The sequence below is a fragment of the Pseudorasbora parva genome, chromosome 6 (assembly GCF_024679245.1).
Source record: "Pseudorasbora parva isolate DD20220531a chromosome 6, ASM2467924v1, whole genome shotgun sequence".
Taxonomy (NCBI): Eukaryota; Metazoa; Chordata; class Actinopteri; order Cypriniformes; family Gobionidae; genus Pseudorasbora; species Pseudorasbora parva.
The window spans coordinates 27924493-28212850 of record NC_090177.1 but is presented as its reverse complement, the minus strand read 5'-3'; the positions used below and the strand labels follow the sequence as shown (position 1 = coordinate 28212850).

Sequence of the window (288358 nt, the reverse complement as noted above, 5' to 3'; positions counted from 1 at the left end):
ATCCTTAGGCATAGGTGGATCATAGCTGGATCAGACTGAAATATTATAACCTCCCCCACCATGATATGATCTAGGAGCCTTACATTGGTTTGTTCAGCTGTCTGAACATATATGCTACCAATATTGCCTGAGGGAAAATGGCCCTTCAAAACAGGCAATTCCAGACAAAAAAAAAGGTATAAGCACAAGAAAGAGTGTGAAAATGAACCTTTGTGAACAACAATTATCCTTCAGAGCTGAGCAGAGAGAGGAAGTTCTTACATGAACTTTAATCTCACTCAAACAGTAGTGGCTTTGATTCTGTACAAAGGGCAAAATCCCAACTGTATTACACCAGGGTTTCAAATCCTCTGAATGTTCATTAGCTTAAATATATATCTCCCCCTATATACAGGAGAGAGAGAGAGAGAGAGAGAGAGAGAGAGAGAGAGAGAGAGAGAGAGAGAGAGAGAGAGAGAGAGAGAGAGAGAGAGAGAGAGAGAGAGAGAGAGAGAGAGAGAGAGAGAGAGAGAGAGAGAGAGAGAGAGAGAGAGAGAATCAAGCTTAAACAAGACAGAGTATGAGATGCCCAATAACAATATTCCCCAGTCAGAGCAATTTTATTAAAGCCACAGTTTGAAATTTAGCAGCATCAAACTCGGCTACCTTTCTCAAAAGCCCTGTGAGCTAGGTTGAGACCATTGGTGCCAATGGTTCTATGATCTACTTAGGTTCACTATGCTTTTCAGAAACGCAGCCCTGGGGGGGCATTACAGAAAGCAAGGTTAACTTACCATCAACATAATGAACTGTTGGTTGATTAACCCAAAACTTGCTAACCCAAACTAAGGGTTAAAAAAAACCTGTTCGGCCGTGAGACCAATGGCACGTTGTGATTGGATTCCGCTACCTATGGACTGTGTAAAACCATTGGAATTGACTGTCGGCCCAGCTGTATTCATTGCTTATCAAAACTCAGATTCCTGAACATAAGCTATGTTTTGTCTGTCTCTATCCTCTCTATCTGTTCTCACAGATTAAGCACATAGAAGTCATTTTCTAAATACAAACAGTACATTGCAGAGTTTGCTTATTCTCTCTAATGCCTATAGAAAAAGAAAAAAAATGACTCTCTGCACACTGTGCAGCAGGGTTATAATTTTGCCCTACTCAACACTTGTTCAATAAAGGAACATTATTCCAGGACCTCATCTCTGTTAATAACTGTGATATGTTGATGCTCACAGAAACCTGGCAAACACCTAATTACTTAGTTGAACATCATTTGCTCTCTCCTCCTGGTTTCACGACTTAGGGCCATATTTACCAAACGGAAAATCAGCATGAAAGTATAATTCCATAAATGTGCCAAGTGCAGTGGACAGTTCTGCATGTCATCTACTAATGCAGACATGCAAATTAATGAACACAGACGCAGCTGGATCCTTTCCACAATGACCAATGCAATCTACCCATTAGCGTCTGGTTTAAGGAGTGCTTTTTGGATGGAAAAAAATGGCTAAAAACACCAGTAAATTGACCAGCGCAAACCTTTGTAAATCACCTTGCATGATTCATTTAAATACTCACCTTCCATAAATTTTGAGCCTGAAAGAAACACTCCCACAAATGCATATGCAATGAAATTAGCCACAAAAAAAAAACTCTGTCCTCACCTTTTCAGTGCTAATTTTTCACTGCGTGTTTTTAGTAAATCCTGACAGTAGTCCCTTTGACTAAGGCCTGAATTGGAGACTGTTTTATTTGATCTGGTGCAACATATTGATTTTGCAACTGTATATGTCCATACATTAGATTTGGTATGCTCTACTAGTATCGACGTTGCTACCTTAAAAGGCTCTAACATAGGTATCTCTGATTATGAGCTGATTGAATTTTCTTGTAAATCCAAAGTCTTATTTTAAGCCCTTGATTTATTATTGTGATTGGAAGTTGGTTGATCCTCTGTCATTCCTTTACTAGTGTCATTTCTCTACTAGTCTTCTTGATCCTGCATAGGAATGCTCATTTCGGTTAATTTTCCCGACCGTCAATTGATGCTCATTAATCGATTATTAACCATTAACTGATAAGATTATAATATTGAATTGGCATTTCATAAAAATACAATTGACGAGTGTCTGTGACCCGTCAAAAAAAAATTACACGTGTTTATTTTATTGTGCAAACATTAGAACATACAGAACAGCTCAACAACAGAACCTAGATTAACACTAGAGCCCTGCATAAATGCCAGAGCCCGACGGGACCCGACTTTTTTATGCCCCTAGGGCTAAGATTTTTGATAAGCTGTCATACACGGGCCGGGCTAGGGCCTATATTTGAGGCAGTACTCTAAGAACATACGTGACAATGTTTACTTTATTAAACATGACCAAAGCCAAACTACAAAAAGCATTAAATTTAGAGGAGCCTCGCTAGAGAACCTCGCTAGAGAACACCTTGGGAAGTGCCTTTCATTAGGTTTCCTCCAGTCAGAAGCTTGTACTTCTGTATTGTAATACAGTGTAGCTTATTTTGCATGTAACTTCGTCACCCTTTCTGTTGAAATATTCCCACACAGTAGGCTTCATCTTTCCCGTTGCTTCATTTTGAGAAATGTGTTTGCTTGCATGTGTCGACACAACCCGTGAGTTAACAAATACAGTTTTTTTTTTTACCATGCAGCAAGCAAACAAACAAACAAACGCATAAAAAAAAACAAAAAAAACTTTAAACTGTTTAACTGATAGTATTAATCGGCCAAATGTTATTACTATCGGTTAACAGTTAAACGGTCAATATGAGCATCCCTGCACCTACCCCTTTACTGAAAAAAATTGCTTGGCTGCTTTGTCACGACCCATTACTAATTTCATTGATATGTCAATGTCTTCTGGACCTGTACCATCTAAGCTTACGATTGCTGCTGTCACCCCTGTTCTTAAAAAGCATGGTCTTGATCCTTCATCTCTAAGTAGCTATTTAACAGGCCTATTTCAAACCTCTCTTTTCTCTCTACGATATTAGAAAACGTTGTTGTCTCCCAGTTAAAGGCCTATATAACAACAACCTCTATGAGCCTTTCCAGTCTGGCTTGCCTCCATAGTACTGTAGTCCACAATACTGAAACATCCCTGGTGAAAGTTCGTAAAGGAATAATTCACCCAAAAATGAAAATTGTATGTTTATCGTTGCAGTCGTTCAGTTGTATAATGCATGTTAATGGTAACAAAATATATTTAAAAAAAAAAAAAGAGTAAAAAGAATTAAATAAAAAATGCACAGACAAATTCAAATTAAACCCTGCGGCTTGTTAAAAATCATCAATTGTGTTCTTCTGAAGAAACAAAGTCGCCTATGCCCGGGGGGTAAGCAGATAAATTTAATTTATCCTTGCTGAAAAGGAAATATTCATTTTAAACGATGTCAAATATTATTTATCTATAATATAATAACATGAATAACATGTTATTATACATGATTATTACACGGCTCTGGGAAATACTTGATTCTGATTGGTCAATCGCACAATCCAGCGGTATGTTATTCCCAAATAACACCCGCTCATCCGGGTACTACGAGTTATCTTGACCGGTACTACTTCTGTGCTTAACGCTGGCGTCATCTTGTGGCTTAAACAGCCGTGGGTTACAATGGAAGACTTCATGGCAGGTTTCCCTTATAACGTTTTTAATATAGATATTTTTCTTACACAAACGCGTTGATTCGAATCAGAAGGCTCTATTAACCCATCGGAGCCGTGTGGAGCACGTTATTTGACGGACAGCTGCATTTTTTTATGGACTTCAAACACAACTACAACTACTGCTTGGATTAGTGAGTAAATCATAGGCTTGGTTTCATTTTTGGGTGAACTAAACCTTCCAGCATTCATTTTCAACATTTAGCAAGGGCATGTGGCAAATCTTCAGCAACTGTTTTTCTTCATGGAAGCTTTGCGTATGAGCTAATAAAATATTTAATCTCAAGACAATATTATATGTCTAATTTATTTGAGACTAGTAGCCGTGTAATAAGCGGGATAATGTACACCCAGACGGTTGTTATGCAGAATAAACCCATTCAGAGTGATGCAAGACCTGATCACTCTGTCGGGGTTTATTCTGCGATAAAAACCGGCTTGGTGTACATTATCCCTTACATAACATGTTATTATACATGTTATTATAACATGTTATTATACATGAATAACATGTTATTATATAAACAATCTGGTCGCAAATATGTTGCACACTCTCATAAACACTGTATATGAATTTGTCCTTGTTTGAAATGGAATTCTAACTAGATATCATTTTAATACCCTCCAAAAAAAGATTTCCGAAGATATGTTCCTGCTAATAGATGTGCTACCTTGTGTGAAGCACATTCAAATTGAATTCAAATCTTACCCTAAGCCTTGCTTGTTTCTTTGAAGTGCTCTCCAACCAACAGTGTGTGCTGAATCATATTACAATGCATCAGATGGAAGATGTAAATTCTGTTTCATCTGAAGTGTAATTCTAGAGCACTCTAGAAACTGTGCTGTGGTGCTTTTGTTGTTCTCATGCATTATTCTCTATCTATGGATGAGATGTGATTTCCCAGCCCACAACACACCAACACTGCAGTAAATAGGTCAGCCCAGTCCAGCTGTCAGACCCCGAGGTGGACACCAAGGTTTCGGGGTGAAGGGAGAAGAGGGGATCAATCTCGGCATGCTGCACACCTGGAGCTGTTCAAAAGCATTAGTATCACAACAGGTGAACTTCTATCAAGGACTGGAATCACAACACGGCTTTGTCTAAACTACTGCCATTACTGCTGAAGGGGACATCCAGCGACCCCAGAGTGCTCTAAACCGATGCAAGACATTCTGCAAAGAGCTGCGGACAGATTAACTGCATGTGGAAGCAGGCAAAAAGTGACTGGCTGTTAATTTGCAAGGTATTTCTCAATGTTTACAGGTTGCTGTAGACAGTTTTTGTCTGGATGTCCCTGTGATATTTATTTTTCAGACAAGCAGTTGTCTGTTTGAGGTGTCAAAATGTACGCTAAATTCACAGGGGATTTGCTAGTTGCTTTCTAACAGGTTTAGGTGATGACTGTGCAGTGTGAAAAATAACAAAAAAACAACTGTAGGCAGTTTTTCTCACTTCCAATAGTTCATAATATTTAGGAAATAATGCAGTTAGCAGGGTTTTCTTGACACTGCCGGTTTCTCCAGACTAATTAACTACATTTTACAACCAAAGAGAACAATTAAATTAGTGGCACATATAGTCACTGTATAAGTACACTTAAAATATCAATGGGGTTCTTTGACTTTTTTGTTTTATATGGGGTTGTTGAATGCTTGAATCTGATTGGTTGACACATTCTAAGGTGTGCAATTATTTGAAGGGAAACGCACATGCTGGGTACACACCAAAAGATAATCGGGCTGATTTGGGGCCGATTTCCCCCCCTTCCGACAATCCTAGCTATGTCCCGATTATCTTGATGGTTCTAGAGATTATTTTATCAGATTTTTCTGTGGTGTGAAGTGTGTTAAGAGTGTCCGAACCTGCTTGGAAGAACGTCAGAGTGAAATTTACAAGGGACACCTGATAAAAACTATTGTTGTTGTTATTATTATTATTATTATTATTATTATTATTTTTTTTTATTATTTTTTTTTAAAGACAACGTCGGCACTCTGCAGTTTTGACCCTGATGGCAAAATATGCTGCAGAATATTTTGTTCTGCATTGACATGCAATATTTGAAAATCAATAATTATTATTATTTATTTAAATTACAGTTATATCTGCATTTATGTCACAATCTAAAGACTTTCAAACATCCAAATGTAGTTTATTAATATGTAGGCTATTCATGTCAAAATAACATCTTTTCCTATTCTGTTTTTCCTGGAAACGTGTGAAAAATAGGCGTCGTTCTATTTCAAGCATGCACACGTTTTCGGCACGGCTCGAGCCGCACCTGAGACGTGCGTGTCACGCAGACACAGGCAGTGTGTCGCCGGCCTGAAGTCTCTTGACATTTTGCGAGATTTCCTGTGTTTACAGTCGGGACTCTGGTTGAAAATCTGTTCATGTGCGGTGTGCGGTGTGCTGTCACATCTAGGCTCACCACACACGTAACAGAGCTAAACAGTTAAATCTAGGATTATTTTTTATTATTATTTTCTCCTCATGTTTGTGGTCTATCTTATTTTGAAAATCTTATAAGATGTAAAAAATCTTTTGGTGTGTACCCAGCATAAAGTAGTTCCAGGCAGGTCTTGATCACATTACAGTTCCATATGATGAACAGATACAGTTCGCAGATAAGCCGAGGCAGCGTACTGATCACACAGCATAGCAGGTATATAGATGAAAATTATTGAACAATTTACAAGGTACAAACCCCCTGCTTGGGGCATGTCTCACTCTGTAGCGATCTCACCAATCAGATATTACTATATATCCCCTTTCCCAAACAATGAACTTGGTGAACCAAAGAAGGTTACTATTTTGGTATTATAAACATAATTTAACCATTTTAACAAATGCTTCTCGAATGTAAAGGAAAATTATTGCTTTAATAACATCCTTATCAATGTACTAACGTACTTTAACGTTACCCTACTATTTCAGGTTTGTTTGTTTTTTTCTAAGGAGGTCAGGATTGACTACCTGAAAATTCCTGGCACAGTGAGAGGATTATTCTGCCACTGTGATCATCAGCCATGAACTAAAGGTTAATTTGTCTTGGTGGAACAGACAAACGTCCCGACCTTGTGTAAGTTCCCTGTCAGGTAGGTATGGCAAACTGCAAACTTGAAGATGATTGAGGGACTGTTGGTGTCTGACTGTCAGTTATGTAATCTACTTCAGATATTTCCGGGAAATCTACTGCTTGCTCATTTTCTTTTTTAGAGGGGTGGTTTTCCATGTGTGGTATTCAAGACAAATGACCTTGGGGCCTGCTGTCATATCACTTTCCCAGGAATGGCTTGGTCCCTAATCCAGACAGTCTGTCCAGCCTTCAATGGAGACAGAGTTCTAGCTCTATGTCTCTTATTGTACAAATTTCTTAAGCAAGCATGTAGACTGGGTTTAAATGGTTTCAGTTTGTCTGCGTCTGAAAGTTTTTTGTGAGTAGAGACAGAGAGTTGGTCTTCTGCCCATTCACATCCACAGGACTGTAGCCATTTGCAAGTGGTGTAGAGTGGTATGCAGGCAAGGCTTTGAACGGATCTAAATTATACATGTTTTATTGTGTTTTTTGATCAATATAAGGCATCTTGGTTACACTTTATTTTGATAGTCCACTTTAGACATTCTACTAACTATAAATAACTTTGCAACTACGCGTCAGCTAACTCTCATTAGAGTATTAGTAAACTGTCAGTAGACTGGTAGGTTATGGTTAGGTTTTAGGGTTCAGGATAGAAGAACAAGTTGAATTGTAGTTGCCAATTTGCTTACAGACAGTAGAATGTCTGTTGGGGGACCGACAAAATAAAGTTTTAGTAAATATTAATCAGACAGTCTACTAATAAAGGCAAACTAATAATGACAGTTAGTTGACATGTAGTTGCAAAGTTACTTATAGTTAGTAGAATGTCTAAAGTGGACTATCAAAATAAAGTGTTACCGGCATCTTTGTTTGTATTCATTTCTTTCAAGTAGTAAAAAAACCACACACACACACAAAAAAAAAAACTCTTACTCAGCCCAAACATTTGAATGGTAGTGTATAATGTTACAAAATATTTATATTTCAGATGAATGCTGTTGTTTTGAACTTTCTTTTTATCAAAGAATCCTGAAATAAATTATAATAAGAAGAAATGCTTCTTGATCATAATGGAATAAATTGCATTTTAAAAATATATCCAAATAGAAAATTATTTTAAATGATAAAAATCTTTACAATATTACTACAATATTAATTGTTGCTGCATTTTGGATTTAAAAAATGCAGCCTTGTTAAGCAGAAGATTTAAAAAAAACACTAAAAAAAAACACTAAAAAAAACAATGAACATGAGGGTGCAAAAGACGCAACATATGTGAACTTAGTCAGTGGTTACATCAGCATAGCAGTCAATAAACAGGACTGTAATGTATGGGACATTTAGGCCCAATAAATGGGACATCCGGGCTAATACGGTACAGTTGGCAACCCTACTTTTATATTATGCTGTGTTTACAGTTTTTCTCAATTGCTAAAACACTATTTCTGAAACCTTGCTCCATTTTCTGAAACCATTAAACACAAAACCTCCTCTTCAAGCACTATTCACAAAACCTCTGACTCCTCATGCAAAATGAAACTTTCGCCTCAAAACAGTTTTACCTGTGTTCAAAATCAAACACTGCTCTCAAATCATAAACAAAGTGATCAAAATGATAAACACTATCAAGCAATCAGAAAACAATACAGCAAAAAATAGAAAACACATTGTTCAAAACAGTTCTCAGGCAGAAGTAAATTTTTAATCTTAAAACAAATTTCATATTTTACTGTCATTGTCTTGGGATGAATGAAAACATGTTTCATCATAGTAGCTCAAAATTGAAAAGAAATTATTACTATTCTGCTTTGCTTTGCAATTTTTTGTTCTTCCTCTTGCTTGTAGCCCTATTTTTACCAACTCATTCTCATGAAATGCATATACATCACAAATTGTATTTATTGTGCGATTTATACGGCACAATTATTTTTTATGTGCATATGATTTGCATTGTCACCCCATTGGGTAGGTTGAGTTGTTTGGAGTACGTGCACATAACACAATATAAAGGACATATCATATGCACACGAAAACTGCGTAACATATGCTCATAAAAACTCATTTTGGCATATAAATCGCACGATAAATACAATTTGTGCTATAGATATGCATTTTCATTAGATTAGGCTGATTTTTACAGTACTGTACTCTGCATCTCACAAGCTCGTTCTTTGTTGATATGAACCTGAAACCAGTCAAAATCTATTGAGCAGTCAGTACTGTAAACAAATGGAAAGCAACATGTTCAGGGCAATAAGATTTGTTAATTGTACAGTATACAGCCTACAATGCACTGTACTTACAGTTTTTCTCAATTGAAAAAACACTATTTCTGAAACCTTGCTCCATTTTCTGAAACCATTAAACACAAAACCTCCTCTTCAAGCACTATTCACAAAACCTCTGACTTCTCTTGCAAAATGAAACTTTCGCCTCAAAACAGTTTTACCTGTGTTCAAAATCAAACACTGCTCTCAAATCATAAACAAAGTGATCAAAATTATAAACACTATCAAGCAATCAGAAAACAATACAGCAAAAAATAGAAAACACATTGTTCAAAACAGTTCTCAGGCAGAAGTAAAATTTTAATCTGAAAACAAATTTCATATTTTTCTGTCATTGTCTTGTGATCATAGTAGCTCAAAATTGATCAGAAATTATTACTACTCTGCTTTGCTTTGCAATTTTTTTGTTCTTCCTCTTGCTTGTAGCCCTATTTTTACCAACTCATTCTAATGAAATGCATATACATCACAAATTGTATTACGTAATTGTGCGATTTATACGGCACAATTATTTTTTATGTGCATATGATTTGCATTGTCACGCCATTGGGTAGGTTGAGTTGTTTGGAGTACGTGCACATAACACAATATAAAGGACATATCATATGCACACGAAAACTGCATGCGTAACGTATGCACATAAAAACTCATTTTGGCATATAAATTGCACGATAAATACAATTTGTGCGATAGATATGCATTTTCATTAGATTAGGCTGATTTTTACAGTACTATACTCTGCATCTCACAAACTCGTTCTTTGTTGATATGAACCTGCAACCAGTCAAAATCTATTACAGTTTTTCTCGATTGCTTAAACACATTTCTTGAAACTATGCCTCATATTCTCAAAACTATAAACACAAATCCATAACGTCTCACCCAGTTTCCCAAACAACCTATTTTCAGGTCAAAAAGATGCTCTAAACTCAAAACCATTCACTCTTGCTGAAAAACCAAACTTTGCCCTCAGACAGGACACACAAGCCCTCAAAATCACACACACTACAACATAGTCTAACACACTGGTGCAATAAATTCAAAACAACATTTCCAAAACTGGTAAGTTATGTTACTTGTGGTTCCCCTCCTCACAAACCTTTTCACATGATGAACAAAAGACACAACCAATGGATACATTGGCACATTTTTATTCATTCATTCATACTACACGGTACAAAAAAAAAAAAAAAAAAATTGTATTCCGCATCAGCCTCCCGTCTTTGGTCTGGGTCAGGCCAGAGAATCTCATCCACATCACAGGCTATATTAGCCCTAGCCTGGCAGTGGGGGTAAAATCCTCTTGCATGCCTGATCCACCCCTGGCATGCATCTACTGACACATGGCTTGGACGAGGTGAACAAGCATATAAGGTTCTCGATCATACACTTTCCACTAGTGCTGTAGTCAAGACCACCTAAACCGAGACCAAGACCAAGACTTTGAAGGGCCGAGACCAAGACCAAGACTTTGAAGGGCCGAGACCAAGACCAAGACCAAGACTTTGAAGGGCCGAGACAGAGTCAAGATCAAGACCAGTGCATGTCCCCACACTTACAGTATGATAAAATGTGGAATATGCATATGATTGGCACTTCTCTCGTATAATCAACTAAACTGGCTCTAATTTCATCCGAGACTGCTTGTCTTCCTCCTCCTCCTCCTCCTCCTCCTACTCCTCCTCCTCCTTCACCACATCCTCTTCCTCTCCCTCCTCCTTCACCATGTCCTCTTCCTCCTCCTTCACCACGTCCTCTTCCTCTCCCTCCTCCTTCACCATGTCCTCTTCCTCCTCCTTCACCACGTCCTCTTCCTCTCCCTCCTCCTTCACCATGTCCTCTTCCTCCTCCTTCACCACGTCCTCTTCCTCACCCTCCTCCTTCACCATGTCCTCTTCCTCCTTCTTCACCACGTCCTCTTCCTCTCCCTCCTCCTTCACCACGTCCTCTTCCTCTCCCTCCTCCTTCACCACGTCCTCTTCCTCTCCCTCCTTCTTCACCACGTCCTCTTCCTCCTCCTTCACCACCCACGTCCTCTTCCTCTCCCTCCTTGAACTCTTCCTTCATTTCTTTGTGGATCCATTGTTCCAAAGCTCAAATGAACTGACTCTGGCACTTTTATGTAACTTGAAAGTTCTGATTGATGTGTGTTAAATTTTGACTTTTAGTGTTTTCACCTGGGTAATTGTGTGCTAATTGAGCTGAAACTATGCTGACTTGAGTGAACAATATTGAATGCCAGTGCTTTCTAAATGACCACATGGTCTAGGCAATGAGAAATTAAGGGATTTGTGTGTAGAGTTTTGCAGTGACAGTTCAACAAATCTGACTCATGTGTCAAAACAGGGAATAGTGTTTATAGTTTAGTGAAATGGGTGTGCTTTTTGATAAATGGCGTTATGGTTTTGAAATTTTAGTTCAAAAGCCTGGTTATAGTGTTTAAGCAATCGAGAAAAACTGTAAGCAGTCAGTAGCCTACTGTAAACAAATGGAAAGCATGTTCAGGGCAATAAGATTTGTTAATTGTACAGTATACAGCCTACAATGCACTGTACTTATATTGGTTGTGTCTCATCATTTGAAACAGGTTAAATCAGTTTTGAATGGTTGTGTTCAATCAATAACATTGTGTTCTCCATTTGTATTTGATTGTTGCCACTTGTGTTAACCCGTATGAATGGCATGTGCATTAGAGAGCAGTATGTGTCTTGACAATGAGAATGTGTTTAGAGATTTGCTGAAAAGTCTAAGTGAGATCTGCAAATTGTGTTTTATGATGTGAAATGGTTTAAGGTATTGACAATAGACTGCACAATTAGCTAAATGAGTTCAGGCAACTGAGAAATTTGTTCAGCCAATGGGTTTTAGTGTTTTAGCAATTGAGAAAAACTGTAATATTATAGAGCATAAAAATATCCCCATGTTGTACGTGCATCTTTATTTAGCGTTGAAAGATTGCCTATCTTTCATATTTCAACATGTTTCAGTTGATTTAACATTTTAGTCTGGCAATAGTTCAACTAGTAACCTACAATGTGAAGTTAATGCATCAATAACGCTTATATAAGTGAGAAGAAATGTTTTACCTTAAAAATTATAGCTGCACTGGGTACCAAAAAACACACTGTACCTTTCTAAGGATGAAGGAGGTCATGGACTAGTACATTTGCAGGGTCAAATACCAGCTTTCAATTCATACAAAGATTTTTAAAAGATCAGAAAATGCAAACTGTAGGATTGCATCTTTCTCTTTATTGAGAGAGTTTGAAGGACTGGGGCTGGATAAAGCCTTATTTTGAATGGATCTTCAAAAAAGTTAAAACTCAAAAAACAAGTTTCCTGTTTGTTATCAGAATCTTTTTAAAGTCTGGGCTTTGTTTGAAGTGTCAAAGCGAAGGACTGTAAATTCCTTGTATTGGTTGCAGCAAAAGCCATTATTTTTTGCTCACACTTGGACTTGTTCAATAAACTGGGTTACTTTATGATAGAAGAGAATCTTATCAAAAGATGTGAATTCAATGACTGGACAGCTGAGAGTGAGATCTACTCGTTTGGTTGCCAGAGTACAAATGGAGTTCTTTCTGAAAATAAGCTGAAATTGTTAATAGATTATTCTTCTATGAGTCTATTAACCCGGATTAGGGATCCATTTCCAAATTTAAATCTATTTCCCTTAATGGGCATTTGTGGGGGCACTTTTTTAAAAGTTAAAGATTTGATTGTAATAGGCATTGATAGTGCATCTGGAAAGGGGTCTTATAAAATGTGTCATAAAATGTGTTTAATAAGAAGGCTTTGGATAAAAGAATTGACACACCATGGTGTAAGGTACTTCAATTGGAAGAAGAGGAAAACCTTGAATGGAGAGTGTTGTATAAGTTACCATTGTCCAAGAGAATTGGGGACTTACAATGTAGATTGTTATACGAGTCTTTTTCAACAAAGAAATTTATTTTGTGGTTTCAAATATTCCCAGAGCCGCAAGTATCCATGTTAGGTGTTTAATTTTATAAATTAAAGGTCAGGCAAAAATGGCATTTTACATTACCAGAAAGGTGACAGTTGATCAAGATGTATGTAATCGTTTAGAAGCTGTGCTTTGTAATAAGTTGAAATCTAGAATCCTAATAGATTTGATTTATTTTAAAGCAATGCCTCATCAAGTTTGAATTAATTTGGTGTTATAAACGGATATTGTGTGAAAATGTTAATGATGAATTATTCTTTTATAGGGTCTTTTAGTGATTGATACTTGATTCATGAAATTAGTCCTACACAAAAAAGTGTTTAACTCTTTCCCCGCCAGCATTTTTAAAGGAGGTAAACGTGGTCAGCGACAGGAAATATAATATATAAAACTGACATTTGGATATTTGACTAAAAAGTGACAAAATGTTTACTGCACACATAGGCATACTGAGACATACCCTGCGTCTCAATCAGCTCCCGAGTTCACTAGTCAGGGCACTGATTAGGACATCAATGGGCTGACTCCATGATCAGTGCCCTGACAACTGAACTAGGGAGCTGATTGAGACGTGTCAGGATCCTTTTTGCATGTATTCACTTTTTTCTCCTTAACTCTTTCCCCGGCAAGAAAAGTTGCCAGCCACCACCAGGGTTTTTGACAATTTTCCCCAAAAAATTGAATAGCCCATCGAACATTTAGTTTAATGAAAATCTGTGTTATGGTACAGCTACGGAGACAAGATGAAAAGTGAACAGGTTTATGTTGAGAACCAGTAGAGTGAACAGTAGTGCAGGTGAGTAACTTGTGAGCAACTTCAGCCAGGTGAGGCTGATGCGCTGTGTTGTCGGTGAAGGTTTTCTGAGTTGATACTCTGTGTGTACTTGCAGATGGCTGTCGTAGACATCAAGAGGTTGGTGGAGGAGACACGGAACACACACACACTCTGGACACTGGAAGACGCTGAAGACTAGGAAGTAGATGCTGGAGATAAGGTAAGTAACATCAAAGGAGTCCTTGAAGTAAACAGACGGGTAAGTGTACAAACAAGACCGGACAGTGACTGAGTGTGTGTGTGTGTGTGCCTTTTGTGCTTGGGGTGATGATGAACTGCAGGTGATCAGTACTCAGGCGAGAATGTGCACTGTGAGTCTGTGGGTGCGTCTCAATCAGCTCCCTAGTTCAGTTGTCAGGGCACTGATCAGGGAGTCAGCCCATTGACCTATGTCCTGATCAGTGCTCTGACTATGGAACTAGGGAGCTGATTGAGACGCAGGGTCTGACGTGGGAGCCTGGCGTGTCTGTGACAATCTGAGCATGCAAATATCAAAATAAAGAGCTTGACCCTCTTCTTTTAAACAAACAAAAAAAAACTTTTATTATAGCCTCTTGCATTCCTTTTTTATCAACAACTGAATATGGGTAAGTTTCTTAAAAAAGCTACATTTTGACCAAAAAGCTGAGAAAACTCCTTTGTTTTCTCGAGCGATGATCAAACACAGAGAGTAGATTAGAGTCCATCAACACCCCTAATGCTTGCACAGTCCTGTAGCTCATCCTGGGTCCACATTTCATTCATTAACATTAGATAGCAACCCGTTCTCACTCCCAAGGCGTCAAAATCCGAAGCATAGTCAAGTGCCTTCCGCGTCACAATTAAGGCGCTAAAGGTGCCCCTGGGCGTCATTTTTCGACGAGCTGGGTGCTCCATTCATTACAATGATAAACCTTTGGCGTCATACACAGACGCATTTCATTATTTGCGTTTATAAAAGCAGACATGATTTTATTAATATTTAAAGGCTACTTTTATATTTTGGAGCAACTAACCCAACTCCTACCCTAAACCTACCCATATCTAAACAATATAAAACACATAACAGGCAAATAAATGTACAGTTACAAGTATTTATTGCAAAAACGGACCAAAACAGTATAAAAGTATTAACTCATGTTGCATTCCAAGTCTTCTGAAGTCATACAATGTCTTCATGTCAAGAACAGAGTTGATCTTGATGTTTTAATCGCTGAAATGATGATCCGTAACGAACTCATTCATAACTCATTCAAATAATTCAAAAGACTCCTGAGCATAACGCAATCGGTCACAAGACACACGAGAGCCAATGACATTTTACAATCAATGCTGACGTAATGACGCAATTGGTCACAAGACATACGAGAGCCAATGCAATTTCACTATCAAATCTCACGTAACGGGCGCCGATATTTGAAATTTGATGTGTTCATGATCTTCGGCGGATGGAGATGCTGATCGCTTTTGGGGATTTTCTTCATACAAGTCAATCGTTTGACCTCGGAAAACTTGGATTATTTAACTTTATGAATAACTCGTTGATGCAGACGTATGTTATATCCTGTGTTTTATATCATGTTCACACAAATGGGTAGGTTTAGGGATGTGGTGGGGTTGGGTTACATGTTAAGCATGTCTAAATAGCGTAAATAAAATAAATGTAAATAAAATAAATGTAAATAAAATTATGCTTGCTGATTAAATTGAAAAACACACTCCAACATGTCATAATGGCAAAATCATAAACTAATACAATTTCACCATGACGATAACATTCCCAATACCCAGTGCGTCTGTGTATGACGCCAAAGGTTTCTCACTGAAATGAATGGAACACCCAGCGTGTCGAAACATGACGCCTTGGGGTACCTTTTGTGTCTTTATTGTGACGCGGAAGGGACTTGACCATGCTTCGGTTTTTGACGCCTTGGGAGTGAGAATGGGTTGTAGATAGTTTTGATTCATATGATGTTTAATGATGATGATCACTTTTTTCAAATCCATCTGTCTTCCTCGTGTGTGTTTTGATCAGGAGATTCAGTACTCATTTAGAAGATGCGTAATAGCGCCCCCTAGTGTCTGACAGTTACAACACCGAAACTCAGAAAATTCTGTTTTTGGCCGGGAAGCATTTTCATAACGGAAATTTCTGTGTTCGGCGGGGACAGAGTTATGGACAAGGACATAACCTCGGTTCCCTAAGAATAACGGGAATGAGTATTGTGTTGCTAAGATGCTTATGGGAAACTCCTTTTCTCAAAAATATTGTAATATAAGTTTTTATTTTAAAATGTAGTGCAGCAGCACAGCCCACATAGTGAAGAGATATAAGCGCACTGATTGTTTGTGCTGTGGGAACTGCAGGAACATATAGTGAGGCGGCACAAACCAGTAGGGGCGTGTCCCGTCTCCAGCAAGCTGAGCCTGCCAAAAGGGGTGGAGCTACTGGCTATATAAGCAGCCCATTTCGCCATAGAAATCAGGGTAATTCGACTAAAGCGTCAAGACCTGAAGCTTAATGCAATACTCATGCAATACTCATGTTATTCTCAGAGAACCGAGTTACATTCCCCGAAATACATTCCCTTTTGCAAATGATTCACTCGCATTGCGTCGCTAAGATGCATAGTTCAATCAAAGTGCTATTTAAGCTGATGACCTCGCCCTGAACTTTCGCCTAAGGAGCAAAGCCTGAGGTGTAAGGGGGTCGCACACCGGATGCGAAGCTCAGCGCTGTGCCGTGCCATGTCTTTAAAATTCGAACACATTGTTTTCAATGAGTCTACACACACCAGTGGTGGCATTCAGCGCCTGTCTGCAGCGACTCAGGAAGTTGTTGAAAATCCTGCCACGGCACAGAGCGCCATTTCAAGGTTTTATATTATATTAAATGTATATTATATTTCCCTCAAATCGTTAATGTACACACTGATTGCACCCTGTGCTACAAGATACACCCTGCTCTTCTGTCAGAAGTCGATTCAAAATTTAGCTTGCGCGTATATAAAGTATACATTATATACATTGTATAATGTATATAATGAGGCCACCCTGCCTCTAAAATGAATAGCCTATTGGTGCACCCTACTATCTTTGCAATCTGAGAAGCAGATACTAATTGTACTGGTCTCTTGAAACACACATAATTTAAATGCTGTTTACCCGCATCATTTACTTCCACTATATGGCTTTTGCCATTACTATATAACACAAATGCTGTTGATTGAGCTTAATTTATACTGAATATTCCTACAATGTTATAACAGAACCCTGTTATCTCATTATGACTCACTTCGTTGACATTGATAAATCTTCAGCTGCACTGTTGAAAATGTTAAATGTTAAAAAATCATATTTCTTTGCTCTTAACAATTTTTTAGAAAGAAAGCCCCTGTAAGCGTGACTGAAACGTCCTCTGTTTAATCTGAGCTAAAGTTCAGGAGAAGGAACTGATCTGTGTCGTCGAGCGGCACGGCTGCCATCAGTCAGATAACGTCTTCTCTCACAGTCACAGAGACTTTAATTAAAGCTGGCAGAACATGAATGAAAAGGGGAAAAAATATATGATGCCCTCATTTAATGGGACCATGCATGATATTACTTATAATATTATTACTTTTCATTTACCTGATAAGCTTGACTTGCTCAAATCCCATTTTAGAGGCAAGAGGAAATTAATAAAGCTGGAATACAACAATATTCATATCCTGAAGGTAAACCCAGAACCATCATATTATACAACATTTTATGTATAACATCATAAAATTCCTCTTGCACCTATTCTCAAGTGTATACATGGTGTTTGTTTAGCTGGATATAATATAATCAGCTCTTCACTGTATCTACTTTTATAGCTGGTACACAATCCTTCATTATTATCGCTACAAATCTTTTTCTTGCATACTGTTAACACAAAATCTTTTTTTTTACTGAGGTTGATGCCAAATATAAATCTTTATAGAAATCTTTATATGGATGGATGGATGGATGGATGGATGGATGGATGGATGGATGGATGGATGGATGGAATCATATTTTGCAGAAGTATCTTCTTTAAAAATCTTGCCCACAGGTTTATGAATCATGAAAGTCCTAAATCAATTGTGTTGAATGATGTTTTTTTTTTTTTTTTTTTTTTGCTCTTAGGGTGCTCTGTTGGATCCCTTAAAGAAGCCTGGCCAGGAAGAAATGAATGTGTCCAAAGAGAAGGGTATGAAGGAGGTTTGAAGATTAGTGTTCTTATTAATGGCAAGCATAGTCATGCTTCTGGGAACAGGATCAAGCCACATGAATGAGCTGAAGATGGGTTTAAAATAGCACTGCTGGCATGTTGCTTTAGCTATTCCAGTGATATTGTACTTTGAGAGAGTAGGCGCACTGCTGGAGAAAATGTAAGTTCAGTAAGTGATTAAAATAGTAAAATATTCAAAACTACTTCAGGTGTGAGGATATGTCATGCCACTTGTAATTAGCCTCTTCTTTCTATGGAGCGTAAAGAATGTTTTAGGCATTCATCGTGTTCACGCTTAAGTGATCATTTGCTGTGTTTCCATTTATCTTTTTTCATGCGCATTTTGGGATATCACATCAAATATGCTAAATAGAAACGCCAAGATGCGCATTCATTTAAAAAAGTGCATAAAAATGTATGTGCCCACTTGAGTCTGATAAATGTTCTATCTGATACAAGAATTTCTACGGAAATGCTTTTACCGAATAAATTTCTCAATGAGCTTTAAAAACAACAACATGTGACTTTGGCGATGTAACAGAATAACTGTACTAACCAGCTGGAAATGTTTTGTTTGCAAAGCATCTGAAATGCTGTTTTGGTCATTTAGGAGTCTGTTGTCAAAGATGCTTGGTATATTTCCCTCCTAGGAGCATCTGCCTCTGAAAGCAAGACAAGACAAGTACCAATTAAATAATAAAAAAGTGTCCCTGTTCATAAACTGGAAATGCATAAATACATATCCAAATGTCCCGCCTGACCATTTAACAAAATTGCAATAGCTTACTTCAGATGCAATAGCTTACTAAAATAATTGTTTCCCTTATTTCAGAACTGACTGTTTTGTTTACTGAACAATTGATCAAAACTAAGTGAACTTAAAACAAGAACAAATACCTGTCAGTAAAGTAATATACACTTTAATGCCAAAAGTTTTGGGACGCTTGCCTTTACATGCACATGAATCTTAATGACATCCCATTCTTAAAGGGTTAGTTCACCCAAAAATGAAATTTATGGCATTAATGACTCACCATAATGTCGTTCCACACGCATAAGACCTCCGTTCATCTTCAGAACACAGTTTAAGATATTTTATATTTAGTCCGACAGCGTATGTAAGTGTATGCACACTATACCGTCCATGTCCAGAAAGGGAATAAAAACATCATCAAAGTATAGTGAAGCAATGAAAGTATTCTTGAAGCATCGAAAATACATTTTGGTCCAAAAACAACAAAAACTACTACTTTATTCAGCATTGTCTTCTCTTCCGTGTTGATTCGTGATTCGGATCGCCAGTGTCACATGATTTCAGCAGTTTGGCAGTTTGACGCGCGATGCAAATCATAAATCAATAAGCTGATTCATGACCGTTTGAATCTTTATGTGAAGTTTGAAAACAAAAGTGGAAGAGAAGACAATGCTGAATAAAGTCGTAGTTTTTGTTATTTTTGGACCAAAATGTATTTTTGATGCTTCAAGAGATTCTAATAAACTAACTGATGTCACATGTGGACTACTTTGATGATGTTTTTTTTCCCTTTCTGGACTTGGACAGTATAGTGTGCATACACTTAGATATGCTCTCGGGCTTAATATAAAATATCTTAAACTGTGTTCCGAAGATGAACGGAGGTCTTACGGGTGTCGAATTGACATTAGGGACATCAGAGTCACTGATGGCATGAATTTCATTTTTAGGTGAACTGACCCTTTAATCTGTAGGGTTTAATATGGAGTTGGCCCACCTGTAACTGCTTAAATTCTTCTGGGAAGGCTTTCAGCCAACAGGGTTAGTGGCTAACTCTAACCCACTCAAATCCTTACTCTTGCCCATTTTTCCTGCTTCTAACGCATCAACTTTGAGGACAAAATGTTCACTTGATGCCTAATATATGCTATCCACTAACAGGTGCCGACATGAAGAGATAATCAGTGTTATTTACTTCACCTGTCATTGCTATGCCTGATCAGTGTATATATACTAATTTAATTTTAAAAACTCATATAGAATTAATTAAGGAAATTCAGTGTAAACTTCACAGCAACACAATCGTTTGCAATATATGGCTTTTATGCCTATGAAGATATGACAAACTCAAACATATTCAGTAATTCTGATCGTACCAGACAATTTAAGTTATTTAGAGTTCAGTCACTTTTTAGTAACCATTTGGATGTAAATGTGATCCCACTCCTCATGTAAATTAGATTTCATCATGATTAAGTATTTAATAGTTCTCAATCTCCCTCTCCCGATAATCATTTAATTATTTATGGCTGTATCAAAGGAAATTCTCATTGCATTAACCCAGAAATCGTTTTATTTTCTGTATAGAGCAGCAGATATGTTACACTACGGAAGAAACGTTGCTTGAAAGAACAAATGGTGTGCTGTAGAAAAATGTGTGAAATGAAAATAAATTTAAACCAAATGCAGTACAAATATCTGGTGTTCTTATGAGATTTTGTGCTTTCCTATCCTTTATCTAAAGCTCAGTCAGTCTTCAGAATCTCATTTACACTAAATGAAACTCTAAATCTGTCATTACTGCTGATTGCTTTGACCCGTCTCTCCATTTATCCATTAGAGTGAGATTTAGCTTTTAATTGATCTTTAAGTCTTTGAATGAGTTCCAGAAGTTTGGTCTCACTCGCTCTTATTATTGAAAATAGAACAGCGGGGCAGGTGTACTGTATACTCCCTGAACCATTATTATCACAGAGATCTGCAAGTAATGTTGCTAATCCTTTGTTTAGCCAAAAAAGCTTCAGGTTAGGAACTTGATTCTTTGCATTTGCTTCCTGAAACTCTCACTGAAATGCTCCCTTATGGATACAGTAAAAATAAGAAAGGTTGAGTAAATAAAGAGACTGACTCAAAGGAGCTTTTTATATGTATATTTATATGTTCTTTAAATGTAGTTCTGTCAAATTGATTAATCGCAATTAACATTTTGTAAATATACTGTGTGTATGCGTGTAGTGTACTATTTAAAAGTTATTAATGCCTTTGAAATGGCATATTAACCTGGCAACATGTGAGAAGTGTGTTTATTTAATGAAATGTGACATTTAAACAGAAAAGAATTGCTTTGTTTTTAATGTATTGTAATGACTGGAAAAAGTTGAATTGCATGTGGTGAGAAGAGAGCGTAAAGCAATATAGTATGTTTATGCTAATCAGTCCCGCAGTTCTGTTATGACCACATACCTCGGTTCGATAAGAAATCCACGCTGGATATTGACTCTGCTCTGGGGAAGCCATTGATTCATTTCCATTTTATAATAGAAATAAAAGTTAAACACACACTTCTATTGTTGTCTTATACAGGGATAGCACCCCAAAATGTAAATTAGCTCAAGATTTACTCACTCGCCCTTTAGTCATCCTAGGTGTTTATGACATTTTTCTTTCAGACGAACATAATCTGAGTTATATAAACAAATGTCCTGGCTCTTCCAATGGCAGTGAATAGTCGTTTCTGTCTGTGTCTGATTTTTAAGTCCGTAAAAGTTTCAAATGATAACTAAAATAACTAGCTTCCGGCAGACAGCGAAAGAATAACAACTGACATTGTTTTCTTTTATGTTTTGTTACATTACTCTGTGTACATGAACCCTTTAAGGTAAGTGTTTGTGAAGTGGAAGCACAGAGGACAGTTTTAAAGGATGGTTTTTGTCGAAGCTGACCTCTGATTGTTGGTCTTTTCATCATCTGTCACCCTGTCAAAAACTGTAGCTAATGAAGCTGTCAGCTTTGTGAACTAATTTCCATCCTTCACACCGCAGCCTCAACTAATGAATTAGACAGTGTGAACAACACAGATGCAGCACCCTGAGAAGTTCACTAAAGGGAAAGATAGGGTTAGTCTTGCTATGGTGTTATGGCACCTGCTGTACCAATATTTTGTATATTCTTATTGTTATTCATTTGGCATTTCTGGCAGAGAGAGTGGTATCGGGCTGGCTCATGAATACGAATTAGCTGAGTAAGATTAGAAATGTGGGCACTATAGAGACAGAGACAAATCATAATCTGAAAGCCACGCCCACTGGGGGAAAAAACAATCCAACGGTCTCCATTGACTTTGTATTGTGTGAGGCTTCCTCTTTGTCATTTCTGACTTTTAACAAAGCAAAGAACAATGTCTAAAAGCTGCTATGCGAGAACAGCAAACAAGCTAAAAAACAAAGAAACAAAAACAAAGAATTTTTTATAAGCTGTTGAGTAAAAAAAAAACGAGCATTTGTACTCTAAAAAATTCTGGGTTAAAAACAACCCAAGTTGGGTTGAAAATGGACAAACATAGAAACTGGGTCCATTCACTGGGTTCAAACAGGGTATTCTCACAAAAATGCGTATAAATAGTACGTTTGCAATGTCGTGGAATGTATACGTCAAAACTCATTTTGATATGACATATGACACGCATTTTATGGCGTATTATACATACGAACCCCCGACCGCACCACCCTAAACCTACCCAAGAGCGTTTCATATATACGCCCCACCACCCTAAACCTACCCAAGCGCGTGTCATATATACGCCATAAAGTGCGTATCATATGCACGCGAAAAACAGCGTATCATATGCACGCCAAAAGGAGTTTTGGCGTATACATTCCACGACATTACACACTCGTACTATTTATACGCATTTATGTGTGATCAGGTTGGTTCAAACAACCCAATTTCTGGGTTTGTCCATTTTCAACCAACCTGATCTCACAGAATTCCCTGAAATGAACACAGACCCTTAACTCAAAAATCTGTGGTAGTTTCACAGAGTTGCCGAAAATTCCGTGATGGGTTCACAGAAGTGATGCCTATGTACGTCAATGACAGCCAGCATCCGTGGTCCACACACGGACACCCTGTTCAAACACCTTATATTCATCAGTTTGAGTCATTCAGCATAATTTATTTTATTTTTATTTTTATTTATTCAGACACGTTTTGAACGCGTAACTCAATCCCTTCCCTAAACCTGCCAATTTGTGTATTATAAAAAACAGGATATAACAGGCAGATACACAGATACTGCAGGCACAATTTATTCAGAAACTACAAATATTCCAAGTGTTACAAGGCCAAATGATTGATTTGTGTGAAGAAAATCCCCAAAAGCGATCAGTAACGTCGAGTCAATTTGGCGAATATTAATACATTTCAAATATTGCTGGCGGAAGAAACATCACATCAGCTTTGACAGAATTGGCTGTCATGTGTCTCGTGACCGATCGCGTCATTACATCAGCTTTGATTGTAAAATGCCATTGGCTGTCATGTGTCTCGTGACCGATCGCGTCATTACATCAGCTTTGATTGTAAAATGCCATTGGCTGTCGTGTGTCTCGTGACCGATCGCGTCATGCTGAAGAGTCCTCTGTATCATAACGAGTGCGTGGAGCGCGATCATCATTTCAACGACTAAAACATTAAGATCAACTCTGTTCTTCACATGAAGATATCAAATGACTTCACAAGACTTGGAATGCAACATGAGTTGATACTTCTATACTGTTTCTGGTCCGTCTTTGCAATAAATAACTGTGACTGTACATTTATTTGCCTGTTATGTGTTTTATATTGTTGAGTGGGTAGGTTTAGGGTAGGAGTGGAGTTAGTTGCTCCGAAATATAAAAGTAGGCTATAAATATTCATAAAATCATGTCTACTTTTACAAATGCAAATAATTAAATGTGTGTTGGGAATCCGTGCGTGGACCACGGATGCTGACTGTCATTGCTTAAGATGCTTAAAGGGGGGGTGAAATGCTGTTTCATGCATACTGAGCTTTTTACACTGTTAAAGACTTGGATTCCCATCCTAAACATAGACAAAGTTTCAAAAACTAATGTTGGATGTTTGATGGAGTATTTCTGTGTTAAAAATACTCCTTCCGGTTTCTCACAAGTTTCGGAGAGTTTTTTTCGAGTATGGCTCGGCTGGACGTTAATAGACCGGAAGGTCCTTGTATGGGCCGTACGGGCTCTTCTCCCGGTAGGGTGCGCGTGCGCGTGACTAGAGCGAGAGAGGAAATGCACGCCCGTAAACACTGCTCTCAAGCTGCAGATCCACTCGTCCGTGAACAATTATGTTGGTTATAGTCCGCGCCGCGCTCCACTTCATTCCTCCACTTTGACATTAAGCGACTTCAACGCTTCAGCACAGCATTCCGGGACGGCAGCGCTGCATTTGAACCGGTTTGAACGCAGAAATGACGGGAAGCTTCACAACATCGCAAAGTGGATCTCCACACTCCAAGAAGTGTGTTTTTGACGGAGCAGTCCCAGCGATAAAAGTTCGGTCCTGTTTTGGAAGCAGCCGGTGAGTAAAACTGCTTCAAATGTCTGTGCTGTTGCTTATCATCGCGTTAGTAAAAATCAGTAAACGACACGATCGCGTGCTTCGTCATTCAAATGCACTAACGGACTTCATTGCTGTTCTATGTATAACGTTACACTAGTCTGACGTGCAAAACCGTTTTGCTTGCTACTGCTAAGGTATAGTCCCATACAATAGTCCATAAACCGAATCATGTCCCCACTCCTCATGCGAGTAAAGACACACAAATGTTGACAGGCCACTAAATACAATACTTACCACAGAGACGGACGTCCTGCTGTTGCTGTTTCTATTTCAGCCTCTGAATGATTCTGGATCATATATCTATTAGCTGAGATCAATAGCCATGGGTTTCTCCACGCTTGAGGACGTCACCGCTTTGCACATTCATCATTCTTTAGCTCCACCCACACGATACGCCTCCAGGCGCTCGTTTTTTTTCCGGAAAGACTCGGTACAGCCCATATTTTTTTTATAAATATAATAAAACTAAAGACTTTTCGGAGATATGAAGGATGCAATACTACTCTATAGGTACTCAAAACTGACATGAGATTGACTGAAACTGAGTGTTTCACCCCCCCCCCCCCCTTTAAGTTATTTGATTTGAATATGATTGCTTGTTTCACTGTGTCTTCCTCGTGTGTGTTTTGATCAGAAGATTAAGTACTCATTCAGAAGATGCATGGGTTTGGCCTTGAAGCATTTTCTCACAAATAACGGAAAATTCCGTGTTTGACACGGAAAGTTTACCTGGCATCGCATTGCGCCGTGTGTATGATAAGACCGTATTGTGTAAACTGACATATTTTTAAAGCTATTCTGCCATTTTTTATTATGGACGTTGCGTTAGGGTTCTTCATTTAATGGTTCCATTTGTAACGTCTCGGTTACGTGTGTAACCCTCGTTCCCTGAAGGAGGGAACGGAGACGTACGTCAGAACTGAACCGACGAATGGGATCTTACTTTAGAGACCAATCCTACTTCGAGCATCTAACAACGAGCCAATGAAATTTGGCATGCGATCACGCATTCCACGCTCCGCCCCGCAGCGCGGGTATAAATAGGAAGTGGAATGGTAGATCAGCGCTTTTTCTGCTGAGGAGCCGAAAGGTGACCGGACTCCCAGCGGAAGCACAGCATCTGGCGACGGGACGTACGTCTCCGTTCCCTCCTTCAGGGAACGAGGGTTACACACGTAACCGAGACGTTCCCTTTCAGTCGGTCACGTTCGACGTACGTCAGAACTGAACCGACGAATGGGATCCCTATGGAAAACGCCAGGATGCTGGCCCTTCCAGCGTCCTGCTTGAGCGCACTGCACCGTCTAGTATGGTACGGAAGTCAGGGCTCCAAGCAGGGAGTACAGTCACTGCTGTTTCTGCAAGACCCACTCAGAATGACTATTGGATAACGCTGGGAAAGCGTGCCTACCTCGTATTTGAGAGAGAGGGTACGCTGCGGGGCCACGTCCTTCAGGGAAGGAGAGGTGGCAGAATACACATAAGGACTAACCTGGCAGGGTAGTGCAACATATGGCAGTCTCTGGGGTGGTTCCAGCCTGATTGAAGGGGGGAAAGAACACGCCCAGAGACGACAGAGCGGGCTCTGTCGAGGGAAAGACACGGGGCTAGCCCGAAGGGTAGCTGATACCGTGGAAGAATACACATATGGGGTTGCCGTGAGGGAACCGCTACATATGGAACCCAGCCTACAGCCACGTTTCACAAGCATACGGGTGCAGGCCTGGCGTCAGACGGTCCGCAACGTCTGACACCGGAGGGGTGACGGAGGAGCTCGACAGGGTTAGCCGGTTTCCCGGGGAACACAACTGGAGACAATAGACGCACGTATCCGGCCCAGAGGGCGGGAGTGGCGTTTCGCAAGCCGACACTTAGAACGGGCACTTAGCGCTCCTGGCCACTGGGGGCGAGGATGCGGGAAGATACCGGCTCTACACGTAAGCTATAGAATCTAGCAAACGTGTTAGGTGTCGCCCAGCCCGCAGCTCTACATATGTCTGTCAGCGAGGCGCCTTGAGCCAGCGCCCAGGAAGAAGCAACACTCCGAGTGGAGTGAGCTCTTACACCGAACGGGCAAGGCACGTCTTGGGACTGGTAGGCCAAGACTATAGCATCCACTATCCAGTGGGCTAACCTCTGCTTGGAGACAGCCTTTCCCTTCTGCTGGCCTCCGTAACAGACGAAGAGTTGCTCTGAGGTCCGAAGGCTTTGGGTCCGGTCAACGTAAGCGCGAAGAGCGCGGACCGGACACAGCAAAGCCAGGGCTGGGTCTGCCTCCTCCGAAGGCAGCGCTTGCAGGTTCACCACCTGATCCCGGAAGGGAGTGGTAGGAACCTTGGGCACATATCCGGGCCGGGGTCTCAGGACAACGTGAGAGTTACCTGGCCCGAACTCTAGGCACGATTCGTTGACCGAAAGTGCATGCAGGTCCCCTACCCTCTTGATCGAGGCCAATGCCGTCAGGAGCACTGTCTTCATTGACAAGATTTTCAGCTCACAAGACGCCAAAGGCTCGAAGGGAGGGCTCTGAAGTGCTCGGAGCACTAGAGCTAAGTCCCAAGAGGGTATCGAGGATGGACGAGGAGGATTTAGTCCCTCGCACCTCTGAGGAACCTGACGATTAGGTCGTGCTTCCCCACGGACTTACCTTCTACTACATCATGGTACGCTGCTATTGCTGCAGCATATACCTTGAGGGTGGAGGGAGACAGCCTTCTCTCCAACCCATCTTGCAGGAAGGAAAGCACGACACTGATCGAACACCTTCGGGGGTCTTCCCGGCGGGAAGCGCACCACTCAACGAACAGGTTCCACTTCAGCGCATAGAGGCGCCTCGTAGAGGGGCTCTAGCTGAAGCGATGGTGTCTACGACAGCTTGTGGTAGTCCATCTAGAACCTCCGCGTCCCGTCCAGGGACCAGACATGAAGATTCCAGAGGTCTGGACGCGGGTGCCATAGTGTGCCCCGTCCCTGAGAAAGAAGGTCCTTCCTCAGGGGAATCGGCCAAGGAGGGGCTGTCGCGAGGAGTGTGAGTTCTGGGAACCAGGTCCGGTTGGCCCAATACGGCGCAACTAACAAGACCTGCTCCTCGTCCTCCCTGACCTTGCACAGAGTCTGTGCAAGAAGGCTCACTGGGGGAAACGCATACTTGCGTAGGTCCCGGGGCCAGCTGTGCGCCAGTGCATCTGTGCCGAGGGTACCCCCGGTCAGGGAATAGTACCACTGGCAATGGGTCGAGTCCGGAGAGGCAAACAGGTCGACCTGTGCGGCTCCGAACTGGTCCCATATCAGCTGGACCGCCTGGGGGTGGAGTCGCCACTCTCCCGGAGGTGTCGGCTGACGAGAGAGCTCGTCGGCTGTCTGGTTCAGCACACCAGGGACATGAATGGCCCGAAGCGACCTCAGCTGCTTCTGACTCCACAGGAGGAGGTGGCGGGCGAGTTGGAGCAGACGACGGGAGCGTAGACCACCCTGACGGTTGATGTACGCAACGGCCGTGGTGCTGTCCGTACGGACCAGTACATGCTTGCCACGCAGCGGCCCCTTGAGGCGGCGGAGTGCCAGATGTACTGCCAGTAACTCGAGGCAATTGATATGCCAATGCAATTGCGGCCCCGTCCACAGACCAGCAACTGCATGCCCGTTGTACGTGGCCCCCCAGCCTGTGGTGGAGGCATCCGTGAATAGCACAGCATGCCTGGACACTTGTTCTAGAGAAACGAAGTGCTGGACCACGGGCTGAAGGTTTGGCGGCAGTAAGGAGTCACTGGGACCCGGTACTGACCGCTCTGCCACGCCCACCTCGGGACTCGGCCATTGAGCCAGCGTTGAAGCGGTCTCATATGAAGCAATCCGAGCGGCGTGACCGCGGCTGCAGATGCCATATGCCCCAGGAGCCTCTGAAAGAATTTCAGTGGGACCGCTGTCCTGCTCTTGAACATATTCAAGCAGTTCAACACCGACTGGACTCGCTCCTCTGTGAGGCGCGCCGTCCGGTTGACCGAGTCCAGCTCCATACCGAGATAAGAGATCCTCTGTGTGGGACAGAGTTTGCTCTTCTCTCGGTTGACCCGAAGGCCCAACTGGCTGAGGTGACTGAGCACCAGGTCCCTGTGTTCGCACAACTGGTCCTTCGACTGGGCTAGGATCAGCCAATCGTCGAGGTAGTTGAGAATCCGAACGCCGCGTTCTCTGAGTGGAACAATGGCTGCCTCCGCGACCTTCGTAAAGACGCGGGGCGACAGGGACAGCCCGAAGGGCAGGACCTTGTACTGATATGCTTTCCCCTCGAACGCAAAGCGTAGGAACGGTCTGTGTCGAGGGAGAATAGACACATGGAAGTACGCGTCCTTCAGGTCGATCGCTGCAAACCAATCCTGGGGACGGATGCATTGGAAAATGCGTTTCTGCGTCAACATCCTGAACGGGAGCTTGTGCAGGGCCCGATTCAGAACTCGCAGGTCCAGGATTGGCCGTAACCCACCCCCTTTCTTGGGCACAATGAAGTAGGGGCTATAGAACCCCGTCTTCATATCGGCTGGAGGAACCGGCTCGATCGCGTCCTTCGCCAGTAGGACCTCGATCTCTGACCTCAAGACCTGAGCATCGCTGCTTCGCACGGAGGTGAAGAGGATGCCCCTGTACTTGGGCGGCCGGCGCGCGAACTGAATCGCGTAGCCGAGTCTGATGGTACGGATGAGCCAGCGAGACGGCCCGGGGAGACCTAGCCAGGCCCCCAGAGACCGTGCAAGCGGGACCAACCGCACCACAGACATGCCCGGGGTGGGGCAGCGAAGCGGAGTACTCTGGCCCGACTCGGGAGGCCCGGAGGCGGCCCGAAGTGTTGCCTGAGCACTCCTGGTTTGGACAGAGAGTGGGTGAGAAGGCCCGGAGGCGTCCTCGGAGCCCACTCTGCTGCCCACTGCCCGGAGGCAGGGAAGTGAAGCACTCAGCCCCGACCCGGGAGGCCCGTGGGCGGCCCGGAGTGTTGACTGAGTGCTCACGAGAGAGGAAGTGTGTGGGTGAGAAGGCCCGGGGGCGTCCTCGAGGCCCACACAACTGCCCCCTGGCGACGGGAGGGTAGGAAAGGAGTGACAAGGCCCGTGGGCGTCGCACACTGCCAACCTGACCCTCTTGGGGCCCAGAGAGAGAGGAAACTGCTCTTAAAATGTGGGTACCGCTGGACTCCGGAGAGCCAGTGGCAGAACCGAAACCAGTCAGGGCCCCCCGGTCCTCCTCCGGGGGGGTGGGGGAGGGATGCGAACATCGTCTCCCCCGAGCAGCTCCTGTTCTCCCTAGCCGGCCCGTCTCAGGGCCGCGTCCCCTTGCGCTTGCCTGCCGGTTAGCGGGCCCTGGACGGGTTGGGCGTCCCTCGCGTCCGGCACCCTGCTCCTCCAGTGGAGGCTGCTGCTCGGCTCTAGCAGGGTGGAGGCGGACGCAGGAGGGGATGCCCTCGGCGACGAGCCGGCAGAGGCGCTGCGACCGACGACCGAGCAGCTGGTCGTCGGCACCCTGGTGCAACGCCTCCGTCTGCTCTTGGGCCACCAAGAACTGCTGGGCAAAGTTCTCGATGGTGCCGCCGAGGAGGCCAGCCCGACAGACAGGCTTTTCTTGCGCATATCTGCCAGGTTAGCCCCCTATTCCTGGACCACTAGTGTGGACATCGCCTGACCCAGGGAGCGTGCAGTGATTTTCGTCGCCCATAGGGCGAGGTCCAACACCGCACGCAGTTCCTGCACAACCCCTGGGCTGGGACTACCCTCGTGCGTGCAGGGCAGAGGGCAGTGAGAGAGGGAAAACAATGATACTTTTTTTTTTTTTTTTTTTTTTGTCTCATTTTTGGCCCTTTTGACCCTCCATATTTCCCTCTCTCCGATGCAGCAACTGACATCTGTCCTCTGCCAGAGCCAAAAATGAAACGCTAAGCCCTTTTCTCTTTAGGATCAGCGATTCCACCTTCAACTACCAGCAGGCATGCGAGACAGTGAACGTGGCCGTCAGAACGGCACACAGCGCACTGAGCGCTCAAGCCTCTATGAAGAAGGCAAGGCGAACAATGCCCTGACGTGGTCGTGTTCTCATGAGAGAATCCGTACCACCCACGAACAGAGTCTCAGCATGCTTTTGATGCGATAGAGGAGTGGGGGCCCGAGGGGATTTACCCGGCGGGGAATCCCCACTGTAATCCTCAGGCCACCAGCGCTTATCAGCCAAAGTAGCCCTTTTCCAGTAACACTAGAAATGAACTAGATCGGGGGATAGGCGAAGGGACTCGACCCCATCTGAGGTTTCATAGTCTCGACCGCGCATCTAGAGCGCCGACTGACGCGCGCCGGTTGTCGTGACAACCACCGCTGTCAGCCGGCCGCTCGACGGCACACGGCGCGCTGAACACTCGAGCCCTTTATGAGAAGGGGGAGACGAACAACGCGCCGACGTGACCATGTTCTTTTACCAGAACATGAATCACCCACGATCGCAATCTCACATGCGCTCGTGGCCGTCAAAGAGGACAGGAAACAGTTGCATACCAGGAATACACGGTTTGAATGACATCTTGAAAAAGACGCAGGGTCAAACCGTGTTGCTCTTTTGTGAATGGAAAGCTGCTCTTTTAGTGTGCTGAAGCACTCAGGGAGATGACCGCGGCTCCACACAGTTCGTTCTGCAAGCCTGTGTGAGCTCTCAGTGATGTGTATTTGTGTGTGTGTAACGCCCAGCGAACCAACAGTTTGTATGGGAAACGCTCAGCGAACCAACAGTTTGTATGGGAACGCTCAGCGAACCAACAAGCTCCTTTAGATCGCTTGATCACTGATCAGACGGTCTCTCACTGACGCGCCGTATCACCCGCACTGGCAGACTCTCTCACTCAACACTCTTTGACTCGTAGTCAGACACTCTTCGTAGGAAACAGTAAGCACTGCTCGGCTCCGAAGTAGAAAGCGCTGATCTACCATTCCACTTCCTATTTATACCCGCGCTGCGGGGCGGAGCGTGGAATGCGTGATCGCATGCCAAATTTCATTGGCTCGTTGTTAGATGCTCGAAGTAGGATTGGTCTCTAAAGTAAGATCCCATTCGTCGGTTCAGTTCTGACGTACGTCGAACGTGACCGACTGAAAGGGAACGCATGTTTTCTGTGTGTCAGTCTAATCATTCTAATTCTATGAGAATAGTGACTCATTTGGAGTTATATCCACAGCTAGAATAAAACTATAAAGTTATAATCACTCACTTTTTTTTTTCATCTGACGAACAATAAAAACATTGATAGCCAATTAGAATCCAGTCGAATTTAAGGAGCTTGAGCATGTAAAGCTGCAGTAACGCTTATAATAAACAGAATATTTCATAGGCTCATATTGTGTAAAAAAACTACATAACCATTCTCATATACTGTAGTTATCGTTATATACAGTAGTTATCTGACTTTACAGTTGACAGTCAGTGTCCAAGTTCATCACGATGATGCTGACAGTCTAAATAATAAATTAGAATATAACATTTTATATGCAGACAAATAATAATCAAATGTGCAATAATGATCTAAAACAATGTGTAGATTCAGAGTATAAACAAGCGAAGCATAAATGTGCCTCTAATTTATCAGCAGATTAGAACTGGCCATCACATGGCTCGCAAAAATAAGCTGTCAGTCAGTCATTGTTTGAGCTGTAAATGAATGCTGACATTTCGACTGACTTTATCATTATAAGCAGCTTCACACGCTTCAGTCCCACAGACCCGACCATTTTAACACGCTATCCTCTTCTCTTCAAGAATACATGCAGAGAGCCTTGATATGCTTTTATAACATGTCTGAAAAAGCAGCGAGCAGGAAATAAATTCGCAGGCTTACAATTTTCACACTGTTCTCAGTGTGCAATCTCACTCCAGTCAGAATCAAAATACTCTTTGGGCTCGCAAAAAGTGGGGATTATTAAATTGATTGTCCTTCTGTGACCCCTGGATTTTAGGAAGTCAATCAATCAATCTTTATTTATATAGCGCTTTTACAATGACGATTGTTTCAAAGCAGCTTCACAGTGTTAAACAGGACAATATTGCAACAAAATCTGATTTGGCTGTACAGTCGTTCTGGAGAAAACAGTGATGTTATCAGTTTATATTAATTTATCATAGAGCGACATGTTTGCAGATCAGTATTAAAGTTAAGTCAGTCTTCACTCTTCCTACATTGAAACGAAGCGACATTCGCACTAATATAGCAAACTTTTGTGACAAAACAAACTGATGTCAATCATTTGATGTTTAGATATATCCCTTCCAAAATGTCTTTTTTTTTATGTTTTTATAAAAAATGATAAACTCCATGATAATCTTGTCAGAAAGGTCACAAAGCATAGCCTGACAAGCCAGACCCACATCAAGATGTTGGGTCTGGGAACTCGACAGGGCTCAATCCGATCAAATTAAATTTCTAGGCTACACAAAGTAAACACACCAAGTGAAAATATTAGTTTTTTTTCCATAAAACTTAAAGGGGGGAGGTATGATGGAGTATATCTGTGCCAAATACACTCCTTCAGGAATTAAATTATTTATTTGTTTTTCGAGTATGGACCTGTATGATGCCATAAAGGGAGTAATTGCTTGTATGGGTGCTTTCCCCTGAATGAGCACAGCCATCAACAAGCTTCATTCAGGTAATGGTAGCCTTCCAAAGCACTGTCAATTTTTTTTAGACCACAAAATCAACAATGTCCCTAAAGAAGTGTTTCTGGTTGTGAGGGAAATATAACCTTGTTCAGCTTCCCAAATAGCCCAGCGTTAAGGAAACAGTGGGTCCAGTTTGTTTTTCCGGAGCAGCAATGGAATTCTGAAAGTTTGTTTGTTTGTTTGTTTCTTTCCTGTCACGAGTCAAATGTCTCTATTGTGTTGGCAATCACAGCATAAGATATGATGTATATGATGTAATATGATGTAAACAACAAGAACGTATAGTGAATCAAAAGTTATCCAGGGTGCCATAACCCCCTGATGTATTTTGTGCTACATTATAAAAAAAGTTGCTTTATATTATATAAAATTATGTTTTCATTATATTATATTATATTATATTATATTATATTATATTATATTATATTATATTATATTATATTATATATATGTGTGTGTGAGTGTGCGTGCGTGCGTACGTGTGTGTGTGTAGATTTTTTATTTATTTATTCACAATATTTCATTTTTTGCTGTCTATTTTTGATTAAATAAATGCAGCCTTGGTAAGCATTATATATATATATATATATATATATATATATATATATATATATATATATATATATATATATATATATATATCTTATTTGAAACATGAATCTGATAAGCCGATATAGCATCTTGTCAAGCAGATTGTCAATGTCGAATCTTAAATCACCACAATGACTTTGCTTCTGAAGAATAATCTCATAAGGAGAGGTGAATATTTGAGAAGATGATGCATGACATGAGGAAATGATTGAAAAGAAAAAAATGAAAATGTTTAATAAGGATTCAATGGATCGGTTGAGAACTGCAAATATCAAAGCAGGCACTGTGCAATTCTTCTGACACAAAGTGTTGTCTTTGATGAAATAGTCATCCAATACTGTGACATTTCAGTTAATCCTTTTCTTTTTTAAACAAACATTAAGATTTTTTTTCTTACTAATGCTGTCTTTTTTTTTTTTCAAGGTGGCCTCCCTCTGTTACCGGGAAAGCCTTGCTGTGACATGGTTGTCATCAGAGCGGCATTGAAAAGGGCACGGGAATGACTCATTTTGAAAAATAAGCCTTTTTTTTTTTTTTTTTTTATAACAACCCAAACAACGTCATGCCTGGATTCAAAGATAATCATGTTTAAGTAAAGGCAACTAAGGGTAGATCTGGCTCTTCAGGGTCTTGTACACCTGACCTCCGCTACCTCTCCTTTGCGAGAGTATGCTAGATAATACAAATTGCTTCATTACTTAGTTAAGAGACCTGAATACTTTCTAGCCATTAACCATAGCAGTCTTCATATTTAAATAGACCCAGAATTCAACCATCCACCAGTGCAGAAGGATCTTTAATTTGTTCTGAGATGAAGAGATCAGGCATTTCTCTCATAGACGCGTATTACCCCCAAGGATTTGCAGAAGGGAGTTCAACTTTTCCATTGATCACTGTTCAAAGAAGCAAAGACTCTATTCATTGTCTCCTCAATTGTTATGCCCTAGGTACTGTAGGATTTAGTCTTTAAACATGGAGGTTAATTCTGCATCAGAAAAGTTCACTAAAAACCCTGTTATCTAAGTACATATGTATAGGTCTTCTCATTATATTTAAGGGGTGGGGGGTATTAATCTTGATGTTGGTCTGGCTTGTCAGGCTATCTTGGTGCCTCAGTGACAACTAAAACAAAACTTAATACAAATAAATAAATAAAAAAACTATAGCTATGGAGAACGCCTCCAGCGTGACCGGTGTCTGAGCTCCTATCAAATCACAGCAATCCTATTGACTACAGCCTATGATGTCATCAAGGTGCGACCAGGAAGTATATAAGGGCGCCTTGCAAACATGACACCAGCTTCTTCGTCTGAAGGGACTGTTCGCAGGCAGGCCCCGAGGCATGGCAAAGTGACGCAGCGTCTCGTTCCCTGTTCTCAGGGAACCAAGGTTACAGTCGTAACCGGGGACGTTCCCTTTCGAAAGGGAACTCGAGCTGCGTCAGCTGATGCTATGGGGAACGATATACCCACGCCGCCATGCCGAGGGGAGTGCATGCCTACTGGCAGTGACAACTGTCAGGACAAGCAAATTCAACTGAAATGCCTGAACCACTCCCCCTCTGGTCACATTAGGCTGTCAGTGACAGCATTCCCTACGGTCATTGCCCGAGCCATGGCCTTGGGGCACCTTCATGTACCCTACCCCGGCCGCTCAAAGGCCTGGAACCAACCTGTTCGACAGAAGGGGTTCCTTTAAGGGAATGTGGCTAGGGGACCCGAGGGCGCCCCAGCCAGTCACTATTCGGGAAGAACTTCACCGAATGCCACCAGGGAGGCCTGACCTGGTGTCACTATGCGGGACGTTTCTGTCGGCCAACCCTGTCTGTTAAAAAACAGAGCCTCTGGAAACTCGCCTCTGGAGAGGCATCCAGCTGAGGGACTGCAAACTGGCAGTGTCCGCCTCAGGCCGGACCTCAGAGATGGGCTATCCTGGAGAACAGTGCTCAGCATAGTGCCTTCCGAACCTTGCTAGCGAGGGGAGTCAGCTGCTCGATCCTAGGAGCTACCGAGCACATACATTACAGGGGTGCTCAGGAGGCCTGAGAAGGCCTACAGGCTGATCTCACAGGGAGGCCCCGAGGGGCCTACGACCAACTGATCAGGCCCAGGCTGCCGTAAGCTCACAGCCGACCCTCATAAGAGGGGAGCTCTTAAGCCTGCCTGGTAGGTACCATGGTGTAGGCAACCTATGCAGGTCCCCGTTCCTGTAGGGACCGCATAGCAGCAGCGTCATCTCGTCGTGATAGAGTATGCGACTGCCATCAGGTGCTGCCGGCTAGGACCGAAGCCTGATGGCAGGAACCACTAGCTTTCAGCTTGAGCCAGTTATGTGTCTCCGTCCAAGGATCTCGTTCCCCCCAGGGAGGCCCGAAGGGGCCTCTACCATGCACCGTTGAGGCCAGCTGTTAAAGCCGCAGGAAAGGGGCTTAACTGGTCCCCTCAGGGAGGCCCATGAGGCTATTCACCACCAGAAACCACCCATGCTAGCTGCGCAAGTGTCCAAACCATGGAGCTCGCCCTCAGGGAGGCTTGGCTGATGCCTACTACCTCGCAGCAAGCCCTGCAAATGGCTAGCTTGTCACCGAGACCGGATCCGGGAATCCCTCCTCAAGGAGGCCCAAAAGGGGCCTAACACCTGACACCACGTTAACCGGTTAACCGAGCGTCCAAACTCGGGGGCTAACCCACAGGCAGGCCAGGAGAGGCCTTATACCTGCTAACCGGACGTGCAAACCGTCAGAAGTGACTGCGGTCCCGGAGCTTGCCTCCAGGGAGGCCTGATTGAGGCCTCCCGCACAGTAGCGAGTCTTAGGGCGGCCTGGAGAGCCCTATTGCCAAGTGGCAGCCCAATGTTAGAGGCCCGGTGACAGACGGTGCTATCCAACAGAAGAACCCCTAGGGAGGCCCCGCAGGGCCTACTACCTGCCAGCTACTCGTAGCCGGCACTGGGGCCGGGGAACGACATCAGGGAGGCCTGGTGAGGCCTGCTACCTGATAGCAGACCATGCTAACCGCCCTGGCTAGCAGCCATGCTCACTGTCATAGGAACTGTGAACCGGGGCTCACCCTCCGGGAGGCCTAGAGAGGCCTAATCCCTGTCACCCAGTGGCCGAGTCCCTGGACCACCCCCTTAGGGGAAGCCAGATGAGGCCTGCTGCAACCCAGCAGGCCCTCCAGGAGGCCTGGTGAGGCCTGCTACCTGCCATCCAGCGCTAGTTCCCTGGAGTACCCCCTCAGGGGAAGCCAGATGAGGCCTGCTGCATCCCAGCAGGCCCTCAGGGAGGCCCCGCGAGGCCTACTACCTGTCATCCAGTGACTGAAGCCCAGGACCAACCCCTCGAGGGAAGCCAGACGAGGCCTACTGCTACCACAGCAGGTCCTCAGGGAGGCTTGGTGAGGCCTACTACCTGCCATCTAACACCTGAAGCACGGGAATACCCTCTCAAGGGAAGCCCGGCAAGGCCTGCTGCACCCCAGCAGGCCCTCAGGGAGGCCTACTAACTGGGCTTGTAGCCATGCCAGCGACGAATGCTCGCTGGCAGGTTGGATGAATGCTGGCCGCTCCAAGTCGGGCTGACAGTGGCTGTCTGCTTGGCTGACGAAGAACTAGACATCCAGTTACCACCTGGGGACTCACCCCAGGGAGGCCATGATGGGCCTGCTTGTCGACGAGGTACTGCTGAAGCCGACATCGTCTGGGATATTCCTCCCAGGCGCACATTGGCCCGATGTCCCGACTCACCCGCAAGGAGGCCTGCTGAGGCCTCCTGCTCAGAGTCCACTGCCAGGACTGCCCAAGCTGGCTGCTCACAGCCAGCTGGCAACCCATGCCCCTCCCGGGGCTGGCTTCATCCCAGAGGCTCACGGGGTCCTCCATGCGATGACGCAGTCCCATCCGGCAGTGTCTACAGACATAGCCTAAACACATTGCCAAAAGCAGTGTACTCAGCAGAAAGTACCTAGACCCTCAAAGCGAGGGGAGTACAACTTACGTCACCTGCATCGGGGCGGCCGCTCTTCCCTCATGCAGCGGCCTACCGTTCACGCTAGGGCATCAGCCATGGCAATGCTTCGGCTTCCAGGGGAGCATCCGACCGTACCATCACGAAGCACGCAGGTTGCGAGTGCAGCTCAACCCGAGCCCTAAAAGGCGGAGCAGAAGACACAGAGCAGAGGGCAAAAAATATTCACAAATATGCTACCCACCGGCCCAACATCCTCCAGGATGGGGCCAGGGGCCGCCAGAAGGTGGCGGCCACAACAAGCTCTCGAAAGCGGGGTTTTCGCAAAACTAACCCACCCGCATACAAGCGTGGGATGCCAAACCCCGCCCCACGACCACTGGCTAAGTCGCTGTTCATTCTGTTTAACACCAACCTGCATTACTAAAAACCCCAAAGCACAGAGAAGGGGGCGGGCCTTGGCCGGACGACTCTAATGTAAGAGGAGGCTGACTAGGGATGTGAAAGAAAATGCCCTGCAATATTCAAACAGAGGGACTCGGGCGATAATCGATAATCGTTCTAGCCACCGGACAGGGGAACTACAGGGCCCTATGGTGTCCTCCATCGATACTGTGATCCCCAAACCCTCGGCGGGGAGCATGAAGTCTCACACAACATAAAGAATAAATGTTTCCCTCACAAGGGGGACTTACCAGCTCGCCTCCTGCGCGACGATATCCACACATAAGTTTTACTCACAGTATGCATGCTTAGGAGCGCAACCGCCTGAGGGTGCGCTTCTCACAGCCCAGCCAGGCGGGGTCTAGAGTATCATCGTCATGGCCCCACTCAGGGCCGGATGTAAGAAGCGCCTGGGGAGACAATGAAGAAGAGCAGTAAATTAGATTTGTAATTCTTAACTCACCCACCTAAGGGAGGGATATTTAATTCACGCCAACAGCGTTGTGATACTATTCCTCTTCTGTGGGAGTCCGCCTCTTTGCGCCCCGCCCTTAACCGTGGGGAGCATGAGAGGCGATGCTGGCACTCAGGCCCCGTCACTGGTCCGTATACCGTGACGCCTCCCGCCTGCCTGGGACCCGGATCTCAGCGGTGTGCGGGTCCTCGGACACCACCACCCGTGCTTCTGCGACACTGGCCCTCAGGCCGTGCTATCGCTGATATGGCGCACAGCTGTGCAGCGCGTCAGGGTATTTTCCCTATTTGAGATCCCTCAGCAGGTCTTCCCAGTATACTTGCAACACCGACATGGCATAAAAGTAGCACCAGGCTGACCCGCTGCCGTGTATGCCCCGCCATCTAAACTTCTTGAAACATAGTTGAAAGAAGCTCAGATGGCAGGGTTGGAGCTCTTAGTGTCCCCGCCTACCTGGATCTTTCTAGATTATTCTTAACAGCAATCCGGGGCGAGAACACATACCCATATCCACCCATCCTCCACACATCAGCGTTTACCACCCGCTGATGTCCGTGAATACACTGAATATGGGTTCTTCCATACCCTCACAATCTCAGTCAGGAGATCAGGAAGGAATGGAAAAGCTCAACTGAGCCGACGGTTTTATGGCCGGGGAGAATTCGATCGTTCCGTTTAAACGAGCAATCTCTCCTCTAATGCGCCCGCATGACGGCCGCAGCCTGCATGCAGCACGCTCATTACAGCCATCGGCTCAGCATACACGGTCAGGATGGCCGAGAAATTAATTTCCCTTCTCACCAGCCATCCCTACGAGCATTTGTGATTAATCTCGTCAGTCGCTAGATCGCCGGAGGGAAACATCCCCTCGCAGCGATCGGCGACCCCATCAGAGGGACTGTGACGTGCATCCGCGCTCAGCCTCGGCGTGAGCGGGGACCACATCACTAATCCCGGATGCAAAATCGCTCTTCCCTCAGGAAGAGCGTTAGACGAGAATGGAGCGATCTCGGATTGAAAACTTCGCTCACATTACACACAATCGAACAAATAACTCAACAAGAGCTTGACTGTGCATGCTCTTAATCCCAGGCAGAAAATAAATGTATTTGGATTACCTTTGACTTGAAGCATTCAGACAAAAACAGTCGCTGAAGACGAAGAAGCTGGTGTCATGTTTGCAAGGCGCCCTTATATACTTCCTGGTCGCACCTTGATGACATCATAGGCTGTCGCTGGTCAATAGGATTGCTGTGATTTGATAGTAGCTCAGACACCGGTCACGTTGGAGGCGTTACCCATAGCGTCAGCTGACGCAGCTCGAGTTCCCTTTCGAAAGGGAACTGATATTTTCTGTTTTCTTCTGAATGTTACATCATCTCTGCATAAATGTTTTTCACAGCTCCACATCAGGAATGAAGTGTGAACTGCTGAGCTCTGAGCAGCAATAGAGCCACTGTGATCTGCGTAAGCCTAAAAAATGCATGTTAACAAGATGAACACTTGTGATCGTTTCTACATTGTATCAGTGCATTTTGTCCTGGGGTGTATGAAAGCAGGTTATGTGACATACCCGGGTATGTTTAAGAGTAAATGAGCAGATAACCTTGACTTTTGGTTCCAAAAACAAAGGTAACTTTCGGGGTAAGTAGCTTTATCAACTCACTCTCTGAACATAACCTGCTCCAGAGCAGCTTCCTTTCCAGGGTTAGTTTGCTTAAGAGGTATTCAGATGTGTTTTCATTAATAATTAATATAGTTATTAATATAACCAAATTTGTTTCAGTTATATAATAAACAATATTATAATATTGATTCTAAAGAATGTTAAAATGTTAACTCAATGTATAAATATATATTTGTAATTTCACACATGGATCTGCATTCAATTAATTAGCTTCAAACAAACAATATAATCATTATTCTCAGTGAATAAAGATTCCTTATTAAAATAAAACTGCATTTTTTTAAAATAAAAAATTATTGCATAACCACCAATTAAGTGGCAATGTGCACTAAGTAGGTTATGTAAATCACCAATAAAGAAAAAGAGGAAGTAGAATGGCATGCTTTTTCTTAGCAACTGCATGGTGAATCTGTTGAGAATGTCCTGTAAGTTAACCCGGAACATACTCTGAGTTGTCTGAACTTACTCCGGGACTCGTTTTTGGAACCAGCATACAGTTGCTTAAGCAAGCAAGGTTCTCAAGGTTCTCTCTTCAGTCGAGAGTTCAAGGTATATGTGATGGTAAATTAACTTTGCTTTCTGGAATTCACATTGTCTGATTTTTAAAGAATTTATTTGCAAATTATGGTGGAAAATAAGTATTTGGTCAATAACAAAAGTTCATCTCCATACTTGTGTTGGCAATGACAGAGGTCAAGCATTTTCTGTAAGTTGCCACAAGGTTTTTACACACTGTTGCTGGTAGTTTGCCCCATTCCTCCATGCAGAGAGGCTGTCACTGGGCAACACAGATTTTTAACTCCCTCCAAAGATTTTCTATGCGGTTGAGATCTGGAGACTGGCTAGGCCATTCCAGGACCTTGAAATGCTTCTAACGATGCAACTCCTTCATTGCCGGGTGGTGTGTTTCGAATCATTGTCATGCTGAAAGACCCAGCCATGTTTCATCTTCATTGCCCTTGCTGATGGAAGGAGGTTTTTACTCAAAACCTCCCGATACATGGCCCCATTCATTATTTCCTTTACACGGATCGGTCGTCCTGGTCTCTTTGCAGAAAAACAGCCCCAAAGCATGATGTTTCCACCCCCATGCTTCACAGTAGGTATGGGGCAAATCCGCATTATTTATCCTCCAAACACGAAAAGTTGAGTTTTCACCCAAAAAGTTATATTTTGGTTTTATCTGGCCATATGACATTCTCCCAATCCTCTTCTGGATCATCCAAATGCTCTCTAGCAAAGTTCAGATGGGCCCAGACATTTACTGGCTTAAGCAGGGGGACATGTCTGGCACTGCAGGATTTGAGTCCCTGGTGGTGTGTTACTGATGGTAGCCTTTGTTACTTTGGTCCCAGCTCTCTGCAGGTCATTCACTAGGTCCCGCCGTGTGGTTCTGGGATTTTTGCCTACCGTTCTTGTGATCATTTTGACCCCACTGGGTGAGACCTTGTATGGAGCCCCAGATCGAAGGGGGATTCTTAGTGGTCTTGTATGTCTTCCATTTTCTAATAATTGCTCCCACAGTGGATTTCTTCACACCAAGCTGCTTACCTATTGCAGATTCAGTCTGCCCAGCCTGGTGCTGGTCTACAATTTTGTTTCTGGTGTCCTTAGATAGTTCTTTGGTCTTGGCCATAGTGAAGTTTGGAGGTTTGAGTGTTTGAGGTTGTGGACAGGTGTATTTTATACTGATAATGAGTTTAAACAGGTGCCATTAATACAGGTAACGAGTGGAGGACAGTAGGGCCTCTTAAAGTAGAAGTTACAGGTCTGTGAGAGCCAGAAATCTTTCTTTTTTGTAGGTAACCAAATACTTATTTTTTCATAAGTATTATGGAATATACTGGGGGGGGGGGGGTCGTCTCATTCTGTCTCTCATAGTTGAAGTGTACCTATGATGTAAATTACTAACTTCTTTATAAGTGAGAGAACTTGCACAATTTGGTGGACTTTTTTGCTCCACAGTAGGTGCACGTTGTTCTAAAGAGAAAAAAAAAATCATAATGTATAACCATAATCATCTTTGTAATCATAATGTAGCTTGCTCTGCCTCGGAAATGGATTTTCTTTCTGCTGACAAGACTAAGACCTCTTATTTTATTTCTCTCCAACCAGCTGCCATAAGGAGAATACTTTTCACTGTAGCTACGGTAATTTTCATGATGGATGAATTCAAGGTTCCACCCTATATTTTTCTTTAACTGGTCAACACAGAATAAGTGCTGTAAGAACACACTGTGAATGAAGCAGAAGAGCCAGGCAGAAAGTGCATTAAAGAATTAGAGCCCTGGTATTTATCTCTCACACTGCTCGAGAGACCCAGACCAGCTGCCACCAACCACCCTCATGCCCCTTTCTCTCTCAGCAAGATATTGTTCAATAACTCACCCACAAGCTGTCTCAATTGTATTTTCTCTAATAGAGGTGCATCAGACACAGAAAATGACTCTGACATATCATTAAATATGGTCTCGTCAAAATGTGGACTCTCCGTGCCATTACTGCACTAACGGTTTTGTTTCGATTACCTTGACTGTTTGGGCTTAATGGAGGACTGTTCATGAGTCTCAGAGATTCTATTGAATATGTGTAAAAATAACAAGTTTACAGTTTACAAATAATACTTTTTTATTATTTATTTATTAATTAATTTAAATTTGCATTACTAAACTAAAAAGAAGGCATGTTTCATTTTACAACAAAGTAGAGACATATTTTGAATGTAACATCTATTATAGTCATCTTGGAACTGTTAATGCTTTATTGCTTTATAATATATATATATATATATATATATATACACACACACACACACACACACACACACACACTGTCTTTCTTTCTGAGACACTGGGGCGGGGGGGCTGTATTGTTTGTTAATTGCTGTATTGTATGCAGGATATTAGTGAAAATAGACGGTGTGCTCTCATATGGATATAGGTCATGTCATTTCACGTTGTCTTTGTCCTTCCCCTCAGCTTTGTGGTTTAGTAGCACTCAACAGGAAGGCAGCGGTAGGTGACTGGCTGGACTAGAGCCAGGGTTTGTAGGAGCACTCAGAGCCCCATTAGGGCTAGCCATGTCTGTGTAACTGTGAACAGCAGGCGGAGGTGGATACTGATGGAGACAGTGAATGCGGCTGGCATTTTTTATGAGAGAGAGAAACAAGTGGTAGAGCCGTCTCTAAACTTTAGGTTCACTCTTCACCTTTTCTCCCAGGCAGAATAGACGCACAGCCTGTCAGGAGCGATCACTAGCTGCCTGACTGCGTCCCCAACCCCAGCACTGAGAGAAGTGACAATAACAACACAGGGAGAAATTTTTTAGCCAGATAAAACCTGTTTCACAAACCACCTCTCCAGTTGAACCACCTGATAGCTGCACTAGTTCCAAGTCATGTGTATATTTTGTGAATCTGACAAATATGCCTTATTTAAAAATGTTAGTGGTGATTTCATATATATCATTTATTAATTATGTAAATGCTTATGGTATTAACGCTTATGGTAACGCTTTAGATTACGGCCTGGAAAGTACTGCATAATTAAAGTGAATTTACAGCATAACTTTCGGTAATTATACTGTAACTATAAAGTAAGTATGTGTAGGTATAAGGGAACAATATGTAATATTGGGGGAATAAAGGGGAACTAACAGGAAAAATAACAAATAATTTATACTGTAAGTATTTTTTAATTAAGGGGTAATTATACTGTAAGTATTTTTTAGTTAAGGGGTGATTATACTGTACATATTTTTTTAATTAAGGGGTAATTATCCGTGTAGTTACGGGGTAAGTATGAATATGCGGGCTGTAAATTAAAGGGGCTCTCTTGTTACCCTCTTGTTTCATGTACAGGGTAAGTACAATAAAAACACATACAATCTGATATCACACATAAATATTTATTTGAAAAACAACTTAATTCCAAACAGATTTATAACACGTATTCGTTTTTTTAATTTATTTTTTATAAACTTTTAATTTCAAATGATAACGTCCTGACAGAAAGAGACACGTTTTGTCCCTTTTTTCTTTCTTTTCTTTTCTTTTCTTGTTCCTCTTCTTCATTTTCGTTTGCATTGATGGATCATGGATGTTGGGATGAATCTCATGCCTTTTGACATTTTTTATTATTATTTATTAAAAGAAAAAGTAGTGCACCAAGAAATGCTGTCATAATTTTAGTAATCGTTTCATATCCGATCAGCTGTTACCAGCATGAGACTCTTCAAGCTTTCATGATGTTCTCATGCACGTTTTATCTGAAACACATGCAAGAACGGACATCTCTTGTATTTTATTCTTGTTTGTTTCTAATTGCTATTATCATACATTATGTTATTGTTTGTATTCTGTTGTGAGCATAAAAATTAAAAAAAACACATCATCAGACATCCACATGACCAGAGTTTTTCGGTGCGCACACGTCACGCTTGCCGCTTCAAGTTACGTCAAGCGTGAAATCAACCCTCGCATGCACACGCAGATAACTGCTGGTCGGATGTGATATATTGTTACTTTTCTTACAAACATTTATCGTTTAACTTCAGAAGACATTAATTCATCCATTGGGATTGTATGGATTACTGTAGTTATTGCTGTATTTGCTGTTTGATGCCTTAACTCTTAGAAACCTAAATGAGTTTTCATTAGCAGAGATTATTTATTTTTCTGTGTTCATCTGAGGAAATAAAGTCGTATACATCTCGGATGGCATGAGGGTAAAAGATGAGTAAACGGTGTATTTTCAGTGTAACAGTTACAGAATACTAGCTAGAGACATGTGGGATCCTTCTTAAGATTTATCTGTGGCAAGGAAGAAAAAGAAGAGGAACAAGAGGAGGATGAAGCCAACCAAGAGAAATGAATGTGTTCTAAATCTGTTTAAAAAAAAAAAAAAAAAAACGTTTTTAAATAAAGGTTTCCGAGTGATGTCAGATTGTATTTCTTTTTTTTATTGTACTTACCCCGTAACTACATGAAACAAGAGGAGAACAAGAGAGCCACTTTAAATTAAAGCATGCACATCCATACTTACCCCGTAACTACATGAAACAAGAAGGGGAACAATAGCCACTTTAAATTAAAGCCCACACATTCATACTTATCCCGTAACTACATGAAACAAAAAGGGGAACAATAGCCACTTAAAATTAAAGCCTGCACATTCATACTTACCCCGTATGAAACAAGAGGGGAACAAGAGAGCCACTTTAATTTACAGCCCGCATATTCATACTTACCCTGTAACTACACAGATAATTACCCCTTAATTAAAAAATACTTACAGTATAAATAATTTGTCAATTTTCCTGATAGTTACCACTTTATTACATATTGTTACCCCAATATTACATATTGTTCCCATATACTTACTTTATAGTTATACGTAATCTAAAGTGTTACCCAAAAGTTGAGTATTAATCAAATTTAAATAATGAGTTAATACATCATTTACCCTTATTCACGATTAAGTCTATTATAAGTGTTTATATTTTAGACCGGGCAGGATGGTTTTCATGGGAATTTGAGCATACTCGTCCGTGTGTAACTCGCCGGTGTGTCAATAGAGGGAAGTTTCTCCAGCTACTTTAGGCCTGTCTCAAATACAAGCATCCCTTTTGCGGCTGATATGTGCTCTTGATGCACAATTTTGCCAAACATCATGGCAAATTTTTACCTAACAGTCAAAGCAGCATTATGTCACTAAAGTGCAGACTTTTGCAGAGAGGACATTTTCTAGGGATTAGGATTGAATTTGGGACACGTCTTTGACATGTGTATGTATGGTGTGGAATTGGCATATGCCATGTACCACCTACCTAAGCATTGTTGGAGACCATGTACACCCTTTTATGGAAACGGTATTCTCTGGTTGTGGCCTCTTTCAGCAGGATAATGCGCCCTGCCACAATGCAAAAAAAAATGGTTCAGGAATGGTTTGAGGAGCACAACAATATATTTGAGGTGTTGACTTGGCCTTCCCCAGATCTCAATGCAATTGAGCATCTGTGGAATGTGCTGAACAAACTTACAGAACTTAAAGGATCTGCAGCTAACACCTTGGTGCCAGACCACAGAACTTCAGTGGTCTAGTGGAGTCTATGCCTTGATGGGTCAGGGATGTTTTGGCAGCAAAAGGGGGACCAACACAATATTAGGAAGGTGGTCATAATATTATGGCTGATCTGAGTATATTATATATGTATATGGTAACATTTTAGTATGGGAAACACATTCACTATAAATTACTTTGCCAAATGAAATGCCTAATGTACTGCTTAACAGTTAGTAAGGTAATTTTTGTGGTAACGTTGAGGTAGTATTAAGGGATGTAGAATAAGGTTGTGCAGAATAAGGTATTAATATGTGCTTATAAGTAGTAATAAATAGCCAATATCCTAGTAATATGCATGGTAATAAGCAATTAGAGAATACTGAGAACTGACCCCTAAAATAAAGCATGCTCAGAGGATTTGGTTTCTACTTACTTTCACTTCTCCGCTGTCACCTCTCAGGGCGATACTGTTGGCTGGTAATGCTGTCAGTCATCATTGTAGCGCTGACACCTGAATTGGCATCTTGATAATAAATGGCAGACGCAAACCGAAAAAGGCAGGAGGAGGCGGAGGGAGTGGGCTCTTTTGTTTTGCCGCTGTTTGTCTTTCTTTTTGCATGTTTTGGGTGGTTGTTCTCATTTACTTTTTGTTTGCTCCTTAAAAGAATGAGAGTATGGTCAGTGTCTTTGACCATCCCTGCTAAGATGGCCGCCGCCATGACTGATCCAGCTAGGGATGACTGGCTCATTGACTTCTGGACAGAACCAGTCCCTGTCCAGTGTCCTGTTATGTCACCTCTTCACATGACCAGAATCCAATTAGGTCTCCGTTCCCCTTGACCAGAGTCCAGTGAGGTCTCTGGTCCAGTTACCAGTGTCCAGTGAGGTCTCCACCTCATGTCCCTCCTGTCAGCAGCTCCTCCCAAGAAGAGTTTTGAGGGGGGACTTACCCATCCAAGGAGACTGTCCCTGAACTGCAGAGCCTCCGTGGTCCCCTGAGGTGCCATAGTCCCCTATAACAGCAGTGGCTCAGTGGTTCATGTAGGTGGTCTACAAACCGTTGGTGGTTTAATCCCTAGTTCCGCCTGACCAAGTGTTGAGGCGTCCATGAGCAAGACACCTAACCCCAGAGCTTGTTGGTGCCTTACATGGCCGTTGGTGTATGAATGGGTGAATGTGAGGCAAAAATGTAAAGCGCTTTAGATGGCCATAGGGTCTGTTAAAAGTGCTGAATAAGTGCAGTCCACAATCATACACTAGCTTACATTTATCTTGAATTACCTGAACCCAAGCCATCTACTCACCAGTTGCTACTCCTCCATATCTCTCATTGTCAATGGCCATCAATGACTTTAATTTTAAGATAAGTCAAGGACACCCTGATATTTAAATTAGAGGCTGAGTGTTTTGGCACCAGTTCAGTAGTCCAGAGGGTCATCAAGTTCGAAGTCAATGAGATATTTGCATGTTTAACCCTATTACATCCTAGGAAAGCTCCTGCAGAGCAGCCCATTAACCATAAGTTTTTTCCTTTCCAGGTAGAAATGGCTTGGGTTTTGAACCACCAAGCAATGGTCTTAAATTCCATGCAGATCATGACCCATTCAGAACACATTTTTTTTTAATTAGATTTAAACTGAGACCTTTTAGATTGAAGTGCTGCATATTACTGTACAAGAGACTCTTCTCTGAGCCTTTCTAATTTGCATTTAGTGACTCATAAACTCGCATACAAAATGACTCGCACATAGTGCAGACACATAACAGTTCTCATGCTTTGCTAAAAAATTAAATGAGCACTTACACTTTTGTAGTAAAATTAATTAGTTGGAGGTCATGGCTGTAATTGACCTTGAGTCATTCAGAGGATGAAACATACATCTGTTCTCTCAGCAAGGACATACATGGGGCTCTTGCCTTGTTTTGTTTTTTGTCTTAGTTGTTTGTTTGTTTTTTGTTTTGTTTTTTTATCTCAATGCTAAGGCACACACAAGTTTATCAGTGTTTACAGCTTCACAAATGTCATTAAGTAATTGCTGATTATATATACAAGACTGCACATTTTCGAAAGCGTCTTCACCAGGTTTAAAAGAAATTAAACATTTAACAATCAAAGAGTTGTTGTTGTGTGTGTGTGTGTGTGTGTGTGTGTGTGTGTGTGTGTGTGTGTGTGTGTGTGTGTGTGTGTGTGTGTGTGTGTGTGTGTGTGTGTGTGTGTGTGTGTGCGCATGTGTGTGTGTGTGTGTGTGTGTGTGTGTGTGTGTGTGTGTGTGTGTGTGTGTGTGTGTGTGTGTGTGTGTGTGTGTGTGTGTGTGTGTGTGCGCATGTGTGTGTGTGCGTGCGTGAGTGCATGTGTGTGTCTGTGCGTACGTGCGTGCGTGTGTGTGTGTGTGGTGGGTCCTAACAAAAGACAAAACATGTATTATTGTGATACAAGGTTGCTAATTTGAAAACTAAAATCCTCATTAAAACTTTGACTTTTGTATACATGTCTCTGATACACCGTATGTTTCAGACATAATGTTCTGCCTTGTGGCCAGAAAAACATGAGTCACTATCACAAAACAAACACACACTCAGCCTGCAAAGACTTTGAGGATTACATGCCTGTTATGAATTTACTTTTTAATTAAATATTAAACTTTCTAAAACGGTACTTATTACAGAAATAATACCATTTACAAGAATATACTTGAGTGCAAACTGGATGTAATTTTTTTTTTCAAACACTTGAATGCATGTTAATTGTAATGAAGTGACAATTTGTTCATATGAGAAGCAAATATCTTTATTTTAGAGAGCTTTTTTATCCACTTAAGTAGGGCTTTAAATACATCTTTAATTTCATTCATGTTGTCTTTGAAATATTGTTAATGCATACTTCTGAATGTACTGACAAGCAATTATGGAACATTTAAATACTGTAATTTCTGAAATATAATAACTTTAAATGTGTCATCAAATAACACTACATTTCACTACAAATAATAACTACTATAAGTGTGCTTTGTACAAATAATACTTACTATAGGGTTAGGATTAGGGTTCGGTTTGAGGTTAGTTGCATGTAAATAAATGTAAAATGGTTCGATTTGATTTTCAATAAAGACAACAGGAGCTGGCAGAAACCTCTTGCTAAAATCTTTGCTTAAAAGAATCATTCATCTGATGTCATAATTTAAATGCTAATTACAATGTGCTCCACTTTCGTTTTCCATGTGATGTTATGTTAGGACATAGGATATGTCCCATATTTTCAAAATTGTTCAGTTAACCAATCTGAGTTTTCAAAATAGAACAGATTATTAAAACAAGGACAGGTAGCAGGATGGAAGTGTGTTAGTCTCACCCTCATAACATCTTCATGCTCATACATAAAGGTCTGTTTTGCACATGACTGGCCAAGCTAGCCCGAAGTAAGCATTCCTCAGGCATTTCTCACCACAGCAAACAAGGTCTTTCTCTAAAATGCTTGTTTATTTGCTTTTTTCAGACCTACAACATGCTGCACAAAATGTCTACAAGACATAAACGGCAAGCTTTTAGAGAGGAGATGGAGTGATATCATTTTAATGTGGGTGGCCCCACTTTTACTGAGGTGTGATTTTTATTGTGCATGGGTGTCAGTCATGACAGGGGTAATTTTGAAGGAGCAACATCTATTATTTGACGATAATACCACCTCTGCTCTCTAATCTTGCAAGCAGCCCATATTTGACTGATGTTTTGCAGATGGCCTTTTATTGCTTTTTTTGCATTCAAATAATTTTTTGCATTCTCATAAATATTGTCCTAAGTAATACCTTATAAATATAAATTTGATATCAAGTATTATTTTAGTAGCTGTAGTATACAATTATTTTATTTATACAGCTATTATTTATTATTTTAGCAGCTGTAGTAAACAGTTTACAGTATATATATATATATATATATATATATATATATATATATATATATATATATATATATATATATATATATATATATATATATATATATATATATATATATATCCCATTACCGCCTTGTAAGGCTGTAAATCACTGTTTGTAAATGCCATATAAATGATTAAAGGGTCATGAAACCCCAAAATAAAAAAAGAAGTTATCCCCATTCGTCGGTCTAGTTCTGACGTACGTCTCCGTTCCCTCCTTCAGGGAACGAGGGTTACATACGTAACCAAGATGTTTCTGCGCAGAACGCCTTAATGAATTTGACAATGCATACGTAGATATAGATCAGATACAGACGGAGCAACACGGTTCAAGTTTTTATGGACATATTTCATATACTCTAGTGCTCTAAACATAAACAACACTGTGCTTGCACACATATTTAATTGTGTCCGCTTTAAATTATATATATGTGCAAATAAGGAGGACACTGATACAGGCTAAATCAGAGGGGTTTTATGACACTTTAAGAAGTGCGTAAACTGAATCCTACTTGTCGCACAATTGTCCATGACTTCCCTTCCCTTTTTTCGGTGTAAACTTTAAAAATAGATCAATCCAAAAGTAGCTTATAGGCTGTTGATTCACTAAATAAGCTGTTTTCACACAAAAGCAGATTATTCAGCATATGAAGCCTATCCTCCATTGACATCCATTTAAAAAAAAGGCCTCTATTCTCTTTCCCTGTGTACTGCAGCGTTAGCCTATTTTTTATTTATTTATTTTTTTGCTAAGCCTTAAATCGGCTTGCCTTAAAGATTTGGACGATCGGTGCCTGACAAAGTCAATGCATTCCGGTAATAAAGTTTATCGGTTCCGCTGCAGGCATCACGTGGATGGCTGGGTACATTTGCGTCACTTACCTAGGGAACACATGGCACCAGGATTCACTATGGGAAGAAGGCAAGCCGGCAGAGGCAGGATGATGCTTTGGGTAATGTTCTGCTGAGAAATCTTGGGTCCTGCCATCCATGTGGATGTTACTTTGACATGTGCCACCCACCTAAGCATTATTACCGACCATGTACACTCTTTCATGAAAAAAGTATTCCCTGGTGGCCATGGCTCTTTCAGCAGGATAATGCGCCCTGCCACAAAGCAAAAATTGTCCAGGAATGGTTTGAGGAGCATAAGTTTGAGCTGTTGACCTGGCCTCCACATTCCCCAGATCTCAATCCAATCAACCATCTGTAGGATGTGCTGAAAAAACAAGTCTGATCCATGGAGGACCAAACTCGCAACTTACAGGACTTAAAGGATATGTTTCTAGCATCTTGGTGCCAGATACTACAGCACACCTTCAAGGGTCTAGTGGAGCCCATGCCTTGACGGGTCAGAGCTTTCATAATTTGATTTATTCATTAAAGAAATGTATACAGTATAATACAGCAATGAATGCTAGGATTTTTTTTTCATCTTTTTTAAATGTGATTCACTTGCTGGAGCTAAAAACTAAAATGCGTATAAAAAATAAAATTAACTTTCATATCAAGAGCAAGCCAAGCAACAAGCTCTCATGTATTCAAACATCAGAGGAATATGTTTAGAGAGCAACAAAGCATTACAAGCCAATTAACGCTTGCGTTTTTAACAAAGAGGTATTATGGAACTGCAAGCTTGGGCAATCAAATGCATTAGTCACTCAAACAGCATGACTGATGGCGCTCGATGATCGCTGCTACCTCTTTCCGACATTTAAGCGACTCTGGGGGCTGCGACTACCCAGCATTTCCTCAATTTTGCCTGGGAGCCTGTATCAGAACTCTTAATGTGCCTTGTCACTGTTGCTGGGCTAATTAGTGCACAGCAGCTGCAGCAGATGGAGACTCACTCTGGGCTGATCTACCATGTACCCGTCACATTCCCTCTGGCCCGTTACCACGCTCAGCTATCACTGCGTTTGAGTTCCTGCTCTCTGCACAGGTTTAATTGCTTTTTCAAAATCCTCTTTGAGAAAGGGATAAAAAAAGGAGCAACATGTGATCAATTTTGTTGTCCTCCCAGGGCCTCGCTTCCATTCCAGTTTAATATCTGTGGTAAATACAATTTCTGATGGGGGATGTAGGGTTATGTTGGTACACGAGCGATGTTTGGATTTTCAGGGAGAGGAAACATGCCTCTCATGATTTATCTGCTTTTTAAAGACAAAGTCAACAGGAAAAATAAACATGGTTAACATTGGTCATATCTGTGTGAGTGCTGAGCACCATGTTTGAATGTTATGAAGCAGGCTGTAAGGCGAGGAAGCAAATGTCATTACAGGAGAGAGAACATGAGGATAAAATCTGTGGTGTGCACAATATTATTTTCATCACATTTACAATTGTAATTTCCATGCATCTTGCACATTATGTAATGTATTCCTTATTGTGAAAAAATGCCCTCGCAAATTATTGTAGGGCTTTTTTGGGGGACAATGGCTTTCAAACTTTTTTTAGGCCTACTACCCTTTGGCGGTTAGAGATATGATAGAGGGACCAGCTATATATAAAACTGTGAATATAAAAGTTACCATTTTCATGTATTTGTATACTTTGCTGTGATCTATATATTGCAGTGCCATTAAAGTATTATTAATAGTATTATGTCATTATTATGAGCCACTGTTTAAAAGTTTAGGGTTGGTACTTGTTTTGCTTGGTGGATGAAAACCCATGGCGGTGTCGAAGGAGGAAGGACCCATGGTGGGGGAGACGATAGATAGCGACAGAACCAATAGTGGTGGAGCCCTAGGCACAGACGGAGAGCCGACGTACTGGAACAACACTGTAGTCTTCGGAGGCCACAACGAAGCTGCAGCGATGACCCCCGAGTTGGAGCCGGGGTACAGGAGTGCTGAGGTGGAACCGGAGCGGTTGAACTGAAGCCGAAGATATTGCGGAGCCATGCAGAGCCGTAGGAGTGGAGAGACAGAGCGTAGCAGACTGACCTGACCAGTAGGCAGAGGAGGCCCTTTGGAGCCATAGGCCAGATGGTGGCTGGTGGAGCTTAAGGGAGGGTGGAGTGGAGGAGTCAGAGCGACGAACCGAGGTGGAGTGATGGGATCAGCGGTCGAAGGCGGAGACAGGATGCCGACGCCCAGGAGTAGCTGGCTCATAGAAGGGCCAAGGTGAATCCATTCCACTGGGATGAGGCTGAGGAGGATCCTCACCCTTCCAGCACCCAGTGCACATATGCAGGAAAATTTGGACCGTTCGCTGGCAGACGTGCCTTTGTCTTGACTTGCTTAGGCCAACGCAGTTAAATACACAGAGCGTCTGTGTAATGCGTCAAGCACATCAAATTAAGGAAATCCGTCTCTCTGACTACCAATCCATGGGGGAAAATGAAAAGGAAAAAAAAAAACACAAAATTAGCCACTACAAAAGGATCTGGTCTAAGAAGACCACACTTTGGCTGTGTTTGAAATCACCCCCTATACTCTTGTTTAATATTCCCTACATTACTCCCTTAATATAGTTCACTTGAGGGTGTGAGTAACTAAGTGAGTAAATTTGGACACTTCAGGGTGCTTCTCAATACTTTATGCTTCCTTGTTTCCTCACTCCTCCTTCCTCCAGCCTGTGATAAAAGTGAGCCATATGGAAGGACATCTCAATTCTCTTATTGGACCGTGAGGAGTCGAGGAACAAGGAGTGAGGAAGCTTCCAGAGTTGTTATGAGTGAGGATACACAGCTGAATCCTATGCAGAAGTCTTTCTTTTCGAGACGCCTGACGCTCATATAAATTATCCTTCCCCTTCTCATATGTCACAATATTGGACCAGCGCGATTTGGAAAAGGGATAGATGATGGATGATTCACCATCTTCTGGTCAGACGGTGCGTGACTCTCGTGACTCTCAAGATTACGGGTGTTCTCTAGCCCTTTAGCGCGCATCTGTCGTACATTCGTTATTGTGGTGCATTGTTGGACTGAATAAGTGCCTTCGATAGCGTCCACTATGCTTTTGGACACCTCTATATATGGCTATCCTTTCAAATAGTGCTATTTAAGGGTATAGGCTATTTAATAGGCTATTTAAGGGTGTCCTTTATCTGAAACAAGCCCCTCTTCTTTGAAATGTTCAAATCATTTGATTGGGATTAGCACATTCAATCAATGCATGCACTTGATTTTCCCTCTACCACATGCTGCTCCAGTGCTGACCAATCAGAGAATGAACTTGATTTAAAAAGGAGAAACAACAAGACCTTTCCTATGTGCGAGTCACGTTCAACATTCAGAAAATGTATTTTGTGGCTCTATACTAACTGGCACTGGCACTAAATGGCAGAATCATATTTGTCCATCTTTGAATGCTTCCAATAGCTTGATCTTCTCCTATTTTCAATAAATTACCAATAGACACCCTATACCCTGGCCCTAGTTCAGCCTTTCCCTCTTTCACTATCTTTCTACATAGAGGACACTTACAGGTCCATAATTACTTACACAATGTTCATTACAAGGGAATCAACATTTGTGACATTTTATCCATTACAACAGAAAATATGCTATTTCCTCAGTATTAACAGTGCATTTTTACATAGGGCCTAAAATTCGCTGTGACATCGACATCAAATGTGACATCGGAGTTGGTGAGTATATGAAACGGTGTCAATCACCAGTTGGCTGTTAACATTTTTATGAAATTCTAACAATATAATGTTGCAAGAACGTCAATGTGAACAAATGTGAATGGCGCTCTGGACATTTAACAAGCAAGTACAGGATCGTCATGAAAGTTTAAGCCTTGTGAATTTAAATATTCAAGTGCAAGAAGACATGAAAGATTCATTAAGCCTAGTTCAGACTGCACGATTTTCAAACTCGTCGGGTCACAGCTCTATTCACACTGCATGACTATCTGGGGTATCATTCAGTCACTGCTGTGTTCACACTGCACGATGGTTTGACGACAGAGGAGTTCACACTGCATGACTGAACAAGAGGAAGAATCGCCGACAACTCTCTCGCTCTCCGGTGCGCAAACTACGTTTCCCAAACACACGTGCGATGTGACAAGTAAACAACGCGAGATCACACGTGCGTCAGACCGGAGTTCTCGCGCGAGACTTGGAATTGTTATTAAAAATGACAAACTGCACAAAGTTTGCTTCAAATTGTATGTGCGCCGATTTGTGGAGAAAAAGAAAAAAGATTATGGCGGAAGAAATTGTTGGAGAGACAGAGGGAGCCAGGATTTTGTTCTGCAAAGACAGTTTGAGGTAAATAAATAATTATTTAATGTGCTGCTGCTGTGGCTGGATGTGCAAATGTTTGGCCTTTGTTTCTGTTTGATAGAATTGTAAATATATCTATTAAAATACTGAAATTCTGCTTTTTAACTCCTCCCTGAACCTCCTGCGGCCCTGTATCTCACTCTTTCATTGGCTGTCGGTCATCGCCGATGTAATTTTCAGTCAGAACCCTGTTCACACAGCAGGAGTTTGAATCGCCGACAGGTCCAGATATTTAGCATGCCAAATATCTCACCAGCGTCGGCGACTCGTCGGCAATTCTCTCTGATCGCGTCTTTGATAATTCATACTGTGTGATTGTCACTCGCGTGTACGAGCACCGATTTGCCTGTGATCTCGGACATTTGTCGGCGATTTCACAAAACCTGTCGGCGACTCAAAATCGGGGCAAAAATCGGGCAGTGTGAACTAGGCTTTACTTGCACAAACTTACTTGCACAAAAAGGTAAGTTTCTGTGCACAAACATCCAAAAAGTTACCACAAATAGTGAATTGAGTCAAAGTAAGTTCACTTTCTTGACTTATGAATGGAATAAACTGCAATGCGCAATACGTACTGCCTTCTAAAGTAAAAGAGCCAGTTGCAATAAAAGAGCATCACTGCAGCTGCCGTATTTGCACTTTTGCAGTCAGCAAGTGTCCTAGTAAACATATTTTTTTAAGTGAATGTGAACAACAGTTCAGTATATTGGATCTGTGCATTATGTCTTAAAGCCTAATAAACCTACCGCTGTCTGTTTTACATGTTAATCTAACAACAAAGGACAAAGACAAAATTAGTCACTGCTCTTGTCTGAATACATTTTCTACCTTTAACAAGGATTCATCTATTTTAATTTATAGGCTAGAGTAAATAATATGCAGTGATTATTTGACATTTGATTACTTTATAAAATTTCTGTACCAGAAAACCTTCATTAAAAGCGCATTTAATTTCATTTGCATTTTTGTTCTATTATATTTATTTATAATCTGATTAGTTGTTTTTCACAGGGAGCCGATTAAGGAAGATGAGGATACTGTAAAGACAGCACGACATCAAACAATAACTGACAAAGGAATGAACAGAACAGGGAGTATAAATACACAGGGTGAATGAGGGAACTAAACAGACACAGGTGGAGAGATATGAACTAATCAGGGTCTAACGAGAACAAGTGCGGACATGACAAAACAGAATTGTGACATTCAAATTTTATTGTTGACTATTTATGCTTCAGAATGTTTTTTCTTGTGTTGCTTACATTTTTATAGTTAGGCTAGTAGTTTTAGCTGTGAAAGAAAGAAATGAATACAGGTTTAGAACAATTTAAGTGCGAGTAAAGGATGACGCCACATCCCTTTAGTTATCATTTTGTGTAATGTGTTACCATGTAACCAGCATGACCTGCTTTATGTCATCATGACAGAGTATAAAGATTGGATATATAGTATATAAAGGATACTTTTTGTTGTTGTTGTTGTTGTTGTTGTTGTTGTTGTTGTTGTGGAATTCAATTTTTTTTGTATAGATTGTCAGTTTGGTAAAACGTGCTTATTAACATCAAATTAGCTGTTAGTAATTTCCTCTATTTATTTATTTTATTCGATTTTTTTTCTTCTTTTGTCTGAGTACAAAACTTTATTCTTATAGCATGAACGGCATAAAGGAAGCTCTTCTGCCTCACTTTAAGCGATTGTTCTGCCTGAGAGATCTCAAAACTGCCTTGTCATTGTTGTTTTGCTAGTGCATCATTATCTTTTACTTCACAAAAGCTGAAAACAAGGGCTACAGTATAGAAGACTGGATGAGTGGAGAGGCATATGAAATCACCTTCCTTTTTGTAACATTGTTCATAATGTAGAAGGAGGTCTTTAACATGAAGTTTAAAACAAACTTATTGAACTTTACTGCAGAATGCATAAAAGAAACAACTACATGCCTCAAATGTAGTTTGAGTACAAACAGTACAAAATGACACTGTACATCTTATATGTTTTTTTGTGTATGTTTTTTCTTTTTTTTTAAATAACTTCATGCAATTTAGCTTGGGGGCACAGAATGGGAAACCTCATCTACTCAATAGTCCACTTTCACAACCTCGTTGTGTTTATAATCACGCTCATGCAAACTTTTCTTTTTCTTTTTTCAATGACATTTTAACAAACAAATGTTTGTTTATGGCCTATTTATTTTTTAGCTTTTTACCTTCTGTGATTCCAAATTCAAAGTTGTGCTCATTCATGGAGATTATCATGATTAGAAAAATGTGTGAGAAAAAATAAAGAAATCATAACCTTGTGTTGGTCACAGAGCTTATTTTAAGCAATAATCCAAAAGTCGCCAGTGACTAATGTGTTTTTGTCGAGGGATAATGGGTGATGCAAACTTTCGGATTGGTGTACAAAAATACTTTGTCACTACAACACTCTATTAGCAAATCCATCAAGACCCCTGAGCATCAAAAATGTTTCTGGTTGAGTGAGTGGTGTTGACATGAGCGATGATACACTGCACTTCCTAATGTTATAATCTCTCACTAACGTGTTTTACCACAGACAGCCTATCTGCTCCTGCAGTCCTGCTTGTGTCTCATCTGTCTGCCCCCATTCATTAGAGCTCATTAGGGAACATCACTTATGCTGCACCTTGTCAAAAGCCCTCTGCTTCCAACCCACCACCAACCAGCTCTCCACTGCAGACCAAGAGGAGGTCACGTATTCAGTCTCCACCACATGACAACACCGCCTGAGCATCCTTTATTATCTCTGATGCTCCATAACACGAGCATGGCCCTGTCTCCGGCTACATATAAGACAAGTGAGAAATGCTTTAAAAAAGCACAGATCCTCAGGGGCTGCGAGGCGTCATTACAACCTGTCATTCTCACTCTGTTTTTTCCCCCTGCCTCTGCTCAGATTGATGTTTGGTGAGGAGGGGATGTTTGGATTCTCTGGGCTGCGAAAGCTGATTGGCGAAACGTGTCTACCACTCAGTTGGACATCAAAATACCGCACAAGTCAGCTCAGAATTGTGGGTAAAACTGAATTCAGCTTGACAACTAAAAAACTTTACATAAACGTTCTGTTAGCATTACCTAATGCAATCGCTAACACAAATAACAACAACAACATTTTCTTTGAACATTTGTTTATTAATTTGTATATATACTAAATGTTTTAACATTTAAGTTGCATAAATAAACAAATTATGTGCAAATTAATATATTTATAAATGAGCACAAACCAAGACCCCTCTTCCTTCCCTCACACTTTGATACAAATCCTTCCCTTGTGGGTCAAAATGACCCGAAGCCCTAAAATGATACTTACATTTTTTTTTTTTGGGGGGGGGGGGGGGGGGGCTTATAAGCCAGAGAGCTTATTTCATTTAATTTTAATGATATTTTTTTCTATATTCTCTTACTTTTTTATTTTATTTTATCAATAAATAATAAATAAATAATAATTTAAAGGCTTAGTTCACCCAAAAATGTAATTTATGTCATTAATGACTCAAACGGTTATGAATCAGTGTATTGATTCATGATTCGGATTTCCGTTTGAATCTTTATTTGAGGATTGAATACAAACACGGAAGAGAAGACAATGCTGAATAAAGTCGTAGTTTCTGTTATTTTTGGACCAAAATGTATTTTCGATGCTCCAAGAGATTCTAATTAACTAACTGATGTCATATATGGACTACTTTGATGTTTTTATTCCCTTTCTGGACATGGACATTATATTGTGCATACATACTTACATACGCTCTCCGACTAAATATAAAATATCTTAAACTGTGTTCTGAAGATGAACGGAGGTCTTACGGGTGTGGAACGACATTAGGGTGAGTCATTAATGACATCAATTTCATTTTTGGGTGCACGCTCTTCACATTCTTTCAGCTTCAATTCAAAATAATACAATTTAATGCATAAGTCTTTTATTTCAGCTCAGAATATCTTACATTGGGTGTCTTTGCCAACTTCTTGTGGAATTTATTATTATTATTATTATTATTATTATTATTATTATTATTATTATTATTATTATTATTATTATTATTATTATTATTATTACATGATCAGGACTCTTGCCACTTGGTGGCCTTATAGCTCTATGGGGCAAACGATCTGTTCTGGTCTTAAAGTCAGTTCTTCAGGTTTTAGGTTTTAAACACTACATTACATTTACACCAGGCACAATGCAGTCAGGAAACCGTTCTCCCAGCAACCGCCAAACCATCAGATTGTCAGGCAGAGAAGTGTGATTTTTCAGTCCAGAGAACACGTCTCAACTGCTCTAGAGTTCAGGGTCGGTGTGCTTTACACCACTGCATCTGACGCTTTGCATTGCACTTGGTGATAAGGCTTAGATGCAGCTTCTCAGCAATGGAAACCCATTCCATGAAGCTCTCTACGCACTGTTCTTAAGCTCATCTGAAGGCCACATGAGGTTTGGAGGTCTGTAGCTATGACTCTGCAGAAAGTTGGTGACTTCTGCTTACTGTGCGCCTCAGCATGCACTGACCCTGATCTGTGATTGTATGTAGCCTACCATTTCGTGGCTGAGTTGCTGTTGTTCCCAATTGCGTTCACTTTGTTATTATACCACTAACAGTTGATCATAGAATGTTTAGTAGTGAGGAAATTTCACAAAATGGACTCATTGCACAGGTGGTAGCTTATCATGGTATCACGCTTGAATTCACTGAGCTCCTGAGAGTGACCCATTCTTTCACAAAATGTTTGTAGAAGCGTTTGCATGCCTATAGTGCTTGATTTTATACAGCTGTGGCCATCGAAGTGATTTGAACACCTGAATTCAGTGATTTTGAGGGGTGTTCCAACACTTTTGGCAATATAGTCTATGTGTACTGAAGCATTACATTCCTATGGGGGTTCAAATTACCTGTGAGGTAAGGATTTGTAACTTTTTTGAATTCCAACAATACTCATAGATTCCAGTGGTTTTGTTGTTGTATTTGTGGTTGAAGTACGACAAAAGTCTTAGGGTCTTGGACAACTCCGATGAACACTCAATAAAAAAAAATGACTCAATTAGACAATGGCGGGCGGAGTTACAGTAAATAGTCTCTGCCAACAAGGTGGACTAGAGTGACATCAAAACATGGACCACCAGTGGTTCCTTGGACATTGTCCTATGGGTTATTATAATAAGAAATCTTAGGTCCCAGATGTTTTGTTCTACAATGTTAACTGCACACACTCACAACTTATTAGAAACAATTTTTTTTTTTTTTTAATAAATAAACTTATCAGCTTAAAAAATTGTGTCTTTAAAATGGGAGGTGTAATTTATGTTTTAGAACGAAATGTCCAATTTTTCAACCCCATTAAAAAATATATATTTTTGGTGTCATACCCGCAGCACTCTATTCGCTCTTGGAATAAATACACACTACAATGTATTAATTCCTGTTAACATTAGTGTCATGGATACACCGTGCTTGCCCTGCCCCAACCTCTCAGCTTATGCTCCCCAAAGCGTGTATTTTCATTCATAGTAGTTTATGATACCTAATATTTTAATATATACAACCTTACTGTAAATTGTTACCATGTGCAGTATTTGTTAAATTAATTGCTAAGCATTTTGTTCATAAAAATATAGAATACTTTTTTTCTTTCTTGAGGTTTGTATTGAGGCCTTAATTATCATTCATTTGCAGGTCTGGGCTGTAGCTCAGGAGATGAGGTGAATGCTTTCCTCCTACACTCCTTCTGTCTAGCCAGATGTGTGATTAATGTGCTTAACCTCTCCTCATTATCCAGGGCTGGATTCAGAGCTACAGGGTGACTGTGACACAGGTGAGGTGAAAAGAGCCCAGATTGAGGTATGGACTAAATTACAGGTTACCAAACCAGCACACTTATAGGGCAGATCATGGTGCTTTAAGGATGGGTTTTGTATATTATATTTTTATGTTGTAGTTTTATATGAGTAATACAGCAATTTGATAATTTCTCTAAACTGATCCTAATCTTTTTGTTAGGAAAAACCTAAATCAGATAAACAGTGGAGCAACAGATGTCGTAGCAACTCATAATGTAATAACTGCACAAAATGTAAAAATTATGCATAATGTACTGTGTTACATTATAATAACAACAAAATCTAATATAACACTTTAATAACTTACTCATGTTATAAAAGCCTAAGCTCATAATGTAATTACAATATCATAATTAATATAATGTGATACAATATCATGTAATCATAATACAATTTTTACATTATGTGAAAATTGCAGCAAAAAAAAAAAAAACATAAAAATATTAGTATTCCCTTACAGCACATTTTTAATCTAGTCTTAAAGTATTCTTAAACTACCTGTGAAATGAAACATTTCAATATTCATGCAATTATGAATATAATTGCACACACTTTCTGTCTATGTGTGTGTCTATGTGTGTGCGTGTCCCCACAAAGATGGCAATATCCGAAATCCTTGTCCTTGTGGGGACATTTTTAGGTCCCCATGAGGAAAACATCTTATAAATCACACAGAAGGAGTTTTTTTTGAGAAAGTAAAAATGCAGAATGTTTCCTGGCAGGGGCAGTGTAGGGGGATAGGATGTACAGTTTGTACAGTATGAAACGCATTACGCCTATGGAAAGTCCTCATAAAACATGGAAACACGACATGTGCGTGCGTGCGTGCGTGCGTGCGTGCGTGTGTGTGTGTGTGTGTGTGTGGGTGTGTGTGTGTGTGTGTGTGTGACAGAGGGATTCCTGATGCTGTTTTGGCTTCTTTACACATATTATAAGCTCTTCATGAGTTCTCAGCTGGTCATAATGATGGTATTTTGAGAAAATGGTTGCATTATAAACTCACCAAAAACATGTCATATTTTCATTATTGTAAGAGTTTTTAAATAAATTGTATTCCTTTACAGTTTATTTTTAAAAATCTAAAGCCAGTCTTAAGCTACCTTCTTATATGTTTATTAAACAAAGCATTGGTGTTCCTTTACATTACATTTAAAAATCAAAATAAAGATAAATAAATGAAATCAGAACATTTGCACCTAGTAGTAGTAGTAGTAGTAGTATTTCAAGCCAGGTTAAGACTGGATTTTGATTTTTAAAATATACTGTAGGGGAATTTTTTTATTAATGTTTTGTTTTTTAAAGCTATTACAATAATGAAAATAATGACTTTTTTTCTGAGTTTATAATTGTCACAGAACCAAAGGATGCAGACAAGTTTAATGAGCAGAGCTATGGATAATGACAGGGATGCAGACTGGTGAGTAGAAATCAGAATGAATGGAATGAAATGATGAGTTAGCTAGAAGCTAGACCTATACTGTCCTTTTGATGCAGTTGACTGGAGAGTAATCAGACCACGGGAAGATGACTGATGGCAGAAGGCAGATGGCAGGTAAGAATCTTTGTAGCAGATAAGGATCGGGTAGAGCCTGTATCATGATCATAAGGACGGGACCAGACAAGGGAGTAAATCCGATGTATTTTTATAGTGAGTGCTGATGATGAGGTGCAGGTGCAGAGAATAAGAATTCCTTGGAGAGTGGACCAGTGGGCAGAACGTTCTGATCTAGGGATGTTTGGTGGACTTGTGATGATTGTAACTCTGTGACAATAATGTAATAATGTTCACATAATGTTAAAAAATATATTACATTATGAGCTCAAGATTGTATTACATTTTGAGAAAATTATTACATTATGATCATTTTATTACAACAATAATGTAATACTTTTTACATGAGTTAAATTATGAGTTGCTACAAGTTGATTGAAATTGATGAATAAGGACTGTGGCATTAAACAAACCCAAACACAGATGGACAATCTTAGCCTTTATGAAAAATATTTAAGTGTGCTATTAGTATACTTCTTTTAATCAAAAAATCTTAAAATGTATCCCTTCAGTCTACTTTTTATGTATTTATTTTTGAAACACTTAAAATTGCACTTAAGGCTTTTACTGACAGAAAATGCTAAGTATATTTGGCCTATGGTGGCTAACTAGATATACTTAAACAAAAGTATAATTAATTATTCCAAGTATGCTTGGCTTGCAGTGGTGTTTGATTGAGTAGAGTAGTAATTGAGTATTACTTTTAATTACTTTTGAATTGACAACTTCACAAAGTCTTATGTAGCGTCTTATAAAATAACATTGTTTGAAAATAATGATTTATAAAGAAAGCAAATATGTTCCTAATTCTGAGAATCTGGATTGTTGTGTAGGCTAGTCCACTTGTAGCGTAATTTATAACTTTAAATTTATTTATTATAACTGTTACAGTTAATGCCCAGAGCTCCCACTCAGCTAAAACGGCAGTTATGGGGGCATAAACGTAAAGGGTGTCTTTGTGCCTCTTAACAGACACAAAATGCAATTAAAATGTCTGTCAAACTATGAGACAGAATGAGAAGGGAAAAAATCCAGAAAATCACATTGTCTGATTTTTTAAGAATTTATTTGCAAATAATGGTGGAAAATAAGCATTTGGTCTCCTACAATGAAGCAAGATTTATGGCTCTCACATACCTGTAACTTCTTTTTTAAGAGGCTCCTCTGTCCTCCACTCATTACCTGTATTAATGGAACCTGTTTAAACTCATTATCAGTATAAAAGACACCTGTCCACAACCTCAAACGGTCTCACTTTAAACTCCACTATGGCCAAGACCAGAGAGCTGTCAACGGAGACAAAATTGTAGACCTGCACCAGTCTGGGAAGACTGAATCTGCAATCGCAGCTTGGTGAGAAGAAATCAACTGTGGGAGCAATTCTTAGAAAATGGAAGACATACAAGACAACTGATAATCTCCCTCGATCTGGGTCTCCATGCAAGATCTCTTCCCTTGGGGTCAAAATGATCACAAGATTAACTTCAAGATCAAAAATCCCATAACCACACTTATTAAAAGACCTACAGAGAGCTGGGACCAAAATAACAAAGGTTACCATCAGTAACACTACGCCGCCAGGGACTCAAATCCTGCAGTGCCAGACATGTCCCCCTGCTTAAGCCAGTACATGTCTGGGACCGTCTGAGGTTTGCTAGAGAGCATTTGGATGATCCAAAAGAGGATTGGGAGAATGTCCTGTGATCAGATGAAACCAAAATAGAACTTTTTGGTAAAAACTGAACTTGTCGTGTTTGAAGGAGAAAGAATGAGTTGCGCCATACCTACTGTGAAGCATGGGGGTGGAAACATCATTCTTTGGGGCTTTTTTTCTGCAAAGGGAACAGGACGACTGATCCGTTTAAAGGAAAGAATGAATGGGGCCAAGTATCGTGAGATTTTGGGTAAAAACCTCCTTCCATCAGCAAGGGCATTGAAGATGAAATGTGGAAGGGTCTTTCAGCATGACAATGATCCCAAACACACTGCCCAGACAATGAAGGAGTGGCTTCGTAAGAAGAATTTCAAGGTCCTGGAGTGGCCTAGCCAGTCTCCAGGTCTCAACCCCATGGAAAATCTTTGGAGGGATTTAAAAATACATGGTGCCCAGCCCAACGATAGCTCCACAACATCACTGCTCTAGAGGAGATCTGCATGGAGGAATGGGCCAAACTACTAGCAAAAGTGTGTAAAAACCCTGTGGTGACTTACAGAAAATGTTTTATCTCTGTCATTGACAACAAAGGTTATATAACAAAGTTTTGAGATTAACTCATGTTATTGACCAAATACTTATTTTCTACCATAATTTGCAAATACATTCTTTAAAAATTAGACAATGTGATTTTCTGGATTTATGGTTAAAATTACAGGCTGCTTTCACCTTTTTAAGTGAGAGAACTTGCACAATTGGTGGATAAACAAATACTTTTTTTGCCTATAACATCAATGAATACAATAAAAAGTCAGTTTAAAAAGCAGCATCGCTCATACTTCAAAATAATTGACAGAATTTACACACTAGACATAGGCTAACAAGAATCTAGACTGTTCTTTCTAAAGGAGAAAATTTAATTTGCTTTCAATATATACAAAATGACAAGTCTATGACATTTGACCTTTCAGTGAGCCGGCAATTTCACGCTTTGAAATGCAGGGGTGTAATGTGAATGTGAATTTTTCAGCTATTGGTTTTAAAAGTGACTCTCTAGCATAAAACGCAAATTGAGTTCTCTTATCAGAACCATTTTCAAACTCATTTTGCTTTCTCTTTGAGGAAAGGTTTCCTGTTTTGAGGGTTGTTGTATGAGATGAGAAGTCTGCTGGTGGCTTTAATAATTCAATAGGTCTTCAGAAATTTCTAAACATTCTGATACTCGCGAGGATATTCAACATTAGAAACCAGAAATAACATTACAGAAAGTTATTTACTGTCGTGGTATTTATAGTAGGGTCTGGCCAGTTTATTCCCTTGTAAATTTGTACATGTTTTAAGAGAGAAATCTTGCAGCTTCCTCCTACTACGCCCAATTTTGGAGTCAATATTAAATTCAGATGAGGCTTACATTTTCAGTCTAAGGGAATACAGCAGTCAAACCAAATAATATTCAGACACAGATATCATTTTTAACTAGTGGGTGATGATAGCAAAATAAAGTAAACTGTGACATACTTTACCTAAAAATTAAAGTTGACTATCAGTAAAATTGATTTAAAAAAATGGGACCAAAATTATTCAGACACTTTGACCTGACCACGTTTTGCTTAAGTGTTTTTTCTTTAATTGCCGAAATGTGATCTTTTACACCACAGAATGAACAAAATTTAGCATTGCTTGGTAATTGGTTGACCTAAATTGGCATTATCTAGTTGTGTTTAACAGCTGATTGGTTGATTGTAATTCATTACATACCTTTTCTATCAAAGTTTTCTGACATTATCAAGATGAATTTGTTCTGACACAGTTTAACTTGAGCTGAGTTCTTGTCATGTTTTATTACAGTTTTCTAAACTATAGCGAATAAACTGTGATAATGTGAGAAAATGTTGAATGTGTCTGAATACATTTTGGTTTGATTGTTTACGAGTCAGCATGACAGACGTAAAACAAATCTGTTGGTAAAGAATGAGACAGACCGACATTTATGCAGTGCAAACCAGGACCATCTTGTTTAGTACAAATGAACATTTTTCTTATGAATGGTTTTTGGTTGAACATCTATAGTGCCTACAGTTGTCAATTTTTCAACTGAATTGCTGTTTGCATCCCATTACTTCCGTAATGAGAATTCATGATCCATTACTTCCAACATGAAATTGAAATGTTGATTTTATGTCATCTTTAAAGTGTCCAGCATTAGTTTACAATGCTCATTGTGTGTAAACAAATATGCCATTGATTGTTCAAGGATTTGCATATACCAGCTTCTCTTAAAATCATTTAACATCACAAATGTTTTTATCATCTCCGTTAAATGCTTATAATCTTTAATTTACTTTTTAAAATCTCTATTCATATCATTCATCAAAATATTAGCTACTGCAAAGGCTTATTCCCCAAGAGCTGTTTGAAATTGATTTAATGATTACATGCAGCTGGTTTTAGGTGACTGGAGACCCCTTAGGCAAAAATGTGCTAATTACATGACATGCATGCTGTAAAACTGTAATCTGAAATATTGCATATTCATGGAATATAATCTCTTTTGGGAAATGTGTATCTCTCTGACTATTTTGCCATTGGAATTGCAGACTTTTAATAAACTATTTATTTTTACTTTGAACACTGTGGCATTTTATGTAAAGTCTGTTCATTTAAAAAAAATAATAATAATAATTATATAACAATGGTCTGCATTTTTTTCAATTTCGATTCGCTGATTTAAGCATGATTAATCAAGAGAATTTATAGGGGCTAAACATTGTCAATTAATAATCATGTTGTGCATGTTTTACAAAATATTTAGGTAATTTCATACTTGTCGACAAGATTTGTTTGAAATTAGTTTTGTGGATTTATGGCAGGCAATTTTATACTGTTAAGATTTTCGTCTATATTAATTCATGCATTAGGTGTCTTGAACTAACTATGAACAAATGCAACGTTTATTAATCTTACATAATTCTACACACACAAAAAACGTTTACATCTCAATGTGTATAATGCAACAACAATTATTGAACGAATGAACAAACAATTTCACAGAACATTCATTCTGTGAAAATTAAAAATAGTGTATTTACAAATTAAACCTTATATTAAGGTGTTACTGATAAAAGCACAGTAAGGTCCGACTCACGCTGATAGAATATGCAAGCATGGTGGATATGAATATGTGAGGAAGACGGATGTAGGGGAGAGAAATGGAGGAGGAAAGAGAGAGTGTTGACTCACACTGAGCACAGCATGCCATCTCTCCCTGTGAACCGTCTCTTTCTCTCTAAATGTCAGACGGTTGTTGAAATGAAGTAGGGTCGCCATTCACACAACGATAGATGGTCATGGTGAACTATCACCATGCTTTATTTAATATGTCCTCTGGCCCCTTAATCTGATTCAAATGGAATTACATCGTCACTCTGATTCCTCTCCCACTCCTTCCACTTATAAAAACCTTCAGTTCAAAAGCTACAATTCTCTCTAACAATGAGGGCATATCTTAATGCTTTCAACTAGTCACTTTTTGCGACAAAGAAACTGAATTTCATATTCAAATGTTAGATGATTTACCCAAGTCATTTTATAAATCTGCTGATACATTTGTTTAGAAATGTGATGGATAATTAGTACTGTGGTATGAATATTAAATGGATAGTTCACCCAAAAATGTGATGTTTATCTGCTTACCCCCAGGGCATTCAAGATCTATGTGTGTTTGTTTATTCAAATGAAAAATTTTAACGTTGCTCGTATAATGCATGTTGATGGGGTGTTTTTCTATGAGAGCCGCTAAGAGAGTAAAAAACACATAGAATCCATATGTGGCAAGCAGCAGGGCGAGGGACCGTGAGAACGAACCGGTGACGAGTGCTAATGAGTGCCAGCTGCGCGCCACACCAGTCTCGTCTCGCGGCCGAGTGACGGGAGCATAAAAGGAGCGAAGGCAGTGGAAGACGAGAGAGGACCAGGCCTGGATTTTATGTTATGTTTTGTTTTCGTTTTTATTATGTGTGTGCAGGCCGTCATCCATGAGGGGCTGCCCGCGGTTTACTTTCGGTTTGTTTATTTATTTTGAAATTAAAGTTTGTTGAATGTTCGCCGGTTCCCGCCTCCTTCCTTCCCATCTAAGAAACCCGTTACACTGGTGCCGAAACCCAGGAGGAAGGAGGGACATGCTGTCGAAGAGCCCTCGCTGCTGAGGGGGATCGCGGTGCTGAGGAGGTCAGGCAGCGCGGATGGATGAAGACCGCGAGGGCTGCCCGAGGCGGGGGTGCTGGAGCGAAGAAGGTGGGACAGAGAGCTCGCTGCCGTGCCCCTGGTTTGAGGTGGGGTGGCGGCCATCCGAGAGGGGGTGGAGGAGTCGCCTCGCTTGCCGTGGGCCGGAGCCTGCTGCCGTCCGCCGGTTAGGGGAGGAGCAGGGAGCGCAGGGCTGACTGCTGGCTCCCTCAGTAGGAGGAGTCACCGCCAGCCACCAGGGGGCGGAGGAGGATCGAGCTATCTACCAAGCAACCAGTACTATCATATAGCACCGCGAGGAAGAGCCTTTCGGCTGGCGGAGGGCCCAATGCCAGCAATGGGGGTATGTGGCAAGCAGTGGGGCGAGGGACTGTGAGAGCGGGCCGGTGACGAGTGCTAATGAGTGCCAGCTGTGCGCCACGCCGGTTTCGTCTCACGGCCGATCTCACAGGAGCATAAAAGGAGGAGCAGCGGAAGACGAGAGAGGACCAGGCCTGGATTTTATGTTATGTTTTGTTTTGTTTTATTTAAGTTTTTATTATGTGTGTGCGGGCAGTCGTCCGTGAGGGGCGCCCCGCGGTTTACTTTTGGTTTATTTTGAAATTAAAGTTTGTTGAATGTTCGCCGGTTCCCTCCTCCTTCCTTCCCATCTAAGAACCTCGTTACACCATATTAAACACTGCGGCTTGTGACGATACATTGATGTCTTAAGACACGAAAACGATTTCTGCGAGAAACCGAACAGTGTTTATGGTATTTATTTACCTCATATCAGACAAATCTCATCTAATTTTCCCAATGCCATTACTTCCGCCAAAGAAGGTCAAAATCTGGCGTGATCATTGATATGAAGCTTTAGCATAAGTTCTGCCGTGACCGCAGCTATGGATGCCATATGCCCCAGGAGCCTCTGAAATTGTTTCAATGGGACTGCTGTCATGCGTTTGAACGAATTCAAGCAGTTCATCATCCGACTGGACGCATTCCTCGGTGAGGCGCACTGTCAGGACTACCGAATCCAGCACCATACTGAGAAAAGAGATCCTCTGCATGGGGCAGAGTTTGCTCTTCTCCCAGTTGACCCGAAGCCTGGCTGAGGTGCCTGAGCACCATGTCCCTGTGTTCACACAACTGCTCTCGCGACTGGGCAAGAATCAGCCAGTCATCGAGATAGTTGAGGATCCGAACACCACGCTCTCTCATGGGAGCAATGGCTGCCTCCACGAATTTCGTGAAGACACGGGGCGACAGGGAGAGCCCGAAGGGTAGGACCTTGTACTGATATGCTCGTCCGTCGAACGCAAAGAGTAGAAACTGTCTGTGTCGAGGGAGAATCGAGACATGAAAGCACGCATCCTTCAGGTCGATCGCTGCAAACCAATCTTGGGGACGGATGTTTCTGCGTCAGCATTCTGAACGGCAGCCTGTGAAGGGACCGGTTCAAGAACCGCAGATCCAAGATCGGGTTACCCGCCACTTTTCTTGGGTACAATGAAGTGCGGGCTGTAAAAGCCGGTCTTCATATCGACTGGAGGGACCGGCTCAATCGCGTCCTTCACCAGTAGGACTGCGATCTCTGCCTGAAGCACCGGGGCGCCCTCCTTCCACACAGAGGTGAAGTGAACGCCCCTTAACTTGGGGGGACTTTGGGTGAACTGAATCGCATAGCCGAGTCTGATGTACGGATGGCCTCCATCTGCTTCTAGGCGGCCGAGAACTGCTGGGCAAAGTTCTCTACTGCGTCACCGAACAACCCAGTCGATGAAATAGGGGTCCCGGGTCTTATCGGTCTCCCTCATATCAAGCAGGTTGAGCCAGAGATGCCGCTCCTGGACCACCAAGGTGGACATCGCCTTACCAATAGCACAGGCGGTGGTTTTCGGCGCCCGGAGGGTGAGGTCCATCGCCGTCCGGAGCTCCCAGAGGAGCTCTGGGCCAGGACTACCCTCGTGCATGTCCATGAGTGCCTGTGCTTGGTGCACCTGAAGCAACGCCATGGCATGCAGGGCAGACGCGGCCTGGCCACAGGACCTGTAGGCCTTCACGGTCAGACCGGAAGAGAATCTACAGGCCCTGGACAGAAGCTTCGGGTCCCCGCACCAGTTGAAAGCGGTTGCAGGACACAGTTGCATCTCGACGGCCCGCTCCACCGGCGGGAGACCCTCATACCTCCTGGCCTGCCCGCCGTCAAGGGTAGTGAGAAGGGAGGAGCCACCAGGTCGCCCGTGGGCGCTAAACGGTGCTTTCCACGGCCTAGTCAGCTCCTCATGTTCCTCCAGGAAGAAAGGCACAGAGAAACCCATCATCCAACCTAAAAAGGTTCGGGACATGGGGGAGGGTTCCACTCAAGCCCGACCTTTTCGGCGGCCCGGGAAAGCATAGCCGTCAACTCCGGGTCCGACTCAACAGTTGCCACTTTCCCAGAGGGAGGCAGTATAGCCAAATCTTCATCCCCTGAGGACTAAAACTCCCCCTCCGATGCAGTGATCGACATCTGCTCGTCCGAGGGTGCCCCAAAGGACACTATCGAACGCCCATGAGAGGGGCTGATGGAATCCTCCAGAAGCACCACCGGTTGCGGCGCTTGTGAGGGATTATGGTCCTGCGGAGGATCGCTCAACGGGTTTGCCCTAACTGTAATCCTCAGGTCACCCCGGCCATCCTTCGAAGTAGACCTATTCTGCTGTGCAGGAATAGACCTAAATCAAGCTATGGGTAGGGGGACTCAACCCTCCCGAAGGTAGGTGAGTCTCGACATAAGCGTCAAGATAGTCATGTTCCCGCAGTGGGAACCCGAACTATCTACAAACGCCGCCTCAGCGTGCTCTAAGCCCAGGCACGTGATACAGCACTTGTGACCGTCAGCGGGCGACAGGGAACGACCGCACCCAGAAACGCACGGGTGGAAAGACATCTTGAAAAAGACGTCACGTCACCCATGTAGCTCTTTTAGTGAGGAAATCTGCTCTTTTAGTGCTGAAGCACCCAGGGATCGACCGTGGCAGAATGACAGGTTTGTAGTGCAGCCTGTTTCTGCTCTCACCAGAAAAGGAACACACCCACTGAACCAACTGTGTGACGTGTGTATGTGTAGTGCAATTTGCTCAGTTTTGCTGTTAAAACAGCAGCTCTCTCAGCAGTAGAGAGATCGCGGTCGTGCTGTCTTGTGCCGTCTGGCCAACACAAAAAAGATTTCCCCAGGCACATGCTTTCTCTCTCTCTCTTCGCTGATTAGGAAGGCAGTCAGATGCTTCATCAACGCCATGGCGATCGCTTCCGCTTTATACCCGCGCAGCGGGGCGGGGTGCAATATGCAAAGCACGCACGCCAATGTTCATTGGCCCGTTTTCTATATCTTGAAGCTGATAGGGGCTCCCAGAAGTGATCCCTGTGAAACGCTGTGAGAACGCCTCTGCGTTAATGCGTCGTGAAGCGCCTGTAGAACCATTCCATCGGAAAAAAGATCGATCGTCGGCGTGATGACGTCATCGACCGGAAGCTATAAAGCGTCCGTGAAATCAAACAGGAACTAACTTCTGATAAAGCCTGAAGTAAGTGATCACGGACACGCCGGGAGTATGGCAGAGCGACGCAGCGTCTCGTTCCCTCAGGGAACTAGGGTTACATACGTAACCTGAGACGTTCCCTTTCGGGGAACTCGAGCTGCGTCGAAACGCTGTGAGAACGCTTATACCCACATCGCCATAGGACCAAGTGTCTCGTATGTGTGAAGCCGAAGTGCACACGGTTACGAGAGAACCTGTGCCCCAACAGTAGATGCCAGGTCTAGTTCATAGAACCTGACGAAGGTTAACGGAGACGACCATCCGGCCGCGTTGCAAATATCGTGGAGGGAAGCCCCCGACAAGAGTGCTTTTGAAGCAGCCATACCCCTGGTTGAATGCGCCCGGACAGCCAGTGGAGACGGCTGCCCGGCCGCTTCATAAGCAAGTGAGATGGCCTCGACCACCCACTTGCTCATCCTCTGCTTGGATACTGGAGCCCTCTTCTTAGGGGGTCCGAAACAGACAAATAATTGTTCAGATTTTCTCCACAGGGCAGCTCTGTGGACATATGTATCCAGTGCCCTCACAGGACACAGCAGATTTAACCTTTCCTGGTCTGACGTCTTAAACGGAGGAGGACAGAAGGCTTGTAGAGTGATGGGGCCCCGTGGGCTCGTAGGAACCTTGGGGACATAACCCGGCCTGGGATGCAGAAATGCTTTCACCATCCCCGGCGCAAACTCTAAACATGAGGGCCCTACCGACAGGGACTGAATATCTCCTATTCTTTTAAGAGACAAAATGGCCAACAGAAAGATGGTTTTTAGGGTGAGGAACTTGTCCGAAACCTCCTCCAGAGGTTCGAACGGTGGTCCGGACAAGCCCCTCAGAACAATGGCCAAGTCCCATGCTGGGACCCTCGAGTGCATAGCCGGCCTCAACCTTAAAGTGCCACGAAGGAAGCGTGTAATTAGAGGGTGTCTTCCCAAAGACACTCCACCGAAAGGGACGTGGAAGGCACCCAAGGCCGCCACGTACACCTTTATTGTGGAGGGGGTCAACCCTGCCGAGAACCTTGCCTGCAGAAACTCCAGCACTGTACCAACAGTGCTGGAGTTAACTGGGTCCCACTGGCGTTCTCTGCACCATGCTGAGAAAAGTCTCCATTTCAAAGCGTACAGCTTCCTTGTGGACGGAGCTCTGGAGTGTAGGATGGTCTCTACGACCTTGGCCGAGAGACCTTCCTCTATGAGCCTAGCCCCCTCAGAGGCCAGGCCCACAGTTTCCACATCTCCGGGCGTGGGTGCAGGAATCTCCTGCCCGCCTGAGAGAGTAGATCCCTCCTGGTCGGAATCTCCATCGGAGAGCCTTCCAGGAGAGATATCAGGTCCGAAAACCATACTCGGGTCGGCCAGTACGGAGCCACTAGAAGTACCTGGGCCCCGTCCCGGCGTACCCTCTCCAGAACTCCTGGAAGCAAGACAATCGGGGGGAAGGCGTACAGAGGCAGCCTCGGCCACTCCTGTACCATGGCATCCAGCCCCAGCGGGGCCGGATGGGTCAGAGAAAACCACTGCGGGCAGTGGGAATTCTCCGCCGAAGCAAATAGGTCTATTTCTGCTTTCCCATAAACCTTCCAAAGGAGCTCCACCACCTCTGGGTGGAGTCTCCATTCCCCGGGCCTCGGCCCCTGTCTCGACAGGCTGTCTGCTTCCTGATTCAGGGCTCCCGGGATATATACTGCCCTGATTGACAGCAATTTCCCTTGGGCCCACAGGAGGATCCGATGTGCCAATTTGTCCAATGGACGAGACCTCAGACCCCCCTGGTGATTTATATAGGCGACCACCGACGTGTTGTCTGTCCTGACTAGTACGTGGTGGCCCCTGAGGTCGGGCAGGAACTGTTTTAATGCAAGAAACACTGCGAGCATCTCTAGCCGATTTATGTGCCAGTGCCGCTGATGTTCCTGCCATAGACCCTGGGACGAGCGACCACTCATGGTCGCCCCCCAGCCCGTGAGAGAGGCATCTGTCGTTAGCGTTACGCGACGAACATGAGCCCCCAACACGGGACCCTGAGATAAAAACCCCGGGTTTTTCCACATGACCAGAGCACGTAGGCATCGCCGCGTGACTTTGATCGTGCGGAGCGGATTTCCCCTCGGGGAGAACCCTTTTGTTTTGAGCCACCACTGCAGTGGCCTCATGTACAGTAGGCCAAAAGGTATCAAGTTGGACGCTGCTGCCATGAGACCTAACAGTTTCTGGAACTGTTTCACAGTGACGGCTCGGCCTAGCTTCTGCTCTTTGACGGCTGCCAGGATCGATGCTATGCGTGTTGGCGATAATTGCGCCCGCATAATTACCGAGTCCCAGTTCACACCTAGAAAAGTGGTTCTCTGAGCCGGAGAAAGCACACTCTTCTTGGCGTTCAGCCTCAACCCCAGCTTCGACATATGGGCGAGAACAGCATCTCGATGCTGAACCGCCATCTGCTCTGTATTCGCTAGAATCAGCCAGTCGTCGATATAGTTCAGAATGCGGATGCCCTGCAGACGCAGCGGCGCCAGAGCTGCATCCACACACTTGGTGAACGTGCGGGGTGACAGTGCTAGACCGAAGGGAAGTACACGATATTGGTATGCCTCTCCCCCGAAGGCAAATCTCAGGAACTTCCTGTGATGTGGAAGGATGGAGACATGAAAATACACATCTTTGAGGTCTATGGTGACAAACCAATCCTCCGACTTGATCTGCGATACAATCTGTCTGAGTGTAAGCATCTTGAATTTGAGCTTGGCCACCGAGCGATTCAATAGCTGCAGATCTAATATCGGGCGTAAGCCCCCATCCTTCTTCGGCACGATGAAGTAACGGCTGTAAAAGCCAGACTCCCTGCTGGGAGGGGGAACCCTCTCTATAGCCCCTTTTTGCAGGAGTGTCTCTACTTCCTGTGCCATTACCAGAGCCTGCTCCGGGCCCACCTCTGTAGGTAGGACACCGCAGAAAGGAGGTGGCCGACTTCTGAATTGAATGGCGTACCCCTTTTCTATTATCTGCAGGACCCAATGAGATATATTTGATAGACGTTTCCACTCGTCTAGAAAATCTACTAAGGGAACCAGCCTCTCGAGGCTGGCCTCTGGTGTATATTGAGCAACAAGCACAGTGCCCTGAAGCGGCGGACCGGCAGGGAACAACTGACTTGACTGCTCGGGGGCCCCCCGAAGGGGGTGCGGACCACCCTCGGGTGGCCCGCGGAGACCGACTGCGCCCCGGGATTGCGGCGGGGTTGGCAGCGCGGCCCCCCGAGGGTGCCGTAGGGAAACGGGTACCGTTGGCAGGGGTAAACACCGTTTCCCTACGGGGGGAACCACCCTCAGCGTCCTGACGCTTCTGGCGTCAGGAACGCTTCGACGAGGCCTTCTTGGCGATCAGGACTGTCCGCAGATCAGCCCTGCCCCTCGAAGGCCTTGTCTGAGAGTGCCGCCCCTCGTCCCCGCGCTGAGGGGGAGCTCGGGCAGCGACGCTCTGTTTTTGTTGAGCCCTATATGAGGAGCTCGTACTCGGTTTGGGCTGCTTGGTGGTATCAGCAGCAGCCCCAGGGACCTGGACCCGGAGAGGGAGGAACTGCTTGAGCGCCGCAGCTTGCTTTTTCGACTCCTGGAACCTCTCGGTGACAGTGTGGACTGCGTCACCGAAGAGGCCTCCAGGAGAAAGCGGCGCATCAAGCAGGAAAGCTTTCTCCCTCTCCTTGATGTCTGTGGGGTTCAACCATAAGTGCCTCTCCGTGGCCACCAATGCTGCCATGGAGCGGCCAACACATGTGGCCGTCTCCTTGGTGGCCCGGAGAGCTAAATCAGCTGATGTTCTTAGTTCAGCGACAATATCTCCCCCCACAACATCACTACCATCCAGATCCCTCAGCAGGTCAGCCTGATATGCCTGCACGATAGCCATCGTGTGCAGGCATGCAGCCGCCTGACCCGCTGCCGAGTACGCTTTACCCACCAGCGCCGACGTTGTCTTTAAAAGTCTGGTGGGTAAAGTCGGGGCCTTAAGGGACGATGCCGAGGAAGGCGAGAGATGGCTCGCAAGCGTCTCTTCAACCTTTGGCATCGCCCCATAACCATACTGTTTCAGCCCGCCGATGTTACTGTAGACCGAGGTCTGCGGGCTGAAAACTCGATATGATGCCGGTCTCCTCCATGATCTTGCCACCTCGGTGTGCAAGTCATGGAAGAACGGCAGGCCCCGCCGCTGAGGCTCTGAAGCGCGAGATGGCAGGAATCGTTCGTCTAGCTTGCTATGACGCTTTCTTCCTGCCTCAGATCTCTCAGTGGGCCAGTCGATGTTTAATCTGGCCACTGCTCGCGTCAGAACCTCAACTAGCTCCTCACTAGTAGGGGACTGAAGTGGCGAGTCTTCAGTCTCGATGCTTTCAACGTCCACCTCCTCAGAGCTGGACAGATGAAGCACCGGCGACTCTCTCGGGGGGGAAGAAACCGCCATGCGTGCTTCCATGCCCCGAGAAGAGCCGCTGGATGGAGCAGGTGAGGGCAGAGATAAGGCAGCGCCCGTCTCTAACCCCTCTGCAACATCCAATTGTGATCCCCACGACTGCAGCCTTCGCTCCGCCTCGGCGGCAGCGGGACCAGAGCCGCGGGGAACACGAGCCGAGGCACCCTCCTCGAAGAGTGCCCGGCGGGAGCGCAGCGTTCTCAGTGGCAATCGCTCACAATGCTCGCAAGCAGCCCCCTCGAGGGCTGCCTGGGCATGCTGCGCTCCCAAGCAGGCTACACAAAGAGAGTGTGTATCCCCGCTCGTGATGTAACGTGGGCAGGGATGAACACACCTCTTAAAACTGCTTTCACTCGCCATTTTAATCTATCTATTTTATTTTCACTTTGTTTGTTAATATATATGCAATATTTAACAAAAGGGTGGAAAATCTCTGGATATAGACAGACAAAAACACCAAATAGACAGACAGGTTCACACAGATCGCTTGCTGAAGGCTCAGAAGCTAGTTCCTGTTTGTTTTCACGGACGCTTTATAGCTTCCGGTCGATGACGTCATCACGCCGACGATCGATCTTTTTTCCGATGGAATGGTTCTACAGGCGCTTCACGACGCATTAACGCAGAGGCGTTCTCACAGCGTTTCGACGCAGCTCGAGTTCCCCGAAAGGGAACTAATTGTTCTCATTTTGTACAAGCTTTAACCACAAGAAAGCATTTCCTTGTTTAATATATCTTGTGTTTAAAAAAAATCATGTTTGAGAGTGTTGCAATGAAAGGAGGAACATTTTAGTTTGTGTCAATGTTTAAATGTTAATATATATTATGGGGACTGTTGAATGCTTGAATCTGACAAACGTTCTAAGGTGTGCAATTATTTTAGGGAAACACATGCATGCAAACAGGTTTTGAACCAATTACAGTTCCACATCGCTTTGCCAAATTATTTCAGTTATTTCAAATGTCTTTACAGCATTTAGCAGCAAAATAACCAAAACCCACAACGACACTGACCAAGAATCAATTGTTTTTATTCATTAGCCTGAGGGAGCAATGCATGCTTTAATGAGGGCTGAATGTTCCACCAGTAAAACATGATGTAGAAAATCCACAATCATGATATGTTTGATTGAACTGCTTAAGTCAAACTACTAAGAACTTCTAAGGCAGAGCTTTTCATCTGCACTTTGTGCCATGACAACTTTTATTGGACATCAGTTGCATACTAAATTTCACATACTTGAAAGCAGAATTTAGTTTCAAAAGCCTTCATGCTGAAAAGATGCTCCTACATGTCCTATTCCTTCAAAGGATCCTTTGAAGAGATGGACTTTATTGTCAGCAGGAAGCAAAATAAACCAGTTTGGCACTCCGAGACTGAAGAGCTATTTCTGTTCAGCATCAAAAATTGACTTGCAATGCAATCTTTCATCTTGTCATCCTTTTTTGTATGACTGGTTAGAGTGTTGCTAGACATAATGACATTTGGAGCTTAGCTCTCGTCATATTATATAACGCAAAGCTACCTACAATTATATACACATAGGTAACAATTTACAATAAGGTCTCATTTGTTGACATTAATTAATGTATTAAGGAGTGTAATGGCTTAAATTACTCATGGTTCAGTTTTCATCATGGATTTAGTGACACATATTTTAGATACAGTTCAGTATGAATGAGGCATTTACTATGAACCGTAAACCCCAATGACTTGAAAATGTTTGTGTCCATTGAAGCGCAAGACTTGAAAGATAATGCAGTATTTGTATTCATATGAGTGATTTGAGACGATAAATAACGTAAATAACTGGTACCGCACATGACACATTTTAATTGAACAAAGTTACAAAGAGTGACTGTTTTGTCCATGTGTTATTATTATTATTATTATTATTATTATTATTATTATTATTATTATTATTATTATTTTTTTTTTTTTTTTTTTTTTTTTTTTTTTTTTTTTTTATCATTCCTATTGTAAAATATTGTAACAATCTTGCTTTCATTATTTATTTATTTTAACATGGCTCCATACAATATTCAATTCTGATTCTTCAATCACGCAATCTAGCAATGTGTTATTGCATGACAACGACTGCTAAAACTAGACTGCTCGAGCAGGTACTGCAAGTCATCTTGAGGTAATAATAATTTAAAATCATATTTTGTGTTCAATTATTTACTTATGTTGCAAGTAGCTGCATAATAATAAGCAGGATAATGTGTTTCGAGCAACATTCATATGTGTTGTTAAATCCTATACAAATCGCATTTCTGGAAATCCGTTTCAGTCTGACTGTTCTGACTGGATTTTACGTGGTTTATGTGACTTTCTCATGCCACGTAGCCTATTATTGGACTGACAGTGCAACCTGATCTCACAGATTTCCATGAAATGAACACAGACCCTTAACTCAAAAATCTGTGGTAGTTTCACGGAAACGCCGAAAATTCCGTGATGGGTTCACGGAAGTGATGCCTATGTATGTCAATGACAGCCAGCATCCGTGGTCCACACACGGATTTCCTGTTTCAACACCATATTCTTCAGTTTGATTCAGTCAGCATCATTTTTTTACTTTTATTGTCTTTTTATTCAGACACATTTTGAACGCGTAACTCAATCCCTTCCCTAAACCTACCCATTTGTGTATTATAAAAAACAGGATATAACAGGCAGATACACAGATACTGCAGGCACAATTTATTCAGAAACTACAAATATTCCAAGTGTTACGAGGCCAAACGAAAAATTTGTGTAAAGAAAATCCCCAAAAACGATCAATAACGTCAAGTCCATTTGACAAATATTAATACATTTTAAATATTGCCGCCAGAAGAAACGTTACATCAGCTTTGACAGCATTGGCTGTTGTATGTCACGTGACCAATTGCGTCATTACATCAGCTTTGATTATACAATGCTATTGGCTCTCGTGTGTCTCGTGACCAATCGCATCATGCTGAAGAGTCGTCTGTATCATAACGAGTGCGTGGAGCGCGATCATCATTTCAATGATTAAAACATTAAAGGGTTACTTCAGCGATTAGCATATGGCTTTGTATCAGTAGAAACCCTGGAGTATATTCAAATTATTGTGCTTTCCCCCCTCATATCTCCCTGAGACAAGAGATTTATGCATTTTATTTCTGGAAAAATTCCTCCTATGATGCAAATTGACGATTTTTGCATCATAGGAGGAATGTTTGCCCAAAGGCTAAAGACTACAGTCAGCAGAGGGAGCCATTTCCGCATGTTTTGAATCCGCGCATGGGGGATGGGAGATAACACTCAGCTTGCAGGGAGAGCTCAGCTTGCAGCTCATTCCTGCAGGCACTCATTTAAACGGAGCTATGGTCTGCAATTTAAGTCTTTTAACTTCTCAAATTAATTTCTATGAAAGTTAAGCTTGTAAAGGCATGAACTGAAACGCGCCAGACTGAACTCGCGTTGTGAATGTATGCCGCGAGTGTAGTCGCGATTACCTCAGCTCTCATCACTCGTGCAGTTAGTGCTCAGTGCTCTGATACTCGCGCGGTGACTCACTCATTATATTGAACAGACACGTTCAGTTTTTAATTGTAGTGTCTTCTCTAACTGAGTCACTGTAATCAAGTTGGTAGCGTTGGCAATGGCACAGGGCAGCGAAGCATTCTGGGAATTGTAGTCTTTCATCCCCATGGGACAAAAATACATTTTCTGTCTTTTCTCAGTCTATAAGACACCAAATTCAAAAATAATTTCACATTTCTACTACATTGATGACCCAGTTTAAATACAGATTCATCTTCCCAGCGCTGAAGTACCCCTTTAAGATCAACTCTGTTCTTCACATGAAGATATCATATGACTTCAGAAGACTTGGAATGCAACATGAGTCAATACTTCTATACTTTTTCGTGTCCGTCTTTGCAATAAATAACTGTGACTGTACATTTATTGGCCTGTTATGTGTTTTATATTGTTGAGTGGGTAGGTTTAGTGTTGGAGTGGAGTTAATTGCTCCGAAATATAAAAGTAGACTATACATATTCATAAAATCATGTCTACTTTTACAAATCCAAATAATTAAATGTGTGTTTGGAATCCGTGTGTGGACCACGGATGCTGACTGTCATTGACTTGAACCCATAACAGAATTTTTGGCGATTTCGTGAAACTACCATGGATTTTTGAGTTAAGGGTCCGTGTTGATTTCACGTAATTCTATGAGACCAGGTTGGACAGTGTGAACGTAGCATTACACCGTGTCCTAACTACACACGATACCGCAATATTTTCCATGTTAAAGTATTTGTCCTAACCAGCTGCGGCAACACAAGATTATTCTATTTTAGAAACGTTTTCTAATTCTGCGACATCACGGTTGGAACAACAACACAAAACATGCCAATGATAATCTTAGGTAGTGTTTCTGTGCTTTACTTATTGTTAAAAGCATTTTAACTTTGAATATACTTTGAATATTATTTAGTGCTCCCAGTGACATAGGTGTACTAAAAGCAACAATTCACCTTTAATTCACCAGAATAATTCACCTCAGATCTTGAAATTAAACAAATGGAAACAAGAACGTTCAAACTATAAACAAAAAAAGTATATTTTATGACAATGTTTAAATGGTTTAATATTTGTGAATTTGATCATGTAGGCTACTAATTCATTTCCTTGCGAGTGCCTTTGAGGTCTCTGGATTGAGAGCTTGCCCATACGCTGTTCCGATTGGCTGTGGTTTTTGATTGATTTGTTCCATCCAAAACAAAATTACCACAACACAACGGAAACAAGCAACAATACATCGGACTCAAGCCACAACACAACAAAATCACCACAACACAACGGAATCAAGCCACAACAAAACAAAATTACAAAAAAATTACAATAACACAACGGAAAACAAGCTACAACACAACAAAATCACCACAACACAACGGAAACGCCAGAACACAACGGAACACAAGCCACAACACAACAGAATCGCCACAGCACAACGGAAACAAGCCAAAACACAACGAAATCACCACAGCACAACAGAAACAAGCCACAACACAACGGAAACAAGCCACAACACAACAAAATTACAACAACACAACGGAAAACAAGCCACAACACAACAAAATCACCACAACACAACGGAAACAAGCCACAACACAACAAAATCACCACAACACAACGGAAAACAAGCCACAACACAACAAAATCACCACAACACAACGGAAACAAGCCACAACACAACAAAATCACCACAACACAACGGAATCAAGCCACAACACAACAAAATTACAACAACACAACGGAAAACAAGCCACAACACAACAAAATCACCAAAACACAACGGAACACAAGCCACAACACAACAAAATCACCACAACACAACGGAACACAAGCCACAACACAACAAAATCACCGCAACACAACGGAAACGCCACAACCCAACGGAACACAAGCCACAACACAACAGAATCGCCACAACACAACGGAAACGCCACAACAAAATGGAAACAAGCCACAACACAACAAAATCACCACAACACAACGGAAACAAGCCACAACACAACAAAATTACAACAACACAACGGAAAACAAGCCACAACACAACAAAATCACCAAACCACAACGGAAACAAGCCACAACACAACAGAATCGCCACAGCACAACAGAAACAAGCCACAACTCAACGAAATCACCACAGCACAACAGAATCAAGCCACAACAAAACAAAATCATCACAACACAACGGAAAACAAGCCACAGCACAACGGAAACAAGCCACAACACAACGAAATCACCACAGCACAACAGAATCAAGCCACAACACAACGGAAAACAAGCCACAGCACAACGGAAACAAGCCACAACACAACGAAATCACCACAGCACAACAGAATCAAGCCACAACACAACAAAATCACCACAGCACAACAGAATCAAGCCACAACACAACAAAATCATCACAACACAACGGAATCAAGCCACAACACAACAAAATTACAATAACACAACGGAAAACAAGCCACAACACAACGGAAACGCCACAACACAACGGAACACAAGCCACAACACAACAGAATCGCCACAGCACAACGGAAACAAGCCACAACACAACAAAATCACCACAGCACAACAGAAACAAGCCACAACACAACGGAAACAAGCCACAACACAACGGAAAACAAGCCACAACACAACAAAATCACCACAACACAACGGAAACAAGCCACAACACAACTAAATTACAACAACACAACGGAAAACAAGCCACAACCAGTGTTGTGCAAGTTACTTCCAAACTGTAATATATTATAGATTACTTATTACTGCTATTTAAAAGTAATTCATTACATTACAATATTACTGTCTCAGAATTGTAATGCGTTACATTACTCCTGTATTACTTTTGAGTTACTTTCACCAAAATCATTTCAGAAGTAGCTCTTAACATTCTAAAATGTAGGCAGAGAGCATTTTACATCCAGTAGAAGGCGATATGATGAAGCATAATGACATGGGCCATCCAGGCTAACAATAGAGAATTGGCAAAAAAGTGAATGCTCAAGACAATGCAAGAAATCATGACGATCCAACTCTGTCCTTGGATCCATGACGATCCAAGTATTTTTTTATAGGCTAGGTAAAGTGATTATCTGGCAATATCTGGGAATAGCTTCTGTTCATAGACACAACAGAACTGTGTAAACTCTAAGTTATGACTATGCGCATTTGTTCTTTTCTTATTGTTGCGACATTTGCGAGATAGTTATTTCGGTTTTAGAAAAAGGTTGTATTTGACTGCATTTGAATTTGAATAGCCTATACGTTCTTGTCCTTATCTCTGATAAACTAAGCAATGCGCATCCATCTCGCGAATGTACAGAAGGGATGAGACGTGGGGACATTTTCCCACCGGTTAATCAAAGTGTGATGACATCACCGGTATCTGGGCTTTTAAATCACTAGTCTATTTAAACGAAAGGAACATGCGCACCGCCGCTTGGTCATTAATAACGGGTGCGGATGCAAAGCGAGTGCTTTCAAAGAATTCTTATAAAAGTTAAGCTTCCATAATGAAATACACAACACAATGACAAACCCCCTTTAATAGGCGCTTTTACATTTCACTTTGAAACCAAATCTTCCGCTATTCTCTGTCAGCACGTTCGGCTCATGCTAGCAGACACCTTCCGTTTTTATTTGAACGGCCTGTTCTCTAACTGAACTAAATTACTTTATTACTATAAAAAATCTAAACGACGGTGTCACGGTGTGCAGTAGTCTTATTCTGTCATCTTCACCCAAGTGTTGTTTATAGGCATTAGGCCTATTGTTTGGCTCTGCAGCGCGCGCCTCGTCTCTCGTCCGTCCTTCGACGCGCTCGCCGTTGTGCTATTCTTTGAAACGACAGAGCCTTGAAACCTTCTTTAGCCACTTTTCCACTGGCCAGCGAGAGCACAGAGGCTGAAATCATGCCTGCGGCACTTCTGTAAAATCCGCAATAAACACTTACGCCTTCACTGGACTATATCACACAATATCCAAATGTACACCAGCAAGAGGGAGATGAACTGAAGTATTGAATTGAAGTAAAATGAAGTAAATCGCTATACAAAAATATATCAGAAGCTGTCATTTAGTATTTAATTACTAACCTGGACACCACACGCGGCTATTGAATGACCACGAATAGGTATATATAATAACTTGCATTTTTCATGCTTTAATGTATCGCGCCTTTTTTTCCTTTTCCTTTTTCGTTTTATTGTATGGGGGGGGGGGGGTAACGCAAGCGTTACTGGAAATGTACCGAGTAAAATATTACTGAAAATTGATTAGTAATGCCTTACACTACTGCGTTACAGCAAAAAGTAATAAGTTACTGTAATGTATTACTTTTGTAATGCGTTACTCCCAACACTGACCCTCATTGGCCCATAAGCAACATAAAAAAATAAGCAGGTGATTGGATAAATGTGACTTGGGTCACGTCTGTCGAATCAGCTGTTGGTCAAATCATGTCAATCATATTTAACCATACTGCAGCTAGATGGGCAAGACATAGCGGCAAATATAGTGGAGCACTAAATCAGAAAATACAAAGTGTTAAAAAAAAAACGTAACCTAGATATACAGAAACAAATACTTTAAGGCTGCTGAATCTTCATCCAGTTAAAGGCGATATATCCACACAGCAGGAGGGCTGCCAGCTAGCATCCGTTTTTAAGGCTGGTTCTAGCTAACCGTGCCGGGAATCCCGTGCCAAGAACGGTTTTCTGTTCCTTAGCTGTTTATAGTTACATATTTCCTTTGTTTTGTGGCTGTGGTGGCAAATGGTGATATCTTTCCACCATCTCTGTTAATTAAAGGGCTGCTTTTAAAAACCGGGTAATGTTGTAATGGGAGAATTGTAATGTTCAATTTCACATTTTTACATATGTGATCACTGATGAGGTGGTGATGGGGGTGGAGGTGGGGAGGGGGGTATTGTGCAAATGGTTTTTACATGGTATTTACATCTATTGGTGTGAAAAATTGTGCCATTTGCTGTGACAGAGTTGTCTTTTTGGTAGAATGTTCCAGTATGATTATTTGTAATATGTTGGTGGTCAAATGGTGCAAAACGCACAACACGTGTTATGATGTTACAATGAGCAGTGCTCACAGTACACTGTCAAAAAGCCTCTAGTTACAGAGCCTCACTGTGACAAACTGTTTAAAATGTTTAACGTTTTGATTATTCACTGATTCATTTGTAAACACACATCAACCACATGCTGTCTCACTTCAGTATTGTTTTTCATGCATCCCACTGACACATGCAGGGAGCCTGCATGGAAAAAGACTTAACAAGTTACTCTCCTGTCACACTTTTGCAGGCTTTGACTTGGATCAATGTTCAAACGGTGTCTGTGTTTCAGCCTCTCTGAACTAAACGGCAACATAGCGAATGGCCAACTCCTGTGAAGAGGCCTATCTCTGTACCCCCGTGTACAACATGTGCATGGTTTTCCCAGCCACTCCGGCTTCAAATACTGTACTTATCAAGTGCAGGAATTGCCAGCAGCTCAGATTATTTCAAATCCATTTCCATTGTCTTTTAGCATATTATTGTCATACTGCTGTCAAGCCGTGTGCAAGGGTCCTTGGAGCATTCTTTTAATTAGCAGGAAAAAGATGTTGCCTTTCCTGGGTAGTTAGCTTTGAAAAATTCCCTTTTAACCCTTCTAATGCAATGCTTTGCAGAGACTGTTTATTTGTTTGTGTCACATACTAAAGGAAAATTGAACATCAAATCTATTCCAGTGTTTTCAAAAATGTTCTTGCGTTCACCTTCAGTCAAGTATGACAGACAAAGTCTTTAGAATTCTTTTTTTTTTTTCCTTTAAAACCTAACAAAGTCCTGATGGTTAAAAAATGTGTAAGCTGGAGTTTCGTGCAAGAATGAATGTACAATACATTTCTATACACACAAAATAATGTTTGGCAGAGAAATTCTTTATGCTTGCATTTTGCATTTTTGTGGCCTTAATAATGTACTTGCATCAAACAATAAGTACAATGCACTTATTGTGTTCATATTGTATTGCAAAACGCTTTTGCTGATATGGAGGTGGGATACAGGTTAAGTTAGGGACAGGCATGGCTGTCAGAACCATTCTTTTTAAGATTAATGATAATGGACCCACTCACTTTTATTGTCTCTAATTCAGCAAATGTCTGTTAACCTACCTGAGAAACATGTATTTTTAAAGGGGTGATGAATTGAGAAATCAACTTTCCCTTGAGCTTTTGATATATAAAAGGTCATGGTAATATTAGATTATCCTGTAAGTTTCAGAGCTGAAAACGTCCTTGTTAGTCAAAGAAAAGCTTTTATAGACACCAGGCCCAGAAAACGATCATGTTCGCATCTTGACATCATCGACTGATGTATCACCACCTCTATAGAATAATAAGCACATGTAATTCAGTTCAGTAGCCCCTCCCACTGACTCATCGGATCACATAGCCAGCAGCAATAAACATGCTAGGAAGATAGAAAGATATAGCGCTATTCCTGATTGTGGAAGAACACAGTCGCTGCATAAGCTTACTTCAGATCCTAGGAATGTGTGGTTGAACTTTATTTTTAATGAAGTTCCAGCTGATGTGGGGAAGACATGTTCACTTCATTTCACCATGGCATTTGTAAACAAATCTCATAATGCTATTCTTCTATATTTCGGGGGCGCGTCCCCCTCACTTTTAATAAAATGTATTTTCGTCCCCCGCACTTTTACTGGGTGTCACCGATTCTAGTCGACCCGCTCCGAGCGGAATTCGAATCGACGTTACCTGCGCGGCGGCGGGCAAATTAGCAGGGACGCTAAAAACAGCTTTCTCTAATCTCGGTTGATAGCGCGCATCTTGAGGTCACGGGCAAGTGTATTTACATAGAAACCAATGTGAATACATTAAGATTTATATTCAGAGACAAAAAATAATCTATGCATAACCTGTCATTTTATTCACATCTAAATATAAGTAGGGCGCACGCTGGAGCTGCAGCTGAAGAAAAACAATCGTTATGATGATGAAACGTGACGATCAGACGATTGCGACAATATATGCTTTATGTTTATTTTCAAGCCATCTCAATGTAGCCTATTTATTGACAATAAAGTATCATATGAATAATGCAGCTTTTTTATTGTTTAGTAGCTATCTTCTGCTCACCACGGCTGCATTTATTTAAATAGTTAAAACATTAATATTGTTAAATATTATTACAAATTAAAACAGCTTTTTTTTTCATCATGATCAAAGCTGAATTTATCATTACTCCAGTCGTGTCACATGATCCTTCACTAATCATTCTCATATGATGATTTTATAATCAAGAAACATTTATGATTATGTGTTGAAAACAGTTTTGCTGCTTAAAAATGTTGTGGAAACTTATTTTTCAGGATTCTTTGATGCATAGAACGTTTAATGGACAGCATTTATTTGCATTTAATACAAAAAAATATTATCTTTTGTAATATTAAAAATATAACTTGTGATCAATTTAATGCATGTCTGATTAATAAAAGTATTAATTTATCTCTTTTTAAATTTTACCACAAATGTTTAGATGGTTTCCTCAAAAATTAAGCATCACCATGAGCAACACAACTGATAATAATCATAAATGTGTGTTGATCATCAAATCCTCATATGAGAATGATTAGTGAAGGATCATGTGACACTGAAGACTGGCGTAATGATGATAAATTCAGCTTTGACCACAGCAATAAATTGCACTTTACTAAATATTCACATAGAGAACAGCTGGTTTACATCAGATATATATTATTATTATTTTACATTGCATAAAATCTATGGAGACTTAATGCACGAGTGTCTGTAATATATAAACCAATCATAAAATTGGCATAAAAAATAGGAGAATAATATTATAGGTATCAGTGGTTATTATTCAGCAGTGTATTTAATATCTTACCAAATTAAAAGCAAGAGATGTGATAAATAATATCGGTCCAAAAAAAAAAAATTGGTATACAACATTTCTGTCCCCCTCACTTCTGAAAAGATGGCTACGCCCCTGGGTATGGTTAGGTGTAAGGGAAGGGCCCTGTCAGTCTCCCCTATGTGCTTTGAGTTTGCACAGGGGATGTTCAAAGCATTCTTATTTCCAAAACCAGGTTATGAAGGGTTAAGTTAAACCTTTGTTCCACTCCAGTGAGAGCACGGGATGCTTATGTCCACAGAGCTGCCCTGTGGAGAAAAACTGTCTGCTTTAGAAAGGGTTCAGTAAGTCAGCAAAAGGATAGTTGAGGCTCTTTCTCTTGCATATGAGATCGCTGGCCAGCCTTAACCTTTGGCTGGGCTAATTCTACTAGGAGTATGGTGGCCTCCAAGCCCTTACTTCATGGTGTGTTCACAATATTTGTGATATAGCGGGCTAGTCCCCTCTGCTCACATTCATGAGGTATTACAACCTGGACCTGGGCTCTTAGTTCTCCTCACAGTATTCACACAGACATGCACCTGTAAGCATGTCAGTTTGGGTGTTGCAGTTCCCAAAACATCACAACTGTGACCTTTGTTCCCTGAGAAGGGAACGAAGAGCTGTGTCGACCTGCAATACTTCTTCCATCCCTGTGATTGATTTGCTTTGGCTAATTGGTAATTGCATTCTGGATGCCCCTGATGCAACCATTGGACTGATTTCACACACATGCTTCAAACGCAATCACGCAGAAGCATTCCCAAAGCGCCTTTGACGCAAGTAAAAATTGAGTATAACTCTGACAAAAACAATCCAATCCATTCCTGATGATCTTTGATTTTTCACTTGCTCGAGAAGCCATTTCACTGGGATATGTCACAATATGTCACAATATTTTGTCCGTTGGGAATTGATTGGATTACTGACAATTGCATTGTGTTCTTATAATAGTCAACTTATATTTTTGGAAAAAATGATAGTCTATCTGTGTGGTTGAGTTGTTTATTTAATTTGTATATTCATTCAGGCCGATGTGCTGAATCAGAACATGCACGAAACGAAGAGAGAGCTTAATCGCATGTACAGTTTAGACCAATGTGATGGAGCCATTACTTTCTCTCTCATGGGACTTTCCACCTTCATTCTCAGCCTCACCCACACCGCCCAATCCATCCCATCCCATCCAAAACCATGTAAGTTTAACTGCTGGTGTCGGATAGTGCCACAAAAAAATTGGTGATTTGTTCACTTTTGAATTTTTTAATGTTTGAAAAGGTGAAAAGCATGAATATGTGCCTGTTTTACTCATAGTTCATATGCATCTGCAGGAGGACATGAGAAAAGGTCAGTGTCTCACAGGTAGTGCTGTTAAAGTAATCAAACTAACCCCATGGTGTGTATGTAAGTTGCTTGGCATTTAGAAGATATTTTTGATTTAAAGTGACTTATATTTCATTCATTTTACAACAGTTCCGCTGCATGGAGAATGGTGGCGAAGTAGCTCTCCAGTCACTTCTAACTCAAGTTAAACCCAACCTTAAATAATTTAAAGATTTTATATAAGACTCTCAAACTATTTCCTTGTCGGAGTGTCTATTTACACAAATTGCAAATAGACCGCCTTGTTTGCAGAAGCTATTTACACTAACACCGCTCACCATAAACTGAAACAATTACACACAAAAATCCAGCTGGAAACATGAATGAATGTGGCATGGAGTGTGATGTGGGTGGCGTTCACTTTTGACTCGACCAACATGAGTTTGAAATCGTCTTTTCAGAACTCATTCTTCTTCTTTTTTCTTCTTTTTTTCATCACATATCAGCATGAAGATTAATGTGTGACAGCTTGGATTGTAAATAAAAATTAAGAAATATTCAAAAGTGAAAATAAACTGTTTAACAGGTAGGGTTAGAGGTATATGGGGCGGCTTTAGGGGTTCCCAATAATGCAGCATCCATTTATGATTTTAATAAATATAGTCGTATACACTGAATATATGTTATTGTATAACAATATTCAAGGCTCAGAGAAGAAGAAGGCAGAAGGTGTATATATTGGACACATTACTATTTGTAATGTTTTTGAAAGAAGTAGAAGTTTCTTCTGCTCATCAAGCCTGCATTTATTTGATCAAAAATGTGAAATATTAAAATTTAAAATATTTGGTTTTTAATTTATTATACTTTGAATTATCATTTATTTTTGTGATGCGAAGCAGAATTTTCAGGATGGTTACTCCAGTCTTCAGTGTCCCATGTGACATCCAGTCTATCACTTTCCTTCAGAAATCATTCTAATATTCTGATTTATTATGAGTGTTGGAAACAGTTCTGCTGCCTAATATATTTGATGAATAAAAGGTTCAAAAGAACTGCATTTATTCAAAATAAAAACTGATTTTCAAATAATATAAATCTCCTTTACTATCAAATCAATTTAACACATCCTTGGCTTGCTGAATAAAATTATTGATTTATTTTTAAAAAATTAAGAAAAAATATGACTGACCCCAAATTATTAGTAGTGACAAGCCAGACCCACATCAAGATGACACTTGCGGCAGATTAGATTTGCTGCCGCTAGGGTGCGTCAAGATTTCTAGGCATATTGTTGTTACAAAAGATTTCTAATTTTTAAAACATTTGCTTCTCTTTTTTTCCATCAAAGTATTATAAAAAAAAGTAGTTTATGAAAAAAATATTAAGCTGCAGAACTGTTTCCAACTTTGAAAATGAATCATCATATTAGAATGATTTCTGAAGGATCATGTGACACTGAAGACTGGAGGAATGATACTGAAAATTCAGCTTTGCATCACAGAAATACATTATCATTTAAAGTATAATAAATTGAAAACCAATTATTTTAAATTGTAATATATCACAATATTAACTTTTTTTCTTTATTTATGATCAAACAAACACTATTGTGAGATGTTTTGTTGTAACTTTTGTTGCAAGGGCTCCACCATCTTGCAATACCGCAGTGTGGCATACAGGGTTTGTTTGCTCCATTGGCCAGTTAAATAATATAAGCATTTCTTTACTTTTTGAACACGCATTGGAAAAGGCGTTGGGAAAAAAATTAAATAATAAGAAAACAAATAAGTACAAGAAAATTATTAAAAACATTAAATAATTAAGACAATTAAAAATAATAACCTCTCTCTCCCTCTCTCATTAACAAGCAATTCAGATAAATCATGTTGCCAATGCCACGGCAGTGAGGCTGCCCAGTGCCTAGAAGTCAGTGGAGTGTAATCTGTTTTTTTAGGGTGTTTTCAGTCATTGTGATGGGTTATCGCTCCAAATCTCTTCGACAGGCATGACAAGGGCAGCACAGGATTAACCTTTAAACTAAGACCAAAGCTGACAGACGTGGAGGAAATAAAGACTGTTTTTCTCTTTTTCTACAACAACTATTAATCAGTCTAAGTGCATGTTTTACACTTTACATCCATCCATTCCTTTATTCATTACTCTGAATTGAATTACAGGCTAAACAAGACATTTTGTGTTGACTGAGGATTAGAAGTGCATTTGAAGGGGTGTCCAAAATCATAGTTGATGTTATCAAGTGTACACATTCAATCCCATAATGCAACAAAATAAGAAGTGTACAACAGATGTACACTTAAAAATAGATGCCTCATTGGCGCTGGATTGTACATCAATGGCTCCTCCATATTAGTCCAGGCAACTTGCCTTAACTTTCATAAGTGGACTAAAAAAAAAAAGGTCCCTGAATCTTTTGATCTTTTGAACCATTGTGCAATCCAGATCTTTCCTCAGGCAATTATCTTTCACACATACTTCTGTACAGTTGTTTTTGGTTTTATTTGGTCATTATAATATTATTTTTACAACTAGTTTTCCACCAAAGCCAGACTATTTATAGCTAGTGATAACGCTAGTTAGATATGAAGGGTAGCATCTGCAAACGGCTTGTTCTGAGACACTGATTATGATTTATGAAAAAATGGAGTGGGTGGATTTTTACCATTATAGGGTGGTTGTGCACACACACCCTGCCAACCCACATTTCTGTTCAAACACCATGTAAAAGTGAATTTTGAAAAACTGTTGATTTTAAAACTGTTGAAAAAAAATTATGATTTCTGAAGGATTATGTGACACCAAACCCAGACTATTAATAGCTATACCCAAGATGTCATACCCTTCTCCTCATTCATTTTTTAAAGTTAGTAATCAACCTTCTTGGTATTCCTCAATCGATCTATTTAAAACAATATAACAAGAAAACAAAATACAATTATGATTGAATCCCTGTTTTTCCACAAATTTTTTGGTCAAAATTCTATATGGCATTTCAGAATGTTTGTAAACAATCGGCACCGAGATACTTCCAGGTGGCAGAGCGCGAGCGGTTTATACTGACAAACTGAAGAGATCACACGGCTATCCTTTTCACCGTCAAAAGCTCACGTCTGTGCCATCTGACCCGAGCAACAGAAAATAAGCCTTTTTAGTTTGATAACGGAAATAGACCATCTACCATAGTCAAACAGTCAAACAGAAACAGTCACTAAAAAGATTACTCAATGGTAGGATGAAGCTCATTTTAAAAATGATACATCTACTAGACCAGGGTTACGCATTTCATGTACAGCTATCTTCTGAATTAGTTAATCAGTCCCTCAATGATCATGTTAACTATGTCTGAATTCCAAGAAATTCACTAGCATTGACATTGAACGCTTCAGCTTTTGCCACCTGGAAGAACGTCTATTACTATTATTGTTGTGATGTCATGGTGAATTGTCATATAGGGTTGATAACGATTGTGTAAGTCGGTGTGTAAGATTGTACATATATATATATATATATATATATATATATATATATATATATATATATATATATATATATATATATATATATATATATATATATATATATATATATATATATATATATTATTATTATTATTATTATTATTATTATTATTATTATTATTTTTATTTTATTTTTAGACAATAATAAATTAATCTATAATGACGAAACAGGTGCAATTTACCTTTATTCCACAAGGTGGCAATGTCTGATACTAAATGGCTTAGTGATTTACTGCAGAGAGCAAGTAGGCTACTAAACATAAACAAAGTACTAACTAATCAAATACATGTGTCATTGTCACTTGATGATGGATGTGGTCAATAAGCTGCCAGTGATCAAAATATTGATTTTGAAGACATTAAAAATTTGTTTGGAGAAAATGTGTGAGATCGTGAATATGAGCCAGATGCTGAATGTACTGGGAATGTACTGAGCTCAGATGAGGACATGATGATGGTATAAAACATCTGCTCAAATGGAATCCTTCCAAGCTCCAAAAGGTAACGAAATATGTTTTATTGTTTTCTTCTGTAATTGTTACTCTAACATCAGGAGTTTTATATATTATCACGACAGAGATATATCCATGTTAGATATTGATCCAGTCGCTAAAGACCCGAATATGTAAGAATGTTTGGCGAAACAGTGATGCATTTAAGGGTTAACCAAAGTATCTTACAGACTTCCATGACTTCCAGAGGTTCAAGCTGTTGTATTACCACACTAACACAATACTAATTAAATATAGGCCTAATTAAATGGAGAATTTGCTTCTTCTTTTTTTTTTACGATAATATGTGTGGTTGGAGGCAACCTTTTTAAAATCCATAATACATTTTAAAAATAAAAAGGTATAATAATGATTCAGATAAATAAGGTTTAGAGCTAATATAGTGGGCCATTTCAAAAGAAAGTGCATATGTATTTTAACAGTCATCAATATTGTAAATCTTGCAACGTTTTTTTCCTTTGTTGCATTTTTAATTTATATAAACATTTATAACACTAATAGTTTGAATTATATTACTTTTGCATCAAATTACAAAAAAAAAACAAAAAAAACTTACCATTGCTGTGAGGGTGTTTCTAATACAGATTTTTACAGAGTTTTCTAATTTTTACTTCTATGGGAGTAAAAATAAAAATTACAAAACAATAAAAATTATTTAAAAATATTAAGAAATAACATATCTCTCTTTTCACTGCCGGTATGAATCTCACTCTATTTTTTCCCTCTTTTCGAAAGTTGTGAAATCACTATTGTTGCATTTTTCTTTTGATAGTTGAACAAATGGGGGCACAAAAATATATATTTAATGTATTCTCCAATTTTTTTACAGTCTATGGTATTCTCGCATTATAAAAGTTAACCCAACTATGACGACTTCCGCTCTGAGAAAACCGGAAATGATTCTGAGCATACACCGTTAAATTCGGTTGATATAAATGTAAACTTCAATTCACTTTCTGTCAAGAAAAGCCACAGCTCCGTATATCCCCTATACTTTTATTTAACTTAGTGGACTTGGCAGGACCAATGCTGCCTTCACGTGCTATCAAAATTATTGTAAATACAAGTTTCCGAGGTAAAAAATTGCACATATACGCCCTTTGATGTCCTGTTTACCACTGGGAATTTCGGGAATTATTTTGATACCCAAGTTCCCGAGATGGGCGTGCCAAAGGGAGACGAATTTCTTCTGTGGCAGGTGTTTTATTAGTTGTTGTTTTTTTTGTGCAACAGTTTCATTGTCTTGTCGTTAAAGTAGTACATATTTACATAAATTAACAATCATTTGAAGCCTATTGTCTATTTTAAACACATTGAAAATCGCATATAACGTTAGTTGACCATCATTCCAGAATAGCAAGCTGACTATCAGAGTGTGGTAAAAGTAGCTATACAATAGTATCATGTATGACTAAAAACTATTGCCATTTTAGTCTTTAAGCAGCCTTATCGTGTCTATGCCTTTATTGTGAATGTGATTATATGCTTCCGTGTTGTGCTGCTAGTGTTGCAGTGATTCTGAAATGGTTATAGTGTTACAATAACCTTTTCCCAAGACGCACAAGAGTAACGTTATGAACCTGGCGTCCTCCATTCTTTCCGACAACAAAGCAACTGAACACAACAAGCTCGTAATTACAACTTCTGAAGTGGGAAGTAGAAAACTTCCGATAGCACGTGAAGGCAGCATGCTATCGGAATTATCGTAAATACGAGTTTCCAAGGTAAAAAGTGCACAATAGCACCCTCCCATTTCAAAATTTGAATGTGATACGCTAGTAATCACGACTTCAGAAGTGGGAATTATCAAATTTTACGATAGCACGTGAAGGCGGCATAATATGGCGGACTAGTTGACGTCGTATCGCAGCAACGGTCCAAGGCGTCTGTGCGTTCTATTCAACCGTGGTGGACTGCAATCTTTTGCGCAAAACTGTTTATTTTGCCATCTTAAATGCGATTCCAACCCGAAGGGAGCGAACATGTTCAGTTCGAAGGGCATAGGGAATAATGGAACATCAATACATACACACGTGGAGAGGAAGAAAAATCACCCCAGTTGTCACTGCGCACTGCGTCAGCGGCTCTGCGATGAGTTTATGTTTTGAGGGTTCATAAATTGTATTATTGTATGCTATGTATTATTATAGAACCTAGAGTAGGACTATATATGAATGGCAATGAATGTTACAATTTCATATTATACTGTATGACAAAGTAAAAGTGGCAAGAAGCAGCAGAGGCTTTTCATTGTTATGTTTTATTTGATCCAGAAGTTAAAGCTACACTGTGTGATATTTTCCCCCATCTAGCGGTGTAAAGGTATATGACCATCCAGTGAATATTAGTTTCTGTTCCTCTCAATTCCGATTTCGTTTTAACTCCTACGGTGGCCGATTTAGTCCAAGATTAACATGGCCATCCCCCTCTTCGCATTCGACACGCCATCAAGTGTTAAAACGCGAAAGCAGTGTTGCCAACTATTTTCCAAGGAAAGTATCTAAAGCCTGCCCAAAATGTCGCTAGATGACGTCATAATTAGCATATCAGTGACGTCATCACGCCGTCTTTGCGTTCAGCCTGCCTAATGTTTTTTCTCTCCTAATCCGTGCTCATTTACTGTATTTTACAATAATATAATACAGCCGACTGTACAATAAATGTTTTCATTTCCTATACCTTTTTGTCATACAATATATGATATAGTTATTTACAAAAAAAATTATGTGTAAAATCTGAATTGAGAAACTGGATGAACTAAAAGCTCTGTGATAGTGAGTAATATAAGTGATAAGCACAAGAGATGAAACTCATCATAACTAATTTATTTCAATATAAAACAAAAGAAGCAGATAACATTAAGTGAGAAATCCGTGGCAGCCTTGTGTGCTCATGTGTAGCTCGCTCATTCACGTCTGTCAGCTGCTGTCTGTGTGTGCGTGCAGCTCCTCAGCCATTCACTGAACAGAGAGAGGTGTGTGTGTGACGGCAGAGGGGAAAAAAGACCTTACGCTCGCAGGACAGTACTGGCGACATTTGTAAACTAAAGTAGCTGAAGTTTGTGAAAAAAGTCGCTAGATTTGTTCCTAGTCGCTATTTTGAAAATAAGTTGCTAGAGGGGTCTGAAAAGCCGCTAAATATAAATATAAGTTGGCAACACTGGCGAAGCTTGAATTTACAGGTATGTCCCACTTTGGCTAATGTACTTTCAAGATAGAGGGGCAACATGGCGACCTGCATTCGAACCCCTCACTCGTATGTATTTTCAATGGCATATTATAAACTTACAAGAATACTTTATTACTTGAAAGAAGTATAAATGAGCACATATATTTTTGAAGTAACTAAGTGTTTTTAGCTAAGAATAAACAAAAAAAGTTACACAGTGTAGATTTAACAGCTAACATCATGCTAACCGTATAGACTCATTGAGTAGCCTGCTAAAGCACTAAAACATGTGAAATGTTTTCAAACGTATTTATAATTGTTCAGACACTACAATCAGAAATCCTTGATCATGGAAATTTTACTTTGAAAGGAAAATCCTAGACTTGCTGTCATAGCAACAGGTCCATAGCCTGACAAGCCAGACCCACATCAAGATGTTTGGTCTTGAAACTCACCATAGACAGGGCTCAATCCGAGGGGCGGGATAAACGGTTGCCTTTCAAACTCCGTCTGCACACAATTGGATAGCGCTTCTTCAACCAACCAGAGCACCGTAAAGCGAAGCTAGGTGATAGATTAAACTTTCGTCGTATCTGGTCGGCAAAACTGAACAAATCTTCCCTTTTTAAGAATGACTTCAGTGCCGTTCTTTGTTCTTTTCTCAGAGAAAAGCTTAACTCCAAGTCTTCCAGAGTTGCGGTCAAAGCTGATTCGAAAGACTGTCGTTCGCCAGTTTCTGTGTTTACTAGAAGCACGCAAGCGCAACTCTGTCGTCATTATGTTAAGCCCCGCCCACCAACTCTATACACGATGTGATTGGCCTGACCAGAGTTTGGTTTTTACAGCTCAGAAGTCTATTGAGAGTTGCTAGAGGGTGCGTCTAGATTTGTAGGCTAACACGTCCAGGCTTATTTAATTTCATGTATATCCTGTAACAGGATCAGATTGCATCTTAAGTTGATACTTAAAATCTGCCACTACTGCTACAAGAGTTCATTACTGAAGAAGGGGCAATAATGATTTTAAATAATACAAATATAAAGTTTATTTGAAAATAATATTATAATGATGTTGTGTGTAATACTATAGACACAGTCACTTGACTGAGAGATTTATTTGTGATGGAGTAATTACATTTTTTAGTTGCATAGAGATCTCTAATGTGTCGTCATCATGACGTATTCTCAGTTGTGAACGCAAAGCATTTTGGGAATCCGCGGCACAAATGGGCGCCAGACTTCTTATTTGCATGGAGGAAAGAACGCAGTGTTCAAGATGCCGTCTACCTACTGTGTTATAAACTGCAATAATCATTCTCACGATAGAAATTTACATTAAATGGGGTTGGATACATTTTATTGATTTAGATCTCATGTTTACTTCTTGCATCTTAACACAATATAGCGTTAGTGTCAAGACTTTTCACATGAATAAAGGCAAAGATTCACAAACTTTGCTTATAATCCCTAATGATCCTTTGTTAAACTTGTCAGAAGTTCTTGTTTCTAATCTGCCCTCGTATTTTTTTTCCTCATCAAAACCGAATATCATCCTGTTGTACATCGAGCAGGGACAGTTTTTTGTTTCCAGATTTACCCAGAAAAAAAACATAAAATCTCCGCAACGGCGTTAAGCGATATATTAAAGCGCTCGTCTGTGTGAAGACTGCAGTATGCACGAGAAATCCGCGCCACTGATAACAGCGGCAACGAGCGCCAGATCGCCTCTTATTCAACAATCAAAATAAATAATGCTCTTCTAGTTAACCAGAGATGTTTTGTTTGTATTAGTAGCTGCATTTTGTATGATTATATTCAGTTTTTCCTAACTATTTTTTTTATTATTTTCATGCCAGAACACTAGCCTGCTATGCCAGGCCATTTAAACGGGCCACACATACCCATAATTCTTTGCGTCCTGATGACGTTGCCGCCCATTTGGTCACATGTCTTAGCAATCTCTATTGGAGGTTTACTCATGTTGTGCAATTAATCTGCGTTGTGCATTAATTTGAGTGATGACTAATATTATGGGAGTGGCTTGATACAGTGCAAGAGATGCAGATAATTTGATCTTGACCCTTAAGACACTTTAAAAATGTCACGTAATAAATCTGCTTCAAACTGAATAAAAAAATGTATTACAACATTGCAATAAAAAATGTAAAGGGTGTACAAATACTATAAAATCGTGATTATAAAGAATTGGGCATGTTCATCAAAACAGTGCACATTTCATTTATCTATTGTAGCTTTTATGTTGGTTTGGTCGTTTGGCTGTTTTCTTATAAAGGTCCAGAATTTTTTCTTTGTCAAGTTTCTTTTGTCTGGTGGCCTTTTTAATTATATGATGTAATTACGTTGTCTTGACACCAGCCAATCGCTGCATTGCTGATCATGGTTTCGAGTATCGATGCATCTGCCTTCTTCAGGGAATGCAGGAACGTGCAGTAATCTTAGATAACTTAATCCAGATATTTTAATCCAATCCGCAAATTCGTTTTAAGAACCAAATTAGCCAGAGATCAGTTATCACGATTAGAAGATCTGGAATCTGTCAAATCATCTCAGATGTATTAAGCGAGGTACGAAGTATGGACCCCATATTTTTAAATAGTTTAATCTTTTCAAATATTGTCCTATCTTAACAAGCCATACATCAATGGAACATCAATATCAATATCATCAATTTCAGTTACATTGGTTTTGTGGTCCAGTCTCACATAAACAAAAGTTTTTATTATATTTATCAGATAGGCCTATATAATGTGTGTTTTGTGGATGTGTTTTATGTATTTTAACTTAGAAAGTAAAGTAAATTATGATATTTATTTGCGTTGTATCAAAATCTGTGTGACCTTGTCATTGCCTTTCTTTGTTGATGTTGCAGGGCATTCCAAATGACGTTTATTGTCAGCAAAGTCCACTTCAGCAGATGTCCCGTACTCAGGGAGCAGTGGACACTGCATAGGGACCCTGTAAATCAAAATGCACCTATGCTTTCAATGGCTAGAGAATACCTCTGTAAAGGAATGATTTCCAGCGTTTCGTCCATCCTTCCTAATCGACGGTCCAATGTGGGTACAGCGTAATACAGGTCAGGTATACAGTACATTCCTTTTTAATTATTAAATTGTTTAATTAAGTTTTATAGAAGCTATTTTTCATGACAAAGTACAATATACATCTTTTCTACTGGAACTGTCAGTTTGCAAAGTTTCAAATGATCATTAAACAGCCAGCACAAACAATGCAAAAGAGCCCTTCCGGCACACTCGGTGTCTGAATTCACTCATTCGTTTTTCAATCACTCCTTCAAGTGGACTAATGTAGGTAATAGGGTATGAGACTAGGTATAGGGTTGATTTCAAACACAGCCTTTACATTTAATGTGTAACTAATATTTGTGGAAAAATTCTATATTTACCAATGAGTTTGGGTTAGGTATAGGAGTAAAGGTATAGGAGTAAGGGTTTTAAGGGTTATGATTTATGTCTTGTCAATGAGAGGACACTTGTATAGCCTTGCCAATGTACTAATAAGTACATATATGCTTATTAGTATGGTTTTCAATGTGAAGGCACCTTGACTCCAAACTCTTAGAACTCTCTTCTTTGTTGACAACCACAATGCAGCCCTGGAGTGTCAGCAGAGGCCGTGTCAGCTATAGACTCACCCTTGTGAAGGCCTCCTTCTGTACAGATGAAAATGTTATCAAAATAATCAGAAATGACTAAAAACGCTGTACAGGTCCTTCTCAAAAAATTAGCATATGTGATAAAAGTTCATTATTTTCCATAATGTAATGATAAAAATTAAACTTTCATATATTTTAGATTCATTGCACACCAACTGAAATAACCCAAAAATTCACAAACTTTGCCAAATTCACACAATACACTTGTCGCAGATAAAGGGGAGATATCTATCGGGAAGTGGTGGATGTCGGTCTCCTTAATTGCTATGACCCTTTTTTATTTTTGCCCTGGATGGAAAAATGCAAGTACAGATGGATTGTGATGTGGATACTGACGAGTGCACATGAAAAGGATCTTTTGATGGAACTCTTATCTTTTTTTTTTCTTTTTTTTCCTTTTTTTTAAATCAACCTTTTCATGGTACTGACCCTAGCTTGGTTTTTAAACCCGGCCCTTTTTTTATGCCATAAATGTGTAATTTCTTTTCACATTTATGTTGAAAGAGAACATAAATGTTCTTAGTAGTAGCTAAAGCTAACTGAGACACTCAGAAATTTCTTTCTGTGTCTTACCCTCTCGCTTGAGGGTGTCAATGATGGCCTTCTGGACAGCAGTCAGGTCGGCGGTCTTACCCATGATTGCGGTTTTGAGTAATGAACCAGACTGGGAGTTTTTAAAAGCCTCAGGAATCTTTTGCAGGTGTTTAGAGTTAATTAGTTGATTCAGATGATTAGGTTAATAGCTCGTTTAGAGAACCTGTTCATGATATGCTAATTTTTTGAAATAGGAATTTTGGGTTTTCATGAGCTGTATGCCAAAATCATCAGTATTAAAACAATAAAAGACCTGAAATATTTCAGTTGGTGTGCATTGAATCTAAAATATATGAAAGTTTAATTTTTATCATTACATTATGGAAAATAATGAACTTTTATCACATATGCTAATTTTTTGAGAAGGACCTGTTATGAATGCCAGACAAGTAATTTGGTGGTCATTTTGTAAAGAAAATATATCCGCCTGTGCACATACATATTTAGACATGCCTGCCTACAGACTATACATGTAATGCTCACATGCATGCCGTCACCGTTCTCACAGATTCACATTTGTTTTTAAGTTAACATGAAGACGACAACGGCATAATTTGAAAACTATTTTAAAACCTATTTCAATGTTTGCATTCTGTAAACACCGTTGCCATGCAAATGAATGTCCAGAACGCATTCAAAGTTTTCTATTTTACTTAAAAATGGTGTCTTGTTAGTGGCCTCAAAGTAATGAACTAATGATTTTTTACAACAGAAATGAATAAATTAAATACTAAGGGCAATATTTTTTTTCTAGAGCTGATGTACAGACAAAACAATTTCTCTTTCATTGATTTCCAATTATCACTGTAAAGTTGCTTTGAAAGAATCTATATTGTAAAAAGCTTTATATATAAGGTAACTTGACTTGACAAGAGGTATTGAAGAATGCCTCTCAGACATGGCAACAGGAAGCCAGGCTGTGAAACAGGTTACAGCACTCTCCTTGTCATCACACATCATCTAAATGCACCTCCTCTACATAGTTGACATGTAGGGGAAAAAAATATACTGAAACCTCAAAGGTCACAAACACCCACGCTGCCAGACAAGATCAATAAGTAATTAACTCAGCAATAGCGCCGGTTAATCATCCTTCACTTTTGACGTGAGCTACACAGCACAAGTTCTTTGAATTATTTTGTCGATCCTTATTTCTGCTTCATAAAAGATGAAGCTCATTCACTCTCGATTCGCTCAAAATTTACGGACATTATAATGACTGTGATAGAGCAATGTGGGCATCTGATGGTGTAATTTGACATCCCTATTAAAGATTGTTCATATTCCCTGTAATGTTACTTCAAGGTACAATAATTTTCATTGTTTGACCGAATGACACCTTCTGTGAGGTGAACTGGATATGATGTTCATTGGAAATTGTAATCAAGATCTATGATTAGGCCTGCGCTGCTATGCAAGCTTGAGTTTCATAATGGGGGTTTCAATTCTCAATGCTCTGGCTATGAGGTTGTGGTGTAAACCTCATTATAAACTAATCAGTTGAATAACCAGGCAAAAGGGAACGGATACATCCTGTGTAAAGTCATTGACATTCATTAATGTCCGTTCAGAACAAGGAATGGGTTTTAACACTGTATTTAATTGGCTGCTAATGTGGCCTCAGCAGGGAGGCTGAGAGGGGACTGTGATATGAAATCTAATATTAACAATTATTCACTACACAACTGTGCCTAACTCAAATGAATAGATACTTCAGACATCTTTTGCTGCTTTTCCACCTCTGTAAGCAGCAAGTTACCATGACCATGTCTTGGTATACTGAAGCATTAAGAGTTCCTTTCATTGGAACTAAGAGGCCAAGCCCAACCCCTGAAAAACAACCCCACACCAAAATCCCCTCTCCACCAAACTTTACACTTGTCAAAAAATGCAGTCAGGCAAGTACCGTTCTCCTGGCATCCAATGCTTTGCATTGCACTTGATGATGTAATGCTTGGATGTACCTCCTAGCCATGGACAACCATTCCATGAAGCTCTCTACGCACTGTTCTTAAGCTAATCTGAAGGGAAGGCCACACAAAGTTTGGATGTCTGTAGCTAGTGACTAGTTAGTGACTTTTGCACACTGTGTGCCTAAGCATGTGCTGACCCCGCTCTGCAAATTTATTTGTGTTTGTTTTACCTGGCCTAAAAGTTCGGGGCTGAGTTGATGCTGTTCCCAATTCCTTCCACTTTATTATATCACAAACAGTTGACTGTAAAACATTTAGTAGTGAGGACATTTCACAAATGGACAGATGGTAGCCTATCACGCTACCAAGCTTGAATTCACTGAGCTCTTGAGAGCGACCCATTCTTTCACAAATGTTTGTAGAAGCGTCTGCATGCCTAGCTGATTTTATACACCTGTGGCCATGGAAGTGATTGGAACACCTGAATTCAGTGATTTGGAGGGGCTCAATACTTTTTGCAATACCGTATATTTAAAGGGCTAATTTACCCAATTTATTCTATATAATGAAAGTAAATAGGGACTGGGTTTGTCAAGCATGACAACAACAAAATATGCATTTGAAAACCATGCAATAGCTTTGTGTGATGAATGTCAGTGATCAATGAAAATCCTGCCTTTTGCTAAAGATTCAAAATGTAATTTGTACTTGTACTCAAGTTTAAAGAATAGCACAGACATTCTGATTAATGTCTCCTTTTGTGTTCCACAGAAAAAAGACAGTCATCTGGGTTTGGAACAATGTGAAGGTGAGTTAATGATGATCTAATGTTTTTAAGGTGTACAAATCACAAAGTTAGCTAACAATGTATTAATTTAAAGCAGAAACAATGAACTTATTGAAGTAAAGACTACGTGCTGTTAACAACTGATTAGGATATCTAGAAAAATTTAGCAATGGTGCATGTTGATCCAGTTTACATCATCTGAAGTCCTTGCAGGAGTTCGAGTCATCTATAAACAGGTGTTTTTCTAGTGATACATTTTTTTATAAGCCATTAAATTTATAAAATAATATTTAAAACTAAATGAATGAATTAAAACGAAATGATGCCATGATGGGAACCCCTTTTCAAAGAGTGTACAGTGTTCTGAGGAGTTAGGCAGGCAAGACAAGTTTATTTAAATAGGACATTTCGTACTCTTTAATTCAAAGTGCTTTAAACACAAAAAGGGAATTAAAATAATCAAAAAAATAAAAGCAATGAAATTAAAACGGTTATAAATGGAATTAAAAGAGAAAAAATATAAACCTGGCAAAACCATTCTGCACTGTGTCAGATGTTAAATGTTACTTGTCTTTTTTGTGTTACAGTTACATATTTAAAAATATAGGCTACTAATATTATAATATATTAGTGTATTTTTTATTTATTTTTTATCTTCCAAAATCACATTGTGAACATATAAATTAAACAACAATCTGCAAGCTATATTGACGTTAGTGAATGTTTACTTAAAGGTAGGGTAGGTAAGAATTGGTTAAAAAAAACTTTTTTTTCCAATTTTGTTTCAACTTTTTTTATATATATCAATACATAATTAAAATGTAAGTACTCTGAAAAAGAAAGTATAAAAATTGAATGTCGAGGCGACCTCTTCTGGGCTCTTTTCAAAGCCACTCCCCAAAATACATGAAAGCACTACGCCGGCCGCTCAGCTGGAAGACATTATTTACCTGAGAGGAGTGGAGTGCATGTAGGGACATCATGTCGGAATCACATGCAATAAAAAATCTAACTTTATCAGTATGAATATAAACAAATAAGATATATTTTAGTACTCACTATCAAGCTAGAATACAGATACTGGTAAAGTCAACACATTCTCACACCCAACTGGTCACATATGGACGCTTGACCAGGACCCCTTGTCGTCACTTTTCAACGAACTGGGCGTATCTTTATCGTCAATTTTCGACGCGCTGGGTGCTCCATTCATTTCAATGAGAAACCTTTGGCATCATACACAGACGCATTTAATTCTTTGCGTTTGTAAAAGCAGACATGATTTTATTCATATTTAAAGGCTACTTTTATATTTTGGAGCAACTAACCCAACTCCTACCCTAAACCTACCCATATCTTAACAATATAAAACACATACCAGGCAAATAAATGTACAGTCACAAGTATTTATTGCAAAATCTAACCAAAACAGTATAAAAGTATTAGCTCATGTTGCATTCCAAGTCTTCTGAAGTCATACGATATCTTCATGTGAAGAACAGGGTTGATCTTGATGTTTTAATCGCTGAAATGATGATCCCGCTGCCCCGTGAACGAACTCATTCATATCTCATTCAAATAATTCAAAAGACTCCTGAGCCTGACGCGATCAGTCACAAGACACACGAGAGCCAATGACATTTTACAATCAATGCTGACGTAATGACGCAATTGGTCACAAGACATACGAGAGCCAATGCAATTTCACTATGAAATCTGAAGTACGGGCGGTTTTATTTGAAATTTGATTGTGTTTGTTGATGATCTTCTGCGGATGGAGATCCTGATCGCTTTAGGGGATTTTCTTCATGCAAATCAATCGTTTGGCCTCGGAAAATGGATTATTTAACTTTTTTGAATAACTCGTGGATGCAGTCGTATGTTATATCCTGTGTTTTATATCATGTTCACACAAATGGGTAGGTTTAGGGATGGGGTGGGGTTGGGTTACATGTTAAAATGTGTCTAAATAGCGTAAATAAAATAAATGTAAATGAAATCATGTTAAAATGTGTCTAAATAGCGTAAATAAAATAAATGTAAATGAAATCATGTTAAAATGTGTCTAAATAGCGTAAATAAAATAAATGTAAATGAAATCATGTTAAAATGTGTCTAAATAGCGTAAATAAAATAAATGTAAATGAAATTATGCTTGCTGATTTAATTGAGAAGCACACTCCAACATGTCATAATGGCAAAATTATAAACCAATAAATAATTTCAATAAATAAATCAAAAAATAAATTTCACCATGACGATAATATTCCCATTCCCAGTGTGTCTGTGTATGACGCCAAAGATTTCTCATTGAAATGAATGGAGCACCCAGCGCGTCGAAAATTGACGATAAAGGTACGCCCAGTTCGTTGAAAAGTGACGACAAGGGGTCCTGGTCGAGCGTCCATATGTGACGAGTTGGGTGTGAGAATGTGTTGGTAAAGTTTAAAATATATATAAGGCAAAGCCAAAAAACGGGTAGCATTGATCCATGTTTTTTCAATAACAGTTATACTCTGATGAAGATGAATTTTGTGTAAGATTCATAACATATACAGTGTTTTACATGTAAGAGTTTCCATGATGAAAGTATTGTTGATTAGTAGCTAAAGCTAACTTAGCTCTAAAAAATGTTCCTGGATGCGGTGTACTAGCTTTTACACATGCATTTTGTTATCCAAAGTTAAATTTTGAGAAATTCATCTCTACTAATGATTGTAACATTGTAACTTTGTTATAAAGTGTATAACATTGTAACGTTATGCTAAGTAATGTTATGTTAGCTATATTGGCAGCTTGGCAGCTACAGGTGCTAGTGATACATGCTTCATGAAAACATTTAAACCAAAAAAAAAATTATAATCAAAAGGAAAGATTACCTGTCCAGCAGAAATACAGCCAGCAAGGAGTCGCTTTTCAGCCTCTTGGCCGTGAGGTCCCTCAGTTCTCGACATCGTTGAAAAGCCACGCCGATATTTACTCGCATTTGATTTCTTTGTTTATCCAAAGACTTTTTGTGCATTGCCTTTTCTTGTACTTGTCTTCTTTTTTTTTTGCATTGTTTGCCTTCGCTGACTGCAAAACCCAGCAGTGTGAATTTTGAATGCTTTTGCTCTTCCTAGGGCCGGGGTGCGCGCATGTGGGAAGATCCTGTAACAAAAGGGGTGGTAGCCATGGTAGCGAGAGAGAGTGACAGTCGCCCAAGCCAATCACTTGTTTCGTCCCGGACAAAATAATGAGTGGTTTATGGCAGATTAAAAAGTCTAGAGTCACTCGATTTGTGTACTCTCTTTTTCAGAGTACATTTTAATTATGTATTGATAAAGAAAGTTTAAACGAATTTGGACAAAGGTGTTTTAGATCATTCGTACCTAGCCTACCTTTAAGTATTTCCTAATTAAAGTGTTACTATCGCCATAGTTTTCAAAATTACAGCTTTTTTAGATGGAAGATGAAAGGAAAATATCACATGCACATATTAATGTCTTGAGAAGCTGACATCAATGTAGCAGCCAATCTTTAAAAAAAAAAAAAAAGTTTGTCCAAAAAAGGAAAATTCTGTCATAATTTACTCACCCCTATACCCGTAAGTCTTAAGTTGATTTTCAAAACGCTAATTAAGATATTTTATTTTCTTCAAAGTACAGGTTACCAAAATGTATAGTAATCTATATTGAGCAGACTGATCCAAAGCTTGTGAAGATACAATCGGTTTATATGAGGAACAGATTTAATTTATTCACATAAAAACAAACATATGGTGGATCACATATGATAAACATGGAAGATTGTGCGGTCGTCATGTGCTGCACAAACCTCATTGGTTCTCTCACGCATCACACTCGCACATTTGAACTTCCAAATGTTTACCGTATGTGATGCTATATACTGTATGTTGATTATTGTTTAAGTGTTAATAGAAGCATAAATTAAATCTGTTCATCATATAAAAATGAAATGTATTACTCTAACAATGTATTTATGACCTTTTTGAATCTTCTAAGTTTTGATAACCTGGACTTTAGAGGGATAAAATAAAAAAATCTTTATTTGCGTTTTGAAGATTAAAGGTGCATTATGGAAAAAATTTTCACTAAAATATCTAAAAACCACTAGGCCATGGTTATATATTTTTACAATATCCCAAATGTTTCCTATTATTACCTATTTGTAAATCGTGAGAAAATTGCCTTTTTAACCAAGGAACTGGGATGTGTGAGGGAGTCGCCGGTCAATTGCATCATATTTGCATTACCCTCGGTTACTTGTTTTATTCTGCAGAAACACTTTACTCTCACTCCAGTATGCAACAACTGTCACAGCGCCACCGAGTGAATGCACAGAGTAACGTTATAACATTTTCAACACACTTAGATGTATCTAATATGATAAACAGGGCTGTGTTACCTCATACTCATGAATGGAAAAGCAGAAATGGCAGCAGCGATTGTGGCATAATAAAAGTCCCGCTGCTCTCAAGGCGTGTGTTGCGTTCAATCGCTCCAGCGGCCTTGCTCAGCTCACAACACTCTATCCTGCTCTGCTTCATACTAGTTACTTTAATAATCGCAATCATGAACATGATTTCCTATCCTGATTCTTTTACACTGGTTGTGAGGTGGAGACCACATTTCCCAAGATTCTGCGTCATCAAACTATGGCTTTGTTTCTAATAGGTGACCTCTAGTGGACTGAAAAGTTACATAGTGCACCTTTAACTAAGTATGGCTTGACATGAGGGTGAGTAAATGATGACAGAATTCCTTTTTGGATGGACTATTCCTGTTAAAGGTTGGCTGCCACATTGATGTCAGCTTCCCAAGACCTATTAATCTGTGATAACTGTGAAGACTAATAGGTTTGGAATGACGTGATGGTGAGTAAATGATGACAGAATCTTAATTTTAGGTGAACTATCCCTTCAAGTCCAAGTCTACCTTTAAGGACACTGCAAACAGAAACACTTTAATGTTGTATCTTTGCACTTGTGAAGCTCCAAGCAACCTCATAGAGGGAATCCGTTGAGCAACAGTGACACCTAGGGGGGTTTTCTGATCAAGAAACTTTAGATTTATTATATATACAGTCAAACCAAAAATTATTAGGAGACACTATTGTTCATTTATGTAAGTGAGGATAGCAAAATAAAGTAAACTGACATATTATACCACAAAATTCTTCATACATTGGACCAACAGTAAAATTGATTTTAAAAAAGCACCAAAATTATACAGACGCTTTGACTTGACCACGTTTTGCTTACATGTTTTTTCTTTAATTGCCAATGCGATTTTTTACACCACAGAATGAACAAAATTAAACATCGCTAGGTAACTGGTTGACCTAAATGGTTGATTGTAATCCATTACATACCTTTCTATCAAAGTTATCCGACATTATTAAGATGAATTTGTTCTGACAAAGATTAACTCTCAGTTCTTGTGATATTTTATTACCTTTTTCTAAACTATAGCAAATAAACTGTGATAATGTGAGAATGCTGAAGGTGTCTGAATACATTTTGGTTTGACTGTAATATAAATAACAATTTATTTTATATATTTTGTTGCTTTAGTTAAAGGAACAAAGCCAACTTTTCGGGGATTTTAGATGTATGAACTTCTAACTCTGGATATGGTGATAAAGTCCCCCGTGGTTTTTCTTGCAGTAAACTTTAGATAAGCACTAAAATGATTGGAAAACATTAAAATAATTATAAATATAAGCTAGATATGAAGAAAAATGCCAGAATATTTTGGGTTAGCTGTACAAAACAACTTTTTATGCTGCTATGCTGAATTATAAAACCTTTGTAACCCAAATAGTTTTACTGTTTACTGCACATTGTTATTCTTCTATGTATTTATCTATAATGTTATAATGGATCTGAAGTCTTGCACATTCATAGAAAACAGATTAATTCTGCATTGCAAAATAAGGTAGATAATCTAAATGTTATGTACTTTCTGTACCTAAACGATCTGTAAATTCAGAAGAAAAAAAAAAAAACTTTGTTTCACAGTATAAATGTGATAAATTTGGCAGTCCGTTTACTGGAAACCTTTGCTGTATTCACCCTTAGCCTGTATAAGTGTTAGTCTAACACTGCCAAGAAATAGTTCAAAATAAACAAAAACGTTATCTTAAGGTATCTAAAGTCCTCTTTAACATTCTTTGTAGTGTCATCCAAAATAATTTGGACATTTTCAGTAATATCAGCAATAATTACAGAACAAAGTAGTTAGTAAGGTAACCCTTACGAAAAAGTTCACTCAAGTGTTCTATTAGTATACTTGTTTTAAACTTAAAATATACTTTCAGTCTACTTTTATTATACATCTCAGAAATATACTTAAAAGCACTTAAAGGAATACTCCACCATTTTTAGAAATAGGGCTTATTCAAATTCTTTCCTACATTTAGATATGTGGGCAAATGCATTTTTGTGTCAGTGCATGCATTGTTTTAGTTTGGCAGGGTCGCCGCTATCTTAGCTTAGCATAATGAATATAATCCTCACATCCTCCGGCTGTCAAACGATCGCAATGTGTTGTGTGATATCTCTGTGCCCAAGTAGCAATCCTTCGCCTAGTCTTAATTTGCATTGCTATTTGTACTCGTTGTGAATACGCAGGCCACAAGAAGTAATTAGGTGGGGTTTTTTTTTTTTTTTTTGATCACTTTTACTTGGAACATGCTAGCTGGCAACATTGGATTCCATTCATTATGCTAAGCTAAGCTAGCGGCAATCCTGCCAAACTAAAACAATGCGTGCACTGACACAAAAATGCATTTGCCCACATATCTAAATGTAGGAAAGAAGTTGAATAAGCCCTATTTCTAAAAACAGTTTAGTGTTCCTTCAAGTATAATTTACTTATACTGACTGTAAAGTCTATGTGTATTTGACCTCTACTTCTACTCAATCTTTTGATCGAGATAATTACGCATAAATAAGTATTCATTCAGTATATTTGGCTTGTAAGTGTGTTATTGTGTAGCCTATTAAATATACCTTTTTAAATACTTACATTGTTTGAAAATATTGATTAAAATATTGATATAAAACAGATAAGTTCATAATTTTGCATATCTGAATTTTATGTAGACCATTGGTAGTTAGTACAGTTTAAGTTACTAAGTACAGTTAAAGACATAGTTCAAGTATAAAAAATACCTAAATATGAATATGGTATATTATAGTAGTATAATATAATATTTATAATATTTATATGCAAAAATAATATTTAAATAGTAAACTGTAATTATAATGTTGTTCACTTTTATAAACAAAAAAAATACTTGTATTAAAACAGTAAACTGCTCGTATACTTATAAATTCACTTGTAGTACAAATGAGAAACTAGTTGTGCACTTAAAGTTTACTTCTGTTACACACACACACACACACACACACATGCGCGCACAATCACACGCACATACACACACACACACACACACACACACACACACACACACACACACACACACACACACACACACACACACACACACACACACACACACACACATAGCATAGCATATACTTTTATATACAAGTGGGCCAATTTAGTCCAAAGCAGTATTGAAATAATACACTTGCAGGTTTACTACTAGTTCATTAGTATACTTTAAAATATACTTGAACATTACTTAAGGATACTTCATAAAATGAGCTTGAAGTATACTTCTTTTCCATAAGGCAAGAAAAAGCAAAGTCCATAGTTTCTCTGGAAGCATAGGCCAAAAATATGCAAATATATTCAAATTAGGTTGGACAAAACATAAATAAACATTGGTTCTTGTATGTATTCGATTTGAATTTCAGGTGAACTCCCCATAGTGTTTGCATATGGAAATCACAGCAAGGCTATTACTTTGTCCCAGAATCTCACAGTTTTTAGCAGACAACAACAGATGCCATGCTACAAGTGAAGGTGAGCGTTTAGATTTGTTGTGTTTTACTTGATTATTGTCTGAGATTTGTATTGCCGAGTTTTATTTTTTAGGTATGGCTATTAAAGAATTTTATGGAATCCCAAAAGTAAGACTTTTGGAGAAAAAAAGTTCCCCCCCAAAAAAAAGGTTGTAGTGTATGCTTAGACTTAAACAACGCACAGCTCCTTTTTGCAGTTTTTGGCTTGTTTGATTTTCCTGTTATATCCTGTTAAATATTAGGAAAGAAGCTGTTTAAAGAAAGTCACAAGACATGCAGCTGTAACGGCCGGCTGTGCTGAACTGAGCCTCTGTGTGTCAGTGTTGCCCGAGGCGCTGGGCTGCTGCAGCTGAAGTCACTTTGAACTTTCTGAAGTTACATACTTTTCACTTTCAACTGCCCAATGAGACATCATACTCCTCGGGAATTACATCTGGGACAAAGAAGTTGAGTTTGTTTGGCGTGTTAATTGACTTAAACTTGGTTTGACCTGAGACGGATCTGGAAAAAGACTTTCATGCTCAAGAGTGGTATTAATTGTATATCTCTTTAATCTGAATTGAAATACAAATGTAGACGCTAAACATACTCTTAACATCTAATACAACTGGGAAAAGTAAGATATGAGATCTGTGGTTCCTCTTTGCTTAACTTACCACAGTGTGATATTAAGTGAAGTTTACACACACTTAACTCCGTTATTTGAAACGTGCTTGAGGACTGGGATACTACTATGCATTATTAGGGAAGTACGATGCACAGTCTCAGAGCTTTGGGATATATCTTCTTTCTTTTTTTTTACACTCCTAAAAGGATAGCATTGTGACTTTTTTTATTCTTCCTCTATGCATGCTTCTGTACCAACAAAACCGCCCAGACGTTATTATTTTTTCAAAAGCAGAACTTTTTCTACTTCTGCTGTCACTGTGTGCCCTAGTTCCTCAGAAACTATTCAGAGTGTCTGAATCTTTTCAGAGTTGATGATAAAAGTAAAGCTTGTGCACAATGCGTCATTTTCAGGCCATCTCTTAAGTTCACATATATACAAAAACTGCTGTAAAACTTTCAGTCAAGGTAAGTTTGGATTTTCTCTTTTTATACCCAAGGAAATTTTTTTTTGTTGTTGTTGAAAAAAACAAGTATAGTTTTGTTGAATTGACAGTAATGATTTTTTTTTCTTGAACGTTTAACAAAAACAAAAAAGGCACTAAAACTAAATATCAGTGCAGTAGATCACAAAAGCAAAGTCACCTAGAGCGTAACCTTTTGCTCAGTTTTAGAGTTTGTGCGATGTGTCAGAGTTTAAAGTCAGAGACGTCTGGATTAATGGTGATGTGCCTTGGAGAGATTTTCTAAAAATGTGTTTTTGTCCTGGGAAGTGAATGAAAGAATGTGTTCAGCGTGAGTCATGAAGGTGGTAAAAAAAACGAACAAACAGGAGATAATGTGTGCTGATGCATGCTGTAAAGGAAAGATCCATGCAAACAATAGGTCCAGGTGCACTTTTCTCATTCACGGCAGGTGCTGAAAAAATATTACTTGAAAACACTGTGCTGTAACTTGACACGAATTGAAAGAGAGGCAGAAAAGGACACCAAGCTATAGGAAGCTCACAGTGCAGACAAAGATCAATTTATTTGCTTGAAGGCATAACGGTAGTGGTCAGATGAGAGACCTTGAGTAGGCTTTGATCCAGCAATCTTCTTTATAGCACTGAGATTCCTTCTTCTCTGTAAACCCCCAACACACAGACAGACAAACACACACACACACACACTCCAACAAACATATTACTCCCCTTCAGGTTGTTTTGAAAAATGAGTGACTTAATGTCTCTTGTCTTTCTGCAGAGTGACCAGTGATGCATGAGAGGCCAATCAGAGTCAAAGAGCAGACAGTCAATCCGAAGAGCCGTCATGGAAGACACTGAGGTATCAGAGAAAGGTAAAACTACACTAATAAGTATTCATGAATTATTTATGATAAACACATTTTCCATCCAATTTTTATATTACTGTAATGCAGTGAAAATTAGGAATTTAAGGAATTAGGAATAATTTTGATTATTATTATAATTATTTTTTTAATTAAACTAATTTATAATTTATGTAATATATACACTACTTTTCAAAAGTTAGGGTTCAGTGAGAATATTTATTGTGACAGTGACAGGAAAATGTATATTTAAAAACATTTTATTTAACCTAAAAACAACCTGTTTTCAACATTGATAAAAATAAATGTTCCTTGAGCATTTGAGCATCAAATCATCATATGTAAAATCAACTGTCGATTTCTGAAAGATCATGTGACACTGAAGACTGTAATGATGCTGGAAATTCAGTTTTGTCATCACAGGAATAAAGTACATTTCAAAATATATTAAAATAGAAAATTGTTATTTCAAATTATAGTATTTCACAATTTTACTGTTTTTACTGTATTTTTTATCAAATAAATTCAGCCTAGGTGAGCAAATAATATATTTTTTTACCTACCCCAAAATGTTGAATAGTAGTGTATCTTTTAGGTTTATATTTGCAGTAAGCTAGTTAGATTTAGCTGCTTAGATTTTATGATATTCATGCATTTACTTCTACAGATTGTGTCATGTCAGTTTCTTACTTTTACAATGACAAGCCTCGCCATAACATTATGTGTGTTGTATGAGAAAATACATTTTCCATCCAACTGCACCCACTTGACATTTATGAATTATATTTTCCACATGAAGAAACCACTGTGTATGGCCTTCAGTGAGATGCTGGACTGATTTGCACAACAGTTTCATAGTACCCCATAAAACATACCAATTTAGAGCTGCACTTGAAAGCACAGACCATTAATTACAAAGAAGAGGGTGAATAATTCATTATGCTCTGGTCACTACAGGAGCAGCCCGAGGTTGGAATTGTACTGATGGACAAAAGGGCTGGAAAAGAAGCTTTTAGCAAATGTTTCAGCCTTTGCTGAGAAGAAATGTGCAGAATAGAGCCTATTGGACATGTATGGGGAAACTCTTAAGTGTTCTGTTTTGAATAGTAGCATATCTGTGCCGTTGAAAAAAAAGGCTGCTGAGGTGCAGTTTGTAAAGGCATGTAGTACTTACTGTGGTGAGTGCTTTCAGGATAAAGATCTTAAATTGAGACCTCAATTTCAGTGCATGTTTACCACAGAGATTAGACCTTCATGATGGACATGCCACTCTTCTGTACATCAATAAAGCGTTGTGGTTTATACATATAGAGTCGGACGGATGGATGGACGGATGGATGGATGGATGGATGGATGGATGGATGGATGGATGGATGGATGGATGGATGGATGGATGGATGGATGGATGGATGGATGGATCGATGGATGGATGGATGGATGGATGGATGGATGGATAGACTGAAATTTGAGTAACTGTCATTTGAATTGTAGCTAGTGAGAAATTACATATTGGATATTTCATATGAAATCAATGAGTCCTGGCATTCGATCTGTACTGGTCACACAGATTGCTTTTCAGATTGCACACATATTCAGTGACATTATGCCGTGACCTCACCACCTCTTTTTTTATTCCCCGATACATATGGAAGCAGAAATACAATACAAGTTTAACAGCTTTTATGCTTTTCTGTTTTACATTTATCAGATCATCTCATCCAATCTCTCTGCTCTCTGTCTGTTTCTCAGTGTCTAGTGTTGTTATTTTCTTTGTCCACCAGATGCCAGCATCACAAAGAATACATTCTTCCAGTTCATATCTTCATGAAGCACTAATTTAGGCTCTGTGTCTGAGAAGTGCCATTCCCTGGGAAGTTCTCATTTTGTGCAGTTTGATATTTTTATGACGATATGTAGCAGTGCTCCCTTTTCTAGTCAATTGAAGAATATTAGCATAGCAAATCTAGCACACATACATCACCGGGATGGCTTTGGAACAGCATGTTATCTGGAGAGCGGTGTGGTTTATTTTTAAACATCATGTACAATTACAGGAAGAATTTACCCCAAAAAATCAATAATCATTTACTTTCATTTGACCCTCATTTTCCAAACCTGTATGACTTGCTTCTTCTATGGAACACAAAAGGAGACATCAAACAAGTCTGTTGTGAATGGTATGTCAGTAAAATATAGATGCTAGTGTTAAAAGGGATAGTTCGCCCAGAAATGTAATTTACAAGAAGATATTTCAAGAAAAGGTGTTTTGTCCGTACAGTGGATGTCAATGGTAGCCAAACCCATTTGGTAACCAACCCTTTTGGAAATGGTAACCATTTCTTTAAAATGTCTTCATTTGAGTTCCACAGAAGAAAAAAACTATTTTTCTCGATTTGGAACGACATGAGGGAGAGTAAATTATGAAAAAATTGTCCATTTTGGAAGGACCTTCTGTAACACTTGATGTTGCATTGTCCTTGTTACACTTTACATGTATTTAGTGGTGATAGTAAATTAAGAATTTGAATTTATTGAAAGGATAGCCCCTTGAGATCTTTTTTCTAGGGGACCTAAAATGAGCACATAGCAACCTTACTAAACCCTAACTCCATTATTAAGTACATGTTGCTAACTTTTATTACACTGTAACAGGACACCTTAAAATAAAGTGTAATTGTCTGAATACACAATATTCCTGAAATGTAATGAAAAGCGAATGTAGTTGCTGAAGTGCACATGTCGTTCTCACATCCGTCAGGGAATGTTTAAGTGGGATACCATTTAAAAATGAAGAAAATGCTCACATTATGCAAATAGTCTTGTTTAGTCCATGTTATTTTTCCATGAGATGACAAACATTTTACAAACCAGATTCCCAAAAAGTTGGGATACTGTAAAAATTGTGAATAAAAACAGAATGCAATGATGTGGAAGATTTAAATTTCAATATTTTATTCAGAATACCATATAGATGACATATCGAATGTTTAAACTGAGAAAATTCATCACTTTAAGGGAAAAATAAGTTGATTTTAAATTTCATGGCATTAGCACATCTCAAAAAAGTTGGGACAAGGCGATGTTTACTGTGTGGCATTCCCTCTTCTATGTGTAACAGTCTTCAAACGTCTGGGGATTGGGGAGACAAGTTGCTCAAGTTAAGGACTAGGAATGTTGTCTCATTCTTGTCTAATACAGGCTTCTTTGTCGCATCTTCCTCTTTATGATGCGCCAAATGTTTTCTATGGGCCAAAGATCTGGACTGCAGGCTTGTCATTTCAGTACCTGGATCCTCCTTCTACACAGCCATGATGTTGTAATTGGTCTGGCATTGTCATGTTGGAAAATGCAAGGTCTTCCCTGAAAGAGATGACGTCTGGATTGCAGCATATGTTGTTCTAGAAATTGAACATACCATGGAGCGCTGATAACATCTCGGGTTGTCCTTGTCCTCTTTAGTCCGGATGACATGGCGTCCCAGTTTTCCAAAAAGAACTTAAAGTTTGGGTTCTTCTGACCACAGAACTGTTTTCCACTTTGCCACAGTCCATTTTAAATGAGCCTTGGCCCAGAGAAAAACACCTGCGCTTTTGGATCATGTTTAGACATGGCTTCTTTTTTGACCTAGAGAGTTTTAGCAGTCAACGGCGATTGGCACGGTGGATTGTGTTTTCTGGTAGTATTCCTGAGCCCATGTTGTGTTTTCAATTACAGTAGCATTCCTGTATGTGAAGCAGTGCCGTTTAAGGGCCCGAAGTTCACAGGAATCCAGTATGGTTTTCCGGCCTTGACTCTTACGCACAGAAATTGTTCCAGGTTCTCTGAATCTTTGGATGATATTATGCACTGTAGATGATGATAACTTCAAACTCTTTGCTTTTGTTCTCTGAGAAACTCTTTTCTGATATTGCTCCACTATGTTTCGCCGCAGCTTTGGGGGAATTGGTGATCCTCTGCCCATCTTGACTTCTGAGAGACACTGCCACTCTAAAAGGCTGTTTTTATACCCAGTTATGTTGCCAGTTGACCTAATAATTTGCGAATTGGTCCTCCAGCTGTTCCTTATATGTACATTTAACTTTTCCGGCCTCTTATTGCTACTGGTCCCAACTTTTTTGGAATGTGTAGTTCTCATGAAATCCAAAATGAGCCAATATATGGCATGACATTTAAAAATGTCTTGCTTTAAACGTTTGATATGTTGATCTATATTCTACTGTTAAAAAAAAATAAGTTTATGAGATTTGTAAATTATTTGCATTCCTTTTTTATTCATAATTTGTACAGTGTCCCAACCTTTTTGGAATCGGGTTTGTATTTCAAAACTTTTTCAGGGAAAAAATAGTCTCCCCACCATTACCAACTGAAGTAACCTTTGAACAAACTTTCAACTGTGTAAACGTCAGTGTGGAATTGTGTGGCATGTTGACGGCTAGCTCATTAAGGCCTAAATGAAAGTGATGAGATGTGATTTTAGACCGCATCTGGAACAAATGGCAAAGGCGTTCCCTTTTCAGTCTGGCCAATTTCGGAGGCCTGTACCAACCCGCAACCCCCACCTCCACCCACCGACAAGGCCAGCACACACAGAGGTTTAGATCTGATATTTATTTCATCTAGCTTGTGTACGCAGTTGGTCTGATATGAATGTGATTCCACGCTTTGATGCAGAGACAGATTGTAAAGTGTGATTTTATTAAATCCTTCATTAGGATTCATCAGTGAGATTGGATCAGAAAAAGGTCACTGTGCAAATTCGGCCCACTCACCCCCCAACAGCACCCCTCGCTCTTGCCCTCCCTCTCGTTTGCATTCGCTCTCTCATTTCTCTCTCATTTGCTCTAGTTGGGGGGTTGGCCGCCGCTACTGAAACGAATTTGCTGTGAAAATGGGGAAAAATGAGCATTATGGGCTGGTGGAGGAATACAAGGTGAAAGTGACATTATCTCCCCCTCCACTTTTCCTCCCTCTCTCCTCTTTCCCCTCCTCCTCTCCTTCCCTGTTTCCGTTCTCCGGTGCCTTTGCGGGACGATGGTGCCACAAATCATTTGTACGCTCTCATTTGGGTCTACAAGCCGCGATGGTGCTTACTGCTCACGGAGCAGATGACTTTCAGAAAGGGGGGAGTAAAGGGGGGACGGCTATTTTCTGGCACATGAAAACATCAGTTGGAGTTGGAGCTGAAATTGAGAGGGAAATTGCTCACGCCATATGTCATCTTTCGCTGAGGGCTTTTTTTTTCCAGTGGGTGCATGTTATGTATGCGCCTGAGTGAGGCAGTTTGTTTGGTGTTAATTGTTGTCATCGAAGTGTAATGTGTGCTCTAATGGGAATGCCAGTTTATCTATATCTGTAGACCTGCTGGAGTTTAGTGTACGAAGGCGCAGGATTAAGCGATCTCTCCTCACATTTACTGGAAATAGTGGGTTTGGTATGCGTTAAATATCAGTTGTCATGGAAAAAAAATAACTATCAATATTATTTTTGCCCTGTTGATCCTGTTCTGCCACTCAATCTTACAAGGATCAGATGCTTGTACAGTATGGTAGACTGCCTCTGCTTTCTGTCGATCGATTGCCTAGTAAAGTCATTTGATGCAAACAGCTGATATAGTCAGCAGTGCGTCTTATACACCAACAGACAATAACAGTTTTTGGTAAAAAAATAAAATAAAAAAAAGTGTTTGCTGCAGTTAGTTAGTTACAATGATACCGTTCCTCTGTGTTGTTATTGTTATAACTGTGTTTTGGACTTTTCTCACATAATTAGAACAATTATGTGCCTTACGATTACGAGGGAGTTATTATTTCCTAGCATGACCTATTCAAAATACTTTATTTATGCATTTATCGTTCCAGTGGTAGCACTGCCCTGCCAGTTAAAAATGTTAACGAAGTGAATATTATGTTTTCTGGCCCTGCATGCAGCTTTCAGGCACTCTGTTATGCACACTTTTAATTGGTTCATTTTTGAAAAAAATTGACAGACAGGCAAGATTTGGGCCACAGTATCTCATATGAGTCATTGGCCCTTCACTTTTGGTTTAATGTGAAGTTTGGTTTAAGCCTTTGCAACAAAAGGGGAAGTGTGAGTGTATAATCCCTCATGAATCTTTGAATGTCTACTTTCTATTTTCCAAGAATCCCCTTCTTCTCCCCTCGTGCAGACACAATTCTTCCACTACACTGGCTGTATTGCCACTTGTGCCTGAACTGATCAACCTATTCCTATGAATGACATTACAGACGGGGATTATCACCTCTCTTTCACACACACATAGTGTATGCACATGGACACATTGCTTGAATACTCGGCTGTAGTTCTCAGATAGAAATACACCTGACCACTCATGCGTGATTCATCGGTTACAGTCACAACGCAGACATATGCGACCGCATGAACACACATGTATGGATCATTCACACTCTGTCGCTCGGCCTTGCCCTGGAAAGCGTGCATATACACACACACACACACACATACACAGCGAGTGTGAAATAAGAATCATGCCCTAAAGCAGTCTTCTGCACTCTCCATGACGGTTCCAAAGGGACCTCCATCTGTGAGATTCAAATGCAATATTTATTGCCAAATGAGACAACCGTTATTAAAAACCACATTTGCGTGTGTGTGTGTGTGTGTGTGTGTGTGTGTGTGTGTGTGTGTGTGTGTGTGTGTGTGTGTGTGTGTGTGTGTGTGTGTGTGTGTGTGTGTGTGTGTGTGTGTGTGTGTGTGTGTACACAGGTATGAATGCACATGTACATGTCCATATGTATGTTTTACATTCTCTGCGTTCTGTTCCCTTAAAAAAGAGAATTACAAAGTAAAGTATAGTATAAATGTAAAGTTGCAATAGTGATATATATATATATATATATATATATATATATATATATATATATATATATATATATATATATATATATATATATATATATATATATATATATATATATAGATATAGATATATATATATATATAGATATATATAGATATATATATATATATATAGATAGATATAGATATATATACACACACACAGATTAGGCATAACATTATGACTGCTGACAGTTGAAGTGAATAACACTGATTATCTCTTCACCACGGAACCTGTAAGTAGGTGAGATATATTAGGCAGCAAGTGAACATTTTGTCCTCAAAGTTGATGTGTTAGAAGCTGGAAAATTGTGCAAGCGTAACGATTTGACAAGAGCTAAATTGTGATGGCTAGACGACTGGGTCAGAGCATTTCCAAATCCAACACAATCTCATGAAAGTGCTTATCTATAGCACAAATTGTATTTATTGTGCAACTTATATGCAAAAATTGCACACACAAAAACTATTTTGGTAACACGTTATTTTAGGGTTCAGTTATTTACTATTAACTAGTTGCTTATTAGCATGCATATTACTAGGATATTGGCTGTTTATTAGTACTTATAAAGCACATATTAATGCCTTATTCTTCATAGCATTATTCTACATCCCTTAATCCTACCTAATACCAAAACTTAAATGCTACAAAAACGACCTTACTAACTATTAATAAGCAGTAAATTAGGAGTTTATTGAGGCAAAAGTCGTCAATAGTGAACTTGTGTTCCCCATACTAAAATGTTACCACAATTTTTTGCATATACAAAACAGCAGCTTTTGAGTGAAGTGGGCAGTATCTATCAAAAATGCTCAAAGAAAGGAACGGTGGTGAACCGGTGACAGGGTGATTGGCGGCCAAGGCTCATTGATGCACGTGGGGAGCGAAGGCTGGCGTGTGAGGTCGGATCAAACAGACGAGCTACTGTAGCTCAAATTTCTCAAGAAGTTAATGCTGGGTCTGATAGAAAGGTATCCGAATACACAGTGCATCGCAGTTTACAACATTTGTTTTTACCAAAGTGCCACAGCATTCTGGTCATGGGCTGCGTCCAAAATTGTATATACTCTCTTAAGTTGGTACTTATTTTTATTAATTGCTTCACGACCGCTAAAAAAGTATGTTCTATACAGTATGAGTGTGTAGTACTACCTATTGCATTTGCCATGTCTGTTATATACACACTGTGCCAGAAGAAGTGGTTCATCCCTGTACTTTTTGGCTACTCTTTTATGACTACTGTGAATTCGGACATACTTCTTTTGTCAAATTCTGTTTTTTGCCTACTATATAGTATGTGGTTTCAGATGGTTTTTATATTGGATGGGAGGATTTAAAATAAGAAATGTAATGTTCACCAATATTTTGTTTATAATACCAAGAATGTCTATTATTATTATTATTATTATTATTTTTTCATATTGACTTGAAAGTCTGTTACAATAAAACTGAGTAGCCCAGTTACTTTCTTAAACTTGGAGAGCTTCACTAGCTGTGAAAACTTTTATTAAAAACCAATTTGGCAAAGCCTAGATATGGCCATAAACCATTCCGCCTCTCCCTTTCGATGAGCGAGAACTGAATAAAAACTGCTGATGGTCCATGAAGTTCCACTTCAGTTTAGCCAGTTTAGAAGATTTATCTAAACTCAATTTAAAAAATGTAATTCGCCAATATATATTTTAAAAGCATTTACTGTATTGAATTTATGAAATTCCTAATAATAGCTTGGCTGTTTTAAAACCTCTCCTAACCCTACTTGTTGTTATGTCTTCATTTTTCACCCATTCTTGGCTTGACAGGTAACAGCACTGCACCTTTTTCTTCTGTATGGAGCCTAGCATGTCTTTATATAGTCTGAGAGCCTCAGTCTTATCTGCTGATTATAGGACCGAACAGCTTTAAGGACTGATGGCTGAATGTTTAAGGTTTAAAAAGATAAATTGAAGGCTGCAAGGTGTGAAAGAAGTGTGAGTTTTTAGTTTCCTGCATCTTTGCACAGATAATGGACTGAAAGGTTGAATCTGAAAGGTGAATCAGAATGGTTTGCTGAAGAGAAAAGTAAATAGCTGAAGTGTTACATGTATCTGCCCATTGCACTCAACATCTACTCTCATTTCTTTCCTTTCCCATTTCATTCATTTTTCCCTCAGCTGATTTTGAAAAGAAATATCTAATGTGTGGGCAAAAAAAACATGCTGTTCAAATATGCTCTGGAGTGTTGCAACAGCGAAAGCAAAAATTATACTAATCAACTTTGCAGAGCTAAAATAAATCCCAGTAGTCTGTAAGTACACATGCGGTGGTCCGCAATTTAACAACTATTGAATATATGAACTTGTCAAGTCGACCACATCAAAATAAACCCATTGCAAAGCCTGTTGCTTTCACAGCAACCTTATTCGGAAACTGATTAATGGCAGACCACAGTAACTCTGGGGACACTTGTGTTTTAAAGGGACGGTTCAAGCAAATATGAAAATTCTGTCATTATTTAGCCCCCATCAAGTTGTTCCAAACCTGTATGAATGTCTTTAATCTGTTGAACACAATAGAAGATATTTTGAAGAATATGGGAAACTAAACAGTTGATGTTAGGGAAAAACATAGAAAGTCAAAGGCGTCCATCAACTGTTTGGTTATCGACATTCTTTCAAATATTTTATAAAATAGGTTTGGAACAACTTGAGGGTGAGTGGATGACATAATTTCATTTTTGGGTGGACAATTCCTTTAAAGGGTTACTTCAGCGATTAGCAAATGGCCTTGTAACAGTAGAAACCCTGAAGTATATTCAAATGATTGTGCTTTCCCCCCTCATATTCCCCTGAGACACGAGATTTATGCATTTTATTTCTGGAAAAATTCCTCCTATGATGGAAATTGACGATATTTGCATCATAGGAGGAATGTTTGGCCAAAGGCTAAAGACTACAGCCAGCAGAGGGAGCCATTTCCGCATGTTTTGAACTTGCGCATGGGGGACGGGAGATCACACACTCAGAGCTCAGCTCGCAGCTACAGGCACTCATTTAAACGGAGCTATGGTGAGCAATGTAAGTCTTTTAACTTCTCAAATTAATTTCTATTAAAGTTAAGCTTGCAAAGGCATGAACTGAAACATGCCAGACTGAACTCGCGTTGTGAATGTATGCCGCGAGTGTAGTCGTGATTACCTCAGCTCTCATCATGAGAGCTCATTCAGCTCATTTATCTCACTCCTGCAGTTAGTGCTCAGTGCTGTGATACTCGCGCGGTGACACACTCATTATTTTGAACAGACACGTTCAGTTTTTAATTGTAGTGTCTTTTACAACTTAGTCACTGTAATCAAGTTGGTGGCGTTGGGAATGGCCTCACAGGGCAGCGAAGCATTCTGGGAATTGTAGTCTTTCATCCCCATGAGACAAAAATACATTTTCTGTCTTTTCTCAGTCTAGAAAGCACCAAATTCAAAAATAATTTCACATTTCTACTACATTGATGACCCAGTTTAAATACAGATTCATCTTCCCAGCGCTGAAGTACTCCTTTAAGGACACACATTGACATTTATCTTGACCCATTTTCAGGATTATTAGAAGCCAGTTTATTCAGTCAGGTATCACTCTATAATCTCTAAACATAAGCTAAAATGATTTCAATATAATTCATTTGTTTGACAAGTTATACTGTATAATGTGATAATCAGCAGAAATTACATAACACACTTAACCAATATCTAGTCCTTTTTCTGCATCTTTAATTGTGACATAACACAAAACAAATTGAAAAAAAAAAAAAATCTGGTGCATAATTTTATAAATAGGCCTAACACAAATCAAATTAATTTATCTGCAACATGCATGCAATTTACATTTGTAATTAAAAGTTGACTAACTTCAAAATGTCAATCATTTTAACAAAATATAACAAAGCGTGACCATTAACGTCTTATTCACAAGCTCTCTCTTTCTCCATTGCATTATCATTAACATACACAGCAAATTACACAAAAATACTAATAATAAACAAACATATATAGACCATGAGCCTTTTCGTGGGTGCAGTTTATAACTGGTAAATCTGTATCTGCAAAATAACTCTGATAAACTGCATGCAAGCTCTCCCTTTCACTGCCCGTAAACTATAATACCCATCAAAATAGAAGTCCCTCAACTATAGTTAGATGGATAATTTAGACCTTAAACATATTTAAACTAAAAATATCAAAAATGTTTACAAAAACAAACTAAACGATAAAGAAGAATATGCCTTACGATCGCATATGATAACATCCAGGATCAACACTGTTCATGTAGCACAGGGTCAGGTTAAAGCCCCACTTGGCTACTTTTGCCCTGGGGGTCCCCCTACAGTTTGGAAAAAATAATATCCTCAACTAACTGTCGTAAGAGCTGTCCTCCTACAACAGGGGATGCCATCGCGCGTGCATTTGTTGACATGACAACCCTGATAGCCCTGAACAAGTGATGCGCGGGTCGTCTCATAACCCGCGGACCCCGTATGCCTATTTAATGGTCGCGGGTGCGCGGCGGGTTGTAAAAATATATACAGTGGTGCGGTGCGGGCCAAATAACTTCATATAAGCGTCCCACGGGTCGGTGCAGCACTAACAGTTCCCCTGAACACTGCAAGAGGAGTTAGAGTTCTTCTGGCGTCGCGTGTGAAATGTCTTCATCCCAGGTAACGTTACAGTCAGTGGCATATGTTTCAGCATGTCATATGAATATAATTTCATGGGTTTTATTTTTTTCAAACGCCAAATAATCACGATGCTCACGTTTTCAAGCCAGCGTCATTATAGTAGTCTATTGGTTACCGTTTTACAGAATCTATATGATACTTCAGTTCAATGTTTGAGTGGTCGGTAATCACCGTAACAAGCAGGACAGCATCGGTCGGGCACGCCTCCTTCAGCTCACGCCGATGAGCAAACACGGGTCACATGTTGATCCTCGTCCTGCCTTTAATCCCAGCACTTTTTCGTTTCCTCTTATTGCTTTCCTCCAACAAAACCTTTTCTTTCTTATTTGTCTGTGTTGCTTCGGACATGACTATATTATCCGACGAACAAAGTTGGGCTCGCACGTCCGAATGTAAGGAAGTGTGTGTGTTAGTGGAAGTGACGTATATGCCGTAAAGCAGTCGAATTATGTAGTTCTTTTTGTTCTCGGGTTACTACCCGAAACCCGAAGTTTAAAAGTACAATTAAAAACGATACAGACCACATCAGGCTATGGCAGACGTGTCATTCAACCTATTGTAAGTCGATTTATCATCACAAGAGTCTTAAAAAATATATTATGAAGGTTGAAAAGTTACCTAGTGCTGCTTTAAATTAATTTACATGTAACCATCATAATTTAGAGAAATGCACTGTAATGTAGACCATCGTTTATGTGTTTTTAATTTAACTTACACCATTACATGAAGTGAGAATAGTTAGTTACCTATCACTAACTTAAATTGTCACTTAATAAATGTATGACAACCAAAAAAAAAAACTAAAAAAAATACTGAAAGAGTGTTACAGTACCACAGTCCACAAACATCGTTTTACCATTTTTGTAGCAGAAACACCATCAAACCGATGAGAGAATCAGATTTTATAATGTGTCTCTATAGCGCTGAAACCTAAACATGTCAGAGTTCTGTTGCCCATGCAACTGATGCTGAACTGCTATTGGCTTATCTGCGTTTGAGGGGAGGGGCTTACGGACAGGTCAAATGGCAGAAAAAGCTACACTGTAAAAAAAAAAATTAAAAAATTGAAGTATTGAAAAATTGAAGAAAAAAAATGTGACTGATCACATCTAAATTTTTCAGTTTGCTTGATTAGAATTCTGTGAATTGATGCAATTTAATTCACAGAAATTAAATTCGGCCAACTGAAACATGTAGATTTTATCAGTCACTTGAACATTTTCAATTGGAGACCTGATTTTTTTTTTACAGTGTAAGACTAGTTGATAAACTTAAGTTTTTGACAAAATTGAAAATGGCGGAACCTTTTTCATGACGAAAATGAAATGGGAGATGAACGTTTTGTTCATCATGAGCCCTGTCTCATGATAAGACACTTGAGTCTGTGAAAAACAGTTTAGGATTTATGACCCATTTTGCGTTTTGATTGCTAATAAATTACTCTTTTCTTCATTTCCACCACAGGACAAACCATGCATTACAGAACAGACACTGAAACTCACTCTTGACCTTTCAGTCCTGGCTCCTGATTCAGGCCAGATTGGCCCCAACTAAGGGGTCCAGCACTCAGATTATCTCTCCATAATTACCTTGCAAAGATGAAAGGAAAGAACACGCTGTTTTGCCTGCCTGCCGATATACATGCCGACTTGTGTGTTTTCCACAGAAGGCTCAAGAGTAGGGTTTGTATGTACGTGTTAATGGCATCTCACTTGTGTAAATCTTTTCCCCTTACTAAGTCTCCTAAAAGCACTGTGTTAAAAGCCCCTTGGAGCTTCTGGATGATCAGACACTAAGAGCTTGCCTTACACACACATTTCTCCTCCTTGCGATCGCACATGTGCTGTGTATGTGTAACTCGGTCCATTACGTTATGATACTGCAGTTATACAGTATGCCATGCATGTCATTTTGTGGGACGCACAGCATGTTTTGTGCTACCGTGCTGCTTCAAATGGGCTCTTGAGAGTAAACAAAGTGCTTCACTTCACATTGTACACAATGTGTGGCGCCGCATGGAGCACAGGGTTACTTCACATGGTAAACATAATCAAACTCCTCGTGTATATACCTTTATCTGCAGTCCAGTCAGGAAACATTTTTTAAGTATTTACTGTTTAGATCACATGTTTCGTGGACTTTGAAAACTGAAAACATGTAGAGGACCTTTTTAAACATTTTTAAGAAAGCTTTCAGTTTAATAACTTTGACTTTAATGAAACGTTATGTTGTGTAACAACCAAGTAATTAGGTTATACACTTCATTTTAAGTTCGTTGTTACAGTGTAATTATACATTTAAGTAATATTAATTAACAACATTTAGTACATGTAATAGATGTAATTCTTAATATAGGGTTAGAAATAAGGTTTGTTCTATGGTTAGTAACATTTAAGTAAGTAGTATTAGGGCCATTGAATTATTAGAAAAACAATGCACACCCAAGGTGGTAATGTGGCCACAATGCAAAGCGGATACATTTTTAATAATCCAACATCCCTAAATCAGTTTTTCTGCTTGCACTGTTACCACCCCTCAAAACATTGTTTAGATGATGTATTTTAAGACATTTGTAACATTTTTGTCCTTAAAATGCTCGTGTGTATGACTAATTTCTTACACATCTAATCCTAAGCCTCCTAATTTTTTTGTATTTGTTAAAATATTTTATCGATAAAATCATCAGAGTAGCGTCGACAACACATTTGAGAGAGAGTATGTGCTTTCCGTACATAATAGAACGTAAAATTGTGGCAAAAACATGGAAATAATTTGTCGTTTTTATCGTATTGTTTACTATATTTATTTGCTATATTATTTACTATATATATTCATCATAATCTGAAAGCCACACATGGTTGCACAACCGTCTCCATTGACTTTCTATTGTGGGAAGTGGTATCCTTGTAATTTCTGACTTATTACAAAAAACCTAACAATATATAAAAGCTGATATGTGACAAGGTGTACAGCAAACAAGCTAAAAAAAAACTCAGAACCAAAAACCCAGAAGTTTTTATAAGCTGTTGACCCAAAAAAACGTGCATTTAAGGACACAAAAGTGGATACAGCCAATTGTAACAGAGCGCAACATGTTATACTACACTGAGAATTATTGCCACTGGAGGGGAATGTAGTCAGCGACAGGAAATATAATATATAAAACTGACATTTGGATATCTGACAAAATGTTTACTGCACACGTACGCATATACTGAGGCATACTGAGTGTCAGGATCCCAAAATTGACCCATTCTTCCTGCTGAAGCTTCAAGTCTTATTGCCTGTATCCACTTTTGTCTCCTTAAAGGGTTAGTTCACCCAAAAATACAATTTATTTCATTAATGACTCACCCCAATGTCGGTCCACACCCGTAAGACCTCCGTTCATCCTCGGAACACAGTTTAAGAGATTCTAGATTTTGTCCGAGGGCTTTCTGTCCTTTGAATGTAAGTGTATGCCCACTTGCTGTCCATGTCCAGAAGGTAATAAAAACATCATCAAAGTATTCTATATATGACATCAGTCGGTTAGTTAGACTCTTTTGATGCGTTGACAATAAATTTTGGTCCAAAAATAACAAAAAATACAACTTTATTCAGCATTGTATTTTTTGTTATTTTTGGACCAAAATGTATTTTCGACGCTTCAAAAGAGTCTAACTAACCAACTGATGTCACATATGGACTACTTTGATGATGTTTTCATTACCTTCTGGACGTGGACAGCAAGTGGGCATACACTTATATTCAAAGGACAGAAAGCCCTCGGACAAAATCTAAAATATCTTAAACTGTGTTCTAAAGATGAACGGAGGTCTTATGGGTGTGAAATGACATTAGGGTGAGTCATCATTGAAAGAAATTTCCTTTTTGGGTGAACCAACCCTTTAAATGCTCGTTTTTGGGGTCGACAGCTTATAAAAACTTTTTAGCTTGTTTTCTGTACACCTTGTCACATATCAGCTTCTAGACATTGTTTTGTTTTTTTGTTATAAATAAGAAAAGATAAGGTGACCACTTCACACAATACAAAGTCAATAGAGAGAGTTGGATTCTAATGATAGCATTTGAATAAAATTCATACTTTTTTTTTCAAAAGAAATAATTAAATACTTTTTTTTTTTTGCAAGCATTTCATTCTTTTCATTCTATTCATTATAATAACGGGGCAATTGTATCACCTGACCTTTGGTTTCTCTCGTGTATGAATGAGAGCGAATCCCTGCATCTGTGTTCCAACATCTAGTGAAAAACCTTCCCAGAAGGCGCATATTGATGTGATGTTCAGGTGTCCACGTACTTTTGTCCCTATAGTGTATACTTACGTAGCGTGAAGAAGACTGAATTGTCGCATTATTCAAATAATGTGCTCCCTTCCCATCAGTTCACTGGTTGGTACTTCAGTGTTCCAAGTGATTCTGGTAAAGACCGTAAAACCCATCTGCACCTTTTATAGCTGTATGCAAGACTCCTCAAGGAAAGGTTTTCGCCTACAACAGCTGTGTTTATGGCATTTTTCATGTCACACCACCAGTGTGTGTGTGTGTGGTGTGGTGTGGTGTGTGCGTGTGGTGTGTGTGTGCATGTGTGCATGTGTGCGTGCGTGCATACAAGTGCATGAGTGTTAGAAAGTACACCTGCTCTGGAATGAAAAAGTCCCTTGTCTGCAATTTACATGCAAATCAAAATACATCCACTTTCCACCACAGCAGTGCATTCTGGGATTGTCAGTTTCCCCTGGCCTGTACGGGTCAAGCAGAAGTTATTGTGCTTATTTGTCACATTAAAACACATTAAATTGCCCTCAGTTCTTTCTCCTCCCAGCAAGACCTAAAGAGATTTTGCTCATCGGTCCTAACTGTGAGCAAACTGAGGGGAGAAAATGGCCAATTCTCCTATTTACATCCGTCGTCATATTTATATAGCTATTTAACTCGCGCGGGCCTGTGGTTATGATTTGATGGTTTTTTGCGTGATCCCAGGCTCTGAATTATAGAATATCATTGAAGAGTCAAGTTGTTTTTCATCTTTGTTGTGAGGCACTATTTGTTCCCCCTACAGTTCCACATCGCTGCCTCTGATTGAACAGAAGGGAAGAAAACTGTCAAACTATCATGGATCTCTCTCTCCCGCCCTTCATTTTTTCCCTCTTTTACTCTGCCGTGCTTTAATATACAGTAGTATCTCTCTCATCCACACACCCTCTCATTCTTCTTCTTGTCGATTTCCCCAGTGTGCTCTTAAACTGCTAGTGTAATTTAAATACGGAGCTCCGCGTTAGCAGGAGGCACTTTGCCTCTATGATGGGGGAGAGGATAGCAGAACAATAAGGCGAATGAAATGGGGAGGGTGGAATGGGAATTGGCTTACATTATCACACAGCATCTAAAACCAGAGTGCATAGGGCTTCAAACACAATGCGCACTAACAGCCCTGCCCTTGAATGCTAAGCAGACCTATATAAAGCAGCACAAAGAGAGCAATTTGTGTCCCGTTTTGTTTCGTTTGGGCGTTTTTCTTGCAATTTCACTCCACGGCAGAACTTTATTGCGGAACGAAAAGAGATCCGACATCAAAATGCACCGAGCATCAGAGGCCGAACATCAACGGGGCCGCTCAGAGCAGGGACTGGCTGGGAGATTAGAAACGTACAGCTCTCTCGGCCCGCAGTGGCACCTGCGTGTGTGTTGCAGGAGGGCCAGAACCTTTCTACAAAGTGCTGCGCTGGAAAGATAACTGGAGTTTTGTGCCTGAGGGGTCTCGCTGTGATCAAGCGTTTCCTCTTGCTTCTGTCCCGCAGCTGTGTGTTTTTGGACATTTCAGGAGGACGGTAGTCCTTTTTTGTGCCTCGTCGAAACAAAGCTTGTCTGTTTTGCAGCATGAAAAAGTGTGACTGATCTGTTCTTTTCTTCTGACGGGTGTCTGGGTGGTCCTTATTTTCCCTGATAGTATCTTTACTTCTGTTTTTTTCTCTCTCTCTCTCTCTGTTCCTCCCCTCCCCTGTTCCTCTGTGGCTTGTTCGGCATTATGACTAAGAGTCACTTTGAGATGCTGACCTGCTGGCTATTGATCGGGGTCGTATCTCCTTCCCAGTTTCACTCAACTAGACCTCATCAATAACCAGGTCCTCTTTTTTTTTTTTTTTACTTAAGTATTATTGTTGTAATGTGCTTTTGATTGGATTATTTTGAGTTCTGTTCGTTTTTTTATACGAATGGGAAAAATGATCAAGACTAGTATAGTTAGAGAGGCATCCTCCTCACCATCACCACAGAATGGCTGCTTTCTTTGATTTCACTCCTATTTCTCTTGGCCATCATAATTATTGATCTGGGAAATGTATTCTCTTTCTCCCAAGCATCCTGCTTGTTTCGTTGTACTGGAGCCTATATGGCCCTTCTGTCTTGGTGACACTAATACTTCCTCTGAACGATCCAAAAGCTTAGATTTACAAATATACTGTTACCGAACACTGGTTCACTTTTCTGAAGAGCAAAACAACCTCTTTGCGACCTCCTAACCCTTGTGTTATACCCACTATTATCTTGAAGAGGATGTAATTTGCTGTGTTACTACGACATGTACATTATAGTTAATGATGGGCTTCTGGACACGACAAAAGGCCTTCTAACATTTGAAGATTTAGAACTCAAGAGAGTAGATAAGACAGGATATAGGAGATATAGGAGTCGTGATCTTGTGGTTAGCGCACTTATTTCTGACACAAATGTGCTGTGGTGCTTATTTGGACAATTGGGTTGTAGCCTTGTGTCATTTCCTGAGGGTTGCTAGGGCTAGGGTTGGGCATCGAGAACCGGATCTAACTTGGAACCATTTAAAAAATAACGATGCCATTGGAATTGTTTAGAAAATGTGCTTTCAATTCTTATCATCGGGTCCAAACGCGCAAGTTTTGGTTTCATTGGCCACCTGATTTCCGGAAGTGCTTGCCGCGGCCTCTTGTTCTTGCAGCCATGGAGCACTGCGGTGCTCTAAAGTGTGGATTTATTTCACTTTTAAAAAGCCTGGGTTGGCACAGTGCAACTAGTGTTGTCAAGAATATGTATACTGTAATGTCTGAAATGCTCAGATGCTCAGTTTCTACAGTATCGATACCAGCTGACACGCATTCTGCTGGACTTTTCCTCATGACAGCGTGTTAGTGTTAGTGTGTGATCGGTCTGAATTTCGCACGGGATTGCACATAATTCTTAGCCTGACAAGCCAGACCCACATCAAGATGTTTGGTCTGGAAACACACCATAGACAGGGCTCAATCCGAGGGGCGGGATAAATGGTTGTCTTTTAAACTCCCTCTGCACGCGATAGGATAGCGCTACATAGAAAAAGATCTCGCTGAAAGATTAAACATTCGCCGTATCCGGTCGGCTAAACTCCGAACACATCTTCCCTTTTTAAGAATGACTTCAGTTGCCCTTCTTTGTTCTTTTCTCAGAGAAAAGCTTAACTCCAAGTCTTCCAGAGTCATGGTCAAAGCTGATTCGAAAGACCGCCGCCGTTCGCCAGTTTCTGTGTTTACTAGAAGCACGCAAACGCAACTCGGCCGTCGTCATTATGGCCCCCGCCCGCTGACTCTATACACGATGTGATTGGCCCGTCCAGATTCTGAGGAACACAGCTCAGAAGGGTATTGAGAGTTCCTAGACGACACTTGTGGGCAAATTAAATTTGCTGCCGCTAGGGTGCGTCTAGATTTCTAGGCTACATAATTCTTCTAATTCCCGCAGATTTCGCGTCAGACATCTGAAGCGTACAAAAGCGCACAACCATAATAAAGACATACACGTGCAAACATTTGCTTCTTTTTCCAGCTTATTATTGTTCAAATACACTCAGTCAAAAATTATCAGTGCACATCTGGAAGAGTATTAACATAAACACAGTCGTAAACAGTTCAGGAAGAGTGAGTAACAGGAACAGTGTTTAGGATCCAGGCGTGCGTTAGGTCTTAAAGGGACAGATTTGTTATTCAAACTACAAAAAGACAAACGATCACACTGCGCTTGACTGATCAACTTGTGTAACTTTGATGGTTTCATCTGTAGGCTATTTAATTTTTTACAAAATATTATCAACAAAACAATGTTATTTTAAATTTAAAGGGATACTTCACCGCTTTTTCATATTAAACTATATTATTCCCTTAACTAAAACAGGCTGATACACACCTCTTTCATCTCAGTGCGTGCGGTGACATTCTGATAGCATTTAGCTTAGCCCACTAAGCCCAGTTCATTCACTTTGGTACCAAACAGAGATCAAGTTAGAAGCGACCAAACACCATCAAGTTTTCCCTATTTAAATACAGTTACAGGAATAGTTGAACGATCAAGTATGATGACATAAAATAAAACGTGGCGCTTTTCTAAGCGGATTAAAAAGGAGAACTATAATGTATGGCGGAATAGCACTTCTGAGAGTACTTCTACTCCCCGCAGTAAAAAGTCACGCCTGAAACATCTTCCCTCACACCTCCCCCTCCCCCATATTGACAGAAATGAGAGAGGGAGGGGGAGATGTGAGGGAGGATGTTTCAGGCGTGACTTTTTACTGCGCAGAGTCGAACCAAAGTATTTAGGGCCCTATTTTAACGGTCTGAGTGGATAGTCTGAACTTAGGGCATGTCCGAATCCGATTTTGCTAGTTAAAAGTAATGGTCGTTGTAAAAGGGTTGTACCTATAGCTTCTTAATGAGTCATGGATATGTTTTGGGCGTAAAGTGCAATAAACCAATCAGAGTCTCATCTCCCATTCCCTCATAAAGCCAGTTGTGTTTGCGTCATAGTGGATTCACTATTTACATGGCGGAATTTGTTAGTGGAAAGACTGAATGCTTCTCCAGAGAGGAATCATTTTATTTTTAATATTTAAAAATGTTTGTCTGTTGCTCCCTGTGTGTGTAACAATCAGTGTGTGCACAAGCCTATAGGCCCATATTATCACGCCCTATAAATAATACAAAAAATTCTGCACCATTGACTTTAGAGCAGGTTTTTGTTGGTCAACTGTGCTGTTGTTTTCAGTTGCTTCAAAATAAAAAAACACACCAACCAGTGTTGTAGTCAAGACCAGCTCAAGTTCAGAGAGGGTCGAGTCCGAGTCAACACCGAGTTCAGAGAGGGTCGAGTCCGAGTTGAGACCAATATGATTGCGCCGGGATTTACACCTTCTTTGACAGAAGTAATAACGCTCGGGAATACTAAATAAAATTAGTCTGATATGAGGTAAAAAAAAATAAAAATAAAAAATACTGTAGGGTTACTCGCGGAAACCGATCGTTTCGTGTCTTAAGACATCAATATGTTGCCACGAGCCACAGGGTTTAATATGGAGTCATATGTCTATGTGTTTGAGGAAGAGAGGGTGGGCAGACGGCCTTCTGTTAGACATTTTTGGGGGAGATGCTTTTTTTATTAATAATTAAACAAGGTTTGGATTTCTTTGTGACAATTTTGTCCTTCTTTGTAAACAGTTAATATATTAAAATAAGAGTTGAGACACATAATGTAGCATCAAAGTCTTACTACATATATACTCTTTATGGCTCTTATATGCAAACTGAATAACAGATGTAGCAGACATTTTCACACATAGTTAAGAGCTAGAGGCTCGCTCTACTTGACATCCTTTCTGACCTGTCCTGCTACCTTTGCACTAACGGTAGTCGTGCGCAGGTGCGCTTAAGAAAATCACACATTATTGGACGTATCATACGTCAATTTACAGGAATATTAACATAGAGTAATAATCATTAATACTTTGATTGGGACTTGAGTGGACTCAAAAAAGAGTCCTAATATGTTCAAGTACGAGTCAATACCGAGTCCAAATGCACACGGGACCATGACGAGACCGAGACCATTAAAAAATATGGTCTCGAGACCGAGTCTCGAGTACAAATCAATGACACCAACAATGCCTGAACACACCTAGTTTTCAGACCAGCACGCCCATGGGTGACGTGAAAATGATAACTAGGGTTGCAATGGTATACCGGTATGACGGTATGTAACTGAAATTATTACAATATTAAAATATGAAAAACTTCAAAAATATTAAAGTTTGGTTTATTATTTTCTAATCTAAATATAAATAGCTCTCCTTATTTTGTTCAAATGAAGGATTTTTTTAATTTCTTGTATTTCCCCCCCAAAAAAGGTAGACTCATACTTTCATAAGTTATTTTTTTTCATAAAAAAGTTTGATATAAACCATATGTTAAATAAAATAAAAAAGTATCTATTTTCATATATTGATGGGTCATTGTAGCTGATGATTATAATAATAACGAACAGAATAAACAATAAAGAATATATATTTTTTTTTTTATACCGTGAAACCGTGATATTTTCTGAGATGATTATCATACAGTGAAAATCTCATATCGTTACAACCCTAATGATAACTGCATCAGACTAAAACTAGCAAAAAACATTTATCTGGGTGTATGAAAAAAGAAAAACAGATTGCAGATTGCTAGTTTCCTAACTGAACTATATATTATTGAGGTAGTAAAAGCCAAAGCAAACTATTTAATAACAAATAATAATTTTACAAAAGAAATTCAAGAGTTATCATCTGTGTTTCAGTGGTCTGCTTCCTTGTAGCAGGTATAAATGGACACTCTCAGAAGAGTTTTTTGTTTGCATCCGATCTCTGAACAGGATGTGGACTAGATAAGGTCACTTCCCACACTTCCAATCTGTGCATGATTGCATTTCTCAGTATATGATATATAAGGGATATGATCTCACTGACTCACCAGATGGTGGGGAAGTAATCTCTCTCCCTGCTGATTGGACAAGAGAGTGACTTCTGTAATTAGATAAGATTAGAAGAGGGATGCGGGTTTTGCCTTTGATTTTTATTGACTATCAACACTAATTAACTAAATAATAAACACATTCTCTTACTTCAAAGAACAAATGATCAATCATGAATATGCAGTTCATACATAAAAAACATCTGTAGCCATGGCCATTAGGTGACTGGTTAACCTCCTTCTGACATGGAATTCGACCTCTCCTTGTCAACCCAAAGGTACTAGAGGACAGGGGGTCATGATTTTCGCCACTGCATCACATAGTCACTGTTCTGCAGAGTAAATTGCTATTTAAACTATGTAAGTACTGTTTACACTTGACACGGGTTCCCTTGCCATGACCATGTTACATCTTTTACATTTAATTTGTTAAACTTTCCATGAAGATGTATATGCTATCATGAAATAATGAACAGTATTTTACAGCATTTATCAATCTAGGTCAATGTTAATTTCTACATACGTCCAGTGTTGGGGGTATCACATTACAAGTAACTTGAGTTACACAGATTACTTTTTCAAACCTCAAAAATAAAGATTCAAACAGTTGTGAATCAGCGAATCGATCAATGATTCGGATCGTATGCCAAACAGCCAACATTCTGAAATCACGTGACACTGGCGATCTGAATCATTGATCGATTCACTGATTCATAACCGTTTGAATCTTTATTTGAGGATTGAACACAAACAAGGAAGAGAAGACAATGCTGAATAAAGTCGTAGCTTTTGTTATCTTTGGACAAAAATGTATTTTCGATGCTTTAAGAGATTCTAATTAACTAACTGATGTCACATATGGACTACTTTGATGATTGATGTTTTTATTCGCTTTCTGGACATGGACAGTATAGTGTGCATACACTTGGATATGCTCTCTGACTAAATATAAAATATCTTAAACTGTTCTGAAGATGAACGGAGGTCTTATGGGTGTGGAACTACATTAGGGACATTAGGGTCATTAATGATATAAATTTCATTTTTGGGTGAACTAACCCTTTAAGACGTTTTTTTATTTGCACAAAAATATAACTTTTTTGTTATAAAAAAACAAAAACAAAAAAACAAGCCCGGCCCAGGTGAGATAAAGTAACGCAAATGTAACGCAAAAGTAGCGCAAAACACATTACTTTTCTTAAAAGGTAACTCAATTAGTTACTTTTGAAGGGAGTAACACAATATTGTAATCCATTACTTTTCAAAGTAACTTTCCCCAACACTGCATATGTCTAATAAAATGTAACATTTTTTTTTGTATAATGAACATTATTTAATGTATTATGAATTAGCAATAATACATTAATATTAATCTAGATGAATAGATACTGTAAAAATATTTGTTTATTGTTAGGTCATGATACCTATAACGCATTAAGTGTAGAATTTAAATTCATTGCAACTCATGTATGTATATATGAATTATATATGTGCATGTTGCTAAGCCCATGTGGATTTTCCCACCTGCATTTTCTGCATTGATTTTGTGGGGGAATCATGTCAAATTAGAGGATTGTGTTTTTAGAGAGCCTACTCATTTTTAACTACTTTAAAATTTAAAGTTGGCCAAGAATTTAATGTGATGAGCAAATTCTTTATATTTCTACTTTTTTCTCTCCCTCTGTCTGTCTCTCTCTGGAGCATATGTCAGGGGAACAGCTGAGCTAATTAGTGTCTTGTATTGTATTAGTCTTACACTGCTGTTCGGCCTGACTGTTGTCTGATGCAGGAGATCTTTCATTGATCTTAATAGGGTTTACCTCTCTATCTCTCTCTCTGTTTCATTCATCAAATCTACCGTAGGGGAGACCGGGGTTGGTTGTTACACTTTTAGTTTGAGCATCAGTAACTCAGTGGTTGTTTATGCTAGATGTCTCAAATGTTGAGACATGGTAGCCACATGTGTCTGTTACATATATAACTCACTTGCACATGTACAACTCAATCACAAATTATAAGAGTTCATTTCAAATAGAGTAGTGCAAAACAATTGCTGTTTGAGTGTTTGCGTATTCCTCTTACATAAGGGTTCAGTCACTAGCTATGTTTCCGTGATTCACCTATTTTTATGTAAATGTTTGTATATTTTGCATAAAAAATGCTGGATGGAAGCATCAAGATGCGCATAAATTCTAATAATATTCACAAAAAACTTGTGAGTTCAATTGAGGCGGATCATTTTCATCTGGTAATAAGACATGCGCATTAACTATGATGGAAACAAGTTTACTGAATAAATCCCTCCATACGCAACAAAAAAAAACTGATTGATAACTAGACTCATTGGAATCATCATAGGGGGTTGCTTGTAATATTTTTAATAAACCATTACAATTATCCCCACCCCCTAACAGCCATAATTTACCTAATTGTTTTAGCGTGTGGGTTTGAAGTTAGCATAAATTCAAAGCATCAAAATAAACTAGAGAAATCGCTATACTTCAGGTCATGTAAGTTAAATAACTGTACCTACATTTCAATGATTGCTAGGCACAAACATAATCTTGATGAAAATGTTTACTTTCTTACCTGAAAATCACTTTTGGCCATAAAATCTACAAATTTGCTCACAGTCCCATGCAATTTCTCATGCAAGTTCAAAAAGAAAATGGGACCGTGCATTGTTAATGAGGTTACCACAGCTCTTTTCTGACCTGTCAAACTTCCAGGGTTACAACTGACCCCATGCTACCCAGTCTCCCCTACTACTCCCATCCACACCTCAGACAGTCCTCACTCACCTCCATTAACACTCACGTCCATTCAAAATTAAATTACCTGAAAAAATTCAGTACTATACTTATTCTGTAGCTACTGGAAAAGGTGACAACGGCAGTTGGTGTGTGTGAGAGAATAGAATAAAGAAGTGACATTTGAAAAGTGTGATGATTAAGATTGATGTAGAGATTGATGTCATCTCCCTTTATATTTAAATTGGACTAACTTACAGAAATTTGGAATTGGGTGACAGGAAGAGGATTTTACTGAAATGCAATTCAACAATTATAATGCATTCTGGGAAATGAAGTGTTTTTCCACCCTAATCCACATCTATTAATCCACTGTATAACTGTATATCTTGACGGAATTCGTTTTTCTATATATTCTATATTTTGTGATAAAGTTCATTATTTTCCATATTGTAATGATAAAAATTAAACTTTATTTTAGATTCATTGCACACCAACTGAAATATTTCAGGTCTTTTATTGTTTTAATACTGATGATTTTGGCATACATATCATGAAAAGGATCTCTAAAGGGGCTATTAACCTAATCATCTGAATCAACATATTAACTCTAAACACCTGCAAAAGATTCCTGAGGCTTTTAAAAACTCCCAGCCTGGTTCATTACTCAAAACCGCAATCATGGGTAAGACTGCCGACCTGACTGCTGTCCAGAAGGCCATCATTGACACCCTCAAGCGAGAGGGTAAGACACAGAAAGAAATTTCTGAACGAATAGGCTGTTCCCAGAGTGCTGTATCAAGGCACCTCAGTGGGAAGTCTATGGGAAGGAAAAAGGGTGGCAAAAAACGCTGCACAACGAGAAGAGGTGACCGGACCCTGAGGAAGATTGTGGAGAAGGACCGATTCCAGATCTTGGGTGACCTGCGGAAGCAGTGGACTGAGTCTGGAGTAGAAACATCCAGAGCCACCGTGCACAGGCGTGTGCAGGAAATGGGCTACAGGTGCCGCATTCCCCAGGTCAAGCCACTTTTGGGTTGAAGAGAAGCAGCACTGGACTGTTGCTCAGTGGTCCAAAGTACTTTTTTCAGATGAAAGCAAATTTTGCATGTCATTCGGAAATCAAGGTGCCAGAGTCTGGAGGAAGACTGGGGAGAAGGAAATGCCAAAATGCCTGAAGTCCAGTGTCAAGTACTCACAGTCAGTGATGGTCTGGGGTGCCATGTCAGCTGCTGGTGTTGGTCCACTGTGTTTTATCAAGGGCAGGGTCAATGCAGCTAGCTATCAGGAGATTTTGGAGCACTTCATGCTTCCATCTGCTGAAAAGCTTTATGGAGATGAAGATTTGGTTTTTCAGCACGACCTGGCACCTGCTCACAGTGCCAAAACCACTGGTAAATGGTTTACTGACCATGGTATTACTGTGCTCAATTGGCCTGCCAACTCTCCTGACCTGAACCCCATAGAGAATCTGTGGGATATTGTGAAGGAAAGTTGAGAGACGCAAGACCCAACACTCTGGATGAGCTTAAGGCCGCTAGCGAAGCATCCTGGGCCTCCATAACACCTCAGCAGTGCCACAGGCTGATCGCCTCCATGCCACGCCGCATTGAAGCAGTCATTTCTGCAAAAGGATTCCCGACCAAGTATTGAGTGCATAACTGAACATAATTATTTGAAGGTTGACTTTTTTGTATTAAAAACACTTCTTTTTTTGGGGGTCGGATGTAATATGCTAATTTTTTGAGAAGGACCTGTATAGGCTAGTACCGTTTTTTCTACCAAATTTTTTTTGCAGGAATGAATTTGGTTGTAGAATGTAGTTGTCATTCCTGTAAATAGGCAAATGGTGTGTGTGTACAGAACAAAATTAAGCATGATTTCTTTAACTTTTTTTTATAATAATGGCCCACTCCTCAGATTCCACTCAGATGAGAGAGAGAAGCCACCCCCGAAAGGAGAATAGAAAAGCAGCAGTTGTCGTGTCGGCAGTCTGTTTCCCTCTGGATTCAAACTCTGTCTGAGCCCGGGGGAAGATATGTGAGTGCACATGTCAAAAGTCACTTCACCCGAGGGGCCACACTTCTCCAAGCCAAGCTGTGTCTCCTTTTTTGACAAAGGCAATGACGATTGTCCTTTCAGTGCTGCATTAATTGCATTTGAGCTTAACGCCGTGCTCATACAAAGACACAAAAGCACAAGTTTGTATCTTTGTCTCAATCTGTTGAGACTGTTGTCTCGTGGAGGATTTCCCTCCGTATCATTCTGTCATTTTCTTCACATTTATATTCTTCTCCAGTCTTGTGTGTTTAACCCTCTGGGGTTCTTCATTTATGGGTCACACTCAGGACCTTCGGGTCTAAAAGGACCCGGAGGTCGGGAATAAAAAAAAAAAAAAATTGAGTAAAATCAATGAAATATATTTTTGTTCAATAATATTTTTTCTTTTCTTTTTTGGTGTTTTGAGATAATTTTATGATTTATAAATAATATTTATGCAATAATTATGACCCATTTTTTCCCATTGAATATAATATAATTTTATTTTATTTATTTTTTCCTTTTTTTATTAAAGCTGTATTTCATTTTAGAGTCAAGCCTAGGCCTCATGAAAGCATTTTTTTTATTTGATTGGTGCCATCTGGTGGACACAGTGAGCATTTTTATCACGCAATAGCACATTTTTACCACTAGAGTGCATTACAGAACCTGTGTGTGTGTGTGTGTGTGTGACTTTTTGTTTGTCTGTTTTGCACTCTTGATGTTTTAGAGATTCACCCCTTCACTGTTGAGTCCTTTTTTTCTGCATCCTGGCTGATTTGTAGATTATATGCACAAAAAACTCTGTATTTTCATATTTTTGCCAATTTCCCATTCATTTCCTATGGGGGTCTTTTTTGACCCGAAGGCCCCGAGTGTGACTATTTTTTTTACGACCACTTAGACTTTTCCAATCCTGTCCCCAATTTTTTTTTCTGTCCATATACCAAGTACCAATACCCTCACCAAGTTTCGTACCATTCAGATGATGCTACGATTTTTAACATTTCTTTCAAAAAAAAATTCGGGTCAGAAATGACCGAAGAACCCCAGAGGGTTAATACAGGTTTGGTCACCACAGCAACTGAACTATAACCTGCCTCTACACATATGAGCACATCCTGTCCTTCGTTTTTCATCTCCATGACCTCACATAATCTGAAACGTCTCATTTTCCCCGCTTCCTGCAGGGAGTATTGTGGTCTTGTAAGTGTGTTTTATCCGGTAAATAAATGGCAAGTAGACCAGCTGAAAGCTGAATGCGTATTAATATTGATTTCGTTGTTGAAGACGTATCTAACTCCTTCCTCATCACAGATGAAATATAATATGTCCAGGCAAAGCTTTTTTAATGTGGGCCGCCTAATATAGTATTCAACTTTAATCTTTATGAATTATGAATTTTGCTCTGTGGTCGAAAACACTGAAATTTACATAACCCCGCTGACCAGCTCATGTTTTTTTAAAAAGATCAGGCTTTATTTTGCTCTTCTCTATCTCTTCCACTTTGACAATCAAAACCGTCGTTATAATATTAAACAAGGTCATTTACATTTCGCTGCTGAATTTAATGGCGTTGTATTGATCCGAGAGTATCACACTCTCCTCATTAAATCACTAAAGGAGACGAGGTACTCGCACACACACACACACACACACTTTCCTCGGCTCCTCTGATCTGTGCTTTATTTATGATGCGCTTGTAAAGGTATTTACAGATTCCTGGGAAGACGTTTTTTAAATTGAAATGAGACACTCTGAAGGCGTGAAAGAGTGAAAAGCACTGATGCCGAGCTCCCATGCGCTCACACGCGCACCTATCATGTCAACCTTTTCAAACAGCAACAGACTCTTTCCGCAGCTTGGTAGGCATGTTGTCATGTTGCTATGCTACCTGAATGTCAATATGCAAGCGGAACGGAAGAGTGATGGACATCTGTGGAGTGTGAGGATGAGAGAATTCCCCTTTGCTTTCTTCATTTTCCTCTATTTTTCCTTAAAGGAATAGTTTCAACCCAAAATTTTCAGTGGGTGTTCTGCGCAACAAACTTCCATATACTGTGTAAAACCGGTTGCATCAGGTCTTTTGTATGAGCTTTGTTAAATATAGAGCTGTTGTACTCAAGATACAGGAGTGTGCAAAGATGAGCAGAACACTTTTGAGCACTGCATTTTTGTTTCTGCTTCTCACTCACATTTAAATTGAATAATACATCTATAGTTAGGTTAGCTTATTGTCTTAAAGGTCCATTATATCTTTAACACTTTCTCTGCAAGCAGATGCAATGACACCTCTTTTCCTATTTGTTCATCACCTTTATTTATTTATTTGTGTGAGTATGTATGTATGTATGTATATATAATGTAAAATATATCATGTATAATATATATATATATATATATATATATATATATATATATATATATATATATATATATATATATATATATATATATATATATATATATATATATATTATACATACTGCTTTTTATACAATACAGCTTGTTTTAAAGTAAAAAACAAAAAAATGGTCCATTTCGGCAGTTGTTCGACTGAAGTCTGTTAAGTCTTGATTCAATCCCGTTGTAAAGATCATGAATTAATTATTAAAAAGGTGATGAATTAAGAAATTAACTTTCCTTGAGCCCTTATATATATATATATATATATATATATATATATATATATATATATATATATATATATATATATATATATATATATATATATATATATATATATATATATATATATATCCTGTAAGTTTCAGAGCTGAAAACTTCCTTATTAGTCAAAGAAAAGCTTTCATAGACACCAGGCCCAGAAAACGAGGCTCTCAAATATATATTGATCAATGACATAATAGAACAGGGAAACGCCTCCTCAACAAATAAATATGTACACCCGTTTCTGTAGCCCCGCCCACAGACTCGGGGAGCTAAACGGATCGAGTTACCGAGCAATAAACATGCCGAAGATAGCAAGATATTGCGCTGTGCCTTGTTTGCTTCATATCACTGCGGAATCTTTTGTAAATAAAACACAGGTCCATACTGGATTTGTAGACATATTGAGAATAAAACACAATGCTATTCTTCTATATTGGATCCGACTGGAATGGTGCAGCACACTTATGTTAGTAAAATATGTTGTTCTTATATGTGATAGTATTGCATTGTTACAGATCATTTTGATTACATATCAAACTTACCTTAGCACGCTGTCACAGGCTGGAGAATCCTTTATTTGTTGGTTCATTGCGATTTGCGATTTTGGTGTTTGTGTGTGTGTGTGTGGCCTGGTAATCCCTACATTATGGGGACAAAATGTCCCCACAAAGATGGCAATATCCAAAATCCTTGTCCTTGTGGGGACATTTTTAGGTCCCCATGAGGAAAACATCTTATAAATCACACAGAAGGAGTTTTTTTGAGAAAGTAAAAATGCAGAATGTTTCCTGGCAGGGGCAGTGTAGGGGGATAGGATGTACAGTTTGTACAGTATGAAATCCATTACGCCTATGGAAAGTCCCCATAAAACATGGAAACACGACGTGTGTGTGTGTGTGTGTGTGTGTGTGTGTGTGTGTGTGTGTGTGTGTGTGTGTGTGTGTGTGTGCGCGTGCGTGCGTGCGTGCGTGCTTTGCTCTTATATCCAGCGATTGGGCAGGCCAAGTAATAAAACAATTATATTCTAATCAATCGCGGATGGTAAATCATTGTGTTTGTTTGAAAAAGATATTTTGCAAGCCCTTTGAGAGAATCATTCCAGTTGCCGCTTTCAAAACAAACCATGCAAATGTCATTAGTTGACTTCAGACAACAGTAAAAAAAAAAAAAAAAAACATTTTATAACACCTTTAAATTTGTTCATTTTATCTATAAAGCAGTTCTGTCGAAAAAAATGCATTTCTCAAAAGCATTGTAGAGAAAGTTGATTGTAAAGACCATTGGTGCCATCTACGATTTACTAGACTTCCGATGCTTTTGGGAAGCGCAGCTCAGTTCTCATCCAATAGTGTCAGTGCAGTCAAATTGATAGCATTGAATATTCCCAAACCATCAAGTGAAAGAACAGAGAGAAAAAAGAAAAGAAAAAACCTTGGGAGAAACCATGCTCTTGTGATGTTTGACATAAAGTCTATTTATCAACATTTTTATACTGTTCAAACCATGTATTTAAAGGGTTGGCTCACCCAAAAATCCGTTCATCTTAAGAACACAGTTTAAGATATTTTATATTTAGTCTGAGAGCGGATGCAAGTGTATGCAAACTTTTGATTGGTAGTGTGTCTGTGATGAGAGTAGATGTTCATTCTGTAATAACGAAAGTGGTCACTACAGTGCTATCAGGTACCATAATGCTGTGGGTGTAGTTGCTGTGCTTGGGAACTTTGATTTAGATGATAAAATGTGGTTGTGATCACGGTCGTGATCTACGGTATGAGATTCTTGGTTAAGCATAGCCTAATGATGGACCATGTCATGTATGTGCACTTAACCAAGCCCTGTGTCAGATCCACTTATTTGGATTAATTAAAAAATTAACATAAGCAGAGTGTCATTAAAGTCATTATAGCTCATCGGGATGTGAAAATCGACCAGCACCGTCAGAGGAGAGGAAAGGATGATTTACTGGGGAAACAGAGGGTTAAGTTTACTGTAGACAAAGACTGACAAGCTTCAATTAATCATGAAAGACAAGATATGATATGCACAATAAGTGTGAGAAATGAGAGCTGCAAACGCTGAAATACAAAATGAAATCGTCTTTTATTAAATGTAAGCAAAGATAGGGGAAATGTGAAAGAACACATAAATATGCATCAGATACAGTCCTCTTTTCCAGACCTCAGCGAAAGAATATAGTCCAGTTTTATAAACCATCAGAAATGCATGCATGCAATGCTCAAACTAAGAAAGTACATTTATTGGTATTTCTTGGGCACACAGGGGTTGATTTTTTTAATAACTTAGCATTATTGAATACCGTGCCTTCATAATGTTACCTACTTTTCAAATGAGTTTATGTTTAGATTTTATTTAGTGCTTGGCAATCAATGAATCGTGATTAATCGCACCCAAAATAAACGTTTGTGTTTACATAATATATGTGTGTGCACTGTGCATATATATATATATATATATATATATATATATATATATATATATATATATTTCTTAAATATAGGCCTATATATGAAGGAGTGTGTATTTACGTAATAATTATACAGTACACACTCATATATTATGTAAACACAAACTTTTATTTGCGATTAATCACAATTAATCAATTGCCCAGCACTAATTTGATTGTTTTAACCTTGTCCCAGTGTCTGTGACCCCTTGTTTCGTGAGTATAACTCTCTGACACCAGTATTTTAAGCGTGGCTAAACACCCACTAACTTTAGTGCATATGAGAAAAATATTTATGCCAAACCGAAAAAAAAGAAAGAAAAAAACGCAATTCACAAGCGTGTACTGAACCTTGAATTCCATACCGAACGATTCAATATTATGTAAGCATCCCTAGTAAAGACATTTTTAAAATAGTCTATGTAAATCCAGTGGTTCAACCTTAATTTTATGAAGCGACAAGAATACTTTTTGTGCACAAAAATCTAACAAATATAACAACTTTATTCAACAATCTCTTCAGTTGTGTTGAAGAGGAACAAAGGTGTTAGAGGTTGGGGACAACATGAGTGTGAGAAGTCAATGGCAGAATCTTTGGGTTAAGTAACCCTTTTAAATGAAATATTAGATGTGTTATGTTATGTGTGAAGAAATGAAAGATAAATCTAGGTAAACATCAGTTGTGAATGGAATATGTTTATTGTTTGTCATCAAACTGTCATTTTATCAAATGACGTGTAAAAAAGTGTGCGGATATTATACAATTTTGCATATTTATAGGAAGCACCTTAGAAAGGCAAAAGAGTCTGTCATTTTATTCTAATGACATTTTATTCTATCATTGCCAGAATAATATTAAACATAATCTTTTGAAATCTGCTGGAAATGGTGACTTTCAGGGAAATTGACAAATGCATGTGACATACAGTACATGTACACTTGTTATCAGACAAATAAGCAATGTCAAAATGACATATTTTACACAGAGTGGATATGACTAAAGGTTTTTAAATACATGTTTGTGTATGCTCCTACTTTTCTTTTTAGTCATCATGTTGCTTTCTGAGTTGGTTGTTTTGCATCATGGATTTCAATCTCATTTTATGCTCTAAATTATCACTTAATGAATTTATGGCTTGGTTTTTGAGAACATTGGCTCCCTAATAAGATTGTTAGTCTGTCGAAAAGCATGCCACACTCATTATGTTTTCCAATGGCGTGATTAAGTTGATTTGCAGAGCAAATCCATCAAAAGGGACAGGAGCATATACAAACCAATACACATAACACGCTATAACATGATTATATGATTTAATAAGTTATTAATGTAGTGCACTGCGAAGGTAAAGTCATAAAGTCGAGCAAAAGGAACACTAATGCAGGAGAGCCGATTGGCGGGCAACCGTGCAGAATGAATTTTATCATTTGGATACTTGCTTAATTCAATTCATAAGCTTTTTGTACGTTAATATGAACAAAATAAGCAAATAATTGAAAAGTGAAATTGTTCAGTGGCGCTGCACCTAAACGTAAACTAGCTCAGAGATGTGGAAGCATAAATCAGCCAGCATAACACATCCTGTGAACCATAGACATGGTACGGCAGCATTTTTGTTCTGATAATTAATGCCATTTTTTTATTTTTTTTATTTTCGAAGAAATGTTTTACTTCGCATTCTGTGTTTTTGTGCAGGTGTTGGTAAAAGTGCATCTATAAAAGTTGCCTTATCTTTTACTCTTCAAAAGATAGTCATATTATTCACGCTTGGCTTTGTTTCAGAGTTTGTTTTGATGTGAAACCAATTATTGTGCTGAACCTATGGCCCTATGATTTTGTGTTTTGGATTCTAACAATATTACCATGTAACAGAGCCAAACACTCAATCTATCTGTGCATAAATAATTCATGGCCATCGCGGAGGAAGAGGGGGAGGAGGAGGAGGAGGGGGAGGAGGGGGGGAGGGTTCGATGGATGGCATGTTGCTTTCTGTCACCCATCCAGAAGTTAACTAAAATGGCAGCTTAAAAGAATGATGAAAAGAGATGTCATTTCAAGCCAAAATGCACTCACTTCACTCTCTATTTATGTCCCTCCCTTTCTCCTTTTTCCTTTCCCTTTCGCTCTCCTAGATATATGTCACAGGAAACAACCCAAACAACATCTTAATGGTGTCAGTGTTGGCGTTATTGACCGCTGCCACCTCCTCTTAGCGTCGAGTCTGTCACAAAAAAATGTCACTGGCTTCAACTGTCACTACCGGACTTAGAAATGAGCGAGGGAGAAGGGGGGAAAAAAGAAATTGCACATCTGTGGAGCAGCAGGGGATCTTTTATGTCACAGAGACTTATGCTTTAATCCATAGCTATGTGGTACTCACCAATAAATGGCTTCAAAGATGACAGCGGTGTTTACTGAACAGCTGCTTGCCCTTACATCTCTGCAAAACATTTTAGTGACCAAGTGTCAATGACGAGGTTTAAAAATCACTTATGGATCACCCTCGATTTAAAGGGGTCGAAAGTTATTTGAATTTTGAAAAGTGGGTCTTGAAAACATACCTTGAGTGGTGGATTTTGGGTTCCAAGTTTGCCTAATTATATATAGTATAGTGTATGTATCGCGCCCCAGTTTTTTTGTTTTTTTGTTTTTTTTTGAGCAGACAAGTTCTCAAATAAAAGGCATGTTAGTCTAATGGTCTTGCTTTTTGTAAAGAGTACGTGGAGACAAAGGTTCAAAATTGTTCGAAAATTGGGTTCAAAATTGTTGTATAGCACTAGAAACAAATACACTATTGTTAAAAGTTCTCCTTTTGAGTGTGTTTTCAGTGAGGAGTTTGTAATTATATCTTTGCTCTTCCAATTTAGTGTTCCCTCTTGAATGTGAAGGTCAGAAGAGTGTTTGGTGGAAGGAAAGTCCTTGCTGTCTACCTCATTCACACACACGCACACACACACAGTAACACACAAATGAAAGTTAAATCTGCGTGGTTCGCTGTGGCTCTTTTCACCTGTCATCTCCCATTAGACTGTGCAGCGAGTGACCTTGGGCCGTCTCCCCCTGCATTAGGGCCGGAGGGGAGTGAACATTGTCTCAGTGTTGAGTTAACGTAATGATAACTCTGTGAAATCATGCCCGCGCCCTGCACCGGCTCCTATTACGCCTCCCCAAATTAATTTGCAAGGTTGATTCTGCCTAGCTAATGCGTATGGCGCATGCTGACCTGCCCACTCGCTGCTATTGAGCGCTCTTGCCTCTACACGTGCATTATTAAGACGTCCGAGGTTTGAAGCAAATTGATCATAAAAGGTAAAAGCACGGCATGCTTTACGCACATTTCATGTTACATGAAACTTTGAAACAGCCATTGATATGTAAAAGTCTCTGAGCTAAAAATCGCCTGAAACTGACAACAAGAGAAGAATCATGATTTGATGAAGGCCTAATAGTTTTCTTAAAAATGAGCAGGCTTTTAGTCATAGTTGTCATTTTATTGATTGAGCGTTGGATGGATTTTTAATACTAAAGTGGTAACGGAAGAAGGGACAGAAGAATAGAGCCGGTGCGGGATTCACGTCAGCACTAATGCAAGCTGACAGCTAGTAGCCTTTTCCTCTGTGTGCTTTCTTCTCTTTCATACTAATCCAAATAAGTCACCAATCAGCACGTATTAGACTTGTTTAGAGTTACGTGCCTCTCTGACGGGCGGGCCGGTCAGCTTAATGATTGATTCGGTGGTTACGGGAGAAATGAGAATGAGAGAGAATTCGTGTGGTTGGGGGGGCGGAGGAGGGAAGGACGAAGGAAAGGAGGGAACGGTCATATTAAAGTCTTATTTACTCTGTCTTTTTGACAAAGAGGCTGATGGGACACGACATGGCGCTTTGCGAGTGTAACGAGGACGTCTGCATCTCGGGTGTGGACAGAATCTTTTAGTGTTTGGTTATCATCTTGTCTTGCAGGGGCAAAATGTTGACTAGTGGCATAAACTCCGGTGTAGCTTAGCAATTAGGGTTCACACCATGGAAGAAAACTATTAATGTACAGTTTTTATCATTCTATTTCTGTGAGAATAGTGAAGTCCAGATCACAGCTGTAACGATAACAACACAGAGAAACAATATTAGGCCATAAGGTGAACTAGGAAAAAGTCTCTAAAAGGTGATTTTTGTTCCCACACCTGGGCACTACTTTTTAAATGCATTTTTGCATAGACAACACCCTTTTAGACCTTATGTTAAAAGTTCTCCACAAAATATCCTGCAGTTTTCGGTCACAATCCATAAATGTATATAATTGTGAATTGAAAAAAAAACGAAATTCTTATACTGCTGGTTTTGCTTGTAACTTTATTTTATTCATTTTAGCAACACAAAATATCTATCAAACTGAGATTTATATATGTACCTTAACATTTGAGACAGACATTAGTGCATTACTATACTCAAGTGTGAATGTAGACCATGACATATGGCAAATTTGTAGAAAATACTCTTAAATTTAACAGATTGGCACTAAGAAAAATTAAACATAAACATTGTAAATGTAGCAACACTGTGAAGTTTTATACATAAAAATTTTCAGTAGGCACTGTGTATTCACAGAAAGATAGAAGATAGATAGAAAGTTAGAAGATAAAAAAAGAAGTACACTTTGCCCCAGGTTTGCTAAATGACTCAAAATGCTTCCCTGCCCCCTTAATTAAAAAAAAAAATCCACAATAGATTAATTACAGCTCAAAATCAGCCTAAAATTTGACAGCACGTCTTTATTCATCAGTATCATCCCTATCACTATCATCAAAGCCATCACCCCATGTAGCGCTTTCCTCTGTTTCCTGGGAAACATTTGCACAATTTTGGCACCGACATAAATCGGTACAAGACAGTCTTGCAGACATACAGGAACATCTTCCGGTCTCACATTTGCCGTGCTTGCAACTGCAGTGGACTACCTGCAACATACTTTCAGGGGCAGGATTTCTAGTCATCCAGGTCACTGTTAACTCCCCATCCTCAAGGTGCCATCCATTGCCAACGGGTGAAGGGGCACACATTACACTTCTCAGAGACTGTCTCATTATGGCTGCTTGGTAGTTTGCCCTTTTGCAGTGTTGGTACAGGGCGTCACTTGTTGGGGGCATGGATAGTTCTGGCAAAGCTGACGATGCCATGCAGAATGCTTTGTATCTTGCATCGTTCAGATTTTCAGCAGATGACTGGCCATACAGGTGGCACACATATTTGCAAAGTAGTTCAAATGTAGACTGGTCCAGGTTAAAACTGCTTCCCAAATTTGTAAATGCAGCCAGGTATTCCTCTTTCTCGCAAGCAACAGAAAATGCCTTTCTTTTGCCTTTGCCATAAAAGGCGCTAGTAGAGTCACAGCCTGAGAAGGTATGGATCCCAATAAGTGCCAAACACACACTGGTGCCAAGAGCATATGACACCTTAGCTAAATCAATGATCCTGGTTTTGTTGCCAACCCCCGTGAAAAAATACACCCTACATGGTAAGTCTGGCTGCAGACTTAAAGCAATCACTGCCACATCAGTATCAGGGCTCTTGATGACTACGGTCCGATGTTCCTGTGCAGCATGTTGTACATGTAAAAACACTCTAGTGTCACATTCCTCATGATCACACGTCAGATCTTCAACAGCACTGAGAGTTTGTAAACCCTCCTTTACAGTCACGCAGTGACACAGGTCTCCATGTGCTATGTACAAGCTGAAGTCCTTGCCCACAGTGGTGAAATCAGCATCTTTCCACGCAACATAGAGGAATTCTGCCAGTGCCTCTTTGTTTGTTCCATTTGATAGAAACTTCTTCCATTGTGTTGGTGTCTTCTGATCCACTCCATAAATTTTCACCAGTTGTGTACCACCAGCAGCTCTATGTGACCGTTCTAGATTCTTAATACTCATTTCCGGATACTGGTCAATCACAAAGTCTATCCGTGTACAGTTGTGCTTCAGAGCAAGCTTGACTATGTACAGCAGTATGGTGTCGGCGAGCTCTCCGAAGGTACTTGGTATGGATCGAATGGCTTGAATGACTGCCATGCCATCGAAGAGAATGGCTCCATCTGCCGGAACCTTGTCAACTAAACAGTCTCCACCTTTGGTTTCCAATAAATCCATTAGAGCTGATTTGTTTGTTTTAGCAAGTGAGCCATCAGCACTGGCTAAAGGATACGACACAGTTCCCAAGGAGTAGGACAGAATTTCCCGTAGGTCTATCTTTCTACTTTGACCTATGACGAGTAGTCTGGAAAATAGCTTCTTGTCGGCACGCAGAATCACTTCCTTGCCTGCTGCGGATTTCTTCTTTGTCTTTGCTTGATCACTAAAGGTCTTTAGTTTTTGTGTTTTGATGGGAGCAAATATGTCAACTGATGGTGATAACAGTCTATGGTCCATAAACTCTTTGACAGCGTTTTCCCCCTTTTCCGAAGCTGCAAGCAAATCTCTCATGATTTCTTCAGCTGCGACTGTCCCAGAGCTAAGACACACAATGCCATCTTGGTGTGTGTCAAAAGGATTCAGCATGGAATCTAGGGTGGAAATTATTCTGGTCACATCTTTTTCATCAGCATGAATTCGTGTACTGTCAAGGTCTTTTCGTTTCCTTATATCGGGAGATTTACCTGCCATTGCCTCACATTGTCTTGCTATGGCTGCTCTTTCATGTTGCGACAATATCCAGCGATATACTGCAGCTCGATTCTGTGTAATCCCTGTCCAACCACCCTTTGTCTTGGAATCTCTGTTGCATGTTTGCTCAATGGCCTGGTCACAAGCAATCGAGGCAAATCCATGGACACTTTGGCGTTGGACAGTCCACTGGCCTTTAACACAGAGCTCACTGTGGCAAGAAGGATGTGTGAGGGGCAAATTGACCATTTCCAGCCAGTATGAAGGTAAATATCTAGCATAATTGACACGGTCATATGCAAAAAACCATCCCATCATCAAGCGCACTGTTGACAGGTGAAGCTGCCAGTCTGATTCTCGTGTTGCTCTCACAAAAAGGAGGAGTATCTGTACCATGTCAATGTATGAACTCCAGAAGGCAAACGTTGGGTTTTCTGCACTTCTTCTTTTCACAAAGTCTTCATATTTTGAACACATTTTGGCAAATTTCTCATTTGTACACAAAACATCCATTGTTCTGTCCTGGAATGCACATTTGAGCTCACTGATTACATCCATACACTCATCTCTCTCCTCTGGTGTCAAAGAGTCTAAGAAGGTGAGAAGTCTAATACGTTGCAGACTCTCATAGAGAAGTTTGTGTGCCCTCATGCTGCGGTTGTAGTGATGACCACTGAGCACTCCATTGATGGATCCTGGGGCAACAACTTCGGACTCAATGAGTATGTCTTGAAGTCCTGCATCTCCAAACCTTTTTCCTAGAATGCCCAGGTAGGACATGCATGTGTGAAATTCACCTAGTCGAATCACTACACGCTGAGTAAAATCATCATCTTTCCAGCGGATTTGCTGAGCTTTGGCATATATAGCTTGGTCAAAAACTAAGACTATATGGTCCAGTTCTAGCTGATCTGCAATTTGGACACTTCGCTTCAGAATTGTGTTGACTGTTGACATCTCTGTCGGTGAAGCCTCAATGACTGGAAGATAATATAGTGCTGACTTTTGCAGAGTGCCATCACCTTGAAGCAATGTATGGAAACCTGTCCAGCTTGGGATAGTGCATCTTTCAGCATCTATGGACTTTATAAAAACGTATGCCAGTTCAGTTTGTGCGGCAGATGCGGTGTTCAATTTGTATGTCTCTCTCTCTAATGGAACCTTTTCATGATGAAACAAGTTCTGTGGTCCTTGTCTTTTAGACTGATGGTACTGTTCTATAGGGATGCTAGGGGGTGCTTTGAATGAGGAAACTCCCTTCTGTAGTGGTTGCCTGTTTGTTGTTGACTCAGTTTCAACTACAGAACTTTGCAGCATAATCCCATTTGTGTGGTGGGTAGTTCCACGACCTGACAGTGTCTCCTCCCCAAAGTCAATATTGTCCCACACAAGTATTGTAGGAACCTTCTTTGAGAAACCCTTTGGTATTTTGTCACTGCCCTCTACTAGTTGTAGTTGGGCAAGGCTAGTGTCTAGACTAACAACTGTGTCCCATGAAGCACAATGCCCTAGTCTATTTAGAAGTGATACAATTTGTGATGAACCTGTTAAATGGCGAACAGTTAGACCAAGACACAATGATTTAGGGGTCTGCCTCCGTCCCTTAGATGCAAGATACACAATGTCTTGACAAATAGATAGTACTTTAAGGTTCAAATCATCTGGAATATCAACATAATGGGCCAATGTTGGCTCCTCAGTTGCACCAATAATCCAGGAAATCAGATTGTACAGTTCAAGTGGCACAACAGATTTTGCTTCACTCACATTTAAATCATCTGACGTGGGTGGCCACGGGCATGTCATACTGGGAGAGTCACATAAAAGCATCTTTAATATTAATGCTGCACTATAAAGTGTCCTTGTGTCCTCTGTAGCATTGACAGAGGCCATTGAAATTGGTCTTTGCGGACCGGCTGTTGTGTTTTCATCATCACTTTGGCTACTAGTTTCCTCAGTTGACTCTGTTGTTTCTGTACCTGATGGATGAGGTAGCCTATCTATTAGCTTATCTGCAGACAGTGTCTCAACAAAAACCAGCTCACTGATGTTGCGCTTGCTGGGGGAGTGAAACACCAGCTGGGGGAAATCACGGGTCAACCTCCTCTTCAATTTATCCTGCCTGAAACAAAGATACAGTGAAGAATTATCACAACATAAAGATATATTAACACTGAAAACAAATAAGTTAAAATTCATCCCCCATTACTAGCAGCAAACTATATTAACGTTAACATTAGTGACGTGCCATTATGCTAATACTTCATGTCACTGTTTAAGTTCAGAGATAAGAACACTGTGATCTAGCGGTCGGGATATAAACAGACAAAATGATCCAACTTTCATGAATCTGTATGATTATGTATATTTTTTTGTATATCGATTTTGCGTTTTTGAAATACATTATCACCACAAAAAAATATTGCGATACTCAGGTGTATCGCTATTTTCTTACACCCCTAATAAATATATATATATATATATTGCATAAAAGCTGCCAAAGAAACTCATGGTAATTAAATTACCTGTAGTGTGAAGCATCAAGATCTTCATGGTTTTTCACAAGATTTAAAAAGATCCTTCTTAGCTGCGTCATTGTCAGCACCTCTTGGTTTACAATTATTCTATGGCGGATGATCCTCTCACAGAAGATCTTGTAGCTGGCTTCGAAGGTTGGATCATTTCTGAAAAGAAAACATTAAAAATGGAAAATATATATTATTTTGTGTGGCATATGCCATAACCATTTCACCATGAATTCTATTTAAAATAGTGTAAATAGTAGAAAATCCAAAACAATTGACCAAGCGAATTGTGAAGATTTTTTTTAAATTTATTCTTCAGATCCAGAGGAAGTTAATGCTCATCAATTGACAGACTCAAACTAAATGTACGAGAGTCTGTTAGGACTAGGCTACACATTTATGCCATGTAATTGTTTATAAACTAATGCAGATGAATAATGACAATGTTTATTTTACAAAGTTTACATTGTAATATAGTTTAGACGGTTGTAACAATGCATATATTTTATCTCCCTCATCTGAACTTGAAAGAGCAGCTGAAACTGCATTAGTAAGGCATTTCAAAATAAGAGTCAAATAAGAGTCAATGTGTACTTTGAGCTTGTTTATAATTACGTCATGTGTATATATATATATATAGCCTCCGGGGAACTAGGAAAAAAAACAGTTTTTTGAATTTTCTATTTATCCATGTCATTACATTTTCATAATATATGTAATATTTCATAGGAATATTGATATATAATTTCTTGGCTACTCATTTGTTGTGTCTCCAACATGCCTGATAAACATGATTTAAGTCCTGGTGTCTCTACAGTGGACATTTATGAAATCAATGCCCTGCTTTGTAAGAAAAAGTCATATTTTGATTAGAAACCCCATTACATTTTCCTGAGATGTTGATTTATAACAAACAATTTGAAAATTCATCAGATTTAAATTATAATTACAAAATACTATCATATTTTTTTATAAGAGTGCTAAAAATTAATGTCAGCCATTTTTAAAGACCAAGATGTTGTTGTTGTCCTGGTGAAACCTCCAAACATTTGGTATCTGTGCAAAGCCCCGAATGTGCTCTTTACAGGACATCCTGTGGACTAAAATATAATGTCCACTACAGTGGACACAAGTTTATTACTGGGTCCCAGGAGGATAGATGACTTTGGTTACACAAACACCATTTAATTTCATTCCCATTTAATTCATAGTAAGGAGGAAAGACTAAGAACATTATTCAATAAAGTATTGAGGTTATAACAGGTAACTAAAACTAAAATAAACAAACTTGACTAAAACTAAATCAAAATTTGCTATCAAAATTAACACTGCAATGTTTGTGTGTGTGTGTGTGTGTGGGGGGGGGGGGGGGGGTCAATGCTTTACTTTTGAAATGTGCAATAATGAGAGTAAGGGAATAATTAATTATTATCTGATAATGCAATGTAACAACTCACTGTTCTTCTGAGGTCCCAGTAACTGTTGCAGTAGACTTTGTCAAGAACCTGGTGTACTGTCTGTAACAGGACTTGTGGTATCGCACCTCCAGAGACACACAGTCTTTGTCTCGAATATGCACAAGAATGCTAGTGTCTTCTTTCATCTCAGCAGCTTTCAACAATTGGCCTGTAATTAATATTATACTCTCATTTTTATATATACATTTGTAAATAAAAACTGTATTAACATTTGAACACTATTAACATCTGACTGTACAATAAATATTAAATAAATAATGTAACGTTAATACCCAGCATATGACAAAACTTTGTGTGTGTGAGTGAGAGTGAGAGAGAGAGTGTCTTACCTGCTGACAACGTTTCTGCCTGTGAAAGACGGTCCTTCTGGCGTTTGCCTGCAACAGTAATGTACTTGTCCGTTTTCTTACAAATTATGCACAAGGCAGGAAGTACGGGACCTGCACAAGCTGCTGGCAGGCCCGTCCTGGACCGTAGTGTCTTTTTTGACGGACATTCAATTGAGGTACTACTACCCGATGACACAGACTGGCCTTGATCTTGAGCTTCAGGACGCTGCGTGACCCGTTTCTCAGCCGCATCCAAACGCTTTTTGTCAATGAAACGCCTGTAGCAAGTGGAGTGAAACCCAGCGTCTTCCGGAACATTATCAAACTCGATTTCTAGGCAATGTTTGTATGTTTCTGCAATTCTCTGATTCTCACCCTGCAAGCCAAGCCACCGTTTGACGCTGTTTCTGAATGTATCCCAACGTGTGTGTGTAAAATCCGTTGTGTCTTCTTTCTTTATGGACGTGAGATGCATATAGCATTGTTTATAATCCTTTTTACGGACTTTTGAAGGAGGTTTGGCCGTAATTTCGTCTTCTTCGCTGCTCGATATTGACGACATTCTGGACTTATGTTTAAACGTCGTTCCAAAAAGCAGCCACCTTATTGGTCTAGCGGTAAGCACGTGACGATTGTTCCGCGAAGCCTCATCACTCATGAGCAAAATATGATTACGCGAGGAAGGAACTATTGCCGATTTTAAACACTGATAAAAAAATAAACTGCAGGATTACATATGGAGAACTTTTATTTTCTTGCTCAAAGCCAATAGATATTTTTTTTAGAATGAAAATAATTTAGTGCCCCATATATGGGAACGGGATAATACGAAAAACGGCTTCACCTTACGGTCTATATCGCTGGAGGCACTTTCATAACATTTTTTTTTCCAGCTGATGAACAGTAAAACATTAACCGCTAATCAGAATCAACCTTAGGCGTCATATAATGGAACATGCACTTTTACAAGCTGATTTTATGGAACTGTGTGTTGGCAGTGCCTGTACACAAACCATCCTATAATGGTAAAAAATCCATCCAGTGTTTTTTTTTAATCTCCTTATATGTTTTTTCCTGTCTCACATCAAGCCGTTTGACCGTGTGACACCACACAATCGGACGCCCCTCGATTGTTGATTGACAGCAGTGTTTCAACTCAGATCTGCCCTGAGCGAGCTTTCATCATAGTCCGCCATTGTTGATACGCTGGAGCAGAATGGTGTCTAATCGATTGTGGGGTTCTTTTCTTGGATGTAATAACGAACACAGCAGTCATTTTTATATTCCTAAATCTGAACCGCTGAAGACGCAGTGGCTGAGTTTTGTTTTCGAAAGGAATATTCCCCCCGAACAACGTCAATGCCTTTATGTTTGCGCGAACCGCGAAGCATTTCTCACCAGACTGCTTTATAAACAAGGGTCAGTATAAAGCAGGTTTGGCTAAGAAGCTGCTCCTGAAAAAAAGATTGGTACAAACTATTCGTGTTCCTGCTGCACCTCCAGAAGAAGTGAGTGTAGTGTCTGAAACGCTTCACAATAAATGCGGCTAAAGTTTACAGGGTAAGTTAAATTACATTCCGGCATGCTTTCTATGTATGACGTTCTCAATATGATTCATAATCCCACGTTTATAATGAACAACGCCTTATGGTTATTGTGTTATTACAAACTGTGTACGCTGTTGATAAAGTTAACGTGGATGTGATAACACTAAGCTTACTTTTGTAGATGGTTTAAAATGGTGTCTGTTACTGTCAACAACAAAAATCGTGTTGTAAACGTTATTAAAATGCATAGATAACATTACGCATCACTGACAAACCGACATTAACAGAAAAAAAAGTTTTTATTGGCATTAGGTGTAACATCAATCTGTCAATAAATGAACGTATACATCAGTAAACATGTAGCATTCGTATCTCACTACACTAACGTTACCCTGCTAGTACATACAAAGATAGATCAAAGTGACATTATGTTTACCAACCTTTCAGAAACGTCCTGTTCAAACCTTAATTGTCGAATCTCATTGGAGCTGTCATCTTTTTCCGGGTCTGACTCCGGTACAAATTTGTACGGTTGCACAGATGTGTGCTCAGAGACTCACGTTGCCATTCTTTCCCCTTCACTGTTGTCTAGGCAACAACTCCATGTGTGTGTGTGTGTGTCAAACAACCAAACTGAACAGAGGGGCGGGGTAAGCAAAGCTCATTATCATTTAAAGCCGTATTCACTGAAATGGCTTGGTGAAAACAGAGCTGTTTTTGACCAGGTAAAATTAGTGTTTTCTTACAATACTAATGAGAATTTTTTATTAAAGTATATTACAAAGTTTTCATTTAGACACTAAAGAATCATATTAATGTGTACAAAAATGGCATTTTATGACCCCTTAAACGAGCTTTAGCATTTTAACCCTCATCCCTCCATCACACTTTGTAACAAAATCTTCCCTCCCGGGTCAAAATGACCCGAAGGCCTAAAATGATACTTCGTTTTTTGTGTTGTTGCATCTCATGTTGGCATAGAGGTATGAGGACGACGTACATAATATCATGTAAACACTCATGTAAACATTCATGTAATATCATGTAAACACTAATGTAATATCATGTAAACATTTTTGGTCTCTGGGGAGTATTGGAATGACCCAAGGACAACCAGGGTAGCGTTAACAACTGGTTCGCTTTATTTACAAAGAAAGATAATTCACAACAAGGAAAACATCTAATAAAAAAATATATTTACAGCTATATACAACCAAGTAAAAAGAAACAAGAAACAAACAATATAATGCGTTAAGCTAGGCCGCAGCAGCTAGGAAAACGAGCAGTGGTAACTAAATGAAAATAACCCAGAAAATCCCCACCCTCTAAACTAACTGAAAACAAACCCAGAAAGAAATCTTCAGAGTTCAACACGTGCTAACTAAAGCTTCACTAACTACAACAAAACTTACAAGAAGTTGCACCCGCTCCTTACCTAATGTGTCTAACAGAGACAGTCCTACGTGTATGTAAAATGTAAGTCACGTGACAAAACATTTAAATAACAAAGGGGAAACACAGCAACCAATAACAAAAGGGGGAGAGAAACATTCAAATAATGTAACATGTCAAGAAAGTTTATTTCGTTTAATTAATGTTTGAAAAAAAAATGTTAAGCTTTTAAATTACTAGATTTGACCAATTAATAAATAATAACTTTGTGGTGTGGCAAGCAGCGGGGCGAGGGACCGCGAGAGCGGGCCGGTGATTAACGTTCACGAGTGCCAGCTGCGTGGCACACCGGTCTCGTCTCGCGGCCATGTGACGGGAGCATATAAGGAGGAGCAAGAGCTGCGGAAGACGAGAGAGGACCAGGCCTGGAATTTTATGTTACGTTTTGTTTATGTGTTTGTGGGCAGTCGTCCGTGAGGGGCTGCCCACGTTTTATTTTGTGTGTGTTTGCGGGCAGTCGTCCGTGAGGGGCTGTCCGCGGTTTTACTTTCATTTTGTTTATTTATTTTGAATAAATGCTGTTAAACGTTCGCCGGTTCCCGCCTCCTTCCTTCCCATGAACGAACTTCTTTACATTGGTGCCGAAGCCCGGGAGGAAGGAGGACGCGCTGTCGGAGAGCCCTCGCTGCTGAGGGGGATCGCGGTGCTGAGGAGTTCGGGCAGCGCGGATGAGGAAAGACCGCGAGGGCTGCCCGAGGCGATGGTGCTGGAGCGGGAAAGGTGGGACAGAGACCTCGCTGCCGTGCCCCTGGGTCGAGGTGGGGTGGCTGCCGTCCGAGAGGGAGCGGAGGAGTCGCCGCGCTTGCCGGGGGCCGGAGCCTGCTGCCATCCGCCTGATAGGGGAGGAGCAGGGAGCGCGGGGCTCGCTGCCGGGTCCCTCGAAAGGAGGAGTCACCGCCGGCCGCCAGGGGGCGGAGGAGGATCGAGCGGCCCACCAGGCGTCCAGTGCCATCGCACAGCACCGCGAGGAAGAGCCTCTCGGCGGGCGGAGGGCCGAACGGCAGTGTGTCTGGGAACCGGACCAGAAATTTTTTTTTTCCCCTTCTTTCTTTTTTCCCTCTCTCCCCTCTCTCGTCCGCGGGCTCCGTGGGCTCCTCGTGCTCCAGTCTACATTTCTCTCGCCTCTCTGTCCTTACCCCCAGGTGCCGCGGCCGCCGTGATCGGCCCCCCCGGGAGAGGGGGGGAGGGGGAGTAGAGCGCCGTCTCGGGAGTGCCCCCCGGCCTGCGAGGGGCGATGGGGGTATGTGGTGTGGCAAGCAGCGGGGCGAGGGACCGCGAGAGCGGGCCGGTGATTAACGTTCACGAGTGCCAGCTGCGTGGCACACCGGTCTCGTCTCGCGGCCATGTGACGGGAGCATATAAGGAGGAGCAAGAGCTGCGGAAGACGAGAGAGGACCAGGCCTGGAATTTTATGTTACGTTTTGTTTATGTGTTTGTGGGCAGTCGTCCGTGAGGGGCTGCCCACGTTTTATTTTGTGTGTGTTTGCGGGCAGTCGTCCGTGAGGGGCTGTCCGCGGTTTTACTTTCATTTTGTTTATTTATTTTGAATAAATGCTGTTAAACGTTCGCCGGTTCCCGCCTCCTTCCTTCCCATGAACGAACTTCTTTACAAACTTATTTCTTTCTTTCAACTTAAAGCTGAGGGTCAAATTGAACGACAGGGGAAGGATTTGTTTAAAACTCCTCGAATCCAGTAATTTTTTGTGTATTCATGGTTCAAGTGCGACAAAAGTCCTAGGGTCTTAGACCACTCTGACGAACGCTCAATTAAAAAAATAATAATAATAATTTATGAATTCGGGTCAAAATGACCCAAGTGAAGGATGAGTGTCAAAAAGGCGTACGTCAAAACTGCAGCGCAAACTATAAGAAACAGAACGTTACACTGCACAGGACATCTGACTAACACTTAAGTCATCAAGTGCATCTGTGTTTTGGCGTGACCTTTTGAGTCAGGAAAATCTGAAATTGAGCCTGCCACAGCAGTAGACTGGTGTCATGCAAGAACCAAACAACAAAGCCATTATATTGACTGAGACAACTGCAATCTATTTAGTGCCTGAGATTAAGTGATAATAAATCGCTTCCTGTGTATTTACTCATGAAAATATTTTCATTTAAAATACATATCCCATTACATTATTGAAGCTAAAAGGATCAAATGAAACATTTCCCTTTCTCTTTCTCAGTTACTAGCGCTTAAGAACTGTTAAATGCAGCAGAACACACTGTTGCCCTTGAGGATATCTTGTTCACCTGCTAGTACTGACAGCCTCAAACAAACAAATTCTCAAATAATGTATGTGTAGAATAGGAAATCTCAATAATAGCTCTGTTTTTGATCAGGCATTATGGTGGGCTAGGATTATGCAACAGTGATAGCTCATCATTCAAATAATGTAAAGACTTTTCCATGGAAGGTTTTATAAACACCATTGAAGAAATTAGATTAGTGATGTTTCACCATAAAGGTTTCCATTTATATGAAAGTAATGAGTACATAAGCTTATCTCTGTAAATAAAACAGTGTTGTCCTTGAGGATATCTTGTTTTCTTGCAACTGGCTGCCTCAAAGAAACTCTTGAATATTTTTCAAATGATAAAGGGGTAATCCACGGCTAGCTGTGCATTAAGCGATTTTAGACAGTTGTTGCCTCCGCGGAGGGCATTAAAATAATTTAATGCACAGCTAGCCGTGGATTATTCTGGTTATACCACGGTCATTTGCCAGCATTGATGTTTGCAGCTCTAAATTTGACTGGAATCATTTAAACTGTGTTTTCTCTCTTTTTTCAACAGCTACCAGTCATTAGATATTGCTTTCCACTTTTTTAATGTTATATTACTCTTAATGAGTAATACAATGTAGCGATTCAGTAGCAATTTAAAGTCAGGGGCAGCATTGACAACACATTTCTGTGCTCCCGTTTATGTGTGTGCAGCGCGATTACTAATATCTGTGCTGTGCTTGTGTGTGTGTGTGTGTGCTTGTTTTTATGAAATATTAGGACAAAAATATGTATAATGGCATGGGTATCACAAAGAGAGGGGGAAATACGAGGACATTACCCATGTCCCCTTTTGTCAAAATGCTTATAAATCATACAGAATGAGTTTTTTTTTTTTGAGAAAGTAAAAATGCAGAATGTTTCCTGTGATGGGTAGGTTTAGGGGTCGGGGCAGTGTAGGGGGATAGAAAATACAGTGTGTACAGTATAAAGACCATTACACCCATGGAATGTCCCCACATTTCACAAAAACAAACAAACATGTGTGTGTGTGTGTGTGTGTGTGTGTGTGTGTGTGTGTGTGTGTGTGTGTGTGTGTGTGTGTGTGTGTGTGTGTGTGTGTGTGTGTGTGTGTGTGTGTGTGTTTTAACGAAACCAGCGCATTAATATTGAGTGGTGATTAAACTGACTTGGAACCTGTGCATTAAATAGTTTTATCACACACCCTCCAGCCAATCAGAATCAAGTATTCAGACAGACAACTGTATAAGTACGTTTGTACATTCAAACCACATAGCAAGCTATACAGTGCATCGTTATGCACAATAAGGGGTGAAATTTAATTTTGTACATAGTTGCATCTCTCTATTTACAGTATATCACTTTTTTGCTGTTTTTCTTTTCTCTTTCATCAGTTGTCGTCTTTCCTCCCAGAGACATTTAAGCCAAGAACATCAGTATTCTGATCTCATCTTTGCCCCTCTCATGCACTCTCTCTCTCTGCTTACACATAGAAATAGTTTATGATTCTGACAAGAAAATGCTTCTAATCCTGGGGTTTGTTAGGGAGCAAACACGCGCAATTGGCCAGTTATTATTCAGTGTGGAATTTTCTTTGCGGGGTGTTTGTTGTCTCCATGACGACTAAGTATAGAGCACAAACGCGAGCGACAGTCACTTCCCCTCACGGTGCCACGCAGGGTAGTGGAAGATGGTGAAGATAAGACTCAAAGGCTTGCACTTACTCGGGCTAGCTCTAACCTGCCACTCACACAGATAAAGACAGTGTGTTTTATTCATGCGATTCAGTATGCAGATGTTTGTATTGCGTACAAGGGATTTGTATGTGTGCGTTTTATTTATGCATACTTTTATCTGAGTGGGGGATATTCATGGAATTTGAATGTTTTTCGGGCCATTCACTGCGAGATGGCTGTTATTTAATGCCTTACATTTATTTGCTGAAGAGTGTGTGCCTGTGGTTTATGTTTGTGTTATAATAAAAGCACAGCTATGAAATCATCCACTCCAACTGAGCTGTGTACAATGGAGATGGGTTTCATTTTATTCTGATGTTTTCATTTCGTTTTTGTTTTTTACTGTTATTATTTTAATTTCCAGGTGTTTCTTCAGTGGGCACTTTTGATCCTGTGGACTTTCAGAAACGAAACTCTCAACAAAAAAAAAACATAGGCCTACTTTTCATACTCTAACTAGTTCTTTTTTTCTGTCATTGTCATTTATAGCACATACCAAATTATTTATTCTATTTAATACTATTTTAAAGATGCAGTACAAGTGTATTTTAAGGCTAATTTCATAGCTAGCATTTAATGTACTAAATACACAGTTAAAGGTGCACTGTGTAAATTTCAGAGGCAGTGGTGAATTGCAACCACCCACTGCTCCTTCAAAGCACATAGAGAAGCTATGGTGGCCAACACAGGACAAAGATGTTGTCGCCTAAGACAGCAGAGAGCAGCTAGCGCTCTGTAGGGTAACTTTTGTCCGTTTAGGGCTACTGTAGAAACATGACGACGCAAAATGGCAACTTCACTGTAAGGGTGTGTGTGTATGTAGATATAAATGGCTCATTCTAAGGTAATGAAAATATAACGGTTCATTATGCAAAGTCTTTATAACCCCACTCAAAACATAATTATTTACAGGTGCTGGTCATATAATTAAAATATCATCAAAAAGTTGATTTATTTCACTAATTCCATTCAAAAAGTGAAACTTGTATATTATATTCATTCATTACACACAGACTAATATATATTTCAAATGTTTATTTATTTTAATTTTGATAATTATAACTGACAACTAAGGAAAATCCCAAATTCAATATCTCAGAAAATTTGAATATTACTTAAGACCAATACAAATAAATGATCTTTAAGAAATCTTGGCCAACTGAAAAGTATGAAAATGAAAAGTATGAGCATGAACAGCACTCAATACTTAGTTGGGGCTCATTTTTCCTGAATTACTGCAGCAGTGTGGCATGGCATGGAGCCGATCAGTCTGTAGCACTGCTCAGGTGTTATGAAAGCTCAGGTTGATCTGATAGTGGCCTCCGGCTCTTATGCATTGTTGGGTCTGGCATATCGCATCTTTCTTTTCACAATAGTCCATAGATTTTCTATGGGGTAAGGTCAGGCAAGTTTGCTGGCAAATTAAGAACAGGGATACCTGATATATGGTCCTTAAACCAGATACTGGTTGCTTTGGCACTGTGTGCAGGTGCCAAGTCCTGTTGGAAAATGAAATCTGCATCTCCATAAAGTTGGTCAGCAGCAGGAAGCATGAAGTGCTCTAAAACTTCCTGGTATACAGCTGCATAGACCTTGGACCTCAGAAAACACACCAACGCCAGCAGATGACATGGCACCTCAAACCATCACTGACTGTGGAAACTTTACACTGGTCCTCAAGCAACATGGATTGTGTGCCTCTCCTCTCTTCCTTCAGACTCTGGGACCCTGATTTCCAAAGGAAAAGCAAAATGTACTTTCATCAGAGAAAATAACTTTGGACCTCTCAGCAGCAGTCCAGTCCTTTTTTATCTTTAGCCCAGGCAAGGTGCTTCTGATGCTGTCTGTTGTTCAAGAGTGGCTTGACACAAGGAATATGACAGTTGAAACCCATGTCTTGCATACGTCTGTGCGTATTGGTTCTTGAAGCACGGACTCCAGCTGCAGTCCACTCTTTGTGAATCTCCCCCACATTTTTGAATGGTTTTGTTTCACAGTCCTCTCCAGGGTGCGGTTATCCCTATTGCTTGTAAACTTTTTTCTATCACATCTTTTCCTTTCCTTCCCTTCGCCTCTCTATTAATGTGCTTGGGCACAGAAATCTGTGAACAGCCAGCCTCTTTTGCAATGACCTTTTGTGTATTGCCCTCCTTGTGCAAGGTGTCAATGGTTGTCTTTTGGACAACTGTCAAGTCAGCAGTTTTCCCCATGATTGTGTAGCCCACAGAACTACTAAGAGATCATTTAAAGGCCCACTGAAGTGCCTTGAAATGCGCCGCATTATTCAATGTGTTGACATGATTTCCCCTGAAACGGCTTCAGCTGTTAGCAGCTCCTCCCCTTTTTTGAAACAGCCAATAGCGTTTCGTTAATATACAGTTTGACTAGAGCGCAAGAGCGGACCTTTCTCTGTTTGGTAAAGCCAGTTTCCTCTAACACTGTTTACCATCATAATCTCCTCCATATCGCTTTGAAATGCAGCATTCTGTGCAGAATTCAAATGGGTCGGTATGTTTGTTGTCTTATGATCCGCGCTGCGCTCTTGTGTCTGTAATCTAAATTTAGACCAGAGCCGTTGTGGTGTGTGCGCTGCTGCGTTGCGTGAAACTAACGTGAAAACAGACTTTATTTGCCTCAAATGAAAGCATATTTACACTGAATCGTTTCCTATCACATATATAGTGTGCTATGTGCCTTTCACCATGTAGAAATTACTAAATGTGTGTTAACAGCTCATGACCGATTTCAGCCTTAGTTTCGGCAGTGTAGGGGGCGGGCTTTAGATTCTAGAGAGCATTTTGATTGGACAGAAGATTTGACGAGAAAGTGAAGTCTGTGATTATGTCACCACAAACTCAGATTTGTTTTAACGGAATTAGGAGACTGTAAATTTTGAATGCTTATATCTCCTAAAGGCAAGTTTTGTCATAGTTTTGGAACATACCAGCTTATTCATTACTTTAAGTCTAACACAGTCATACTAAAAGCTAAAAAACGTACATTTTGATTTCAGTGGACCTTTAAAGGCTATTTTGAGTGAATTATCTGATTAGAGTTGGGTTGGGGGGTTGTATAATTTGACAAATGTGCCAATTAATTTAATATATTCAATTTACAATATATTTACTTTGATTTTGCTCGCACATCACATCTCATAATTAATTTACTGATATTGTTGTCTCCTTGGAAAACAAATGCACTAACTTTTGGGAAAATTGCAAAATTACATTGTTGTGGAAATTACTTTTTTATGGATATAAATAAATTTCATACTGAATATGTTGCTTAGATCTGGGGTTTTCAAATGTGGGTCTGTTGACCCCTGAGGGGCCGCAAAGGAGTGTTTGAGGAAAAGTTTAGAGGACAAACAGTGTAATTCATGTATATAACCATAGTTATTACCAAAAGCCTAGGACAAAGGTAAAACTATCAAAGCTAAACATGAAAGGCATTTTGAAAAGTAGCAAAAATATGAATGCCATGGTAAACATTCCATTTAATGTGACCTTGTGGCAAAAATAACTAGTTTAAATTTGTTAGTTTTAGTTAGAAAAAGAATCCCCTATATGTTCTGCTCGCTATTGTCTCTTTTTAATTTAAAGTGAAATAAAAAGGTGAGTTGTCACGGTTGGTGACCTTTCAGAGGTCAGAGGTCAGGATGATGGGGGCGACCCCTCTTTACTCATCAGATTGTGACCTGTCAGATGACCACTTTTCTTTCTGCGTTCTCCATTTTAAACATCTCCTTAACTGCTTGCGCTGCGTGTGTGCGTGTTTGTGCATGTATTATCTTATATAATGCCTTCTAGAGACGCCAGAGGGGAAATCGTTCAAAGCCCCTAGTCGTCTACTTATTGAGGGAACCCCCTTTCATTTCTCCACGCTTTCCCTTCTCAGTTTCACCTCAGACGGATAGAACAGAGGATGTCTCCCTTTTAACCTGCTCCCTTGTGTAACTCCGCTCAGCAGACCTGTAACAAGAGAGCAGCCGATGAGAGCATACAGCTAGTGACATTTTCCCTGAATTCCCAGCAGATTTCTTCTCTGTTCCTGTTTCTTTTGGAGATATTGGAAGCCTCTGCTTGTTTGTTTGTTTGTTAGCTAGCGTGCTCGTGTGGTCGATGAACAGCATTTGTGCAGAGATGAGTCTGTTTTCCATCTGGAGGGGCATGTTTGCCCTACACACTCAGCAGGGGTGTGATGTCATATTAGAGTGTGCGCTTGTCTGACTCAGTGGTTTTGATATGTGACTAGCGTGAGGGAGGATTGTGGGGCAGAATAAAGGATTCTCATTGGGCTAAATTGACACAACTTCGCACAAATTTACAACACATTGATTTTCCATTGGTGCACCATCGACACATTGCCCACTCCGCTGCCTTGTCAATAATATCTTTCTCTTGTTCAAAGCTGTTAGCTCCAGCGTGTTTGAACAGTGTTCTTGTATCTTTCTGGTTGTATGTTTCTTGCTTTTAACATCCGTTGACAGTTTCTCTTTGAAGGAAAGAAACATTAGGAGAGATCTCTTTTCAGCTCAAAATAGGTCTAAAGAGTTCATGTAAATGGACTGTCTTGACTCTAAATGGGTATGTGGTTTATTTAGCTTTTCATATTAGCAGCTTTTTCAATTTTTTCTTCCAAAGTGTTTCATTTAGCTTTCTTTCAACAATTATACTAACACACACACACACACACACACACACACACACACACACACACACACACACACACACACACACACACACACACACACACACACACACACACACACACACAGAATCTTTGTGATACATTTGGTACCCAAATGGATAGGATTTTAAGACATTATAGATGCTTTTGAATAGGTGTGTGTGTGTGTGTGTGTGTGTGTGTGTGTGTGTGTGTGTGTGTGTGTGTGTGTGTGTGTGTGTGTGTGTGTGTGTGTGTGTGTGTGTGTGTGTGTGTGTGTGTGTGTGTGTGTGTGTGTGTGTGTGTGTGTGTGTGTGTGTGTGTGTGTGTGTGTGTGTGTGTGTGTGTGTGTGTGTGTGTGACCAAATGTCCCCATAAGGATAATAAAAACCCCACTTTTCAAAAGGCTTATAAATCATACAGGACAGGTTTTTTTTTGAGAAAGTAAAATGCAGGATGTTTCCTGTGATGGGTAGGTTTAGGGGTAGGGGCAGTGTAGGGGGATAGGATGTACAGTTTGTACAGTATACAAACCATTATGTCTATGGAGAGTCCCCACAAAAATAGTTAACCAGACCAGTGAACCATATATATATGAACCATATATATATACATATATATGTATATGACACGGTGTACCATATATATATATATATATATATATATATATATATATATATATATATATATATATATATATATATATATATATATATATATATATATATATATATATATATATATATATATATATATATATATACATACATATATTAGGGGTGGCACGGTTCACAAAACCCACGGTTCGGTTCGTATCGCGCTTTTAGGGTCACGGTTTTCGGTTCGGTATGGTTCTTGTTGTTTTTTCTTTTAATTGTTAACACTCCACTTTTATTTCAGCATATGATATATAGTTTAATTATCCACAAATTAAGATACAGTATTCAAAAAAAGTTATATCAGGTAGAAGTTGTTTCCCAACTGGTTGTCTCCTGCTTACTCTGTCTAACACATTGGCGTAACATTTTTTATAAAATCATCTCAATTTTGATCAGATCAATGCACTGTGGCTTTAATTCACCGTGAACAGCTTTTTGCCCAAGCTTCAAAGGCCTGTTTACATTATTAAAACTAGAAGCTTATCTGAACTTTAAAGGGTTAGTTCACCCAAAAATGAAATTGATGTCATTAATGACTCACCCTAATGTCGTTCCACACCTGTAAGACCTCTGTTCATCTTCGGAACACAGTTTAAGATATTTTATATTTTAGTCCCAGAGCATATGCAGTCTATACACACTTTACTGTCCATGTCCAGAAAGGGAATAAAAACATTATCAAAGTAGTCCATATGTGACATCAGTTGGTTGATTAGAATGTCTTGAAACATCGAAAATACATTTTGGTCCAAAAATAACGAAAACTACGACTTTATTCACCATTGTCTTCTATTCCGTGTTCCTCAAATAAAGATTCAAACGGTCATGAATCAGTGAATCGATCAATGATTCGGATCGCCAATGTCACGTGATTTCAGCAGTTTGAATCGCGTGTCAAACTGCCAAACTGCTGAAATCCGAATTTTTGGGTGAACTAACCCTTTAATGTTACATTTATCATGTGTGAACTATACTTATATACAACATGTTATATGCATGTGTGTTTGGGAGGGGAACACGGTCACATTTGCAGCAGATATATGCTGCGCATCATAAATCAAAGCAGGAGAATGGCAGGTGTCAGAGGAGAACACCGGAAAAGGTGACAGAATGGACGAAATTCGTCTGTATTTGCAAAACACGAGCCGCGGTTCAGCTGCGCGAGACAAACACTGGCATTGTGAAGGCACTCAACGAGCATGCGCGGCTCCCGCTCTCTATACACACTTATTCTGCCCTGCTTGCGCGTGTGGTGCAAAGCCGGCCTTATACGATGCTGGCGCACCCTCCAACTCCGGCCAGTCTTCCTTATCTCTCCCACCTGCCATTTCTACACGTGGTGTGATCTGCAGCACTCCACTTTTACTGTCTTTTACTGTATGTCCACACACGGCTCTTATTTGCGCGAAAAGGATACCCACTGTCTGAGGTAACAACATACGCGCATGAGGCTACATTGCGCACGCTCCGAACCACGACAAGCGGACCGAACGTTTTTTTCATGTACCGTGCCACCTCTAATATATATATATATATATATATATATATATATATATATATATATATATATATATATATATATATATATATAGAATGCTATCAAAGTATTGTGTTACCAATTAGCAAGTTATCATTTAATGAATTAGCTAGTTAAAGCAGCCAAGATTCCACTAAATATTTTAATTGAGATTACATGATAACTTTAAATGTATGAATTCACAATATACTCAAATATTTCAAGTTAAGATTAAATCAATTGTATGAGTACAGTACAAAATCTTTTGTCAACTGAATAAGCACTACAGCACAGTGCGGACAATGCGCATAGATGTGTATATGTTACGGCGAAATGGAAAAGCCATAGAAAGAGGGACGAAATGAAAAAAAATAATGTCACTTCCTGCATTTTTATTCCAAGCTTTTGTCCTCATGTTCAGAGCCCGAAGTGTGTACCTGACCATCACGAATCACTCCGTGACCACACACATGCATGTTTGCATTACACACACTCACAGGCACTTACAAATTTCCATATTAAACATTTATAAATATAACTCAGCCCAAGCTTACACATATACACCCCGATACATGCATGAACCCACTCTCCTATTCCAGCGTTCCCTGTAGCATTCCATAGTTTTACATTAGCATTCATATAGATTCATCGCCTCAATCCCACATCGGCACACACATAATCACGCACACACACCAACAACAACAAATCAGCCCTCAATCATCCTTAAGAACATAATAACACCAAATACAAAAACACTCACAAACGCATGTAGACACACAAGCCACGGCTAAGCATACACAAACAGCTATAGAGAACAATTTAGCATTTAAAATCTGATTCATATTCAAAATCTACTCACATGCTCGCAGGAGGTCCATGGGAAAAATATCATATGAATGATTCATCCATGCACACATATAGGCTCAGATACACATTCACACTCATGTAAATTATACCTTCCTGTATCTGTTTCATAAATTATATAGACGTCTCAGAGGTTAGGAGTAAGAATTTAAATTGAAACTCTATTATTCATGGCCACACCTCTTTCTCCTTACAGCGTAATGTGTAAAACACATGTCACAGCTGGACACTCATAAATACACCTAGAGATGCTGTAACATCTGACATGAAAACTTCCACTCTTTCTATCTCTAACCAATGTTGGGAAAGTGGCGTTCCCTTCATAGTTTAATTTACAGATCTCATACAGCTAATGAAAGTAGAGGCTGAAACCTGACTAAAATCACTCAGAACAGTCATACTATTGAAATTGGCGAGTCACGTATCAAGTATATTTTGAATCAAGTATACTTTGAATGCGACTTCCAAAAAAATATATATTGCCGTATAAAAGGGTTATTCTAAATTGCTGTTGCTCAAATCACACATTGAAAATATGGTCTGTTCAACTGAGTTGCCGCTTCTATCAATTAATTTACAGTTAAAGTATGTCTCATAGTCATGTCTCATGTTCCATTATGGACAGCAATTCAATTCTGTTTACTATTCACTCTCTGTGATTATATGAACATGTGAAACGGTCAACTTATTCATTAATTATATCATTCTGTTTTCATAGTGCTAAACTACAGTTTAAAAGTTTGCCGTCTGTAAGATTTTGTTTGTAATTTTTTTTTTTATCTCTTATGATTGCAATGGCTCCATTAAAACACAGTAAAACAGTAATATTGTCAAATATTACCATTTAAAATAAGTATATTTGAATATTTGGTAACTTTATAATAACAACATGCTATGATTCATTAGTTAAGCTAATTAATAAGTTAATTCATTATTTATAAAGCATTAGTAGACATTATTAAGTTCATAAATACAGCTGTACATGATTTATTTTAGATTTATTTTAGATTTTATTAACCAGTTAAGAGTTGTCATAAGATCATTTGGAAGGTGTAAGTAAATGTTTAATAATACATTTAAATGTAGAAGATTTAGATTATGTTAAGAAGATAGCTGGGTCTTTAAATCTCATTTGTAAAAGCTTTACAAGGCATAAATAGTCCTTACTTTAGACAAGCTCACTAGGTTTATAACTTGCTGGATTCATTATTAAAATTGTAAATGTATTTTGTAAATGCATGCACACTTTATACATGATCTTATGAACCACTGACAACTAAATAACTGTTTCTTTTTTTTTAATAACGCAATACTTAATTTAGAAGTGATAAATCAATCATTAATAAAGTATGAAAATACAATTATTAAACACATTGTAGATATGCTTCTAAATCAATAATAAAGCATTTATAGCTGTATTTACAAACTGTTTATTAATGTTCACTGATGCTTTAGTGTTTCAGATGCTTTAGATGCTGAAGTATATATACAGTGAGGAAAATAAGTATTTGAACACCCTTCTATTTTGCAAGTTCTCCCACTTAGAAATCATGGAGGGGTCTGAAATTGTCATGTTAGGGGCATAATCCAAAAAAACAAAAACATCCAGAAATTACAATATATGATTTTTTTAACTATTTATTTGTATGATACAGCTGCAAATAAGTTTTTGAACACCTGTCTATCAGCTAGAATTCTGACCCTCAAAGACCTTTTAGTCTGCCTTTAAAATGTCCACCTCCACTCCATTTATTATCCTAAATTAGATGCACCTGTTTGAGGTTGTTAGCCGCATAAGGACACCTGTCCACCCCATACAGTCAATAAGAATCCAACTACTAACATGACCAAGACCAAAGAGCTGTCCAAAGACACTAGAGACAAAATTGTACACCTCTACAAGGCTGGAAATGGCTACAGGGAAATTGCCAAGCAGCTTGGTAAAAAAAAAAGAGCCACTGTTGGAGCAATCATTAGAAAATGGAAGAAGCTAAACATGACTGTCAATCTCCCTCGGACTAGGGCTCCATGCAAGATCTCGCCTCCTGTGGACTTAATGATCCCAAGAAAGGTGAGAAATCAGCCCAGAACTACACGGGAGGATCTGGTCAATGACCTGAAAAGAGCTAGGACCACGCACACGTAACTATTGGTAATACATAAGACGCCATGGTTTGAAATCATGCATGCATGCCCCTGCTTAAACAAGCACATGTCAAGGCCCGTCTTAAGTTTGCCAGTGACCATTTTGGTGATCCAGAGGAGTCATGGGAGAAAGTCATGTGGTCAGATGAGACAGAATATAACTTTTTGGTTATAATTCGACTAAACGTGTTTGGAGTAAGAAGAATGATGAGTACCATACCAAGAACACCATCCCTATTGTGAAGCATGGGGGTGGTAGCATCATGCTTTGTTGATATTTTTCTGCACATGGGACAGGGCGACTGCATTAAGGAGACGATGACCTTTGGCCATGTATTGTGAGATTTTGGGGAACAACCTCCTTCCCTCAGTTAGAGCATTGAAGATGGGTCTGGGTCTTCCAACATGACAATGACCCGAAGCACACAGCCAGGATAACCAAGGAGTGGCTCTGTAAAGGCTGCAACATACTTTGCAAGAACAGAACAAAAGTTCTCGCTCCCAAGGCTGCGAGAACAAAATTACGTCATTTTGTTCTCACAGCCCTGGTTCGGGAGTTCACATCGCCTAAGCAGAAGTTTTTTCTTGCACGTGTCCGAGAACTACTGTGTGATTGGTCATGCATTTAAAGTGGGCGTGTTTAATGCAGGCACCTGCATTTCTCTTGAAGTATGGCATGTACTGGCAAGAACGAATTTTGTTCTTGTTCTTGCCACCTCGAGAAAATTAACACATTTCTTTGTTTTTGCAGAGTATGTTCCAAGCTTAAGAAGCATATTAAGGTTCTGGCGTGGCCTCCAGACCTAAACCCAATAGAGAATCTTTGGAGGGAGCTCAAACTCTGTGTTTCTCAGCGACAGGCCAGAAACCTGACTGATCTAGAGAAGATCTGTGTGGAGGAGTGGACCAAAATCCCTCCTGCAGTGTGTGGTCAAAAACTACAGGAAACGTTTGGCCTCTGTAATTGCAAACAAAGGCTACAGTACCAAATATTAACATTGATTTTCTCAGGTGTTTTGGCAGGTGTATTAATGGATTTTTTTTTTTAGATTATGTCTTTCACAGTGGGCATGCACATACGATGACAATTTCAGACCCCTCCATAATTTCTAAGTGGGAGAACTTGCAAAAGAGCAGGGTGTTCAAATAGAAATGTTTTGTAACAGTCTAAAATGTATTCACTGTCACTTTTGATTATCCTTGCTGAATGGAAATTTACATTTCTTTAAATAAAAATAAAGTCAATTGAATCATTGCGCTTTGGGAAGAAACATTGCCAACAACAACAGTGACAAAACCAAAATAATGTGTTGTAATATTGAGCAATAGAAGCAATCACACTAACAGTTATTACGCCTATAATATTTATATGAGTAGCCTACGGTGTAGTGATATTCAGAATCATTTGACAGCACTTCCTTTGACTTGGTAATTTCATCCTTGAAATCACACATGACAAGGAGCTGTACTGTTATGGGTTATATATCTCAGTGGTCAATAAATTCACACACATTTAAGATAGTTTTAAAGAATCCTGAGAGATGTCTGTGTCTAAAGTTAAAGTCAATTTCACCAAATGTTTCAAGCCTCAAAACGTTCATAAGAACAAAGACACATGATCACGTTTTATATGATGAACAGATTCAATTTAGACTTTAAAGGTATAGTGCACCCAAAAATAAAAATTCTGTCATCATTTACTCACCTGTTTTAAACATGTATGAGTTTCTTTCTTCTGATAAACACAAAAGAATATTTTTTTTAAATAATGTTTGTAATTACACAGTTAACGGTAGCCATTACTTCCATGGTATTTTTTTCCTTTTATGGAAGTGAGTGGCTAGAAAAAAAAATCTTCTTTTGTGTTAACAGAAGAAAGAAATACATACATGTTTAAAACAACTTGAGGGTTAGTCAAAGATGGGGGGAAAAATCATGGTTGTGTGAACTATCCCTTTAACTCACATGTAAACTTTGATCAATGCACATCAAATAAGGTGAACCGAACCTCGAATGTGCTTGCTTGAATGAATTTTGTTCTCGCACTTCAAGCAAGTAACTGAGCCGCCGTGTTTCCATTCAACAATTATCTTTGACTTTGATGCAGAACCTAATTTCATTAAGTGAAACATGTTCCTGAAGCACCATCATTGTTGATCTTGGAACTAAATTCCAATCAACCAATCAGATTTGAGGGAAGTTTACAGTTTATGTCAAGTTTAGACTTACAATGCTTCTACGTCAATGTTATTCACCAATCGTTTTTCTCTGAATTTAGGGATAACTTATGGATAGGTTTAGGTATAGGGTTAGAACCCACTTTTTGGACAGAAATGTTGTTCCAGGTTCAACAAAATATGTTGATCCTGAAACGAGACTTACTTGGCAAAATCACAGTGACCTAAAGGCTAACCCTTTTAGGTTTTGAAGCAAAAATTGAGAATACTCTGAGTTAATGGAAAGGGAATGGAAAGCTCACGTTAATTGTACTACTGTTCTGCTTGGAGTCCTGCAGTGTGTGGAAAGTGAAAAAGAGAAAAGAGGTACAAAGAGGTGAGCAAGGGTTAATGGTTTTTAAAAGAGGACTGAATTCTCTTCTGTAAACTCAATGCGGCAGGTGCAGGTTGAAGTCTTTGTCTCCTCCACGCGAACGCTATTTACTTACTCTCAACTCGTCTGCACAAAAGACCGGAGAGAGAACACAAACTTTCCCGCTCACAAAAGGAAGTTATAGCCTCAAATTACAGGTGCTCCACGCTTATACACACACACACAGCACTCAAATCTTGCACGCTCACCTGGCAAATTGAATTGGGGGGGGGGGTAAAGTTCACGTTTTTTTTCTCATAATGAACTCTACAGCCAGCTAAAAACAAGTTACGTGTGTGTGTGTGTGTGTGTGTGTGTGTGTGTGTGTGTGTGTGTGTGTGTGTGTGTGTGTGTGTGTGTGTGTGTGTGTGTGTGTGTGTGTGTTTTGAAGTGTTCATTGCTATAAAAGGCCTTTAAATCATATTCAGCTTTAAATCTATTGATATCAATGGTTTCTGTGAGGTATATCGGTATAATAAGGTATGGTAAATATCATTATCTTAGTGTGAAAACCATTCTGTCTGTGAGTGGTCTTCAAAACGGTGTGTATGTGTGTGAAAAGACAGGAAGAGCGATCCATGATGGTTTGATAGTCTCTGTTCAATCAGACGCAGTCATGTGGAACTTTACAGGAGGGACAAATAGGCAGCAAAAGATGAAAAACAACCTGGCTTGTCAATAAAATAGAGAGAAAAGTGAGAGAGATGAAGGGAAAATACTTTGATCATTATTCTGTACAATAATGAAAGTCTTAAATTCCTAAAATAAATGGAAAAAAAATACTGCTGAATTCCCTTTTTTCTGATTTAAAATGTATACCTGGCCTTTTAGAGAGATGAGAGCGGTGGGGCATTTTAATGATCCTTTGTTTTTGTACTTTGCTGTGGTCACACCGGCAGCATCAATAGAGCAAATATTAGCCTTCGGAGGTGTGTGTGTGTGGTTTGGTGTTGACCACAGCACCAGAACAGCTGTTCGGTGTTCTGGGAAGGGATTCGTTTAGTTTAGAAGTCTCCACACAATCTGCTGCCCCCTTCACTGACCAAACAAAGCTGTTATTTCAACCGGGAGGGTCATGCTGGGGGATTTACAGCCCTGGATTTCCCTGATGCTGATTTTTAGATACAAGAGACCTGTAGTTTAAAGTCAACATTAAATCAAAATCGAACCTATTTACTTTGTTAATGCACATTCCTTTTCTTCTTGTGCATTATTCAATGGTGCATGTTTTTTTAAAGGTTTCTATCTGGGTCAGTGACATAAGAGTGTCCGTGATAGAAAAAAAAGGTTTTACAAATTATTTTAATGTGTCCTCGTTACATATTAAGAAAGGCAAAATATGCAATACAATTAAACTAAAATAAACTGGTAACATTTTATTTTACTGTGTCCTTGTTACGTACACTATATTGCCAAAAGTTTTGGAACGCCTGCCTTTACATGCACATGAACTTTAATGACATCCCATTCTTAATCTGTAGGGTTTAATATGGAGTTGGTTCACACTTTGCAGCTATAACAGCTTCAACTCTTCTGGGTAGGCTTTCCACAAGATTTAGGAGTGTGTTCATGGGAATTTTTAACCATTCTTCTAGGAATGCATATGTGAGGGTAGGCAGTGATGTTGGACGAGAAGGCTTGGCTCGCAGTCTCCGCTCGAATTCATCCCAAAGATTTTCTGTCGGGTTGAGTTCAGGACTTTGTGAAGGCCAGTCAAGTTCCTCCTTGCTTTGTGCACTGATGTGCAGTCATGTTGGAACAGGAAGGGACATTCCCCAGACTGTTCCCACAATGTTGGTAGCATGAAATTCTCCAAAATGTTTTGGTATGCTGAAGCATTAAGAATTCCTTTCACTAAAACTAAGGGGCCAAGCCCAATCCCTTAAAAACAACTCCACACCATAACCCCCCTGCACCAAACTTTACACTTGGCACAATGCAGTCTGGGATGTACCATTCTCCTGTCATCCGCCAAGCCTAGACTCGTCCATCGGATTTCCAGTCAGAGAAGCGTGATTCATCACCCCAGAAAACACGCCTCCACTGATCTAAAGTCCAGTGGCGGCGTACTTTACACCGCTGCATCTGATGCTTTGCATTGCACTTGGTGATATAAGGCTTGAATGCAGCTGCTCGAACATGGAAACCCATTCCATGAAGCTCTCTATACACTGTTCTTGAGCTAATCTGAAGGCCACAAGGAGTTTAGAGGTCTGTAGCTATTGACTCTAATTGAAATTTGGCGACTGCTATGCATTATGCGCCTATGCGCTGACCCCGCTCTGTGATTTTACGTGGCCTGCCACTTCATAGCTGAGTTTGCATGTGTGGAAAATAGCAATCAATGTCATTCACGCACAAAGAAGAAAGGGACACAGTAAACAACAATGGAGGAAAAACAGCAGATAGCCAATTTAAGTTTGGAAACAATATGTTGCATACTACTTGCTATTTACTGTATCTAACGGTTTAAATGTCATACATAAAATATATAGATGGGTTTTAGGAAGGGGGTCCCTCATATATGTTTATAATATTTGGGGGTCCTTGGCATCATAAAGTTTGAAAACTGCTGCTGTACTGTACCGCCCGGTGGAGTTCGAGCCATATGATATAATTTAATATTACATGACTTTGTTTTGGTGTATAATGAACAATGAATACGATTTAATTGTCCAAGAAAATAGTACAAATTAAGTTTAATAAAAAACGAATTCCCTATTAGTACAGTGAATGCCATTCATTGTACTGTACCATACCACTCGGTGGAAACGAGCCAGTAGGGATAGTATATATAAGTATATACTAAATAAATACTATTAAAAAATTAAAAAAAAGATTTATTTTAATTCAGAAATTGTTTTGGAATATCCTCTTGCATTCAGAAACGTCACATCACAGAAGTAAAATGGGTTGCTAACACCATTTCGTGTTGACTATAAAGCAGTGGGAAGTATAATTATTCCATGTTGCTGTCACACATGGACCGAACACGTAGCTACATGGCGAATGAATCACAGAGATACGAACACCGAGCAGCTTGTGCACAGGATGCAGTCAACTTCAGGCCAGATGTGAACATCTACACACTCAACCTGGAGTTCTCCTAATGAACCCCCCGCTACGCGCGCTTACTGACTCGTCCTGAATTACAATGGCCGACATTACCTTCTCTCCCTCAAACTCCTCGGTTCTCACCCCCCACCATCCGCTCTTCTCTTTAAACACGCTGCTGTGTTTGTTGTTTAAATGGCATTGAGAAAATTGCCCACTTTGGCCACTTCGAAACTCCAGCAGCTGTCGGTAATCGCCTTTGCTGGTGTGTGCGTGCACGTGTGTGTGTATGTGCGGAGAGGGTCACAGCAAGCAGCCCAGAAAGCGCCATTAAGAGAAAATGATAGCTGTGTGTCTGAAACTCCATTACACACCAAACACTTTAAAGAGTGGACCGCGCTTCATTATAGGCCACCATGAATTATTCAAAAGTCTCTCTCTCTCTCTTTCTGACTGTCTTAAGACCTTAACCTGGACAAAAGCTTTGATGAGAAGGATGCAAAAAGAGAGAGAGGGCAAATCCGTCTGTGCAATACCTGCATCCGGTGTCCGGTGTCGAGATTTTGTCAAAAGAAGCGAGAGGGGATTTTTTTGGAGGAAGAACCGAACAAAGGGTAAATGTGAGGAGAAATACAAATATAAAGAGTCAGACTATGTTAATGGAGGGCAGGAAGAGGACGAGATGTGTTTTCCAAGTGTAGATTTTAATGATGTTGCCCGTTTGTTACGGGGAAATAGGCATTCAGGAGTGTGTCATCGCTTATTCATCTGGCCGACGTGCTTAAGGCCATGGTGACACATGCCCCCCATCTGTGTTGTGACTATTGTAATTACCCATCAGGCACTGCTACTGAGTACATTAAGTGAGAGCAGCACATAAAAAAAAAACACTGCTGTCTTTCTCTTTCCCTTCATTCTCTGTGGAGATACATCTCACTAAAGGATTTCATTAAAAGTGTGTGTAAAACTATTTACGTCAGCGCTTTTATTGCATGCAGCTACTTTCTTTTCCTCGTAAGGAGCAAAAAAGCCTCTTTCGGCTACCTGTCATTAAATAGCTATCGCGGATGAAAAAAGCTGTTAGGTAATGACTCGCTCTATACAAATCTTCCTTGTATTAAGAGTTATTAAAAGCTGCTACACGTTATTAGCATTTGTAGCTGCACTGGAGAAAATATCATTGCTTCAATTAGTGGCAAAGGTATTGGTTGCATATGGTTTTTATCTATTGCGCGTAGGAACATCAAATGAATTTGGCAGAGATTAGCGGAGTCATAAAAGGACAATGTTTATTTAATTTCGCCGTTTACTTCCATAGGTGGGATAAATGGAAAAAAAAATACACAATAGCAACTAAAACAGGCCTTGTTCATGAAACACAAGCATACTTTTAATTAACTAAAAAGAACTGATTCATTAAATGCATTTGTTCAGGATTCAACTACACTAATCATGATTTATGTTTTTGATTCACTAAAAAGAACTGATTAATTTGTTCAGGATTTGACGATGATGGTCATTGTTTGATTCTGATTCACTAAAAGGAACTGATTCATTAGCCATATGTGTTTAGGATTCAACTACACTAATCAACCTTTATGTTTTGATTCACTAAAAAAATGATTAATTTGGCATTTGTTCAGGATTTGACTAGTTATCACATTGTTTGATTCTGATTCACTAAAAAGAACTGATTCATTTGTTCAGAATTTAACGACAATGATCATTTAGTTTGATTCAGATTTACTAAAAAAACTGATTCATTAGATTCATTAGTTCAGAATTTGACTACAATGATCACGCTGTTTGATTCTGATACACTAAAAAGAAATGATTCATTAGATGCTTTTGTTCAGAATACAACTACACTAATCACGCTTTGTTTTTGATTCACTAAAAATGATTCATTAGGCATTTGTTGAGGATTTGACTAGTTCTCATGTTGTTTGATTCTGATTCACTAAAAAGAACTTATTCATTTGTTCAGATTTTAACGACAATGATCATTTAGTTTGATTCAGATTCACTAAAAATAACTGATTCATTAGATTAATTAGTTCAAAATTCGACTACAATGATCACGTTGTTTGATTCTGATTCACTAAAAAGAATTGATCCATTAGATGCATTTGTTCAGAATACAACTACACGAATCATGCTTTATGTTTTTGATTCACTAAAAAAAAATTATTAATTTGTTCAGGATTTGATGACAATGATCACATTGTTTGATTCTGATTGAATAAAAGGAACTGATTTTTTAGGCATTCGTTTAGGATTTAACTACACTAATCATGCTTTATGTTTTTGATTCACTAAAAAAAACTGATTCATTAGGCATTTGTTCAGGATTTGACTACAGTTATAACATTGTTTGATTCTGATTCACTAAAAAGAACTGATTGATTTGTTCAGAATTGTTTGACGACAATGATCATTTAGTTTGATTCTCATTCATTTAAAATAACTGATTTATTAGATGCATTTGCCCTGCATCCCAATGTGCATAATATCCACCCTAAATAGTATCTAATATGTGATCCTGGACCACAAAACCAGTCATAAGTTGCACAGGTATATTTGTGCCAATAGCCAACAATACATTGTATGGGCCAAAATTATCAATTGGTCTTTTATGCCAAAAATCATTAGGATATTATGTAAAGTAAATAAAATATGTGTTGCTATAAGGACTTCATTTTAAAGGTGATTTTTTTCAATATTTTGATTTTTCCCCCCCACATATTTAGATTTAGATATTAGATTTTCTTAGCCTGACAAGCCAGACCCACATCAAGATGTTTGGTCTGGAAACTCACCATAGACAGGGCTCAATCCGAGGGGCGGGATAAACAGTTGTCTTTCAAACTCCCTCTGCACGTGATAGGATAGCGCTACAACCAACTAGAGCAACGAAGGTAAAGCAGAGTTCTTTGACAGATTAAACATTCGCCGTATCCGGTCGGCAAAACTCTGAACACATCTTCCCTTTTTAAGAATGACTTCAGTCGCCGTTCTTTGTTCTTTTCTCAGAGAAAAGCTTAACTCCAAGTCTTCCAGAGTCGCGGTCAAAGCTGATTCGAAAGACCGCCGCCGTTCGCCAGTTTCTGTGTTCACTAGAAGCACGCAAACGCAACTCGGCCGTCATTATGTTAAGCCCCGCCCACTGACTCTATACACGATGTGATTGGCCCAACCAGAGTTTGGCGTGTACAGCTCAGAAGTGTATTGAGAGTTGCTAGACGACACTCGCGGCAGATTAAATTTGCTGCCACTAGGGTGCGTCTAGATTTCTAGGCTAAGATTTTCTAATAGTTGTATCTCAGCCTAATATTATCCTAACAAACCCTACATCAATGGAAAGCTTATTTATGTATTGCTAGATGATGTATAAATCTCTGATGTATAAATCTCTATCAGAAAGTGGACCCTTATGACTGATTTTTTGGTCCATGGTCACATATTACTAATGTCACATACTATATAGGATGCACACTATAGGATGCACAAAATTCGACTACACTAATAATGCTTTATGTTTTTGATTCACTAAAAATAACTGATTTATTAGATGCATTTGATGGCATTAATAAATGTCTCTGACTTGAGAAGGTGGACTCGGAACCAACTCTAGGTCTTATGCCTGATATAACATTCAGTTACTCTTTATGAGGCAGTGCCTCATAGATAAATGGAGCTTCATAATGCAAGATTCAGATATTGTTATAATATCTTTTCAGATGTCTGCTAATATGATGCTGTATGAGGCCTTTTAAGTGAAGTGTCTTATTTTCTTGATGGGATTAGATTGCAACCAGCAGCAACCGTCAGTGGAGATTTTCTGTAGATACTATCCGTCCATCGGTCCTTCCATCCATTCATCTCTCTGTCCCCCTTTCTTCTCTCGGTGGCCTCTCCAAACATCTCTATACCATAATGACATTTGCATACAGATGCTTTCCAAACAAGTACCCCCTCCACAACCCATAACCCTACAATCAGCTGAGTCCCGTTACCTAGGCAACCACACACTTACACACGCGCACTGCGGCCCTGTTATTAGTCTACAATACCCCTCACTGTAGAGCTCTACAGGGTCCTGCTCCAGGTGTCCCCCTTTCATTCACACTTTCACTCACTCTTGTCTTAATTCTTCCTCTGTTCTGTCTGGAGTAGTGCGGCGGAAGGAGGTGGAGGAGCAATGGGGGGTTTAGGGGGTCATGGTGATACAGAGTGTGTTGTATTTCATGGGATATACAACTTTAGAGTTTGAGAACGTTTTCTTAACCATTCATATCCATTCCAATCCGCTGTGCTTTATGGGCATGACAAAAAAAGTGTACATATATATATATATATATATATATATATATATATATATATATATATATATATATATATATATATATATATATTTTTTTTTTTTTTTTTTTTTTGTTGAATATCAAAACCAACAAAAGAAAATTATCAAATCATTATGGAAGTAAAATAAAAACATTAAAAATCATTAAAATATATATATATATAAATAAATAATCAAGTAAAATACAATTAAACAGTTAAAAAACACAGTTACTCAACAAAGATCTAAAAGATAAAAAGTTATTTATTTATTGGTTTATTTTTCTTTTTTTCTTTTTTAAATAAATATAAACTATTAAATTATTTTTTTTATCTTTTTGATCTTTATTGAGTAAACTTTTTTTCACTAAATAACAAAACCAACAAAAGAAAATTATGGAAGTAAAATAAAAACATATATAATTATAAATCATTAAAAATATATAAATAATCAACAAAGTAAAGTACAATTAAACAGGTAAAAAAACACAAATTTTTATTTATTGTATTTTAAAATAAAATATAAAATAAATATCAACCTTTAAATACATGATTTTTATCTTTTTGATCTGTGTTGAGTGAACTGTTTTTACTAAATAACAGAAACAACTAAAATATTAAATCTTTAAATATAAGTATTAAATATGTTACATAATTTAAAATGTAATTGAATTTCTTTAATTTAAAAAAAAAATCACCCAAGTCTTAAATTCGAAGACTTAAAGTGGCATTCTTGCTTTTTATAAACCTCAAAGATCAACCCCTCTTATGAAATAATAAGAAATTAATAATTAATACATTTTCATGTAAATTATGGATGTAACTTCAAGTAAGAAAGAAAAAGATATGACTAAATCAGTATCTATGTATGCCTACAAATATATCTGTCTTTTTCTTTATAATTCCATGTCGGTACACAAAAACGCACACATACACCTCATTTGTGTGTGACTCTGTCTGGCCATATGAGCAGCTTTGGGAGTCCTCTGAGATGTGAGGAGTGCCATCCACAGAGAATAATCTTTGATTCAGTGTCTGGACTCCTCTCTCGTGCTCCTAAAGGACGGGCCGTTTGGGAGGGGGGTCTTTAAAACAAGCCTCCTCCGCGGCAGGACATGTGCTAAGCTGATTTAGCAGGGCTTAACAGCAGCCCACCACAATCACACAGATTATACAAACAACAGCACACATTTCTGGGTTTCACCACCTGCTTTGAGCAGCAGCTCGCAAGCGCAAGCTATTGTGCCCCGGCATATGTACACATAAATATGGGTTCGCTCTGTCTGAGTGTCTGTCGTTCTGGGAATTAAAAATAACCTTTATATCCCCTGATCTTTGTTGGGATGTGTGTGTCAATTTTTAGGCTATTTGAACTTTTTTTTTAATTAAATACTTTTTAATACAACATTTTTAATTAAATATTAAATAGGTGATGACTTTTAAAAATAATAATTATATTAATTTAGAAATATTAAAAAAAAAAAAAACCTTTGTAGAATAAACTATTTAGTTAAATAATAAATCAGCAAAAGAAAAGTATTAAATAATTATATTTAGTATTACATTTCTTTAATTGAAACAAAATTAGTCATTCCAATAACTTTTTTTTTTAAATCAACATCAAGTTTTTAGTTTAAAATACATGAATATATAATATGAATCATATGACTGACCTTTTTGGCCAAGTTTTTGACCATATTTTATCACTTTTTGGCTTTCGTTATTAATTTGAGTTGGTCCTGTGTGTAAAATTATTAATTTATAATTATAATTATATTTAAAATTAAACTGCAGGCAAAATAATTAGCAATAACAAATAAGAAAAAATGCAGTTCAAAATAGTTTTTGGTGGAGTAGAGCATGTCACATCACAAAACGTCAACTTCCCTAAAGGATTTCATGTCAGCTACTCACTTTCAGAAACTTTGATATCCAGATTTTTATCCAAAGATTGATGTCTCTGAACATAAAACTTTATGTTTGAGCTTTTTAATGCTGTTTTATTCCTTTATAGTCATGACTGAATGAGAAAGTTGTTCTTCGGGGAGATGTTTTGTTCAGCATTTTCTGCCAGAGAGTTCAGTCTCTAATGTGTAACGTAACAGAATGTAGAACATTCAGCCGGAAAGGCATTATTTGATCCATATACTGCCCACACAGCTCTTTTGTGTGTGTGTGTGTGTGTGTGTGTGTGTGTGTGTGTGTGTGTGTGTGTGTGTGTGTGTGTGTGTGTGTGTGTGTGTGTGTGTGTGTGTGTGTGTGTGTGTGTGTGTGTGTGTGTGTGTGTGTGTGTGTGTGTGTGTGTGTGTGTGTGTGTGTGTGTGTGTGTGTGTGTGTGTGGGGCATGGGGGGAGCACATATGTGTTCATGTCTTTTCTTTTTTTCCCTTCAGACGCTCGGTTTCCTGTGCTTCTAAAACCTTACCTCAGCAAAAGAAAAAAAAAAGGGAGGGGTAAAAAGTGGAAGAGTGCTTCTGTGGCAGACTGATATCTAGTGTGCCGTGACAGCTGGGCCTGCTCTCTTTCTCTCCCCTTTCACTCTCTTTTCTTCTCCTACACAAAGCCTATTAAGTATGCCACTCACTTAAAGGCCCCAGAGCCTCCCGCGGCCACAGGCTCCACCCAAAAGTGTGGCAGCTCTTTGTGATTGTAATGAGGCAGCAAGCCGGGCCGTGCTTGCGGAGCTCTGTCTGTGTTTACTCATCACCCAGCCATTCGGCTTGCTGCGGACAGGGGAGGGAAGGGAGGGGAGGGGCGAGAGAGGAGGAAAAGTGGTTTTGGGGGTGGTGGAGAAATACATGTCCTAGCGAGAGAGAGAGTGCGGGTGGGGGGGGGGGGGCAGACAGACTGTGGCTCTGTGCCCTCTGGCACCTCTGACCCTTCTCTGACTGGCGCTGGGGTTCCAAACCCGATGCTGTGAGATTGGGGATGACGATCATGTAGGCTGGCACCCAGACCACACTGGGTTGTGTGAGTGTGAATGAATGCGCCTGTGAAGGAGGAGGGATTCTGCAAAGGTTGGGGCAAATAAAGGCATTTTACGCTGTAAGCATTTCGGGGGAAATGAATTGACAGTGATGGACATGGGACTGAAACAAAAGCTAAACTTGTTTTTTTTAGCATGTATTTGCGTATGAAGGGGGAAGGACTTTTATTTATTTATCTTGTCCTGTAGGCATCTTGAGAAAAATAAATCATAATTGTAATATTGTATGTTAATGATACATTTAAAAAATGGACAACAATAATGATTACCTGTCATCCATCCATCTATCTATCTATCTATCTATCTATCTATCTATCTATCTATCTATCTATCTATCTATCTATCTATCTATCTATCTATCTATCTATCTATCTATCTATCTATCTATCTATCTATCTATCTATCTATCTATCTACCTGTCTGTCTGTCTGTCATCTGTCTGTCTGTTGTCTGTCTGTCATCTATTTATCTGTCTGTCTATCTGTCTGTCATTTATCTGTCTGTCTGTCATTTATATGTCTGTCTGTCATCTATCTATCTGTCTGTCATCTATCTGACTGTCATTTATCTGTCTGACTGTCATCTGTCTGTCTGTCTGTCATCTGTCTGTCTGCCATCTGTCTGTCTGTCATGTATCTATCTGTCTGTCATCTGTCTGTCTGTCATCTGTCTGTCATCTATTTATCTGTCTGTCTATCTGTCTGTCTGTCTGTCATTTATCTGTCTGTCTGTCATCTGTCTGTCTGTCTGTATGTCTGTCTGTCTGTATGTCTGTCATCTGTCTGTCTGTCTGTCTGTCTGTCTGTCATCTGTCTGTCTGTCTGTCTGTCTGTCTGTCATCTGTCTGTCTGTCTGTCTGTCTGTCTGTCATCTGTCTGTCTGTCTGTCATTTGTCTGTCTGTCTGTATGTCTGTCATCTGTCTGTCATTTGTCTGTCTGTCTGTCATCTGTCTGTCATTTGTCTGTCTGTCTGTCAACTGTCTGTCTGTCATCTGTCTGTCTGTCTGTCATGTGTCTGTCTGTCTGTCTGTCTGTCTGTCTGTCAGTTGTCTGTCTGTCATCTATTTATCTGTCTGTCTGTCATCTATTTATCTGCCTGTCTGTCTATCTGTTGTCTGTCTGTCATCTATTTATCTGTCTGTCTGTCTGTCATCTATTTATCTGTCTGTCTATCTGTCTGTCTGTCATCTATTTATCTGTCTGTCTGTCTGTCTGTCTGTCTGTCATCTATCTGTCTGTCATCTATTTATCTATCTGTCTGTTTGTCTGTCTGTCTGTTTGTGTCATCTTTCTGTCTGTCTGTCTATTTGCAATATGTCTGTCTGTCTGTCAACTGTCTGTATGTAATCTATTTATCTGTATGTCTGCCATCTGTTTGTCTGTCTGTCATCTATTTATCCATCTTTCTGTATGTCATCTATTTATCTGTCTGTCTGTCTGTCTGTCAGCTGTCTGTCTGTCTGTCTATCTATCTGTCTGTAAACGGTCTGTCTGTCTGTCATCTGTCTGTCTGTCATCTATTTATCTTTCTGTCTGTCTGTCTGTCATCTGTCTGTCTGTCATCTATTTATCTGTCTGTCTGTCTGTCTGTCTGTCATCTATTTATTTATCTGTCTGTCTGTCTGTCTGTCTGTCTGTCTGTCTGTCTGTCTGTCTGTCTGTCATCTATTTATCTGTCTGTCTTTCTGTCATCCATCTATCTGTCATCTATGCATCTGTCTGTCTGTCTGTCTGTGTATGTATGTCTGTCTTTCTGTCTGTCATCTATTTATCTTTCTGTCTGTCATCTATTTATCTGTCTGTCGTCTGTCTGTCTGTCTGTCAACTATCTGTCTCTGTCATCTATTTATCTATCTGTATGTCATCTGTCTGTATGTCATCTGTCTGTCTGTCATCTATCTGTCTGTCATCTATTTATCTGTCTGTCTTTCTCTCATCTATCTGTCTGTCATCTATGTATCTGACTGTCTGTCTGTCTGTGTATGTATGTCTGTCTGTCTGTCATCTATTTATCTTTCTGTCTGTCATCTATTTATCTGTCTGTCGTCTGTCTGTCTGTCTGTCTGTCAACTATCTGTCTTTGTCATCTATTTATCTATCTGTATGTCATCTGTCTGTCTGTCAACTGTCTGTCTGTCTGTCTGTCATTTATCTGTCTGTCTTCCTGTCTATTTATTTTAATTTGGAGTCTCAACTATAAGTTTTATTTAAAAGTTTTTGATTTCCATCTGAATTATCAAAATCACACACAAAAAAAAAGTTATTGCGTCATATTTGGTGTGGTTTTATATGGGCCTGTTTCAAATGTTCTAACCATCAGAAATGTTAGTCTAGTTTAATTGATCAGTGCTCTCACTTCCCCTCTGTGTATCCACACGTTCAGCGTCACGCTTCTTAGACAGCAGTTAATCAGCATTATTCCCGTTCTCAGCCTCAGCGACTCTGAGTCATCTGTACAGCCCTGCTTTTCACGTTTGGCTCCCCATCACTCGCTCATACTCGTGCACTTTCCAGGCTGTTTGTGCATGCGTTCACTTCTTTCTTGTCTTTTTCTTTTCTTTTTGTGCTGCGCAGACAGCTGTAGGGCACATCACGGTTCAGCGGCGGCCTCTCCAACTCTCTCTCATGCGCAGCAATGATGTCGACAGGTCGGGGGGGTCACAGGCAAAGGGGTGCACAGACCCTCACTCCCCAGAAGCCCGAAAGGGGGGGGCGCGCAGACCTTCATAAGCGAGGGGGGAGGAGGCAGCCGCAAAGTTAATAGGTCAATGAGTGTATGCCGTAGTGGAAGAATACAGCAGGGCGTCTGGCAGTCTATGATAAAGAGAATCGGGCCTGCTCTTTTCTCTGCCCGGGCCTGCACTCATTTTTAAGTGAGAGCCTCTCTTTGTCAGAAGGCAAATTTAATAAGCAGCAAATGCATTACATGTTCTCTGCCGGCCCCCTCGCCATGGCAACGCGGAGTCGGGGCATGGAGATGGGCCTAGAGAGGACACGATTATCAGAGGAGCCATCTGCTAAAGAAGAGCCCAGACCCTGCCAAACCCACTGGGGGACTTCCACACCCTTCACTTATGCTGCTCATTTCCCTCTCACTCGATTCAGACATCTATTTGCTGGACTTTGTTTGTTTTGGGTGCGCGGGTGCTTCACATTTGAAGGAGAGGTATGTGTCAATGATGTAACAGAGTGCAAGAAACGAATGAGCGAATTAGGAAGGGAGAATTTTTGGCCCCAAGGAGGAGTCGTAATTCCATTGAAAAACAGACGATCCTCGCTCTTGGGCTGCTTTATGTTTCCCACAGTTTTGTTGCGGTTTAAATCTTGACTGTGAACTAATACACAGGTTTTCTCTTAATGCCCCATAAAGATGAAATTCAAAGGGCCACAGAATAGGCTTTTTCTAAATGCCTCACTTACACACATTTAGGCTCACACATGTGGGTGTTTCTGCAGGCTTAAATGACTCCTCTAACAATCTGGCTGCTAACAGTGCTAATACACACATCACAGGAGAATAGTCTTTTTTGTAAGTCACTCATTTCGACCACAGTGTCATTTCCAGCACATCTGGCCTGTTGTGTTTAATATCATTCTGTAATGGAAAGTGATTTTAAACATCAATTGGCCTCCTTTTTTCCCACTATATATTATTATATACTATAATAATAATAATTGCATAGCTAATATTGTATCCTGAATACACACAATTATATAGAATGTTTTATATAATTATATGTATATTTGTAAAAAAAAATTATGGTTTGTTTACAAATTATGCACATATTTACCTTGATAAATTAATTGTTTTCTTAACCGCTTGTGTCATATTTCATGTTGTCTTCTTAGTAAACAAGCACACTAGTTTTTGAAGTTTTAACGTGACTTTCTTATATATATATATATATATATATATATATATATATATATATATATATATATATATATATATATATATATACCTATATATATATATACCTTAATTGATTTTAATTTCAACATTTATTAATCCATTATTAAGTTCAAAAGTTGTATTTGTTAATGCACCACAAACAATGAACATTTGCATTTTTATTAATTAATATTAAGAAAGATTAATAAATACTGTATTGCTCGTTAGTTAATGTGAGTTATTCATTAACTAACGTTAACAAATGGGACCTTATTGTAAAGTGTTGCCATTGTTAAAGTGTTGGTATTGGTAAATGCCAGAATAAATGTCATCCATATCCAGAGGATAGGAAAAAACTTACCTATGAATATTATGAGGAAGACGAGTAGCCTATGTTTGAGTGTGATGTGTGATTATGTTTCTGAAAATGAACTTAAATAGACATATTAATATTTCAATATAGGCTGTAACAAATTACAATATGCAGGTTTTTAATATGAACAGAGTTTCACTGTCAGTACTGTCAAATTCACCAAAACTTTTCTGAAGTGTGTTATAGCTAGTTTGTTAGTTAGTTTTTCTTCCCCCCATAGCATTGTTGAGAAACTTCCTGAGCTGAAAGCGCACAGCTGCCGGTAGTCCCTTCTGTTGGCATTCTACAGGCTTTTGTTGTTGAGAACTGAAGACAATTGTTTTCATTGGCTTAGAGTTTCGCGGAGGTAGGATACAAATACCCGCATGCTGGTCTCTGATTGGCTGTGCGGGACTCTGACGTCAACCGGCACCCTCCCTCGCGCCTTTCAAAGAGAAGTTGTAGTAATTTTGTCCTCAACTTTTCCGCTCAAGTTTACTTTCTCAGGACTTGCCAGACGCTTATGGGAAACTCGGAGCCGCAACAATGAAGCTGTGTGGGACTTTCTTAGGTCAGTTAAACTTCGCTGTCTCCTATTTGGGTGTTTTAACTGTACACGTCGAGAATGATTGACTAACAGGTGTCTAAAAACTTGTCTAGACTGCTAGTATACGAGATTTAGCAGTGTATAAGCATTTATTTGATCTTATTAGCCTTAATATGAACCGTGTTTTATCTCAGGAAATATGCGTTTAATTATCTATGTATTTCTTGTGACCATAAGCGCACATAATAGTGTTTATCGGAGAATACTAGCTTAACTCTCTATTATGAGGCGTTATAGTTTAGCATTCTCCTTTCTGTCGCTTTGAGCATGTGCTGAAAGCTTGTCGCATTGAGGTCTATATATAGAACATCTATACAAATCATAACTTCCAGGAACCTCGTCTAGACCTTTTTTAAGCTCCAGAGCTGTTGAAGTGTTTAGACAAAGGGCGGTTTGTTTCCCGGGGGACTGTGGCGGACACAATACCAGCCCAGAGGCGCATTCAAACTTTCTTTCTGTTGTTGTCTGTCAGCTTGTTCCATCTGTCAAGGCCATTCGCGGAGTTTGGGGCCCCTCCGGCTCCCTCTCTCAGCTGACTCCCTTATGCAATATTTATACAGACATCCTAAATGCGCTCCAGAGACACAGCGCTATAAAGAATGGGTATTGTTTTCAGTGGAGGCGCAACGCGATTGGACAGTTTTGGATGCATTGAGGTTTTAAAACAATGCTGTGTAATGACACCGAACAGCTTTAATTTAGTTTTTACCTTTTAAATTTACAAAATATAATTTGTAGATGCGTTATAGGCCTAAACACTCTGGTGTCACACTGCAAGTGTGTCAACGGTACAACCTGCAAAAAAAATAGAGTAATACTTTTTTGACCACTTAAAAAACACGAAGCTCTTAACACTGAAAAAGTAAATGAGTTCAATGAATGTAAACAGACGTTGTGATGCATAATACTGAAAACATGTTACAGGTGTCCTTACATATTTGATATAAGATTTTAACCAGTTTTAACCATAGCACAGGCGAAAAGTAGGCATAAAGTTAGAAAAGTAGGCAGCGTTGACATTATAAGTAGGCCTGTACTGTCGTTATCTATCACGTCAGCACATTTTTTTTCTTTTGCTTATTAAGTATATAGCACAAATGTTTGTTTAAACAGTATTTTAAATAAATGTTTCACTTTTGGAAGTTAGAGCCGCGGAAACCGAATTTGGAACCGCATATTCCGCACAAAAACTGTTGAAAGAATTCCCTTAAAATGTCGTCCTTACTGGACGTTAACGACGCTAATCAGTTTCTGTTCATCTTATTTTCCGCGTGATTGCACATTGCCACGGATCTTATTATTTCCTTTCACTTTTCAACATTTCTGTTAAAACACATCACAGCCGTAATGTTTCTGACAAAAAGTCTCGGAGAGGAAAGCAGCCGGGTGGGTGTTTTTTTTCCTCCGGGTCGCTGTCCATGGTACTGGGCCAAAGCGCTGTCTGGGGTCCTGAAGGCCGGCCGAGCGCAGATGTTTTACGTGTTTACTCCTACCATTTATTCTCAAAGTTTTCAATAAGACTGCTGGAGAGACATTCTCGCTGCTGCGAATCTCATTCTGAGTACTTATGGCAGGGGGGTGTAACTTATTTTATTATTATTTTAAGGTGCGTATGGTTTCTATTCTGTCTTTTGTTTATTGGATTGTGTCTCGGTTAGTGAGGCAACTCAAATCATATTGATGCAGCGTGGACACTTCGTGATTGATTTCAGCTCCAATGCATAACAATGGGACAGCAAAAAAAGAGCCTGCCGCAAAGAGATAAGAACTTAATAGAATTTCTGAAAGGCGAAGGTTGGCTTTTTGAAAATTCCCCCCGTGTGCAGCATGGAGACAGAAGATAAAGAGTGGCATTTGTGGAGAATATTCTCAAATGGCTTGTAATGAATGGTTGTCATTTTCACTAATGGTTACAAAACAACAAAGCACAACAGCGGTGTGTGCAACATTTAGGAGTCATTCCAAGTTACATTCTTGCCTCCCACTCTTTTGGAAGCAGTCATGTGTGTGTGTGTGTGTGTGTGTGTGTGTGTGTGTGTGTGTGTGTATATATATATATATATATATATATATATATATATATATATATATATATATATATATATATATATATATATATATATATACACACACACATACATACATACATACACGCGCGCGCACACACACACACACACACACACACACACACACACACACACACACACTAAGTGGCAGTAGTCTGATATTCCGCTAACTTTACCAGTGGAGCATTGCCCATGAAATGTGTGTTGTGTGAATCACTGCACTGGACAGTACCATTCGGAAAGAGTCGAGGGAGGGTTCAGATAACACCAGCGACATATGCATGCTTTTGTGCAATATTAAAGATTAATCACTGGGCGTAAAATAAGCAGCTTACGCTATTAGAATTTAAAGTAACAGCGACCCGGCGCGCACTCTGAACTATAAGAGGCATTTGATGTTTTAAACACGCGTTTGCTCCATTACTTATCCGCCAGCGCTTTTCTCTCACTCTCAAAAATAAAGCTTGCATATGCGATAGAGGAACCTTTTTCAGAACTTTTTACTCTCGAGTTCTTTTGATAACCACACGGTGCTTCAGGGATTGGGAAGCAAATATAGGCTACTGATCTGCATATATTGTAATATCAAAAAAAAAAAAATAATCTCAAAAGAACCATATAACCGACCCAATAACCATAGAGAGCTATCATGGTCTTTGATAATAAGATGGCTCTTTGCTGGACCACTAAAGAACCTTTACGATTATCTTGTTTCTGACACAAAGGAGAACTTGTATAAATCCCTTGTAGTAGGTGCGGGGGTGTGGGTGTTCGAGAGAGCGGTGTGTGTGTGTGTGTGTGTGTGTGCGTGTGCGTGTACGCGCGCGCTGAGAGTATGAAATAGAGTGTGCATGGCTGTACACATGCCCGTTAAGTTATTGCGGGGGGATATTCAAAGCCCAGCCCATCGATGTTGTAGGTTTTACTACAGCTTTCGTGATGTCATGGCAAAGGGCGGAGGGAGGAGGTGGGGGACAATGGCTCATGAGGGAAAGGTAAGTCAATATTACGTTTTCTCGCTGACAAAGGCAAATGAAGCCATGTTTTTGCTTACAAACAAGTAGCGTTCATACCGCCCCGTTCTGGATCCTCGCTCGTCCGTAGCAGCACCAGCGAAGAGCCGAACCTCTTCCCGCTGTCACTGAATCTATCGGGATACTACTGAAGTAGAGTTTAGTTTTCTTTTAGAAAAAATCTATAAATGGGATATTTTACCCCAAACTGTCTCGCATCGTACTGAACACACGACGAAGACGAGAGACGCGTCTGTCAGAGCAGCTTTCGGGATTATTATTTTCTCCCACTCAGGTAATCACGATCACGCCATTTGGCTTCATATATGAGATATAAATAGTTGTTTTTGTTAATTATCAATAAACATCTTTCAGGGGGATCTTTGAGATATGCAGCTGACCTCATGGTTTGGAGTCATGGGTTGAGTTGTTAAAATATGATATAAATGTTTCTCCTGTATTATTGTATCATTTGTTAGCCAATGTTGTAGACTACATATCTAGATCATCCCATTCAGAGATGCCCTACAGATCAAGGTTAATGGCTTTTGCGTTAAAGGGTGCCGCTTTATTTTCATATTTTGTCCTCATCGCACTTGTATGATCGATGATTGTATAACCTTTAAAGTAAGATGTTTGCTGGCTTATAGTTGGTACAAGCGGATATGTTTTGGAGAGATAGTGTGAGTGTGTCCATGCTGTTAGAAGAAGCTCCGGCGGAGTGTGTGAGTGTGTGTGTGGAGTTGACATGGAAAAAAGTGATGGAGAAACAGTCAGATATGGCGCTCTTGTACAAACGCAGCGATGCCTGTTTGTTTGCCCACTTTGGCACGGGAATCGTGTGTGCGTTTGATCCGCGAGATCAATCGGAGATCTGCCTTCTCATCCTCGCGCATAAATACTGATTAATGCGCGCGGCGTGCGTTAGTTGTTCGTTTCTTAATCCACTTCATCGCGTTTATGTGCTTGTGTGTTCATAATGCATCCGGTTGATAGCTTCGCCGTGTTCGCACTGTAAGTGCTCACTGTCATGTAGTTGTATAAAATCTCCATCTTTTGGCACACATACGGAGTTGCATCCATATGGCTCTGTGTAATTAAGGTCGAACAATGGGCGTAGCGCAGGACTCCCGGCCGAGTGCACGAATGGCGTGGAAGAAGAAGAAGGAGGGGTGGCCATTTGATTTTCTGCTGCAGAAAACAGAGTGGAGAGATGCTCTCTTTAAATGTCAACCGCCCCTGGTGAGATGCGCAGAAGAAAAGTCATGAGAGTTGAAGCAATAACGCCCATTCTCTGCATCCATCCCCGCCCCTGTTCATTCCTAATAAGTGATTAATGCGTACGTGTCTCGTGTTGCTCAGCATTCCGGGGCTAATGTGGTAGTCATTCACTATTGTATTAAGTATAATATCAAAGCACCTGCAACCAAGATGGTGGACGAAGTGAACGTGAATGTGTTTTATCTGAGAGTCAGTTGAGATCATGTCATCACCGTGAACCTATGCGCGCGCGCGTGTGTGTGCGTGCAATACAAATTATAGGATTGCATTGTTTTTGTTTTTGTTGTACATGTTGTATATGGCTGTCCTGGAGCCAGACGCCTCATGCAGAGAGAAAAGTAACTGGAGTTAGTGAGGTTTAAGTGTGTCGAACTTCTCATAGTCTGATGCTTTTGGCTCAATGTCAGAGAGCAGTTTTGTGTAGAGGAGAACGGGGAGTGTTGTACAACAGTGTGAGGTGTAACGCCATCAGTTTAACCAATTAAACATGAGCTACAGGGGTGAAATAACCATGTACATGAGCACTGCCCTCATGAGGTGATGATAGAAGTTGTAAGTCACTATATTAAAGAAGTTAAATGATCAAAAATCTCTGGTTTATAATTTGTGTGCGTTAAATGATATCACTTTCAGATATCACCCTAATCAACAGGTTCTCCGTATTAATTGTATAAACATCTGCTGTTAAAAATAACACGGCAGAGCAAACTTTGAGGCTTGTAACACTTTCCATCATACTTCAAATTAACCAGCAGGCAAAGATTTCTCAAGGTGACACTATATGTCTGTTAACACTATATGTGCACAGGTACATTTATGGCAATAGCAAACAATACATTATATATTGGTCAAAATGATCGATTTTTCTTTTATGTCAAAAATCGTTAGGATATTAAGTAAAGATCATGTTCCGTGAAGATATTTTGTAAAATGTCTACTGTAAATATATAGAAAATGCATTATTAGTAGTATCATGCATTGCTAAAGACTTTATTTGGACAACTTTAAAGGTGATTTTCTCAATATTTAGATTTTTTTGCACCCTCAGATTCCAGATTTTCAAATAGTTGTATCTCAGACAAATATTATCCTATCATAACATAAAAAAGGAACGCTTTTAGATGAAAGTAAAAAAAAAAAAAAAAAAAAAAAAAATAGACCCTTATTTTGTGGTCCAGACTCACATATTTGCTGATTTTAATTAAAATGTTTTCCACTGTGAATTAACATATTCATAATCATACGAGAGTGAAGTGTGATACATATATGATTTTTTATTATTATTATTTTTATCATGTGATTACTTGCACAATAAATGCATGCACAAAATGTAAATATCCTTGTTTTCTGTTACCGGTATACACCCTGCTCTGAGATGAGATAAGATTCCTCGACTCATTTTTTATGAAAACATCTCAAAGTGAGATACATAGCGAAAAAGGGTTACAACTCCTTTATCTCCCAACGTTGCTGCTAATGTTGTGTTGGTAGCCCTACCGCATTTTAGCGACATCCACTTGTCATGATATTCAGTGCTGTGTACAATAAAGGTCACCTGATTCATGGAGTCCTTTATTTTATCGCCCTCGCCTAGAAACTGGTTTTGTAATAACTTTCACCAGATCCTATCTATCTGTTTGCGGAAATTGCGCAGAATTGCGCGGTCGTCGGGAACCTCCAGAGTTTAATGAAATTGGAGGCTGCTGTCTGTGCGGTGGGGGGAATCCTTGCAAGTTTTCTCTTATTTCAGTCAGCCATGTTAATACATAACCAAACAATGTGCTCAGGTCTTATATGCAAATGATACTATAGCGGATCATCTGGTGCATGCAGACGCTCTTTTCACTCGCATCATGAAATCTGGGTCTTCACAGATTGCCGTTTAATCTTATCCGCGGATTAATTCCTATAATATTCAAGCAGGGCTGTTTGTGATATACCGACCCTAATGCTCATTTTGGTTGCCCAAAGGCGCTAAACGCTCGAAATAGACACTTGTTTTATCACTCAGTCCGTTGGACAGGAAGCTGGTGACATAAAAGTGAAAAAATAAAGATGCATGCAGTGCTGCAGCAGGTGCCGTGGATTTGCCGGAGAGGAGAGAGTAATAAACATGTGGAATGGAGCAGCTGGGCCAAATTGCGCTCTTCTCATTCAGAGCACAGCAGAAAGCCACGCCACCAGGGCCGAGGGTCAGGGTCGCCCCTATCATTAGTGAAGAAAGGTGCCATTTAGAGCAGCCTTTAAGCCTTGAAACACTGAATTGCATGCAGCTGAATTGATCGGTGATTTAAAATGCATGTTTGTGCTGTTTGAGTCTCGCGCGACAAGCGCGCCATTGTTTTGCTCGGTGTTTTCTTCTTTTAAGAATCATTCTCGTTCACTCACGTGTGCTGATTTACATTTATTTAACTCAAGTAGGCCTAACTGAATTCCTGCTTTTAACGTTCAATGCTTAGAACAACTCTTTTAAGGTCCTCGTTGTTTTGTTTGGAAGATTTTCCTTGCCTTTAAAATTTGACTGGCACGAGCAATATCGTTTTAAGTGTGAACGTTCACATTTATGATGTTTAAAAAAAAAATTCTCAGCAGACATGGATGCAGATTGAATTTTAAGAAAATATTTTATTATAAGACTCATTTTGGTCGTGAATGACCTGTGATGCAATAGAAGACATGTCTCTTGAGTAGGCTACTTATACTACTTAAGTAATTCCTCTTAAAAAAAGATATGTTCTTTATAGTATGTATGTGCGTAGTATGCGATTTCAGATGCAGGCACTGAACATGTCTGAAAGAATACTTTTAGAATCAGAATCGAGTTTGGCATCACGGCGGCTGGAAGCACACCTAAGCAGAATCTTTAAAGAACACTGACATTGAAGAAGCCCAAACAAAGCCGAATTCTGCCATTGCTCCTTTAACGCAGAGTCACTCTCTGAGTTGGCCTCTTTCTGCCGCTCGTGGTTGTCATGGTGTTTTCCGTGGTGTGTCATAAAGGGGAAAAAAACGAGAGCCGGTAGCTCTCAAAGGCACTTTGACTCGTTTTGACATGAAGGAGAATCTAATTTTATTACTTGCTGTTGACTTTCAGGCACAAGTCGATTTTTTTAATCTTCTGAAAAGAATAATACGATGAATGCACCACAAATGTTAAACAGGTCTCTATTTTGATGGTATTGTTGTTTCTTTTGTAATTAGGTTTGAGTGCGTCTCGCGGGCTAACGGTATTCTTCCACCTAAGAGCTTTCTGTTTGTTCTCTAATCACAAAGTTGAAGTTAAATCCTGCTTAACTGGAGCAGAGAGTGCAGATGTGTCACCCGTGGATTACCGTGAAGGCATCCATTCCTGTTTAATCTAAACTATGGATTTATGTCTGTCTCAGGCAACTCCGCATCACTATGATGGATTTCAGCTGCACGACATGATTTTCTTGATTTGTTTACACTCGTCTCTGTCTCCTTTGACTGTATCGCGGATCATTTATTAATCTCTTGGTCCTCGTGTAGTGTAATTCTTTAAAGTGAACATTCACAGGGGCCAATCAGATAATAGTCTCTCTAACCCGTCTGTAAACGATGAACCGTTTCGCTTTATTAACGTCGCCTTTAGAATGAGTGGCACCTGAGCCATCAAGGTTATAGAGGGGGTGGATTATTGGGGCTGTGCCATTTCAGAAGGCCGGAAAGTGTGGAGTCGGCTATACGGCCTGGGTTTATGGTGAGATTTTAAAGAGCCTTTTGCGCCTCGCGGTTCTGTTTATTTGGCTTGAAATTTGTAGAACGAGAAAAAGCGAGAGAGCGTTTGGGGGGGTGGATGCACAGTAGTGCTGTTGTAGTCACTTTTTAGAAGAGGGCTGAAAGTTGATAAATAAGCGTTTTGTTCCGTGCCGGCGTGGGAGTGTGTGTGTAAGGGGCATTGGAAATGCTTTTACTGACAATGCCCTACAGCTTTCTAACTCTGATGACTGGCATCCTGCCTGTCTTTTTTCTGGGTTGTTGCTGCTGCACAGAGTTTTAGGAGGCAAATCAGATCTGCCTGCTTTGTTTATTTTGTGCTTGCTAAGAGAGAAGGGCAGATGTTAGAGGGGGAAGTGAGAGAGACAGAGTCAGAAGCTCTCTATGTTTAAAGGCTCTTCTTTTACTGACAGCAAACTCTTTCTCTTTGGCTCTCCTGCTCTTTGGCTCTCTCTCTGAGAGGGTGAGGTGAGTTTTAGTGCCCTTTAAGAAACAGATGGAAGCCTCCTTTAAAGGAAGAAAACAGCAGATTGAGATAAAGGAAAATAGAGGAAATTAAAAGAAAGGACACAGGCGAGAGCAGAAGAGGCAAAAGGAGAATGGCAGATGTTTCTTACCTCTTACTACAATATGCCAAAATGAATCTTATAGGGATGAGGATTCTTATGATAAAAGAACTCAAATTCCATAAGACGGCTATTTGCAAATGGAAGGAACAATAGCTTCAAAATGTGTTTTGATAAGACAAATTTTAATTAAATTAAAAGTGTGCACATATACTTCTTTATATGTAAGAATAACGGTAAATTATGCATAATTGCATGCGACTAACCCTCAACCAAACCTTATTCCAACCCTAACCCTATAGTCAGTTAATTATAGTTGCTCAGTACTTAAATATATAATTACACTGTAACAAAGACACATTAAAATAAAGTGTAACTGAATTCTTTCTATATAAAGAAAAGCACTTTGCCAGATTTTTGCAATTTAAAGTAAAAATATGTGTGTATATGTATGTATATATATATATATATATATATATATATATATATATATATATATATATATATATATATATATATATATATATATATATATATTATGTGTGTTTATAAATACACACTCCTTTATGTAAATATAAAATATAAACATGCATGTGTGTATTTATATATAGATAATAATTATACACAGTACACACACTTATATTATGTAAACATTTATCCTGGATGTGATCAATCGCGATGAAATGTTTGCCCAGAACTCATTTTTATATATTATTTTTTGAACATGCTTTATATAAAGACCTTTTACTTAAATATTTTTTACTTAACAAGCACAAAAAATGTGACATGGACTTGTTATGCTTGCTTGACAGAGAGAATCAAGCTCTTCATGATGTAACACAAAGTTCTCCGATGTCCTCTGATCATCTCGAAGGCAAAGCTTGACGGGTTAGAATACGTTTTTATGCGTTTCGAACGTTGGAAATCCACAGAAGATTTTCTCACGTAACTTTTAAGAGTTTGCTGCCTGTGGTATTTTTGAAGGCTAAACAAAGTGAGTTATGAACTGGGGTCTCATCTGTGAGATTTCATGAACAATGGCTGATCCGTGATCGTTGATGAATATAATGATTATTTTAATACGGCCTGCATTTGAAAGCACGTTTGCGCTTGAGCTGAGGGGATTTTTTGCATCAGATTTTATTGGGACATTCTTTTATCTTTTTATCACGCGTGTCTATCATGTGTGTGTCAGTGGTTTATGGAGAGATAGACTATTACCCTGATGAAAAAAAAAAGAAAGGAGGAAGGGAAAAAATCCTGATTTATGGTTGATTCATTATTTACTGACCAAATTCCCTCCCCCAGTCTTTGTGACCCCTCCCTTCTCTTACACTCCTGCCTGCTAAAAGCTCAATAAAAATGCACAAAAGTGATTGATTCTAATAGCAGACTGACAGAGCTTCCAGCTGGGGTGTTTTAGCATGCATATGTATGCGCGTATGTGCGAGTGTGAGTTTTTTTGAGTTCTCGCCTCTCTTTAATTAGAAGTGCATAGGTCACATGTGTAAAAGGCCCAGCCCCCATCATGACCTGTCAAACTGTCACTTCACACATATGACATTGAGCACCTTTCAGTTAACACATAAATGCACTGTATATGCGCTGTCAATATATTATATTAGTTAATGCATTTACACCCAAAGACAAATATCGCTTTTTTTATAGCCTAGGATGAGTGACAGAGCTACTCAGGTTGTTTTATATTAACACAAATATATATAAAAAGCAATTTATAGTTTAATTTATAACAGTTTTTAATTTCTGGATTACAAATATTATTATTATTTTTTTTGGTGAGCCATGAAGTCTATATATATATATATATATATATATATATATATATGTGACCCTGTCATAAGTCGCATGGGTAATTTATGGCAAATAGCCAACAATACACTGTATGGGTCAAAATTATAGTTTTTTCTTTTATGTCAGAAATCATTGGGATATTAAAGGAACACTCCACCGTTTTTTTTTAGAAATAGGGCTTATTCAGCTTCTTTCCTACATTTAGTTTTTTTGGAAAATGCATTTTTGTGTCAGTGCATGCAGTTTTAGGTTGGCAGGGTCGCCGCTAGCTTAGCTTAGCATAATAAATGGAATCCTATGTTGCCAGCTAGCATGTCCCGAGTAAAAGTGATCCAAAAAAAAAAAACACCTAATTACTTGTTGCCTGCATATTCACAACGAGTACATTTCCTAGGTACATATTTACCTATACATATATGTGATTTCCTAGGCAGATATTGATATGGGACTATATTATGGAGAAGCACAGGCGAAGCACTGCTACTTGGGCGCAGAGATATCACGCAACACATTACGATCGCTCAAACGCCGGAGGACATGAGGATGAGAGCCATGATATCTCTTAAGTAATTAGGTGTTTAGTTAGGAGGTTTTTTTTGGATCACTTTTACTCGGGACATGCTAGCTGCCAACATAGGATTCCATTCATTATGGTAAGCTAAGCTAGCGGCGATCCTGCCAAACTAAAACAATGCATGCACTGAGACAAAAATGCACTTGCCCACATATCTAAATGTAGGAAAGAAGTTGAATAAGCCCTCTTTCTAAAAACGGTGGAGTGTTCCTTTAAGTAAAAATCATGTTACGTGAAGATATTTTGTCAATTTCCTACCGTAAATATAGCAAAAAATGCATTGTAAAGTACTTACTTTGGACAACTTTAAAGGCGATTTTCTCAATATTTCAATTTTTTTGCTCCCTCAGATTCCAGATTTTCTAATAGTTGTATCTCAGACAAATATTGTCATATCCTAACAAACCATGCTTTGAACTTTATAAAATGACTGGTTTTGTGGTCCAGGGTCAATATATACTTGTGAGCGTGTGTCTTGCTGTCTGGATGCAGGGGGTTGTGTTTCCTGTGCTGAGGCTGCTGGTTTCAGATGCAGGTGGACAGGTGATGAGATGATCTGGCCTTTTCGCTGCTGAATCAGTCCGTTACAGCATTCGAACCGAAAGCTCCTTTGGCCTCGCTCCGCAAAACTCTTCCAACTGCCAGCGCAGATGCTGACATGACTGTCTTTTCCCTTCATATTCATTTTTTTTTTCATTTTCATTTATTGCTTTCTCTCTCTCCCTCTCTTCTCAAACAGAAAATGAGTACCGGGGGAAACTCCTGAACCAGCGCTGGACGCGAGGAGACAAGATCAGCCGCTGCCGGCCCTCTCTCAGACTGCAGAGCCGACCAATCAAAGTGAGTTGCACAAGCCCGTCAGCCAATTGCCACGTGGAAACGTGGGCTTCCTGCCAAGTTGGCACAATTAGAGGCGAAAGAGGGCTATACATTTATGACATTCATCAGTTCTGTCTGTCAGCACACTATGAAAGGAAGTCAGCGTTGTATTACCGCGATGTGCGCAGTTCATGCCAGCTTGACCTAGAATGAGTTTTGGCAGAGCAACCAAACCCCCCCCTCTGAATGAGCTGAGATTTTAAAGTGTCCCGCGCCCCGTAATTATAAAGAATCGGGCTGTTCGACTCAACCTAATTTCATTTTTAGAGCTTTCTTGCATTATTTAGGAAAACTGGAGAGGTTTGAAAGCAGGGATGTCCTTGAGCTGCTTTTGTTTGCTATCTTTCATCAACATAAAAGAAAGTCTCTCTCTCTCTCTCTCTCTCTCTCTCTCTCTCTCTTACCCCCCACCCCCACCCCCTTCCACTTTCTGCTTTCTGCTTAGGTGTGTGTTTTTGGCTTTAAGTGGATGCATCCCTTTTCCTCCTCTTTCACTCTTTCTTCATGCTTTTTATATGGAACAGACCAAATTTTCAACCGTCTATCTCTTTCACTTCTGCATTGGCAAATTCACTGGAAGAGATTTCTAATAGGGGGGAGAGGGAAAAAACGAGAGTAAGAGAGTCTTCGCTCTCTCCCATGGGCCCATAAATGTTTTTTCTTTCACTCTGATGGAAAGAGTTCATCTGAAGCGATTGATTTATCGATCTAATTTGAAATGTTTAAAGGGTTGCAGTTGCAGGCAGCGCTTTTAAGAGCATCCAATTAGATAATACCAAACTCCGACTGATCAGCGTCATCCAACTGTGTGCAAAGGAATCAGAGCCGAGCTTATTCTCGCGCTACCACAAGCTCTTTAAAGAAAACACACGAGAGAGAGACGAGCGAACGCGAGTGTGCGTTTATACAAACGGGCACAAACATAAACCTCTCTCGGTTTGTCAATCAGGCTGTGAGAGTGCATGTTAACTCCGCTCCCTTGATGGATGGCTCAGATCTCCTTGGTGACCGCATCGGCCTTCTTTAATTGGCCAATGCTTTCCGCAGGTAATTTTGGAGATGTCAGTGGTCCTGTCACTCTAGCATTGGTTGCCACGCCGGGCCTGGTTTGCGTCCTCTGCTTGTAAATGCGAAAATGAATAAAAGGCTCATTTATGCGCACCGGAGGAGGAGGGGTGACCTTCTTTGTGAAGTCATTGCCCCCAGCCAGCAATTTACATAGAGCTGTCAGAAGAGCACGAAGGAGCGACTCCGTCCGCTTGTATGGAGAAGACGGGGGACACAGTTAATAATGTAGCACACGGCCCGAAGGGATGCAGGGACGTTATCCCACTCTGACTGGTAAAAAAAAAAAAAATTAAAAACAAATGTTGGCTTTATCTTAGCGTTCGCATTTTTCTGCCAAATTTTTCCGCTCATGTCATCGTCCCCATGCTCCTTTTCAAGTTCTCCCTCCTTCTCACAATCACTCGCTCATTTCTCTGCCAACAGTCGTAATTAAAAAACGCAGGGGAAGGACAGGTTTTGAAAACATTAAAAGGCCTTTGAAATATATTACGAAAGAAAGATGACACTGTCTCGCTCGTCACAAACAACTTCGCACGAGCGTGCAGATTTAATGAGCCGGAATTTGAAATAAAAAAGGAATGCGAGCTCTGATGCGCTCACCTATTCGAAAGGGATGCGTAGCTATGGTTACGCAAACATGAAAGCCGCGCGGGCTCCCTCACGGCCTGTTTGATTCATGTGTTGACACTGAAGAGATAGAAGGAGACGGCAGTGAAAGACTAGAGGAAGCTACAGTGGGTAAAGAACAAAACGGCACGCATCTGCCCCTGGCTTTTGTGCTCGGGGGTCAGAAAGTCACAAAGCTTGTTTCGAGAGATACAGAGAGGGCATAGAAGACTCGCAGATGGGCGAGCCCGTGCAAACACAACGCTCAGTGTTCGTGTCCGCCGTCTCTATTTGATCCTCCATGTGGGAAAACTTTCCTCCCAGGCTGGCAAGTCGAGCTCAGAGTGTGCGAAGCGAGTATCGGCGCACAAAAAGCCGGCTTGTTGCTCGAGCACGTGCGTGCTTGTGATCAAAACACCCCTGAGAGAGGAAGAGAGACTCCGTGCACCTGTCTGCCCGGATACACGCACACACACACACAGCCAACTTTCATCGGCCCGTACGCAAAACTCCCTCAAATGCAACACAACACACTCATTATCCGCCCGTGCTGAAAAGTCGGCAATCAACAGGAAGTGGCACTGCCAGAGTGAGTGCGCAGGGATAAAAAAGAAAGAGAAAGGGAGCGTGTGAAAGAGAAACTCCTCTGTGGAAGTGCAGTGTGCCCTTGCCAGCACCAGCACTGTATTAAAGGCGGCAGCTGGGAGCGGGGTGAGCAGCGCTCGCGGAGGGTCAAAAGGAGAGAGTTTCGTGGATTTTCAAGGATTCCGTTCCATTTAAATCGCAGTAAAGTAATCAAAGCTAATGGCGCCATTGTGCCGCCAGAAAAGATCCAATGGCTTTACAGTGAGCAGACTTCCCTGCGTCTGTGTGTGTGTGAGCGCGACTGAGAGGGATTGACACCTGCTCCTTTTGTGCCAGAAAGCGCAGCGAGTGTAGCGATCGGGGACTCTGTGCGGGAGGAATTACAGTGATTTGGAGTGCCTGTGTTTGTATTATTTCTATCACTGCGGTTAATATTGCTATTGTAATTACCACTCCAGCTTGCCATGGGGCCGTGAACGCAAATGGGCTCCTCTGGCAGATGCCATGCACTGCTGTGTCTCTCTGTGTCCGTCCAATCAGATTTATTGTTCAGGGCCAGTCATTTATAAGCTGATGAGGGGAGCATAAAGGTTCGGAGGGGGAACACTGCAAAATGTACTGCAATTTAATGGTTTAATCTTTCTTTTTGTTTGCCATTTTGTCTATCCATCCATCTATCTATCTATCTATCTATCTATCTATCTATCTATCTATCTATCTATCTATCTATCTATCTATCTATCTATCTATCTATCTATCTATCTATCTATCTATCTATCTATCTATCTATCTATCTATCTATCTATCTACCTGTCTGTCTGTCTGTCTGTCTGTCTGTCTGTCTGTCTGTCTGTCTGTCTGTCTGTCTTTCTATCTGTCTGTCTGTCCATCTGTCATTCTTTGTCTGTTTATCCAGCTCTCTGTTGATCTATCTTTCTGTCTTAGTGTTTGCAGTATAAAAGAGAAATAGCGCTCCCAGTGAGTATTTACTCTGTGAAAGTGTGTTTCGTATACATTATTCATGACTTCATTAACCTGAATGTATGGTGTGTGTGTGTGTGCCCCATAGTGTGTGTGTGTTAGCTTGTCTCTGTCTGTTTCTCCTCTATCTACCGTTGTAGTCTTGACTCTCTCCTTTTCTCTCTGACAGATGAGTTTGGATACTGATGACAAGCGCACTCGCACGCGGTCCAAGGCAGGAAGAGGTCAGTGAACCCTCTCTCTCTCTCTCTCTCTCTCTCTCTCTCTCTCTCTCTCTCTCTCTCTCTCTCTCTCTCTCTCTCTCTCTCTCTCTCTCTCTCTCTCTCTCTCTCTCTCTCTCTCTCTCTCTCTCTCACCTATAAAACTCATTTCTTTCACTGGTCAGCTGAGCATATCTTATATGTTGGCTCTAGGCATATCTAATATTTCAGCTTCTCTCCAATAATCCCGCTCTTGGAGTCTCTAGAGGTTGCTTTTGCAAGAAAATCCTATTCACTATGCAGCATTCAGTAAGTTCAAACGGAGCTTTGCGCGAGAGAATAGCATTTAACCAAACGCAATGTCGAAAGTTGTAGAAATGCTTTGAGATATTACAATTTTATAGGCATGACCAGATTATCCAACTGTTTGTTTTTAGAAGAATGATCTGGGTTCAGTAAAAGTTCAGCTCAATGGAGAGTGTCTGTGAATACTGTCAAGTACAACCATCAGTAATTCTGACTCATCTCTCATTTTGTAAAGAAAAGGGGAAAAAAGTGTTTAATAATACACATGCAATGAAAAAATGTGTGTTATTTGAGCTTTAAATCATCCTTTTAGCAGAATGAATGTCAGATGAACTTCTGGCTATGAATGAATTCATTTCTGTAGGTGAAGTTTCAATACAAAATGCAAAAGTTCCATATTATAACGTACCTTGTGAAACGGTGATGTCGCCTGCATTTCTAGTATCTTAGTGCACATAATGTGAATGTAGCCACGTTACACGGTCAAGGCTAGAGTTTATTATTTGGAATGTATTTAACAAAATACATTCCAAATAATAAACTCTAGTAATTTGATTATTTCTGTTTGTTTTTTACACTTTAGACCCAAAAATTCCTTTAAAGCCAACATACTTACAATAAGTTCTTCTTTGGATGACGTTTCTTTGACAGGTTTAATTGTCTTAAAATAAATTGATTAGAGAGAGGCTGTTTTGTTTTTTAACCGTCTGCAGTTTTGCTCTGATTTCACCACTAAACTGAACTGGGATAATTAATCATATTTTCGTGCTGATTCGTGCATATCGTACATTTTTTCCATCATCAAGGCTCGATGTTCCGGCTGACTCAGGTGTTTGTGTATATGTATGTATATGTACTGCGCGTGTGTGTGTGTGTGTGTGTGTGTGTGTGTGTGTGTGTGTGTGTGTGTGTGTGTGTGTGTGTGTGTGTGTGTGTGTGTGTGTGTGTGTGTGTGTGTGTGTGTGTGTGTGTGTGTGTTTCTTCCTAGTAATGCAGTCATGAATGTTACTGCTTATGGCCTCCTGGGGTCTGTATATATTTGTGATTTATTGATTGTGGTTCTATGCAATTATTTTGCAGCTTTAGAATTTTCTGCTTATTTTTCTGTTCCTGGTTGTTTCTCCCTCTGCAGTTCCCTCTGAGATTGTTGGACAGGAGCTGAGGTAAGACAGATTAGTTCTGTTAAGTTAAATATGCCTTTTTTTCTTCTTCTGCAGCTTTTTTTTCTTTGTTTTAAATCCATGTTGATTCATGTTTTGGCATTATTTGGCTCACAATGCACGCTGCTTTACAATCAAAAACCATTTTAATGTTACAAACTCATTTTCAACAATAATTACCATCAACAAAATGACTGACAGCAATATAAATTGAATAAATGCGAGGAGTCCACGTGTTATTTATGGTCCTTTTTTTTGCCTGATCAAGCATTTGTTTCAAATGGCCAGGGTCTGCTAGTTTGTACCTATAGACCCAACAATACCAAGATTGTGTGTGAGGGATATGAAAGTCTCATATTCTCAGCTCATCTCACTGTCAAGTGCACTATGAATTTTACAAGAGTGGAATTTATAACGGCATCAAACACACTCGCTATCCGCCAGGGTCACTGAAGCTGCTCACGGCCGTTTTTTTGTCACAGATCTTAAATAGAGCTCTCCTCAAAAGATAACCAAAAGATGCTTTCATGCTGCAGTAGAACAGAATTATACAGTAATTGCTTATGACATGATATGTCATGTATCTGGCTAGTTATATATATATATATATATATATATATATATATATATATATATATATATATATATATATATATATATATATATATATATATGTATTATGTTGAGTATTGTGAGAGAGAGGGATCGACTAAGCGTGTGAATTACCTGCATCTAATAAAGCATTAATTTTTCAGGTCAATCTTATATCTAAAAAGAAAATAGGATTTCCCATGTCAGGACTAGTCAATGCATTTGTCGGTTGCATCTTATACGGTGTTGTTTAAAAGTAAAAAATAACATTCTTGTTTACAACCTTGTTTCAGTCTCTTTCAATATAAAATCTTTGTTAGTGATTCACTCATAAAGACAGTGTTTTCTGCCATCTAATGGCATAATAATGTAACTTTTACTGAAGTTGAAATCACAATCACTAACGGACCCTTTCTCAATACCATATAATACGGCAAATTATTGTATATATAAAAAAAATATTATTTATTGGGCAATAATATTTAAATGAACAATAATAGCCATTATGAAAGTATAAGAAGTTTGACCATAAAAAAATAAACACAGGCAAACATTTCATTGAAAAATACAAAGGCAGAACTCTATTAGTCCAAGATCCAGGTTAATAAATATATAATAAAAAAATATAATGTAATTATATCGTGCTCCAGCAACAACTTAACTTAGCCCTTAACCAAATGGATTTGCTCTGGAAGAAGTAACAGATTAATAAAGCCAAAGATTGTCCGTTTGATATACCCAAAATTAATTATATCTCACTATCTACATAAGAGCCAGCTGCTAATTCCTGAAGGAATGGCCGAGGTAAAGCTGTTCTTGACGGGTGCATGAGTGCTGAACAACCACTGACTGTCTGAAACAGTCATGTCTGACTGTCTGAAGCAAATGTTTATATATAAATTGCATATTAGAGGTTTAAAAAACTACATTTTAACCTAAAAACTCACAATAACAGCCATCATTTTTAAAATCATAGTGGATTTGCTCTTCCGCCATTAATGCACGCTTTGAGAAATGCTGCCAGTATCTGGAAGAAACGAGTGGAGTGATACAAAGTGGGAAACGGTTACCGTGTGCTATTAGTGGAATATCGCATGGCTGGAAATGCTCTCCGCCAATCAGATTTGAGAACCAGAACTAACTGTCATATAAATACACTGTTTATAACAATATTCAAAAAGTCACATTTATTGGTCGATACCAGTTTGACCACAACTATATTGTGCGTCCCTACTTTACTAATTCAAGTTGGAAATCTGTCAACTTTTTTAAAAGCATTTTCTGGCATAAAAACTCCTCCTAGTCAAAATGATCATATTTTAAACATGTTGAAATGGTAAACAGACTTATTGGTAGCTAAAAGCTAATGAAATTAGCCAAATGTTAAGTTTATGAATGATAGGCCAGACTACACACACACACAGACAGAGATCCTGAACACCTGTGAGCGTATTTGAGTTTAAAACTTAACACTGTTTGCTAGTAATAAATGAAAATGCCAATGAAACAATTTGACAAAATACTAGGGATTTCTGTGAAAGACAGAAGGGATTTCATGAAACGAAAGAAGGGTAGCCACAGGAAACGGAAATCGATCACAGCTCCATCGTATTGACGAAGCAATTATTTAGCTAAATTTGAAAATCTATGTTTGTTTGTGTTATGCTGGCCGTGGAAAACGTCTCCTGATGAACTATTTAGCACAACGAAATAACAAAAGCTTTAAAGCATCTCTAATTTGACCCCCCTCTATCTACTCAGCTGCCCTACTCCAGGATGCAATGGCTCAGGCCATATCAGTGGCAAATATGCCCGACACAGAAGGTACGACAGATGACATGCCTGTGTGGTGCTCCCTAGCCCCCGATTCACCTCCCTCTGCGGCCACATAGCCTTTTCTGATCACAAATGCTGTTCAGCCTGTAGACTAGATCATCTTAATCTTCATCTCTTCCTCTAATAATGACAATCTCTCTCTCTCTCTCTCTCTCTCTCTCTCTCTCTCTCTCTCTCTCTCTCTCTCTCTCTCTCTCTCTCTCTCTCTCTCTCTCTCTCTCTCTCTCTCTCTCTCTCTCTCTCTCTCTCTCTCACTCTTACTCCCGCTTTCCCTAATAGAGGTCTTTAGGCAGGGTATTGATTATTGGAAAGATATTATAGTTATGTTTATTTACACATGTATACATTCAGGAAGCCATCTGAGACGCTTCATGTTTATAGATCTATCTCCGCTGCCCGTCCGATAGCAAGGTTTTCTAGGTGAGGGCTTTATTGAATTCCAGCTTCCACCTCTCTCATCTGTCTCTCTCTCTCTCTCTCTCTCTCTCTCTCTCTCTCTCTCTCTCTCTCTCTCTCTCTCTCTCTCTCTCTCTCTCTCTCTCTCTCTCTCTCTCTCTCTCTCTCTCTCTCTCAATTTTATTGTGGTATAATTAAGTGTTCCAGTCAACTGGCTTTGATTTATAAAGGCTTATAGCCAGCACACTGCCCCCTACAGGTCAAATTCCAGCATCGTTCCATTCCTCATCTGAGTTTTCTGACCATTTAACATGGCATGCTTGGCTTGCATGTGTGTAGTTTGCACGCTTCCATTGTTTTTCCACTTGCACTGTAAATGTCCATCTTGCATTTACCGTCAGATTTTCTCACTAATTCTTCTTCTCCCAAAGTGCTTTGAGTTGCCCGTTGGCCAGAAAAAGGCGCCTACAGGAAGCAGAGTCAGAGCAGCCGGCCTCCAAGAGGAAGTCCCACCCGCTGAAGCTGGCAATGGACGAAGGCTTCAACGTGGAGAGCGAGGGGAGCGGAGAAGAGACGGAGTTGAGGGAGGAAGAGGAGGAGGATGAAGAACGGGGACAGCTGGCTCAAGAGCGTGAAGAGGACCAAGCGAAACAGAACACACAGAGCGTTAATACCGAAGAAGAGGGTGGTGATGAAGGTGAGGGATGAAAACTCAATTTGGAATATGTTTGTCAGTTTTGTTTTGGACGATAAATTCAATTATGTTCATGCACAGAGAATGAAAAATGCACTCTGTAAAGAAAAAGTGACTCCAAGTCACAACCAGTGTTTTGAGAGTGAATGCTGTTGATTTGTGCGGCATTAAACAGAATGACACTTAACAACTAGTTGACTGTCACATCATTGGCATGCGAATGACAAACGCAGCACACTTTCTGGGTTATTCTTTGCCGTCAATGTTGGAGCTCCAAACTCTCCCAGGTGACAATAAACGGCAGCCAAAAAAGCTGTTGTGCGGTAAGAAAGCAAGACAGCATTCCTGTTCAGTTTTGAAGATTTTACTTATTACTGGAGAGTATAAAGCCTGCAGGAGTTGTCAAAAACAGTTTAGAATAAAAAATATTCTAGTATACACTTTTCTACTACTACTAGGCGTAGTATTTGCCTGCTTATACTACGACCTTAAAGTATGTACTCTTTTTGTGAAGAAAAAGTAAATAGTTTTGAGTGTGTAGCAGAAGAGTGTGCTAGCTTTGGGACATACTACTTCTGTCCTGTCTATGATCGTCACAGTTCAAATCCTCCACATTTAGTTTCATTTCCTACCGTATCGTAGAGAAATGTAGCCACACGTTGATCTGCCATGTCTGAGTCTTTAATGTAGAGATTCTCCTCATGTGTTTGCAGTTTAAATATAATGAGTGTTTAAAAGGTAATGGCCAAAGGTATCATTACAAAAGTTCACAATGCTGCTGCATGTGAAATATAATGTGGACAACACTGAATAAATATCTTTTTGTGGACAACACTGAATAAATATCTTTTTGTCAGGTTAAATACTGAAAACTGATCGCTCAAAACCCTTTATCTAAACCTCTACTTAACCGTCGGACTCACACATCATGTTTGTAGTTTTGTAACACTTTTTGTCCATGTTTGAAGTTCTAATCGAATCCTTGTCTAACTTGCAATGGGTTGTGGGTAATATCAGCCGTTAGAGTGTGCATCGATCCGCACTTCGAATTCCGACCGGAAATAGTAAACCATCCGGGTATCTTTGGAATACTCTTTTCAACATACTACGATTTGGGACATACTAATTCTATTTTCAAATACTATTTAAGACGTATAGTATGCAAATTGGGGCGCAGCATCTGTGTTTTTTTGTCCACACAATGAAAGACAACATTGGACCCTAACTGACTTTCATTATATGGACAAAACAAAATCATTTTCATGATTACAATCATGAGACATTTTTCAAAATATATATTATGTTCCACAGAATAAATAATGTCTTTTATTTATTTTTCAGGATTACTTTTTTTTGGGTGGACTATCAATCTACTTCTGCTTCTATAATATGTACTGGACAATTTGAGAGTCAAAGTGACTCATATCAAAGTGTTCTTTAAAAAAATTCCACATTTTAACATTTACTTCCTGCTTTCTGTCTCAAACAGAGGAGTGTATCATCATTGAGGCATCCAGCACAGACAAGCCCAAGCTCTCATCCTCTGAGGATCTCTCCAACTATCAGCACATAGTGGCCAACTCAATGACCCACCTCAACAACCACAACAATGGTCCCATGTCGCCACAACAACAGCCCATCACAGTGGAAACACAAGATAAAAGCCCTTTTAGGGAAGAAGAAGAAGAAGAAGAAGAAGAAGAAGAAGAAGAAGAAGAAGAGAAAGAAGAATATGAAACTGAGGACACAGAGGAAACAAGGAACAAAGTAGGAGTTCTGGTGACTAGGGAGAATGGAGCAATGGGAGATACAGGTGAGATGGAAGATAAAGAAGAGGACATGTGCACTGAGACCCAGTCCGACCACCAGTATTTTACTGAGGAGATGCAAACACAACAGGCTGAAGAAGAAGAGGACGATGACGATGACGAAGATGACGACGATGATGATGATGATGATGATGAGGGGCTGAGGTCTGAGATGGAAAAATGTGCAGCATACAGGGAGGAGTACAATGAAGTTAAGTCTGAAGAGGAAGGGGAGAGAGAAACCCCTTCGGTTATCACTGCCACTCAGGGATCCCACATAAGGGAAGACTATGTGTCCCACAAACTCACTTTACCAGAAAGTTACAGCTCTAGTAAGGCTGCCACAGCATCTCCTGCTGTTATCGAAGTGCAGTCTGAGGAGTCGGAGAGGGATGCCGACGTGGACGGAAATGATGATGATGATGATGACGATGATGATGATGGGGACGACGACAGCTTGTCTCAACGCTCAACGGTGGCGGACGAGTCCGAGATGTTCGATATAATGCGGGGGAACCTGGGGTTGTTGGAGCAGGCCATTGCTTTGAAAGCCCAACAGGTCAAAGCTCATCGTGAGCTCAGCCGCATTCCTGAACACCACCGTTTTTTCTCTCTTGACGACCGGCCGGGCAAACACATGGAACATATCCGCAAGAGCTGCTTTGGAAAAGGTCAGATTTTTATCATTTTACCTACCAACCCTAAACCCTTCTGAAATTGTTCAGAAATGAATGATGTGCGACTATTTTTGTAATAATGTGTGTACAAAGTCAGTACATGGTCTTCACAAAAGTTTCGTGTAAAACCATTCTTACATAAATGTCAGATCTATGTGACTATTTACGCTTGCATGATTGAATGAAGTCTTTAAAGTCTTTATATAAAATAATTTTTGCATAAATTGTTGAATAAAATTACATGAAAATGTTTTTTACGTAAAAATTTGCATAATTTATCAATTTAATTGAAGTTTACAAACTATCTGCCTTGAAATTTGTTCTTACATAAATGGATTCATTGGAACTATGTAAAAACTTGTGTATATTGTACATAATCTTATGCAATTTATATAAGAATCCTTATGCAAAGTCTTTACATTGTATCTTGATAGTGTTTTATGGAAAACCATGTTAATTGTGTCAATACGACTATTTCACAAGCATGGTTATATCAAGTCTTTATGTAAAAGATAAATGGATGCAATGTAAATATGCTTTTACATAAAAACAAAGTAAAGACTTTTCAGAACCGTTCTTGCATACATTTTTACAGTGATGCGATCATTTACATATAGATATATTTGTTTTACATAAAAACCATGTCAAGATGTTGCACAACCACTTGTGCTTTGAAGTTGACTTGATGTCTACGAACAATTTGCACTGAAATTCATTCTTCCATAAATGGATTCAAATTCTCTCTGCTTGTGCTTGAGGAACGGATATATAGTATACACCGTCTAATGCGAGAAACCATTTCACTCAGAGTGCACTCAGGGTGCTATTTAAACATCGCGCATATGCATTTTTCAACACACCCTACACAAGCGCTCAAATATCAACAAATTCTCATAAATAAACACCCACACATGATTAATCAGAAAGAAGATTAAAATGGCAAGCTCTCGCTCAGGCAAAAAACTGCAAGATTAATAATGGGGGAAGCAATCTGGAGAGTATAAATGGGTCAAATGAATTGGTTTCCATAGATAAACTCCAGCCTTAGTCTATAATTACTGAAGCACTTAGAAAGAGAGAGAGAGTTGAAGGGGAGAGAGGGTGTGTGTAATTAGATTGGTTTGGCACGTGTTTATTTGTTTATTGGTTTTGTTTGTGGTGTTGTTCTGCTCTCGGTTGGCACCGCGCCCGGTCCGTGTGGCGCTGGATTCAGCTGAGCGCTCGGTAGGGCTCCACACCCCCTCCATAACTGGCCTCCTCACGCTCCGACCAGTTTTAATTAGGAGGTGCATGTCTCGTTAACATTTCAACATTTAATTAAGGAGCCACTGGAGCGCACATGCAAGCTCTTTCTCTCTCAGTCTCTCTCACTAACTCTCCGTTTCCCTTCCTTTCTCTCTTTCTCTGCCACCCTGTTTTTCATGTTTTCCGGTTTTGCCGTTGTCCTTGCATCTTCGTTTATTTACCTTAGACCACGCACACTCTTTCTCACTCTCTCCTCCTGTATAATATGGGGGTGTGCTTTGCCAATGGTAAAGTCTTTTTAATGAGCTCCATTTTTTCAGTAGATAGTCCAATAAACCCCAGCGCACCCTCACCGAAGATAATAATCCTGAATGGAAACATCCACCTGCCTGCACGCATAATGACCGTAATTATCACCGTAAATGTGCCCTCTCGTGGGTCCAAAGGCAACTTTACAACTTCCAGAGAGCATGAAACTGGAGAGCGCGCTTGTGCGTAATGTGTGCGGTAATATTCACGTCCTTTGTGCGTTCCTGTCCTGACAGAAGCGATAATGTCTTCAGATAAGGTTTGACTGACAGGTGTTTTGCTGCCCACAGAGAGTTCAAGATCAGAGAAGCGAGAGATCAAATGCCCAACCCCCGGGTGTGATGGAACGGGTCACGTGACCGGACTCTATCCCCACCACCGCAGTCTGTCAGGCTGCCCACACAAAGATCGGATCCCTCCAGAGAGTGAGTCAACATCAAACTACTTTTGAAACCACTTTTGATTGAATCTGCAGGCAAAAAGACAAAGCATCACTTTAACCTGTATTTTAGACATCTAGTATTGTGTATGTCCTTTCCTAAACCTGTCACTTCTTTCTTCGATGCTGGTAGAACTTTTTTTTTTTTTTTTTTTTTTTTGTAAAGAAGGCCTTTCATTGGCTGACTCGTTATTTTTCTGCATTCTGATTGGTTGTTCTCAGTTTTGGCCATGCATGAGAATGTCTTGAAGTGTCCAACACCAGGATGCACTGGTCAGGGTCATGTCAACAGCAACCGCAACACACACCGCAGGTACAGAGTCTCCTATTTTAGAATCAGGGATCCCCAAATGTACTTTTACTATCTTTATGGGTTCATATGATCCACATAATGACAGGTTTTAAAGGAATAAAAGAACCATTTTGGGTTCCCCAAAGAACCTTTCAACCAACAGTTCTAAAAATAACCATTTTTGTGTTAGCATTAAAGGGTTAGTTCACCCAAAAATGTAAATTATGTCATTAATGACTCACCCTAATGTCGTTCCACACCCGTAAGACCTCCGTTCATCTTCGGAACACAGTTTAAGATACTTTTTAGTCCGAGAGTGTATGCAAGTGTATGCACACTATACTGTTCATGTCAGAAAGTAGTTCATATGTGACATCAGTTAGTTAATTAGAATCTCTTGAAGCATCGAAAATACATTTTGGTCCAAAAATATCAAAAACTACAACTTTATTCAGCATTGTTTATTTTCAATCCTCAAATAAAGATTTGAACGGTTATGAATCTGCATATTGATTCAGAATTCAGATCGCCAATGTCACGTTATTTCAGCAGTTTGGAAGTTTGACACGCGATCCGAATCATGAATCAATATGCTGATTTATGACCGTTCGAATCTTTGTTGGCGGATTGAAAACAAACGAAAGAGAAGACAATGCTGAATAAAGTCGTAGTTTTTGTTATTTTTGGACCAAAATGTATTTTCGATGCTTCAAGAGATTCTATTTAACTAACTGATGTCACATATGGACTACTTTGATTATGTTTCTATTCCCTTTCTGCACAGTAGTGTGCATACATTCAATGGAGGAACAGAAAGCGTTCAGTCTAAATATAAAATATCTTAAACTGTGTTCCAAAGATGAACGGAGGTCTTACGGGTGTGGAACGATATTAGGGTGAGTCATTAATGACATCTTTGTCATTTTTTTGTGTATTAACCCTTTAAAAATATTTTGATAATCTGAAGAAGCTTTTCTCACTATAAAGAATCTTTTGTGCAGTGAAAATATTCCATTGATCTTAAACCACTAATAAGTATCCTTTATTCTTAAGTATTTTCCTCTCTCATTCTTTCACACCTTATCTTCTATCAGTTTGTCCGGATGTCCCATCGCCGCTGCCGAAAAGCTCTCGAAGGGTCATGACAAGCAACACCTGCCCCAGCCCATGGGCGAGCACATCAAGGGCAGCCCGAACTCTGACCGTGTACTCAGGTGAGCCCTAAACCCCAACGAAACAAACCCAGGAACTGAAACATCAGCGTTTATTCCTGTTTTTCCCAGCAACAGCAAACTTGCTCCTATGTTCGGTCTCCTCCTGTCCTTCAGCTTCTATGTCAGCAGAATGTTTCCGTCAAACAAACCTGCTGTGGTTGGTTAGCACAGCTGTCAGTCACTGCAGGACTGAACTCACTTACCACAGCACGATTGGTCAGGCGTTTCGGAAAATCGGTTCTCCCTTTCCTTTGCCCTTCTAATAGAGCACAGCCTGCCATTTCATGCTGGGATCGGGCCTCAAACCTGCTAGTCTAATTACGCCACTGATAAGCTAATTATGGGACTTACAGGGCATGGAGTATTGGAAAAATAATTACTTTCCTTCAGGAAGCATGTCTGTGGTCAGACAAAGCAATGCGGATTATGAAAATAATAAGCAGTCCTCTCTTATTAGTGTTATTCTGATTTAAATGAGCGTCAGTTCACTGAGAAAGCCCATTAAGGGAAGATGTCGACAATGAGAAGTCACCAGAGAGACCTCTGACGGCTCCGCATGCCACCCCTGCTAATGGGATGCACCGACTAATGAAGAGACAGGAAGCAGAGGCTAATATATTTTACATGCCATTGTCACGCAGATCATAACACACGTTGGTGTTTGCGAGCGTGTTTTCCTTCAAATCTGCTAATGATGTTAAATGCGGAACACAGCCTCATAGTCCACAATGAAATGCACAGCCACATGCTAGCATTCTTTTGCTCGTTCCCAAAGCCTAGTCTACCGCCTACTTTTAAAACAACATCTTAACCAGCATGGAAGCAGCACTCAGGACTGCATATTTGATTTAAATGGAGATTCACCAAAGTCTCTTTCAAGTCAGTTTGGTTAGCAGCCATATTCGAAGCAGCTATTGTGTGTGTGTGAAACCAATTCATACCTACTTGAATAAGGGAAATGCAGAAATCACATTTCAATACCATATTTCAACTCAGCAACAAAATCGGACATGGACTATACCATAAATATTGTTTTTTTTACATTAAAAAAGCACATTTCAGGTTGATCCAACCAATAAGCAAACGCGAGTGTCGGGACACTGATTGTTTATATGAGAACCAGTAGAGCTGCAGTGATGTAATAACTTTACCAATTGGCATTTGATTTGACGACTGGCTCTTTTATTTAGAAGACTGGACTTTTTTCACCATTTTGCATGTTTCTCCCATACATAGTAAAATAAGTGAACCATCTTAGTTTATATATAGTCTTTGCTATGATATTAGCATGTTGCTTAGCTAATATCTTGAATATAAATAAGCTACAATGCTCGCACAAATATTAAATATAACATGAAGGACATGCAATGCTGCTAGAAATGTGATGTATTTGGAAGCTGCATGATGAAGTAGATCTTTTTGAACAGTCTTTGTATCAGGATCATCCGTGATGCCTTAAAATCCCCCCTCAGTTGGCAAATCGCTAGGTTTTGGAACATGTCTTTACAGAGTTTTTCTTCAGAACAGAGAAAGGGCCGCAAGGGCTCATGGTTCTTCAGGAAAAGAAGTCGGTTTTAGGGCTTCAATTCCATGCTATATGATATGCTAATGTGCTCAGTGCTGATAAGACACTATTTAATCCTCTTCTCCTTCAGTCACCCTGCTTTCAAACCTCTCTCTCTCTCTCTCTCTCTCTCTCTCTCTCTCTCTCTCTCTCTCTCTCATTTACTCTTTTACCGGCTATTTATCTGTGGAACTTTTCCTTCCTTTTTCTTTTTTCGCTGTATCTCTGGCTCATTGTCAGTCTTTCAATTCCGCTTCTCTTCTGCTGTCTAATTCCAGCCCACTCTTTCACTCTTGATCTTTTATGCTCACTTACACTTATCCTTTTATGCTTCTTTTTTTTCTTCACTGCAGGGATATTGATTCTTTTGTAGAGGAAGAAAATGACGGAACTCTCTCTCTCTCTCTCTCTCTCTCTCTCTCTCTCTCTCTCTCTCTCTCTCTCTCTCTCTCTCTCTCTCTCTCTCTCTCACTCGCTGCCCATTTTTTTCAGGCCCATGTGTTTTGTGAAGCAGTTGGAGATTCCTCCGCACGGCAGCTACAGGCCCAGCCTCGTCCCCGCCACGCCACGCGCTAATCTGGCCAAGGAGCTGGAGAAGTACTCCAAGGTGTCCTTCGATTATGCAAGCTTCGACGTGCAGGTGTTTGGCAAGCGCATGCTCGCCCCAAAGATGCACACCAGCGAAACTTCACCCAAAGCCTTCAAATGTGAGCAGGATTAGTCACGCTTTATGAACGCTATATATAATATACTTCTTGCCATGCAGAGATGTGTGTAAATGGTGTGCTTTGTGAATAGTACAGCTAATCTTCAAGTTTCTTTATTGGCATACAGCAAGGTCAACGGTAAGGGTAACACTTTAGAATAATGGTTTGTTATTAATATGTAACTATGCACGAAGTAAGGCAGGACAAATGAATAATACTACATTAAGATTTCAGCTACTACTACAATTAAATAATACGGAAGCAAGATTAATTTATCAGAATATCAAAATTAGGACTGAGATAGTTCTGTATTAGGTAATCAATAATTAGTTAATGAGATTAGCCTCGATATCTCTTTCCCCGCTACTGATGGAATTTTCTGCCATTTATAAGACAAAGCATTCCCAGCATTGGCAGAAATGTCTAGCTTTCTGTGTTTTCACTGTTATACAGTAGGGGGCGCTATTACGCATCTTCTATAAGAGTACTGAATCTCCAGTTTAAAACACAGGTAAAAAGGAACAGAAACAAGTGATAAAACCATTGCTTTGTGTTCAAAATGTTGCTTTTTTTTAATTTACCCACATTCAAATGTTGATTAAAAAAATCGAAGCAGAGGCTCTGTTCTTTCTTTTTATAAATGAATGTTCAGATATGCATACAACAAATTCAACAATTCTGGGGGCAATACTTTTTTCAGAAAACTATCAAAAACACATCTGGCAACTTAAAAAAAAATACTGGCAGGGAAAGAGTTAAGAACTATCAACTTACTATGGCAAATTATAAATGACCAGTTAATTACTATCACAACATTAACGTATGCCTGAGAGTAATTTTATGAGTATTGTCATAAAATGCATCACGATTGTTCAAGTGTTTCCTAGTCAAGAATTAGCAGTGATTTGGACAATCATTGGACCATCGTCATGGAAAAACTCTTCTTTCCTTTTTAAAATAGTTATTGAAGATTTCCTTTTTGTGTATATTTTTTACCCGAGTGTACCTAAGACACACATTAACGATGTGATTAGTAATTAATTGGTAATTTATAATTTGTTAATAGTTATGATTGATGCTAATCTCATTTAGTAATCATTGAATACCTATTAAGGAACTATCTCAGTCCTAAATTTGCTATTACTTACTGATTAGTTAATCTTGTTTCCATATTAGTTAATAGTAGTAGATTAAGTGTTAATGTAGTATTTGTCATGTATTACTTCCTGCATGGATACCTATTTAATGACAGACCATTGTTACCATGGTAAATGAGTTTGATAGAGTGCTCTTCAATGGAAGGATCAAGTCTTTGCTATTATTAACTAGTTTAATATTCTCTTTTGCCCACAGCCAAACCTCCATTCCCCAGAGCCTCCCCCCCAAGTCCCAGCTTGCATGGTGGTTATGTAAAAAGCTCCTCCAGTGGCTATGATTATTCCCATGATGCCGAAGCTGCCCACATGGCTGCCACTGCAATCCTCAACCTGTCCACACGCTGCTGGGAGAGACCAGAGAACCTCAGCATCAGAAACCAAGATAAGGTACAGAACAATCTTATAGAACGCAGACTTTTAACTATCATTAAGTTCTTTTCTTTTTTTTACATCACCTTTACAGAGAAGTCATTAAATGGTTTCTAGTGGGAAAATCATGCAACAAAATGCACACACATTTTTAGTTCAACTGGTTTGCAGATAACTAGTTTATTTACTAGAGACCACACTTAGCTTAAACAGTTGACAAACATTAGCCAGACATTGCCAATACAACGAGTATAGTGTTGGGTAGTAATTAGAGTTGTAGTACTCGAGACTGTCTTGGTCTTGAGACCAGTCTTAAAATTTTCATTTTTTTGGTGAATTATCCCTTTAAGAGCATTTTTTGAAGGTATTGGTCTTGTCTTGGTCTCGACCACATTTGTACTCGTTCTGAGACTTTGAGGACTCAGGATTTTGTCACAAGACCGATAAAGACCGATATCCCAGCTGCTGGGATATTACTAAATTGCCAATGCATTGTTTGATTTAATTATTAATATCATTAATGTGATTGGATGTAAAAAAAAAATACAGCTTCAGATGCAATCAATAACTTATTTCTACTTTGATTTATTTATTGTGCCGGTTCAGTAATGAAGTATTGTGTCAAAAATTACACCAAAATTAAAATAAATGCTCACAAAATTCAAGATATTGTTGCACAAAAGTATTTGTATGAGATCTGGATTTGTATATCATAACGTGATATAATTGAGCAATATCACAAGTGCAAGAGAGCTGTTTTCACAAATTGGAGCATGACTGCAAACAGTATATTGCTTTTATACATCAAATAAATAAAAAAAAGTAAACATTATTTTATGCATCTGTAATTTACCAATTCAGATGTGTATACTGTACCACCACCAGTGCAAAGATGAATTTTGTTGTTAATGATTTCATTTGATTGGTAACAGCTATATACAGTGTCTTATTCTAAATATGTTTATTGGTTAAAATAAGTGATTTCTTAGGCAGTAGTGCGAATCTTTATGAATTTAAGGACTTGACTTAATCTGGACTTGGTCTTGACTCTGTCTCGCCTTACCTTGGTCTTGTCTTGGTCTCAACCCCTCAAAGTCTTGGTCTCAACACACATTGGTTTTGGTCTCGACACTGTCTCGGATTCGGTGGTCTTGACTACAACACTAGTAGTAACCAACTAAAATTGAAAACAGTTTTGATCATAAAGAAGCTATTAGCTAACAAGATAATTTTTTCTGACTAGTAATGAATAGCTTAACAAAATGTACGTATGTGCCTTGCTACCCACATTTCCTCTGAAGTGGTGTTAGGAAGTCATTTTAGCAATTTGTTTGGGTGTTTTGTTGCAGTGGACTGACTCAAAAAACAATTCACAAATTCATCTTTGATCTGAGTCTTTGATCAGCAGTTTTCTCAGAAGTCTGTTTTGTAGTGAAATAAAATGTAGTTTAATACTGCTGTTTTTAATCAATTTATTTAAATGAGGGTGTTTCTAGTCTTATTAGCTGCATTTAGTTTAGTGTGTGTTCAAGTGTGATTCTGTCACTCCAATTAAGATCCTCATTGTTTCTGTTATACTTTAGATAGCTTAACTTATTTAAACTATGAGTAGTCTGTAGCTTAGCAAGCTACGGTTTCAAACTAGCTTCCACAACATTGCTAACCACACATGTCATGTGCAGATGTTTAGTAGTTAATAAGAGTGGTTTGTAATAGTAAGCATCCATTAACTGAATAAAGTCTGTCTCTGCGTGAGATTGATCTTCAGTAGAGGTAGTATCAAATGAATGTAGCGTTAGCATGAATGCGTTTGCTTGCTGTTGAGATCTTATTGCGTCACCTTCCCTCCCTTTCATCTGTCCCTCCGTTCGTTTCATCCTTGTCTCTTCTTCATGTTGTTATTGCATTAGGTTGATAGTGAGCTCCCTAGTTAGGGGAGAACCAGGTGCTCTATGTTCTTTTATTCAATATTTCCATGGTTAATGCTAATGAGGGCATCTCTCTCTCATTCCCTCAATTTCCTCTGCCTTTTTTTTTCTTTTCTTTCCTTTTCCCTTTTCACAGCCAAAGATATAATCTATCAGTCTTATCTCCCCCTCCTACATTGGAGAACTCTGGGATCTATACTGTAATTGGAGAAGCTCTGTCCTCGATATTGTGATTTTTTTTTTAAAAAGGGAAAAAAGAAAGAAAGCTTTCTCCTCGGCCCAGGGAGTGACTACTTCATCATTTTTCGATTTCCTGACATGTTTTTAGCAGGAGGGGATAAAAGGGGAAGATTAATGGGCAGAAAGGCCCAGTGGCTCAACGCTAATCAGACTGGGACTGCTCTGGGATCAGTGCCTACTGTGTGTGCCCATCTCCAACTTCATATGCACTCACATAAATATGTAAACATGCCCATTTTAATACTAATCCATCCATCATCTGTCTACATCTGCACACATTGTGTGTTATAATAGGAATGCACGTAATATTGGTGTTACTTTGTTGTTAGGCTTAATCCTTAGATTCATTTTACTCAGATTGTATTGCATAATTTTACTTTGCATTGCAATGCCTTGGCAATACCCACAACATTCCAGTACTCGACATAGCAATGTGTTAAACCACATACAACACATTAGCAACAGCATAGCAACACCCTAGCAACCACACAGAATACATTTTCAGCTGCATAGCAACACCCCAGCAACCAAATAACAATGTGCTTAAAGAAAAACACAGAACACCCTTGTATCTGCAATGTAATGACAATCCCCCACAATACATCGAACACGACACTTTGCACCATTTTTTTAAATGTAAAAAGTTATTTTCTGTAATCATTTGCATTTTTATCACATCTTCACTCATAACATCTTAGCAACCACATAGCTTGGCAAAAACCCACAAAACCCTAGCAGCCACATAGAAATTTGCTTTAAAAAAAACATTACAGAACACCATAGCAACACCTTAGCAACCACCCACAACATCCTATCATTGTGAAAGCATGTTTTGCACCACTCACTTTTTTTTGTAACGTAAAAAACATTTATGTTCTCTGTAATCATATGCATTTTTATCGCATCTTCACCCACAACGCCCTAGCAACCGTGCTGCAATGCAAAAAAACCTAGCAAGCACATAGCAATGTGCCAAAACAAAAGAAACTCACAGAACAACATAACAATATCCCAGCATGGTGAAAGTGAGTTTTGTACCCCTTATATTTTGGTTTTGGTTTTAATTCTGTAATAATATGCATTTTTATCACACTATCACAAGCCCAGTTATTAATTATAAATGCAACACATATTATTTTTTCCTGTTGTAGAGTATGGAAATTGAGGTGGATGAGAATGGCACCTTGGACTTAAGCATGAAGAAGCCCATAAAGAGAGAAGTGGGCATGCCTTGCGCCAGCCCTGAAGTGCGTTCCCCTGATTTGTCTTCATCATCTTCATCATCATCCACATCTCTTCACCATGGCAACAGCAGCATTTCGCCCCACTCTTTACACACCTACAAACAAGAGGAGTGGGAGGGACCTCTGGACTACACCAAACCCAATCGGCAGAGAGAGGAGGAGCTAGAAGAGGTACTCTTCCTGTCATTTAAATTAGTGCAGAAAAGATCTGTTATTTGTTGCGCAAACTGGTGTAATGCACATCATATCTTTGCACAGATGGACCACAGCGCTCAGTCATTTGCTTCTTCTGACCCTGAGGATTGCGACATGATGCAGGACGGCCTGGAGGACAGGAAGTACCCCGGAGAGGTCACAACCCCCAGCTTTAAGGTCAGGTTCCAGCCCAAGGACACCAAGAAAGAGCTCCTGCTGTAAGTCACTTCTAGTTTGCATGCGTTTCTGTGCACATATTGATATTCAGCACAATGGAATCGTTTCACTCAGTCAGGCTTTTGTGTTTGACCGTCGCAGGTGCCCCACTCCTGGCTGTGACGGCAGCGGACACATCACCGGAAACTATGCATCCCATCGCAGGTACATAGCGTTCGGGGTTCACCTTTCTGTCCTTCTTTTCCCGTCAGAAGGGAAATATCAAAAAAAAGACATCACATAGATGCTATCTTTCTCTTGCTTAACTCTCGCCTGCTCTTTGCTTTTTACACTGACTTGGGACGTTCTGGGCTCTTTCACTTTATCTTCTCCACTCTCTTTTTTCCCCCTTGTTTCTTTTCAACATTTTTAGCCTGTCTGGGTGTCCTCTCGCTGATAAGAGTCTTCGGTCCCTCATGGCAGCACACACAGCTGAACTTAAGTATGTCTGCGCTACTTCTGCTCTTTTTCTTTGTTCTTGTTCACTTGGGTCTGCTCAGCTAAATGCTGCTTTTACTCTTTTCTTTGTCACTGTCTTTTAAAAAAAGGCAGTACAGTATTCAACTTAAGGTTGTTATATGAGTACAGTATTAAATGAACACTCCACTTTTTTCCTAGAACATTTTCCAACTCCTTTAGAGTTTAAACATAACCATTTTTCAATCCATTTAGCCGATCTATGGGTCTGGCGGTAGCACTATTGCGCTGCTTCACCCATAGTATGGCCGCAAAGTTCCGTGATTATTATGCAGAAATTAGAAAATTAGAAGAGTCACGTTTTTTTCCAAGTCGGAAAAATATCTAGTCTTTGTTCCTTTTTGAGAACGATGCTAACGGTCTAATCAGGTTCATTGGCCTGAGCTAAGCTATGTTTAAAGTGCTACCACCAGGCCTGGAGATCGGCTCAATGGGTTTAAAAATGGTCAACTGTTTAACTCTAGGGGAGTTGGAAAATTAGCCTATTTTCCAAAACAGTTGAGTGTTCCTTTAAAGGTGGTGTGTGTTTCCTATATACCCCCTTCCTTGTATGTTATTGTTCAGTCAAGCAAATATATACTGACGTTCAAAAGTATGAGGTTGGTGTGATTTTTGTAAAAATATTTTTTATAGTCTTTTCAGTTCAAAGGTTGCTTTTTTTTGTTTAAAGATACAGTAAAAACAGTAATACTGTATAATGAATTTTTTTATAATTTAAAATAACTGTTTTGTATTTAATATTTTAAAATGTACTTTTGTGTCCAAGACACATTTTGCATTGTTAGTTAAAAAAGTTAAGCTGCAATATATTTGTAGAAACACTATTTGAAAATTCTTTGACGATTAGATTAGAACAGCGTTTATTTGAAATATTAATATTGTAACATTACAAATGTCTTTAATGAAAGTTTAATCAGTCTAGAATAAAATTATTAACTCTTACTGACCCCAAAATTCTGTGCAAGGTGGGCAGTGTTGTGCCTGGAAGCCTGTAAAGCCAATGTATATCATAACAATGTAATTTAACAATAGCAAATAAGTCATGCAAATTTATTTGTTAAAAGCAATTGATTAAATACAAATGTAATGTAAATGTAAAAATAAAAAAAACCCTGCTTCTGTCCTATAATACTATTACATAAAAATCCAATTTGAATTGAAGTGACACATTGCACCTGTTTTTGGATAAGTTTATTACAGGTATTATAACCCATCCCATTTTAAGTTTAATTTCACTTTCCCAGATGTCCAACTCTAGGATGTGATGGTTCAGGTCATATCACTGGAAACTACGCATCTCACAGAAGGTATGGCCCAATGAACAAGCCCTCCATTTCATACATATCAATACATACACAGGACAGAGAAGTTTAGTGACAGTTGTATAATAGACACACACGTGTATTCCACACTTCATATATTACCCGTCCCCATTATTGAGTATTTTTTTAGATAGGAAACTCACCCCAGATCTTGTGCAGTTTTCTTAATGCACTCACTGGCAGCATCTGTTTATCTAAAAGCTTGCTGAGGTCACTGTTTCCTAACCAGGTGCGATACGTCAATAAATCACGTTTTCCATGTTAATAAGTGCGAAAAGACATTTTGTAGCCCCTGTGCTGTATATTTGTCACGTTGCGCTCAGTAGCTCCGCCCAAATTACATTTTCATTGGTCCAGATTCCTACTCCTCATAGCTGTTGAGAGATTCAGGTAAATTGGGCCACTTTTTACCATCTGAATGATGTAAAATGTTCCAGTTTACCTAAAACCACCTTATATTAGATATCACATATTTTCAGATTGGCTGTGATTTTGTAGCATTTCACTTTCAGTGAGATAAAATTGCTGTAAATTGCATTGCGCCTGGTTAGGATATGGTGTGTGCTTGCATCTTTATTAATAGTATTTGAGTTTGGTTTCTCCTACATTGCTTTGGGTCAATAGTGCTGGATCCTTATTGTTCTGAGTTTCTGGCTCCTCTGATCATGAGCTGCATACTCTCTATTTTCAGTTTGTCTGGGTGTCCACGGGCCAAGAAAGGTGGAATAAAAACAACTCCCATCAAGGACGACAAGGAGGACTCCGAGCTCTTAAAGTTCGTACTGCATAGAAAGCCAAAGGCTTTTCCCCATTTCTTTTACGCTACTGTACGGTAAAAAAAGGACACATTTTAGGCGGGAATATTGTAAGGGAATGATCAAATGTTGGATAATAGGCTTGTCCAACCACACAGTCATTTAACAACAGTGTAAAGCAGTTTAGAAAATCCCTCTTCATTCAGACAGAAGTGATTTAATCAAGCATTTACAGCTAGAACCACTTGTGATCCCAAAATACTGTGTTCTACTTTGTTAAATATCACCTTGGCAACCTTCCAAATAACTCACTGTACATGAGCTTATGAGCCAGTGCATGGAGCCCCGCATGGCCAACTAGTGCTAGTAATGTTCAAATTTCTTTGGGAAAAGGCCTTGTGTGTTTTATTCTATTGTACAACTTCTAAAAGCAAGAAGACAAAGACACCCAGTTATACTGAGGAGGAAATAAAAACTGTGAACAATATATGACAGCACAGATGGCTCATGGGGTATTAAAATATTGTGCATGTTTTTCTTAGCAAGTCATCTGCAGTGCAGTGTGTGGGTTTTTGTCTTCTTGTTTTTTGCGACTGCCAAAGTGTAGGAGCTTTTTATCCACATAATTCCACTCCAGTCAATGAGCAGCCGGCATATGGCGGCAATCAAGCTCCCCAATGTGTAAAATTCTCTTTTTTTTCCCAGTTTATTTCAATGTTGTAATATTCACAGTCACTGTTGGGCAAAGTATGTAGCTAAATATTGCCCTCTTTACAAAACTGAATAGAGACTCGAGCGAGGTAGAGAGTAAAAGATGAGAACTGAAGTCACTAGCAAGGTGATATTTGTGATGGGATAAATGCTCTTACAATCTTTAACCAAACTCATCTGTTTCATCTCCTCTGTCATGTTTTTCCTTCTCTCACAGATGCCCAGTGCCAGGTTGTGACAGCCTGGGTCACATCAGCGGGAAGTATGCCACTCACCGCAGTGCATATGGATGCCCGCTGGCGGCCAGGCGGCAGAAGGAGGGTTTGTTGAACGGGTCTCCATTCTCCTGGAAGGCGTTTAAGACAGAAGGCCCCACCTGCCCCACACCAGGATGCGACGGATCGGGACATGCCAACGGCAGCTTCCTCACCCACCGCAGGTAATTAAAAGGAGAAAATATGGGTTTGGCTGCAACGTGAAATTTGTGGCAACCAGTGCATGGTAAACATGTTTGTCATTGTTTTTATAATTCAAAATAAAACTTCCAAACCAAACAGCTTTACAATGGAAAATACATTTAATTTTTGTGTTCAAAGTTAAACAAACTTGAAATGTTCCACCTCTCTTGTCCTTTGCAAAGATTTCTGATTGCTTGGATTTTCTGTTTAGATAACTGCATTCTGTCCACAGAGTTCCACTGATAGTTTACCCTCATGTCATTCCAAACCCACAAGATTTTACTTAATCTTCGAAACACAAATTAAGTTTTTTTTTTTATGAAACTTGAGAGGTTTACTGTCCATCCATTGAAAGTCCAGGTAGCCCAAATTGTAAAGATCCGAAAAGAGATTGTAAAAAGAATCCAAGTACTTTAATCCAAGTCTTGTAAAGAGACACAATCACTTCAAACAGTGATCGAAAAATACGTGAAGCACATCACATATGGTAAACACATATACGCAAGAGCCAATGAGGTTTGTTCTAGCATGTGACGCACACAAGCTTCCATATTTACCAAATGTGGTGTGTGCGTGCGTGCGTGCGTGCGTGCGTGCGTGCGTGCGTGCGTGCGTGCGTGCATGCGTGTGTGTCGTCATAGAAATCAATTGTATCTCTTCACAGGATTTGGATTAAACCGCACATTTTTGGGTGAAATATCCCTTCAATAGCACAGAAATGACACACTCTACATTCAGGTTTTAAGGGTATTGGCCAAGTCTGAGTCATTATGGGACTGGTCATAAAGCAAATGTGTTGTTTTGTGATGATTGATGATGGATCAATTGTGTTTGGCTCCAGTCTCTCAGGCTGCCCCAGAGCCTCTCTCAACAAGAAGAAAGCCAAGTTCCCTGGAGAAGAGTATCTCAGCACTAAGTTCAGAGCAAGTGATGGTGAGGCATCCCACATTTTCTCCTACATTTTACCTCCAGTATCTCTTCTGATGTCGATTTGTGTTGACACTTAAGATGACAACATTTCTCTTTCACTTTACAGTCTTAGACAATGACGAAGACATCAAGCAACTCAATAAAGAAATCAATGAGCTCAATGAATCCAACAATGAGATGGAGGCAGATATGGTCAACCTTCAAACACAGGTTAGCCATACAGCTCTTGACAATTTAAAAGAAGATAGATTATATACTAAAAATCACATATTATGTTGTGATATAATTTATGACATAGTATTACCATGCTGTTTTGGACATGTACCACAGTAAAGCCATGGCATGCTTTAGAAATATAGCTTGGATTATCATGTAAATAGCATGTCTTATGAATATGCTACAGGATGTATATACACCATTCAAAAGCTTGGGGTCAGTAAAAAAAAAATTAAAAAAATAATCAATTCTCAGCAAGGATGCGTTCATTTGATCGAAGGAGACAGTAAAGTTTTAAAATGTTTTAAAATATTTATATTTTAAATAAATGCTGTTCTACTGAACTGTCAAAAAATTCAGGAAAAAAAAAACAATGATCACGGTTTCCACTGAAATATTAATCAGCACAACTGTTTTTTACATTGATAATAATAAGAAATGTTTCTTAAGCATCAACTATTATTCTGAAGGATCATGTGACACTGAAGAGAAGCTATATTCAAATAGAAAACTTGAATTTAGAATTTAAATTGTAATGATATTTATAAAAGTAATCAAACTAGATGACTAGCAATCAATTTACAAATACATTTAAGACGTAGAAACATGCATTGCTAGAAGGAAATATCACGTATGGGATGGAAAGTCTGTATCATCTGTTTTTGTGGTGCTTTAGATCACATCTATGGAGAACAACCTGAAGAACATCGAGCAGGAGAATAAGGTGATTGAAGAACAGAACGAGGCTTTGTTTATGGAGCTGTCTGGACTCAGTCAAGCTCTTATACGGAGTCTGGCCAACATCCGCCTGCCTCACATGGTAAGTTACACACACTCCTACAGCAGCTCCCATAACTTTGCTCTCCTATGTGAATTAGATGTGCCTTTTTAAAATTGCCACTCACATTTTCCGATTTGCATTGCAGCAGGAGCCAATCACAGAGCAGAATTTCGAGAGCTACGTGAGCACCCTAACTGACATGTACACCAATAAGGACTGCTACCAGAACCCAGAGAACAAGGCCCTTCTGGAGACCATCAACAAGGCGGTGAAAGGCATCAAGGTCTGACTAGGCCAAAAGACGAGGATGACAAACAGGAGCCTGGAAGAGAAATAGAGACGTAGAGCCATGGGAAGAGCAGACAAATGACACAAAAAGGGCATTCAGGTTTTTTTGAACAACAATCTAACCCTCCATCCCAGGGAGCATTCTGTGTGTTCAAAAGAGGTATATAATATATATTAATATAAGGACCAAAATCCACAAAAGCTGCTGGATTGGAAGGCGAAGATGGAACCAAATTCTTTATTTACAAAGAAAAGGAGAGTCACAAACCTAGTTTTCTTTAGTTTTTGCTTTTGCTTTGAAACGGTGAGAGGTTTTGGAAGAAGAAGCAGGGATCAGAACCTCTGGAAGACAGCATGCTGCCCAGGTGAAAGAGAGTCTTTCACTCATTCGTGAGGACGCTGCTCCGAAGAAACAACAAATATGACGCTCCAAATTCAAGTGATCTCTACGTGAGGCCCGGCAGAACAGATATGCAGTATTTGCTCGTCTTTCCTTCTTTTCCCGAAGAAAACGGAAGTGGTTTTGGGTCATGGGAAATGAGAGGATGTTGTGCTAACACACAAAGTGAGCGAAATGCGTGTGCAACCATATCAGTGCCATGCGGTTGACTCTGTAAATCCCACCTGTTGAAACACTACTTTCTTTATCTCAGCAGCCATTTTTTGTTTATTGGTTTGTTTTGTTTTAGAGCTACACACAGGCACGTCAGCTTGCTCTCCTTTACTTGTAGTACTTACACTGTAGGAGTATTTACCCAGCGTAGTCATATTTATTACATACGAACAATGAGTTGCACTTCATTTCAGTCCATTCAACATCAGAATAGATGTTGGATTGTGACTGATCTATAAATTATACGAAATTTGTCCAGACTCTACTGTAATTTATTTATATTTTGTTATAATTTAATTTTATCTGTATTATTTATTTGAATTCGCCTATTTAAATATTCACAGCCCTCCTGTTTATAAAAGGTCATGAAAATGTGACAAGGAACTTGCCACATCAATATTTGGAAAGAGAAAAAATGTACCACTAATTTTTATAACTTCGTTTCATTTGATGATAGAGTTTTATCCATAGAGTAGATTTTTTAAGTGCAAATATTTTTAACCAACGATGTTTTGATAATTTTGTAATTTTGTTTTCTTTCTCTCTACCTGTATATCTATCTCTATCTCTAGCTGTCTCTATTTGCATTTTATTTTATTATTTTGGAATTTCTAACACAGCTGAAGGAGAAGTATAATCTCTATTTATTATTTATTTAATATTTATGATGAAATTATGAACTGTGATACGGTTGTAATGTATATTTATTTTGTAACGTCTACGTGTGTTTGTGAAGTCTTAGTAGTCTTGAAGAACCTTTGGCGATATAAAAATAAAGACAAAAAACATGTTTTGGACTACAGAATAAAACATGATGATTATCGAGGGTTTTCCTTATACCAGCATTACTTCCTATAGGAATGTAAAGAGAGAGAAAAAAGCAATTCCAGTACTGTGGAACCTACAGCTTTGACTCTTACCCCATCCGTTCAACAGGAAGAAGACGTTCTTCTGGATCTTCTTGTGCTTGTTTTTGTGTTTGTTTTTTTATACCTCCTCAAGCTCTCAGTAGTGGCCAAAAACTGTTTCCCCTGAACGATCCTAATGAATTGCAAATGGATTATTTTTGCTTTATTGCTAAACTTATCTCTATCGGACCATGGGAAGCGGGCGGGCGGGCGTTTTTGTGGCGAGGGCACAGGAGACGAAAACCAACCATCCTGACAAAACTCTTGAACCACAATGTCCTTACTCGACTAGTATCAAACAAGCATACACCCGTGTAGCCTTATACTAGATTTTTATTTCTTCGATGCACAAAGTGCCACTGACCTGTGCTTTCGTTACCAACTCCGCCCATTCAGCACCCACACTACCCTCGGGTCATGTGACTGTGGCCTAAGTGGGGATTGTTACAGATGCCTTTATTTCTTTGCCGTGATGGCCATACCTACACAATATATTCATTCTGTATTTAAAAGCAAAAAGACAAAAAAAACGATATATAGTATATAAACATACATATATTTTTACAGTGTAATTGTTAACTCTTTTTTTTCTCTTATAATAGCTAAACAGAAACAATATCTTTCCAAAAGCTGTGAGTACTACTATCCATAGAAGACTAAATAATATTGAAAAAAAGACAGACCCAGTTTACTGTGGTTGCAGGATACGGTGTGTTTTTGTTTTGTTTTTTTTGTAATATGTAAACGTACATTTGTAAAGCGAAGGATACAAGGATGTTTGTAGAGTTTCCTATTTTCTGGTCCAAACTCACTGGGCTTCTGTATGTATGTCAGCCGCATTAATGGGACAATGGTTAACAGATTAGTCTTAGGCTGTAATCGTTTAGATGCATTGTAGTGTGCTGAAAGTTCTCCTCGGTGGATCTGTCTTTAGTATTGTACGGTGTTGTGCAGTTCTGGTGGAACACGCCACACTACATACGTGTGTAAAATGCCAATCATCGCAATGACAACTGTATGACTCATAATAGCGAGTTGTGAAATGAACATTGTGCCTCTATCCAGCCGGTCGTTTCGTTAAATAGTACACAGCGGTCATGTTGTTCATTTGCTATTATGGCAGCAATATTGTGATGGACAGAACATGTGTGCACTTTTCAAAAATCTTGGAATGCCAACTAATGACCTTTCAACTAAAAGGTTTTTCTTTATGTGCGCACAAGTGCAGATTTCTTTTTTATTTTGAAAAAAAGGTACAAATGGCTAACGGGAAACTATTCGTTGCACCTAACAGAATTGGGATAAAATATGGCAAATGTCTTTTGACTTGTTTGTTGTCGTTTAATGTGAATCTGTGTCCTGTCTGAAATGTCAAATGCCCTTTGACCGAAGTTTTTCTGTTTTTGCCTAGTCACCAATAGGAAAGAAAGCCCTTATCCATCCGAATTGGCTGTACAATATCACATCTGTTAGCCTTCAGCAACAAGTCATTGGTTAAAAAGAAGGGGGGGGGGGTGAGATGTGCTGGTATGAGCGTTTGCTTGGAGATTGTCATTGGCATGCCCTCGCACACGGAGAAAACGAAGGAGATGCTAGTTGCATAAATCTTTGTCCATTTCCACAGAATGTCAGATCCTCTGCCGGCCTCATTCGCCTCGTTCCCTGTAACCTTTCCGCAGGAAAGATGTGTGCGTTGCATTTCAATACCGCTGCATTTCCTTCGCTTTAAGAGGAAACTGAAGACTTGTCTATCAGTAACGGTAGAATTTTCATTAGAGTTCTTCCTTCTATTAAACTGTGCAGAAGGGAATACTCACTACAGATGTCATATCGTCTTATTACGATGGGAGAAACATTTCTATCTGCTTATTACTACTGACATGAGATAGCCTAAAGCATGTGTGAATTCTTCTTCCTCTGTGCATGCTTCTTAAACGCCTGTTGTCGGTGATGATGAGCAGCTATGAATGTTGTGCGGTGAGGTTGAGTGTGTTGAATCTGCCTAATAATGTAGCATGTTCTCTGGAGCAGTGTAGCATCTGCAAATGCAAGTTAGCATATGTAACCCCTCTTCAGTGGACCCAAATAAGGGTTTGTACTTGTAGGGTAATGGATTGATTCTGCACCTTGTACTTGAGAGTCTAACCTTTCCAAGACGTGTGCCAATTGTAGGTCAATTTAAAAGGGTTCCCATGTAATTTCATGAGAAACGATAACAGCTAAAAAGTCAGAAGGCTTAAACCGGCACTGTTTGTCCCATTAAGCTGATATAACCAAAACGGCCCTCATTCTGTAGGTACTGTAGCTTACAGCTCTGTGGTTTTCTCATGTGTGCCTTTTCTCGCTTCTGTTTCGCTGCAGGAAAGGGTGTGTTTACATTTAAGGACTGGGTTCAAATCCCACTCAGGACGCCAACTTTTTCTCCTTTTTTTAATTTATTTATTTCCTTTTGGGGGGGTGGGGGGTAATAGCAATTCAGTAAAGTGGTGAACACCAAGAACAGATCATATTGAAATCGATTTTCAGCTTAATGTTTGACATGAAATAAATAACAATATGTAACACTATTCTTCCCAAAACTGTGATTCTAATTCAGGTATGAAATTATGTGGTTGTTCATTTCATCGAGTCTGAAATAATCATGGAACGTATCACAGATGAAGCATTTATGCACGGGCATTATTCTGACAACAATGGGATTCTGTACATTTGTAATAAAGAACAGTGTTGTTGTATTAAAAAATATTTCCAAGTAAATTACGAGAGAAAAAAAAACACTTGTATTTTAACCCACGGCCAAGGCTTGTCCTCTTGCATTCTTTTTATAGAGATCAGCTATTTTTACTGGTGATTTTGTAGCCACAAAATGATTCTCCTTTAGAAAATTGACAAAAAATGGTACTTCCAAAAAAAATAATAAACACTTCCACAGTGATAGACTACATGTTTAGTGACTTATGTAGCAGTGGTAGTTTATTTTCTGAGGTTTTATTTCTGTAGGGCAGGACAAGCTATGGCTGTGCGTGATTCGAGGTAACTTTTGGAAATGAAGTGTGTAGTTGGTTTTGGATTGTGACTGTGTTTGTGTATCCTTGTACCTGTGCTCATTGATATCAGTGTTAAAAGAGAACAGTAATGTCTGTTTTGTGGAGGTATCGTTCATTTAAGTGTTATATATGGAAAACATAAATAAAGAGTCAATAATGTGATTTCTCTTGAGTATACACTTCCTACATGATGTGTGTTTGTTTTTGCTTGTTTAAGCTGCAGTCTGTAACAGTAGTACATAAGCTTCTAAGTACAGGAGCTTCTAGCGTTTGTCTTTGGCATTATGTCACATAAAAGAGTCTGTTTAGTAGTTGGCTATATCGTTTGTGGATGCTGCAGGTGGCGGATTGTTTGTAGCCTCTTTTTACAGCAGCTGGAATGTAATTAAACGTTTCATTTTGATGGTGGCTTGTAATCCAAAAAAGTTCAAAATGACAATCATTGTTGACAACTGGTGCATTGATAGACAACCCACACATACACCTCAAAACATTCGATTATTCCGCGCTGAGGAGCCGTACTTCACAAATAACTGCAATTTCAGTCTTCAAACAGAGACACCGGCATAGAGGTAAAACTTGCGGACTTAAAGCTACACTGTGTAACTTTTTTTAGTTTATTCTTAGCTAAAAACTCTTAGTTCTTTCGAAAAATATGTATGCTAATTAATGTATATTTACTTCTTTCAAGTTACAAAGTATTCTCGTAAGCTTATAATATGTCATTGAAAATACATACGAGTGAGGGGTTCGAATGCCGGTCGCCATGTTGCCCCTCTATCTTGAAAGTACATTAGCCAAAGAGGGACATACCCATAAATTCAAGCTTCGCCTTTCGCGTTTTAACACTCGATGGCACCGTGTCGAATGTGAAGAGGGGGACTGCCATGTTAATCTTGGACTAAATCGGCCACCGTAGGAGTTAAAACGAAATCAGAATTGAGAGGAACAGAAACTATTATTCTCTGGATGGTCATATACCTTTACACCGCTAGATGGGGGAAAATATCACAGTGTGGCTTTAAAGTCAAAAGTTTGGATACAGTTTGTTTTTGTTTTTTCACTGGATTATTAAATCTGCTAATTAATTGATTTGATGACTAAAATTTGGAACAAATAACACTAGTATAAAATATATATAAAAAAGTTATGCAAACTTTTGACTTGAATTTACTTAATTAATAAAAAAAAATATCTTCGTCAGAATCACGATAGCGCTACATCTGTGATGAGTTTTTTTCTTTTTTTACTTTTTTTTTACAGTGTGTGAGGCTTGTGAATAAGTATTTTATAGTATTACTGTATTACAACAGAAAGACAGATGTGAGTGTGCTTCACTTGAAAATCTAAGCTTTTTACATTCTGACCTCTGCTGGTGACATTGTTACACTACCATGCAAAAAAAAAAAAAAAAAAAAAAACGATTTTTACTACTTGTTCAAATTGCTTAATTAAAATGAGCTAAAGCAACACAGTTGCTTTACATTTTGTCCTAACTTAATTTGATTGTGTTCAATCCACTTAAAAAAGTCAAACTGAAGTTTACTAAATCAGTTTGTGTTGAGATTACATGAATGATTTGTGTTACATTAGCTGAAACTGCACAGAGCTTGTTAGTTCCCAGCATGCTTTGCATATGGCTAAATCAAGAGAGAGCAAATGTGCAAGATGAGAAAAGGTGAGACTTGATTGTGTTTAATAGTGTTTAATATTCAATTAAATTGGAATTATAATAACAATTTTAATTACAGTGGGTTACCATCATGGAGAAGAGTGGAGCATTTGCAGGCTGATTCAACTGATGTCATAACAGTTTTGGTGAATGTTCATAGCATTTATGATCCTAATGTGTACTTTTGCTAGCTAACAGTTCCTGAAATAGCTAATGAAATATAATAAATTTGTGTAACATAACGTGTTACATTAATGAAATTTACAGTAATATATAGGCTGAATATATGAAATTGAATGCCTGGATTATGTCAGGGAGCCATAAAATTCATTTTGAGACTTAATTGGGTCGCTTAAAATGCATTAATTCCATGATGTTGAAGATACATGAACAAATTATGTAAATCCAACTTTTTTTTCAATGTTATAGCGACTTGAGTGGGATGAAATTATGTAGTCTCAGTTTTTTCAGATATATGTAGCTAGATAAGTGCTTTAGGTGAAGAGTCTGCCACATCAGACGTGAATAAATCTGCAGGTGCTTATAAATGTTTTATTTGCGCTAAAAATAAAAATAAACTCAGCTTATAAAAATTAGAAAATATCATGAGAACTGTACGTGCTTTGAGTTCTACTTACAATATTTTTCTTAAATTTAGGCATATGAGGAATTTTGAACTAACGTTCTACTTGAATTAATCTTTTTGGTCAATTCATCGTTCTCGTACGACGCTTTTCTTTCATTGTTGTGTCCTACATGGTCCTACCTTCAGCAGAGTGCGAACTGTGAACGAGTCATGTGAACTTGACCTACTGAACAAATCATGTGAGTCAATGTAACAAAATGACCGTACCTTTTAAATGCAAGGGCGCTATTGAAACTCATAGGAAGGAGAATGAGGGGGGATTATACGATGTAGATACTATCGTTTATAGTAAAAACGTGTACGCTATCTCTATTAAGATACGTTCTTCTGGGAAGGATAGGATTTTTGGTGAAAAGATTCGAGTCACTGAGAACTCCAATAATGCATTTGACGTCGTCGTGCGCGTGACGTCAGTGCGTCAGCTGGTTTGTGTTTACATCGCATCATTTTTTTTCGCAGTCAAGTTAGGCGTTATTGTGGCCGGTACCAAATATATGACATACGCGTTAAAGTAATCGATGGACATTGTTGGTTTACACGAGACAACCGCTGAGGTCCGTAATCACACGGTAAGATGTAGACTGCGCATCGAGAATGAGTGCCAGTTGTGGCCGGAGACTCTTTTGTTTATGTCGGTGTTTGTGCAGCTTCTCCTCGTGCACAGACTGCAGTTAACTGTTGTTGTTAAATGCATGATACAGACGTGACCTACATATGACGGTTACTGGGACGCGAATCGAGACGCGAATCAATGTAGCTTGAACCCGTTCACTTTTTTATTTGAGCTTTACTGATGTAATTTCCAGCGTCGTGCAACAGCTCGATCGGTTTGCTACTGTTTTGCTGAATATGATGTTCGCTCCCGAGTGTCAGACAGTGTTGTGGTGTCACGCTGCGCGGTTCTTCGTTATAAATATAACAACCTCAATAATTCATCTGTCAGACAAACATTGTGTCAATGTACATTGTATTGCCTGTTCGATTTTACAGCAACACATTATTTGCCAAGGAAAATAAATGACCAGACCACCATTTTCGCATGGGCGATTTCAGTCTGCGCGGTGCTTTTGTTGTTACCTAAGTTGACCTATAATAAGTCTGACATTATGTGGTAGTTGACATGTCCTGCTGAAATATCGAAATAAACAAAACAATGCTTATATTATTATTATTATTATGCATTTATGCATGTATCTTTTGAGCTCATATTTCCCCAGCACATATTTTACTCATGTGAAACAAATAGCATAATCTTCTTATTCTGGTCACTAATGACGAAATATAAGGACATGTTTTAATATATATATATATATATATATATATATATATATATATATATATATATATATATATATATATATATATATATATATATATATACAAATCTAGAAATCACAATGTATGATTTCTTTGTATGATACAGCTTAAAATATTTGAACTGAGAAAAACAATGTTAATATTTGGTATAGCTGCCTTTGTTTGCAATTACAGAGGTCAAACGTGTCCTGTAGTTTTTCACCAGGTTTGCACACACTGCAGGAGAGATTTAGGCCCACTCCTTCACACAGATCTTCTCTAGATCAGTCAGGTTTCTGGCCTGTCGCTGAGAAACACAGAGATTGAGCTCCCTCCAAAGATTCTCTATTGGGTTTAGGTCTGGAGACTGGCTAGGCCATGCCAGAACCTTGATATGCCTTGATAAGAGCCACTCCTTGGTTATCCTGACTGTGTGCTTCGAGTCATTGTCATGTTGGAAGACCCAGACCCATCTTCAATGTCGCTAACTGAGGGAAGGAACAAACTTTAAGACGGCCTGGACATATGCTGTTTTAAGCAGGGGAACCTTCCGCGCCATGCATGATTTCAAACCATGACGTCTTAGTGTATTACCAACAGTAACCTTGGAAACGGTGGTCCTAGCTCTTTTCAGGTCATTGACCAGCTCCTCCCATGTAGTTCTGGGCTGATTTCTCACCTTTCTTAGGATCATTAAGTCCCCACGAGGTGAGATCTTGCATGGAGCCCCAGTCCGATGGAGATTGACAGTCATGTTTAGCTTCCTCCATTTTCTAATGATTGCTCCAGCAGTGGACCCTTTTTCAACAAGCTGCTTGGCAATTTCCCCATAGCCCTTTCCAGCCTTGTGGAGGTGTACAATTTTGTCTCTAGTGTCTTTGGACAGCTCTTTGGTCTTGGTCATGTTAGTAGTTTGATTCTTACTGACTGTATGGGATGGACAGGTGTCTTTATGCAGCTAATGACCTCAAACAGGTGCATCTAATTTAGGATAATAAATGGAGTGGAGGTGGACATTTTAAAGGCAGGCTAACAGGTCTTTGAGGGTCAGAATTCTAGCTGATAGACAGGTGTTCAAATACTTATTTGCAGCTGTATCATACAAATAAATAGTTAACAAATCATATATTGTGATTTCTGATTTTTTTTAATTGAGATTATGTCTCTCACAGTGGACATCCACCTATGATGAAAATTTCAGACCCCTCCATGATTTCCAAGTGGGAGAACTTGCAAATTAGCAGGGTGTTCAAATACTTATTTTCCTCACTGTATATACACCATAGGGTCATTTTAGGGTGAAAGTTATCCAAGGAAATGTACATGCTTAATGGTTTTTACTGTTGCTTTGTTTCATTTAATGTAACAATACTTTTAAATTGTTATAATCTCAGTCAGTCTGTTATTTAGTAAACATTTAGTTTTCTTACAGTTTACAAACATGTCCAAAATGTAAATGTGCTGTGATTAATCTCAATAACACATTTGTGTTTTATCTTAATAACACATTAATAATAGTACCTTTATTATATATTAACACATATGGTTGTAACTTGTATCTGTATTATTATGACACGATAGCCATTCCGAAATTTCGGGTAATTGTTTTTTTTATGCTTTTATTCTGCAATCATGTGTTAAAGTGACAGTAAAGACATTAAAAATGTTAGAATATATTTGTATTTACAATGCTGTTCTTTTGAACTTTCATTAAAGAATCCAGAAAAATGTCATGTGACACTCAAGACTGGAGTAATGATTCTGAAAATTCAGCTTTGCATCACAGGAATACATAGCCTACTGTTTAAACTCAAAATCAACTAGAAAAGTAATTCGAAATTATAAAAAAAAAAATAAAAAAAATAGTATTGACGTTTCCTCAATTGAATGGAGCCTTTATGAGTATGAGACTCTTGTAATACCCCAACCACCTCTGTGAGTATATCAGTGCTGTGCGGTGGTGTTTTAAAATGAGGAATTTTTTCATATATCAAATATAAATGTATGTCTGTTGCACTTAATATTTCTGGTTAAATAAACATTACATAAAAACAGATACCAAATACAATTATATTTTGTATTTTTTACACCAACTATGTAATGTTCTGTTTATCAAAGTATAATTTAAATCAATTTAGAGTTTTTATGCAGTTTTACATTAATTATAAAAAAATATATATTTCATGTTTTACTTTATATATTATTAAATATTATAATATATAAAGCTCAAGCTGAACGCTCACTAAAAAACCCACAGTCATCATGCTTTCAGGCCATTTCAAGTTTGATTTTAATGTGACAAAGTAAAAACACTGATAAAGTGTGTATATATATATATATATATATATATATATATATATATATATTGGCCATTTAAAATATCCGTAAGTTTAATATAATATAAAATCCTAATTTATTGGTTACTTGTCCCTGTTTTTTTGTTTGGTTTCATGTTTACCTCTTGTTTCGTGTGTGTGTGTGTCTGTGTGTGTGTGTCTGTGTGTGTGTGTCTGTGTGTGTGTGTCTGTGTGTCTGTGTGTGTGCGCGCGCGTGCGTGCGTGCGTGTGTGTGAGTACAACTGTTCAGAGCAGTGCTCGCTAACTATGTGCTGATCAGTCATGTTTCAGTTGTGACAAAAGGGAACACATAATCCTTTATTTGTGGGGAAATAAACAATTTTAGTACAGTTATGTGAATCATTCGTATTTTAGTACATTTTAGTAGCGTTTTAGTATGTGAATTAAAAATTCTGTGATGTGATCCATCGCTACCAAAACATGACTGTCTCTACCAAAAATGTGCCGTCACAACCGAAACATGGAAGGTTTTGTCAAAAATAAAGTATATTGAATTATCAACTGTGATGTTATGATAGTGTATGGTTCAATGTATATTTAAACTAATGAATCCTTAACTTTGAAATCAGTATGATAATCTTGCTTATGACTTTACAAAGAAAGATTGGATTCAAATTACGCTTAAAATATTGTTGAAATTTTATAAATGAATAGACTATTTAATAAAATAGCAAAACACACATTTACAAGGTCCGTATGCATCGATAACTTTTAGACCTTTTTGAAATTTTGTAAAACTTAAGAGAAAGGATGACTACTTACAGCACCAAAAATATAGGCGGCAATGCTCTCTTTATGAATTCATATAAATTAGAACCTAAATCTGGATTTTAAAGACATGTTATGCCTCAGCTACCCACATGTGCTTTGTGTATGCCCTCCAAAATTAACAAACAAATCTGCTCTAAATGTAGCCGCTGCCAAGAGTTTGAGTCTGGCCACATTTTATTTGGCATTGTCTGACCTCTAAAAATAGAGAGCAAGAGGTTGGATGTGAATGCGGGTCTTATTGTCAAGCTTGTTGAAATGTCAGCTTAGCTCAGATCTCTGACATGCTGTGGCTCATTAAAGATTTAGCTGTCTTAATTATCGTTCTTTGCTTTCATTCCACCTGCTAGACAACAGTCTGTTGGAGGTGTAATGTATGACTAAACATGCCCTTAAAGGGACAGTTCACCAAAAATGAAAATTTGATGTTTATCTGCTTACCCCCAGTGCATCCAAGATGTAGGTGTCTTTGTTTCCTCAGTAGAACACAAATTAAGATTTTTTTAATTCCAACTGTTGCAGTATGCCAGTCATAATGCATGTGAATGGGTAACAACTCTATGAGAGTAAAAATAAAAACATGCTTAGACAACATGCACAAAAACCCTGCTGCTCGTGACGACACACTGATGTCTTAAGACACGAACCGATCAGTGTCTCTGAGAAACCGAATAGTAGTTATGTATTTTTTTTTTAACCTCATATCCAGACGATTCTCATCTAGTGTTCCCATCCGTCATTACTTCCGTCTGGTAAGGTCAAACTGGCACGATCATAGATATACTGTGTGTGTGTGTGTGTGTGTGTGTGTGTGTGTGTGTGTGTGTGTGTGTGTGTGTGTGTGTGTGTGTGTGTGTGTGTGTGTGTGTGTGTGTGTGTGTGTGTGTGTGTGTGTGTGTGTGTGTGTGTGTGTGTGTGTGTGCGCGCGTGTGCGTGTGTGTGTGTGGATGCCTCATTCCGGCCGATCCGCACAGGCTGAGGAATTTTTTACTCTCATAGAGTTGTTACCCATTCACATGCATTATGACTGGCAGACTGCAACGGTATAGTGTCAGTTATGTACAGTTATGTTGCTTCGAGTTTAAATGCTTGAGCTCTTATACAGCAGGATGGATTCTGATTGGCTGTCAATGTTTTTATTGTTCATCAGGTGGTAAAAGTGATTCAAACAATATATTTCTTTATCCTTAATAGTTGTGGTGTTGACTCTGCTATATTCTTTTAAATTTGGAACAATTTTCACAACTAAATCTAATCTTTATTGTTTAGATCATCCTTAGTGTGAATAAGCCTTCTATGTTAAATCTGAAAGAGGTGATTTGTTTTTCTCTCCAGACAGTGATAGGCACACCTCAGGTCTGTCCTTAGAAGCTCTTCTGCTTTCATCATGGGTGGAGCTGTGAGTGCGGGTGAGGACAATGACGAGCTGATTGACAACCTTAAAGAGGCACACTACATCCGCTCAGATCTGGTCGAGAAGGCCTTTAGAGCCATTGACAGAGCGGACTATTACTTGGAGGACTACCGTGACAGTGCTTACAAAGACCTGGCCTGGAGGCATGGGAACCTCCATCTGTCTGCTCCATGTATCTACTCGGAGGTGATGGAGGCTTTGGACCTGCTGCCTGGCCTGTCTTTTCTCAACCTGGGCAGTGGGACTGGTTATCTCAGCACAATGGTGGGCCTTATACTGGGTGAGTTTACTTACACGGCAAAAAAAAGAAAATTCTGTCTTATTTTCCAGTACAAAGATCTAAGCATACTTACATTTAGTTGAGAAGCAAAATTGTGTAGCATATTAAGTATTGTATAAGAATATGATCTGCCATTTTTTTGTATGATTTTTAAAATGCTTTAAATTGAGTCGCTCACCAAGGCTGCATTTATTTGATCGAAAATAGTTATATAATAATAATTAGCAGTACTATTGTGACATTTTATTACAATTTACAATAAATGTTTTGTATTTAAAGGGTCATGAAACCCCCCTGCTGCAGCGGTGTTTTTTCACACCTTCGATTTGAAAAAGCTTGTTAAAAGGGGAGTGGTCGACTGTGAAAAGGTGGGATGGTATTGTGTGGAAAGAGGGAATGTTTGCATAAATAGGGGAGTGTCTGTCAGTAGGTGCTGAGCGGTTCTGAGACATGTTCTTGGTTCACGTTGGCATTGTTTACCACAGAGAGATTAAATGAGGGATGAGTACAGCGAATGAGAGAGCTATGAGTGGCGTGCAGCAGAGATCGCAAATCATTCAGCTCTTCAAAGTTCAAACCAGCATAATTCAGTGAGAAATGAAAATAAATGTTATTCTGCATGACGAAATATTTTGCAAACGTGATAAAACTATATTTGTCCAAATATGCACGCTGTTTGGCAAGATGAACAACGCGCCGACGTGATAAGAGAACGTGAACCACCCAACATGCGATGTGATAAGAGATGTGTAATTCTAGATCGGGGTAAAAGCGAAGAGGTTTGAGGCTAGTCTCGACCGCGCATCTGAAGCACAGAGCGACGCGCGCTGGGTTGCCGTGACGATCCGCGCTGTCTATCACTCGGCAGCTAAATCTAAATTTGTCCAAATATGCATCACACTGTTTCACTAAGAGCCCGAGCACATGCGGTTTAGGGCATGGCTGTGACGACAAATAAAACGGAGAGGACGTGGCTTTTGTTCATTGGCCTACAGATTACAGATTGGTTATTTTGCACTCCTGACATAGATAGTCAACGCTTGCAGGTTCGGCGTGCGATTCCTCAGGTGAATTTTACTTTACCGAGCCTTTGTAGCAAAGGCTTCCACAGACGGCGCCGGTTACAGCTCGCTCGGCGCCCTTTACGTTACTTCGTATCAGCACAACGCCTAGCTTTCCTCCGTGACTTTTACGCACGCTACCTCCAAAACTTCCCCACCATATCTCTACAATAATGATGTAAGACGAGCCTGACAGAAGTGACTGTCTCATGCATATTAACTAAATTATCTTGTATGCATACTACAGCGCAGGGATTGGACTGAATGAGCTTCATGTCATGAATATATATCGAGAATTGCTCAGAGCGGTCGACGTCAGCATGTGCCCAGCTGCCCATACTTGGGCCGAAAAGGCCGTGCCGACGTCAGCATTTGTGACGTTGCTCCGACTAAAGTTTTCAAACCGGAAGACAGAAATCGCTCTGAAAAATGCAAAAATAACTATTTTCACATATGCATACCATTAATGAGTACCCTTAGTGTTTTCAATGATGTGCAGCCTATACATATCTGTTTACATCTCAAAAAAAGTGTTTTGGGGTTTCATGACCCTTTAAAGGCACAATGTTATTTTTTGCCACTAGAGGTCGCTTATTCTAAACAAAGATGTAGCTTGATGATGCCTTGTGAGCGTTGATGATGCCTTAGGCGACCTCTTCCACTTCTCCCGCTCATGCGTGTGTGGGGTAACAGAGCGCTGTTTTATCATATTAAATACATGAGTGTATTGAAATTTATGTTATAATGCTACTCTTTGCATTCACTCGGCAGTTAATGTGAGACACTTGTTGCACATTTCAGTTGCTAGATCAGTCTTGGAGAAACATGGTACTCAATGAGAGACAAACAATAAGAGTAACTGTGTTCAACTATTTAAAAATGATTTGTTTTCTGTCGATTAATGTATCCAAACAGTTGCTCACCTGTCTAATAAATCATATTGGTGTTTCCATCGTTTCTACAAAATAAACCGGAAATCAAGGGTAATACGGGTATGATGTCATTGATAGGCGACACACGGATAAGTTCGTTGTCCAGGTCAAAATTGTGTATTTCTCTGGATTTAAACATTCTTTGAAACACTTGGGATAATGTAAGTAACAAGTCAACAAAATATATAACATTGATCTAGTGGTTTTTGGATATTTTAATCCAAAAATCTTACATACTGTACCTTTAATATATTTTAAAATGTACTTTATTCCTGTGATGTCAAAGCTGAATTTTCAGCATCGTTACTTTTCAGTTTTCAGTGGCATGCGATCCTTCAGGAATCATTCTAATGCTGCTCAAGAAACATTTATTATCAATTCTGAAAACAGTTGTGCTACTTAATATTTTGGTAGGAACAGTGATACATTTTTTTTTTAAATCATTATTTGATGCATAGAAAGTAAAGAAATGGAAAGAAATAGAAATCTTTTCTAACATTATATGTCTCTTTTGATCAATTTTATATGTCCTGCTGAATAAAAGTATACATTTCTTTAAAAAAACAGACATAAAAAAAATGTACTGATCTGTTAGGGGATAACCCAAACAAGACCAGTTGTGAAGAATGAAGACCAAGAGTCAGTAGTGCAATTAATTAAAGAAAGATTTACTGAAGAATAGTTTGCAGTTTCATCGGCAAAAGCCAGCTTTAAGTTTCACAAGGAGTTCATAGGTCAAGCTCCCTCTCTACCAGATCTCATACATACTGTTTCTCAACAGTTATACTGTTTTCAAGGTCTATCCACGTCATTCCTGCAGGTGGAATTATTCTGCTTAGCTAGGAGAAAATAAACAGGCATGGTAAATTTATATACATTGTCAGTTTATCAGATGCATGTGTCCATAGATGTGTCACTTGTTGACGTTTTCACCCCGGAATTAGGCACGAAGTGACCTTCCAGGTCTGGAGCAGGCGCCAGCTTGTCCAGAACAACATCCTGTCACTCTCCCTAGGATGCCCGTTGTACACATTCAACACTGATCTGTAACACAGAATACTGTGCACATACACAGATACACAGTTTTTCCAAGGTTGGAGTTGGTTGAGCTCCAGCTCTGACCAGCAAGTTTCCCAAAACATGTTGATAACATGTGCTTTCTCGCAGTGAAAGGGACAGACAGTATTCACTGATTCAATGATACCTCCAAGATACACACACACGACAACAAGTTATACTATCAAGCATTTAGCGACACATCACCCATCCCTAGGCCAGACCCTCAGTCACTCCTTAGAGACCAAATACACACTTCAGAAAACATGTATGAAGAAACAAAACAATCATAATCATAAATGGAAAGAATCATTAAAAATCATTATAATAATATAGGAGGATATTGAAGTGGTATTGGATTTCAGAATCCGCCCCCTTCAGAAGTTTTTGAAGTAGTTTATTTTGAAATATGTTTATATATTTTTTTACCCCATTAACACATTTTTTTCTTGTTTTAAGCCTAAACCATTATTATACTTTGTTAGATTTATGTTTAAAGGGATAGTTCACCTAACATTTGTATTTAATAAAATATACCATCCATATATTTACCTGTCATTCTTGTCATCAGGTCCGTTTGGTGTGAATCACGGTGTGGAACTGCACGCGGATGTGGTTGATTATGCATATCAGAAACTCGACTACTTTATCAAAACCAGCGACAGCTTTGACAAGTGAGTCATTTCCTGTGTGACTGTTTTGACTTGGCTTTTTAATTGCCAAATTGTCCATGAATTGGTTTTGTTGAATGGTCGCAGGTTCGAGTTCTGTGAGCCTACCTTTGTGGTGGGGAACTGTCTGGAGATCCCTCCAGAGAGTCGGCAGTATGACCGGGTTTACTGCGGAGCAGGAGTTCAGAAGGATTACGAGAACTACATGAAGAACCTGCTAAAGGTTGGCGGGATCTTAGTCCTCCCCCTGGAGGAGAAGGTGAGTATATGTTTATTTATGAAGTTAATAAGGGGGTTCTTGTTCTACAGCAGTTTTTAAAGGCCTTTTGATATGTCTAAAAATGCTTTGATGAGTGTAGTAGTTTTCTTTCTTGTGTTGAGACACTCCCTGTTGTAACAGGAAGTAGCGGCAAGACATAGAATGTCTTTAGTCCCAGACCTTATTCAGAGCAGTGCCATGGCAGGTGAAACTGAAGCTGTGAGGGATAGACTTACCGTGTTTTCAATGGCTTCCGCTTTAAAATGCTGTATAAAGCTCCTAGATTACTTATAATTTTTCACAGCTCATCATTCGTGATGACCTCAGTCCCCTTTATAACTCAATTGCAGCAGGCTTCGGCTCCTCCCCGTATTTTAATCTGATAAATCGGAGATAAAAATTAAGACTCTTCGGAGATATGAAGAATTCAGTACTACTCTACAGATACTCAAGATTATCATGAGACTGGCTGAAACTGCTATGCATGTCCCCTTTAAATGTCCTAAATGGAATGAGACTTTGTAATGTTTCCTACCATCTGTGAATATTCCTTATAGAATTGCTCAAATTTGTCATATATTGGTTATTTTTATGTTAAAACTGTTTTTGTTTTCCACCAGGTCACAGAAATCCTCCACTAAAGCCATGTTATCTCCATGAATGAAAATGAGAAATGTAGATCTTTTTTAAAGTTAAAATTTTACTGCACAAATGTAGAGTTTTTAAAAATAGTGTTTAAAACATTACATGTGTCGGTTATGTGTACATATGTTTACCAACATATTGCAAGTTCAGACAATTACAGTAAAATAAGGTTTTTCTATATTCTTAATGAATATAAGCTGGTTATTTCAACTGGTTAGAAAATAGAAATTAAACAATGGGATTGACCTGACAGATAGTTTAGAAACTGCCTACCTTAGCATACAAATAATAGATTCAAATATTTTTTTAACTAATACCCCTAGTGGGTGCCAAGCACCCCTAATATTAAAGATCATAGAATCGCCCCTGCAGTCCACTGAAAAGATGAATGTCGATCTCGCACAGCCTTGCTTTCATTCCTGTTAAAAATCCAAGATGGTACTGCTGTCAATAAAGTCTATTGGGGAATATTTGGATAAAGTCATGTGTGCAAGATAAGGGGGTGGGAGAAAAAAATGGCTTTTGAGTAAAGTTTTTTTAACTGCAGATGCATCACTGTATTCTAGAAAAAATATTCTGTTTGCTTCCAATTCCAGTGTGCTTCCAAAACAAAACACAAAAAATAAAAACACTCAAACCTTCCAAAAAATACTCTTCCATGAAAATTGAAACGCTTGCAGTGAATTACTAGGGACATCTCAGGCTTCACTGCACTGGAAATGCTCTTTGCTTGAATTTGCGTACAATGTTCAGTTGGCATTTCTGTGTTCTACCTTCCAAATGCTCTAAGAAGGCATCGTTTATGCCGTTTGGAATGGAGAAAGTAGCCCCATATATATTCAAAACACGAAACTCACTTACTGCCAGACGGCTGCTTTCAAATGCTCACGTGTGCACTGTGAAAAGTGTCGTCAGCGGCTCGGCTCTCGCGGCATGTGGCTGTTAAATACACTTGAATCTCCAGAGGCTTTTATTATGCAAAATGAATGTACACATAGTTATGTCTTAAGGGATTAGACTGACAGGACAAAACATCTTATATGTCAGAATCATTTTGTGCAGTTGTTGTGAATGCAGCCTATTAGATCTTTTTCTTTTTACTCTGAGTACATTTTACATTTGTATATTTTCTAAAAAAAATTAAATACACTGGCATTTAGATGACTTCAAAGGGTGGGTATAGCTAAATAAAAATCAAAAATTATATTGTTGATGTAAATGTATTTGAATTTTACTCACAAAAAAATGGATGTACACACACACATGTAATGAGTATTCACATGGGATGATGTAATTGGTTTAGTAATTACTGACTTGAGGGCTTATTATCTAAGAAACTCTTTTGCAGTTGACCAAGATCACTCGCACAGGTCAGAGTTCCTGGGAGACCAAGAAAATCATCGCTGTGACCTTTGCCCCGCTCGTCCAACCTAAACAGAATGTCAATGGCAGACCTAGGAGTGTGCCTTTACGTGAGTACACTGAGGAATCATCCGTCTGAAGTCCAATACAAATGAACAAGGACACTGATCGCAAATTCTTTTTTACACCAAAACTATTCACACCAAGTACAATGAGAATGTTAATCATTCTCTGAAAGTATTTTTATACCTAAATTAAAGCAAATCTTACTCTGACCATTTATAATACAAAATACAGCCCATTACTACACTGTAAAGGCCTGTTAACACCAAGGACAACAACAATGAAGTTTTAAGAATTACAATTCTGTGAGAATAGCTGTCTACAGCTATAACAATAACGGCACAAAGGAACAATACCCTTGGAATCACTTTCAGGAAAAAAAAAATGCTGATGAACAATAAAAACAGTGACAGCCAATCAGAATCAACCTGACTTTAGATCTTGAGCATATTTGAAGTGGCAGACGACAGACCTGCAGTGTGCACTAATAATAAACACAATGTTACCGTCCATTGTTGTGGATGCTTATGTTGTTAAAGGTATAGGTATTTTTCTTGGCATGACCAGGCCTTAAATGCAAAATTTGTTTGTTTGTTGTTTTTCCTTTGAGTCTTAAAAAGAAAATGTCTATTCTATAAATCTATTTAACTCTTGTTGTGCCAAACATTCTTGATGTGAACAGGCTTTCAGTTAGTAATTCATATTAATCGTTTTTAGTATTAGTTATTTATGTTAACTAGTCCTTTCAGTAATTGACTATTTCATAAAAAATGTGATGATTTATTTATATATACACCAATTAGGCATAACATTATGACCGCCTCCCTAATATTGTGTTGGTCCCAATTTTGCTGCCAAAACAGCTCTGACCCATCAAGGCATGGACTCCACTAGACCTCTGAGGGTGTGCTGTGGTATCAGGCACCAAGTTGATAGCAGCAGATCCTTTAAGTCCTGTAAGTTGCAAGGTGTGGCCTCCAGAGATCAGACTTGTTTGTTCAGCACATCCCACAGATGCTCTAAATGCATTGAGATCTTGGGAATTTAAAAGGCCAAGTCAACACCTCAATCTCATTGTTTTGGTGTTCAAACCATTTTTGCTTTGTGGCAGGGCGCATTATCCTGCTGAAAGAGGCCACAGCCCCCAGGGAATACCGTTTCCATGAAAGGGTGAACATGGTCGGCAACAATGCTTTGGTAGGTGGTACGTGTCAAATGTGCGTGTCACATTGCACAAAGCATCGCACTGCCTCCACCAGCTTGATTTCTTCCCATAGTGCATCATGGTCCCGTAAGTGACGCACACACACTGACCATCAACGTGATGTAAAACAAAATGTGAATTATCAGACTAGGCAACCTTCTTCCATTGCTCGATGGTCCAGTTCTGATGCTCATTGTTGGCTGCTTTCGGCACTGGACATGGTTCAGAATGGGCACCCTGACTGGTCTGCAGCTATGCAGGCCCATACGCAACTAACTACGATGCACTGTGTATTCGGACAACTTTCTATTAGAACCAGCATTAACTTCTTGAGCAATTTGAGCTACAGTAGCTCGTCTGTTTGATAGGAACTCACGGGCCAGCCTTCGCTCCCAACGTGCATCAATGAGCCTTGGTCACCCATCACCCTGTCACCGGTTCACCAATGTCGCTTCCTTTGAGCACTTTGGTTGATACTGACAACTGCAGACCGGGAACTCCCCACAAGAGCAGCAGTTTTGGAGATGTTCTGACCCAAGCGCCTAGCCATCACAATTTGGCCCTTGTCTAAAATCGCTGAAAATCTTATGCTTGCCCATTTTTCCTGCTTCTAACACATCAGCTTTGAGGACAAAATGTTCACTTGCTGCCTAATATATCTCACCCAATAACATGTGCCGTGATGAAGAGATAATCAGTGTTATTCACTTCAACTGTCATAATGTTATGCCTATTATATATTAAACCAGATACAGTGCAATACACTGATATAAAAGCTAAATAGGAAACTGTTATTTGATAGGGGTAAAAATAACATTATCTTTTCCTTCCAATGTTTTCCAAATTTCCAGCCATTTTTGAGGTACGGACATTGCAGGACCTGTGTCGGATTGCTATTCGCCACACTCTCCGGCAGCCCATAGCTATGGCGGAAGGACGCACGAAGAGGCGGGTGTCTTTCCCAGGGGCCCGGGCCATGCACCGCTACGGGCCCCGCTTCGAACGCCGCCGCTTCTGTCGCCGCTTCTACCGCCAGTGCGTCAACTCCATGGTTCTCCATGACTCCATGATTCCCACAGCCATGGACGACTGCAACTACCCCGGGGGAGTTGAAGAGGAAGAAGAGGAAGTGGAGGAGGAAGAGGAAAGGGCTTGCCGTCGAGTGAGAGAAGACCTGCCCGAGGAGGACGAGGAGGAGTCCTCCGGCACGGAAGAGGAGAAAATCAAAGGCGGCTGCGCCCGCATGGAGCCTCCCGTTAATATTCTGAGGGAGAAGATCCTAAGACTCCCATTACCTGAACCCCTGAAGATGTATCTGCTGTATTACAGGGAGAAATGAGATCTGTGTGGTGTAGCGCTAAGACGATTAGACGCAAATAAAAGCCTTTCTCTTCTTTCCTCCTCCTCTCAATCTGGATTAGCATGACAATTAAGTCCTCAATTAATGACATCACAATATCCATATCCCTTTGAGAAGCAAAGCTCCTTTATGTGGGATGTACAGAGATGGAACCGAAGGACTGAGCTTATTTCCTGAATAATCAATGTCGCCTGAGCTCACACAGCTCTTTTTGTAATTCAGTATTCCCCTCGTTTGAGATGATCAAACATTGTCCCTGTGGGAATTGCTTGTTGCTGTGAGCTCTTTTAGAGTAGCATCACTTTGAGATGTGGTGTAGTTTGACATGGTGGATTGAATATTTTTCTATAGCTTTAAGGTGCGGTCACATTTACCGTTGCTTGGCGAAATTCATTTCAATAAGAATCAGCACGATCTGCAGTTTCGCGGAAAAGGAGGACGGAAAAGGACGGAAAAGTTAAATTGGTCACGTGGATCTGCTCCGTCGACCAAAAGAAAGCTGCTCCTCGGTTTGACCGTGGCTTTTGTGCGAGCTGCGCTTCAGGCGTCTCTATTGACATTTGGCTAATGTGACCGCACCTTCACACAAGTTGGCCCTCCACTGTTGACCTCTTTTCCTTGCCTTTACTGTGTTCTCCAAATATTCTCTTGAATAACGCCTGCATGTGTACTGCCGTAGTGCACCCACATTTTGTCAGTTTTGGAGTTTGTGGTTATGTACATTTGATTACCATCGCCAGAATTGTAACCCATGTGCGTATTAAATAGTTTCTGCACCCAGTTACCAAGGAATCATCATCCTTCAAGATAATACACACAGCGATTTACATTTTCATTGCGTCACGTTGCACGCTTTACAATTATATTGTAAAGATCGTGAGAAACATTGTTAGTGAAAATCTATTTATTGGTAATCACCAAATTTTGTTTTCGTCAGGTAAATGAAGCACTTTGGTATTTTTACATAAATTCCAGTCAGTGCTCAGAATCGTTGGCCCTACTCAGGAATACATTAGGAAAATGTTTTATTTGATTTTTTTTTTAACTCCTTCATGATGCTCAAAGAACAACAAAGACCAAAATGGTAGGACCTTTCTATTTTTTGACCAAAAGTATAGATCTTTTGCTTTTTGTATGTGACAGTGGCGGCCAAACAATGATTGGCTCTGGCGATTCTATGATCCCAGTTCTGATGTCTAGACATTTCACCAGCGCTGGAGCTTTTATCTTTAGTTCTCACTGTTGATTGTGCTTGTAGGTAACAGAAACTTCAATAAAGTTTGAGTTTGCACACTCGAAAGACATTTTATTGGTGTATTGTTCTTGATATATTAAATTGAAATTCCAACATTTTTAAGTGTTTTTATTAAGTGTAAATATGACAACTTAGAACACATGTTTATTGTAGAGGTTGTAGATTATAATGATTGAGAATCCAGATTTGGGACGTTTAACTAAAAAGCTAATCACAAACCGTTTCACCTTTAGTGATCCTTATTCTTCAGCTCTAGTAATAACTTAAAAGATGTAACATGCCATATTACTTGTATGCGCATATTAAACAATAAAAAAAAAATCAAGACTTGTTTTTGAATTTTCTGTCAAGGCTAATCTTTATTTGGGCATAGGTAAAAAAAATTACATTTTAAAAATGAAAACCATATTATGCCCTTTTACAAAGTCTTGATTTAGTTTTTGAGGTCTACTAGAATAGAGTTTCATGCGAAAACTTTATTTATTTTGCAGATTTCATTGTCTTTCAGTTTTCACGGTGGCTTAGTGGTTAGTGCTGTTGCCTCACAGCAAGAAGGTCTGAGTCCCGGCTGAGCTAGGAGGTCTTTCTGTGAGTCTGTAAGGAGTTTGTATGCTCTCCACGTGTGGGTGTCCGTCGAGTATTCCAGTTTCCCCCACAGTCCAAAGACATGCGGGTTGGGTAAATCGGAGAGTCAAAAAAAAAAAACTTCCTTTTGTGTGTCCTGTGCTAAACTGACCATCATGCTTTTCCCCTGCCTCCAGCCCTGTGACCCTAGAAGGTCATATAGGATCAATGAATGAATTTTATTGTTGCAGCACCTCTCTTCCTAGTCTGTCTGTAGCTCTGTTTAGTTTAAGTCTATAAGAAGCCCCTCCTCCTAGAAAGAGCAATGTGCTGATTGGTTGGCTAAAACCGCGTGTGGTGATTGGTCTACTCCTTTGAGAGTGTTTCGGAAATGTCACACCCCTTTCCATAACTGCACGTTTCAACCATAGACTGTAAAAAATATGGACGTATTGTCCGTGATGTAAACTGTAGGATTCTGAAAAGCATTTTTTAAGCCTTACATTGTTAGTTCACCCAAAAATAAAAATTCTTTCATTAATGACTCACCCTAATGTCGCTCCACACCCGTAAGAGCTCCGTTCATCCTCGGAACACAGTTTAAGATATATTTTATATTTAGACAGAGAGCTTTCTATTCCTCCATTGAATGTATGCACACTACTGTCCATGTCCAGAGAGGGAATAGAAACATAATCAAAGTAGTCCATATGTGACATCAGTGGGTTAATTAGAATCTCTTATAGAATCTCTTAAAGGTTATGAGTCAGCGTATTGATTCATGATTCGAATCGCGTGTCAAACTTCCAAACTGCTGAAATAACGTGACATTAGCGATCTAAATCATGAATCAATACGCTGATTCATAACCATTCAAATCTTTATTTGAGGATTGAAAATAAACCCGGAAGAGAAGACAATGCTGAATAAAGTCGTCGTTTTTGTTATTTTTGGACCAAAATGTATTTTCGATGCTTCAAGAGATTCTAATTAACCGGACTACTTTGATTATGTTTTTATTCCCTCTCTGGACATGGACAGTAGTGTGCATAAATTCAATGGGGGAACAGAAAGCTCTCTGTCTAAATATAAAATATCTTAAACTGTGTTCTGAAGAGGAACGGAGGTCTTACGGGTGTGGAAAGACATTAGGGTGAGTCATTAATGACAAAATTCATTTTTTGGGGAACTAACCCTTTGAAGCTGTGGAGCTGTCGCCATCTTGGCAGCACTCCCGGATAACTGAAAATGGCCAAAGAGCAGGGATGTGGGTGGAGCTGAGGTGCCTGGTTGCTGAAACCACGCTCTTTTAGATCGTCTATAGTGCAGAACTTAATTATGCAGAACTTTAAGACTTAATATAATTTAAACGGCCAAAATCATCAGTATTAAAACAATAAAAGACCTGAAATATTTCAGTTGGTGTGCAATAAATCTAAAATTTATGAAAGTTTAATTTTTATCATTACATTATGGGAAATAATGAACTTTATATCACAATATGCTAATTTTTTGAGAAGGAATGTAGGCCTAATTGGTTTAAAAGGCCAATCCGAATGAAAATGCTCCATATAAACACCTGAACCGGAATAAAAATGCTCAAACCGAATGAAATTGTAATCGGTTTGAGAGGGGTGGGATAAACCTTTTCATGAACCGATCAAACAAAAAAATGTAACCATGTAAACGACCTGACCTTTGCAGTGTGCGTCCTTATATGACGTGTTACACAGCGCCACGCTCACACCAGACTATAACGTTGAGAGGAAAGTTAATTTTTCTGAGAGGTACTTTTTATTTCGTAAGAAATTATGAAGATAATGTTGGCATAATGACAGACATAGCCTGGCTACTTCCTCTCATCTTGACAGCGTATGTGCAGGCACTTTTTACTTCAACTGCACCTGGCGGAAGATTTTTTTCTTCTTCTGAGATTACACTTTACAATAAACAAATAGCTTTTATAAAACCGTATAAGTCCTGGTGGCCGTCAAGAGTTGCTAGGTCATCTGTGAACGCAGCTTCTGGAGAGGAGAGAGTCGACATGATGCGGCAGACAAACTGCTCTGTGAGTGATTGAAAGTCAGCACATGTAAACCCCAGATTGGTTTTCAATCGGAATTATTTTAATCGGAATGACAAAAAAGTGTGCATTTAAATGTGGCTAATGAAAAGTTTGGATTATTTATATTAAGTCAGTTTCACTTTCATTGGAATAAGAAATTAAGAATGACATTGAATAAAAGGAGGGCTGAGGGAATCAGCGCTTGCACAGTCAAACATTAATAATCATTTAATTAAAAGATTATTAAGACATCGAGGACATCAGCATTCTAAACTCAAATATAAATTCAAAAACAATAACAGAAAAAAAAATCTGTGAACATTAAAAATATTTTTTGTAGTTGTTCATCTGCACTGAACTCATGCATCACATGGAAGAAGGTGAAAGTGGAGTATTAGAATGCAGGGTTTTTTTTTTTTTTGTAAGTCTATAATGCTTTAGATGTTCTTATGCCATGCTAAAACCTTAAAAATAATATCAACGTATGCAGTAATACAGCCATGATGGAACAAACAGTGGTAATATGAATTAGATTATGCACATTTAAATGAAGAAATCCACACATTTCAATGGGAATACCAGCATCAGGATTTACAGTACACATTCTGATAATCCAAAAACTGTATGTTTACTATTTGATGATGTCATTTGCTTAACACAGAACTTGGTGAACCCCATGAAAATTACACTTAAATCTCATATGCAAAAATAAATTTGTACAGAACTTTAAATAACACATATTCAAAAATAAATCATATAAATCTAAGCAAAGAAAAAACTATACAATTGCTTGAATATAAAACCAACTCGGTCAGAAGTTAGCCTGTTACTCCAAGTCTGCATTTATTATTTGTTTTATTTAAACTACAATGATAATGCAGCTTTATTTACTAAAATGTCTTAATATACATAAACCGTATGCTATGACACAAGGGGTAAAAGAACCCTACAGTAGCAGCAGGCAATGGTATTACCTTCACTAGTTCAAGGAGGGGTAGTCAAGGTTTGACAGTTCAACAGACAGAAATAAGACTTGCTCGTGTCAAACGCGTGTTTACAGATCTCTGTGTGTAACATTTGACCATTAAATACAAGCCCGCCCAACACAACAGACTTCAAGTGTAATTCAAAGCATTCAGGAAACATCCACTGGGGTTTACGTGTGGATTACAGGTTCTACTATCCAGCTATCAGGTCAAGGAACTCTCAGACCACCAGGAGACCTCCTTCTTTACTCAATGAGAATCTAAGGCACCTTGGAACCCTGATAATCTTAGTGTGTGATGACCTCCCCTTCCCCCCAACTCCCTTCCTTACTGGATACAGCGCTGACTGCGACGACAGCCCGGCCCTTCCTCCAGCCAAACAGACTCAAAGAGTCCTCGAGAAAGGCTTAGAGGTCACAAAATGGCCTCAATACAGAGCTTCTGTGTCCCAAATCATTTGTTATTCCTACAGTGGGAAAAGGTAGACATGAAATACACAAAAACATCCCCACAATGACGAATCTAAGACGCATGGACACAATGCTAAGACCATCTGCTGTCTCAATGACCTATCCCACACACACAAAACATGTAACATCTTGTTCGAGTGCAAACTAAATCAGTGGAAGTCATCTTGTGGTGAGCTGTAAGACTACGAAGTTTGCCAAATGTAACTTTTTTTTGTGCTATAAACACGATGTCAAAGGGACATCTACAAAACAAGGTAGTATGAAAGCTCAAGCATTAACCGATTGATCTGTTTGAATGCCACACCAGGAGGAGCTCGATGAGACGTTCCACCATCTTTAATGCGACTGATTTTGCTTAAAACCATCCCATGCCTGGCAATTAAGAACATTGATGCCAAAGCTGGTTAGTTCACGTGGAGCAGTGAAGGCCGTTGTCACTTGGGAACAAGGCCTCGGGATTGTGGGTAAAGAGGAGACCCTGAGCCGGATAAAGGGCTGCGAGCTGAAGTTGGAGTGCTCACCTTCTTGCCAGTTTTTGGGCGGCTGTGAGAGGATTATGGGGGAAAACAAAAAAGGTATATTAAGGTAGGATACAAAAAAAAAGAGGAGAACAAAGGGAAGAGGTTGAAGGTAGGGCTGCACGATATTGGCAAAACATTTACATTGCAACATTTACTTTCTCTGTTATAAACTGTAAATTGTGATATGAAGAAATACAGGAATGTTCACCAGACAACTAAAATAGATACATCAGGAACAAAGCAATCATTCTAGAATAAGTGGAGTGATTCTGTTGGGGAGTCCAAAATAAAAACAAAATCATTTTAAAAGCTGAAAAGTTTTTTTTTTTTAAACTCATGAATACTTTTTAATGGGAACCATAAAGTATAAAAAAATCTCTCCAATTGAGATTGAATGAGGTACATTCCCACTGTTTTTGACCAATTTTTTAAAATGAATAATTAATAAAATTATTAATAATAATAATAATAATTGGCGAACACGCAACAAAGTGGGCGAGGCCACGTCGCAGTCATTACAGGAGAGAGCTGTTGCAGTAGGCTAGAGTGTTGCAGACATGCCATCAAAACGATGTTATTTTCACCACAAGTGCACGACTTCTGTGTTCGGCCTTTCTCGGGACGCTGGACAGTTCTTCTGTTTACAATGCAAATTTAGCCATCTGTGCTGCACATTTCACAGAAGACAGCTTCAAGAATCTTCACGAGTTCAATACTGGATTTGCTCAAAGGCTCAAACTAAAAGATGAAGCAGTTCCCCCTTTAAAGGCAGACGCTGTTTATGGGCCTAAACCTGTAAGTAAATGTATTTTAATGTGTAGTGTCTGTGTGTGTTTTGGTTGCATCAAGACCAACGCTGTTTGGCTACGCTAGGCAGTTAACTAAATTGTTTCATACTTCTCCAACAAATGGCTAAAAACACCAACAAACTTGTATGTAATCACATCTGCGAACATCGTTTCTTTCTTTATTTTTGACGTTTCTGTTATTATTGTTCAATGTTTATTGTGCCAACCTGTGCTTGGCACTTCAACCAATAAAAATACATGAAACTACATTTGGCCATCTAGCCAATCTAAGAGCATTGCGTTTTTTGGAGGGATGGGATTCATAGAAGCAGGAAGCAAACGAGCCGTTCAAAGGACAGTGGAGACAGCGGTGTGGAAAAAAGGTCAAATATAAGAAAAATACAGCGGAAAAAAAAGAAGTATTAAGACTGCTATAATGTTATAATGTTATACTGCGCCCCATAAACACAACCAAGCCTAAAAAGAACACCACGGAACCACCCCTTTAAGACCTGCACGGATCTAATTACCACTAAAGACACATCTGACTGTGTTTACCTAAATACTCACCAGAGCGTGCATTTTTACATATTTTTTACCATTCTAACCCAAACAATAATCCACAAAAGTTCGTCCCGCGACATGCGCACATATTTCTGTTGCTTTCTTTCTCATGTGCTGCGTGTATATATTTAAATCTTCTACTTCCAATGTTTAGTGAACGGTGGAAGCAGAGCTCTGCACACACGTCCTGACACCTGCTGTCACTCATCGACACAAATTCAGAACACAGCTCACAGGCGCAGTCCTCCTTAAATTACCAGTACTAATAAAGTTCCATATCGTACCGTTTGTAATAGCAGGGTATCGCAATACTTTTCTAGTACCGGTATACCCTGCAACACTACATTAATTACTTACCCTCATGTCGTTCGACACCCTTAAGACCTCCGTTCATCTTTGGAACACAAATGAAGATATTTTTGATGAAATCCGATGGCTCACAAAGGCCTTCATTGACACCAATGTCATTTCCTCTCTCAAGACCCCTAAAAGGCACTAAAGACGTCGTTACAAAGCCCATCTCACTACAGCGGCTCTACAATTAATGTATGAAGCCACGAGAATAGTTTTTGTGCGCAAAATGTCAGTTCATCATTATATAAGTCGTTATTTAGGTTTTTTTGCCCACAAAAACTTCTCGTCGCTTCATAAAATGATGTAAATGACTTTGTAACGACGTCTTTAGTGCCTTTTATGGGTCTTGAGAGAGGAAATGACATTGGAGTCAACAAAGGCCTTTCTGAGCCATCGGATATCTTCATTTGTGTTCCCAAGATGAACGGAGGTCTTATGGGTGTCGACCGACATTAGGGTATGTAATTAATGATAGAATTTTTGGGTGAACTAACCCTTTAATTACTCATTTAAACATTAAACCATGAAGCTTTTGATGCGTTGCCTGTTTCAGAGTGAAACGCTGCATGTGAGAAGCTTGTGGTAAGCACTTTACCATGGGCTGCACACGTGTGGACGAGCAGTGTCACATATTTTGATTAAATTGCAGTCTGCAGGATTTGACAAATCGCACTTAGCCATATTGCAATATCAATTTTATTTCGATATACCGTGCAGCCCTAGTTGGAAGCATCATTTCTCACCCTGACTTTGGTTTTTTGGAAAACCCAGCAGCGGAGGCGGCGAGGCCTGGACTGCAGCCCAGGCTGGCACGGAGGCCAGAGGCGTCCACCTGGATCTCATCCTCCTCTCTCAGAGCATCCTCCAGAGCCGCAGCCACTTTAGGTGCGATCACCGGCCCCTCGTAGTCTTTTGTGGTCCGTGTGGGCAAATCCAACTCCAGCAGCAAGATATTCTCCGCCTAAAAGAGGGACGGGGAGAATAAAAGAGGAAGGATATGACGCGCGTTTGATTCTCTTGTGGCATCTGTGGAAAGAGCTGTCTAAAGGCTTTGTGTGGTGCCATGTGGAGGATTATGGGAACGGTGTCAGCATACCTTGTATCTGACATCAGGCCGCATCAACATGGCCATACGGGCATGCTGACTCAGAGGCCGTCTGTAGCCGACTGCCGAAACAGGCCTTTTCATCATCTGCTGATCACTGAGAAAAACAGAAAGAAAAAACATTAGTGAAAAAAAAGCAATGGATGTTGATAGCCATAAAAATATACTTTCCAGATCAGTTTCAAATTTCAGCCTACATACTTTTGTTTGTAACGCCATGTTAGCATTGACTATTTACATGGCAAACACAAGGTCAATACCACAATCCATAAAATATATAATCATTATATAAAGCATTCAACTTTACATACATGGAAAAGCTAAAATGCATTCATGTGACATTCCAAAATATTCCATGTAAAATATTCCATTATTCATATTGCTGAATAAAAAAAAAAATTTTCCAGCAATAACATAAAAAGTATAGTCAAACAGAATATGTTTAACTGTCAAAGGAACTTAAGGAGGAGACATAAAGGAGGAACTTCGCCCATCAATAGAAACCCATGTCCTGCATACTTTTGAATACGGGTGATGGGGGTCATTTTCCAGAGGTCATCTTCCTCGTCAAAAGTGGCTCTAGTCACGATCTTGTTCTTCTCCTCCATTGGGATGAAGTTCTCTATGATCAGATGTCTGGTGGGTACAACGCATATGTTAACAATCAGCTTCAAAGAAACAGTAACTAACTTACTAATGTAAATGGGCATAACATGGCCTCTTTAAAATGCATTTATAGCAAAATATTGGTACCATGTTTATTTTTCTATACAACAGTTCTTGCTGGTTTTTGAATCTGATTGGCTGAGTCTTTTCCAGCCGTCCGATATCCACCTAGTATCGGCACTTAAACCGTTTATATCGAGCAAATTATAAATTATATTATAAATCCCAAAATACTACAGCTGTTGTGTACATGTGAAATGTAGTTTGAATTTTTTTTATGTGAGAATGTAGTTAACTGGTCCTCAAATATGCGACTCGTATAAAAACATACTGCCTATTTTACAATTAGTTCAGATGCTTTTGCAGATGCAAGATCCAGGCCATCAGCAGCCGTTCAGCGCTCGTGTACCCTCTGAGACCAGCTTCATCACGGATGAATTTGGATATTTAATTGTTCATGCTCATTTAAAGATTTTTACATTTAGATTTATTTTCCGTATAATAATGCTCACATAATTTATCAACACTGTAAATGTAATCTTTAGCAAACCTCAAAATGAATACCCATTCTTCATTTAGCACATTATAATGTTGTGATGCCTAAAGTCTGATAATGCTGATGATGAGGGTTGGCGGGTTTACATACTTGAGTTTGAGTTCTCTGGTCAGCTCGTTCTGAGTCTGCTCCAGCTCCTGCCTGTATTTGACATGTTCATCCTGGGCATCCTGAATCTCCGCCTTCACTGACTGTAGCTTGGAAAACAGCTACATGAAACAGACAAGACTGTTAGGCAAAAATTAGGCTCTTTATAGAAATAGCTAAGGCATATATATTCTAAACACTCCAGCAAAAGGAGGTCACATTCAGTCATATATGGATGTCCAGTCATAGGATGGAGATCTGCCATGAGAGCTGTCCTACTACTAATGACTCCAGAGAATCCAGCTAGATCCTAAAAATACATCTGATCACGTGCACAAGCAGCTTTTCTAATGCTACTATTACTTTTGACATTGCAAGTTATAGTGTTTCCTCCAACACTATTTAGAATAAACAAGAAATGTTCAATTAACAAAGATTTTTATTTAGAAAAATATTATTTCACTCATTAACTAGAACCAATCCAATGCATAGAAGCGAATATGAGTATGAATATATATTATGTACGCTTAAATATATATAAACATACGCTTGTCCTTTTTTGGACACGTAAATCGGTCATTCACTCAAAAGTTAGATTTGTGTGTTTGTGTGTGTTTTGTAACTATAACTTATTCTGAAGCAATATTCTCACCAGTGTTTAATCAGCTTTGATATTTTTAAATCTGCATATTTGTGATATTTTTACAAAGGGAATTTTTTTCTCTAATCTTATTATATATAGGCTATGCTTCAGGTTTCATTTTATACTTTTTTGATCTAAACATTTGATCTATACATTAAATTAAAATAAGAAACTATAAAGGCTATTACCACTCAAATTAAATAAAACTGACACTGCATTAAATAATGTTTTGAGATTTGTAGTTTTGAATAGACGAATAAGAAATGTTGGAAAGTATTTTTAAACATGAAAATAATCCTCCAGTAGGTGGCAGCAGGTGACCGTCTTAATGAGTGAGTCATTGAGTCGTTCATTCAAACGAATCATTCAAACTCTGAATCGTTCAGTAAAACACTTGTTGCTGTGAGACGCGTTACGGTTCTGCTGTGAACGATTTTCGCTGCTGAAATGGAACAAAAACACTATTGCATCTCAAATGTAAGTGACTTTAAGTGAATGTTAATGGAAGTGAATGTTAATTAATTGTTTATGGAACAGTTATATGAAATCCGTGTCATTTTCAGTCATGATGGTATTCAGGAAAACAGCACTGGTTGTGTGATGATGTTTAACTGTATGTTATTAATATAAAAACTTCACATTTTGAATGTTTACCGCAGTTTCACTGTGTGAGCGGCGCTCAAGTGTTGTAATTTCTCCTCGATAGGTTGCGCGAGCGTCAACAGCGCGAACTTGTTATCATAAGTTCATTATTATCCACTATCGATCGCCACTTACACTAAATTAATGCACAATCATTCTTGCATTTTGGTGATTTGCATGTTATTTTTTATCATCATCTTCATCAGGCTCTTGTCCGTCGGGCAAGTAAAATTATCTTTCATTTGTCCCTTCAAAAAATCCACTTGTCCCGGACAAGCGTTAATGACTACTATACCTTTTTCAGTTTCTTGGTCTTGATGTCAACTTCCTGCTGCAGTGAGCTGTATGTCTCTTTCAACTCCAGTGTATCTTCATCACGACACTCTATTTCCTGCTGCATCTCCCTTTCCCGCCTTTTCTGCTCACCCACACACATCATAAATGCTTTAAACATCTTTGCATTCTACATGCCCAAGTGAAAGTGCTCATATAAAGTTAATCACATCACAACAGCAAGATAATCCCCATGCATGTTTCTAGCCAACCGCCGTTTAGATGAAAATGAGTTGTTGAATACGGCAGGCTACATATTGCAATTTCTATGTAAGGTATGTAAAGGCAGCTCCAACTAAACGCTGGACTGCTAGGTAGAAAATAGGGCTGGACAATAATTCAATATCAATATATATCGCGATATAATTTTTTTCAATAACGGTGATATGATTTTTAAACACATTTCCGATATTTCGATATGACTGACGTTCAGGGCGCATGCCATCAGAAAGAGCAGAACACGATTGGCTTCTTGCGTGATGACGTACACCACGGACACGCAGCCAGTGCTCAGCAGTAGGCTGATAGATCCAACGCGGCACGTTTTAGCTACAAAGAGAGTTTCCCTGACCGCAACACAAATGTGACTGAACGAGCTTCCACAAGTAAGGAGAAATAAATAGTTGATAAGAGAAGAAAGACTAACTTTCTTTAGTGGCGTGGAAGTGGTTCGTCTATCTAAAGCACTATTCGCACGGGATTAGTATTATCTAGAGACCTCTGTGATTTAGAAATGACTCCTCCACATCTGAGTTTTGCGTGGCGCATTCGCACGGGATAAGCAAAGCCTGTGATTTTACTCGAATTTACTGACTTCTCCCGGATATGATGTTCGTTATAGATAGCTGTATGAAATCATAAACAGGCATCGATATCGTTTTGATTATTTTACAGTAGCCTAATAAATAAATATAATTTCGTTCAGTTAGCGAACAGACGCCATGAACTGAGCTCAGACCAGCGGCAGGAATCAGATTTCATTTATCACGAGTAGGAAGCTGACAATATAGCCTGGCTACGGCGGAAGATTCAGTTTCAAAACTAAATGTAAAAGCGCCTATTTAAACAAGATTGTCATTGTACTATACTGTTCTGTTATGTTTTTCATTCAGAACAGTATTGATGTTAATATTAAACACACCATTCAATCAGATTACTCTCAAATTGATACTCATTCTAAAGTGAAAGTATAATCCGTGTGGGCGCGGCTGCACGGGAATTAACGGTGCGCATTATGAATGCAGACTTTATTCTTCGTGAAAGATAAAGATAGAAATGCTCACAGGGAGAAAAAATGTATATACAATCCGCCTAATCCTGGCCAAATCACAGAGATGTAGATTCGCACAGGACTAATGTTATCACAGGACCTCGGTGTTCGCCGAAATATGGTAGGTAGGCTAATTTGCGGGGGAATTTTTACTTTACAAATTACAGACATGGCCGATTCGCACGGGATTAAGATCACAGACATTCTCTGCAATTATTACAAATCACCAGAGGTCCCCAGATAATACGAATCCCGTGCGAATGGGGCTGATATTAAACTTGTGCCGGAGAGGTGCCGACTAGGGGTGTAACAATACATCGACATAGATGCATCAATCTAATGTCTAACAATAACGATGCCAAGCGTTACAAATAATCCATGTAGACTATGTAAGAGGCAAGTGGCACATTTGTTTTAATACTTTCCACATTTGCACACAATGACATGTATTAACACCAATGCGTTCATTCTCGTTTAAATTACATTTCAAAGCTTGTGAAAGACGGTCAGACATGGCTTCACGAAAATGTATCATTTTCTCCTGTTTAAAGCCTTGCAAAAAGCAGCGTGCACTCATCTCAAACAGAGCACAAATAGGCCACTGAATTGAGTCTTCTTTTATTTATTTTTTGTGCATCAGTAGATAAAGGTATAGTTTTGCATAAAAGGAGAATATAGCGCTATGAATCGTTCTTCACTGAAATTTAAAACTTAAAAGAAAATGCTCAATAAACTGCGTCTGCGAAGTGAGAGTCTTGTTTATTTGATGGTGATTTCACATTTCTTGTTCGTATAAAGGCTAAATACAAATAAAAGGTGAACATTAATTTATTTGTACCGTGTTTATTTTTTAAAATATTATATAGTTTTATAGGAGGAGGTTTCATAGACTTGGCAAATTAATTTGTCAGAAGTTTGTAGGTACAGAAATCCCTTGTGGCAGTTCTTGGTAGTTTTTCTAAAGCTTTTATATAGTTCATATCGATATCGAAATTATATCGTATCGACCAAAATTAAGAAATATATCGTGATATAAATTTTGGCCATATCGTCCAGCCCTAGTAGAAAATAATTAATTAATGCTTAAATCAGCATTTTTTTCAGCTTCCCAAAATATCCACATCACAAACTAGAAGGAGACTGAAATAACCTGTCTCCTTGAGGATTGAAACACAGTCCAGCTCAATCCCTATATTGTGTTATCGGTAACTGTACCTGTTCCGCTATCTCCTGTCTCTTCAGCTCCAGAATCCTCTGCTGCTCATTGGTGTGGTCCACAATGTTCTTCCCTCCTACCAGCAGCTTACTCTCCATGGCCTGAGAACAATTAACTAATTAGCACATAAGCCAGATGTGTGTAAAACAAATGCTATTGAATATTTGTAATATTATTTATGCTACAAGTTTGCAGACTGAATTGAACGCAAGGAGACAAAATAAATAAATGTTGTTTATTGATAAAGTTTTGTAAATGTTGTGAGTTGTAATATGAACGAATTACTTTTTTATGAATAATAATCTCCATTGTAATAAACAATATCTCCATTGCCTCAATAAAAATAAACAAAATCATTATTTAAATTTCTATATTTTTTACATATCTACATTTATAAATATAATTTTTCAAGTTTAAAATGTTCCCTCTATAATTTGTAAAATATTTTTTTAAATGTTTTTTTTTCATGCATTAAATGTTAGGGTTTTTTTTTATCATCAAATGTTACGTTTCCCACAAATAATAATTACACTACGTTTATTTAAGGAAATAATAATATATGCATAACCATTTAAAAGTTTGGGGTCATAAGGATTTTTAAAAAGAAATTATTAAATTTTTTCAGCAAGGACACAATAAATTAATCAAAACTTATAGTAAAAATATTTATAATGTTGCAAAAAAATTATGTTTAAAATAAATTCTGTTCAGCTGATATTTTTATTTATCAAAGAAAGAATGAATTATGGTTTCCGCAAAAATAAATTCAGCAGCACTTAAGCAGAACAGAATTATAAGAAATGTTTCTTGAGCAGCAAATCAGCATATTAGTATTAATTCTGAAGAACGATGTGACACTGAAGACTGATGCTACATTAAAAATAGAAAACATTTATAATACTTCACAATGTTACTTTTTTTACTGTATTTTTTTAATCAAATAAATGCAGCTTTGCCTTAGTGAGCATAAGAGACTTTTTTCAAAAACATCAAACTCAAACTTTTAGAGTGGTCTAGATTGTCTAACCTTAACTTTGGCCGCCAACATCTCTGAAGCCTCCTTCTCTTTGCGAAGATCGTCCATCTTCCTCTCCTTCTCTTTCAGCAGCCGCTGTTTATCCTCTGCCACCAGGCTGTGGTCCTCCATGATGGCCCTCCTCTCCTTTTCCAGCTTCTCCTGTTGCTCACGCCAATAATCTGTGTTTTTATCCGCACCCATTTCTTCCTCTTCGTCGTCATCCTCCTCCTCATCATAATCTTCATCGTCCTCGTCCCCATCCTCTAACTCCTCTCCTCCTTCTCCAACCCTTCTCCTCCTCCTTTTTTTCCTCTTCTTGCCAGACCTTTTCTCTAACTGTTCTTTCAAGCGGGCAATCTCCTCCTGAAACTCCCGGAGCAGGGCATCCTTGGGATCTTCATTGACACGGGGTTTGTTCTTGATGTTTTTGGCACGGTTTGCATACCGTAGCGTGGTCAGAGTCTCCTCTAAATTGTAGGAAGCAGGTCCAACATTGGCCACCATAACCGTTCTGGCATTACCGCCCAAAGAATCCTGCAGCAGTCTCGTGAGCTTAGAGTCACGGTACGGGATGTGGGTGCTTCTTCCGTCCACCAGCGCTGAGATGACGTTGCCCAAAGCTGACAAGGAGAGGTTGATTTTGGTGGCTTCTTTCAAGCGCTCACCCTGAGCCCCAGTTTTGGTCTGTCTTTCACTTCCTGCCAGGTCAACAAGGTTGAGTTTCCCGACGCGAATGTGGTTCTCTCCGTCGGGACCCAACTCGCTGCACTCGATGGTGATTACGAAGATCGCGTGAGAGCGAGAGCTGTGCTCGTTCATGTTAGTTGCACCAACTGAGCGGTTCTGGTTCCCCACGTTCATCACATGCTCAATCTCACGAACGCTTTTAGTGACGAACGAAGAGAGGTCTTTAACATAGACGCCCGTATCAGGCCTCTCTTTGAGCTCCAATCGGCGCATCTGGTCCTTCGACAAGAGGTCCCTGATTTCTTCTTGATAAATCTCCAAGTATGAAGCCCTGACCAAGTACTGCTGGTTCTGAGAGCGGGAGATGTGCGTGAAAATGTGTTCAAAGGAGTTCGGTATTACACCCCTTCTGTCGGGGTCATTTCGCACCCCTTCCATCGTGTAAGTCTTTCCCGTGCCCGTCTGGCCGTATGCAAAGATGGTCCCATTGAAGCCAAACAGTACAGAGTCCACCAATGGGCGGAAAGTCTCATCGTAGAGCTCCATCTGCTTTGAATTCGAGTCGTAAACGGAATCAAAGGTGAACACTTTGGGGTGCTCATGGGAGGACGCAGCTCGAGGGTTGCGGACGGCCACTTGCCCTAACTTTACATCCACAGAGACCACCCTATCGAAGTTGGCGACCCGCTCCTTCTCATTCATGGGGCGACAACGCACCACTACCTTAACGGACTCAGAGCTCTTGCTTTTGGACATTTTGTTGCCTTCTGGAGTGCTTTGGTATATCTGCTGGCTTCTCTTAATGAGTTTGTAGTTTATTTCACAGTGATAGTGCTGCCAGCATCAGAGTCTGCAAGACATGACGCAACTCAGTGAAATGACAGAAACATATAAAGCCTAGAGAAAACGATAAATAAACCATTTTTCACAAAAAGACTGAATGATAAGAGCATTTGGTAAGCATATTTAAATCAAGCTTACATCATACTCATATTTTTGACTTTTTATATCCAATTCCAATCAATATCTACTATTTATGTATTGACTAAATAACAAAAAGCTTTTCATCATAGGTCAAAAATAATGTCAACCAAGAAATAATTACCAACCAAGTGGTTGACCAAATGAACAAAACTAACAGATTGACTGGGACATTGTAATTTTATGTTTTTGTTTTTAAAAAAATTGTTTTTTGGAAACTTAAGCTGCAATTGACTTTTCTTCCCTATTGCGACGTATATCCAAGTGAAATGGCTTGGCAAACAAGAAAAAAAAATGTAGGACAGGGATTTTGTCTATCAAGAATTTATTGGATCATTGTTGTTTGCTATAGCTGTGATGTCACGTGAGTGACAGGTTGTCCCGCCCTCGCACTGAAAAACAATCATAAGAGAGATGTCGCTGCAAGATGGAGAAGTTATTTGTATTTAAGAATTTATTTTTTTATTTTATTTTTTATGATAAATAATAACATTATAAACAGTGTTGGGTGTAGCGAAGTAAAAAGTTACTGTAATTTACTGTAAGTTACTATAATACAATAGTGGAATTAACATCAAAATTCTAACTCTAATTCTAACTTGTATTTATCCTTTTTTTTACATTTGTACAATTTTGGTTAGTTAATAAGAATAATTTATGTAGTTTTATATTATGTACATTTGAATGAGTAAAAGAGCCATTTCATGTCTATCCTTAAAGCTACACTGTGTAACTTTTTTAGTTTATTCTTAGCTAAAATCACTTAGTTCTTTCAAAAATATGTGCTCATTAATGTATATTTACTTCTTTCAAGTAATAATACACTCTCGTAATTTTATAATATACCATTGAAAATACATACGTTTTGAGGGTTCGGATGGCGGTCGCCATGTTGCTCCTCCATCTTGAAAGTACATTTGCCAAAGAGGGACATACCCGTAAATTCAAGCTTCGCTTTTCGCGTTTTAACACTCGATGGCAACGTGTCAAATGTGAAGAGGAGGATTGCTTGAGGCTGCTATATGATGATGGAGGATCACTCTTAAGCCCCTTTCACACTGCACGTGACGTCAGACCCGCAATATTCCCGGAACATTGCCGGGTCGCCTTCTGTGTGAAAGCAACCACGTCCCGGAATTGATTACCGAATTCGACCCGGGTCGGGGACCTAGTAACATTGCGGGATATGTATCAGAGTCGCCAAGGAAGCGGAGAAGATAATTAAGACGGCAACGCGACAGGCAAATCAACAAGACAAAAGTAAATATTGGAGTGGCCTTTCCAAGATGGAAAGAGCTCATGAGGAGCAACGATTTTAAAAAGAACGCCGACGTTGCCTGCTTTCTTCTCGACAGGTAATATTAATTCAGCCTATTTGTGTATATTGGAAGTTTTATTGTTGCTTGGCTAATTATATCATGGTGTGCTGTGCATAACACTAGAACGACGTCTAGGATAGTTTTCCTCGCGTCAATAATGAAAAAGTATTGTTTACCTTATAACATAAATCCATGTTCTATGACGGATAACATGAGATTAATATTTTCATTGCATTATAATTTGTTTGCCTTACGCTAGTGATGTTGTACAATAACGATAGCACTGATAAAAGAACCTGATAGCTGATGTTAGCAATGGACTGGTTAAAAATAACGAAAACGTAAAACTATTATTCATTTTACATAAATTAATTTGATCATAGATCATTTGGTAAATTAAATAACCGCAAATTATAATAGTTTTCAAAAGTTACCTCATAAGCAAATAAGTCAAAGCAACACTCACCGAAGAGGTCGAACTGGAAGCCATGACTAAATCGGCCACCGTAGGAGTTGAAACGAAATCGAAATTGAGAGGAGCGAAACTATTATTCACTAGATGGTCATATACCTTTACACCACTAGATGGGGGAAAATATCACAGTGTAGCTTTAAATCACTTAAAGGGGGGGTGAAACACTCAGTTTCAGTCAGTGTCATGTCAATCTTGAGCACCTATAGAGTAGCATTGCATCCTGCATATCTAAGAAAAGTCTTTATTTTTTTTATAATTATATAAGAAAGATGCGCTGTTCCGAGTCTTTCCGAAAAAAGCCAAGCGGGTGGGGGCGTGTCGTGTGAGCGGAGCTAAATAATGACGTGTGCAGCAGCGCGCTGTGTGTTGAGTCGAGTGCGTCGTAAAGCTGTCTCATCCCTAACAGCGGGAAAAAAACTTTATTCAAAATAAAAATATGGCTTTTAATCAGATACAGCCATACATCTATGATCCGGAATCAGACCCAGAGGCTGCAGTTGAACAGGAGCAGCAGCAAAAACGACTAGAGCAGGACGTCTCTATGTGGTACAAGTTATACACTAACTATATAATATGCTTAGCGGCTTGTGTTATTTACATATTTATACTTGAATTATATCGTCGTATTTTTGTCTTTGAAGGTGTACATGTGGGAAGTGCAGTTGTGCACGTGTGTGTGTGTGTTTACGCGTGGTTTGTGTAGACAATTGTAACGTTAGTAAGCGGACTGGTTTTGCACAGCAGGCTAAGTTAGTGTTTACATAGAAAGACACGGAATAGTAGCGCATTTGAATGAAGAAGCGTGCTTATTTAGTTGAACATATTTCCCCCCTCTAAGTTACACAAAGTTACACATATAGTGGCCAGCTAAACAAATGTACACGCACTACACATCGCATGCTCCATTGATCAATTAGCTATACGTGATCATGTTTGGGCTACTTGATGAGCATAGGCAAAAACACAGACATTTGAATCAGTCTCACTCACAGCTTGCGGTACTAACGTTGGGACTGCTCCATCCTTCAGCATTAGGCGATCGGAAAATCCGGCGTCGAGCTGGGCCTTGTTTATGAAACAGTCGGCACCGAAATGCAGCGAACAGATATAAACATTCGCGCAACTCAGTTGCTGATCCGGAAAAGCAAATTACATCCACTGTTGCCTTAACGCGGGGTTTTTGGGGGAATCTGTGCAGGACTGTCTTGGTCTGGCAACCAAAAACGCACTTTTTTGGTGACATTCTTATGTGCACATCACCTGTTTAGCATCCTACAAGCCAGCGCTTTGATGGGCGTAGCCTGTTGCTTTCGCTCTCTCCCTCGCTCTCTCTCACGCGCTTCCGGTAGAATTGTCCGTAAGGCCCATACAAGGAAATTCCGCCCCCATTAACGTCAAAGGGGACGCATGATCTCAAAAAACTTGCCGAAACTTATGACTAACCGGAAGTAGTATTTTTGACAAAGAAATACTCCCATCAAACGTCCACCTTAACTTTTGAAACTTTGTCCATGTTTAGTATGGGATTCCAAGTCTTTAACAGTGTAAAAAGATCAGTATGCATGAAACAGCATTTCACCCCCCCTTTAACTCGAGGTTAATTATAGGATTCGGAAAGTAATTAGTAATAAGTAATTAAATACATTTTTGAGAGCGTAATCTGTCCAGTAATCTAATTACATTATTGAAGACGTATTCTCATCGCTTCATTACATGTAAGCTACACTGTGTGATATTTTCCCCCATCTAGCGGTGAAAAGGTATGACAATCCAATGAATATTAGTTTCTGTTCCTCTCAATTCCGATTTTGTTTTAACTCCTACGGTGGCCTATTTAGTCGAAGATTAACATGGCTTCCAGTTCGACCTCGTTCATGACTGCCATCGAGTGTTAAAACGTGAAAAGCGAAGCTTGAATTTACGGGTATGTCCCTCTTTGGCTAATGTACTCTCAAGATGGAGGGGCAACATGGGGACCAGCATTTGAACCCCTCACCCGTATGTATTTTCAATGGCATATTATAAGCTTACGAAAATACTTTATTACTTGAAAGAAGTATACATTAATGAGCACATATATTTTTGAAAGAACTAAGTGTTTTTAGCTAAGAATAAACAAAAAAAAGTTACACAGTGTAGCTATAAGGTTGAACCATTGTACTCACATGGACTATTTTAACAATTGTCTTTCCTACCTTTCTGGGCCTTGAAAGTTGCAATGACATTGCTGCCTATGTGTGGTTCAGAAAACTCGGATTTCATCAAAAAAATATTTTTGTTCCTTTTGTGTTCCTAAGATGAACAAAAGTCTTTGGAAGTTTGGAACAATATGACGTTTTAATGTTATTAAAATAACTAAAGTTAATTAGTGACAGAATTTTCATTTTTGGCTAAGTTTAGAGATTGAGATATTAACGTTGCAATGTTTATTACTGTTAGTTTCGGAAGCGTAATAAATAAGCCAAATAAAGTAGAGCTGAGGCTAAAGTTAAATTAAAGTGATTAATTGGTTGCTAGAACACAACAACATACTTATAATTTACAAGCCGTTAATGCCACTCATAATGTTTTACCAAACTTGCATAGTTATACAATATTTAATGCAGCACTTTACTGTAGCCTAACCAAAATATAAAACGATCTGTTTGTACGTTACTATTATCATTTATACGATAAATAACAATCCATTAGCTACTATATATTAGCTGTAGCAGCAGTGCTAATTTCCATCAGACCATCTGATCTCAAATATCTGTAACGTTAAATCTGGTTTAACGGAGTCTGTAACGTTAACGTTAAATCTCAGTTCCGGTTGTCATGCAATAAATAGCGAGAGATAACGGCGACAAACAGACTAAAGAGTCAAATACGAGACAATCATTTTTGTTATGTTAAAAATGTCATTGTTTCAACTGAAATTATGATAATTAATCACAGTTAAATAACATCAATCTTTTTTTAATTTAGCGGTCAATATGTATAAACAGGTCAATGAGGAGGACGGAGCTCCTCAGAGACTCAAATAAGCGGCCTGGCAACGGCAAACAAACCGTGTCATTTATACAGCACACATATAACGTTAGACATTCATAATGTGACTCACCTCTCCCATCCCCAACAACTCAACCTGTAAATTACGCCGAAGACAGCCGTCGCCTTCATATCCGTCAGAACCACATACCTTTCAAATCTGCCAAGCGTTCAAATATGCAAAATTACCCGTATCTCTCCTCTCGAACTCCGTCAGCCATGTCTGTCCCTGACTGTGAGGAGTGGAGAGTGGAGAGAAAGAGGGAGAGATGTGCTGTGATCCCCCTGCAGGCCGGGATGGATCCACTGCTGTTGGATCAATCCAGCCTTCAGTTGCACATTTCCAAAGCCGTTTCAAACGTGCACTGTAGATTTATATGTTTGATTTGTTATTAAAGCAATGGAATGGATTTATATGGTAATTTGTTAATAATATATAAAAAAAAGTTATTTTTGAAATAAATTATTTATAATTAATCATTCGTTCCTAATCATTTGTTACATAAAGTGCCTTTACAAAATAAAATGTGGAAATGAATGATACTTATTAATACAAAAATTACTTTTTTTTTTTATTGACAAATAAATAGACCTATTTAAAACGTAAAAAGCACCTATGCACAATCATTCAAAATACCATTCAAATATTTGTTTTTTACTGATTTTTAATACTAATTTAAAACTCAACAAGGAACTTAATCCAAATTGACAAACATTTCCTAAACGTAACCAAATCACATTAAATAATTTCTAAAGGATCATGAGACACTGAAAACTGTGATGTTCAAAGCTGTGATGGTCAGCTTTAGCATCACAGGAACAAATTACATTTTAAAATGTACTTTTTACTGTATCATCATCAAATAAATACAGCCTTGGTGTGCATAAGAGACTTCTTTAAAAACATAAATGTGTGTACTAACCCTATACTTTTTCCACTATACACTAGTTGAACTCAACTATTGCATTTGAGTAATATAAAGTAAAAATTGTAAATGAGTACTTATTTAAAGTAAATGGATCATAAAACCAAAGGACATAAATACACACAGAATACTGCTTGTTTTATTTATTGATAAACTAATTTGATTAATGTCATCTAAAGTTGTACAAAATTACCTAACAATTACAAACAGCTTAAAACCCTTTTAAAACATTTAAGCCATTTGCTTTCACAGACTTTCAAAAAAGGCAACTTGCATTACTGCAAGACACCAGAAAGATGATATGAAATGCATTAAATATTTTTATACAGTGGTGCATACATATATTCATTTTCAGAAATAACTGGAGCTTCCAAATTGGCTTCAATTGAAAAGTGCAATTTCTAACCGCTTACCCTTGACTAATTCTGACTTGCCCCTCTACCATAATTACTTGACCCTCACAGGGGTCAGTATCTATCCTTAAATTAGCCAGTCTATACAAACAGCCCAATACAAATATGGCATGCCATGATAAACACTCACATTTCTTTCTAGAAGAAATAGGAAGCAAGATGTTTGGTTGCTCACAGTTAAGGTAGTAGTGCAACATGGGAGATATGCAGAGTCCAGAGAAATTAAGGAATTAACTTCCCTTGTTCTCCCTTTATTTAAGTACTTGAAGTATATATCCAAATCTTCTTATGAGACACCTGAAACATGCAACACGTCAACCAGTCTTCACAGTTACAAAAATGTAACCTCTTAATTTCATTAGAGTTCCTCATTTCTTTTCCTTTTCCCTGGGTAGTCCATGCCAAAGAAGGATGAAGGTTTCCCGTGAACATCTCTCTCCCTTTTAACAAAAGCTGAGAAGGACGAAACACAGTTGCCGATGAAGTGATCGGACTGTCCGAGGATATACAGGTCGATCTGAGCAGTGTCCGGCTGCAAACTCACCACCTTCACCTGCACAAAATGTGTCAACACTATGATATTCTGTTTACTAAATCATGTTCACACATGTTTAATGCTAAAATATGAAACCTCACCTTGCCCTTGAAAAGTTTCTGAATCTCTGTGACATGCGATTCGGAGTCGGTGGCTATGTATACTGACCGAGCACTGGTGTTCTTCACCCAGAGTTTCACAGCACGACGGATCTCAGACAGATCCGGTAAACACATGGTCATGGTCAGCGGCAGCGCAGTTTGACGGTCGTATCCCACACACTGTGGAGACGCCATGAAGTGAGGACCAGTATCACCCGTCTTCAAAAGCTTGCAGGCATTTTGCTGTTTGGAATTATGATAACAATATTTAAGAGGATATAATGGATATCATTTTATTCAGGCTACATTATGGCTAAAATTCTGCACTTTTGCTGCTTTAGGAATCTCATAAAACCAGACGCATTATTTCAAATGTACCTGTGGAGTACAAATGTTAGGAATAGATTTACCATAATTTACCGAATTATATCATATCTAAATTGATATATCTGATAATATAAACTACACTGCCAAAAGTTTTGGGATGCCTGCCTTTACATGCACATGAACTTTAATGGCATCCCATTCTTAATCCGTAGGGTTTAATATGGATTAGGTCACGCTTTGCAGCTATAACAGCTTCAACTCTTCTGGGAAGACTTTCCACAGCTTTTGACTGAAGATGATTTTGGTGACTTCTGTTCACTGAAGTCAGAGCTGACCCCGCTCTGTGATTTTACGTGGCCTACCACTTCATGGCTGAGTTGATGCTGTTCCCAAATTCTTCTGCTTTGTTATTATACCACTAACAGTTGACCGTGGAAGATTTAGTAGAGAGGAAACTTCACGAATAAACTTATTGCACAGGCACACTTGAATTCACTGAGCACCTGAGAGCGACCCATTCTTTCACAAATGTTTGCATGCCTAGGGCTTGATTTTAAACAGCCGTGGCCTTCAGTGGAAGAGATTGGAACACTTGAATTCAATTATTTGGAGGGTTGTTCCAATACTTTTGACAATATAGAGTATATCTGAATTATAGTATCAAAAAATATCTGAGTTTTATTAGATTCCTAGAGCACCAATACCAAGTGCAGATTTTTTTTCTATATAATCAAATCATAGCCTGTTTATTTATATAATTGGTTATTTTATGACATCAGCATTTAATACTAATTAAGACAACAACAAAGTAAAACATTTTTTTTAAAAGGTAAATAAACAAAAAGAAAACTATTTAAGAATAAAGGATAGATAAACAGGATATATCATTTACATACATAAAGAAAATACTAAATACAGCGTTTAAAGGTTTGTGGTGGTCAGCAAGTTTTTTTATGTTTTTGGAAGTATCTTATGCTCATCAGGCTGCATTTATTTGATACAAAATACAGTAAAAAGCATGATTTTAAAATAAGTATCATTATTTCAGTGTTACATTATTTCAGTGTTACAATCACTCTATCACAGAAGTACTCAATCACATGATCCTTCAGAAATCATTCTACTATGCTGATTTGCTGCATTAGTCCATTTAATGCATGCCTGCTGTATAAAGGGATTCATTTCTAACAAGATGAAAATGAGCAGTATTGTAAAATTCTTAAGTGCACATGAGATGATAATTCTAGAAGCTTCCAGTTGTATCTGATCTTCTGAAAAACCTCTACTCACATAAATACACAGAGCTTACCCAATCAGATCCAATCCTCAGATGGATGCCCACATAGGGTCTATTTAGCAGGGTGTTGATGTGGCCTTCGGCTTCCTGTATCAGTTTGTCAGACCAAATTACATACTGCTGCAGACCAACGTGCTCCTCCAATAAAGGAAACTGCGCTGGGGCTCCTGGAAGAGCGAGAACTGGATGCTCCGTTGGGGGAAACCTGAAGAAAAAGACAGAGTTTGAGAGTGGGAAAAATAAAGTTAAGGAAGTCTGAGTGCAATTATTTTGATTGATGTGCGTGTTTCAGCCTAATCTTACCTCTTTACCCAGTGCGGCTGGTAGTAGGAGCTGAATGACAGACCTCCGAAAAGAATTGAACGGTCAAAGTCGACTCCAATATGGTCCCAGAACGGGCCGAAAGGATTTCCCTCCTGCATCAGAATCAACAGGCTGTCATTAAAAAATATTGTGGTATGAAACAAAATGCAGATCTGCTAAATATCCAATAGATGGCAGTGTTTCCATAGCATATGATGTCATTTCTCAACCTTAAAGGGATAGTTCACCCAAAAAAATTAAATGATCCCCCTCACCCTCAAGCCATCTAAGGTGTATATGACATTATTCAGACGAATACAATCGGAGTTACATAAAAAAAAAAATGTCCTGGCTCTTTCAAACATTATAACGGCAGTGAATGGCAGCCCAAAATAGTGCATGGATCGATGATCAAATTTTCAGCAGTCATTACACGGCTGTGTGGGATACTTGATTCTGTTTTGTTTTTTTTCAATCACGCATCCCAATGGTATGTTTTTCCCAGATAACAACCGCCAAAATAACACAAAACTCGTACTGGTACTAAGAGTTATCTTTTAGACTGGTACTATTTGTATGCTTAACATGTCACTCCGCTTTTGTTGACTGTCTGCAGCCATCTTGTGACTGAAAAACACTTAACCGCCATGGGTAACAAATCGAAGACTTCAGCATTCATTTCAACATATATGGCAAAAACAAATCTTATCAGCAATGGATAAAGGCTAAAAGCAGTTTGAAACTTTTTCTTCATGGAAGCTTTGCATAAGAGCTAATAAAAATTTCCGTGTATAACTTACTTGAGACAAGTAGCCATGTAGCAGGATAATGTACATCCAGACATTCCAGCCAGTTGTTATCCCAAAATAAACCCTTTCAGAGTGACGCAAGATCACTCTTTCTGAGTTTATTCAGCGATAACAACCAGCTCGATGTACATTATCTCTTACTAATAATACTTGGTTTAGCCAGGACATTTTAAAATAGAACTCCGATTGTATTTGTCTGAAAGAAGAATGTCATATACACCTAGGGTGGCTTGGGGGTGAGTAAATCATAGGGTATTGTCATTTATGGGTGAACTATCCCTTTAATACACTGTAAAAAAAATATTTAGAAAAAAAGTTACCTGGTTGCCTTAAAATTTTGAGTTTATTGAAATTACAATTTTGAGTTAATACAATGAACATTTTTTGAGATTCGACAACCTTTATTAAAATAGTATTAAAAGATTTTGTAAGCATATTGGGTAATTGTGTGTGTTTTATTTCTGATGACGCAGTGAAACATGCCAAATTGTGCTATGTTCATGATTTATTGAGTTTCTATTTATTAAACAAATTTCCTTCATTGTATCAACTCAACTTTTTTATTTCAATAAACTCAAAATTAAGGCAACCAGGTTAGTTACTTTTTAAAGTTAAACCAACAAAACATTTTTACAGTGTATACATGTCTACAGTGTAAAGTGCATAAACCGACAGTATTTTGCATTGCAATCGTCAACAATTGCACTCCAAGCACCTTGAGGAATGAACAGCCATGTTACCTTCATCGGACAGCTCTTTTTGTCCAGGCTCCTGGGAGAGGCCGACTCGAAGCAGTAGGCGACTCTCTGACCACGGGGCCAGTGCTTAGGAGCCAAGTGCTTCATGAAGTCCTCCAAACTCACCATACGGTGGTACTGCTTCACTGGCTCCAACTGGAAATACTCACTGTATGGGACGTGCACCTGTTGGAGAGAAACAGGAGTCTACCATATATTATCAATAAATTGTACTGTCCCCTATTGAACTATTAGTGACAGCTGGTCATTATGTGGTTCCTCATCCTCTATGTTTCTAAACCAGCTGGTAAACAGAAAGGTGTTGGTCCAAGACGTCATACCAGTTTGGAACAACTCATAATTTGAATGAACCTATGTTGTTATTGCTAACTAAAGCAGTTTTTGTTAATTTAAATAAAGTTAAAACTAAATAAAGTATTAATTGCAGCATAAAATACAAAAGAACAAATGAATATATACAAAAATAAACAGAATAAATTATATAATTGAATGTAAATTATATTAAAGTAACATTGGTTTCAAACCAGATAATGATCAACTCACACCCAGCTATAACCCAGCAACTGTGTCACTCCCAAAACCCCACCAGCTTATGCTGGACTTTCCAAAAGGGTACATGGATATTTGAAATGTGCAGTCAAAGTAGTGTGTTTTGTTTTACGTTTTTAAAAGGGGGTGAGTGATGGCGGTAAACAATCCACGGCGGAACCGCGAGTGTTCTGTTAAGCATTTTAGCAAAAGCCAGTGATCCGAGAAAATGGTCCACTTGGTTTCCAAACCGACCTAAAGACGAACATACAACATAAATATGTTTATTATTCCAACAGAAAACAGACAGATACGGCCGCTTTATATCTGTAGCTTTGCTTCTAAAGGAAGAGTGTGTGTGGATGAGCTGTAAATGTCTCCGATGTGTTATGCTCTCGTTACCCATGCACGGGCAGTACAGAATGTATCCGTTTTCATCCCACGTCACGCCTGTAGCGTCGATAAAAAAGTTCAGAGAATGGAATGTTACATGCAAATAAGTCACAATGAAAAGTTTCAGAAGCTTTGGTCTCGCCGCCATCGCTGATCATTCGCTATCCCACAATGCACTGCGATGATAATGTTAACCCTTCATATCCGTGTTCATATCCCGCCTGCAGATTTTTTGGCACAAGAGTCCGGTCAAAATTGTAAAATAAAAAAAATAAAAAATAAAAAAAAATAAATAAATTAAAAAATATATATATATATATATATATATATATATATATATATATATATATATATATATATATATATATATATATATATATATATATATATATATATATATATATATATATATATATATATATGTGTGTGTGTGTGTGTGTGTGTGTGTGTGTGTGTGTGTGTGTGTGTGTGTGTGTGTGTGTGTGGTAAACTAGCACATTGTTAATACAAATGTACACATGATTTTAGCACGTTTATTGGTACCATAGCCCAAAATAATTTAAATATGTTTAAACCAGCTTATTGAAATTGTGATAATTAAGAGTAGGCTATATGCATTTGGAGAACTTTAAAGGCACGATATGTAGACATAATGACCCACGTACACCCATTTACTGACATTTAAATGCAATTTAAAGGGGTGATTAATTGAGAAATCAACTTTCCCTTGAGCTTTTGATATATAAAAGGTCATGGGGTAATATAAAAATACCCTCTAAGTTTCAGTGCTGAAAACTTCCTTGTTAGTCAAAGAAAAGCTTTTATAGATACCAGGCTCAGCAAACGATCTTGTGCTTCATTCTTATGTCATAGCACTACAAAACACCGTCTCTACAGCGCGTCTAAACCAGTAGCCTCGCCCACTGACTCTTGGAGGTGATCGGCTAGTGCTAGATAGCCAACAATAAATAGAAGAAGATAGCAAGATATATATATATTTTTTTAAATGAAGTTCTAGCTCACGTGGGGAAGTTCACTTCAGTTCACTGCAGAATTGTTTGTAAACAAATCTCCAGTCGATGCTGGATTTGGATCCGACAGGAATGGTGCAACACAGTTTTATATGTAATAGTATTGCGTTGTTATAGATTGTTTTGCTTATGTGTACATGTCTAACAGAACATACCTGTAGTATGCTGGACGCAGACACGTATGGGCCAGGGCTCACAAAGCCCAGCAGGTTGATGAATCTCATAATATTCTGTTCTTGATCTGTGCTGTTGTCTCTCGAGTCTCGACTTGACATTTGAAGGGTGGCACGCGCACACGTGTGTTTGTTCATGCAGTTTTTTCTTGTATCGACCGATCTTGCGTACTATGTGTAATATAAAAATAATAGTAATAATTAATCGCGGGTGGATGAGAAATAAATCATTGTGTTTGTTTAAAAAAGACGTTTACGAGCCCTGTGATTGAGAAAATCCTTCTGGTTGCCGCTTCTCCCTCAATCTCTCCTCTCTCATGTGAACTGACAGGGGAGCTGAAGCTCATTAAATATGCAAATCTTATCCAATCCTAGCCGTGGGCGTTTACTTCCAAGTCTCCAGTGAGTCACGCCTATCAAAACTCAGCGTTAAGGAGAGAGCCTCAAAACCAGTGTAGAAAATAGCCTATTACTTATTAGTTATGATGTTTTTGATTATAAAAACCACACGAACATCATTAGTTGACCTCAGACAACAGTATAAAAAGTTCATGACACCTTTAATGCTGCAGTCCATAAGTTTTGCTTCTTTGTCGCCATCTCTGTTTGCAACCTGCATTTGCAGTTATTTGCAGAATTATCTTTACATGGGTCGGGCATTGGCAAGGATCGGCTCCTCAGCGTGGATTAATCTAATGTTTTTAGGAGTAATATGTGTAGTAATATGTGTAGGCTGGATACTCTTCTTCAGAAGATCCGGAAAATGCCATCTGAACAACATGTCTGCCACTTTGGTTCTGACCAACTGAGGAAAAATAATATTACAATAAATCGTGCTACCAACAGTGATTAAATCTAACAATCGCTTGGCTCATATCGCATCATACTGTGCAAATTATTGTTATTGTTATATTTTGTTCTCGGATGGTTTATGTTAAAAACATCAGCATTGGGTGACTGTGTATTTTGTGTGTATTAGCATTACCTCTAAATTTCCATTTCCATACATTCTACTCTTTTGCTTTTGACTACAGGTTAATCTCCAGTTGTCCAAGGAAAGCTACCAGTACCATCGTCACAAGCTTACCGTTGTGAATCAAGCTAAGGTAAGAGATGGTTTTAAACACTGGCTGGTTATGTACAACATTTTATTTTGGATCAATTTTATCCCCAAAAAATTACGGATGGCATCTTTAAGCACAAAATAAAATGAAACAGAAATAGTGTTTACACATAACTTTTCCCCAAGTTTTCCACAAGAGTCGGTCAGAGCGGTATTATTTTTTTGTTTGTTTGTTTGTAACAAGACAACCAACTTTTTTTCAATAGCCTTTAAATAGTTTGGATGCCAATAACTGTGTTTAAGCATTTTCTTTATTGCACCTGATTTATAAAAGTGAAAAAGAAAATACCATTCTTTGCTTTTGCTTTGTCTGATGTGTATTGTTGGATATTTTATTCAAAACTCAAAAAGTGTTGAGTTGATGAGCAATGCAATCTTTTATTAGCTTTGCAGAAGAAACTCATTACTTCTGTCAGAAGAATCTGTTATTTACTCAAAAGTGACTCATACGTGAGCCATTGATTGCACTGAATGGATGTCACATGCTGAGTGTTGTATTCTGAATTAGAACAAAAAGCCTTTACTGTAACTATGTATCTCAATAGTTTAGACTTTAGAGTCAATAAACTAGCAAATATAAAAGAACAAACATACACATCTCCCCCAAGGACAGTTTCACATATAGTACACACACTGTCAAAAGACGTTGGCTTCTCAGTTCGTTTTCTCATTCTAGAGTACGAACATTACTTTTAAAGGTATTTTTGTCACTTGCATATTATTGATGTGTTTTATGTTTATAGCTTGTAAAAAATAACTATGCTTAATTATATTGAATGTACACTTGTACTTTAAATCTTAAGCTTATTTTTGTGTTAAAAAGGTGTAAAAAATTAAATAATATGTAATATATAAAATTAAAGTACTTAATCATAATTGTAGTGTGTTATTTCATATGACTTTACTAAGTTTGTACATTTAACATGCAACTTCACCATTACAAAATCGTAATTACAAATATATTTAAATACATACTAATGATACTGAAGTATATTTTAGTCTGCCATAAATGCTTGTCAGTCCATTCGGCAGTATACTTTAATCATATTTCATATAAAGTAGAAGTAATTATGAAATTACATATAAAGATGTACTTAATTCTAAGTTAAGTGGGTCAAAAACACCCTTAAGTAATTTAATTTCATAAATGTGAAGCTCAACTGGTGAGTGCTGGTGATTGAATATGGGATATAGGATAATAATGTGATATACCATAAATGAAAAAGAGTCCATGCCTAATCCAAAGCTCTTTTATCAAAACCCGTCATTAGAAGCAACATATGTGTGCAACATGGTCACACTCCATCCCCCTCCATGGGAATTCACACACGCACTCCACATGGCTAAAAATGGACCTGCATGTACTGATTGATTTGAGTGGGTACGTACATGTGGTACTGCCATTGAATCAATGTAAAACATGTAAATTGGACACTCGCACCGTAAAGTGATGCGCTTGGTACCTATAAGTTCACTGAGTGATAATAACCATTGTCACTGATGCAACAAGCAGGAGCGACTTTTGCGGGAAATTTGATAATGTCAAACCGAACTGGGCCTGCATAGACCGATATCGCTGAGAGATCAGGGCTGCGTTTCAGTTGATCATGGAGACCATTTAATGCTTTTGGGAAACACAGTAAGGTTTTGTAAACTGTCTCAGTATATGTATTTTGTCCATACAATAAAAGCGGTCAAATGTTGACTGTTGATATTTTATAGACAAAAACAGTTGAAACAGTTGACAATTAAACAGGTTTGGAAGATACATGAAGTTAGTAGTAATTTAAAGTATCAGTACTCTATAAAGGTGAGTTAATGAAACTAGTTACTGTATGTAAGTATCTTTTTGGCTTCTTTTTAGTGTGATCATTAAGGATATTAGCAACTTTTACTCTGGATTTGACTGGATTTTTGAATAAGTAAATATGATCAAAAATGGCTGTAAAAATATAAATCTGCATTGTTTATACTTTTGATATTGTATTAAAAATAAAATAAAAAAATCCAACCTTTCATTGAAGTAAAATAATTGAAAATGGGGGGTAAATCACATCATGAATGGTTTTCTCCAAAAAACGTTGGCCACAATTGTTGGTACCCCTATAATTTGTTATGAGTAAAATATCTCTAAAGTATATTTAAATTAATATTTACATTGTTTAGCACACCAGTGTGACAAGGAACATGAACTTGTCCAGCTATGATGTCTTGTTTCACAGGAGTATAAATATAAGGAGGCACAAAAGCCAAATTCCCTTAATCATTCATCACAATGATGTTGTTTGGGAGGGTTTCAAGAAAAATTCGTCTTGCTCATCCAGAAACAAACTCAGCATATTCAGTGGTCAGACACGACTGGAAATTCAAAAGGGACTGCGTTCTGTGTTCAGATGAAACTATAAAAAGACAACAACAAATCTACCATGGGTTTGGTGCAAACAGGGATAAAAAGTACCCCCTGTCCATGGCTAAAAATACCACTGGATCTTTAATGCTGAGGGACTATTTTTTTGCTGGAGGTCCTGGACATCTTGTTCAGAGACATGGTGTATCATGGATTCTAGCAAATACCAAAAGATAAAAAAATCTAAACCTGATGGATTCTGCTAGAAATCTTATAATGGGCCATGGTTGGCTCTTCCATCAGAACAACAATCCAAAACAAACATCAAAATCAACACACAAATGTGTCACTGAACACAAAACGAAGCCTCTTACATTCAGTTTCCTGACCTGAACCCTGTAGATAATGATTGGCTGAATTAAAGAGAAGAAGTGCCAGCATGTCTCTGGGATTCTGAAGGATCTGGAGAGATTTGGAGGAATGGTCTCTGATTTCTTGTCAGGTGTTCTCCAAACTCATCAGACATTATAGAAGATGACTCAGAGCTGTTATCTTGGAAAAAGGAGGTTGCAAAAATATTTAATAAAAGTATGCCAACAATTGCGGCCGACGTGTTTTGGAGAAAAGCATTTATTTCATAATGTGATTTACCCCTTCAATTCTTTTACTTTACTGAAAGGTTAGATTTTTTTTAATAAAAGATCAAAGGGATAAACAATTCAGAATTCTTTTTTGCAGTCATATTTGATCATATTTACTAGGGGTACCAACAATTTTGACCACCACTACTCCAGTACATTTGTCATGATCAATGCAGTTACTACATGGCACCTAACTTTTGGAGTGGCTGAGAACGATGACAAAGATGTTGTGCGCTAGTTTGCGCATAACATACGTCATGACCAAAAGTTAGCTATTGTTTATGACAGATGCAGAGTGGCTCTGGGCAGATCCAATCATTTAACCTTCAACAGAGTACCACCTTCAAGGAAGTTCACGCCTGTCAATGGAGAGTGGCCTACTCTCTGTACAAATGAAATGTACAAGAGTCCGGTAGGACCAGGCTTGTAGGCTTATAGGGCAGTGATTTCGTATTATTACGATTGCATCATTTTAGCATGGTGGATTTTTGTCCATATTTTGATTAATTATGATCACTTGGGAATGTTGTCGTTGTTTGGTCAGAAGGAATCGTTCCAGATTAAAGGCCGCCACTGGACAGAAACCTCTCAGATTTCATCCAAAATATCTTCCTGAAGATGAACGAAAGTCTTAGGGGTTTGGAACGAAATGTGGGCGGTAAATGATGACATCATTTTCATTTTTGGGTGATTAATCCCTTCACTGTAAAAAATTATATAGCAAAAAAGTTACCTGGTTGCCTTAAAATTTTGAGTTCATTGAAATTAAAATTTTGAGTTAATACAATGAACATTTTTTGAGATTCAACAACCTTTATTAAAATATTATTAAAAGATTTTGTAAGCATATTGGGTAATTGTGTGTGTTTTAATTCTGATGACGCAGTGAAAGATGCAAAATTGTGCTATTTTCATGATTTATCAAATTTTTTATGTGGTTCAGATACAATAATATTTTGAGTTTCTATTTATTAAACACATTTCCTTCATTGTATCAACTCAAATTTTTAATTTCAATAAACTCACAATTTTAAGGCAACCAGGTTACTTACTTTTTTAAGTTAAACCAACAAAAACCAACAAATTTGTTTTACAGTGTTTAAGTACTCCTCAAATCAGGTACTCTCAGGAGCGTCGGACTGGGGGGGGGGGGGGGGGGTTCTATACATACATATACATTAATCAGGCTTATTTTGTTTATGTTTTAAGTGTTTTTTATGATAAAAATGCAATACCTTGGTATCACTATGGTATTTGGTACGGGGGCCCAGAGAGATGGTTTGTACCCAGGGCCCAAAATTTGCTGCTACGCCGCTGGGTACTCTAAGTACTCATTAAAATTGGTGAGTTGTAATGGATTTAGTTTCACTGTAAGGTATATCTTTTACTCAAGTATGGTTTTCAGGTACTGCATGATGGTGAGTAAATGAGAGACTTTTCATTTTTAGGTGAACTTTCCCTTTAAAAGGAAATGTGCAGTCATTACTTCTAGGGGGCTATCTGTTTTTTGAAGAAAAGAAAAAAAAACGGTTTGAAACCAGTAATTTTTCATATTAAATAACATTTTAACAAATAAAACCAGTTAAATGTATTTTATTTTTTACAATGATCATTGTTTTTGATGTACCTACCGGCAGGTTATCACCGATGCAACATGGACAAGCATATCAGGAGCGACTTCTGTAGGAAACATGATAATGTCCAACTGAACATGGTCAGGTCAGTAGATCGCTATCTCTGAATGACCAGTAGGGGTTTGGTGGGCAAACCGTTAAGACCGCAAGTTCTCGTACCACTTGTGTGTTTCTGTGTTTGTGTGTGTGTGTGTGTGTGTGTGTGTGTGGTGGG

The 288358-nt window shown here is 39.2% G+C and overlaps 5 protein-coding genes across 12 annotated transcripts; 2 read left to right on the top strand and 3 right to left on the bottom strand.

The window, feature by feature from the left end:
- Positions 1–113698: 113698 nt before the first annotated feature.
- On the top strand, positions 113699–236326 carry myt1b (myelin transcription factor 1b). 8 transcript variants are annotated; one of them, XM_067446568.1, is made up of 23 exons: positions 113728–113770; positions 203492–203592; positions 207041–207095; positions 208510–208540; positions 210890–210952; positions 211792–212057; positions 213544–214533; positions 216384–216518; positions 216755–216845; positions 217919–218038; positions 220095–220309; positions 221663–221853; positions 225155–225418; positions 225506–225660; positions 225761–225823; positions 226032–226100; positions 227380–227442; positions 228149–228232; positions 229141–229362; positions 230223–230314; positions 230418–230521; positions 231204–231347; positions 231454–236326. In XM_067446568.1, exons 1-23 carry the CDS (start codon positions 113743–113745, stop codon positions 231595–231597), a joined length of 3690 nt encoding a protein of 1229 aa, XP_067302669.1. In that variant the 5' UTR covers positions 113728–113742; the 3' UTR covers positions 231598–236326. The 8 variants fall into 8 exon arrangements, with proteins under 8 accessions (XP_067302671.1, XP_067302673.1, XP_067302672.1 ...); XM_067446576.1 differs by having other exon boundaries at positions 113739–113757; XM_067446573.1 differs by lacking the exon at positions 113728–113770 and adding an exon at positions 194618–194763.
- LOC137079357 (uncharacterized) lies at positions 150443–157898 on the bottom strand. Its single transcript, XM_067447330.1, has 4 exons — positions 157047–157898; positions 156697–156865; positions 155240–155398; positions 150443–154836 (listed from the first exon to the last, which is right to left on the bottom strand). The coding sequence occupies exons 1-4, from the start codon at positions 157702–157704 to the stop codon at positions 150828–150830; spliced, it is 4995 nt and encodes a 1664-aa protein (XP_067303431.1). The 5' UTR covers positions 157705–157898; the 3' UTR covers positions 150443–150827.
- Positions 236327–238893: 2567 nt separating the features above from the next.
- LOC137078841 (protein-L-isoaspartate O-methyltransferase domain-containing protein 2) lies at positions 238894–254510 on the top strand. Its single transcript, XM_067446567.1, has 6 exons — positions 238894–239051; positions 244239–244597; positions 248218–248320; positions 248405–248576; positions 250570–250693; positions 252702–254510. Exons 2-6 carry the CDS (start codon positions 244291–244293, stop codon positions 253187–253189), a joined length of 1194 nt encoding a protein of 397 aa, XP_067302668.1. The 5' UTR covers positions 238894–239051; positions 244239–244290; the 3' UTR covers positions 253190–254510.
- Positions 254511–257307: 2797 nt separating this feature from the next.
- Positions 257308–275116, bottom strand: kif3b (kinesin family member 3B). The gene is made up of 9 exons (XM_067446566.1): positions 274879–275116; positions 268323–269850; positions 267295–267396; positions 264772–264894; positions 263195–263313; positions 262402–262518; positions 261874–261979; positions 261521–261738; positions 257308–259093 (listed from the first exon to the last, which is right to left on the bottom strand). The coding sequence occupies exons 2-9, from the start codon at positions 269754–269756 to the stop codon at positions 258985–258987; spliced, it is 2328 nt and encodes a 775-aa protein (XP_067302667.1). The 5' UTR covers positions 269757–269850; positions 274879–275116; the 3' UTR covers positions 257308–258984.
- Positions 275117–275844: 728 nt separating this feature from the next.
- Positions 275845–281384, bottom strand: pofut1 (protein O-fucosyltransferase 1). Its single transcript, XM_067447329.1, has 7 exons — positions 281205–281384; positions 280936–281057; positions 280257–280439; positions 278708–278820; positions 278417–278609; positions 276781–277023; positions 275845–276697 (listed from the first exon to the last, which is right to left on the bottom strand). The coding sequence occupies exons 1-7, from the start codon at positions 281341–281343 to the stop codon at positions 276503–276505; spliced, it is 1188 nt and encodes a 395-aa protein (XP_067303430.1). The 5' UTR covers positions 281344–281384; the 3' UTR covers positions 275845–276502.
- Positions 281385–288358: the final 6974 nt, after the last annotated feature.

Bases quoted from the DNA above. Each gene is read 5' to 3' on its own strand.
- myt1b (XM_067446568.1), top strand. From the start codon at position 113,743: ATGGAAGACACTGAGGTATCAGAGAAAG. The intron at 214,534-216,383 runs GTCAGATTTTTA...TGCTGCCCACAG, and splicing joins CAAGAGCTGCTTTGGAAAAG to AGAGTTCAAGATCAGAGAAG. The intron at 228,233-229,140 runs GTTCGTACTGCA...CTTCTCTCACAG, and splicing joins GAGGACTCCGAGCTCTTAAA to ATGCCCAGTGCCAGGTTGTG.
- LOC137079357 (XM_067447330.1), bottom strand. From the start codon at position 157,704: ATGAGTGATGAGGCTTCGCGGAACAATCGTCACGTGCTTACCGCTAGA. The intron at 156,866-157,046 runs GTAAGACACTCT...TATTAATTACAG, and splicing joins GGCAGAAACGTTGTCAGCAG to GCCAATTGTTGAAAGCTGCT. The intron at 154,837-155,239 runs GTAATTTAATTA...TCTTTGTTTCAG, and splicing joins CTTGATGCTTCACACTACAG to GCAGGATAAATTGAAGAGGA.
- LOC137078841 (XM_067446567.1), top strand. From the start codon at position 244,291: ATGGGTGGAGCTGTGAGTGCGGGTGAGGACAATGACGAGCTGATTGAC. The intron at 244,598-248,217 runs GTGAGTTTACTT...TCTTGTCATCAG, and splicing joins AATGGTGGGCCTTATACTGG to GTCCGTTTGGTGTGAATCAC. The intron at 250,694-252,701 runs GTGAGTACACTG...CCAAATTTCCAG, and splicing joins ACCTAGGAGTGTGCCTTTAC to CCATTTTTGAGGTACGGACA.
- kif3b (XM_067446566.1), bottom strand. From the start codon at position 269,756: ATGTCCAAAAGCAAGAGCTCTGAGTCCGTTAAGGTAGTGGTGCGTTGT. The intron at 264,895-267,294 runs GTACAGTTACCG...GTGGGTGAGCAG, and splicing joins GACAGGAGATAGCGGAACAG to AAAAGGCGGGAAAGGGAGAT. The intron at 261,739-261,873 runs GTATGCTGACAC...TCCCTCTTTTAG, and splicing joins GGCCTGATGTCAGATACAAG to GCGGAGAATATCTTGCTGCT.
- pofut1 (XM_067447329.1), bottom strand. From the start codon at position 281,343: ATGGCGGCGAGACCAAAGCTTCTGAAACTTTTCATTGTGACTTATTTG. The intron at 281,058-281,204 runs GTAACGAGAGCA...GTTCGTCTTTAG, and splicing joins TCTGTACTGCCCGTGCATGG to GTCGGTTTGGAAACCAAGTG. The intron at 280,440-280,935 runs GTAAAACAAAAC...TCTCTCCAACAG, and splicing joins ACTCACCCCCTTTTAAAAAC to GTGCACGTCCCATACAGTGA.